Source organism: Aulonocara sp. 'chitande type north' Nkhata Bay, linkage group LG23 (assembly GCF_057382095.1).
Source record: "Aulonocara sp. 'chitande type north' Nkhata Bay isolate Kocher_YH1m ecotype deep benthic linkage group LG23, A_spYH_male_GT1.1, whole genome shotgun sequence".
Taxonomy (NCBI): Eukaryota; Metazoa; Chordata; class Actinopteri; order Cichliformes; family Cichlidae; genus Aulonocara; species Aulonocara sp. 'chitande type north' Nkhata Bay.
The window spans coordinates 33622857-33848917 of record NC_141365.1 but is presented as its reverse complement, the minus strand read 5'-3'; the positions used below and the strand labels follow the sequence as shown (position 1 = coordinate 33848917).

Genomic DNA, 226061 nt, shown 5'->3' with positions numbered 1-226061 from the left:
GGGAAAAACGGGATTTTGAAATAAAGACTGACTTTGAAAAAAGGTCATTTTGGACTAAAAACGGCTGGAAATAAATAAAATGCCTCAGGAATAATCTCTGTTATTGTGAAAAATAATGACCATGAAATAATATTTCACAATAATAAGAAAATTTATATAGTAGAATGTAATATGTTTCACAATAATGAGCATTGTTTTCAAAATGTGTTCCATTATTTCACAATATCATTCTCACATTACATATCTGTGTCTTATTTATTCACATAGTTATTTATTTCATCTTGACCTATTTATTTATTTAATTTTGAACACTTTGGAGTTCCATACCCCTCATGTTCTTCTTGTGCCCACCACTAGAAGCATGCCTATGGAAAAAGTGCGCCGGCACACAGTGCAGTGCGCTTTAAAGGTGTTATCGTGCACTTTTCCAGCCAGGTGTTTTCCTTTTCCCATTCCTCTCTGTACTTTTGCAGCCTTTTTTTCTTTCTCTGAGCGAACAAACATTGCTGCTCCAATGCTGGGCTTACACTGTGCGATTTTTGGCCCATTTTGAGCCGATTTTTGAGTCGTGCTACCGATTTGGTGATCGGCCCGATTTTGGCCTTCATCGTGCATCGTGTAGTATACGTGGGGTAACGAGAAGCGATTAACACCTCACGACCAGCTCCCGATCATCAATCGGTCGTGAGGGTGTCAACACAGCCGCTCACGCGCTAACACGTAAACGTCGGTGAAAAAGATGGAGCAGCACGGCTGTGCGGCGTGTGATCTGGACCCAAGCGATGGAGGCACAACTTGTAGAACTTTGGAAAGCTCATCCGAGCCTTTTCGATGTGGCATCACAAAATTATCACGACCACAACAACCGTGAAAATAGTTTGATTTACACTGCTGCTTAATCATAGCTGCCTGATCAATGTTTTTCAATTTAGCAAAGTTGATGGTGGTGGGGTGTCTGTGTGAGTGAAAGACAGAGAGGGAGAGCGAGCGACAGAATTTCTGTTATAACCTTCATTTTATGGAGGCACAGTGTGAGCACTCAGGTCTCATCAGAGCATCGGGCGGTATAGTGTGAGACTCTGCATCGTGACCTACCAACTTCTAACCCCTGTGAGTCAATCGTGCAGTTTGAGCAGGAGCTGAATAACGTGAATGAAAAAAAATCGCATTACTCTTTTGTTGTGGGCAGTCTGAGGTACACCTGTGCACTACTCATGATGTCAGATCAGCATCCTGATGTGGCACACCTGTGAGGTGGGATGGATTATCTCAATATGGCAGATGTGCCCACTACCACACATTTGGACTGATTTGTGACCACTGTTTGGGAGGGATGGTTATATTGTGTATCTGGAATGAATTTTCGGTCTCTACGTCCATCCCATGGGGAATGGGAGCAGTAACAAAGGTGTTGCGTTTATATTTTTGTTGAGTGTATCTAAACTGTGTAGTAGTAATATGAGAAATCAGTAATCTGAGAAATGTAATTTCTCACCCTGACCGGTTGAGGCAGATGGCCGCCCCTCCCTGAGCCTGGTTCTGCCGGAGGTTTCTTCCTGTTAAAAGGGAGTTTTTCCTTCCCACTGTTGCTCATAGGGGGTCATATGATTGTTGGGTTTTTCTCTGTATGTATTATTGTAAGGTTTAACTTATTATGTAAGTGCCTTAAGTTGACTATTGTTGTGATTAAGCACTGAATAAATAATGTCTAAAACTGAAGTTGATACTTGAGGTGGTGTGTGAATGACATTTTGAAAAATTTAAATTGTGTGTGGAAAGACATTTCTTGTAGTTAAGCAAATACTTCAATGAACTCATTTTGTTTGGTAATGGAATAGGATTTAATTTTATCAGAAATCCATACAGTAATTTTGGCTGTGGATCACAGGGTGCAGAGTGGGGGTCACCCAGAGTCATAATCCAGTGAGATATCTGCGTCACCTCTTATAGTTTTCCTGTAATCTGAGCTCAAAGATGAGAATATTAAAAGTACAGTAGAGTAAATTGTGCAAAGTTTACTATCAATTTTCTCAAAATCTGTACAGTAATTTTGGCTGTGGATCACAGGGTGCAGAGTGGAGACAGCCTAGAGTCAGAATCCAGTGAAATATCTGCGTCACCTCTTACAGTTTTCCTGTAATCTGAGGTTAAAGACGAGGATATTAAAAGTACAGTAGAGTAAATTGTGCAAAGTTTACTATCAATTTTCTCAAAAACCGTACAGTAATTTTGGCTGTGGATCACAGGGTGAAGAGTGGCGACAGCCTAGAGTCAGAATACAGTGAGATATCTGCGTCACCTCTTATAGTTTTCCTGTAATCTGAGCTCAAAGATGAGAATATATAGAGTACAGTAGAGTAAATTGTGCAAAGTTTACTATCAATTTTCTCAAAATCCGTACAGTAATTTTGGCTGTGGATCACAGGGTGCAGAGTGGAGACAGCCTAGAGTCAGAATCCAGTGAAATATCTGTGTCACCTCTTATAGTTTTCCTGTAATCTGAGCTCAAAGATGTCAATATGTAGAGTACAGTAAAGCAAAATGGGAAGATTTTGCTATGAATTTTCTCAAAATCCATACAGTAATTTTTGCTGTGGATCACAGGGTGCAGAGTGGGGGTCACCCAGAGTCATAATCCAGTGAGATATCTGCGTCACCTCTTACAGTTTTCCTGTAATCTAAGCTCAAAGATGAGAATATATAGAGTACAGTAGAGTAAATTGTGCAAAGTTTACTATCAATTTTCTCAAAATCCGTACAGTAATTTTGGCTGTGGATCACAGGGTGAAGAGTGGAGATGGCCTAGATTCATAATCCAGTGAAATATCTGCGTCACCTCTTACAGTTTTCCTGTAATCTGAGCTCAAAGATGTCAATATGTAGAGTACAGTAAAGCAAAATGGGAAGATTTTACTATCAATTTTCTCAAAAACCGTACAGTAATTTTGGCTGTGGATGACAGGGTGCAGAGTGGCGACAGCCTAGATTCATAATCCAGTGAAATATCTGCGTCACCTCTTACAGTTTTCCTGTAATCTGAGCTCAAAGATGTCAATATGTAGAGTACAGTAAAGCAAAATGGGAAGATTTTACCATGAATTTTCTCAAAAACTGTACAGTAATTTTGGCTGTGGATCACAGCATGCAGAGTGGGGGTCACCCAGAGTCAGAATCCAGTGAGATATCTGCGTCACCTCTTATAGTTTTCCTGTAATCTGAGCTCAAAGATGAGAATATATAGAGTACAGTAGAGTAAATTGTGCAAAGTTTACTATCAATTTTCTCAAAAACCGTACAGTAATTTTTTCTGTGGATCACAGGGTGAAGAGTGGCGACAGCCTAGAGTCAGAATCCAGTGAAATATCTGCGTCACCTCTTACAGTTTTCCTGTAATCTGAGGTTAAAGACGAGGATATTAAAAGTACAGTAGAGTAAATTGTGCAAAGTTTACTATCAATTTTCTCAAAAACCGTACAGTAATTTTGGCTGTGGATCACAGGGTGAAGAGTGGCGACAGCCTAGAGTCAGAATACAGTGAGATATCTGCGTCACCTCTTATAGTTTTCCTGTAATCTGAGGCCAAAGATGTCAATATGTAGAGTACAGTAAAGCAAAATGGGAAGATTTTGCTATGAATTTTCTCAAAATCCATACAGTAATTTTTGCTGTGGATCACAGAGTGCAGAGTGGGGGTCACCCAGAGTCATAATCCAGTGAGATATCTGCGTCACCTCTTACAGTTTTCCTGTAATCTAAGCTCAAAGATGAGAATATATAGAGTACAGTAGAGTAAATTGTGCAAAGTTTACTATCAATTTTCTCAAAATCCGTACAGTAATTTTGGCTGTGGATCACAGGGTGAAGAGTGGAGATGGCCTAGATTCATAATCCAGTGAAATATCTGCGTCACCTCTTACAGTTTTCCTGTAATCGGAGATCAAAGATGTCAATATGTAGAGTACAGTAAAGCAAAATGGGAAGATTTTACTATCAATTTTCTCAAAAACTGTACAGTAATTTTGGCTGTGGATCACAGCATGCAGAGTGGGGGTCACCCAGAGTCAGAATCCAGTGAGATATCTGCGTCACCTCTTTCAGTTTTCCTGTAATCTGAGCTCAAAGATGAGGACATTAAAAGTATAGTTGAGTAAATTGGGTAAATTTTATTGTTAATTTTCTCTGAATCATACAGTAATTTGGGCTGTGGATCACAGGGGTGAAAGTGGAGATTAACCAAAACTGGGAGTGGATTGTGAAGTAAAATAGTGTCAGGACAGAAAACACTGCGTTTCTAAGCCAGTCGGCACCTATACCGTAATATGCGTAAGAGTAGTGCAACAACATTTTAGGTGCGGCTGGCGGGGCGGCTAGCTTGACTGCGACTTCGTAAGTGAGGGCTCACTTGACCGCAGTGCTTTACGTGTACTGTCGTCCGAGACTTGCACCGCAGTGTCAGCGTTTGTTTCCCTGTTGGCCATGCTTGTTGTTGTGGTCATCTGTTGTCTTCCGGTATTTTCTCCGCAAGCGACCTTTCCTCGACCAATGAGATAAGCGGTAATCTGAATTGTCATACTCGAATTGTCATAAGTGTGCTGTCAGCTCATTGGTCACAAAGCAGGAGAGGGGCTGGGAATTATGTTTTCAAACAAAGCGTTAATTCCATTAACATTTATAGACTACTTTTGATTCTCACTGTATTACGGGACAAAGTGCGTCCCTTATTAGCTCAATACGGGACGTGTACTTTTGTTTCTAAATACGGGACGATTCCGTTTTTTAAGGGACGGTTGGCAACCCTATCCCTGAGTGAACACGGTGTACAGATGGGTACAGACAGCAGCCTCAGAGCACCCATCTAATATGGAGACTACAAAGGCAGACAGCAGGCGCAATCCTTTGGCCACTGCCAGCTTTTTTTCAAGGGTCTTTTTGTGGTAAGTGCATTAATGAAGATATTGGATTCCTCAGCATGTTGTTAGTATATCAGTCAAAAGAAAGAAGAAAGTTTCTGCAAATTATTCCGCACTGAGTGACAGCACTTAGGCAAGGCAAGGCAAGGCAAGTTTATTTGTATAGCACAATTCAACAACAAGGTGATTCAAAGTGCTTTACAGAGACATTAGAAACAAGAACAAATAAAAAGCATGATTTAAAATTGATTAAAACAAGCAAATAAACTAACTAATTAACAAACAAACAAACAAACAAAACAGTATATAAAATCAAAACAGATAAAATCAGAACAGTAGATAAAATCAGTAGTTAAATGTAAGTTTTGAAATTTAAGCTTAAAGTGTGGATTTGGTGCTTTATTCAAATGCAGCTGAGAACAGGTGAGTCTTCAACCTGGATTTAAATAAACTGAGTGTTTCAGCTGATCTGAGGCTTTCTGGGAGTTTGTTCCAGATATAAGGAGCATAAAAGCTGAATGCAGCTTCTCCGTGTCTGGTTCTGACTCTGGGAACTGATAAAAGACCGGATCCAGATGACCTGAGGGATCTGGATGGTTCATACTGGGTCAGGAGGTCATTGATGTATTTTGGTCCTAAACCATTCAGAGCTTTATAGGCCAGCATCAGAACTTTAAAGTCTATCCTCTGACGGACAGGCAGCCAGTGTAAGGACCTCAGAGCTGGACTGATGTGGTCCACTTTTTTGGTCTTAGTGAGGACTCGAGCAGCAGAGTTCTGAATGAGCTGTAGTTGTCTGACTGATTTTTTAGGTAGACCTGTAAAGATGCTGTTACAGTAATCAAGCCTACTAAAGATGAATGCATGGACTAGTTTTTCCAGGTCCTGTTGAGACATCAGATCTTTTATCCTTGATATATTCTTGAGGTGATAGTAAGCTGACTTTGTTATTGTCTTAATGTGTTTTTCTAAGTTTAGGTCTGCATCCATCACTACACCCAAATTTCTCGCCTGGTTTGTGGTTTTTAGATGTATAGATTGAAGTTCTCTGGTGACCTGTAATCGTTTTTCTTTGGCGCCAAAGACTATTACCTCAGTTTTGTTTTTGTTTAGCTGGAGAAAATTGTGGCACAACCAGTCATTGATTTCCTCAATGCATTTACCAAGAGCCTGTACAGGGCCTCGGTCGCCTGGTGACATTGTGATATATATTTGTGTGTCATCTGCATAGCTGTGATAGTTTATTTTGTTGTTCTTTATAATCTGTGCCAGTGGGAGCATGTAGATGTTAAACAGAAGGGGTCCCAAGATGGAACCTTGGGGAACTCCACATGTGATACTTGTCTGCTCAGATGTGAAGTTACCTATTGATACAAAGTATTTCCTGTTTTCTACGTATGTTTTGAACCAGTTTAGTACAGTTCCTGAAAGACCTGTCCAGTTCTCCAGTCGTTTGAGTAATATGTTGTGGTCAACTGTATCAAATGCTGCACTGAGATCCAGTAAAACTAGGACTGACATTTTTCCACTGTCTGTATTCAGACATATGTCATTAAACACTTTGGTCAGAGCGGTTTCAGTGCTGTGGTTCTGTCTAAAACCTGACTGGAAGGCATCGTAGCAATTATTCTGTTTTAAGAAGTAACTGAGCTGTTGAGAAACTGCTTTTTCAATGATCTTACTTAAAAACGGGAGATTTGAGATCGGCCTGTAGTTGTTCATTTGTGTCTTGTCAAGATTGTCCTTTTTCAGTATAGGTTTGATTACAGCAGTTTTTAGTGATTCTGGAAACACACCTGATAATAAAGAAAAGTTGACGATCTGTAACAGGTCTGACTCTAAAGTCTTTGAGACCTTTTTGAAAAAACTTGTTGGCAGGACATCTAAACAGCAGGAGGAGGAGTTCAGTTTACCTAAGATGTCCTCCAGGTCTTTGCTGTTAATAGGTTGAAACTGTTTCATGGTGTTTAAACAGTTTTTTGGTGGACACAGTACATATCCTGGATCTGCTGTTGATGTACCAATTGCTTGTCTAATTTTTTGGATTTTTTCAGTGAAGAATTTGGCAAAGTCATTGCAGGCCATGGTCGAATGAAGTTCAGCTGCCACTGACACAGGAGGGTTTGTTAGCCTGTCAACTGTAGAAAATAAGACCCGAGCATTATGGCTGTTTTTAGTGATGATGTCAGAGAAGTAGGACCTCCTTGCACTCCTCAGTTGTAAATTATAATTGTGAAGTTTCTCTTTATAAATGTCATAATGAACCTGGAGGTTTGTTTTTCTCCATCTGCGCTCAGCTTTCCTACACTCTCTTTTTTCGTTTTTCACCAGTGTGGAGTTTCTCCATGGAGACTTTTTCCTTCCAGAGATAACCTTCACCATAATGGGAGCAATTGGGTCCATTACATTTAACATGTTAGCATTGAAGCTATTGACGAGCTCATTGACTGACCCTCTGGGCAGGTCAGGTGTTAATGGGAAGACCTGGTTAAAAATTGCACTACTGTGTTCAGTTATACACCGTTTTGTGATCACTGTTGTTGATATATTTGTGTGGGCTGAGATTTTACTTTCAAAGAAAACACAGTAATGATCAGACAGGCCCACATCAGACACAGTAACCTTTGAAATGCTCAGGCCTTTGGAGATCAGTAGGTCAAGAGTGTGTCCTCTATTATGTGTGGCCTCTGTTACATGCTGAGTCAGCCCAAAGTTGCCCAGAGTGTTATTCAGGTCTTTAGTCCCTTTGTCCTGAGGGTTGTCCACATGGATGTTAAAATCCCCAGCAATAATTACACAGTCAAAATCAACACAGATCACAGACAGCAGTTCACTGAGGTCATTAAAAAAGTCTGTGCAGTATTTGGGAGGCCTGTAAACATTAAGAAACACAACTTTGGATGGGGCCTTCAGCTGTAAAGCCACATATTCAAAAGACTGAAAACTTCCAGGAGATAGCTGCTTACATTGAAATGATTCATTAAATAAGACAGCAACCCCTCCTCCTCTCCTGCTCGCCCTGACCTCACTGATAAAACTGTAGTTAGGAGGGGTTGTCTCGATGAGAACAGCTCCACTGTTACTTTGGTCCAACCAAGTTTCAGTTAAAAACATAAAATCAAGGCTGTGCTCAGTGATTAAATCATTAATTAAACATTAGATCTCTAGCTGGGAAAACATTTTTAATAAAGCCAACTTAAGTGTTTTAGAGGTATTACTTGTCCCCTCGTGTTTGGGAGCAGTCTGTGGCACACAAGGTATGTTTACTATGTTTAAAGATCTTTTAGAGTGCAGCTCTCTGTGTTTTGACCAGGCCACATGTCTCCTGTCACCTAAAAGTACAGAAATTTTAAAACCTTCTAGTAAACAGGGTCCCAGCTTCTCCTGGGAAAAGTCATCACTGCCATAATCCTCACAGCCCGGACCCTTCACACATCACGCATCAGACTGCGGAGACAGGGCATGAAGAGGAACTAAGGGGGGCGAGGCTGGGCAATGTGACTTCGATTGCTCTGTTGAGGGTGGGGCTCGATGGCGAACCTTTGGCCGCTCTGGTGGGGGGTTTATGGGGGACAAAAAGGGATTGGGACGGGGGGTAGATCTGAGCCCAGCATTGACCCGCTCCATCATCTCCTCAGTGAATTTCAGGTGTGGGGAGGAGGGAGAAAGGGAGGGGGAGGAGGGTGATGGCCTGTCAGGGGTTTGGGGGACTGGGGAAGGTCGTGGTCCCTTGTCCTGGTCGTTGGTGTTGTTGAGAGAGTTGGAGGCAAATAGGGACCCCTCTTCTTGCCTTAGATGTCTCTCCTTTCTGAGGCTCTTCCCGGGTGGGGGCAAATGGAGCTCCTCCTCAAGGTTTCTGCTGGGCTTTGTCTGTTCTTGGAGTACTGTTTGTTCCTCTTTATGAGATAACTCCTCGTTTATCTCAGCCTTGGCACCAAGCACGGATGGATGACGTATGGAATAAAACAAGTTGGAGGTGAACAGTTTCACCCCTGACTTGTTAAAATTAAATCCATTTGCTTTGAACAGATGCCTGCGTTCCCAAAAAATATTAAAGCGTTCCGTCTGAAATGGGAATAAAGTATATCATAGAGATGAATCGGAATCTAGGAGCGAAGAGGGAATTTTTATTTTTATTTTTGTGTACTCAGTAACGACTAGAAGACTCGGGTAACAAGTAACTGAGAAATCAAATAGGTTAGAACTTAAAGGGCTTGCGGATCTTTTGATCTTTTTAAAGTGGGCTTTTAAAAAAGGCCCGTTATATCTACAGGGAGAGTGTAAGTCAATCGTTCTATAAATGTCAAATGTAAACTGTCCATATTCCATAGGTGACTGAATATAGGCTTCCCCTTCGCATAGGGGCTTGTACATATTGTACATAACAAATATGTGTCAGTTACTTAAAGAACATCACGTGATATATCCCCTACGGGCATTCCGATGTACGTCTTGGTCTAGTCCCAATGTGCAAACTGATGCTCTCACAAAGTCTGAGGCTCTCAAGTATTTTTGAAAAGCTTTCATGCAAATAGAAGTTAAAACACGTTCTTTATTGCACATCTAGTTTAATCAGCCGTTTCTTTTTATTGGAGAAAACTGATGAGACTATTGCAATGAGCTCACTAAGTGACTTCAGTGAACTCTGTAAGGCTTTACAGAGAAACAAACCAGGGCCCTCTCTCGTTTCACAGACGACATTTAACATGTTTAGCAGTCACAGCAAGTATTCCTATTTGCTCGGAAGATGAAGGCGAGGCCAGAGCAGCTGTTTGCTATCTGCAACTTCACCACTAGCTGCCCTAAGTCGTACACACTGCTTTTTTAAAGGTTTATATATAGACTATATAGAAGTGGGTGTAGTCATTCGTTTCTCTGGACTGCAGTGTGAAGTCAGCGTATGCAGATTGATTCATTCCCACAGCCAGCCTCAAAGAGCTGTCTTTTTCTTTCAGCACCAGTTGCTTTCCTGTGCTTATTAGTTATTCATACACTGATCATCATCACTTGCTTGTTAATTCAAGAAGCTGGATACCTGTGAATTTACATTGTAATTTTAAATGTTCTTCCGGGACTGTGGCCGATATTTGATGTGTGAACAGCATTAGCTTTAAGAGATCCTCCAAGTCCATCACTAGAAACACTGTTTCTCCAAATAACTCATTAAGCACAAATAGTTCAGACATTCACAGTCAGCTTAGATATGTCTTTTCTAAACCACAGTGATTTGTATTTTTCTCTGCCAGATGGAAATGGTTTGTTTTTTTCTGTTTCAGTTGGTTAAACCCCCTGTTACAGCTTGGCCAAAAACACAGGCTCGAGAAAGGTGACATGTACAGTGTCCTTCCGGAGGATCGGTCTGAAACCCTGGGAGAGGAGCTGCAGAGGTACTTCAGCAAAAGGCTAATGTGACAAAACCAGAAGTGGTGCTGGTTAAGAAACATGTCTGTTTGTTTCAAGTTAATGTTTTATTTTTTTATAGTGTGGATTGCCATTCTGTCAACCTGCCACTGCTTGTAATATCAAGTGCTTTCGAGGGTCTGATAATTGTGTTACTGACCTGCTGCTAATTAACCTAATTAGCCTCAAAGTCCTCCAGTTGTTTCTTTTTAGTGCCACTTACCTTTGCAGCCTTCTCTTGCCCTGTCCCAACTTTGTGAGATATGTTGCTGCCATCAAATTTCAATGCAAATAATTTTCATAAAATAGTAAAGCACCTCTGTTGGAAATGTGTTTATAAATCCTGGGCTCAACTAATAAATTCATTTGATTTGCAGATGTTGGAACGAGGAAGTAAAAAAGGCTTCAAAGGAACTATGGAAGCCGCAGCTCTCCAGGGTTCTTATAAAGTGCTATGGAAAGTCCTATGCATTAGCCGGCCTATTTGAATTTTTTCTGGTATGTTGTGAATATTTACAATTGGCACCAGTGTTAAAACAATCATTCATGCACAGGTCGTATTTGAGATTTTGTGCGGTTTTCTGGCCATATTATTTCAGATGAGCTCAAATAAAAAGGAATACTGTAGTTTTACTGTATTATTGTATTACTAGCAGATATTTGAACCAATTTACCACATCCAGTACTAGTAATGGATAGAGTGAAGCTTGTTTGCATATTCCATTATGTATTTATTGTCTTTGTCGTAAAGGAGGCAATCAAAGTGATCCAGCCACTTCTTCTGGGAAAAATAATCCTTTTCTTTGAGAATTATCACCCAGATGATCAGAGGAGTCTTTGCATGGCGTATGTTTACGCTGCTGCGATGTCCATCTCCACGTTTGGACTGACTATCCTCCAACATCTCTACTACTATCATGTCCAAAGAACAGGCATGAGGATTAGAGTGGCTATGTGTCACATGATCTACAGGAAGGTCAGTGAAGATTCAGAAAATTTGCACAAGAGATGCAAATTTTTGAGCTCACAACTCTCAGAATAATTTTGTAAATTTTTCAAGCTGTTAAGTAAAAATGTTCTCATCAGGCTCTTGGTCTCAGCACTGAATCCATCGGACGAACAACCACCGGTCAAATAGTGAACCTACTTTCAAATGATGTTAATCATTTTGATGAGGTAAGGCAACAGATGACCTAAATTTGTAAGGGTCAAGAACCAACTCGAAACTACATTTGGAGAATTGTAACCGAGACAACAGAAGGACAGAGGGTTAACCTGGATGTACCCTTTGAAACCTTTTTTCATTAGGTATTTGAGTAGATGGGTATTTGTGGTAAATACAGGGTTTTTTTTAGATATTATTTAAAAGTTACTACACTAACTTGCCACAGGAGAATGATAAAGATGAAAAATCTGAACTCTTGACCCTCTGCTTGATGTTATACACTCAACAAAAATATAAACGCAACACCTTTGTTACTGCTCCCATTCCCCATGGGATGGACGTAGAGACCTAAAATTCATTCCAGATACACAATATAACCATCCCTCCCAAACAGTGGTCACAAATCAGTCCAAATGTGTGGTAGTGGGCACATCTGCTATATTGAGATAATCCATCCCACCTCACAGGTGTGCCACATCAGGATGCTGATCTGACATTATGAGTAGTGCACAGGTGTACCTCAGACTGCCCACAACAAAAGGCCACCCTGGAATGTGCAGTTTTTTGCGCTATTGGAGGTCTGGGGACCCAGAACCGGTCAGTATCTGGTGTGACCACCATTTGCCTCATGCAGTGCAACACATCGTCGCATGGAGTCTATCAGATTGTCAATTGTGGCCTGTGAAATGTTGGGCCACTCCACTTCAATGGCTGTGCGAGGTTGTTGGATATTCGTGGGAACTGGTACACGCTGTCGTATACGCCGGTCAAGCACATCCCGAACATGCTCAATGGGCGACATGTCCGGTGAGTATGCTGGCCATGCAAGAACTGGGACATTCTCAGCTGCCATCTGCCCTGAACAATGTGAACCATGATTCATCCGTGAAGCGCACACCTCTCCAACATGCCAGACGCCATCGAATGTGAGCATTTGCCCACACAAGTCTGTTACGGCGACGAGCTGGAGTCAGGTCAAGACCCCGATGAGGACGACGGGCATGCAGTCAAGCGTCCCTGAGACGGTTTCTGACAGTTTGTGCAGAAATTGTTTGGTTGTGCAAACCAATTGTTCCAGCAGCTGTCTGGGTGGCTGGTCTCAGACGATCTTGGAGGTGAACCTGCTGGATGTGGAGGTCCTGGGCTGGTGTGGTTACACGAGGTCTGCGGTTGTGAGGCCGGTTGGATGTTCTGCCATATTCTCTGAAACGCCTGTGGAGACTGCTTATGGTTGAGAAATGAACATTCAATGCACGGGCGACAGATCTGGTTGACATTCCTGCTGTCAGCATGCCAATTGCACGCTCCCTCATTGCTTGTGGCATCTGTGGCATTTTGCTGTGAGACAAAACTGCACATTCCAGGGTGGCCTTTTGTTGTGGGCAGTCTGAGGTACACCTGTGCACTACTCATGATGTCAGATCAGCATCCTGATGTGGCACACCTGTGAGGTGGGATGGATTATCTCAATATAGCAGATGTGCCCACTACCACACATTTGGACTGATTTGTGACCACTGTTTGGGAGGGATGGTTATATTGTGTATCTGGAATGAATTTTAGGTCTCTACGTCCATCCCATGGGGAATGGGAGCAGTAACAAAGGTGTTGCGTTTATATTTTTGTTGAGTGTATATAGGGCAGGGAAGAGGTCTGGAAGTGTCAATATAAAGCAAATCAATACAAAGTTGTCCAGAGAGATCACATTTATTGTATGACGAAACATTTCTGTCCACTTCCAGGATTACAGCACACCATCTATAGAGCATAAGGTCTGGCGAGTCCCTGTTCAGACGGTGTCATCACAAGATGACTGATTTTGAGCTAATACAAGACCTCACAATAACTTCTAATCAATGAGATTGACTGAGAGCAAACCTTCAACTGATAGCTAGCTATGTCATAAGGATGTATATAGGCAATTTTTGTATGGGTAGGACAATTAAGTTTACTTTTGTCTAATTCACAGGAAGTTGTTTTCAAAAATATTAGGCAGGCATCTGAATAAAACATCTGTACTTCCACAAATGAAACATGCTCATCCACCCTGGTTAACTGCAGTCAGGCATTAAAAGCAAGTCTCTGCGGCTATTTTGTTAATGCCACAAAGGAATCATTTTTGGGATAGCTTAAAGCCTGACACGACTGATTAACATGTGAGGGTGATTGCAGTCACACGAGAATCACAAGCATCTTAAAGCTGTTCTATCGGCATGTAGTTACCCAACACTTTATTGAGTATTCCTAAAATTTGTTGACCATTAGCACATTTCTCCAAATCTTGGGCATCTATGTTTGCTTACATTACAGGCTCCTTATGGTGACTGACAGTTTTATCCAAGTTGTGACCGCCACTTCCAAATGTCACACACTTTTCAAAATGTCATTTATAATGACCTCTACAGATTACACTCAGACTGCACTACTTGTGGGCGGGACCTCTGCAAGCAATGGTGATCATCGTTTTCCTTTGGTATGAGATCGGCCCCTCGTGCCTGGCAGGTGTGGCAACAATTGCAGTTATGATGCCGATACAGACCTGGTTTGGAAAACTCTTCGGCATCTTCAGGTAAAGGATAACTGGAGAAGTACATGGATCTTTCAATCTATAGACCTCTCAACGTCCAGCAAGAAACAAGACCCGACTGCAGGACTCATAGGCAAATTGGGCAAATGTAAAACACACCTTTTTATTAAAGTAGAAGCCCGATGTTCACAAGCTCCAAAATATCCACACACAAAAAAGACTAATCCAGGAAATTCCAAAACCCGAACTGAGACATACAAAGGTGGTTAAACAGGCAGACTGCCAGACTTCTTCTTGGATTTTAGACACAAAGGTGCATTGCTGCCCTCCTCTGGTACTTCGTAAACCAAGGAGGTCAAACTCATTTTACCTTGAGGGCCACATACAACTTACTTTGATCTTAAGCAGGCTGGACGAGTGGCGCTGTGATTTTTCTTTTCTAAAGAAATGTTGCTGTAGTAAATGAAAGACATGTTCGCACAAATTCAATTGTAAGAAATGTTTGAAATTACACAAAATGTTCTGGTAGCTCATTGCCCAGACTCTCCTGTAATTATAAAGCAGGAAGTGTTTGTTAATACACAGAAAACCTTCTGTTTCTCTTGTTCTCTTACTGTGGGCACATTATTTTACCGAACTTCTGCAGAGTTCTTCCCAACTCGGTTTCAATTATAGAAAGATTGGCACAGTCAAAAAAAGTCCTCCACTGACATCTCAACTCTCAACAAATTTCCCAAAATACTCTCTGTGTAACTTTTTTTTTTTTTTTGGCTTTTAGCCTTTTGTGCTGTATCCATTTTGAGTTTTTAACCTCAGCATGCTAAGTGCACAGCTGATCATCACACCACTGTGACAAAAACTACTTTTTTTTGAGTTGTTGCATTTCATGAAGAATGTAGATTTATATGATCTCTCTAAAGAGTATGAGCTCTATTACCTGATCGAAGTGTGTTTAAGGTTCTGTATAATCAGTCTGTATCAGTAATGACCTTCATCGTAGCCTTAAGGATTGTCCTATGTTAATTTTTTTCTTTGGGTCAGATGAGTAAGTGATGGATGGAGGGAATTTTACTGCAGTCATAGAAATCCTAAACCTTGTTGCTTTGGCATTAGACACATTTGATGCATACAAACCCACACATAAACTCCTCTGTAGGACTCCCATTTTTAACTTTAGTGTATTTTATGTCCACCTAGATAACTAGGGAATGTTAAAGCTGATACTGAAGCCATGCAAATATTTTGCAAGACCGGAGCTAATGTAGAAATCAGACAGGAAACACCAGGGAAACAAGACACAGCTGAAACTAATCAGATGATTACAAAAGAAAGTAAAACTAAATACAAGACCCAAGAAACAAATGACAACCAAAATAAAACAGGGAATGAATAACCGAAACACTCAATATGACAAACTAAAAACAAGGAGAGGAAATAAGGGAACAAGAGCCAACAAGAATGAATCAAAGAAAATCAAACGATGAAGAACAACCCAACCAACAGAAATAGAAACTTGAACTAAAAAGATTCGAACTAAGAACTAAATGTTCCCTATGAATCTAAAAACATTTTAAAACAAGTTCCAAACTCTGAAACCCGAGTCCAAACCCAGGACCATGACAGGGCCTGTTTAACAATGTTCAATGACTGTGTCTATTTTCTCATGCACTAATATGTTATTTATAATGTATCATTAGGAAAACTAGCGGCCTCAATGACATGTTGTGGAGTTTTTTGTTGTTGTTTTTTGGCAGGAGCAAAACAGCAGTCCTTACTGACAGCAGAATCCGTATCATGAATGAAGTGGTGTCTGGCATAAGGATAATCAAGATGTATGTCTGGGAGAAATGGTTCTCAGCCCTGGTGACTGAAGTTAGAAAGTAAGGATGAGAATCACAGACAAACTGGTAATGTTTTGACACGAATCATTTTCTGAACCAGCAGAATACTACTGCATATATTATCCTTTTTTGGTACCCCTCTCCATCATCAACTGATTTAGCCCTCAGCTCTGACAGGCTCACGGGGTATTGTCGTCAAAACACAGGGAGGACGACAATACCAAGTTTGTGAATGAACTCCAGAATGAGGCGACATAGGATTTTCAAATTCAGACCAATGATGCACCTACTAGAAATCTCAGATAAGTTCAAATCCCGCTGACCTTAACCCCAAGGTCAGAGGTTAACTTTTCTGAAAATCACTTAGGATTTCCACGTTTTTCACATAGGTGCAAATGCTACAACTCTTACATAAATCCTCCTTTTGCAACATGTTTACATTTTATGTTTGCTTGTCTTTTCTTCAATTTGTGAAAAAGTTTATATTACTACTTTTTTTTTCTGGGGTGTTCTTAATTGGTACTGTTGTCCTCCTGCTGAAACTCATATCAAGAGTGATCCCTAAACTCAGTGGGAGGTTTGGATCCTGCTGTATTGGATAACCAAGAGTACTTAGACAGAACTTATGCAGGCACAGGGAGAACATGGGAATTCACAAAAAGCTACACTCTGACTTTTCTTTCCTTTTTCCTTCATAACTTAAAAATTAAATATATAATTACTGTCATAGACATATCAAAGTGAAACCGATGTTGCTCAACATCCTGCCAAATTTAAACTTAAAACTTTGCTTCAACTATGTAATCCATCTACATATGTTCTCTTATGTTTGTAGGAAAGAAATCAGTCGGATATTAAAGAGCTCCTACCTACGAGGACTCAACATGGCTTCCTTCTTTGCCAGCAGCAAGCTCATAATCTTTGTTACCTTCACGGTCTACACTCTTTTGGGGAACACCATGACTGCCAGCCAGGTGTTTGTCACCATGTCCCTGTATGGTACAATTAAGGTCACCCTGACCCTGTTCTTTCCTCTGGCCATTGAGAAGTTGTCAGAGACTGTAGTGAGCATTCGCAGGATTAAGGTAATTAATTTCTGTCATAAACTGTAGGAAAAGTTGGCAATCCAGTAGTCATGTCCAAGATAGTCAAACAATTTCCAAAGCTGGTGTAAAACCATGTTTATCATTTTCCCAGAATTTTCTCCTACTGGAAGAGATTGAGAGAAAAAACATTATGTTGCCTTTGGCGGAAAAGGGGGGAAACTCTATTGAGATCGAGAAACTGACCTGCTACTGGGATAAGGTAAATAGTGTAATATATTTCGTAGCGGTGTAACATATTGTTGTAGAACAATGACTGTTCCTGCAAACTTTATAGTTTGATGTAGTACTTACTGCCATTTTTGTCTTTGTTTAGAGTTTGGATGCACCATCTCTTCAGAATGTTTCCATCACAGCAAAGTCACATCAACTTCTGACTGTAATCGGACCAGTGGGGGCCGGAAAGGTCAGTAAACTTGTGTAATCTATTTTAGCATCCACCCTAAGATTATAGGAGTCTTTAACCTAACGGTTTATTACCGGATTCTTATACGCTGCTCAAAAAATAATCACTTTAATAACATATCAGATCTCAATGGGGAAAAAAATCATCATTACTGATGTGCACTGAGTAATATGTTAGGTGGTGCAACCTGGCAACATTGGATGAACTGAAACATAATGTCCCACAGGTGTTCTATTGATTTAGGTCAGGTGAGTGTGGGGGCCAGTCAGTGGTATTAGTTCCTTCATCCTTCAAGAACTGCCTGCATACTCTCACCACATGAGGTTGGACATTGCTGTGCACCAGGAAGAATCCAGGACCCACAAGCATATGGTCTGATAAAGTTCAAGGACTTTATTACAATATCTATTGAAAGTCAGGGTGCCGTTGCCTAGCCTGTAGAGGTTTGTGCATCCCTCTATCAATATGCCAGTGACTCACCACCAACCCAGTCATGCTGAATGATGTTACACAACATACGTTTTTCCACGACTTCTCCAGACCCTTTCAGTTCTGTCACATGTGCATGGGTTAAGCTTGCTTTCATCTTTGAAAAGCACAGGGCGCAAGTGGAGGACCTACCAATTCTGGTATTCTATGGCAAAGGTTAGTTGGGTTCCATGGTGCTGGGTGGTGAGCACAGGGCTTACCAGAGGGCACTGGGCTCTCTGGCGCCATTATTGTCATTTTTATAGGGTTTTGGCAGTGATCATCCAGTTTCCTTTTGTAAAACGGAGCAGATCCCAGTCCTGATGATGGGTTAAGGGCCTTCAACAGCCTTGTCCAGGTCTCCTAGAACATTTTCTTGTCTCCTGGAATTTCATTTACCGTTTTACCATGTGGGAGATGGACTACCTGTGCAATCTCTGTAGGGTCCAGGTATCGACTAACAACCCCCTCTGCTATTTGACTGATCACATCAATATCCCAAAAGTTTAACTGACTAGTTGACAGACTAGTTACACAATATGGGATCAACAAGAAACGAATTTTGGAATATCAACAAATTAAATCCATAGTAAAAAAGAAATTTAATCCCAGTGAAGCTGAATTACAAACACCACCAACTGTGGTACAATTTTTTTTAGTCTAAAACCCCCCAAATCATTGTCTAAAATATACAGAACACTTTCTAAAATAGATGAATCAATATCCCTTCCTACTGCAAAATGGGAACCAGATTTATCAATCAACTTAGACCCAAACCTTTGGTCTCAGATATCCTTAAAAACCTTTCAATGGATCAGAAATCCCAGTTTGCAATTAATACAATACAAAATATTACACAGAGTGCACTATACTGGTCATAGGATGTTCAAGATAGGCTATACGCCTTCCAACAACTGCTCACACTGCACAGCAAATACAACGGACAATTACATCCACGCTCTTTGGTTCTGTCCACCAGTTCAGAAATTTTGGCGTGAGATATGTGTAGACTTATCAAAGTGTCTGAAATGTAACATTCCAGCCTCCCCTTTAATATGCTTGCTGGGCAACTTGGATGAGGTCACTGCAGAAATAAACACAGCCCACGTTGTTTTTATGGCCCTATGCATTGCCAAGAAAATGGTCCTCATTAACTGGAAAAATAAAAATAATCTTAATTCTAACCAATATAAAAACCATCTAATAGATCACATTAGTCTTGATACAACCTCTGCCATCACATTTGATCAATCCCTTTGGGCTCCTTTGATCGGCTTCATCACCTAGTGGGGGTGGGGGGTCATGGTTTGGTCCTGCCTTCGCTATTGTAGTTGATATGGGGGTAGGGACGGCCTTAGGGTGTCTGGGGAGTCCCTAGGGATGTTTCCCTGGAGGGCCTAACCTGGGGGATGTGACCATGACCTGGTTAGGAGCTCTGGGGCTCTTGGATGGTGTTTTCCTTGTGGCTGCGTACAGCGGAGATGGGAGAGGGTCTGTGCTGGTGGACGTTGGTTACTGGCCTGGTAGCCTGGCTGCCCCTGGGAGGGTCCGGGACGGGCGTGGAGGCTTGGGGGTCTGGGGGTGCTCCGCCCCCCGGTCTGGCTGTTGTGTCGCCGGAGCAGTGGGCGGGTGGGTGCAGGGGGGCTCGGCCCCAGTGCAGGGGACCTCTGGTGCATCGGCCCAACTAGGGGGCTCTTTAACTGGTGGGGAGGTTGTTATATCTTTGCAGGTGGTCTCCTCACTACAGGAGCTCACTCTGCAGGTGGGGGGGAGAGATATTTAGGAGAGGTGGAGAATGAACTCAACCTGGGTATCTATTGTCTTGTGTAGTTTGGGAGATGATTGGATGATGGGGTGGGTGCAGTTTTCTCTGGGGTGGAGTCAGGAGGGCTGCCCCAGACTCTGTGGGGCTGGGCGGTGCTGCTGCTGCGGGCCCCGGTCCGGATGGGCCTGGGCCCCCTTGCCCTGGTGGGTTCCAGAGTGTGGGGGTGCCTACTGGGGTCAGCGGGGGAGCTGGCCCCAGGGAGGGGCCACTTTCCCCTCCCTTTCTTCCCTCCCCATCCTCAGCTGCCTCCCTATTCCCGCTCTACCACACCCACCCACACACGCAGGGCTTGGGGTGCAGGTATGTCACCAGGGTGCAGGGGAGGCACTCCCTCTCTGTCCCCTTCTGGCCACCTGTGCCTCAATTTTATTCTGCAACCTAGACATCCACATTACTCACACTCTCACATAACACATACATATAGGGCCTTGGGGGTGGGCACGTTTTACAGCATCCAGAGGATGGTTGGTGTATTCCAACCCACCTCGGGCGCTGATGCCCTACCCTCAATTTTAAATGTATTTAGACACTAAGGGTTTTCGGGAGGAGCCGTGCTGCTCTCTGAGAGGAAGCTAGTACCATGCTCTCCTGAGTTTTAAATGCACTTTAGAACAGCACACAGCAACACTACATATGAGCGGGCGTAGGGAGGTTTGAGGTCTTCACTCACCCCGGTTCTGTTGGCCGTCAGGGCTGGGGGGCTGGGAGGAGGTGCTGGCCGTCAGACTGGGGTCTGGGATGCGGGGCCTCCCTGCTACTGCAGATAAGGAGGTGGTCCGCTTGCCTCCACCCCAGAGAGAAGGGTTACATCTCCTGGGTCTAGGTGTGGCTTGCCCCTCTGAGGGCGGGGGTACCTGGACCTGGGATATGGAGTATGTTTGTTCGTCTGTGTCTATATGTCAGGTTGGGTCTTAGACTCAACCTCTCTGGGTAGATCTCAGGCCCTCTAAAGTACGGAGGCCTATCTCCCCTCACCACACTCCCTGCCGGTGGCTGATGCCCTCAGACCTTGGTGTGTTGGTGGTCCTTGTCGTCTGGGGCTGGGCACTCATGTATGTACCGGCTCACTCCTGGTGGCCGATTGGTGGGACCTGGCGCCTGTGGCCCGGCTGGGCCCCTTCCGGGGGGTGGGATGCCCTCAGGCCTCTGGCCTCTGGGCCTGAAGCTCGGTCCTCTCTGGCACAGCTGGCTGCCGGCAGAGCCCGCGGGCACGCCACTGCAACCCCCTCTGGCCTCTGCTCCGTAGCTGCTGGATGACCTCTCGTTTGGGGCTCTACTCAGCTCTTCCCAGGAGGGTGGCACGGTTCCCCCCCTTTTGGTGGTTCTCCTCGGGTCCTTGTACTCTGGGGCCTCTGGATATCTGGGGCCTGGATCTCCTCCATACCTGCTTCATACCCTGGTGGACGGGGCTATGGCTCCCCACACTCCCTAGCAGATCGTTACATGGAGAAACCTTTGGAATACAAGCATGCTGATCCACACAGGTATGCACACAGGTGTACACACGGGTATTCACAGACACGGACTACACCTTTCTTGGCTGCTGCCTCAAAGCACATTGTGTGCTGTCTATCTTGCGTGCTGCACAATATCATTTAATATTTAGTATCTACTGTTATCTACAGCTAGCTAGTTTATTGTGATGGTGCTGTTTTTATTATGTTGCTCTTTTTTTGTTTGCTTTCTCTTCTGTTTTTTTTTTCTTCATACAGGTGATCCAGGTGTTTTGTTTGTTTTTCTTTCTTTCTTCCCCCCTTCTCACCGTCTCTTCTCCCCTTTGGTTTTCTTTCTCTCCCTCTCTTTCTTTCATTCTTTCTCCCTGTCCTATCCCCCAGTCATGTCTGTCCCGTTTATAGCAACCGAAAATAAAATAAATTCATATGGACCAATATGGCAAGGCCATGATGATCCACTTGGTAAAATAAATCCGCTTGGCATCTTTCTTGGCCTTAAAACAACAATTCTGATGGCTAAAGATCCAAACGGGACACGAAAAAAAAAAAGTTTAACTGACTCGACTTTATTTAAAAAACATCCTTTAATTCTTTCTTTTAACAGTGTGCTTGATTTCATTTGTAAAAGAGTGGAGGTTTTTTCCTTTTTTTTCTGTTTTGTTTTTTTCTGTTACTGCATAGAGTCCTATGAAATATGTGGCCCATGATTCAGTACCTTGTACATTCACATTTAGCAAAAGTAGCTAAAGATCAGCTAAATCTGATCTGTATGACTTTATCAGTCATTATTCAGTTTATTCAGGTTTAGAGGCATATGTTTATACACAGCTCTTTTATGGTTCTGCCAAGGTGTTTGAGTTGTGTTGAGGTCCAGAATTTGTCTGGGCCATTGCACCATAGCAACTTGGAAACAAAGTGCTAAACCATTGCAGTATTTGTCACTGACCAAAAAAAAAAAAAAAAAAGCAATTTACCCAGCTTACATGCATGACATCCATGTTTTCCTCAGTCATCCCTGCTAAGTGCAATCCTGGGAGAGCTTCCTCGTGATACAGGCACACTGAAGGTCAAAGGTCAGCTAACCTACGCATCCCAGCAACCGTGGGTGTTCCCTGGAACCATTCGCAGCAACATCCTTTTTGGGAGAGAACTTAACCCAAAGAAATATGAGCAGGTCCTTAGAGCCTGTGCTCTGAAGAAGGTGAGCTAATGTGTTCTATCAAAACGGAATATTGTGTTCATTACAATGTAGAAATACTACTTGAAAAACTATGACTGAAAAGCTTCTAAAGCCTGAACTACTACTGTGGATTTCATGGACCCGGACTTTACAGAGAAGCAGATGCATGTCCACAACTCAGGCTTCTTCTAGTCATGATTCTGGGTTTTGTACCCAGCGTTTTTCAGCTTTGGAATCTCAGTCTTCAGTTTGATATTTTCTGTATGACCTTGTTGTAACCTATGTTGTAATTTTCTGTTGAATATTATGTTTGCTTGGGTTGTGTTTTCATTCTGATTTTATGTTTTGTATTCATAGTTTCTTTGTTAGTTATTCTCAGGTTTTTCCTTTCCTCTTATGTTTTTAATGCCTAGTCTGCGTTTCGATCATTAATACTTGTCCTGGAATCTCTATCTGTGCTTATAGTACAGGATAGCCTATTTTGCTAATATTCTGAAGAACAAAACCAAACTGCCAATATTTATCAAATGACTAAAATGTTCCCCTATTTTTGGCATTCACATTTATTTTTGTTACACGTACATTTTGTGCAGGACCTGGAGATGTTCCCAGATGGAGACCTAACACTGATTGGAGACAGAGGAGCCACACTCAGTGGTGGACAGAAAGCTCGTGTAAACCTGGCGAGGTACGACAACAGTCACAGCAGTTATGTCATTGTTATGCACAGGAGAGAAATCCATTTTTAGTATAATCCTCAACAGATTTGAATTCCTTCTCTGAGTTATTAGGCAGCCTAAAATAGAGGCAGCAATAACCTATATGTTCGGGCAATTTTTTTAAACCTCCAGGTATGCACACTACTGTTGCTATAGTTGTTCTACTTCACATGCCATAATCAAAGCCCTTTTTTTTTTACAGGGCTGTGTATGAGGATGCAGACATCTACCTCCTGGATGACCCTTTAAGTGCTGTGGATGCAGAAGTTGGAAAACATCTTTTCGACAAGTAATGACTGCTCACAATTATCTGTGTCCCAAAGAGATACCCATATGTATTCATACACATGAAGTATAGTATATTCTACATGCTACATATCTCTGTTTTATAGAAACGAAGGGAATTATTAATTGTAAGGTTAGATTTGAGTTTTCAATTCAACACCGGTCATTTCATGGCACTTTATACTGTAAAGTAAAGACCTAACAATACTATCACTGATAAACTTAGAAGTGGGATTATTATGCTCACATCGAGCCATGATTTTTATTTTAGTTGCACTGCATGATTGGCAGTTCCAAATAAGCATTATTTAACTGTTACCAGTCCTTTTAAAGCCTCTCAGTTGACACAGAGATAAGGAGAAAAAGCCATAAAGATTTCTTTAAGTACATACTGCTGAGGTAATGCATACAGATCCTTTTCTGCTCTATCACAGCCACAGACTTTTTGCTTTTTTCCCCCTGTAGAAATATATTTTCTGCCACACATCCTGTTTGACCTTTTAAATGTTCTCTTACTCAAATTTTACACAAGTCAGCTATAAATGTGTCATAGTTCCAATATTGTAATCACTTTAAACAAACGCAAACAATGAATCTGGATCTTGAGGACTGAGCTCGCATTACACAGCTGCGTTGTGTCGTGCAGTATGGACCTATATGAGATTTTTAAAAGGAGAAAAGTTCCACTTCTTATTTATGAAATGTGTACACCTGTCTGTGCTTATGATCAGGTGTATCTGTGGCTTGCTGAAGAACAAGTGTCGTATCCTGGTCACACATCAGCTGCAACATCTGAGGGAAGTTGACCAGATCCTGGTCCTGAAGGAGGTTTGTACTCCTGCAAAAGAAAATTGCTTGAAGGAAGCCTGCCTCCTGCTTCTTAACCATGCCATTGCAATAAATAAAGCATTCCCACAGCAGAATCCTGCCTAGTCGGTCAGACTTGGCCTGACATGGTGACAATAACCTGATCAGCTGCGACATTAAAACCACAAAAAAGGTTCTCACCCATTCAGTAATGAACCTGGGCTGTTTATGTCACAGTATGGCTGCCGACGGACAGCCGACTGTGAGGAGTGAGGACGTGGAAGTGCAGACATGCAAAGAGACAAAACTTGAGCATAACAAAAATGAGCTGTTTATTAAGGCTGGCAAAATGGTACAAAACAAAAGGCAAAGACGAAAGTAAACAATAACCTAAACTGGGTGAACTAAGATTAAAACATGACCTCACAAACCTTGAACATTTAGACCTGGCATGGATTCCTAGAAAAACCTGGAAACATGACATGAACATAGCAGACGACCACCCACTGGAGGTGATCAGGGGAAGTGGAAACACATAGGGACACAGCTGACACAAATTAACATGTCACAGGGGAAGAGCAAAACTAAACACGAAGACCATGGGACACCAGACCTCTTCAAAATAAAATGGGAAACATAACGAGACACAGACGTGACAACACAAGCTTGACAACATAAGAAACGCAGATATGAAACACATGAGGGGTGAGGGAGACTTAAAAACAGGGGTGAAGACGCAAGGGGAATCTAATAAACAGTGAACTGTAACGGCAACCTATGCACAATAGAATTGAACTTAGAGAATAGGGGTGGGTTTTTATAATCGATTCATCGATTAAAATCGATTCTGGCTTGGATAACGTAAAATCGATTCATTAAAATCCTGAATCGATTTTTTAATATAAATTTATTTTGTCCGAAATGCCAGAATCTCTGGTGACATCTCACAAAATTTCAAGAACCACCAAACAGTAAATGAGAGCAGGTACAGGGATTCTGCACATAGACTTAAACACACAGCGCGACCCAAGGATCAGAATCAGTTAGATGTCGCCTTTCTCACAGTCGGGGCTGAAAGCCACAGCTCGCTGATCCGGGTCCGCGCTTTGTGTTCACGCCCTTTATGCGCTGATTCTAAAGCTGTTAGTTTGATCTCTCTCCAAACAATATTGACCGAATCAGCAGCAAAAGAAGATCCAAACGCTTCACATAAACATCGTCATGAATTCACTCTTTTACTGTTTTGCTTCCATTGCGATGCGCAGCTCTCTCTCTCTCCCGCTCTCCCTCCTCCCCCCCCCTCTCTTGAACAGTTTCGCTTTCTTCATTATTCGCTTGCTTGTTACACAAGTCTACTGTTGCTTACAGCGCTGTCGGCCGCTGTTTTTTCCCCTTTTACATTCTTCCGAAAAGAAAACCTCATTTCTGCTGTTCAATACTGAACAAATTGAAACTTTTTAAAATTATTCAAAATGCAAAATGCTGTGTCTCTAATAAAACCGCTGTAACGTCAGAGGTAATGTTGATTAATTAATGGTTTTCTTTCGTTTTTGATGTACTGCAGAATATTTTTATAAAATCCCAGGCCAGGAAAATCACCTACATGTTTTTCTGTGTTTTATCTTCAGCTACTTTGACACAAAGGCATCTGCTGTGATGCTCACACCTTGGATAAAGTCTTGAGAGTGTCAGCTTCCTTTTTATAGATACAAACATATGTAAATGTCCTGATCTGAATTATATCTCTGACTGTCAAAATTTCCCAGATTTAAATCGAATCGAATCGAATTAAATCGAATCGTGGATCGAATCGATTCGGGACCTTGTGAATCGGAATTGAATCGATTCTAGAAATCAGTGACGATACCCAGCCCTATTAGAGAACCTAATAAACTTAAACATAAACATACTCAAAACATTGGGCCAGAAGACCCAGAATCATGACAGTTTAGTGGTTTCATGCACCTGGACATTATCGGTCCTGTGGGTTGCCTGCTGGGGCTTTGGCTTTTTAAAAGAATGTTTGGGGCTGGTTTAGCTGTAAACTGGGGAGCTCTTGTCCATTAGATGTATTTGCACTTGTTGAGAACCTGTTGTTTAGATGGTGATATGTGTATATAGGACCACGAATGTCAGGATCCAAGGTTTCTCAGAAGAGCTGTCTTACACTGTAAGGACATAACTGCTACTCATCTGTCTGTGGTTTTATTAATGCTGTCGCTTGTGTCAGTGTTAGTCATAATCCTATATATGTATATATGTATAAATGGTGACATTTCAACCATTTCTAAAATCGAAACAAATACGAAGCATTTTGACCACAGGTAAAAGTATTTTACAAATCTGTGCATCCACACCTAAATGCATTGTGATCACTTATGCACAACTTTTTAAGTTCAATTTAAGAAATCTGATCATCTTCTCTTTCAAAAATCTTTCTGTGCATACACATAACATCACTTTAATTTTCACTCACAACACCATGGTTGTACAGGACTGTGGACCATCCTCTGAAGTGGGTATATGCTAATCCATTTAATGTGAAATAAAACTTTGATGTTAATCTTACTATTCTCTGAAAACAGCAACATTATTGTTAGCTTAATTGCTAATCCTGGACATTTCTGCTCTCAGCTGACATCAAGTCAGACAAACCTTGGCAATGGAACAGTGGACAGTGGAAGCACAGATGTCCCAGTTTTCTGCTGGGACTTGAACACAGCTTAGATTTGTGGATCTGTGTGAAACTACCTGGGTCTCAAAACCCTATGTGGACATGCGATGTGACCTGTATGTAATGAATGATTCGTGCATGTGCACTTAAGGTTTTGTAAGTGAGGCAAAGGGTTATGTGTATTTTTAGATATTTGTGTGCACAGGAAGATTTTTTGAAAGAACATAATCAAATTTCTGAACTTGAAGTTGTGCGTAAACAAGCAGCATTTATTTAGGTTTGGATGTACAGATTTATAAAATGGTTTTCCGTGTGGTTAAGATGTTTTGTATTTGTGTTTGGAGCACACATTTGGAGTTCCAAAGTTTCATTGACCATACAGACCCACCCTTAAGATTGACCTCAGTACTCATTCTTCTCGGGTTTTATGAGTTTGATTTCTTTGTTTGGAGAAGTTTCAGTAAACACTTTCCTACATTGAAGCCTTTGACGCCTTTGACTTCTACCTGTTCCCGTGTTTCAAAGGGAGATGAGGATTGTATGCACTGGGTTTTAGGGGGTTATAGAGTCCCAGATTCCAGATTCACTTGGTTAAGTGCAAAGGTTTGTCTTGGGGTACCCCTGTAGGGTAGAGCCTACAGGGGTTACAAACAGTGAACAACCCCCTTTCCCCCCATTGGACTATCCATATACCAAAAGAACAGCAGCCTAGATGTCCAGTAACTGATTTCCTTTGTTGCATCTTTAGGGTCAAATCATGGTCCAGGGAAGCTACAGTGAGCTGCAGTCCTCTGACCTCGATATGGTGTCCCTGCTGAGACGTGATGAGGAGCAGGAGCAATTGTCTCCATTTGCTGACCCAGAAAAACTGTCTTTACAAAGTCGGTGGACAAATGATTCTCACAGTTCACACTGTTTCCTCAACTGCCCCCTTCCACCAGAAAGCACCTACACTGAGCATCTTCCTGTATGTATATTTACTAAAGAGATTGAACATTGCTATTTTTACAAAATAGTGTTGTTTTACCTTCAGTTTTTTAAAAATGTAATTAATTTTCATAGACCCCCATGCATTGTCCTTTCTCTTTTTCTTTAAAGTTTCTATATGGTACCATGGTATATAAACAAGTCCATTTATTACTTCTTCTAATATGTGACATTTGTAGATATTATCTGATAGCCATTTGGCTAGAAAAGATATGCTAACTTCAGGTAGCTATTGGAGAAGTTCACTTACTCTAAGTCAGGGGTGCCAAATCCCAGTCCTCGAGAGTTACTGTCCTGCAGCTTTTAGATGCATCCCTACTCCAACACAGCTGAATCAAACGGTTTGATTACCTCTTCAGCATGCCATCAAGTTTGGCAAAGGCCTGATAACAAGCCATTCATTTGATTCATTTGATTTGAACAAGGATGCATCTAAAAGCTACAGGACGGTAGCTCTCGAGGACTGGGATTGGGCACCCCTGCTCTAAGTAATTAGTTAATGTGTTAATAAATGGTAAATGGCCTGTATTTGCATAGTGCTTTACTTAGTCCCTAAGGACCCAAAAAGTGCTTTACACGACATTCAGTCATTCACCATTCACACACACATTCATACACAGATTCACACACTGCTGATGGCAAGCTACATTGTAGCCACAGCTGCCATGGAGCGCACTGACAGAGGCGAGGCTGCCGGACACTGGTGCCACCGGGCCCTCTGACCACCACCAGTAGGCAACGGGTGAAGTGAAGGGGTGAAGTAATAAAATCATGAAAATGTATGAAAATTAAAACAACACAGAAAATTTAACCCCAAATCAACTATCTCAAATCCTCAACCTCTTAAAAAGTAAAAAAAAGATGAGTGAAGAAGAAACACTTAGCGCATCATGGCACCCTAGACCTATTGCAGTGTAACTAAAAGAGGCTTGAGGGTCACCTGATCCAGCTCTTACTAATGCTTTATAAAAAGTCTAATCTTAAAAGTAGTGATGGTGTCTGTCTCCTGAATCCATACTAGAGATGGACCGATCCGATATTACGTATCGGTATCGGTCCGATACTGACCTAAATTACTGGATCGGATATCGGAGAAAAATAAAAAATGTAATCCGATCCATTAAATATCACGAAAGCACCTCACAAAACTTGCAACACGCCGTAACTCATCTCAGAACGTATGCATCACGTGATAGAGCAGCTGTGGCATGCAGGACCTGTCGGTGGTCTGGATAGCATGTGGAGCTTCGCTAGCAACCTGGCATTTCATCTCCGACAAAGTTATCCCCGAGAGAAGTAAAGCAAGTGTGTAAGTCCATCTCTGAATGTTTGTAAAGCATTCCCACGTTAAGCTTAACAAGCGACTGCCTCTCGCTCTCCGGATGCTACTTCAATCGTGAAACTGCTTAAATCAGCTGATCGGCTTTTCTGTCGCGAGTCTGTCTCTCGTTTGTTTTTGGTCCACTTTGCGCCAGAAAGAGGAAACCAGCGGCTGAACAACAGCAGCACGTTTAAGCTTGATAAGCTGTTGTTAGAATTTATTTAATATTACTTTCTACACCAGGATCTTTTTCTACGTAGCTGACGGCTGGTAACTGTGCAGGGGCGGATCTAGCAAAGTTTAGCCAGGGGGGCCGATAGGGCATTAACAGGGAAAAGGGGGCACAAAGACATACTTTTCTTTCTTATTCTCATTTAAAATGTCTAGCTTTTAATAAATAATTATCTGACACCCAAAGTTTTAATTTGATGTAAAATGAATAGAAGTCAATTACTGTACATAGTGACTATTAAGTCTAATATATATACCCTAGTAAGCTATAGTACTTTTTACTTTGGGAAGGTACCATCTGTGCAGTCTGCAATTTTGTTGAAGAAAGATGTTGAATCTATTTAATATTTCTTGAAAAATAATTGATTTTTGTGCATTTTTTTTTCACACTGCATCAAATTAAGGTTGATTACGTCGATTAAGCATCATGAGGTGGCGCGTGAGGGGTGGTTCCCTATTTTTTATTTATTTAATTTTGTTGTTGCTGGGAGTTGGAACCCTATTAGTTAGGTTGCTTAATATTTACGCTAAGTACTCTTTAAAATACCAGAATAGGGAGGATGGTGTAGGTTTAAGTTTATTAGATTGATCAGTATTGCTGAACTATGAAATATTTTTTTTGTATACAGGTATAACAGAATAGCTTTAGTGTAGTTGTTGTTTTAAACTTGAGTATGAACTTGCAGACTTGCAAAATGCAGCAAGATATTTTAAAAAACAGTTTTGTTGATTAAAAAACACTATATCGGATTCATATCGGTATCGGCAGATATCCAAATTTATGATATCGGTATCGGACATAAAAAAGTGGTATCGTGCCATCTCTAATCCATACTAGAAGCTGGCTGTACAGAGAGGGGCCTGAAAGCTGAAGGCTCTGCCTTCCAAATATTGTAGCAACAACAAGTAAGCCTGCAGTCCGAGAGTGAAGTGCTTTATTGAGCTGATATGGTGCTGTGTGGTGTTCATTCATGGTACATGATATGGTAATGGATGGTACATATACACTGCACTTATACACTTAACACTGAATTACTGCATCCATGTAATGTGGTGTGTAGGTAATCAGCATGCAGGCACTGTAAAGTTGTTACTGAAGCTAAGATTGCTTTGATGGCAGCTTTCAGCTCATCTTTATGTGTCCATTTCCGCTCCATGTGAGGTCTCCCAATTTCTTAAATCAGCTATTCTTGACAATCCTTTCAACAGCTTTGAAAGAATTCTCACCTTTTCCTACTCTACGGTTCCTTTCAGTCAAATTTCACGTTACATGTAATAAATATATAAGAAAAAACTATACTGTCAAAAGTATTTGCTCATTTGACCATTCATCCAGAAACACATTTATCAGGTCAGACAAGAAGGACTAGCTCACGGTCCTTGCTCTAATTCATCCTAAAGGTGTTCTGTTGAGTTGAGGTCAGGTTTTCATGATATATATATTTCTCACTAATATTATTTTAGATGCACTATCATGAAGTGTCAGCTTTGTTCTGAGATTACAAACAGTAAAACTATGTTCAAGTATAAAGATGTGCCTGGATCGTTTCTTGTTTTGCAGGTTGAAGCTATTCAAACTATTGCAGAGGAGACACGAGCTGAAGGAAATGTCAGCAGTCACATTTATTTTACATACTTCACGGCAGGCTGTAGCCTTCTGGTTTTAATGGTTATAGTATTTCTCAGTATTCTAGCTGAGGTAAGTCACAGACCTCTTATGGTACCATTAGCAAGTGAATGGAGATTTTTAATGCAATGTTTTTATTCATTGTGAACATAAGAAACAAAACCAAGTTGAACCTTTTTTTTTATTGTTTGTTTCTTTTCAATAGGTGGCATATATCCTTCAGGACTGGTGGTTGGTATACTGGTGAGAACTCAACACACTTTTAGTACTGTGTAACACTGTGCAAGTCTTGAGATACACCTCATTTCTTTATAATTTGCTTCTAAGGAGCTAAAATGTTTTTAGATATATTGTAATGTAAAGGCCCTACAAAGAGATTTGATAAAACAGCAAGCGCTTTGGGGACAGTGGGAAGGCAAAAAAATAATAAATCTATTTTTTCCTTCTGTTCTGCATTTCTATGTATGTTTTCAATAACTCACTACACGTGTGTCCCATTTTGCAAGCAAAGTATAAAGAAATTAGTGGTAGATCAGGACTTTAGTCCAGTTCTAGAGCCAGTAGCTTACTTTTCTATTCATTTAATTACAGAACATTTTATTAGACTGTTTAAGTGATGTTCTTATGTTTCACACTTTGTTTAATTGTCTTCTCACCTGACAGGGCAAGAGATGATTTTACAAACGGCACAAACAGCAGAGTCACTGCTGTTAGCCTTAAAAGTGGAATGAATGTTACTAGTTCATACCAAGAGTTTAATCTCTCTTTTTACCTCAGCATTTATTCAGGTAAGCCTTTCAGTCCTGTAGTTCTTACTGAAATCTTCACATACTATTGTTGACTACCATGTGTTTAGTGTCCATTATGTTATATTACTTGGTAGAATATCCTGCTGTAAATCAAATACCAAACTATTTTTTTAATATAGTCCTGCTGTGTTTACTTTTAGGTTTGACAGCAGCAGCTGTGGTCTTTGGTTTTGCCAGGAGTTTGGTGATATTTCATGGGCTGGTGAGATCAGCTCAGACTCTTCACAACAGCATGTTTAGTGCTGTGCTCCACACTCCTGTTAGCTTCTTTGATGTCAACCCCATAGGTGAGGCCTACACAGGATTTATTTTTATTTTTAAGAGGAAACAGTCACATATTTATCTGCCTAGTGTTTGTTAATAATGGATTGCATTTATATAGCGCTTTTCTAGAGCCTCCGAGCGCTTACAATTCTACTATTCATTCACTCTCACATTCACACACTGGTGGAGGCAAGCTACAGTTGTAGCCACAGCTGCCCTGGGGCAGACTGACAGAAGCGAGGCTGCCATATCGCGCCATCAGCCCCTCTGGCCATCACCAGGTGAAGTGTCTTACCCAAGGACACAACGACCAAGACAAACAGAGCTTCGGATCGAACCGGCAACCTTCCGGTTACAAGATGAGCTTCCCAACCCCCTGAACCATGGTCCATTGTTTAAAGGTGTAAAATGTAAGACTCTTGTAGGAGCCAGGAGTTTTAATCCGCCTGGAGCATCACATCATGGTGGAACTTGGGAACGGATAATTCGTATGATCAGAAGAATTCTGAAATCCGTTCTTCAGCAACAACAGTTGGACGACGATGGATTAAATACGGTTCTATGTGAAATTGAAGCAATTTTAAATGACAGACCCATCACAAAGCTTTCTGATGATCCAAAAGACCTAGAGCCACTTACACCAAATCACATCCTCCTGATGAAAGGAAAACCATCTTTACCACCCGGACTATTTGACCCTCAGGATATGTATCTGAAGAGAAGATGGAAACAGGCTCAGTACATCTCAGATCTTTTTTGGAAACGATGGATACGCGAATACCTGCCTTTGTTACAGGAGAGACAAAAATGGAACCAAAAGAAGAAGAATCTAAAACCTGGAGATATAGTCATTATAATGGATTCTTCTGCACCGCGTGGTTCCTGGCCACTTGGAAGAGTTCTGGAAGCCATTCGTGACAAAAAAGGACTTGTGCGATCTGCACGTTTAAAAACAAAGACTAATATTCTGGAAAGACCTGTAACTAAACTTTGCTTGTTACATGAGACTGTAATCTAAAAGTGTGTTACTTATGTTTATTTATGTGAATGTATAGGTCTAAAGTAGACTGTATTAGTGGCTCCTTATTTTCTTTGTGATTAGAATTGCCATGTCTGATAGCCATTTCAATTAGGGGCCGGGGTGTAGGAGCCATTCTTGGGTTAATACCTTATGTGGTCACTAGAGGTCACCTTTTTCTGTTTTGATTATGTAATGTAAAGGTATTTAAGGTAGACGCACGTAATCGGCGTCAGGTGTGTCATTGAGAAGGCAAACAGTTTGTGATCGTTGCGCTGTTATGCTAAGGCGATACAGAATAAAGACCAAAAAGGACAAGATACATACTGCTGGATTTATTGGACTGTGAACTTAATTCATGCATACCAGTGACATCGCGTCACCCCCGTTAACGACCACCTCAGTGGCTTCAAGCGTAGGCTTAGCCTCTACAACTCTAATTCAAAAATAAATCAAAACTGTCACCAATTGGGGCAGTGTTTCACTGGAAAATTCGTAGGTATCAATCCCCAATGTTTAAAAGACAAACCGCAGAATTAAATCTTGCTAACTATCCAATAACACCGGAGACACTGAAAGCTTTTAAGGCTGGTATTAACATGTTAGCCTGCTTACTTTAGTTGAGATCTCTGTATAGATTGCATAAACATCTAGGACATAACTTTAAAGCTGTTATTTTCTCACATTCTGCTCACAGATTTGGTTTAATTTCATTTTTAATTTCATTTTTAAACCATTTTCAATAAGCAATCACACACATTAGCCAGAAACTCCTGAAGTCTGAACTGCAGGCCTCACATCCACTTATAACACAGAATATTTTCAAGTTGACATTCTGCCCTTTAACAACATAGTCCTGTTAATTAAAACTGTGTCTGCATTGTAGGAAGAATACTCAACAGGTTTTCCAAAGATGTCAGCCAAATGGACTCCGTGCTACCTATCACCTTTGTGGACTTCTATCAAGTAAAGACTACCATAAATTATATACATATGTAGACAAAAATACTGTGCCACCTACACCATGTTACATTTACAGGAGCTGCTTGTCCACAGAAACCCATGCTATGAACCTTCAAGCATACATGCTCAATCATCCATGTAAGGAAATCCCAAAAAATTGATTCTGTTCATCTTGACATAGCATTTTGTGGGAGAAACGTTTCATCACTCATCCAAGTGACTTCTTCAGTCTGGACTGACTGCAGGTTTCCCCAAGTTTATGAGGATTACACATCCTGGATAGGGAGGAACGCTGGTTTGAGCGTGGAGTCAAGGAGGCCATTTACGTGAAAAGGGAAAGACCATCTCTGAATCGAGGAGGGGGCCTAAGGGTACATCTTTCACCAACTTACAATGCTGTGATTGCAGCCATACCCCAACTCTCTGTGAATTTTACCCATGCCCTTGATCAATGGGCTTTGATCAGTAATTGTTGATCAATGGTCATGGCAATTTGCATATTAACAATCAAGGAACTGACCCCACAGCCCATTGTTCATTCATTGGGCTGGTTTCAGTCATTGTACAAATGTGCTGTTTATAAGGTTGGGGAGGTATCTCTGGCTCTCTTCCACAGCATGTCTTTTATCCTGTTTTCCTTCTCCCACCCCAACCGGTCACGGGAGATGGCCCCGCCCCTCCCTGAGCCTGGTTCTGCCGGAGGTTTCTCCCACTGAAAACACTACGTCCAGATGAACATAATCACGTTTTTGGGACTTCCAGCATAGAGTTTTTGTATGCTTTTTGAGCACTGGTAGTTTTTTAAACGCGCTATGTGCCTCAGCAGAGTGACCCCACTCTGTAACTCTGCAACTTCATGCTGTGGTTGCTAAATGGCTCCACTTAAAGCTGAATGTGGAATATCTAGGAGGGAAGAAATTTCATGAACTGACAGTTGCCACTATTACTTAAATGATTAGAAGGTGTAGCACTCATTACTTTGGTCCATGTTTTCTTTATTTTGACTTAACAAGATCTTTCAGTGTTTTCATTATTTTTCATTATATGATGTTTTTTTTAAGTTATTTTTACAGAATGTTGGCGTTATCGCGGTGGCAGCCTCAGTTATTCCTCTCATCCTCATCCCTGTTGTGCCTCTCCTGTTAATCTTTCTGTATTTGAGGAGCTTGTACCTTCGTACCTCACGTGATATCAAACGCCTTGAGTCAACAAGTATGTTGATTTATTATTTATATAATTTGTTTTGGGGGAAAAAATAATCTGAAAGGGCCAGCAAAAGTAGTTCTTGTCTTTTCATTTTGCCCTTTCTACAGCTCGGAGTCCAGTTCTCTCACACCTGTCCTCTTCCCTTAATGGTCTTTCTACAATCAGAGCTTCCAGATCAGAAGAGAAGTTAAAGAAAGACTTTGATGCCCATCAGGACCTTCACTCAGGTTTACTCTTTGAGAATAAACATTTACACTTTCCAGGCTGACTGGAATTTGTAAAGTGACTGATTAATTTTCAGTGTTAAGTCCAAAAATTCTGTGAGACAACTTTACTATGGTGTATTTTTGAAAGACATGCAGCAAAATGGTGAAGACTTGAACCCAGGCCACTGCAGTCAGGGTTTCAATGTATGATGTATCTGCTTAACGAAGCAAAAAGAAGACAAATAAGAAATTGAACGACAAACCAAGTCTATTACTTGCCCTGTAGTAATCCAGATACAAAAAATAAGTCTGCCTTTGCAGTTTTGTACCCCTGAGCTGTAAAATGCTGATGGAGTATTGTTGACTCAAGTTCAAATCTCAGTAACTCAGTCTCAGGTTTTTTTCTGCTCTTTTGTTTCAGAGGCCTGGTTTTTGTTCCTGATGACCTCCCGCTGGTTTGCACTACGCCTCGACAGCATTTGCTCCATATTTATTACCCTCACAGCATTTGGCTTGATATTACTCAGAGATGGTAAAGAATTAACAACATCCATCCATCCATCCATCTTCATCCGCTTTGTCCGGGGCCGGGTCGCGGGGGCAGCAGCCTAAGCAAAGAGGCCCAGACCTCCCTCTCCCCAGCCACCTCCTCCAGCTTATCCGGGGGAATACCAAGGCGTTCCCAGGCCAGCCGAGAGATATAATCTCTCCAGCGTGTCCTGGGTCTGCCCCGGGGCCTCCTCCCGGTGGGACATGCCTGGAACACCTCACCCAGGAGGCGCCCAGGGGGCATCCTTGTCAGATGCCCGAACCACCTCAGCTGGCTCCTTTCGATGTGGAGCAGCAGCTGCTCTACTCTGAGGGAGAGGCCAGCCACCCTTCGGAGGAAGCTCATTTCTGCTGCTTGTATCCGCGATCTCGTTCTTTCGGTCACTACCCACAGCTCGTGGCCATAGGTGAGGGTAGGGACGTAGATCGACCGGTAAATTGAGAGCTTCGCTTTTACACTCAGCTCCCTCTTCACCACGACGGACCGGTGCAGCGTCTGCATTACTGCAGCTGCAGCCCCAATCCGTCTGTCGATCTCCGGCTCCCTTCTCCCATCACTCGCGAACAAGACCCCGAGATACTTGAACTCCTCCACTTGGGGCAGGAACTCATCCCCGACCCGGAGTGGACACTCCACCCTTTTCCGGCTGAGAACCATGGCCTCAGATTTGGAGGTGCTGATCCTCATTCCCACTGCTTCACACTCGGCTGCGAACCGTTCCAGTGCGAGCTGGAGGCCCTCACCCGATGAAGCCAACAGAACCACATCATCTGCAAAAATCATCTGCAACAGTCCATTCATTTAACTCTCCTTCAATAATCTCAAATACTGATTAATTCTGTTCCTATCTTGATTCAGAGCAATTGTGTGGCATCGCATGATTTTTACCAAGGTCTCAGTCCTGTCTTATTTACGGTGTTACGTTACTGGCTTTGCTTTTTTTTTTTTTTAATTAATTAGTTAATTAAAGCTCCTGATTAGGGTCGGGCTAGGCTTAACAGTGGGTTCACACAAAACCTTGGTTGATTGTGACCCACACCTGTTTTCACACCTTGGCTCGTGTGATTAGGTAGAGGATCAATAGGGGGTCCATGTCCCTCTTGGGGGAACACTCAGATAGGGCTTAAAATCTGGGACTCTCCACCAATTACTCTTAGAACTGAAGAAGCTTCTTGGATGAGAGGTGAAAGATCTTCAAGGAAATTTAAAGAAGTCCAGACGCTTTTCTTTCCAAGCTCCTTAGACTCCTGATGATTGGAGACCTTGCAAATGATGCATGTAATTTGAGATCTGTTATCTGCATGCAGTTTTAGTTTCTCTTTTGTGGTTTAAATAAAACAGAGAAAAATGATCCACTGGGTAAAAGGGTTTTTCTTTACTCGTCTTGCTATAAAGCTCAAGTAACATTCAGGATCACTCCCAATATTATGAAGGTAGAACCATCTCAGTGAATATGTCTTTTGCTTTCATGTCTCTTACTAGTGTCACTTTCTTTGCACAATGATCTTGTACTTTTGCAGTTACAAAACGATTTGACTAAAAATTATGTAAAGATGGCAATGTGTTACTGACTGCAATACCAGAGTCCAAGCTAAAGCTACAAAAGCTAAACTGGCAGCACACTGGCCAATTCAACACTTTGTTAAATAGGTTTAGAAGAACAAACTCACGTGGTCTGTTTTTTTTCCTTCTTAAATTTATTAGGGCTGGTGGCTGGAGAGGTAGGCCTGGTTCTTACCTATGCTGTGACACTGATGGGAAACTTCCAGTGGACAGTGAGACAAAGTGCCGAGGTGGAGAACATGGTAAAAACAGAGTGACATTTAAATTTAAGGCTTTTTTCTTCTGTTATCAGATATTCACATGAAATGCTGTTATGACCTGCTGAAGGTAGCTCGTGATTTTTTCAGATGACATCAGTGGAGAGGGTGGTGGAGTACACTGAGCTAAAGAGTGAAGCACCCTTAGAAACTCAGAAGCGTCCTCCCCCTGATTGGCCGAGCCAAGGAATGATAACCTTTGATCGAGTGAACTTCTTTTATAGCAAGGATGGACCACCGGTCCTCAAAGACATCAACGCCACGTTTCAACCCAAAGAGAAGGTGACACATTGGTTTGTGGAGAACAGCTGGTTGGGGTCTGAGTGAGGATCAGCTGTTGATGTTTTGTGTCCTGTGGGTCAGGTTGGTATTGTGGGTAGAACAGGAGCGGGGAAAAGCTCTCTGGTCTCGGCTCTGTTTCGCCTGGCAGAGCCCCAGGGAAAGATCTACATCGACGGTATTGTGACCTCTGAGATTGGCCTACATGACCTGCGCCAGAAGATGTCCATCATTCCTCAGGTACAACATCAGATGACACTTCAACTGCCTGAAGAAATACGTAGTTACAATCTCACTGTTACAATAATGCTATCCATTTCTGTTATTCTTCTATTAATTGAAACTGCTATATCATTTATTTTCAGTAAATTAAACTCAAAACACAGATTTTCAAAGTCATACGATACTGCGTGTCGTTTCCAAATCCATATCCGGTACATAGAATTAATGACGTAGCAGAGTCTACTGATTTTTCTCCCTGACTTCTCTCCCCTCTGCTCCCCAGGACCCAGTTCTCTTTACTGACAGTGTGAGGAAGAACTTGGACCCTTTCAACCAGCACACTGATGAAGACCTGTGGAAAGCTCTGGAAGAGGCTAGTATTTAATTAGCACACCCAGATTTGTCGTTACTGCCCACAGACCAGCTACAGGTTTCTCCTCTCCATGTTCACTGCAGGTACAGATGAAGTCTGTGGTGGAGGAGCTGCCTGGGAAGCTGGAGACTGTCCTGGCTGAGTCAGGCTCCAACTTCAGCATGGGCCAGAGGCAGCTGCTGTGCCTGGCCAGAGCAGTCCTGAGGAAGAACCGCATCCTCATCATCGATGAAGCCACAGCTAACGTGGACCCGAGGTCCTCCAAACACATTGCCAGCACATATAAAGCATACACAGAAATGTCATTACACATCCACTAGTTTTCTCAGCACACCTCTCCCATATGTTTCTACTGTGTTTTGGTTGTTGCTGTGATTACAGGACAGACGAGCTGATCCAGAAAACCATACGAGACAAGTTCAAAGAATGCACAGTGATCACTATCGCGCATCGCCTCAACACCATTATAGACAGTGACCGCATACTTGTGAGTCATCTCTTCTGTCTCAGTGCAGTTTAATTTAATTTCAATCAACCATGTTTTATAATCATATTATCTCTCAGGAACACCTTGAGGATCTTTAAATTTTAACTTTAGCTGTCCATTTTCAGTCTGACAGTGTGTTAATCAGTTTTCATAGGGGTGGGAAATGCATTTTGTCAATCAGTACCCATGCCTAATGATCGTGAAAGCGATCATGCACTGGCCAGGTTCCTGTTTGGCTCATCCTTAGCAGGTTGTCAGTTTAAAAAAGGACTGCAGAGGACTGTTACATGTCTGGATAACAGACGAATCAGTCACAGTGAATGGATTTAAAGTTCTGGGCCCATGAAATAACTGATATTGGTAAAGATTACAATCAGGATCGTCCCAATTTATAGATATATTTTCCAAAGTAGTTTTTGAGATGTAGCACCATTTTCAAACTAATTTGAGTTCATTATTATTGCTGTGTAGCGTGTCAGTCTTTATATATTTTTCACATGCTAGCTTTTAAAGGACTGTAAGTTTACCGTTATTGGTGAAGAGGACATTTGTCTATTTTTAAGGTTCTGGAGAGTGGGACCATCCAGGAATTCGACCACCCCTTTACCCTGCTGCAAAACAAAGAAGGTGCTCTCTACAGGATGGTGCAACAGATTGGCCAAGCTGAGTCAGCATCTCTACTGGAGTCAGCTAGACAGGTGAGCTGAAAAAAGTGGATAGGGTGGAGAGAGAACTTTGGACTCTGTTTTTAAGTTAATTCGAATTAAAATAACGTTTTTCCCCTCCAGGCAGCACAGAGGTCCTGAAAGTCTGTGGCCAGTGAAGCGTGACTGTTGTGCCTAAGAACTGGAAGCCTTCTACCACTTTGCTAACTTGTACACTTGGATCCTAGAACAGTAGAACCACCGTGGGTTTAAATTGGACGCCCTTGGTATTTTTAAATAAATGTCTAACTACTAAAAGAAATCACTGCCGTCTCTGATCCATGGCTTACACCTAAATGAAAAAACACAACAATGATCATTACAAATGATAAGGATCATTTATACCACGAACCTTCCAGGGGTTATATTTACCCCTTTTTTTGAAATGCTGAGCTCTACAATTGTGCTACACTTGGTTGCCTTGCAGTGCTTATTGGTTACATATTTTAATAACCACTCTCCTATCCGATGACCCATAGCTAAGAGGATTAGCTGACAACACAAACAGATAGGAAGCTAGAGTTATATAGAAAGATTAATATTTATTGCAGAATTTAAAGGGGTTGGGATATTGAGGGAACAGGGAGCAGGTCAGAAAGGTTGACTGGGCAGGTTGCTGCCTATGCAAACCAGATAAAGCTGAATCTTAAATGTCCAGGAGTCCAGGGCTGAAAACTGGGGCTGGAGCAGACTGTGTGGTGGATCATCCAGAGCTTATGTCTTTTTAGTAGTCTTGACTATAGGATGGGATGATGGTGGGGCTCTACTCCAACTGACTCTTTATTGTGCTTAGTTGACAGTGTTGTCTTCTGCTACTCTATAGTTCAAGGTTCACTATCTTGGTGTCAGGTTTCCATTTAGCAGCAGTAATAATGTAGTAGCCACAATGGCCCTGCTGTGGTGAAAGAGTTTAGGTATACTTACAACAGTCTATGTAAATTCTGGAAGTAAATGCCTAAATTTATATCTAGCTACTGGCTCTAACACGAATTCTCTCCTTTGAAGTAACCAGTGAATTTTCCTCCATTAATGCTGTTCATAATTCTAACAGCAAACCTCTTGTGACTCTTCATTAACTAAGGAGCTGAAGCTAGATGGTAGTTTGTGTAGCATAAAGACTGGAGATGGGTAAATGGACTGGTTCTCATATAGTGCTTTTTTACTTGATTACTCAAAGTACTTTAAACACCATTCACACACACATTCATACAAGCACTTTTTCAAGGATTGAACCGCCTGTCTAGTGATGACATGCTCTAACTCCTGAGCCACCTGCCTGAGTAGGTGTTGTTTCATAATAAACCAAATCCATGAACAAATGATGTGTGAAAATGATCAGTGGTTGCCAATTTGTTTGCCAGGAACATTGATGATTTTTGCAATTTCAGTGTTTCTTTTTCAGCTTTGGAGTCTTCAGTTAGTATAGAGAAGGTACAAAGCAGTTTTAAACCACACAAGTTCAGTTTAACTGGACTCCGTTGTTCTGTTAGATGTATTCCTAATAGAGAGAGCTTCCGTTCTATAGTGTGCTGAGCTTTCCTAAAGTAACTAGCTACATTATCATTGGAATAAAATACATTCCTGTTAACAATTATACATGAAATGAACCCAAATAAGTCATACATGAAAACTCCTATCCATTATTCAGTGAGAAAAACAGATGTAACATATCCATACACAGTGTTTGGTTACCTTGGCACTAGGGATGGGTACCGGTGTCCGGTGCCATGATGGCACCGGTTCTGACATAAAAGGTAGTAACCAGACCGAAAAGCAGCGCACATTTCGGTGCTTTATTTCGGTGCTTTTTTTTCCTGAGCTGTGATACACTTCTAGCCAATCATTTTACGTTTCCGAGGATAGTAGGCGGGGCCAGGTACGTACGTTCAGTTAGAGCAGAGCTACAGATTAAAAATGTCCAAGGCGAAGCGGTCAAAAGTCTGGCTGTACTTCACAGCAAAATATGCAAACTCAGCAGCCTGCAACAAGTGCTTTAAGCTGATACTGTGATACTGTCAAAGGAGGTAACACCAAGAATCCGATGAAACAGCTGGCGACGCATAGCGTTTTTTTTTAAAGCCGAGAAATGCGCCGTATTTGATAGCTTGCTGCGAGACCTCACACCGTGCACGTCGGGTGGGTTGCCAGTTATCGGACCCGGAGCAACATCCCCCAAAAACCCGAAGAATAGAGTCCTGGCCCCTAGCCCTGCCAGTGTAGCAGAAATGATGATGAGGATGATGATGCAGCAGCAGCCGTTCTTCTCTGCATGAGTAGCTTCATGTTGTTCGTGTGTAATTTATGTTGAGTAGGCTAACCACGTTATTACATTAATGCATGTAAGGTGAACTAGCAAACATCATCATAGCTACTGTCTTCTTGTTTGATGGCAGATACTCGCTTCACCCTGGCCAAAAAGGCTAAAATGACCAAAGAAAAAGTGGGAAACAGTTAAACATGAGAGGTTTTTGGACAAAGTTTGTGTTTTTTCCATTGTTTAAGCACTGCTTCCAGCCAAGAGTGATGCCATATATGCCCCATAGCTGCAGAAAAGGCACACATTGTTATCTTTTTACAAAAAAACCCAGCTGAACATGAGAGGTTTTTGGACAAAGTTTGTGTTTTTTCCATTGTTTAAGCACTGCTTCCAGCCAAGAGTGATGCCATATATGCCACATAGCTGCAGAAAAGGCTAACATTGTTATCTTTTTACAAAAAAACCCAGCTGAACATGAGAGGTTTTTGGACAAAGTTTGTGTTCTCCATTCTTTAAGCACCGGTTCGAGCACCGTTTAAGCACCGGCACCGTTTCAAAAGTACCGATTTGGCACCGGTATCAGATAAAACCTAAACGATACCCATCCCTACTTGGCACATACCTGCAGTTTCCCAAACCTGATGGTTATTTTTTTCTTTAAAAAATGTTTTTGAACCCTGACTTTGTTTTGGACATTATCTTATCTTTAAGCCTAGATTTGATGTGATTAGATTTATTGCTGTTCATTGGTTGGATGCCCATGCATCCATAGCTATAATGAACGTTGTGCAATTTGGTTATGAACAATGTGATGGTGTAAGAAACAGTTTGCTTGAGTTCTGCAAATACTTGTAATCGTGGCTGTTCATTATTGTTTTTCTAGCAAAGCTTCTGGTGCACAAGTCACTGACTGTGCTGGGGGAAAAATTCTCTGCATTTCTGTGTATCAACTACAGAACATTTAATTCTTGTTATGTACGCCTGCTAGCTATTTCTGTGGCCAAATATGTGTCTGGTTGCATCTCTGACCACAGCCAGCAGAGATGTCATAATGTAGTATTGATTTAGCTACAACTGTATACATCACTGTTATAAAAGTCTCCTCTGCTAAACCTTTATTGATTTTTTTTTTTGGGGGGGGGGGATATTATTCTTTTGCTTTGCTTGCCTTGTTTTACACTCTTTGTAAATTACTTTAACAGTGTGAGACTTGTGTCTCATTGATTCCTTACCTTAAATATTAAAAGACTGCTGTCTGGAAATGTGTGGCTCCAAATACTCCTGTATAGTGTTTTGAAAATTGAAATTTATGGGGTGGTTTTATATTGCTTCTATCAGTTTGTTTTTGGGTATGTTTTTCTTAACCAGTGCTTTTGTAAACTGTGAACCTAATGTTAGGTTTGAATGACAAAAGTTTGCTGAAGTCATTGTGTCAACCATTTTTTTCACAAAATTCAACTGACCCATTTTATTTTATTTTTTTTGTTACTGTTAAAAAAATGTGAGGTGTAGAACATAGACTGTCTTTGGCTTTTGAATTAAAGTCAACACTTTTCTGGGCATAACAAAATATCTATTAAAATAATCTGAAAATCATTAATTAAAGGTCACATGCACAGAATGACAAATGGTTTTCAGTAGACATTTGGTAGACAGTACTAAACGGTCATAAGATTAAAAATCTTGGAACTACAGCTGTTGGAAGATAACATTGACCTCGGTATTCTGTAAATTCCTGACCACTGCTGTAAATCACTATGACTCTTAACTGTAAAGGGCTTGAACTGAGAGCAACACAAACGAACTCGTTTTGCACTGCAGTTTGCATTTAGCTTGGCACTGCTACACTGTCTACTTGAGCTGGCATGCACAGCTGCTGCTGTCTTTGTAAATACATATTTTCATTAGCGAGATGCTGTCAACTCGTTAGTCACTATAAGATAAGCGGAGCGGTAGAAGTTAATTAGCAGTCTTTAGGGTATTTGGGCTTCCTAAGAAAGTACATCCTTGGTTGTTCTTTTTCTACCTGGTGGGAAATGTTTGTGGACCAGGTAAGGTTGGCCAAGATGTGGACCCTGAGGAACTTAAAGCTTTCTACTCTTTCTACCTCCTTTCCATCAATGTAGAGGGTGGAGTACTCAGATCACTTTGTTCTCCTGAAGTCGATTACCATCTCCTTGGTCTTGGTTGTGTTCAGATGTAGGTTGTTGTTGTCACACAATCTCTTCAGATCCTGAACCTCCTCTCTGTAGGCCCAGTATGCACAGTCAGACCCATCCATTTTTTGTGTTTTGCAGCTAAGATAGTGACAGCAGAAACACTTGAGCCTGGAAATGTCGAAATCAATGTACATTAAATCAACACCTTATAAAACAGATGATGACATTATGAGAAACTGCCCAGCAAATGTTTTGATGGTGAATAACCATCAGGTGTCTGCGTTTTGTTGATATATAGTCACAGTGAAAAATTGTTCTAAAATAAAAGTTGAAACAATGTTGCAGATGTTACACTGTTAAAGGTACTTCTCCAAAATTTCTTAGATGTCCTTGTTAGACTTGATAGCAAGAGCAAATTTGTGTTCAAGGATTCTTTTAAATTATTACTCAATTATAATAAAAAACTAAAAACAAAAGAACACGCTGTACCTCAAACTCACAAGCGCAGCCTTCTGAATCCATTTTTATCCTGAGCTAATTGAATTATTGCTTAACCAGTCCCATGCCTGGTTTACTATGTTGATGCTGAGAACGGGGAACAGATATTTGTAAAAGGCTGACGTGTTAGATTCACTATTCACTATCTGTTTTTCTCACATTATAAAAGCGTCTGGAACATCCGTATGGAAACAACATCCCCGTAGATCAGATCAGTTTTTGACCAGGAAGGTGATGGCGGGATTTGAACCCTTCAGCTTAAAACTTTCCTTTTTGCTAAAGCATATAGTTAGGGCTGATCAGGTGACCCTGAACCCACCCTTAGTTATGCTGCAATAGGCCTAGGCTGCTGGAGGCTTCCCATGATCCACTGAGTGTATCTTCTTCATCACATCGGTATACCACTTTGCCTTTAATTATTAGTTATTAATCTCTTGCTCTCCTTCACAGTGTGCCTTCTGTTATGTCTCTACTATTGTAGGATCGTTGCCTTAGAATATAAAGTGGCTTGAGGTGACTGTTATACATAAAACTGAACTGAATTCATCAGGATCTGTGCAGCAATGTGACTGAAAATGTCTTTGGATCTTTACTCTACCACTTTCCCTTGTTTGAAGGCTGAGGTATGGTTTAATGCTGACAAAGAGACAAACCGCTGTGCATGCAACAATTCCAGAGAGCAACAACCAGTCATTGAGTTTTGCCAGGAAACTTTCTGTAGTTGTGTTTGGGTAAAGCAAGATGTGTGTTTCCGCTGTCTCCATCTGGGTTACATAAACATGTCTGTATTTTCATTTCCTTTTCATCCTGAAGATATTTTAACCCAAATTAAATATCCAGCCTTTCATGGATATTGAGTCTTCTTTTTCTGGTGTCCAGTCCTGACAGATATTGGAACGCTTGCTCCTGAGAACGTGGACGCAGCAGCCTGAAGCCTGTTTTTCATTCTTCCAATACTTGTGTAGAATAAATACTGTAATGTTACCTCAGTGGAGATAATGCTGATATTCCTGTAGATTCATGCACTGTGGGACTGAATTCCTTACAAACGGATCACCTGGCGTTCCTTTTCTTTGTTTCTACAGCTTATGTGTGCTGTTTATCTGCTGCTATAGTTTTGTAACAGTTTTGAGCCATACAACTTTAGGCTTTACAAATCTAATATTAAAATAATTTAATATAATTTAAGGGAAATGCATCTTTCTTAAACCATAGGTTCCAGTGACAAAAACATTAGCGTCCGCTGTTCACTCACTGCGTGGGAACAAAACTTCTTTTTACAGCGAAAAAAAACCCTAAACACAAGCACCGAGTACGCTGCCACGGAATGGGAAATTCACAGAGAAACTTGCGGATTCTTCCACTGACCGCTGCGGCACACCTGCACCTGCATCAGTAATTAGTTACTGATGACTTTTTTCACTTAACTTGACCAACACTGCATGTGGAACATTTATTCTCCCTAACATTGATCAGGAGGAAGCTGGCATCATCTTTCCAGATTACTGGGTTTTCCACTCATTAGTGTCTCACAGGTGAGCTGCAGCTTAGCCAGTCTGACTGCCTTGCACGTCAGTCCCAATTTCCTTGTTGCTTGTCATTTTTATAAAGGTATGAAATTACACTCAACCCTCATTCATAAGTCAGCATATCTGAGATGTTGGAACACATCCAGGACAAATTTTAGTACACTGAACTGTGATTGGTGAAAGCCTGTGGATTGACTGAATGCCACTGGAGGTCTTTTAAAAAATGATTGTTTTCCCTTTTTTGTGAGCTCATGTAGTCACACAGAAATACGCACACAGGTATCGAGATACACACAAATCTTTTTGCTACAATAACAGCCCCGTACCTTCTGAGCAGCTCCTGCATCCGCAGGAAGACACTGATGTTTGCAGAGAGGTAGCTGTTTGAGATGAAGGTGACATTTGCCCTGGAGGTAGTCAGTAATGACTACTTTTTGAAACTATGCTGATTATGCTTGTATACTTATAGTTAAGGAGGGTGAATGCTAGACTCTTACTTGTAATAGAGTATTATCTTGGTGCATTAAAAATAATTTTACTTTTTAAGAAAGGAATTACGAACACAGAAAATCAGAAAAATCACAAAATTAGAAAAAGTCAGATTTTGATCCACCATGCAACACCAACAGTAAAGCATCTGAATGGCAGCAGTTTCACTATCATTAAGCATTAAATGAATATGAAGTCGTTTATTTGTGCTTGTGTAAAATATTCAAGTAGCAGGTTGCTCTTTATTTAAACTTTACCGTCCTGTGTCCTATGTAACTGTAGGTACTTGAGTGAGTGAGTAATTTCAAACTGAATTTCTGCTATTACTGCAGCTCACACACAGAGACTTCGACACCCTGGCCTTCACTTTGGGGTAGAAAAGTAATTTTCAAAGAAAAATTAGATGTAGGAGAGAAATAGATCTGTTGCCTTTTTTGAATTAAACTGTGAGAAATAAATGTAAATATAAATGAATAAAATCCAGATTATCCTATAATTATAAAACTGAAAGCTTTTTGGTAATTGAAGGATATTTTATTTATCAATTTAATTTTTGGTTTTACTATGGACCCACAATATTTTTTTTTTTTTGGTTTTTTTGTTTGTTTGTTTGTTTGTTTGTTTGTTTGTTTGTTTGTTTGTTTGTTTGTTTTGGGTGGTGTAAAATAAATTCAGAGTATTGGAAAAACAGGAACTTTTCTGTCCTTCAGTTGTTTATCTATCACTAAAATACTTTGGTGCAGGATGAATGGCCAGGGGAGAGATCCTTGTTAGTAGAAAAAGATGCAAAACGTATTAATATACAGTTAAAAGTCCATCATTTATGTCCTCCTTTACATTGTCCAAAGCAGTTCAGCAGTCCGGATTGGAGTCGTTGTCGGCCGATTTTGGATCCCGGACCTTACTTTGACAGCTCTGATTCGTTCATGTTGACAACGTAATCCCGCTCTGACTCGGCTTACTTCAAGTTTGACCTTAACGTCTTCCCGTAGTCACGTATACTTTGCACTCTGGGATGCAGAATTTAACTAGCCGTAAATTGAGCAGAAATTCTACACGCAGTCCAGAGCACAGCGCTCCCGCCCCTGACACCCAACCGGCCAATAAGCGGAGTGGACGTTCTCACTTGTTTTGTAGTGACGCACGGTTCGCGGACTTCGTTCGGAAGTTTCTGTGTGTGAAAGCAAAACATCCATGCGTCCGTCTGTTTTCTTCCGGGTCTCGGTTGTGCTGGATCCTGTACCAGTGGTCAGAAGTCGAGAGGCTGTGTAAACCCTGAGGTGTTAGGAAAGCAGACATATTTTAATAATGCTGCACAGGTAGAGCTAGACTGAAAAGATCACATGACTCCCTTACTTTTCAAGTTCCAAACACGACATCCTCTAGTCCTGTAGTAATAATAATATTAATAATAATAATAATAAAGTTTCACTTTCCTTTTCAATTTGCACTGATGGTCATGTAGGTGGAGTTACGTGAAGTGATCTTAAATAACTTAAACGGCTAAATTCCAGCCTGAACAGTTATTGGTTGAGCTTTACATAACTTCCACTTACTACACGGACCGAATGAAGTGGAGCGTACAGCGTGCAGAGATGCGCCCGGCTGAGCTATCCCCAGTATGACCATGGAGGTGACAAGCACGGGCGGCAGGCACAACCCGCTGGCAACTGCCAGCTTTTTTTCAAGAGTTTTTTTGTGGTAAGTGTGATTTCACGGCGTGATCTAACTCTGACCGAGCGGTGAGGTAATCAGTTAAGAACAACAAACTGCTGATTTCATGCATACATGTTTGTATATCGTTTTAATTGTGGTTTTTCTGAGTTAACTAGAACTATGAACCCGTTTACAAGGGGATTTAATCTGTGCCAGGATGCATTTTTAATTGAAAAAAATAGTTTCTCATAAGTTGATCACGCATTGAAAAATCAATAGGATTAGCCCATCCCAGCAATGCTGTGCCCCACGGACCACATGAGGCAAGCAAGAAATACTTCAGAATTTATTCAAAAGCCGGTGTTTACATGCTTCAGACCATAATAGTGGAAACTGAGACTGATTACTTTAATTCAAAGTGGGTAGAATCACTTCCATACACTGAAAAAAACAAAACAAAACAAAAAACTCCTGGGTTATTTTATTAGGTCATAAAAAATACTAAATCCACAGAAAGTATGTGCAGCTTTTCGCTGTGTATATTATTTCTGTGCATTTATTTGTGGAATAGATTTTGAACAGCAGAGTTGAGTCAGGTAGCTCTGGACTTGTTTGAGTTTTTCAACCATAACTCATGAATGGGAAAAGCAATTGTAGGCTTTAATGTAGCCCTCATGGTTTAAACTGGCTTAATACATAGTATGAGTACCACACAAACAAATACTACATAGATATGTGGTTGGTCTTTTGATGTCTATATTGAAAGCATTGAGTAACTGAGTAATAACTCACCTTCAGAATGTTCAAAGTGCACTTCTTTCTAGATACCAAGGGAGGCTTCACTACACATGACCAGAGAATTATTAAACTGGGAGAAGCAGAAAACTTTGCTATGTTGTTTCTGATACGTCTGCTTTTCCCCTCTGCTAACCTGACATACACTGAATGTCATACACTGAGACACCAGGCTATGCAAACAGGTGCTTATTAACAGGTGCTTTTACTGCCAGAAAAACACAGAGTTAAATTAAGATGAACTGTCCCATTATACTGTTTTTTTATTCTCTTAAAGTTAAAGTTGGGTGTTTTTTTATTGTTAGTATTTTTTTTGAAAAACGTGGTGGATATGGGATGGTGTGTGTGTGAGTGTGTGTGTCCAGGGAAGGCGGACTTTGACGGGCATGCTAATGTGTGTGATTTAAGCCAAGTTGATCTGTAAAGCTAATTTTTAAAAACCCAGACATCAGTAAAATATCATAAGTACAAAAAGCCGAGCAAACTTTTTTTGCTTTTTATCGTGGGGTATCGTGTGTAGAATTCTGAGGTGGAAAATGAATCGAATCCTTCTTTTGGAATAAGGCCGAAATATGGAAAAATGAGGGACAGGTGAAGCGCCATGAATACTTTCTGTCTTTCTATTTCAGCTGGTTAACCCCTTTGCTGCAGCTTGGCCAAAAGCGAAGACTTGAGGAAAATGATATGTATAGCATCCTTAAAGAGGATCAGTCTGAAGCCCTGGGAGAGGAGCTACAGAGGTACTACACTGCTGTGTTGCATTATTGGATCACTAACAAAAGTCAAATCTGAGAGACTGAGAAGATGATGGCTCAGACATAGGTCCTTACAATTTTCTATGACCAGTTTGAGAAGAGATTTATTTTTGAGTCAATGAGTAATGTGGTTATGCATACTACCCAAATAACCCATTTCACAACATGTGATTTAGTCAAATATTGCCTTGAATAACATTAAAAAATTCTTCTACCCAGGAAAGTTATGGGTTAAGACCCTATGGTTTTGTTGTCACTTCCTTTACATGTAGCTGGATGGTTGGCCTAGCACCAGAGGTTTTTGAGCTCTTGATCACTTTTAGTACTATTTATGAACTGGTCTTTTAAGCAGTCCAGAAGAAGAAGCGTTGTTATCTATTTATGATGCAAAAAAAGTCATTTCTGGCCAGTCTACCACAGTAGAATAATACCCCAAAATATTTTTCTGGAGTCTGCCATCTATTGATGATATTTCTGTTTGTATTCACCTCTTCAGGGGTTCATTTCCCTTGGTGAATTGTACAAATATGATCTGTAGACAAGCAGGTAGCTGTTGGTGCTTTGCCAGGAGAGACTGCATGCTTGTTCAGTAGCTGTGTGTTTCTTTGAATTGCCAGGGAGTGCTGCCGTAGTGTGAGTCACACCTGATGTGTTATTCTGACAGGTCAATCTACTTATTCCGGTTTGATGTATTAACTCCTTTCACAACAGGCCAAACCCAACCTTAGGCCTCCCTGAAACATGCCGATGCTCCCAACAGGCATCCTGTCACTAAAAATAACACTAAAAGTTCAACAGAAAGAGCTGTAATAAAGCTCATTACTTTTAAATAATTCAGTTCCATTTTATCACAACAACAGCCAACTTAAAGCACCTTGTATTGTAAGGTAAGACCCCATAATACTACAGAGAAAACCTTAACAAGTCAGTGACCCCCTTTGAGCAAGCAGTTGGTGATGGTAGGAAGTCCACACTTAAATTTTGCTTTTATTTTTAACTTAGTTTTAATAGTTTTTAATAGTAATTGTTATAAAATTGTTAAAGAAGTAGCTTCTTTTTTGCCACACGTGTAAATGTTCCCAGCTCTCTCAGTCAGAAATGCTAACCAGCTCTCTGTGCCATTCATTTGATGAAGATGTAAGTGGCAGTGTCACTGGTGGATCATTGAATTGCTGTTTGCCATTCCATTAACCTGATACTTCTTGTAACAAATGAGTATGTTGCCACTGTGCGGCCGTATGGTTCTCATTTGGAAGGTTTATTTGCTAATGATTTTTTTAAAATGTTGGTGTGACTATATCCTAAATAGTTACATTGCCATTTGTTGTTCTAGATTGGTCTAAAGATCAATGTTGTGTCTAGATTGACATAAAATGTTGTTTGCTTAACTTCAACTTATAGTGTGTACTTCTGTTTGTACCAGAGAAGTTGTACCTTTCACAGTTACCTCATAGGTTAGCCTAATCTAATAATCTCCATGTTTATCTTGCAGATTTTGGGACCGTGAAGTTAGACATGCTACAAAGGAACTCCTGAAGCCAAAACTCACCAGAGTCCTTATAAAGTGCTATGGAAGGTCCTATGCAATGGCTGGGATATTTGTTTTTTTCCTGGTATGTCGACTGGTCATGTGGAGGTGTCAGATGAGTTATTTGTAATGAAATAATAAGCATGCTAATGTACTCAGAGACCTTTCTTGTAACAAAAATTGGCTCAAATATCTAGCAGCCATTTGAACCCATTTCCTAAAGTCTGGGAAAAGATGAATGTAAGCTTGCATTCATTGTCTTTGTCATAAAGGAGACAATCAAAGTGATCCAGCCACTTCTTCTGGGGAAGATAATCCTTTTCTTTGAGAATGGTGACCCCGATGATCAGAGAAGTCTTGGCATGGCGTATGTTTACGCTGCTGCGATGTCCATCTCCACGCTTGGACTGACTATCCTCCAACATCTCTACTACTATCATGTCCTAAGAACAGGCATGAGGATTAGAGTGGCTATGTGTCACATGATCTACAGGAAGGTCAGTGAAAAATCTGTACAAATGAAGAGTTGTCAGCTTATCTCTGTCAGAAATATGTTCCGATGGATCCATCTATACTTGTCGGTGTTGTGAAAATTGTTTTTTGAGCAGTTAAGTAAAATTCCTCTCATCAGGCTCTCAGACTCAGTGCTAAATCCATGGGACAAACAACCACTGGGCAAATAGTGAACCTCCTTTCAAATGATGTTAATCGTTTCGATGAGGTAAGAGAATCATGTACTCAAACACATGATGAGATTATTTAATTGTATTTGATGACATTTTTAAACCAAGTTGTGCCCTTAACATCAAGATCTTCACACAGATTTGTAAAAAATTGTAAGGTTTGGACAAGTTGTCCAGCATGTTTTCTGCACGTCAACAATCATGCTCTCTATAGATTACACTTAATCTGCACTACCTGTGGGTGGGACCTCTCCAAGCAGTGGTGATCATTGTTTTCCTTTGGTATGAGATCGGTGCCTCGTGCCTGGCAGGTGTAGCAGCCATCGCACTCATGATGCCGATACAAACCTGGTTTGGAAAACTCTTTGGCATCTTCAGGTATGGACGAAGAATACAGAAGCTGGACATTATTGTTTCTGACGATAACGTTCTTTTATTATGCGCATTGTCTGCCTGTTTTTATACAATTTTGATTAGATGTTTTTTTTAGCCTCTAATGGACACAGTGTAAATGGTGCTTATATTTGCAGGAGCAAAACAGCAGTCCTTACTGACAACAGAATCCGTATCATGAACGAAGTGGTGTCTGGTATCAGGATAATCAAGATGTATGCCTGGGAGAAACTGTTCTCAGCTCTGGTGACTGAAGTCAGAAGGTAAGAACTACAGGTTTTATGAAGAATCAGCTAATTTTTTAGAGGAATTTCTTCTTCTTATAATGTGCTCCCATAATAATTATGAGTATAAACAGTGAATCAAAAACTGTCAAAATAAATATTTTAATAAACTGACTCGTCATCCTGCAGTTTTATGATTTGGAACGACCAATATGATTAATGCTTCGACACATGTGGAAATGAAATGAACTGAAAATATCAGACATGTCTTTAGCTGTCTTTTAAAATAGTGAACAGGACCGATAAACTTCAGGGGCATAAAGAAAGATCATACCACAGATCAGGCTTGCTCCATCAGCCCAGGAACTTTTCTCATTTGCCAAACGAATGAGAAATGTAGGGTTCACATAATGTGTGGTTTGTCTGGAGGCGGAGATCCATGTTGAACCACTGTGCTCTTCTGGAACAGCGGAGAACTGGTCCTATACATGTAAAAATCAAAGGAACACTTTTTGATGAGATTATAGCATCAAGTCAGTTAAACTTATGGGAATAATACAAACTGCTAAGTACCATTTTGAGCTGCTGCAGTGATATTTCAACAAAATATATATTTTTCAGCTCTATAGGTTGATAATTTTCATTTCGATGAAACAATCTGACATCCTTTCATTCCTTACACAATACACAGTCCATAGTGTAGTCAGCATTGATATCCAGCATGATTTTTCCTATATTTTTTTAGTTAGAGTATACAGTTGAAAACATCCTTTGGTGTGCCTAATGTTTTATGTGTGCTTATGAGTCTCCTCATCAACAAGAACAAAGAGCTTGAGCATATAAAGTTAGGCATGTCTGGGAAAATGTAAAGAGATTTCATTAATAGCATGATCTGTATTGGATTTTCTTATCTCTGCAGAGCTCATCAATTTCTTTAAATCACTGCAATCACAGTTTTTTCTGGTAACCTCTTAGGGCCCATGGGAGTTCATATGGATTAGCTACAAGAAGAATTAATCAGAATTAACAACAAGGAGAATTCCTTATTGCTTTGATGTACTGCTCTTAAAGAACAGCTTAGATTTGTATTAATTCATTAATCCTCAACTTTCTCAGCATTGATGTCTGGTTAATGATAATCCTTTATGTTTGCTCTGCACTTTATATGTTAACTGTCACTTATTGTTCCCATCAACACCTTCTGAGATTCTTTGAAAGAAACCCACTCAAAATCAGTCCTTGTGACATCAAGCAGTAATCCATTGTAGCCTTCAAAACTTTCCATCCATCTTCAGCTTAAATGTACTTAGAATAACCACAGAGGAAATTTGTCACTACTAGTGACCAGCATTGAATGGGAGGCTCTGCCTTCTTCATTCTGATTTTAAATACTTACCACGTGTAAGTCAGAAGTCTCTATTGGGGTGATATGGTATAAAGAGGTTTGCTTTACAGAAGCCAGTATTTTAATATTGGCCATGTACAGACAGAGAGTGAGGAAGTCGGTGAAGCTTGAACTTTTGGTGTGGATTATACAACAGCTCAACATTATTTTTCTGTGTGAAAACTTGGGTTGCATTGTAGTCATGATTAATTCAGGGTTACAGTTTCAGGAAGAAAAATGTTTTACAGTCAACCTTCAAGTCTCAATGAGTCTTTGATAATAAAGACTTCTTAAGATATCCACAGTTACAAAACTACTAAATATGTAGTAAATATGAAGTAATGTGTACATTTGGATTCTAACACAGGGTTGATTTATGGTGAAATGGTTTGTCTATTTTTATATTTTAAATGGATTTTAAGTTGGGTTTTTTTTTAATGATTTGTAGAGAAGAGACAAAACCCTTCATCTTGATCAAAACACAAAACAAAGAACGTTACGTTCTTTCCGTCAAGCGCAAGGCCTCAGGCTTCGGGGCCTCTGCAGATGCTGAATCATTACATTCTTGTGAGAGGCCCCGCACTGAATGTCCTTAGAGGCCGTACCAAAGCTTTCGACAAACAATTTTTTTTAAAGCTGTTTTGCTAATGTTCTAAAGTAAGGTCAAATCTATAATTAACTGTCATTTTCTGCTGAGTCAAGCTAAATGTATTCCCAGTATTAGCATTCCATCATTACCAAACGATATGTTGACGCTATGCTGGACTGAGCCTTTGGTCAAGCAAACTAACACATGATCTTGGTGTTGCATGAGATACATGCAACACCAAGATATATTGCCAAAAGTTCTTGCTCGTTTGCCTTCACACGCATATGAAATTGAGTGACATCCCATTGTTAATCCATAAGGTTTATTATGATTTAGGAGTATATTTATGGGAATTTTTAACCATTTTTCCAGAAGTGAGGTCAGACACTGATATTGGATGAGAAAGTCTGGCTCACAGCCTCCGCTCTAATTATTCCCAAAGATGTTCTGTCAGGTTTAAGTCAGGACTCTGTGCAAGCCAGTCAAGTTATTTCACATTAGACTCATTGATACATGTTTATTTGGATGTTGTTTTCTGCACTGTTGCACAATGATGTTGGAACAGGAAGAGGCCGTCCTCAAACTGTTCCCACAAGGTTGGGAGCATGAAATTGTCCAAAATGTCTTGTTATGCATCAAGAGTTAGTTTCACTGGAACTAAGATGAGCCCAACTCCTGAAAAACAACTCCAGATCTCACCGCTCCACCAAATTTTACACTTGGCACAATGTAGTCAGGCAAGTACTGACAGACTCGATACACGTACACTACCGGTCAAAGGTTTTAGAACACCCCAATTTTTCCATTTTATAATTGAAAGTTATGCAGTTTAATGTTGCATTGCACTCTGAAGTGAAAGCATAGTACAAATAAGCAATTCAAGTAAAACAATTATCATGGAATCAATTTATAGACCAAAATGTATTCTATAATTCCACCTTTGGCAGCTGAACACACCCGTGGCATTCTTTCTACAACAGAGATCAAATATTCTTCAGAAAGTTCTTCCCATATCGGTTGCAGAGGTTCCCATAAATGTGTGGCACTTTTAGGTTGCTCTGCTTTCACTCTTCTGTCCAGTTCATCCCAAACCAGTTCGATGGGGTTTAAGTCTGGAGACTGGAGACCACTCCATGTTTTCCAGCTTACCATCTTGTTCTTTGTTCCTGAGGTAGTTCTGGCATAGCTCGGACTTTTGTTTTGGGTCATTATGTTGCAATAGGATGAAACCCTGACCAACTAGAGGGTATTGCATGGCGCTGCAGAATGCTGTGTTAGCCATTTTGGTTCAGGGTGCCTCTCACTCTGTACAAGTCACCGAGCTGGAATCCAGCAAAACAGCCCCAGACCATCACACTTCCTCCTCCATGTTTGACAGTTGATGCCACACACTGTAGAGCCATCCTTTCGCGTACGAAGATCCTGCGTGATGAACCGGTGATTTCAAATTTTGATTCATTGCTCTATAATACCTTCTTCCAGTCTTCAGTAGTGCAGTGGCGATGTTTCATGACCCAGGCAAGCCTCTTTGTCTTATTCTGACGTCTTAGCGATGGCTTTCTTCCTGCAGCTTGTCCTGTCAAACCTGCAGCTCGAAGTCTTCTCTTCACAGTTGAAACTGAGACTTACTATGACCATTATTAAGCTGTGTTTAAAGCTGTTGCCCTGTTAGCCACCGATCACGGAAGCTGTTAACTCTCAGAAACCTTTTTCTCACCACAAACTACTTTTTGCAGTACAGTGCTGTTCAGCTGATGCTCACGAGGGCATGGTACCACAGTGTGTTCCAACACTGCTTTCATGCAGGCAGAGGGGGTTGTAAGTAATCCAGAAAAGCTGGAACACCTGTAAGAATTAGTAGCACCAGCTTTCAAGACCTGATCAACCTCCATTGCTGCACAACAGCTTTAAATTGTTAACCCATTTTGTGTTCCCTGAAAAATACCTTTTTGTATAATTTGAAATGTACATTATTTTTCATTTTTTTCGAGAGTAAAAAAGGGTTATATAAGAATCAGTCCATTTACCATCCAGTGACCCTGTTCGGTGATTTTACGTTGCCTACTGTACCACTTCCTGGCAAAAAAGCAGAAAACTCAGAACCACTGTACTGCCAGATTAAAAAAAAGTTTAATGCAATTTGTAGAAGCACAGCGAGGATAAACTTGACCTACGTGTATCGACTAGAGAAACTTCACGAGGGTCTAACATTCAAACTGGGAAGCTTAAATACAAACTTAAAAAGACAATAACAACCACCTGTGTGAGAGGAAATAAAAAAAACAAAACAAGAAGCATCACTGTAAATATATCAAGAATCACATATTATACGTGATAAACCTTGTTAACTCAATCTTTGTAGGCTAATAAATATAAGACCACAAAATACAAAAAATGCACAGAAAATATGTGATAAAGACATGAAAACTGTGGGAAGGAAAAACACAGGAAGGAAGCTCTGGGAGAACCAGGTTCAGGGAGGGGCAGCCATCTGGTGCAATTGGTTGGGGGTTAGGGGAGGAAGACAGGATAAAGACATGGTGTGGAAGAGAACCAGAGATTAATAATAACTAATGATTAACTCTAGAGTGGTGTATAAACAGAGGGTGAAAAGAGGTTAGTGAAGAAGAAACACAAGCATAAATTAGGTAGGTTTCAGGGCCAGGGTCACCTGATCCAGCCATAACTATGAACTTTATCAAAAAGCAAAACTTTAATGCTAATCTTGAAATCCAAACTGGGGGCTGGTTCAACAGAAAAGGGCCCTGAAAGCTGAAGTCGCTCTATCTACTACAATAACCAAGGAACCACAAGTAAGCCTGCAGTCTGAGAGCAAAGTGCTCTATTGGGGTGATATTTAAGATAAGATGAGGCCTGATAGTTCAAGGTCTTGTATGTTAGTATGTCTTTGCACTCTTCATGGTCTGATGAAGAAAATAATTATTTAGACGTAAGTATTTCAGTTGTAGTCATTTGAGCATTCTTTTTTTTGACAGTGGTGTGACACTCTAAATAAAGTCTTCTGATTTTACATATTAAGCCTCCCTATGTTCTTCTTTACTCCTAGGAAAGAAATTCATCAGATATTAAAAAGCTCCTACCTGCGAGGACTCAACATGGCTTCATTCTTTGCCAGCAGCAAGATGACAGTGTTTGTCACCTTCACTGTCTACGCCCTCCTGGGCAACACCATCACTGCCAGCAGTGTGTTTGTCACTGCATCCCTGTATGGTACAATTAAGCTCACAGTGACCCTGTTCTTTCCTCTGGCCATTGAGAAATTGTCAGAGACTGTTGTGAGCATTCGCAGGATTAAGGTAATTCTGTTCTTTCATAAATTGGAATACAAGTAACAAAACCGTAGCTGATATCTGTCATTAGTACCATAATGACCGATTTACTACTTTTCTATTGTCTAAAAAGTTCAGAGAACTTTACATAACAAAAATCGTGTTGACTTAATGTTACGGTCTTCCCTGAGCCTGGTTCTGATGGAGGTTTCTTCCTGTTAAAATGGATTTTTTCCTTCCCACTCTCACCATGTGCTTGCTCATCTGAGTAATCTGATTGTTGGGACTTTCTCTGCATTGTTGTATTGTCTCTTTAGGTTACAATATAAAGCATGTTGAGGCAACTGTTGTTGTGATGCTTGTTTGGTGCTGTTGAACTAAAATAGAATTGAAATTCATGATGTTTTCCATCATGGAGAATCCATCTGTCAAATAGATCCTAAAGTGATGTCCAGATTGATTGCAGATATTGTAACTGTCCTGCAAAAAAATGGATAAAAGATTGGTGGTGACATCAGAACTCTTTTTAATCTTAAATGTAGTTGTTTCTAAATTTGTGGATAGGTAAAGCAAGAGAACTGTGCTAATTTAGTTTATGTTTCAAAGCACGTGTGTCCATTAAATATCTTTCAAGAATTTTCTCGTCCTGGAAGAGCTTGAAAGAAAAAATCTCGCACTGCCTTTGGAGGGAAAAATGGAGAACGCTATTGAAATTGAGGCACTGACCTGCTACTGGGATAAGGTAAATGTTAAAGTTTAAAACTCATATTGATAATGAGTCATCTTGCATAATTTTAAATTCAAAATTTGTGCATTAATTAATACATTCTTCTTCTTTTTTTTAGAGTTTGGATGCACCATCTCTGCACAATGTTTCCATCACAGCAGAGTCACACCAGCTTTTCACTGTGATCGGACCAGTGGGGGCCGGAAAGGTCCGCAACTGACTTACCATTTAGCCTTTAGGTCAGAACATTGAGTATCAAAATTGTGTTTTCAGGGTCACATGTTCATAACATCTGTGTTTTCTTCAGTCATCTCTGCTCAGTGCCATCCTGGGAGAGCTGCCTTATGACACAGGCACATTAAAGGTCATAGGTCAAATAAGCTATGCAGCCCAGCAACCCTGGGTGTTCCCTGGAACCATCCGCAGCAACATCCTGTTCGGGAAACAACTGAATCCTAAAAAGTATGAGAGGGTCCTCAGAGCCTGTGCTCTGAAGAAGGTGAGATATAATGCTGCAAGTTAACCAGTTCATGTTAGGCCAGCAGCTCAAGGCGAACCGCTCTTTACCCTCTGGTGTAAAATCTTACAAGGTGGGTTCCTACCTATAGAAAATGCTGATTAGCTCCAACAATATGATCAGATGACCTTGATAAAAGCCAGCAGCCTTCAAAAGTCAATTATAATCATATTGATTAATTGCATTGTTTGCTATAGTTTAGGAGCAAATTCTGAAATTTGACTTTGGGACGTCACATCTTTTCTTGAAAGTAAAGCAGTATTAGTTGTGCTTTTCTTTTATGTCTCATTTGAAGTACAGCTGTGGTCAGAAGTTTGCATGCACTCATCCCAGGCATGAATGTCATGGTTATTTAACTGTTCTTTTTCTATAGTGGAATGATTGTACAGCACACATCTTCAATAACTTTAAAACAAGTTTAAGCTTTTATTTGGGATTTTTTCTAATCTATGGATCAAAAATATACAAACAACCTCAAATATATACTCACCAATTTATTGGTGTTCATTTAGCTGTATTTAGTTCAATATCACTTTGCAAGTTGCTCTTCAAACAGACACTTTTGGAGGCCATCAATGATCTTCTGGTGGATTCTGTCTAGATATTTTGACCACTCTTCTTGGCAGTTTGTTTAAATTGGTTAGTTTCCTGGTATGGAGCTGGCCATCCTGGGAGAGCTGCCTTTGAAAGCCTCACCTTTGTTCCTCTAAATATATTGTGGTCTAACATCTCAGTCTTTCTCTTGTCTGACCATAAAACATTTTATCAGAAGCTATTTGTTTGTCCATGTGGGGGAACAGCAAATTTCACTCAAGCTTGAAGGTGTTGACTTTGGAGCAGGGCCTTTTTTCTGTACAATCGTTTCATTCTGGAAAAAGAACAGTTCAAATAAAAACATTAAAAACTCAAAATTATCATGACATTTATGCCCTTGATGATTGTAGGCAAGTTACGCCTCCATTGTTTCAAATTCAGGACCTGCAGCTGTTCCCAGATGGAGATCTGACACTGATCGGGGACAGAGGGGCCACACTCAGTGGGGGACAGAAAGCTCGTGTCAACCTGGCAAGGTACATGGACATCATGTAGTAAGAACGCTACCTAGAAGAAAACTTACACGTATTGTATCACCGTGACGCATTCAAATGTTAGTCTGAGTTTCTAAGGAACCTAAACTAGAGGCAACAAGTAGCTAGATGTTGGGGTGCATGTATGTTTACCCTGCATGCACACACTTGTGCTGTTACATTTGCTATAGTTTATGTGAAAGTTCAGTCTTTTTCCTGACAAATAAGATTCCCCCACTGTGTGTCCTTGTTTTCAGGGCTGTATATCAGGATGCAGACATCTACCTCCTGGATGACCCTTTAGTGCTGTGGATGCAGAAGTTGGAAAACATCTTTTTGAGCAGTGAGTAATAAAGAGTTCGGTGCTAATTATCTGTATACCCTGATTAATAATGGTGTCGAGAATCGTGCTCATGCTCGACAGTATTGAAGTTCATGTGAACTGTTTTAATTCCATTCAGTTCAGTTTTATTTATATGGAACTATTTCAAAGCAACAGTCACAAACGTGCAGAAACCCCCTCTTATTTATCAAAATCAGGTGTATCTGTGGCCTGCTGAAGAACAAGTGTCGTATCCTCATCACACACCAGCTCCAGCATCTGAGGACGGCTGACCAGATCCTGGTCCTCAAGGAGGTTTGTCCCCCTTTATGCTGGTTTAAGTAGGCAGGGGATAAACATGTTTGCATTCACCAGTTATAGTTTGTTACTCTGAGGTGTGTAATCTCTGAGAGTGAGCTCCAGCACACGTTGATCTCCAGTCGTCAGGTGAGATTTCCGTTTCCAAATTGTTATTAATTTTTTAACTTACAACACAAAGTCTCTGGACCAGATGTGTTAATACAAAACTACTCAGTTACAGAAGTTAAGGAAACATATTCATTCAGATGAAAAATCTAATTCAGTTTGTCAAAAAACGCTTCAGCTGGAGGAAAGAGATCCAACATTATGTAGAGTGATGTTGGGAGGTTTAGGTTTAGGTTAGCTTAGGTGACGAGCTGAAAAGTGTCAGGGATAAACAGGCAACGCGGCTTTGTGTACAGTTCCAATTAAATCTCCTTGATCCCCTTTTTAATGTGTTCCCCTTTACTCACAGGTTCTGCATTTTGTAGAAGGAGCTTCACAACTGATTTTTAATGGTGGTTTTCCAATTTTCCAAATTCATAGAAATGATTTTCTCCGAAGGAAGGCGTTCCTTCAGATGAGCCTTTTTGACTTTTTTGTTATTAAGTACTGAAAAACACATTGTTGCTCATTTTCATTATTTGTTTCTCCAGGGTCATGTCATGGTCCAGGGAACCTACAGTGAGCTGCAGACCTCTGGCCTGGATATTGTGTCCCTGCTGAGAAGTGATGTGGAGGCACATTCAGTTGGGTCATGTTCAGTTGACCCAGACAAATTGTCTTTACGCAGCCAGTGGACGATTTGCTCACATGGGTCACACTGTTCTTCCAGCAGCCTCCTGCTACCAGACAGCAGCTGCACTGATCAGCTTCATGTAGGTATATTTCCAAAAGATTAGATTAAGAGTCCCCACATAAATGGCAGCATTTTGTAGTCACCTAATTACAAGGATGGACAGAGGTAGAAATGAATAGTTTGGGTTAAAATAGACCTGCAAGTCTATTATCACTAAACTTATTTTATTGTTTTGCAGGTTGAAGTTGCTCAAACTATTACAGAAGAAACTCGAGCTGAAGGAAATGTTAGCGGCCATGTTTACCTTAAGTACTTCACAGCAGGCTGTAACACTTTGGTGTTAATGGTCATAATACTGCTCAGCATAATAGCTGAGGTAAGCCCCGACCCTTCAACACCCTTCCTGCACTCTTTCTGTCTCCAGGTGTTACCTGTCTGTATTAACTGTTATCAGTATTAAATCCCTCACTGTACAATCATGTGGAAATGTCACAGTGACTCTAACCCAGGGGTGGGCAATCTCAGTCCACGAGGGTCGGTGTCCCTGCAGGTTTTAGATCTCACCTTGGGTAATCACCTGAATCACATGATTATTTCGTTACCAGGCCTCTGGAGAACTTCAGGACATGTTGAGAAGCTAATTTAGCCATTTAAATCAGCTGTGTTGGTTTGAGGACACATCTCAAACCTGCAGGGACACCGGCCCTCGTGGACTGAGATTGCCTACCCCTGCTCTAACCTGACTTAACCTTCCCACCCTCCCACACATTTCATGCAACTTGGTTTCCTCATGCTGTGTTTCAAAAATTGATCTAAAGAGAGGTCCGTTTCAACAGGTTGCATATATCCTGCAGGACTGGTGGCTGGTATATTGGTAAGAACTTTACCAATGTGGATATTTTTAATGGCAAATACAGTATGCAATAGCTTAACTTTATACTGTTCATTTGACAGTTTTTTAAATGAAATTACATCAGTTATCATTTCGTGTGTACCTGATTGAATTGTCTTGTCATCTGACAGGGCAGGGGAGGAGTTTTCTAACAGCACAGCCACTGCTGTTAGCGTGGACAGTGGAATGGATGTTACTAGCTCATTTCGAAAGTTTGATCTCACTTTTTACCTCGGTATTTATTCAGGTAAGCCTATAGTTATAGTAATACCTATAGTTCTTGTTAGAGTCTTCAGGTCTAATATCTAATATAGTCCTGCTGTGTTTACTTTTAGGTTTGACAGCAGCAGCTGTGGTCTTTGGTTTTGCCAGGAGTTTGGTGATATTTCACGGGCTGGTGAGATCAGCTCAGACTCTGCACAACAGCATGTTTAGTGCTGTTCTCCACACCCCGGTTACCTTCTTTGATGTCAACCCCATAGGTGAGGCCTACACAGAATTTATTTTAAATTTAAGAAAAAGCGTTGAATTACATCAGGGTATATCCTGCCTTATGCCTTTGACCGATTGGGAGTTTTGCCTATAGTTTTACAAATAACCCAGTCTATTTCTACCAGGAAGAGAACTGGAGTCAAAACACATCCCTGACATATTCCAGTGTTGTCTGAGTTCTCCAAGATGACATTGGCCTTAAACCTCTAAAAAAAGGTCTATTAAGTTCAGTTCAATCCAGTTTTATTCATACTTGGCACTCCAAGTTAGAACAGCCACATAAAGGTGCTTTGGGAGGGAAAAACTCTCTTTTAACAGGAAGAGATTCCTGGTAAAACCAGGCTGTTCTGTCACCATGTAACCGTATTCTGTTTAAATAGATTTTCCCTGAGAAAGTTACTCTTTAGTGCCCCCTTTTGGCATGACCTGGTGTAACGTGCTCAAATCCGTCTCTGTTCTATGATGTCATCAGAAAGCGCATGTTATTGTTTGGGGAAAGGACTTCTCCCGTTCTCCCGTCCGCTGCTGTAGTGGCATTTGTCTCCCTTAAGACGGTCTTTAAGGGCATTGTCGGTATGTAATTCTGTTCCATCTTTACTAATGAACAATCTACTTGAAGAAATGTGATTGCAGTGTTTGCTTAATAGAAACGTTTGTAAAGAGGGAATTAGCTAACACTTTCGGCTAAACAAGTCATTGTACTGTTATTGTGTATTTCTCCTCATCTATGGTTTCTAAGAGCATTTCATGTCATGTTGTTTCTCAGTTTTACCCTACTTCAACTGGCCTAAGTAAAGGGAGTGAAGTCAAACCCTCTTGTCTGCGTGGTCATTTTGAAGAGGAGTTTAGTCTGAATGTCGACTCTAGCAAGGCGTTAGAGGCAGAGGACATTACAGTAAAACGACAGCCTCTCAAAGACCAGTCTCGTGGGGAACTGGACAGCAATTAGAGCTATCCTCCGGAAACAGCTCAGATGTAGGAAGAAATCCAATCGACAGCAACATGTCGCAGAGAACCAGCGCATCAATGAAAACCAGATCTAATATATCTGGCTCCTCCAGGCATACCAGGAGCTCAGCTGCAAGTAAGGCAGCCGCTGCACAAGCACGTGCAGAAGCTGAGGCGGCTAAGGCTGAAGCAGCATTTGTGGATAAAGAGAACGATCTGAAGCTGCAGCAAGCGGAACTGGAAGCTTCTATGCAGCTTCGAAAAATACGTCTTGAAGCGTCATTAGATAAAGTACGCATGGAAAAAAGGGCTGCAGCTGCAGAAGCAAAAGCAGAAGTTTTGGAGGCTGCAGCGATCCAAGATGATGGCGAGGGTCTTAGTGAGATAGATGTTCCTGCTGACGACCCAGTAACGCGCACAAGAGAATATGTGAAGGGTGCCTCACACGGCAGCCAAACCACGCCCATTCTAGAAACCTCCAATGATAACACGGAGACGAAACTCCTTCAGCATTCACCGACCATAGACTCCTACTCCAAGATCTTTACGCCAGGATCTGATGTACATTTTCGACCAAGCCTCAAGCCAGTTGCGACACCACACATCCAAACCCAAACCACACCCATAATAGCAAATCTAAAGGATCATTTCCCAGGCAAAGCTGATCAAAGTGAGACCTACACCCCTAAACAAGAACCAACGGTCAATTATGCACGACAGCCTCTGGACAGCGGCTACACCGGCGCAGCGTATATCACAACCCCAGACAACTCCGGTCACCCACATGAGACCACATGCCGGGAAAGGGGCCCACTGTACACTCCACTAGAAATGGAGCAGAACATGTCAGACCTTGTTAGATTTATGGCTCGACGTGAACTGGTGACTACAGGGCTCCTTCACTTCAACGACCGTCCCGAATGCTACAGAGCCTGGAAAGCATCGTTTATGAATGCCATCAGAGGTCTCAACCTCTCACCAAGTGAACAGCTTGACCTCCTCGTGAAATGGCTAGGTAAGGACTCAGCTGAACATGCCAGACGAATACGATCCGTGTATGCGAACCAACCAGCTAACGGACTCAGAGCTATGTGGGACAGGCTTAATGAGTGCTACGGTGCACCAGAGGTCATCGAGGGTGCCTTTTTGAAAAGATTAGACAACTTTCCCAAGATTCCAAACAGAGATGGTCGTAAACTAAGAGAGCTGGGAGACTTGCTGTCGGAGATACAGGCTGCCAAAGAAGATGGTGACTTGCTTGGGCTTAGTTATCTGGATACCCCTCGTGGTGTTACCCCTGTCGTCCAGAAGCTGCCATTTTATCTCCAGGAAAAATGGCTTTCTTTAGGCTTTAAGTACAAAGAAGATCGCGGGGCTCCCTATCCCCCATTCGGTTTCTTTGTAGACTTTGTGTGTCGGGAAGCACGGATGCGCAACGACCCTGGCCTCACACAGACAGCATACAGTAGTGAGTTATTAGGCAGTAAGCAATCGTCTAAAGCCGAAGGTCACAAAGCTGTGGCAGTTTTTAAAACGAGGGTCTCGCCGGATCCTCGGCCCCTTTTCAACAGTACAAGGACTGCATCGTTTCGCACCCAATCTGGAAGCGAGTCATCCACTAGAGATGATCCAGCAGAGCGCTGCCCGCTACACAACAAACCCCACCCCTTACCCAGGTGTCGCGGGTTTAGAGAGAAGCCAATGGAAGAAAGGAAAGCACTCTTAAAAAGGTACGGAATATGTTACAGGTGCTGCAGAGCCACACATTTGGCAAGGAATTGTGAAGACGACATCTCCTGCTCAGAGTGTGGAAGCAAGAGCCACATTGCAGCCCTCCACCCTGGATCTGCCCCATGGTCCACCAACACAGCACATTCCGCACCAGATCAGGGCGGGGAGGGAAAGTCCAACCTGAATGAAGGTGATGTTTCCACAGCATGTACTGAGGTCTGCGGAAATTATTCCGCAGGGCGTTCCTGCTCAAAAATATGTCTGACCAGGGTGTACCCAACCGACTGCCCTGAAGCTGCAGTTACGGTATACACAATATTAGATGATCAGAGCAACAGATCACTTGCACGTACCGAGTTTTTCGACCTATTCAACATTGCAGGGCCTCCTTCACCATACATTTTGAAGACATGTGCCGGAACACAAGAGACAGAAGGCAGACAAGCACGTGGCTTTGTGATCGAACCCATTAACGGGAGTGTCACACTCTCTTTGCCGTCACTGATTGAATGCAACGAGATCCCAAATAACCGCGCAGAAATACCAACACCAGAGGTAGCATTAAACCACAGTCATTTGAAGGCCCTTGCAAAACACATTCCAAAGCTGGACTCCCAAGCTTCCATCCTGCTCTTGTTAGGCAGAGATATCATCAGAGTTCATAAGGTCAGAAGACAAGTGAATGGCCCACAAAACGCACCCTATGCCCAGAAGTTGGATCTGGGTTGGGTTATTGTAGGAGATGTGTGCATTGGAGATGTCCACAGACCTACGGTTATCAGCTCTTGCTACACTAACGTACTGAAAAATGGACGTCCTTCTCTCTTTCAGCCATGCCCAAACGATTACTATGTAAAAGAGAAGTATAGTAGTGGTAGCTCCCCTTCATTTCCCCTAACATGCAAACATCTCCCTGCTAGTGAGAAATGGGCCACCTTAGACTGTAATGTGTTCCAGACAACAAAGGACGACGACAAAGAAGCTCCTTCAATCGAGGACGGACAGTTCATCCACATCATGGAGCAAGAGGTCTATAAGGACCAAGAAAACAGGTGGGTGGCTCCCCTGCCTTTCAGATCTCTACGACCAAAGCTCCCTCATAACCACGAGCAAGCACTTGAACGTCTCAAATCTCTACAGCGGTCCTTCAGAAGGAAGCCTAAAATGAAGGAAGAGTTTGTCTCGTTCATGGCAAAGATCTTTCAGAATGGGCACGCTGAAGAAGCCCCACCTCTGAAGCCTAATGAGGAGCATTGGTACCTACCTTGTTTTGGGGTTTACCATCCCAAGAAGCCCTCCCAAATAAGAGTCGTCTTCGACTCCAGTGCCCAGCACAAAGGTTTGTCTCTGAACCAAGTACTCCTAACGGGACCAGACCTCAACAACACCCTGGTAGGAGTCCTCCTTCGGTTTCGGAAAGAACAGATCGCCTTCACTGTGGACGTGCAACAGATGTTTCATTGTTTCAAGGTGCGTCCTGAAGACCGGAACTTCCTCAGGTTCCTCTGGTTTAAAGAGAACAACCCAGAGAAAGAGATTATGGAGTTCCGTATGAACGTGCACGTCTTTGGAAATAGTCCTTCGCCGGCTGTGGCTATCTACTGTCTTAGACGTGCAGCACAGGAAGGCCGGAAGGAGTATGGGGAGGACGTAGAACAGTTTGTCACTCGTGACTTTTACGTAGATGACGGGTTAAAGTCCTTGCCCACAACAGACGCAGCTATCGACCTGCTCAAAAGAACTCAAAAAATGCTGGCTCGCTCTAACCTTAGGCTGCATAAGCTGGCTTCGAACAGCAAGGAGGTCATGAAGGCCTTTCCCAGTGAAGATCATGCCACAGACCTGAAAGATTTGGACCTTACTGCTGACACTCTACCAATGCAGCGTAGCCTTGGGCTGTACTGGGACTTGGATTCAGACTGTTTTACTTACCGCGTCCAGGACGAGAGAAAGGCATTCACTCAACGAGGAGTTCTCTCAACGGTGAACAGCCTGTACGATCCTCTAGGATTCGTCTCCCCTGTGACAATTCAAGGGAAACTGCTGCTTCGAGAACTGGCCTCACAATCTTCAGATTGGGACACCCCATTACCAGCAGAAAAGGAAAAGGTGTGGGAAAGTTGGAGAGATTCTCTGCAGGAGTTAAGACATCTGAGGATCCCCCGACCATACTCAAACATGTCACCATCTACTGTCAAGTTAACAGAACTCTGTGTCTTCTCAGATGCCTCAGAGAAAGCAGTAGCTGCCGTTGCCTACTTGAAGACTGTGGATGCAGATGGGGGATGCTGCACTAGATTGGTTGCAAGTAAAGCCAAACTGGCCCCACGTCCAGAGCATACTATACCTCGGTTGGAGCTTTGTGCAGCAGTCATGGCAGTAACTCTGTCTGAGGTCATCACCTCCGAAATAGACATTGTATTTGACGCAGTCACCTACTACACAGACAGTAAGGTGGTGCTCGGATATATCTACAATGAGAAGAGAAGGTTTTATGTATACGTGAGCAACCGAGTCCAGAGGATCAGACGAAGCACTACGCCACAGCAGTGGCGATATGTCTGCTCAGAAGACAACCCCGCAGACATCGCCTCACGGTCTATCACAGCAGACCACCTTGAGAACACAATATGGTTCTCTGGACCGGCATTCTTGTCTCGACTTGAAGGGGCGTCACCGGTGGTACAGAGGTTTGACCTTTTGGAACCAGATCAAGACAGTGAAATCAGGCCTCAAGTCACAACACTGTCGGTCACTGTCCTCAAACATCTCGGCTCTGGGCGGTTCAATCGCTTCTCATGCTGGGGTTCCCTCATAAGGGCTCTTGGTACCCTTATTCACATTGTTCAGAGCTTCAAAAAAGGAACGGAGTGTGTCGCTCAGAAATGTGAGGGTTGGCACCAGTGCAGCACACCCCCAACCAGGGATATTCTTGAACAGAGTAAGCTAGTCATTATCAAAGCAGTTCAACAAGAGGTCTATAGGAAAGAACTGGAGTGTCTTGCATCAAACGCCAACATTCCCAAGAGCAGCCCACTCGTTGCCCTGGATCCTTTCATTGACTCAGACGGGCTGTTAAGGATCGGGGGTCGCCTCATTGAGGCAAAAATAGGATTCCACGAGAAACGGCCACTGGTCCTGCCTGGACGGCATCACGTAACCACTCTCATAGTGCGTCACCTTCATGAGCAGGTACGTCACCAAGGATGTCTTTTCACTGAAGGGGCTGTCCGAGCTGCAGGTTACTGGATCGTTGGTGGCAGGAGATGCATTAATAGACTCGTTTTCGAGTGTGTCACTTGTCGAAGGCTGAGAGGGAGGTGTGAAGTCCAAAAGATGGCAGACTTGCCACCTGACAGGCTCAGCATGGAACCACCCTTTAGCAACGTCGGCATTGATGTGTTCGGGCCCTGGTCTGTATCAGCCCGTCGCACGAGAGGAGGCCACGCCGAAAGTAAGAGGTGGGCTGTCCTCTTTACCTGTCTGTGTGTCAGAGCTATACACATTGAGGTAATTGAGTCATTGGATGCCTCCAGTTTCATAAACTCATTCAGAAGGTTTATGGCGATTCGAGGACCTTTGAAAAGCATACGCTCCGACCAGGGTACTAATTTCACCAGAGCTTGCAAGGATATGGGGATTCCCTTGAATCTTGATGGGAAACACATGGAGAGGTTTCTGTCAGAACACGGATGTACGTGGACCTTCAACACACCACATTCCTCTCATATGGGAGGAGCGTGGGAAAGGATGATCGGCATCACACGTCGTATCCTGGACTCGATGCTTCTTCAGATGGGCTCCTCCAAACTCACGCATGAGGTACTCACAACATTCATGGCTGAGGTCTCGGCCATAGTGAACAGTCGACCATTGGTGCCCGTGTCAAATGATCCTACAGATCCTTTCATTCTTACACCGGCTTCATTGCTTACTCAGAAAGTAGGTCCATGCCCAGTACCAGAAGGAGATTTTGGACATAAAGACCTATTGAAGCAACAGTGGCGCAGGGTCCAAAGCTTGTCTAACACATTTTGGGACAGGTGGCGGAAACAGTATCTGTCAACACTACAGTGTCGAACAAAGTGGACTTCTGACCGGCCAAACCTTAAGCAAGGAAGTGTGGTGCTTCTTAAGGACAGTCAGTGTAGCAGGAACGACTGGCCCTTAGGTATCATCGTCGATGTGTATCCCAGTAAAGACGGAAGGGTGCGCAAAGTGCAAGTGAAGGTCATTAAGAAAGAGGGACCAAAGCTTTACGTCCGACCCGTGAATGAGATGATCTTGCTCATTCCTCCAGATGACTGAAATGTGTTTGACCTTGTCATATTAATAGGTGAAACCTGCTGAGTTTCAGACGGGGAGTGTTCTGTCACCATGTAACCGTATTCTGTTTAAATAGATTTTCCCTGAGAAAGTTACTCTTTAGTGCCCCCTTTTGGCATGACCTGGTGTAACGTGCTCAAATCCGTCTCTGTTCTATGATGTCATCAGAAAGCGCATGTTATTGTTTGGGGAAAGGACTTCTCCCGTTCTCCCGTCCGCTGCTGTAGTGGCATTTGTCTCCCTTAAGACGGTCTTTAAGGGCATTGTCGGTATGTAATTCTGTTCCATCTTTACTAATGAACAATCTACTTGAAGAAATGTGATTGCAGTGCTTGCTTAATAGAAACGTTTGTAAAGAGGGAATTAGCTAACGCTTTCGGCTAAACAAGTCATTGTACTGTTATTGTGTATTTCTCCTCATCTATGATTTCTAAGAGCATTTCATGTCATGTTGTTTCTCAGTTTTACCCTACTTCAACTGGCCTAAGTAAAGGGAGTGAAGTCAAACCCTCTTGTCTGCGTGGTCATTTTGAAGAGGAGTTTAGTCTGAATGTCGACTCTAGCAAGGCGTTAGAGGCAGAGGACATTACACAGGCTCAGGGAGGAATGGGGATTTTCCTCCCCACTTTCACCGAGGTGCTTGTCATGAGGCAACGTTTCAATGAATGGTGAAAGCATTGATTTGTATGGTGTAAAGCTTCATGTTCAGAACATAGACAGCATAAAGATGGACGTAGTGATATCACCCACTGATTTTGGATTGTCCAGGTAGCTTCAATGTTAGCGTCTTGCTAGCATTAGCCCACTAGAGCATACAGTACACACTAAGAAAAAGGACAAAAATTACACTTGCCTACATCCTTAACATGATAATGGTGCTGGGTGCAGGGCTGACATATCTTTGCTTTTACTGATTGAATGATTTATAGTCTTCTCTTTATATAATGTTTCTGTTCCTTTTCCCTTGTTTCAGGTCGAATACTCAACAGATTTTCCAAAGATGTCAGCCAAATGGACTCCATGCTACCTATCACTTTTGTGGACTTCTATCAAGTGAAGACTACTATATGTGCTATATACACACAAGACTCACTTAAAAGGATCCTTCAGTAATTTGAGTATTTCTGATTATGCGATGTTGTTTTAGTTGTTTTTACAGAATGCTGGCGTTATCGCGGTGGCAGCCTCAGTCATCCCTCTCATCCTCATCCCTGTTGTTCCTCTCCTAATAATCTTTCTGTACTTGAGAAGCTTTTACCTCCGTACCTCACGTGATGTCAAACGTCTCGAGTCAACAAGTGCGCTTATTTTTATTACGATCCTATCATAAACTCATCATTTTAAACTGTAGGTTCAATGACGCTGGCTGTTTAACAGTTTCTCACAGCTAATCTTTTCCTACAGCGCGGAGTCCAGTCTTCTCCCACCTGTCCTTGTCTCTTCAGGGTCTTTCCACCATCAGAGCCCTCAAGGCTGAGGAGAGGTTAAAGAAGGCATTTGATGCCCATCAGGACCTGCATTCAGGTTTACTCTTTATGAACTCTTTATGGATGGTTAAAACTGAGATTTTCTAGCTGATTTTAAAGGAATTTCAAGCGATAAAGAAAACTACTCATAGTTCCAAGTAGAACTGGAATTCTGGATAATTTGCTCTCAGTCTGTCAATGAATACCTTCTGGGAGCATATTTGTAAAGGCATTTTCCCTCTTAAGAAAGGTTATCACAGGTCAATTCAAAGTTGATCATTTGCTCAACTATCTCTCCTAAGAGGCCTTGGGAAGATAAGCTATGCGTCTCCAGCTGAAAAATAGTTAAAAATGTTGTAAATCAGTAATGATAGTGGAATAATGATAGCGAAGAAGCCTGGAAGACTTTAATTCTGTTTTATTTATATGACAACAGTCACCTCAAGGTGCTTTATATTGTACAAATCGCTTTATAATAAATTACATGTGTGAGATATTTGGGTCTCATGAAATGTCTTGTAAAGTGAACCTGCTCAAAAGATTAACCTGGTCATCTTCTTTATAATGAAATGCATTTTTTCGTCTCGTTGCAGAGGCGTGGTTTTTGTTCCTGATGACCTCCCGCTGGTTTGCACTACGCCTTGACAGCATTTGCTCCATATTCATCACTCTCACAGCATTTGGCTGCGTCTTACTCAGACATGGTGAGGAACTAAAGCACCATGCAGACAAACTGTCTCACAACAGGTGCCTTATATTGTAAGGTAAAGAGTCTGTAACGATACAAAGAAAACCCCAACCATCAGAGGACCCTCTTAGAGCAAGCACTTGGCGACAGTGGGAAGGAAAAAATCCTTGATTTATTTTATTACAGCGATTATGTATGCTGTAGGTATTAAAGGTACTGTACAATGTTTTGAATATCAATCTATCAGACTCTAATTTGTACATGTAAATGGAGAGTCCTCTTCACACACTAAGGTTAGTTATGGAGTTCCACAGGGTTCGGTGCTAGGACCAATTCTGTTTATATTATACATGCTTCCCTTAGGCAGTATCATCAGAAGACATAGCATACATTTTCACTTCTATGCAGATGACACCCAGCTTTATATATCTATTAAGCCAGATAACACACACCAATTTGTTAAAATACAGGAATGTCTTAAAGACAAAGACTTGGATAACGTCTACTTTTCTGCTTCTAAATTCAGATAAAACTGAGGTTATTGTACTCACCTATAAAAATCTAACCCTCCAGTAACACTGAGGAATTTTGGAGTCATTTTTGACCAGGATATATCATTCAGTGCATATATGGTAAACAAACGTGTTGGACTTCCATTTGCGGAATCTGGTTCAAATTAAAAACATTCCGTTTAAGTGATGCTGAAAAACTTACTTCTAGGCTGGACTACAATTCCTTATTATCAGGATCTCCTAAAAACGTCCTAAAAAGCCTTGAGATGGTCCGCAATGCTGCAGCAAAGATACTGACAGGGACCAGACCAAGAGAGCACATTTCACCGACACTGGTTTTTCCTCATTGCATCCCTGTTAAATCCGGAATCGAATTTAACATACAAGGTCTGGAATAATCAGGCCCCATCTCATCTTAAAGACCTAATAGTACCCTATCAACCCATTAGAGCACTTCGCTCTCAGACTGCAAGCTTGTTTGTGGTTCCTAGAGTATTTAAAAGTAGAATGGGGGGCCGAGCCTTCAGTATTCAGGCCCCTCTTTTGTGGAGTTTGTATTCAGGACAGGGCTCTAGACTAACTTTTTGCCATGGGCGTACTCCTAACTTTAAAAAGTTAGGCGTACCGGCACAAAAGTTGGGCGCACACAAATTTTATAATAATTTATATAATATAATGTGTTTTTCTGAATACACTGTGCTTTTTCAGCATTCAAAGATTGATGACACCGTGTCAGAGCACTGGCTATGAATTTCAGAAGGATCAGGCCTTAACTTAACAGGAAAAGTTAGCAATAGTTCTTTTCCTATTACAGCTACATCCACGTCTGTCGGGCCTAGGCTGCTCACTAGGGCTGGGTATCATCACTGATTTCTATAATCCATTCGATTCCGGTTTTCAAAGTCCCGATTCGATTCAACTTTTAGCCTCAGACAGTCAGAAATATTATAATTCTGATCATTTATCAGTACTGACTTCATCAGAATTGTGAACATCACAGCAGAGGCCTTTGTGTGAAAGTAACTGAGAATAAAACACAGATTTTCCTGGTCTGGCTTTTTATAGCAGATAACCTTAAAAATATTCTACAATGTTCTGCATATAAAGTTTAAATTTCTTCAGTATTGAACAACAGAAAAAATAGGCTTTCTTGTCCGAGGTCATTTAAGTGAAAAAAAGAAAAGAAAAAGACAGCAGCCACAGCGCTGTAAACAACGGTAGACTGGTGGGCAATAAGTGAATGAATAATACAGAAAACAGAGATTGGAGACGGGAAACTGTTCTTGAAGTACAGAGAGAGATAGAGAGAGAGAGCTAGCTGTGCATGAAGTGTGATTTTTAATAGTCGTGGAAGCAAAACAGCAAAATTCATGACGACATTGATCAAATGTGAAGCGCAGTTTGCTGCTTCTTTTGCTGCTTGCTCGGTGAATTTTGGTTGGAGAGAGACAAAACCTGCAGCTCAGAATCAGCGCAAAAAGACGTAAACACAGCGCGGACCGGACGCATCAGAACCGCTAAGCTCTGACAGAGTGTCCGTCTACGGGCCGTCGGGTGAGAAAGCCGAGAAAGACAAAGTTGATTCTGATGCGTCGGTCCTCTGTGTTTACGTCTTTGTGTGGAATCCCTGTACCTGCTCTCATTTGCTGTTTGGTTGTTGTTGAAATGGTTTTGTGAGCTTTAATCTGAGAATCTGGCGTTTCTGGCAAAACACAGTTATATTTAAAAGTCGATTCAGGATTTAATGAATTGATATCGCTTTATTCAAGCTACTCACCTCCCACTTCCACCTGCACTTTCAACTGGACCACGGCCAATCAGAGAGGTCCCGCCCCTTACTATCTCTGATTGGTTTAGTCCACGATAGGGCAAAATGTGTGTCTGTTGTTGACCACAGGGAAGGTTGCAGATTTTTTTTTTTTTTTTTTTTTTTTGGCTACCCGAACAGTTGGTCGCACAGGTGCAACCAATTTTTTTTTTTTTTTTTTAGTGGCACCACTGAAAATTTTGGTCGCACTCTAGAGCCCTGATTCAGGAGACAGACAAACTCTACTTTTAAGACTTTTTTTTTTATAAAGCATATATTTAGGGATGGATGAGTTGACCCTGAATTTTCCCTTAGTCATGTTGCAATAGCTCTAGGCTGCTGGGGGCTTCCCATGATGAGTCTTTTTCTTCACTCTTTATGTGCGTATACACCACTCAGCATTTATTCATTAGTTATTGTTCATCTCTGGCTCTGTTCCAGGGTGTGTCTTTGTCCCGTCTTATTCCCTGCACCCACAGTCAGTCATGGCAGATGGCTGCCTCTTCCTGACCTGGTTTTGCCAGAGGTTTCTTCCTATAAAAACTGAGTTTTTCCTTCTCACTGTCGCCAAAGGATTTGCTCGTGGGGGGTCACATGATTGTTGGGGTTTTCCTCTGTATTATTGTAGGGTCTTTACCTTACAATATAAAGTGCTTTGAGGCAATTGTTGCTGTGATTTGGTGCTATATAAATCAAGTTGATGTGAATTGAATTGAATCTGTGCAACAGGTCAAGAATATATAATGTAGATTAATAAGATTTGCCATAAATGGACGTTTATTAAAACCTTTACTTAAACTATTAGAAATAAAGGAAAGAAAAACCAAACAGTTCCACAACTTTTAAACCAACCAGCCCCTTAGTGGGCTTGGGGTATTTAGCAAACTAAACACAATTAAATGTTTAATTTAACTGCATTTAGTTTGCTAAATACCCTAACCACACACAGTGAGTTAATGCAGAAGAAAGTCCTGAACTAGCCTCTGATTTCTGATCATGTTTTGGATCCATTAGGCCTGGAGGCTGGAGAGGTGGGCCTTGTGCTGACCTATGCTGTAACACTGATAGGAAACTTCCAGTGGACAGTGAGACAAAGTGCAGAGGTGGAGAACATGGTAAGAACTGAGTGATGACATTTTGTATTTCCAGTTTTTTTTGAATGAATGATGTTGATGAAAATGATGTTGGTGGGTGAAGATAAATGTACTTAATGGACAGTTACATGGAGCAAAGTTTCCATTTCCCTTAATCCTCTCAAATTTTGATCATACCTCATTTGTACAAAAACTTTGGACACTTGACTTCTGCACTTACAGTAAAGTATGCTGTACAAATTATAAAGCCCTTTGTAGGAAAGTTGGAATTTTCGGTTTTGGGGTTTAAAAAATATAAAAACATCCTGATGCCTATGAATGAACGTTAACATAGGCTACAAAAAGCATAATTGAAAAAGACCTCTTGGCTTTTCAGATGACATCAGTGGAGAGGGTGGTGGAGTACACTGAGCTAAAGAGTGAAGCACCCTTAGAAACTCAGAAGCGTCCTCCCCCTGATTGGCCGAGCCAAGGAATGATAACCTTTGATCGAGTGAACTTCTTTTATAGCAAGGATGGACCACCGGTCCTCAAAGACATCAACGCCACGTTTCAACCCAAAGAGAAGGTGACACATCGGTTTGTGGAGAACAGCTGGTTGGGGTCTGAGTGATGATCAGCTGTTGATGTTTTGTGTCCTGTGGGTCAGGTTGGTATTGTGGGTAGAACAGGAGCGGGGAAAAGCTCTCTGGTCTCGGCTCTGTTTCGCCTGGCAGAGCCCCAGGGAAAGATCTACATCGACGGTATTGTGACCTCTGAGATTGGCCTACATGACCTGCGCCAGAAGATGTCCATCATTCCTCAGGTACAACATCAGATGACACTTCAACTGCCTGAAGAAATACGTAGTTACAATCTCACTGTTACAATAATGCTATCCATTTCTGTTATTCTTCTATTAATTGAAACTGCTATATCATTTATTTTCAGTAAATTAAACTCAAAACACAGATTTTCAAAGTCATACGATACTGCGTGTCGTTTCCAAATCCATATCCGGTACATAGAATTAATGACGTAGCAGAGTCTACTGATTTTTCTCCCTGACTTCTCTCCCCTCTGCTCCCCAGGACCCAGTTCTCTTTACTGACAGTGTGAGGAAGAACTTGGACCCTTTCAACCAGCACACTGATGAAGACCTGTGGAAAGCTCTGGAAGAGGCTAGTATTTAATTAGCACACCCAGATTTGTCGTTACTGCCCACAGACCAGCTACAGGTTTCTCCTCTCCATGTTCACTGCAGGTACAGATGAAGTCTGTGGTGGAGGAGCTGCCTGGGAAGCTGGAGACTGTCCTGGCTGAGTCAGGCTCCAACTTCAGCATGGGCCAGAGGCAGCTGCTGTGCCTGGCCAGAGCAGTCCTGAGGAAGAATCGCATTCTCATCATCGACGAAGCCACGGCCAACGTTGACCCAAGGTCCTCCAGATACATTACCAGTACAGAGAGCTCCTAGACATCCAGGAGCTTTCTCAACACACTTTTCCCACATGATTCTCAAAGTGTTTTTCTTGTTGTTACTGCAGGACAGATGAGCTGATCCAGAAAACCATTCGGGAAAAGTTCAGAGACTGCACTGTGCTCACCATCGCTCATCGCCTCAACACCATCATAGACAGCGACCGTATACTGGTGACTCAGCTATTCCGACTGTAGCTTTTTAATAAATTCATACTGTTAGAGTACACAGATATGCAAAAAATGTTCCTGTGTTAACTGTTACACCACCGTATGTTTTTTCTTGGCCTAAGGTGCTGGACAGTGGCACCATCCAGGAGCTGGACTGTCCTTTCACTCTACTGCAAAACAAGGAGGGTGCTCTCTACAAGATGGTGCAAGAGATGGGCCAGGCTGAGGCAGCGGCTCTGCTGGAGTCAGCAGGAAGGTGAGGTGAAAAAGAGTCCCCTTAAACATGGCTGAAAAATCTGCATCCACACAGTTTCCATGCTTTCCAGCTTATGACAGCAGCCTGAGCAAAATAATTTAGACTTTTCTGTGGCTGCTACAACCAGGTGAGGTCTACTTCCAACAAGTCTCTCTCACACCCAAACAGAGAAGTTAAACTGTGACGTGGAGTGAAACACTGGAATCAGCTGAACTCTTGCAGCAACCTCTGAGCACCGCGAGCTCCTCCTGCCTCCAACTGTGTGCAACGACTGGGGCGTTTGATGTTTTTTATGCTTTGATCTTATTTGATCTGTGTCTGTTTTTAAGTTATGTTGAAATCATAAATTATGGTTACATTGTCACATGTGAACAAGCTACTCTGTAAGATCTGTAAGCTTCAGAATTTGACCTTGAATTCCCCACCGTTATACTTTTTGTACACGAATTTTCATAAAGTTCATGTAATTTGTAACAGTCCTTGTCTTCTTGACTTGACCAAAGATTTGATTTCAGTATTATATCTTAGTAGCAATATTTGCCAAAAAGCAAAAACTACACAATACACCAAGACAAATGTTACCATGTGAGATGTGTGGGCCTTTTATGTAATATTTGACAAAACAAGCGTACAAAGTTGAAATAACTTAAACATTCAGCAGACAGCTCACACTGCTATTTCACTTTCCTCCCTAGAAATGCTTCAGTCAGCATTTAAACAACACAAGGAACAAAATATTTAACACTGAAATCTTGTGACGCTTTTTTTCCAAGTCTTTAAAACATGTAGTTAAAGAGATAAATGTGAAAAAAATACAGAGAGATCTCTGCAGAGTAAGAATTTGGTCGTTACTAATCCTGAACAATAATATCACTTTGATCTACAAGTGATTTACTTCCATCAGTAAATTAAAGCACTTGGGATTTTAAGGATTATGTAGCCATTTAAAAGCTATTTGTGCAAGGCACCAGAATGCTGAGCAGCAATTTAACACGTGAGAGATAAATAGGTAGTGCGCTACATCAACAGTTCTCATAGCCCTGATTTCTGGGCAGTCAGTCTGAGGAAACAGCTGCACTGTGTGGCCACATCAGGCCCAGCAAATCAATGCTGTGCAGGTCACGTCCACCCCGTCTTACGCCACCAGCAGCGGATCAGCGCTTTCACCAGAGACTGGAGGGGCTTTACAGCCCAGGGATCTTCTGGAGGAGCAGCAGCAATTCAGTGCCTCCCTGAGCTTACAGAGCGGTCTCAAAGATAACCAAGTTCCCGTCTGCTGTTACTGCGTGTCCGTTTGACAGGCTGGGGCGGCTCCTGCTGTCGTAAGCCTGGAACGCATAGTTTACAAATGTCAGTTTACAAAAAGAGATTGACTCAAGTTCTTCACACTTAACGAAAACAAACTGACCTTTTTAGCTGCCTCTAGAAGAGCTGCTGCCTCCTGTTTGCCCGTCTGCTGCACCATTTTATAAAAAAAGTTAGTGGGATCCTGCAGCAGGGTGTACGGCTCATCATACGCATGGATCTTCCCCGCATCTAGAACCTGGAAACAAATAGTTCTGATTATTGCACAAAAGTAAGAGCAAAGTATGAGTTTCAAAGTAAAACTAATAGCCTCTTGACTTGAATCTGGCATTTTTCAGGCTATGAAAGAAAAGCTGCTAAACCCAGAAAGCCCGACACTCCATCCACATACAGGGAAAGCAGAAGCTGCTCCAAAGGTGACAGTCACACTTGTGTTACAGTTTGTATGTTTGGACACCACCAATCTTGTCAAATACAGAATGCATTAAGCATTAATGCATTTCTAAGGCCTGGCATTGACAGATTATTTGGATCCAGCTCTCAGCAAAAAGCCATTCTACTTTTTACCTTTGCATTAGTTGTTTAACTACTACCTAATTAGAGGTTTTACCTAATTAAGTGGCATCAGTGTCAACGATTCAGGACTCACCAGTATACGGTCGCTGTCTACGATGGTGTTGAGGCGATGAGCGATGGTGAGCACAGTGCAATCCCTGAATTTATCTCGTATGGTTTTCTGGATCAGCTCATCGGTCCTGCAGCCGCAGAAATAAACGCTTCTGTTAGTGTGACCTTTAGATAAAATTTACTATCAGCAAACAACCACCGATGTGTCAAAGTAAGTGTTATCAGCTGAGTAGTTTCTGTATCCCATCATGCTGCAGTACACAAGATATTCTTCTGTCTAACAAGATGTTGTTCATACACAGTAGGCAAACGTCATCTTGCAGTACCTCGGGTCCACATTGGCTGTGGCCTCATCAATGATGAGGATGCGGTTCTTCCTCAGGACAGCTCGTGCCAGACACACCAGTTGCCTCTGGCCCACACTGAAGTTGGAGCCCGACTCAGCCAGGGCAGTCTCCAACTTTCCAGGGAGCTCTTCCACCACAGACTTTAGCTGCACCTGCAGGAATAAAAAAAAATAAAGCAGCTTTAACTACACTGTGTGTGTCCTCTATAAATAATTCCTGCTCTGTCGTCTTTTTACAGTTAGTTCCACAGGGTTCTGTACTGGGACCAATCATACATGCTTCCCTTAGACATTATTAGAAGCACTGCTATGATATGATACGCAGATGACACTCAGCTTTATTTATCAATCAAGACAAATGATTCAAAAACAAATAGTGTGTCTAACCTGACACTGACTCAACCTCCAATAACACAAGGACTCATGTTTGATCAGGGTATGTTCCTTAGCATCTACATTAAGGACTGCCTTTCTTTTCTTTCTATTAATTTGTGCAGTACCTGTAAAATTAGAAGCAACCTGTCTCAAAGTAAAGCTGGAAAGCTAGTTGGTGTATTTATTTATTCTAGGCTCTGAAAGTGACACAATTAGGAATAGGATCTATATAGAGCCCCAGACAGTCCATACATGGTGCAGGTTCCTGGCAGCTCTTTTCAAGGCTGATTTTGAGGTCAAAATCCTTGAGGTCATTCACCACCACACTGGGATCTCTGATTGTCCGCTCCTGGCTCCAGGACATAATTACATAATTGCCTATGTAAGAGAATATCCTCATGCAATAGAGACAGCAGCTCCTCCACCCTCAGTCATCCTGAATGGGACAGTTTGATGCTAGTACGCTACGCTCTGATGAGCCAACCTGACATATTTCACAATATTTCTGTTGTATGGTAAGATAATAAAATAGTTTGGCAAGTATTCTGCTTCATCATACAAGAATTAAAACTCACACACTACTGATTCTGCCGATTGTGAGAGTTACTGACCTCTTCCAGAGCACTCCACAGTTCTTCATCTGTGTGTTGGTTAAATGGATCCAGGTTCTTTCTCATGGAACCCGTAAACAGTACCGGGTCCTAAAGGGGTGGGGGAGAGTTGGAGAACCCAGAGGACACCAAAATGATTAGATTTTGTGGACTATTTGTAAACAGAACAGCACAGTGACTTATTTCGACATATCTGAGTGAATGTCCTGCTGTGGCAGGTAAAAGTTTAAAAAACCTAAATGGCACACATGGCAAACTGTAACCAGCTGCCCACCTTTGGTTTTGAATGCATCCTACAGTTTGCAAAAGTTCTGACTGATCACAGCAAAGAGCTTTGTGGGAATTGAAATGCTGAGAGCGTTGAGGAGAAAATGTTTGCTGGACAGCTGATTTTAACTCATTACTGGTAAGCTGGTGAAAACAAACAAACAAACAACAAAAAAACCAAAAGATGCAGTGTTAAAACTACACTCGTATAATTGTTTGAGCAAATAATTCAATTTTATTTATAAGCACCAAATCAAAGCAGTTGCAACAAAGTGCTTGTGCACTTTGTTGCAACACTTGTGCTTTTCTCACAGAGCAAACAGAAGTGACTCTAGAGTGTCAGAGCAGACTGGGGCTGCTGATCCTTTCTTAGCTTTAAGGATGTGCCCAACTAGTAATAATTAATGTCACTTATTAGCCAAATATTTCTCATGTCAAAGTAACAAAGTCATAGTAGACGAGCTACGAAACAAGGCAACAAGAGTAGCCAGATGCTAGTGTTGTGTTCTGCTAAGAGGTCAGCTATGATGTTGTACCTGAGGAATGATGGACATCTTCTGCCGCAGGTCATGGAGGCCGATCTCAGAGGTCACAATACCGTCGATGTAGATCTTCCCCTGGGGCTCTGCCAGGCGGAACAGAGCCGAGACCAGAGAGCTTTTCCCGGCTCCTGTTCTACCCACAATACCAACCTGACCCACAGGACACAGAACATAAGCTTTGGTTTGACAGCGTATCACACAAATGGCTTCAGGTTCTTAGAAACAAAACAAATAAACCTTGATGTCTGACCTTCTCTTGGGGTCTAAACATGGCTTTCAGGTTGTGCAGCACCTGAGGTCCGTCAGCACTGTAGGAGAAGTTGACCTGGTCAAAAGTCACCAGGCCTTTACTTGGCCAATCAGGAGGAGGACGTTTCTGGGTTTCCCAGGGTGCTTCACTCTCCAGTTTAGTGTACTCTACTACTCTTTCCACTGATGTCATCTGAGGACAGAAACGCAGGAATGCACATTAAATCAGGATCAGTCTGTGTGGTGTAGTCAAGAACACAACATGTAATAAAACTATTTGCATACAAGTTCAATTTAAGAAATAAACAATCAGGTAAATCTGAAAGAATGGATTAATATCTAGAATTACACCAAAAATTTAAGAAGATACTGCCCACCACATCCTCCACATCCAATCAGCAAGTCTGCAACTCACAACTCAGTGTTCAGGATGCTTCAGTCTGCCACTGTTTCTGCAGGATTATTTTCCTAAGCTACTTTTTCTCCATGAGCTGCTTTTCTCAATGAAGGAGAACTGCCACGTGAATCAGACGGATGTTATAGAATCATTTAGTGTGTCTACTTGGTATCAAGGAGAATGCAGGTATTATTTATTATGGACAGATGCCAGAGAAACACCAGTACAACTAGTGGTCTATTCATGCTATTCATGTGAAAGAGCAGAATCCCAAAGCTTAACCCTTTGGACTCTTGCAAAATAATAATGTCCATTCGTCCTCTTCTGCTTATCAAATTCAGGGTCACGGGGGGACTGGAGCCTATCCCAGCTACCACAGGTCGGGAGGCAGGGTACACCCCGGACAGGTCGCCAGGTCGACAGATAACCATTCGCACTCACATTCACACCTACGGGCATTTTAAATTCACAACTAACTTCATGTCTGTGGACTTTCGGAGGAAACTGGAGTACCCGGAGAGAAACCACACAAACATGGGGAGAACATACAAACTCCTCACAGAAAGACCCCGGCCTGATGGTGGAGTTAAACTCAGGACCTTCTTCTTGCTGGGAGACAACAGTTCTAACCACTGCATCACCCAAATAAATAATTTACTTCAGACTCCTAAAAATTTTTGATCATTTAAGTCTGCTGACAACACAAGTTTAAGATGCGTAGCACACCAGGCAGAAATCATACAACATCAGGAAAGTGGTCTCAGATTCACCTCCATGTCAACAAGCCCAACAACCATAAATATAAAACAAAATGGCAAAGAAGACTTTTGATGTTCAAATGACAGAATAAATACAATCTTTGGACTATTTCTGGAAATTAGTGAGATTTATATGGGAATAGCAAAAGCTCAGTATGGAAAGAAATGATACAAGCTCTGGAAATAAAAGAGACAGTGAGTATCTTACCATGTTCTCCACCTCTGCACTCTGTCTGACACCCCACTGGAACATGCCCATTAGTGTGACAGAGTAGCTCAGAGCCAAACCAACAGCACCCGCATCAAGCTCTGACAGGAGCAGGAAAACAACCATTTTACTAACACTTTTAAAAGTTAAACGGCAGCAATCACTCAGCATCTGCTGGACTGCATATACACTGTATTGCCAAAAGTATTCACTTAACTGCCTTCGCAAGCATATGAACTTGAGTGACATCCCATCCATTTAATTTAGAGGGTTTAAAATTATGCAGCTTCAACTCTTCCACAAGGTTTAGCAGTGCGTTTTTGGGATTTTTGATCATTCTTCCAGAAGTGCATTTGTGAGGTCAGACACTTATGTTGGATGAGAAGGCCTAGCTCGTCATCTCCACTCGAATTCATCCCAAACTCACTCACACATGTCTTCATGGACTTCATGGACGTTGCTTTGTGTACTGTACACAGTCATGCTAGAACAGGGGGCCATCGCCTTGATGGCCCCTTCCTGAATGAAATTGTCCAAAATGTCTTGGTATGCTGCACTAAGAGTTTCTTTCCCTGGAAACAGTCAGATAAGTACCGTTCTCAGACTGGACCATCGGCTTGCCAGATGGAGAAGCTTGATCGTTCATCAATTTGGATGGGTAAGCCTATACTTTTGGCAATATAGTGGATAACCGGCACACAGCTGCCCCCTGCTGGTAAGCGATCGCAAACAGCAAGACTAAATCAACAGTAAAATTAGTTCTCTCACTGTCTCTGAGCAGCAGACAGCCAAAAGTAGTGATGGTAACAAAGATGGAGCAGATGCCATCAAGGCGGACAGCAAACCAGCGAGAGGTGGTCAGGAACAGGAACCAGGCCTCTGCACAGGGAAACAATCCATCACAGACAGTTCAAAAACATACAATTTTTAAGTTCTCTGATCATAATATGAGCTTCTATGTGCCAAGCATGAAGAGCACCTGAGTGCAGGTCCTGATGGGCATCAAAGACTTTCTGGAAGCGCTTCTCTTCCCCAAATGCTCGGATTGTCCAAAGGCCCTGAAGAGATGAGGACAAGTGGGAGAAGACTGGACTCCGAGCTGAGGACACAGATGAGTCAGAAGTTACCAATAGGTTAAAGAGCTTCAAGTTTTAAAGATATTACATATGCAGGTTTTAAAATGAAAAAGAAACAACAGTAGCAGCACGTGTATCTCCTTCTTCACACACTGTTGTACTGTAGGACACTCACTGGTGGACTCCAGCCGTTTAACATTTCTGGAGGTCCGCAGAAAGTAGCGACGCAAATAAAGAAAGATGAGAAGGAGGGGGACAACGGGGATAAGGATCCAGGGAATCACTGACGCTGCAACAGCAATGACCCCAAGTATCTGGAGGAAGATCTGCTCACAACAGAAAAACACATCAACATTAAAGTGGTTTGTTCTTGTGCCTTTTTCTTTTTGAGTGTCTTTAGAAAAGAAAAATGAATGTTTTACAGAATGAGAAAGTATTTTCATTAACTTGTGCATTGTACTTCAGCCTTTCACTTTAGTAACAGCACTGTCAGTTTTACTCATTTTATTCTTCAAAGAGATCTTTGACCCTCTGTTACAAATAAGAGCGTTATCTCAGATGGGCATCAGTAGGTAAATGTTACCAACCTCAGCAAAGGGCAGTGCCACAGCGCTTACACTTTCGCTTTACTCACCAGTGGCAGCACTGAGTACTGAGTGACTGAGGCAAGCTCAAGGAACATGTGACAACAAAGAAATTCGTAATATTTTGTCCAGCAGCGTGTAATCAGTGTAATGATTAGCTTCAAAGTTAAGAGCTAAGGGCTAATGAGTTATAAAGCCTGGACCTGAGTGAAGTATTTCAGGTACTGCATTGATTTCATAGTGATGGGACAGCTGCTGTGAGTCTGCAGCAAAGTTTAAATTGCCTAGTTATGGCATTTTCTTCATAGAATTTAGCTTTCACTTTGGAAAACTACCCAGCAACAGATGAGCACATGGTAAGATCGCTTTTCTTCTTAGGTTGTTGAACTGTTGATTTGATTCTATTAAGACTTGTTACCGTTTTTTTTTATTGGACTTTAAATGACTTTTATTGGCTTGAAAGTTTTATTATCATTACAGTAGTGAGTGCTGCTGTTACTTCAGGGAAATACTTCCCTACCTTTGCTCTGGACCTGCTGTGTTTATCGAAAAGAGCGTGGAGGCTACAGCTCCACCATAAACTGTCACTTGTTATGATCTTCATTGCAGCTTTGTCAGTGGTTTAGAAAAGAAAAATGCTGCTGTGTCTTTGCTGAGAAATCTACCCTCACCTGAACGAAATCTGCAAACGTCACTGGCATGTTGGAGTCCAGCAGCCCAATGTCCTTTGAAAATCTGTTCAATACTCTTCCTGAGGTCAGACAAGAGATAATTATCACCACACTTTGAAACCAGCTAGAGTAAGATTAATGTTTAGTTTAACTTTCCTTGCCTGTATATAGGGGGTCATATGATTGTTGGGTTTTTCTCTGTATCTATGAAGCGCCTTGAGGCGACTTTTGTTGTGATTTGGCGCTATATAAATAAAATTGAATTGAATTGTATACTGTGCCCCCACAAAGATGGCAAATGGAGTAAAAGTAACCACAAAATTCATCCATCCATCTTTACCCCCTTTATCTGGGTTATTTGGGTCACACCAAGGTATGACTGAGTTCCTGACCCTATGTGTAAGGAAGAGGAACCTCACCAAACCTCATCTAACCCTGGGGCCTGGCCAGCTTTTTTGTTTGTTTGTTTTTTTACTTCAGTGGCCTCAGCCACAGTGATGGATGGGTTAGCTCCAGACTCTGCTTCCACTACAAAAAGTGTATCAGCAGGATTGAGGACATCATTTAAGCAGATCAAGCATCCTACCCAGGGACTTGAAGAGGGTTGGGTATTGTGCTGACGTGTCAAATGTGATTTTACACATAAGCATAAAATGACAGTCAGGACCTGTTTCTTGACTCAAATGCACAGGGAAACAACCAGACTCATCCATCCCAAAGCACAGTTGCCAAATTGGGGATACCTGTATACCCAACCTGCCTGTCACCTCTCACTGAGGGCAACCCAGGACTGGTACAATGTCCAGCCCTCTCTAGACACCAGAGCAAAAGCTATGAGTTCATGTGACCGTGACTACACCTAGTTCATATTTCTCAACCTTAAGCATTAGCTCAGGCTCCTTCCCCAACAGAAAGGTGCCATTCCAAGTTCCTAAAGCCAGATTTCTCAGCCTGCCCCTGACCATCTCCCCTCCGGTGAGTGGCTGGCCCACACGAGCACTACAGAATTCCATTTAGAAGTTTTTGAACTACAAAATTCTACAATTTACCGACTCTGGCTTTAGAACGTACAACACTAAAAATTTGCAAAGTTTTGCTTACCAATCGGATTGATGTCAAAGAAGCGCACGGGTGTTTGGAGTATAGCGCTAAACATGCGGTTGTGCAGAGACTGTGAACACCTCACTAGCACATTGAACAGCACCAAATTCCTGCCAAAGCCAAAGATTATGGTGACTGCAGTCAAACCTGGAAAAATAACACACCATAAAACACCAGTGGAGTAAAATCAGAAGAAATGCAGCGCAGTGTAAATAAGAGAACGCCTTTACCTCCATAAATTCCCAGGTAAAAATCCGTGTCCAGCTCTTTGGTGACATTTAGTCCATTTGTTGTGATGTTAGTCATGTTACTGCTGGCCATTAGTTTTTCTTGCTCATCAGCCCTAAACAGTCAGACATGAGTATAAACAGACATGTAAAAGCTGCAGTCTATGAGGAAAACGGCAGATTGAAGATACTTACCAGTAAGCTAGCCACCAGTCTTGCATGATGTATGCTACCTAGAAGATATAAAAGCCAAAAAAATAATTTTTACTGCTTTATATTACACATGTGAAATGCATTCAACACTTATTCTCACTGAGCTAACATGTGGAAGGCGAATTACAAGTGCAGGTGAGTCTTTGTGTACCTGAGCCATGATGTTAAGCAGCACGACAGCCAGCAGAACCACAATGTTGGCCCCAGCTGCCAGATACTTGGCATAGATGCGTATTCCAATGGTTCCCTGAGCTCGAGTCTCCTCTGCAAATGTCTGAACTTTCTCCGCCTGCGAGGAAGTCATCAGCATGCAGACAAGTATCATGATCACTGGCCATCAAGTTCCCTGTGTTTAACTTGTCAAAATGAAAACGGACTAAAGCAAACTAAGCTCAAGTTGTGTCAGTTCAGCACGCTCTGTATGTTAAAGACCATTGGGGAAGGGGAAAAGAAAGAAAAGCAAACATGATATTAAACTAGGGATGGGCAGAAACGACCCATTTCCTATAAACAACCCTGATTTTTTAAAAACTAGGCTGTTTTTACTGATAATTATCCACTAACCGGTAACTGGTCTTCATCTTTGATGGACTGGACAGAGGAAGTCTGGGACAGCACTGAATTTTGAGACAGAGTTCGAGTTCTGGTGGGGGTGTCATGATGAGGCTGCTGTTGCTCCTCTTCCTCCTTCTTGAGAAGGGAGGTGAAGTCCAATCCAGACTGCTGAAGCTCCGTGTAAGTTCCCTTTGCCACCATGTGACCCTGACAAACACACACACATATCACCAAGTGTTAGGAAATTGTACAGCTGTGTTTTACAGACCTATGGCAGCACCACCTCCTCATGTGAAACACACACTTTGTAGTGTTTGGAAATGTACTGCGGTTTACATCTTCAAAGTCCTGCGAGTCACCCAGATAGTCTGTTGACAGTCAGCTTGCTTTGGCAGCACTCAGTCTTGTTTGTGCTTTTCTACAAATGGTAGTAGTGTGGCTGAATTTCAGAAAACATCTCCTGAAGAGACAAAGATAAATCCCTGCAGCCCCTTCAGTCTATGATCTAATACAGGGGTGTCAAACGTACGGCCCGCGGGCCGGATCAGGCCCGCAAACGGGTTTAATCCAGCCCGCGAGATGATTTTGTAAAGTATAAAAATGAGCAGCAATTTTTCAATAAAGAAACTGTTGTTCCAATTGTGTCCATTGGATGGCGCAATAGCAATTGTGAGCTACTTTGTTTTGCCCGCGAAATTTAAACCTGATCTGTTTTGGCACCCTCATTGCCCCAATATGTCTCTGTCAAAAAAGAGAAAAGTGGATGCAGAGTGTTCCAAGATAAATGGTCATCCTCCTCACGGAAGTGAATGGGAAAGCTGTATGTTTGGTGTGTTCCCAGCATGTTGCAGTGCTGAAAAGAATATAACCTCCGTCGCCACTATGTGAGTCTTCATGCCGACAAATATGACAACTTTCAAGGACAGCGGAGAAGAGAGAAGGTGAATGAACTGTTGGCGGGTCTGAAGAAACAGCAGTCTGTGTTTACTCACAGCCGAGACATCAGTGATGCTCCAGTGAAAGCTAGCTACCTCATTGCTAATGAAATTCCACTAGCTTCAAAACCATTTAGTGACGGTGAATTTGTAAAAACATGTATGATGAACGCATCGGAGATTGTGTGCCCTGAAAAGCGCCAGGCCTTTGCAAATATCAGCCTGACAACAAACACAGTTGCTGACAGGATTTCTGATCTTTCAGCGGATTTGGACAGCCAGTTGAAGCAAAAAGTAAAGTCATTTATTGTGTTTTCAGTTGCAATTGATGAAGGCACGGACATTACAGATGTTGCACAACTGGCAATTTTCATCCGCGGAGTTGATGACACATTGACCGTCACCGAGGAGTTCGTGGAGTTGGTACCGATGACAGATACAACGACCACAGCTAGGGTTGCCAACTCGCTGAAAAATAAATAAGGGACACCTCGTGGCCAGGGCCGGGCAACCCAGTTGTCTTCACCCTTCCCAGTGTGGTAGCTATTTTTTTTGTGTGTGAAATTATTTTTTAACCATTTGACTTGAATTTGATTTAAGCAGATGCATATTCTTTGCGATATGACCATATGGGAAACAAATGATCATTTAGCCATTTATTTTTAGCTCAAAATGACAACATTAACACAGTAAAACAGGTCTCTTTCTTAAACAGAAGCCTGTCATGCTTAACTTTTGAGAATATAAGTAAATCTTTCTTTAAAAGAACTCTGTCCTGCTTAACTTAAAATTATATAAATTAATAGAAAGCAATAGAACAAAAAATATTCCTGTAACTGTGCACATATAGTGCATATAGTACAATTGGCTTCAGTTGAGGTATTATTTCAGCTTTTCTAATGCTAATCAGCTGCTCCTGTTTGTAAACCCACTTGTTCCCATGATTACGCATCTTAACTCATCATCATTATTCATCTATGTATTACTTTTATGTATTAGTCATCTATTTGTTGTAATCATCTATCCTTGCAGTTGTTTATTACAAAAAATAAATTATATTATCACACTTCTGGCCACATAGCGCTGATATTCACTGCACATGCCCATAATAACCTTAACCAGAGGGTTTAAAAAAACAAACCAATGTTTACATACCATATCTGCTTCTGCCGTGGCCTGGTGGACAAAAAAATGGTTAAGGGTTCCCTGAGCTTTCACACCCCTCATGTTCTTCTTGTGCCCACCACTAGAAGCATGCCTATGGAAAAAGTGCGCCGGCACACAGTGCAGTGCGCTTTAAAGGTGTTATCGTGCACTTTTCCAGCCAGGTGTTTTCCTTTTCCCCATTCCTCTCTGTACTTTTGCAGCCTTTTTTTCTTTCTCTGAGCGAACAAACATTGCTGCTCCAATGCTGGGCTTACACTGTGCGATTTTTGGCCCATTTTGAGCCGATTTTTGAGTCGTGCGACCGATTTGGTGATCGGCCCGATTTTGGCCTTCATCGTGCATCGTGTAGTATACGTGGGGTAACGAGAAGCGATTAACACCTCACGACCAGCTCCCGATCATCAATCGGTCGTGAGGGTGTCAACACAGCCGCTCACGCGCTAACACGTAAACGTCGGTGAAAAAGATGGAGCAGCACGGCTGTGCAGCGTGTGATCTGGACCCAAGCGATGGAGGCACAACTTGTAGAACTTTGGAAAGCTCATCCGAGCCTTTTCGATGTGGCATCACAAAATTATCACGACCACAACAACCGTGAAAATAGTTTGATTTACACTGCTGCTTAATCACAGCTGCCTGATCAATGTTTTTCAATTTAGCAAAGTTGATGGTGGTGGGGTGTCTGTGTGAGTGAAAGACAGAGAGGGAGAGCGAGCGACAGAATTTCTGTTATAACCTTCTGTAACCCAGTGAGTTTACACGACTCAGTAATGCACTACAACATGTTATTGTTAATTGGGATTTATCATTACTCTGTTAATCACTGAGTTGATCAAAAATAAATCAATAATAAAAGATAAATACTATAAATATAAGAATAAAACCCAAAGAGTATATTTAACACCCCTACTGGTTAGGAAGGAACAAGCCCCGCCTTCCCCTGCTCTGTACCGTCACGTGCTCAGACACAGAGAGAGACGGAGGTGCACGAGACCATCACTGATTTTCACCGCCAAGCTTTTCGCTGGAAAATAACTATTAACTTGATAAATTGAGCAAATATCCATACCGGAGATCTGCATGGACCTTGGAGAAACGGACCTGATTTATTGTGAACATTTCGGACCTTGAAACCATCGCGGTGAGTCAGAAGCTGTTAAGCTAACAAGAAGTTAACAGGGAATATAATGGCCCGATTTCAATGTTGTAGATCTGCGCGGGAGCGGATGAAGTGGACAAGATCCTCTCTGAGAGTTGAACAAGATCCTCTCTGAGAGTTGAACAAGATCCTCTCTGAGAGTTGAACAAGATCCTCTCTGAGAGTTGAACATTAGAAGTGTGCTGGTGAGTTAAACTGGGACTGGGCGAATCAGGCTAATTGAAAAGCTAACTAGCCTAATGCTCATAGCTGTAGCTGACCACGTTTTCACTGTGGGAGAACACACGGGGTTTCTCACTGAGTTCAGCCATTTTGAGCACTCAGCTTGTGTGCTGATGATGTTCTAGTATTACTTGTTGAATATTAAATGCACTAAAATTAGATGATGGAATAAGTTAATGTTGATCTTAAAGGTCATGAATCTACTTTATTTTGTTACATTTGATGCTCGAGCGGCACTGGATAGATGTCCGTGTGTATTCTTACTGTGCTGATACGTTACCACATACTGTAAAACTACAGCCTGTGGGTTTTTGTATATTCTTTTGGTAATTTTATTCTGTACATTGAGTGTAAATAATATATTGCTTCATTGCTATGCAGTGTAAAGCAATGCTCCTGTAATTCAGTTAAAGGGCAATACTGTAAAAAAATAATCTACCATAGTTTATGGTTTATTTCTGATTTCTGATAGAAATGTGCACCTTGACGATAGAATAAGCTGATTGTGATTTAAAGATTGCATTCATGATTAAGATGCACTGTATAGACTATAGTTAGAAATTAGAATTAATGTTTTGTGCTTGTTTTGTTATAGCACTTACATTATTTACATATGGCCATGTATATCATTAGAGTGTGAACTGAATTAGTAATAGTCCTGTTGTTTACAGGCTAGGTTTTTTTTATGGGATCGTGAGACCTGGATCTCTTCCTGACGAGGAAGATGGCGAGCCTTTCCCTTTGAACCGAACCGAACCACAGCCATTCTGAGTTGGCCCAGAAGGGCAGGTTGCTCTTCTCTCACGAACAATTGCAACAGTGCGGTAGGACGAAATCGCACCAATCACAAACTTTTGACCTGTTGGATTTGACTTGACTGAACACTGACTATTAAGCCGGCAAGACTGACATATCTGAGCTCAGATAGGATTCTGACTGTTATTATTATTATTGCTGTCACTGTATTTTATTTTATGTTTTCATTCCTGTTCATAAAATGCTGTTAAATTGTTGCTAAATAGTTTAATACAATTCATAGCAACTTTACCTGTGGCTCCAGTCATTCTTCTCCACGCAACTCCCTTTATCCCTCCTGCGAATCTAGCTATTGGCCCATTCTCTCCATCTTACTTTAATTTCCCCTACCCTATCCTGTACTTGGCTACAGAAAGTGGCGAGCCAGCCAGGAGGGTTTGCAGAGTTGTTAGTCCACCCAAAATTTAATAAAACGATTAAGAGTGCCTGGAGCTTCACAGTGACTTGTATTTTTTTCTACTGGTACTTTTACGTGTCCTAACCATGGAAGTTGTGAAAACAGAGAATGTTAAAGTTCAAAATGCTGTCTTGGTCAGTGGTTTAACTAACACAGACATTGATAAAGAAATAATTGAGTTCTTAGAAGCTTTCGGTCCTGTCAGTAGGCAGATTAAGCTACCAACTGGTGGTCAGATTATTGTGGAATTTCAACATGAGGCTACTGCTAAAGAACTAGAGAAAAGATATTTGCCTTATGACAGACCTTGCACTGTGAAACCTGAAGTTGTCTATCACGTTCGAGACCTAGCCAGTGCGTATAGCATTGAAACCAGCGCATCAGCTACTGTAACTTACCTGTCACAGCTTAAAGATGTGGCAGCACGAAGCAACCGATCGTTTAAAGACCTTTTGATGGATGAACTAGCTAAAATTGGGGAGTCATTGGGAGGGGATGTCCACACAGTTGAGCCTTCCACTGAACAAGAGCCAGTGCCCCACAGTGATGAGGCCCTACCTTCTTCTCCTTTAACACCCAATAGCAACCATGTAAGTGCCTTGAATACTCACCCACCGGCAGAGGCTGAGAAACAAACCCCTCAGATTCCCACCAACCTTTTAAGCACACCTGAAGTGCAGCGGGTTATTGTAGAGCACATTGTTAAAAGCAGTGAAGTCATTCCCCCACCAAACTCGCAATACAGACTGAAACCTTTTTCAGGGAGAGTTCCACATCCTCCTTTCGAAACTGACTATGACACTTGGCGCAGCAGCGTAGAGTTTTGCTTGACTGATCCTTCGCTCACCGAAACTCAAGTTGTGCGAAAGATTGTTGAAAGTCTTTCACCCCCTGCAGCGGACCTGGTGAAAGCTTTTGGTCCAAAAGCAAACCCCAAAACTTACCTTGAACATCTTGATTCTGCCTATGCAACTGTAGAGGACGGTGACGAACTCTTTGCTCGCTTCTTAAACACCAATCAGAATGGAGGTGAAAAACCCTCACATTACCTGCAAAGATTGCACACAGTGCTAAACCTAGTCATAAAAAGAGACGGAATTGCTTCTAGTGACATCAATAAACAGCTCCTGAGACAGTTTTGTAGAGGGTGTTGGGACAGCTCATTGATTGCAAACCTTCAACTTGAACAAAAGAAAGACGACCCACCTCATTTTGCAGAGCTACTCCTCCACCTACGCACCGAGGAGGACAAACAGGCAAGTAAAGCAACCCGCATGAAACAACATTTGGGGATCCAAAAGACTCGTGTTTATTCTAACGTGCAAACCACACGCTCTCAAGGTAGGAACGATTATGAGCATGAAATGGACAGCAATTCGTCTGACCTCCAGAAGCAAATTGCTGACCTCAGGTCTCAAATCGCACAGCTCAGAGCTGATAAAACAGAGAAAAGATTGCAGAAACTTCAAAAGGAAGCAAAAAGGAACCCAAGTACCAAAACTCAGAACAAGCCGGGACAGATACCACAAATTGCTGCAGTGTCAGCCAAACCCAAACCTGGATACTGTTTCAAGTGTGGAGAAGATGGTCATATCGCTTCCAGCTGTAGTAATGATCCCAACCCAGCATTAGTAGCAGCTAAAAGGAATGCCCTCAGACAGAAGCAGCGAGAATGGGAAATATCCAGACCAGTTGATGAGTCATTTAATTTAAACTAGAAGGAGCCCCTGTCGCGGGACAGATGGGTGCTAAATCTGAACCAAGTCCCACTGAGAAAAAGACAACAAAAGCCCAATGTGAAACAGCTAATGTTCACTCAGTGCCTAAACTTCCCAAAAGACTTGTGGGTAGAAAATGCACAGCCAGAGTTGTTATCAATGGCGTTGAATGTAGTTGCTTGCTCGACTCAGGCTCTCAAGTAACCACTATTGCCAAATCCTTCTATCAAGAACACTTACCTGATCATCCTATAAAACCCATCAGTGATCTCCTAGAGGTCGAAGGTGCGAATGGTCAGACAGTCCCTTACTTGGGATACATTGAGACGAGTATCATGTTCCCCAAAGATCTCGATCAGTCAGAGCTTGAACTATCTACTCTTGCCTTAGTTGTCCCTGACATTCGCTCAAACTCAGACACACCTCTACTAATTGGCACAAATACACTTGACCCCTTATATGAGCATCTTTGTGAGAACACCTTACCTGACTTTAAGGTACTCCCTTATGGATACCAACAAGTGCTAAAGACATTAGCATCCAGAAAAAGACAAAGTGACAGTGGCAAGATCGGCTTGGTAAAACTTCAAAGTAGAACCCAAGAAGTCTTTCCTGCAAATCAAAAGCTACTAGTGGAAGGTTTTATGCATGCTAGCCATGCTAAGCCTGAACAGTGTGCACTTATTGAACAGCCCACTACCGGCTCCCTACCTGGTGGTGTGTTTGTAGATTGTTGCCTTATATCTCTGCCAAAGCACGGACCTTATAAAGTTCCTGTGTTGCTGAGAAACGAGACTAACCATGACATTACATTGCCCACTAACTGTGTAATTGCTGAGCTAGTTGCCCCTGACTGTGTCATGCCATGTCCTGAGCCTGAGAAAGGCGACCAAAAGGTGTCTGCAACGTGTAACTCTCAGCAGCAGACTTCAACCTCAAGACCCCCTCTCAGTTTCGACTTTGGTGAATCACCACTATCTGAAGAGTGGAAAGAGAAGATAGCTGAAAAGCTAAACACCTTCTCTGATGTTTTCTCACACAATGATCTTGATTTTGGGCATGCCACACATGTAAAACATCACATCAACTTAAAAGATGAAACCCCCTTCAAACAGAGATCTCGCCCGATTCATCCCCATGATTACGAGGCAGTTAAAAAGCACTTACAAGCCCTCTTAGATGCAGGCATAATCAGAGAATCTGAATCTCCATTCTCATCACCGATAGTGGTGGTCCGCAAAAAGAATGGTGATGTGCGGTTATGCATTGATTTTAGGAAGCTTAACTTGCAGACCATCCGCGATGCCTATGCCTTGCCAAACTTAGAGGAGTCATTTTCTGCTCTTGCAGGATCTCAGTGGTTCTCTGTGATGGACCTTAAGTCAGGGTACTATCAAATCGAGATGTGTGAAGAAGATAAGCCAAAGACAGCCTTCGTGTGCCCCTTCGGCTTCTACGAATTTAATCGTATGCCCCAGGGAATAACAAATGCCCCAAGCACTTTCCAAAGGCTTATGGAAAAGTGTATGAAAGACATCAATCTGAGAGAAGTGTTAGTCTTTTTGGATGATTTGATAGTCTTTTCCAGTTCCCTTGAAGATCATGAGACCCGACTCATTCATGTTCTTGAGCGACTCAGAGAGTACGGGCTGAAACTCTCGCCCGACAAATGTCGTTTCTTCCAAACATCAGTCCGTTATCTAGGCCACATTGTATCTAGAGACGGCGTAAAGACTGATCCCGAAAAAACTGAAGCACTCAAGACTTGGCCGAGACCCCAAACCTTAAAAGAACTCCAATCGTTTCTTGGTTTTACCGGTTATTACCGGAGATTTGTCAAAGATTACTCAAAAATTGTCAAGCCCCTCACCTCCTTCACAGCTGGCTATCCTCCGAGACGAAAGCATAGTAAAAACCCACCCAGTGATCCAAAGTATCTGAACCCCAAAGAGCCCTTTGGTGATCGTTGGGGACCAGAGTGCCAGAAATCGTTTCAAACTATTATTGAAAAACTCACCACCTCACCAGTCCTTGGGTATGCTGATGCAAAGCTACCTTACCTGGTACACACAGATGCCAGTACAACCGGACTTGGGGCAGCTCTTTATCAAGTGCAGAATGGAACCACACAGGTTATAGCCTATGCAAGTCGTGGTCTATCCCGTAGTGAAGCTAGATACCCCGCCCACAAGTTAGAATTTCTAGCTTTAAAGTGGGCCATAACTGACAAGTTTCATGACTATTTATATGGAAACACATTCACAGTCATCACCGACAACAACCCATTGACTTACCTTCTGACCACAGCAAAGCTTGATGCCACGAGTTATCGTTGGTTGGCTGCATTGTCCACCTATAACTTTGACATTAAGTACAGAGCTGGGAGACAAAATCTTGATGCAGATGGACTATCTAGGAAACCACATGACAAACCTGAAGACGATCCAGTTTTTACCCAGGAATGTCAGCGCATTGATAAGTTCAGATCCCATCTCTTGTCCTCAGTCAAAGATGTCGAGCTCCAACTTCAATCCGATACCGTGATGGCAGCCTGTCAAAGATATATGGCTATGAATCAGACTGAACCCTCTTGTGCTCTAGTCCAGTCACTTGCCATGTCTGCAGGTGCCATTCCAGACATGTTTCAAGAAGAAGGCAATGATAACAATCTCCTAGCCTTACCCAGATACACCCATACTGATCTTGTCAACCTGCAGAGAAAAGATCCAGCCATTAGTAAAGTCATCAAGCTGCTGGCAGCTGACTCACGTCCACCAGCCGATACTAAGTCTGAGTCTCACGATGTTCTCTTATTTTTAAGGGAGTGGAAACGTCTTGACCTCCAAAATGACTTACTGTACCGGAAACGCCAGTTGGGGCCAGAGACCTTGTTGCAGTTAGTCCTTCCTGATTCCTTACGCCCTACAGTTATGCTTAATCTTCATGACAACATGGGGCATTTAGGGGTCGAACGCACACTGGAACTCATTCGGTCACGTTTCTACTGGCCAAAAATGGCAGTTGATGTCGAAAAGAAAGTGAAAGCTTGCGAGAGATGTGTCCGTAGAAAAGCCCTGCCAGACAAGGCTGCTCCTCTGGTAAATATTAAAACTTCCAGGCCCATGGAGCTAGTCTGCATGGACTTCCTCTCAATAGAACCAGACAGTAAAAACACTAAAGATGTCCTAGTGATCACGGATCATTTTACAAAGTATGCTGTGTCCATTCCAACCGAAGACCAGAAAGCCACCACCGTTGCAAAGAACTTATGGGAGAACTTCTTAGTTCATTATGGCTTTCCAGAGCGACTTCATAGCGACCAAGGGAGAGACTTTGAATCGCGTACAATCAAAGAACTGTGCTCTCTGCTCGGTATCCGCAAAGTCCGAACAAGTCCTTATCATCCTCGTGGCAACCCTGTTGAGCGATACAATCGCACATTACTCAGTATGCTTGGTACCTTGAAAGACACCGAGAAACATCACTGGCGTGACTTCGTAAAACCACTTACTCACGCTTATAACTGTACAAAAAATGATGTAACAGGCTATTCTCCTTATGAGTTAATGTTTGGTAGACAGCCTCGCTTGCCCATTGATATTGCCTTTGGCCTGCCACAGCCAAACAAGCCACAGTTGACTCACTCTCAATACGTCAAGCAGTTGAAAAGCTACCTCGAACAGAGCTACGAAATAGCCATCAAAAACTCCCAGAAAGTAGCAGACAAAAACAAGAAACGGTTTGACAAAATCATCCGTGAATCCACACTACATGTGGGAGACAGAGTCTTGGTTCGAAATCTCCGCCTGAGAGAGAAGCACAAATTAGCGGACAAATGGGAGCAAACAGTGTATATTGTTACCAAACAAATGGAAAACTTACCAGTATACACTGTAAAACCAGAAAACGGAGATGGACCCAACAGAACGCTCCACAGAGATCTGTTACTTCCCTGTGGATTTCTCTCACCAACAGAGCATGAACCCGAGCGAGTCACAAAAACTAACAGACCACGCACAAGACAAAGTTCAGCTTTGGAAGTTGACTCCGACCAAACACTTGAGGAAGAGGAAGATGAGTTTTCTTACCCTGAACCTCCACAAGTGAAAAACAGACATTTTTACCAAGTATGCGCCATACCGCCAACCCAAGGATTCAAACAAAACAAAGATCCTGTAAATGATAACGAACAACCTAACACATTACCGGACATGACAGACTTACCTGAAAAGGAAACTGAGAACGAAACTGAAACATACTTACCTGAAGGCGAAATTGGAAGTTCAACTGACACCAACTTACCTGAAATGGACCGTGAAACAGACCTACCTCAGACAGAACGTGAAAGTGAAGCAAACGTATCACCAAGTGAAAGTGACACAAGCCTACAAAATAACACACCAAGTGAGTCTGAAACAGACACTCGAAAAGACAAAAATGTTTTGTCGACCAGTTTGTCAGATTCACCGTTGTCAGAGAACTCAACTCATCAACTTTCACCTGAAAGACAAGTTGAAAACGACGATGAACCTGAAACCTTGCAAACAGAAACACAGATCAGAAGATCTGAAAGAATTCGCCAACCATCCCAAAGACTCACTTATCCTCAGCTAGGTAACCCACTAGTAACAGTGGTTAAATCACTCTTTCAAGGATTGAACAAAGCTTTCATCGACTCCCTTGCTCATGATGTTACCTATTCCACCAGAGCCATGCACGGGGACGTGCATGAGATTTAAGAGGGGAGGATGTAACCCAGTGAGTTTACACGACTCAGTAATGCACTACAACATGTTATTGTTAATTGGGATTTATCATTACTCTGTTAATCACTGAGTTGATCAAAAATAAATCAATAATAAAAGATAAATACTATAAATATAAGAATAAAACCCAAAGAGTATATTTAACACCCCTACTGGTTAGGAAGGAACAAGCCCCGCCTTCCCCTGCTCTGTACCGTCACGTGCTCAGACACAGAGAGAGACGGAGGTGCACGAGACCATCACTGATTTTCACCGCCAAGCTTTTCGCTGGAAAATAACTATTAACTTGATAAATTGAGCAAATATCCATACCGGAGATCTGCATGGACCTTGGAGAAACGGACCTGATTTATTGTGAACATTTCGGACCTTGAAACCATCGCGGTGAGTCAGAAGCTGTTAAGCTAACAAGAAGTTAACAGGGAATATAATGGCCCGATTTCAATGTTGTAGATCTGCGCGGGAGCGGATGAAGTGGACAAGATCCTCTCTGAGAGTTGAACAAGATCCTCTCTGAGAGTTGAACAAGATCCTCTCTGAGAGTTGAACAAGATCCTCTCTGAGAGTTGAACAAGATCCTCTCTGAGAGTTGAACATTAGAAGTGTGCTGGTGAGTTAAACTGGGACTGGGCGAATCAGGCTAATTGAAAAGCTAACTAGCCTAATGCTCATAGCTGTAGCTGACCACGTTTTCACTGTGGGAGAACACACGGGGTTTCTCACTGAGTTCAGCCATTTTGAGCACTCAGCTTGTGTGCTGATGATGTTCTAGTATTACTTGTTGAATATTAAATGCACTAAAATTAGATGATGGAATAAGTTAATGTTGATCTTAAAGGTCATGAATCTACTTTATTTTGTTACATTTGATGCTCGAGCGGCACTGGATAGATGTCCGTGTGTATTCTTACTGTGCTGATACGTTACCACATACTGTAAAACTACAGCCTGTGGGTTTTTGTATATTCTTTTGGTAATTTTATTCTGTACATTGAGTGTAAATAATATATTGCTTCATTGCTATGCAGTGTAAAGCAATGCTCCTGTAATTCAGTTAAAGGGCAATACTGTAAAAAAATAATCTACCATAGTTTATGGTTTATTTCTGATTTCTGATAGAAATGTGCACCTTGACGATAGAATAAGCTGATTGTGATTTAAAGATTGCATTCATGATTAAGATGCACTGTATAGACTATAGTTAGAAATTAGAATTAATGTTTTGTGCTTGTTTTGTTATAGCACTTACATTATTTACATATGGCCATGTATATCATTAGAGTGTGAACTGAATTAGTAATAGTCCTGTTGTTTACAGGCTAGGTTTTTTTTATGGGATCGTGAGACCTGGATCTCTTCCTGACGAGGAAGATGGCGAGCCTTTCCCTTTGAACCGAACCGAACCACAGCCATTCTGAGTTGGCCCAGAAGGGCAGGTTGCTCTTCTCTCACGAACAATTGCAACAGTGCGGTAGGACGAAATCGCACCAATCACAAACTTTTGACCTGTTGGATTTGACTTGACTGAACACTGACTATTAAGCCGGCAAGACTGACATATCTGAGCTCAGATAGGATTCTGACTGTTATTATTATTATTGCTGTCACTGTATTTTATTTTATGTTTTCATTCCTGTTCATAAAATGCTGTTAAATTGTTGCTAAATAGTTTAATACAATTCATAGCAACTTTACCTGTGGCTCCAGTCATTCTTCTCCACGCAACTCCCTTTATCCCTCCTGCGAATCTAGCTATTGGCCCATTCTCTCCATCTTACTTTAATTTCCCCTACCCTATCCTGTACTTGGCTACACTTCATTTTATGGAGGCACAGTGTGAGCACTCAGGTCTCATCAGAGCATCGGGCGGTATAGTGTGAGACTCTGCATCGTGACCTACCAACTTCTAACCCCTGTGAGTCAATCGTGCAGTTTGAGCAGGAGCTGAATAACGTGAATGAAAAAAAATCGCACAGTGTCTGCCCAGCTTTAGGTGTACTGTCGTCCGAGACTTGCACCGCAGTGTCAGCGTTTGTTTCCCTGTTGGCCATGCTTGTTGTTGTGGTCATCTGTTGTCTTCCGGTATTTTCTCCGCAAGCGACCTTTCCTCGACCAATGAGATAAGCGGTAATCTGAATTGTCATACTCGAATTGTCATAAGTGTGCTGTCAGCTCATTGGTCACAAAGCAGGAGAGGGGCTGGGAATTATGTTTTCAAACAAAGCGTTAATTCCATTAACATTTATAGACTACTTTTGATTCTCACTGTATTACGGGACAAAGTGCGTCCCTTATTAGCTCAATACGGGACGTGTACTTTTGTTTCTAAATACAGGACGATTCCGTTTTTTAAGGGACGGTTGGCAACCCTAACCGCAGCTGATATTTTCACCGCACTCGTCGGTGCGCTGGACAGGGTCGGAGTGGACTGCAGAGGTGGGACCAAGTCATTGTTTTGCAAGTCTCAAGTAAGTCTCAAGTCTTTATCCTCAAGTCAAGTCTCAAGTAATGTCAGGCAAGTCAGAGTCGAGTCTCAAGTCACTGGTGTAAAAGTCCGAGTCAAGTCACAAGTCTGAAACTTTGAATTTCAAGTCCTTTCGAGTCTTTAAAAAAAAAACGAAAAAATAATGTTGCAGTTATGCTAAATGTAAATATTAGACCATGTAATTTTAAAATCTGTGTTTTTCTCAACACATGACAAAATAGTGAACTTAGAAAATATACACAAATTGTGAAATTGCACCTCTTTAAAATGCAGCTCAATTAAACCTAGCTCCAAGAATAATTTTCACCGACAGTTCTGAGATAAGCTGCATGTTATTCTTGGAGGCTTTAAAATCGCATGACAAAAATATCATACACATTAAAAAAAAAAACTGTATCACCAACGTAGCCTGGACAACATTTGCTAGTTAGATGAAGTCAGCTATCTCATCTTAGCATATTTATATGCATATTTATAATCATACGGTTCTTGGAGTGAGTGCATACACTCATGAAGTTTAGTAACTTCCGGTCACTGCAACAAGCCCAGGTACAGTTTACCGACGGATGGGTGCAGGACCTTGAAATGCACCGTGTAGAACGAAAGACCATCGTACGTATCATAAGTTTACCAGTCTCACAAATTGTCGTCATAAATACACATTCCTTAACCGTTTATTAATATAACCTTTGAGCTCAACGGTAATTAATTAGTAGTGGAAATAATTTCTGGTACCCATCACAGAAATGTAGCAGTGACAACAATATTGTATGCTGTAATCGTACTGGGCAATTAGTGATACAAAAACCTGTTTTATCCTGTGAATAAAAGTATATGTTTTTGTCAGTGTACCATAATAACAGAAGCGAAACGCAATATTGTGTCAGGACAATTCACTATTTATGCACAATAAATAAAGGAGCATAGCGCGACAATTTCTGTTCAGCGCCAGACTTGCTTGTAACCTATATCACTAATTATGTTATGAAAATGACGTATTAAGTACTAAAAAACACTGACCTTCGTGTAAATGCTTGGAGCAGACTAACCTGTGAGCTGGAGTGTTCTGGGACGTTATATTTGATCTTTGAATGGCTGCAATCCAGGCCATCCGTCGCGTCTTTGTTACTTCGGAAACATGGCTTGAACAATTTCTCTTCAACGACGTAATCCGATAACAACCGATCTCTTTACCCGTCGGCTTCCCGTGGCTGTCATGCGACCGGCTATTGCAGTTAATAATACAACAGCTTCTTGCCATTTTTGTGTTTCTTTTTATCGCTGTATAACTGATTTTAATTGAAAGCCTGCGTGCGCTAGTACCGCTTGCCACGAGTTCCCAGAATCCTTTGCGGTTCTACCCGTGAATGACGTCACATTTTCAATCTCTATATAATATGCATGTTAAATTTTATATTTGGGGTAAAATATCAAGTCTTTTCAAGTAAACCGGTTCAAGTCCAATTCAAGTCCCAAGTCATTGGTGTAAAAGTCCAAGTCAAGTCACAAGTCTTAGAACATTTTTTCAAGTCAAGTCTAAAGTCATAAAATTAATGACTCGAGTCTGACTCGAGTCCAAGTCATGTGACTCGAGTCCACACCTCTGGTGGACTGGTCCCGCGCTGTCAGCCTGGCTACAGATGGTGCGCCCTCAATGATCGGGAAGAAAGCAGGCATTGTAAAAAAGTTCAGAGATAAAGTGCAATCTGCAAATGGAGGACGTGATTTTTGGACTTTTCACTGTATTTTGCACCAGGAGGCTTTGTGTTACAAGTCACTGAAAATGGATAACGTCATGAAGGTGGTCATCCAAACTGTTAATTTCATCCGATCCAGAAGCCTCAATCACCGTCAGTTTGACAGTCTTCTCAGAGAGAAAGACCACATCTATGGCCTGCCATACCACACTGAGGTAAGATGGTTGAGCCGAGGTGCTGTGCTGAGGCGTTTCTTTGATTTACGAGAAGAAATTGAACAGTTTATGGAAGAAAAGGGCAAACCAGTGTTAGAATTTCATTCCGCAGAATGGATGCAGGACCTTGCATTTATGGTGGATGTTACAGAGCACCTGAATAACTTGAACAAACAGCTGCAAGGACGCAACAAAGTTGTCACGCAGTATTATGACAGCATACGTTCTTTCAAGTTGAAGCTGTTATTGTGGGAGACGCAGCTCGCTGGTGGTGATGCAGCTCACTTCCCCTGTCCGAAAAATGTGTGCACGATGTTGTAGTATCAGGTAAATGTTAAGTGGTAGGAACGTTTCTGCTGGGTTGTTGTTGTGGGGGGGGATGAAAAATAATAAAGGACACTCATTGGAGTAATGGCGCGTCTCGTGTGTCTGTGAGTTATGCCTCCAGTCAAATAACATCCATAACCTCAAATAACGGAACATGGTGTCAGAAGACAACTGGAAACGTTAGTTGGGCATAAGTGAAAGGTTTCGGCGTCGGTGCCAGGTTAAAGGTCGGCCATAGAGGAGCTGCGCGAAAAGAGACGTGGCGTCATGAGTCAGTTTCAAGTCACCCCGCCGGAGAAGTTCACTTTTAGGTCCGACGACTGGACCAAATGGATAAAGCTTTTTTTTTTGCATCGCGTCTGGATTGGAGACGCAAGCGGACGAAAATCAAGTGAACGCCCTTATCTACACTATGGGCGAGGAGGCAGAGGACATATTGGTATCCCTGCACCTGACTCCCGAAGAGGCGAGCGATTATGAGACCGTTAAAAGGAGGTTGGATGCTCACTTCGTAGCCTGAAGAAACATCATATTTGAGCGAGCGAAGTTTAACCAGCGCCAACAAGAGACGGGTGAGTCAGTTGACAACTTCCATACTGCACTGCATTGTCTGGCAGAACATTGTGGATACGGGACTTTGCATGACAAAATGGTGCGAGACAGATTTGTCGTGGGTCTGAAAGACAAACGATTGTCAGAACAGCTACAAATGGATCCAGAACTAACGCTAGAGAAAGCGCTTAACAGAGCCCGACAAAGTGAGCTTGTAAAGAAGCAACAAGAGATGCTAAGCACTAACTTTAAAATGGATATTACCAACTCACAACTGAACCGCGTCCATGCTAAACGGCAAGAAGGGGCACGTCCCAAGCAGCTGACACCGCTACATAAACAAACCGCCAAAACACAGAAAGAAAAAAAAGACACAATGCAGAAGATGTGGAGACATAAAAGGTCACAATCTTCAACAATGCCCTGTGATGGAAGCCGCATGTAATTACTGTAAGAAAAAAAGGACATTTTGCCTGGATGTGCAGAAACAAAAAACTGTGTGAAGTCAATGCTGCAACAGTTTCAGAGAACAGCGATACAGATGATGAGGTCGCTTTCTTGGGTTCCCTCTCTGCGGACACCAAAGAGAGTCCATGGGTAACAGAGATACATGTGGACAAATACAACACACTCTTTAAAATCGACACCAGAGCGGATGTCACAGCAGTCCCAGAGACTTTCTACACACAGCATCAGTTGGGGAGATTGGATAAGCCCAAAAGGGTTCTGCAGGGCCCAGGAGGAACACGTCTGAAGGTAAAAGGCATGTTCACAGCCACTCTCAGCAAGAACAACCACAAAACCAAAGAAGACATTTATGTCGTACAGGGTTTATGCACACCGCTGCTGAGCGGGCATGCTGCAGTGGCACTACAGCTGGTTGCTAGAGTGAATCATATTAGCTTAGACTCTATTGACGCTGTCAAAGAAGAATTCCCCAAGCTTTTCAGCGGCTTAGGCAAAATGGAGGGGGAGTACAATATTGCTCTGAAACCAGAGGCACAGCCGTTTTCCCTCTCGACCCCTAGGCGAATCTCCCTTCCACTCTTACCAAAGGTTAAAGAAGAGCTGAACAGGATGGAGCAGCAGGGTGTCATTTCCAAGGTGGAGGAGCCCACTGATTGGCCTGTGGTGGTGGTTCCTAAGCGCACAGGCAAAGTGAGAATATGCAGCGATCTCACTGAACTAAACAAATATGTCATGAGAGAGAAGCATCCACTCCCTTCAGTAGAACACACACTAGGACAGCTTGCAGGAGCAAAAGTGTTTTCAAAGCTGGATGCCAATGCATGATTTTGGCAGATTCCCTTATCCAGGGACTCTTCTTTGCTCACGACCTTTATTACACCTTTTGGTCGGTATTGTTACATTCGTCTGTGCTTTGGAATCTCATCAGCCCCAGAACACTTCCAGAAACGGATGGCACGCATTCTTGAGGGCTTAGAAGGAGTCCTCTGCCAGATGGATGATGTGCTCATCTGGGGGACGTCACAAGGAGAGCATGATGAGAGACTTCGAAAAGCACTGGTTCGACTGCAGGAGGCTGGAGTAACATTGAACGACAAGTGTGAGTTCTACAAGAACAGGATAAAGTTCCTGGGGCAGGTCATTGAGGGATCGGGGGTTAGCGCAGATCCTGACAAGGTGCATGCCGTGAGTTCCATGGATGAGCCCAGCAACATAAGTGAGGTGAGACGCTTCCTGGGCATGGTGAATCACCTAGGAAAGTTTCTTCCTCACCTGGCGGAAAAAACGTGCCCCCTAAGAGATCTGCTGAAGAAGTCCAACCTGTGGTCATGGGGGCCACAGCAGCAGCAGGCTTTCGACGGCATCAAAAAAGAACTGACAACACCCCCAGGGTTTGCTCTGTATGATCCAAATGCTGAAACGTGCGTATCAGCTGATTCATCTTCGTATGGCTTGGGAGCAGTGCTTCTCCAGCGGCACGCCGATCTAGGGTGGAAACCAGTAGCATACGCTTCAAAAGCTCTCAGCGCGACTGAGCAGCGATATGCTCAAATTGAGAAGGAGGCCCTCGCTTCAACATGGGCCTGTGAGAGGTTTGCAGAGTTCCTAATTGGGAAGACATTCCACATTGAAACAGACCAATTCAATTCAATTTTCAATTCAATTTTATTTATATAGCGCCAAATCACAACAAAAGTTGCCTCAAGGCGCTTCATAGATACAGAGAAAAACCCAACAATCATATGACCCCCTATGAGCAAGCACTTTGGCGACAGTGGGAAGGAAAAACTCCCTTTTAACAGGAAGAAACCTCCGGCAGAACCAGGCTCAGGGAGGGGCGGCCATCTGCTGCGACCGGTTGGGGTGAGAGAAGGAAGACAGGATAAAGACATGCTGTGGAAGAGAGACAGAGGTTAATAACAGATATGATTCAATGCAGAGAGGTCTATTAATACATAGTGAGTGAGAAAGGTGACTGGAAAGGAAAAACTCAATGCATCATGGGAATCCCCCGGCAGCCTACATCTATTGCAGCATAACTAAGGGAGGATTCAGGGTCACCTGGTCCAGCCCTAACTATATGCTTTAGCAAAAAGGAAAGTTTTAAGCCTAATCTTAAAAGTAGAGATAGTGTCTGTCTCCCGAATCCAAACTGGAAGCTGGTTCCACAGAAGAGGGGCCTGAAAACTGAAGGCTCTGCCTCCCATTCTACTTTTAAATACTCTAGGAACAACAAGTAGGCCTGCAGAGCGAGAGCGAAGTGCTCTAATAGGGTGATATGGTACTACAAGGTCATTAAGATAAGATGGGGCCTGATTATTTAAGACCTTGTATGTGAGGAGCAGGATTTTGAATTCAATTCTGGATTTAACAGGAAGCCAATGAAGGGAAGCCAAAACAGGAGAAATATGCTCTCTCTTTCTAGTCCCTGTCAGGACTCTTGCTGCAGCATTTTGGATTAGTTGAAGGCTTTTCAGCGAGTTTTTTGGACATCCTGATAATAATGAATTACAGTAGTCCAGCCTGGAAGTAATAAATGCATGAACTAGTTTTTCAGCGTCACTCTGAGACAGGATATTTCTAATTTTAGAGATGTTGCGCAAATGGAAGAAAGCAGTCTTACATGCCACAAACCTCTGGTCTCGTTGCTTGGCTCCAAGGGCCTGGACGAGCTTCCACCTCGTATACAACGTCTACGCATGCGATTGATGAGGTTCTCTTATACCATATCTCATGTTCCTGGTAGAGACATTGCAACAGCAGATGTACTGTCCAAAGCTCCTGTATGTGACACAACTGAGGGTTTGCCGGAGGAAGAAATCAACTTGTATGTGGAGTCCGTCATAGCAAGCCTGCCAGCCACAGAGCCACGACTCAGAGAAATCCAGACACATCAGGACAGCATTCTAAGCCAGCTGAAGAAGTTCTGTGTGGAAGGATGGCCAGATAAGTACTCCATCGAAAGGGTTTTCCAGCCTTATCTGCCGTTTTCAGGTGACCTCACAGTCCACAATGGTTTGCTTCTTTATCAGAGCAGAATAGTGATTCCCACATCACTCAGAGCAGACATTCTGTCTAAACTACATGAGGGACACCTAGGAATAACGAAATGCAGAGAGAGAGCTAAACAATCTGTTTGGTGGCCAGGCCTGAGCAGTGAGCTGATAAAAGTGATTGGGACCTGTGACACTTGCTGCCGTGAGCGGACTAACCACAAAGAAACCATGCTACCTACCGAGTTCCCACAAAGACCGTGGGCCATGGTTGGAACTGATCCGTTCCAGATTGAGAATAAACAGTACCTGGTCATTGTGGATTACTTTTCCAGATTCTTCGAAGTTGCCAAACTGACATCTACAACATCAGAGGCAGTGATCGAGCACTGTAAATCAATCTTTGCACGTCATGGCATACCAGAGCGGGTTCGCTCTGATAATGGACCTCAGTTTTCGCCTGATTCCTTCAAAAGATTTGCACAAGAATGGGGTTTTAGCCATGAGACATCCAGTCCCCACTTCCCTCAGAGCAATGGGGAGGCCGAGAGGGCAGTCAGGACCATCAAAAGTCTTCTTAAAAAGTCTGGCGATCCCTATCTCGCCCTTATGGCATACCGGGCCACTCCATTGGCAAATGGCTACAGCCCAACGAAGCTTCTCATGGGTAGAAGGATAAGGACAACTATTCCTGTCATCCCATCACAGCTAAATCCAAGAGGTACGGACACAGACAAGCTCAAAGCTATAGAACAATCGTACAGACAAAAACAAAGACAAAACTACAACCGCAGACACAGAGCACATGATATGCTACAGCTCAATCCTGGAGACAAAGTGTGGTTCTCAGACATGGATACTAGAGGGACAGTCGTGTCCATGGCAGGCTCACCGAGGTCCTACATCATCGAGACAGCAAAGGGCACGCTGAGAAGAAACCGTTATCATCTTACATGGACACCTGGGGCACCGGAGATTTCTGGCGATCCACCAGAGGCTTCACCTGAGAACTCTGTTCCAGCTGCACAGATTGTGTCGGTTCCAGACACTATCTCACAGGAGGCCAGCCAGCAGACTCCTGAAGCTGGGAGCCAAATCCAACCCAGGTCTAGGAGGCCTCCAGCATACCTAAAATACTATGTTTGCTCATAGGGCTTGGAACTGAGTGAGCAATGGGGCAGAATAATCCCCACACTCAGGCTGAGGGCTGGGTAGTCTACCCCATCCCTCATAGAAACAATGAGAAATAAAGCAAATGGTTGCACTGTTTAAACATGTTGTTTGTAGCTGCACCGAATAGTTCAGAAATGTGCACTTATGCTTAGTGTTCAGAGTTGTATACTTTGAGAGTTTATTTTTGGACATTCTGAGTAGTCTGGTTTGAAACCAAGCGAGTTCAGTAAACAAGCTGTTACCAGATAAAGCACAAGGACATAGTAATAGTATACTTTAAAGCGTGCGGGTCTAATCTGTTTTCTTGGTTATATTCCAGCATCACATCCTATTTAGTAGGGGGGGGATGTAGTATCAGGTAAATGTTAAGTGGTAGGAACGTTTCTGCTGGGTTGTTGTTGTGGGGGGGGGATGAAAAATAATAAAGGACACTCATTGGAGTAATGGTGCGTCTCGTGTGTCTGTGAGTTATGCCTCCAGTCAAATAACATCCTTAACCTCAAATAACGGAACAGATGTGGCAGATATGAAGCGGTTTAAAGATAAAATAACGGGACTGTTACTAGAGTTTGAGCAACGATTTCAGATTTTTGGTGAACTGGAGAACGACTTCAAAGTTTTTTGCTCGCCGTTCACCGTGAATCCCTTTGATCTGCCCGTCAGGATCCAACTTGAAATAATAGACTTGCAGTGTGACTCGGATTTGAAGGGCAAATTTGCCGCAGTTGGCTTGAACACATTCTATCAGAATCTCTTGCCAGGTTACCCCAACTTGACAGCCCTCGCTGCAAAACTGTTGTGCATGTTCGGAACCACGTATCTTTGTGAGCAAGTTTTCTCTGTAATGAGCGTAAATAAAACAAAACTGCGCTCAAGGCTCACGCACAGGCACTTGAATCACATCCTAAAGTTAGCTGCCACTCAGGATGTGAAGCCTGATATTGATGAGTTGGTGAAAGCAAAAAGATGCCAGGTATCAGAAGTCAAATAAACTATGTAACCCCACTGAAAGTGCTGCATGAGACACCCTGATGTATTTCTGTGATCTGTGATTTACTTCTGTGAATCACTGTGTTCTTTGTCCTCAGAATTTTCAAATAACTTGAGGTGTTTTGTAATTAATAGCTATATTGTGCTTTTGGACACACTGTCCTCAGGCTCCAGCTTTATGTTTATATATTTTTATGTTGATGTGAGACTGTTTCTAATTGATTATATTTGATTTATATATTTAACCTATTCTGTGGTTCTTGTACTTGTTTGGGGAACAGGATTTCATTATTTTTATCTACGTTGCTGCCTGCGAAGTGACACCCTGATATAGTTCTGTGATCTGTGAATCAGTTCTGTGAATCACTGAGGCACTGTGTGTTTGTGTGTTCTTTGTCCTCAGAATTTTCAAATAACTTGAGATGTTTTATGATTAATAGCTATGTTGTGCCTGTACTATTTTGAACATACGGTCCACAGGCTCTAGCTTTATTTTTATGTTGATCGTATTAAAACAAAGAAAACAATCTGAAGTTGTTGTTTTTAAGTTATATACACACACAATGATTTTACCAGTACGGCCCACTTGAGAATAGACTTTTCTCCATGTGGCCCCTGAACTAAAATGAGTTTGACACCCCTGATCTAATATCTTGTGTGCAAAGCTGATAACTGACCTGAAGGTGGTGCCAGAGAACACTCAGAAACAAAAGTTTAGAGCAATCTTCTATAAGACTATTCAAGGCTGATCCACAGTGTTTGCAGTATAGTGATTATTTCAGATGAATCCTTTTATTAATCTGAAATAATCTTTTATCCAGAATTGAATTCAAAATACTGCTCCTCACATACAAGGCCCCATCTTATCTTAATGATCTTGTAGTATCACCCCATTAGAGCACTTCACTGTCACACTGCAGGCCTACTTGTTGTTCCTAGAGTATTTAAAAGTAGAATGGGAGGCAGAGCCTTCAGTTTTCAGGCCCCTCTTCTGTGGAACCAGCTTCCAGTTTGGATTCGGGAGACAGACACTATCTCTACTTTTAAGATTAGGCTTAAAACTTTCCTTTTTGCTAAAGCATATAGTTAGGGCTGGACCAGGTGACGCTGAATCCTCCCTTAGTTATGCTGCAATAGACATAGGTTGCTTAAGGATTCCCATGATGCATTAAGTATTTCTCTTTAGTCACCTTTCTCACTCACTATGTGTTAATAGACCTGTTTGCACCGAATCACACTTGTTACTAATCTCTGGCTCTATTCCACAGCATGTCTTTTGCGCTGAAATGTAATAGCTGAAGGTAAACACAGTGCTCAGATACAAGTTTGGTACACAGGGATGATTTCATCTGCACTAACCTCTTTCAGGACAACAATCTGGTCAGCTGCCTTCAGGTACTGAAGCTGATGGGTGACCAGGATGCGAAGCTTGTTCTTCAGCAAGCCACAGATGCATCTGATACAAGAAAAACATTTCCTCTCATTCCAGTTTGTTTCAGTTTCACATAAAAACGTCAAACACTGTCAAAGGATTTTCTCCTTCCTTAGTACAGTTAAAAAGTTTGTATGTTATCTAAGAGGAAGAGTGTAACAGGAAGTTTGGGGTCAAGTTCAATTGTCTGCCTGACACTGGTAGTCCCGCACCCCTTCCTGGCTTAGCCCAACACATGCAAAGCTTTTGTCAGTTTTTACTTCTGATGTATTTTTGTTTCAAAGCACTGTGTCCAGTGCTAAAGCTATAAAAACAACATTAAACAATGGTGCACTGCTAAACATCCATCGCTCAGGTTAAAACTTCTGCCAAAAGCCAAAAACACAAGTGCATGTGTTACATCATGCACAAGAATAGAAACTTTCTCCTGCTGGGGAGGAGACACTGAACGATTTCCAGCTTTGATGTATTCTTCCAGTAAGGGGCTTAACCCCACCCCTGACCTGTGATGTGACTGCTAACAGAAGGATGAATAGCAAGGACAGAAACCTGTTTTGCAGAATTTTGATCAAACAATATAGCCATTCCAAGCCACTTCTTAAAGCAAGGGTTGCCTGAAGTTTTTTTGTTCTTTGCCAAATAATCATGTGTAGACACAAAAGAACACTCAAAGAAAACTTAGAAAACGTCCAGAAAGCCTGCAGAACTACTCTTTAGTCTGGCTCCATGGAAGCTAAATATCCAGTCTTGTCCAGTCTTGTGCAAGACTTTTGCACATTATTGTAAATGTGTGCATCAAAAACAACCACACATTCTTTGCAGACAGATTGAGTCATAAATGCTGAAATGATTTTAACTGAGTCACTCACTGTTCAAAGAGGTGCCGCCCCACCTCTGCATCCACAGCACTGAGTGGGTCATCCAGAATATAGATGTCTGCATCCTGATACACAGCCCTGAAATCAAAAGCATGAATCCCTTTTTTACAGTAGCTGCAGCATCAGGCTTCATAGCAACAATGAGATGTCTTTTTACCATCATCTAAAAGTGAGAAGGTCTTCTGTTGTTTTTTGATTATCATTACTTTTGGCTCACGGAGTGCTTTAATTCAAGACGACTAAAAGAACGCGATCCATTCGTGCATGCATTTACTGTGTCAATACCATCTTAGGTGTTGCCAGGAAACAGTCTGCTGCACCTTCCTTTAAAACCTGTCCATTCCTGTTCCTTTAAAGTTTTTCTGCCTAAAGGGAAATCTATGCTGACATTTCATGTGTATCATTTACTGCTACTAGCAAAACAAAAACTAATGTGCAACCTAACAGCAGTCATGAATATCTGGGTGAACACAATAAAGCAGTCTGGTTCTCTGTCAAACTACCTGGCCAGGTTGACACGCGCTTTCTGTCCTCCGCTGAGTGTAGCTCCTCTGTCCCCAATCAGTGTCTGGTCTCCATCTGGGAGTAGCTCCAGATCCTGGATGTATGGGCAGCAGAGTTTTATTACTGCACTATACAGTACCATGGGAAGAAGAGCATGTATTATTGCAGGGGTGTCCAACTCCAGGCCTCGAGGGCCGGTGTCCTGCAGGTTTTAGATGTTTACTTGATCCAACACAGCTAATTTCAATGACTAAATTACCTCCTCAACATGTCTTGAAGTTCTCCAGAGGCCTGGTAATGAACTAGTTGTTCGATTCAGGTGTGTAGACCCAGGGTGATATCTAAAACCTGCAGGACACCGGCCCTTGAGGCCTGGAGTTTCATAATAAGACAGCCCTGTCTTATTATGGCTTTGTTGTTGCTGCAGAGTACAACAATTACCAGCACAAAGGCACAACTGCAATTTGAAAAACAAAAAAACCCTTAATATTATTATTAATATTCCTTTTGATATTCAATAATATGCTGACTCCATGATAAAAATGCCACCCAACCTTTGTGCAAAGATGAATGACACAGCGACACTAGCCCCGTTTGTTTTATACAAATGTACAAGTGTGTGTATAAATGAGAAGAAAACAAAGCAAACAGTTTAAACAGTAACCCCGCTAATGTAAAATACCTAACCTTTCACAATGACTAAGTCAGAACATTGAGTGACTGAGCATCTTGATGACAAAGCTATTCATGAGACTATCAAATCATTTCTAGCCCTTTACAAGTCACAGATTAGATAAGATGCTCTTGTCAGAGCAGAATTTGTTTTTGTTTTACTTTGTTTATTGCGCACAGTACCATGACTCACAAGTAACTCATCTACTGAGCACAGCATGTGAAACCTCTGCTGCAGGCAGATTAACAAGGGCTCACTGCAGTGCAGCCGTTATATCAATCATTTGCAAAAGTGCAGACATGCAAATCTTGTTGTAAAACTACATAAAAGTAAGCAATAAGTGATCATAAAAACAAAGATGAGAAATGCTGAGACGAATACAACAGGACGAAAGTTGGACTCTCAATCCTCTCTGCACTCAGACCTCTGCAGTCGAGTCACTCGGTACCATTCACTTACAATTAGCATATAGTAAGAAAAAGTAGTGCTGCCATCTATGGCTCATTATTTTCAGTAGCTTTATGAACAGAACCAAGTCAGCTTGTTTCTAGACTGTCTACAGTCTACACACTCACTCATCCAAAAATCTATGTTGCCATCTTTCTCAGCAGATTGGTGACCTTGGGTTTGGTGATACACTGACACCATATTTTATCTGGATAATGAGAAGATCCTGGATGGAAGGAAAATACTCTAGGATTACTAGGAACAAGAAGTCCCAGCTCACTTAACAGTAGGCAAATTTTCTGACTGACTGCAGAGAGACGACAACATTCTGCCATCAGAGTGCTATTGCCAAACTGACTCCAATCAAGCCCAGTTTAACTGTGAGGATATAGCCTGCACTCAAAACTTTGAACTATGTGTTAGCATGTGCGTCACTCTGTCCGTAAACACTACCAAAAATATTACCTCTGCCAAGGAAGTTGTTATAACACAGCAGATCGAGTGAATTTATGTGATCAACCTGCAGCTAAATCTTGCTTTTCAACCCCAGTAAACCCTGAAACCATATTGTTATACAGCCAAAAGCAGCCTGTTAAGACTCACATAAAGGTGACAGCAGCTGGTTTCTTTTAAGGAACATTAAGAAAAACGCTGCTGCTGACACAGGAAGTCATCTGTCTAATAAAGCTTAGAAAACTTTTCCTGTCTCATTATTCTGCAGTATCACAGAGTCAAACAAACACAGGTCCCATCTCATTTATTGAGACCTTCGTGATCAACAGACTGGGTGAAGTTTCACTAATCCTGAAACACAAATCCTCCCTTTCCAACAAACATGACACCAAAGTATTTTCATACCCCTGACCAGTGTTGGTCAAGTTACTTGAAAAAAGTAATCAGTAACTAATTACTGATTACTTCCCCAAAAAGGTAATCCCGTTACTTTACCGATTACTTATTTTCAAAAGTAATTAATTACTTAGGTACTTAGTTAATTTTTAAAAACACGATTTTCAACCTGAAAAAAACCTGATAAAGCGATAGATCTTTCAGCCCAATTCTACTTTTTCTGCATAATCCATCATACAAAATGTAATCAAATGGAAAAGTATCTTTTTTAAACTTGTTTTATTAGTTTTAATCTTTTAACTTTATGCATCAAGCAAAAATTTAATTATATGCAACATTCTCTGACTGGAAGAAATTTGTTTAATATTTAAACAACGGTAATCTAATTACCGGTTTTGCAATAGTAATCCGTTACATTACTCGTTACTTGAAAAAGGTAATCTGATTACAGTAACATGTTACTGCCCATCTCTGCTCCTGACAATGAAGAGGGAACGTACTAGCAGCACCACACAGGAACAGAGTCGGTGCAAGAGAAAGGGCGTGACACACGCTGGCACAGGTGATGCATACCAACGCTGCTTTTGACAAAGTAAAGTCATCAAATGTGTTTTCACATTGAATTAGTATTAGACTCCTCAAACAGAGGAAAGTGTAGTTGCTTCGGGACCTGATTTCACTGAAAAAAAACAAAACAACAAAACAAGATCTAGTGCAACTTTGGAGTTATTCATCACCCTTTTCTCTGTTTCTAAAGGCTCAATCATGCACATAACAATGATTGAGTACTTTGTGAACTGCAAATGCAAATCTCTCACCCTCTTTAGAGCACAGGCTCTGATGACTCTCTCGTACTTCTGGGGGTTCAGCTCTTTTCCAAAAAGGATGTTGCTGCGAATTGTTCCAGGGAAGACCCATGGCTGCTGGGCTGCGTAGGTCAACTGTCCTTTGACTCTCAGCACCCCTTTTTCAGCTGGAAGTTCGCCCAGGATGGAGCTCAGCAGGGATGACTGATAGTGATGGTAGAAGGTAAAGCACAGATGCGGTAAATGGACTGGTTTTTATATAGCGTTTTTCTACTTTGAGTACTCAAAGTGCTTTATATAACAGCACGTATGGCATGAGTAAGACAAAGAAAATAGATTACACAGCAACACGAGTAGATGTCTTACCTTTCCAGCTCCCACCGGTCCAATTACAGCCAACAGCTGATTCGAGCTGAGTGTGAGTGAGATGCTCTGGAGAGATACAGCATCCAAACTCTGCAAAGAGAATAAAAATCTTACATCAGAAAAAACATTTTAAAAGTCTGCTGTTTAGAGTTACTATGAACAAAACAAAGTGTAGCCAAAGGGCAAGTGTGCACTCAGTTAAATTGAGGTCTTCTGATTGGTTAGAGCAGCAAGTGACATGTATCCAACCTTGTCCCAGTAGCAAGTCAGATCCTGAATCTCCACAGCAGCATCCTTCTCATCCTGCGGCAGAGCAACTGTGTTTTTCCTGATCTCATCCAGTGTCAAGAACTCCTTTACCACAGAAAGAGAGAAGTGCAATAGTGATGAGATCTAACACAGCCATGACAGTCAAATCGCTCCCATGATCATTTCCCAATGCAGTGTTACACAACAGCACCAAGGTGCCACATGTTTAAAGAGTAGCCTTTTACTACAGTGATCTGGTAAATTATTTGTAATATTATACAACTGACAGTGATGCCAATGAAAATTCCATTTAAATCTGAACTCGAGTTTAGGGGCAGAAAATTTCAAATGAGGAAGAACTTTGTTTTACACAGATGAACCATTGAGATGATGCTGTGTGAGAACAGCAGTCCCGGACTGAACATTAAAGGAGTAATGTAATGAGCAAATACTAAAGCCTTTATCTGCTTTTATGAGTCTGTTCATTGAAAGCAGAACCAGACTTTCAGAAGCACTGCTACATTCTGCTGGCTTTAACTGTTCAAAAGCTGCATGGCGAGAGACAATGACTTTAAACACACGAGCACGTTCAGTGAGAGACTGAGATTACCAAAAAGCACCACTGAATGACACAGGAAATCATTCCTGCCTGTGGCCATCTCCCTGTACACCTCATCCACTTAACACACTGTTTACTGCAACAGCTACACCCTTCTTGCACATGCTCTTTTTCAGCTATTTATTAATAAGTGACTTTTATGTATATATATGCCTGTATATATTGTGCTATTCTTAGTTAGTGTATTGTCTGTCTTTGTTAATGTTTGTTTATAATGGAGCACTGTAACAAAAAATAATTTCCCCTGGGATCAATAAAGTATTCTGATTCTAAACCTGCACTGAAACTGTACTGGGCACGTCTCCAACAAGTCAACAGACCTTACTGTTACAAGTAGGGCTGGGCGATATGACCCAAAATTCATATCTCGATATTTTTTAGCTGGATGGCGATATAAGATATATATCTCGATATTTTTTTTTAAGTTTTAAGTTTTAAGTTAAGAACAAAAAGAGAGTTCTAGTCACACTGTGTCCCAGATGTCACACAGGCACTTTTATTTACATACAGCGTAGATGTACATGAAGAAATTACTCAAAAATAAATTATCAGCATTTATTAAATAATCATGGTCCATAAATAAAAGAAAACAATGTTGTTTTTGTGCATAACAAAAAGCTCACAATTGTGCAGTCAAAATGCAAACTAATAGACGCTGAGCATAATAACAAAGACAGATTTCACAGCTGCACCACGTCTCTGAACAGGTGCCATTTGTGGTCCTTATACACACACGGTACGTATCACTCCGCGAGGCTCCTCCTCGGTAGCCGTAATCCTCCGACAATCCATCAAGCGGTGCAGCTCCGTAGCTTAGCAAAGTCATATGAAAACATTTGACAGATTAGCTCGTTAGCGCGGTTAGCTCGCTAACACGTTGACACCGTCCAGCCCCACACACGGGGCGATCCGCGGTAACTCGCTAACGGAGATTTTCCGCTTTCATCTTGTCATTGCCTGCAGGTGAAGCTATGGGGGAGGGGGAGTTGTGTTCAGTGAAGGAGAGGCGAGGCCGAGTAACGTTGCGTAGAGACAAAAGTGGACGAAAGAGAGGCAAACCTGCGGCTCCACAAGTATAATTATAACATAACATAGACTATATCGATACAAACGATATTGTCACATCTTATATCTCGTATGAAAATATATCGATATTTTTTAAAAAACTCGATATATCGCCCAGCCCTAGTTACAAGGTCTGCTGACTCGACTGATTTTTAGTGAAGTCTTTCAGTGAAGTCGGAAAATAGCACCAATGCAGTGTACCTGAATCCTGCGGACGCTGACACGGCTCTCAAACAGCTTTTCAATAGCACTAGGGAAGAAGAGCGTCACCGTAAGTCGCACCGCACTGTAGAGAGACACCGTCACGAATACACGGCTGGCTGAGATGGTATTTCCCAGGAGGACATAGATGGCGAATGTGACAAAGAGAATGAGCTTGCTGGCACAGAAAAATGAAGCCATGTTGAGACCTCGCAGGTAGGAGCTCTTCATGATCTTGGAGATCTCCTTTCTAGACACAGAACACCAACAATGAAATGTGACCAATGTTACTTATTCCTTAGCCCTTCACAAAAAAAAAACATACATTACTTTCTAACATTCAAATGTTAGCGATAAAACAGAAAAATGCATCTATATGCAGTGTTGTCATAGATAATAAACACCCAGACTCCAAACTGTTGTCCAGCCTAGAAGTAATGAACTAGTTTTTCAGCGTCACTCTAAGACAGGATGCGTCTAATTTTAGAGATGTTTGATTGATTGATTGATTGATAATTTGTTTCAACATGTGAACAATATACAGGTACATTTAGAAAAGAAAATAAGAGATTTGTGCAACATTTTTTAAATGTTGCACAAATGAAAGAAAGTAGTCCTACATATTTGTTTAATATGCGAGTTGAAGGACATATCCTGGTCAAAAGTGACTCCAAGGTTCCTCACAGTGTTACTGGAGGCCAAGGTAATGCCATCCAGAGTAAAAGAATGATGTTCACGCTCCTTCTCTTACTGAGGAATGCAGATTAGCAATAAAGCAGCAATAATCAGCACCAGTACCAGCTATCAGTATTGTATCCAAACTGGAAAAAGCTGGACTGGTTTCTCCCCTGTTACCGTACACTACAACATTCTCTCAGAAAACTGCCTCTTTTTCCTTTATTTACATTCTTACTCCCGCCCCAGACACATGTGTCTAATTAAGCCAGTGGTTTGGTAAGATAAGCATTTTCTTCTTGGTTCATTTTCAAAGTCAGAGCTTTGAGTAACACCCTTCATCAACTATCACAGTTGATGAAGGTCAGGATGTGCTCCAAAACCAGATCTGCACATTTTAAAATTAATTGCATAATGTTCTGGAAAAAAGAGCAAAGTTAAGTTTGCATTTCTTGAGACTCAGAATTAATAATAATAATCATCATCATCTTTTTACCTTCTGACCTCAGAGACCAGAGCAGCGAAGGGCTTCTCCCAAGCGTACATCTTAATGATCCTCATTCCAGACACCACTTCATTCATTGTGCGGATTCTGCTGTCCGTCAGAGTAGCAGTCTTACTTCTGTAAACAGAATAGAAAACTCACGATTGAACAAACCTATCCAAACATCTAACATGCAACATCAATGTTCATCAGTTCCATCAGAATTATTCCTTAAAATGTTTTTCGTCACCAAGTCTGTAAAAGACCTTTTTCTTTTGGGGGGAATTTAGCCAAAAATACTGAAATAAAATCAGACCAATCATAGGAGTTTTAGACTAAAACAATAGTTCCTTGCTACAGTTCCACAAAGATACACATTTCTGTTATGCTAAATCAGAGTTCAGCTCAGTTTCAGGGATCTAAGACTGAATGAGCATTTGTGGGTTTACCTGAATTTGGAGAAAAGTCTTCCGAACATGCTTTGGACAGGCATCAGAATCAAGAGGACCCCTATGCCTCCCAAGCATGAAGGACCGATCTCGTTCCACAGCAGCCCAACGACTGCAGCTGCCTGGAGCGGTCCCACCCACAGGAAGTGCAGAAAGATCGTCACCTATTCAGAGCAAAATATCTGGAATAAGTTGCAATATTACTTTAACAGCAATACATCTTTTAAGGAAGCATGGGAATTCCGCCATTTAGGAATGGCTACTTTCAAAAGACTTTATGAAGATCAGTGAAAGCATGACATGGTGTAATTAACATCCAGCTACCAAGGAACAAAATACCCCCAAGAAGCTGGCATTTTCACAGCAGTCTCTGCCCACACTGATTAAAAGGAAACTCAACATTCCAATGAGGGAAACTGGATTTGGTACCAAGAGTGTAATTAAGCCTGAACCTCACGCTAGGAGAGATTTGCCAGAGTTTGTCTGAGTGAGTAGAATCAGAACAGTCTGATGTGACACACATAAAAAAGATGAATTAGTGGGTGTGTATGTTTGAGTCTTTATGCATGCATTTAACCCTGAGTGGATTAAAGAAAATCCAAAATAAATTCAATACAACTGCATCTTTAAAATTAGTAGTTGCATAGCAGTAAAGTTGCATTCTGCTTACATGTCTCTGTAGTTAAATGAAGCTTAAGTGCTAGAAGGTGCCACTGGAAATGAGGTTTAGCTATAGTTAAAATATTGTTGCATCCAAGGGTTAAAGCAAATATTATTACTTAGCAACTAGTCTCAAGTCTTTGCTTTTTATTTGCTAAAAAATGTAAATTTCACATACTTCATCAAACTTGTTGACATCATTGGAGAGCAGGTTGACGATCTGGCCTGTGGTGGTCTTCCCCATGGCTGAACTGCTCAGATGCAGAGCCTTAAACAAAGATTATCCGTGAAGCAACATTCCTCCACCTCAAACACACATCTATCCACAGAGTTCTTAAAGTATTACATGACAGAACTTGGCAAGGTGATACAAGCACAAGAATGCAGGTACGGCCTTTAGCAGTCCTCGCATGCAATCTAAATAGAGTTCAGTAACAACTAGAAAAGAAAGGGTTTTTCCTTTATCAAGGTCATGGACTCCTGCTCACCTTCTTATAAATCATGTGACACATGGCCACTCTGATTTTCATGCCTATCCTCTGCACATAGTAAAAGTAGAGGTGATGCATCAATGCCAGGCCAATGGTGCAGAGAGACAATCCAGCTGCATAGCCCAAGGTCTCATGAAAAGCTCTTGTGTTATTTGGGTCATAACTCTCAAAGTATTCAATAATCTTCCCCAATAAGATTGGCTGGACGACTTTAATGATCTCCTGAAATGAAGAACAGATGAAGAACAGTGACTGTCAATACACAGTAAACACAGCATTGATTAATGATTCTGATCAACATCTCCACTGCTTTAAGTTTAGTTCTTTTCATTTTTAATTGTAATGAACACACCACTGACCTCAATTAGTGTAAAGATCCCCAGGACTGCATATGCTTTCCAGTAACACTTAACAATGACACCGGTGAGTCGAGGCCTCCGCAGCTCTTTGGTAGCCCTCTGGACCTCATGATCCCAGATTCTGTCATGGAAACATCATATTCATGTTGTTTTCCACTTTTGTCTTATAAATCCTGGAGCAATTAAAGATGACATAATGAGGTCTCCCTGTCACTTGACTGTACTGCTGTGGTAAGATACAAAACAGGTTAATAATTAAGCCATTTCTACGAGTTTGCTGTGGATGTTTTATAGGCTTTACCTTACATCGCCTCCTGTTAAAATTCAAACATCAGTCTCAGACATTAGTTTTTCTTTAACCTACAAACTTTCATATTGTTTTGGTGTGACTAGCACAAATAATATTTACGTGAAAACAGTTTTACTCTGGCAGTTTTTATCCAGTCAAAACGAGGTTTGGACACAGCTACTACGTGTTGGTTGCCAGCAGAGCCAGAAGTGTGAATGACCAGTATCATGTCATCATAAAATCCAATCAAGAGGTTAATTCACCTTAAACACTGAACAGGTGCAAAAAGGGTAAAACAAGGAAAATGGACCTGAACAATATCTAATGTTTACACCAAAGCCAAAGGTCCAACAATTGTTTGGATCATTTAAATTCCAAAGTCTTTACAAGAACAAACCTACAGGTGTTTAACGTTCCTCTTAAGGCTTTTTATGGTTGCTTTGCAGCATTCCTTACTACAGCTTATGGGAATATGCGGTTCCAACTTATCAACAATGACACCCTTAAACAAGACACAATTTCAGCTTTTATAGGCTCCATTTATTAAAACACTTGATTAAAGAAGTCTTTAAGCACTTAATACATCAGCGAGCCATGCCGTTGCAGTCATAAAGGTGGATGTTAGAGTGCACCACAAGGCTTTTGATTGTTAGTTGGAAAGTTCAGTCTTTTGTCCACTCGCCAAGTCTGTTGTGATCCAACAGCACTTATATCGAGCCGGATGAAACCAGACTGTTCATCCATAGATCAGCAAAAATAAAGAAAACTGTTGAAATTATACAAATTATATCTACATCCCTGAATAAAAACTCACAGCTGTCTTTCCCTTTCTCAGGGAAGTTTATAGTCTTTATTTTGTCTCTGCACATTTCAAGACTGCAGACAGAAAGCAGCAAATCTTGACTCTGGACTAACAGTCTTTGATGTCCTAAACACAGGATTTCCTACTCAGATATTGATCGTTTCAAGTCCCACTTGAAATTAGACAGCAGATAGCAAACTGCAATAATATTACTGAACAACCTGCTCAGAGGACAGTACAAGAAATACAGATCCTACATTACAAGAAATTTCACTTGAAAGACACCATCACAGCCTTTCTACAATCAGTTCACTTGGAATTTATAGTTGGTGAAGCTCAGTTTTACTGACTGATAATCACAAGGCACAGCTTTTCTAGCTTCATAAGATAAATAAGAAAGGTCTAATTTATAGTATTACTCATCTACTGTACTTTTAGTCCTTCACTGTTAAACATCACAAGGGCTCCTGATCATGTAGGAAATATTTCACTTGACAGGGTTGAATTCTGAATCACCATTATTTACGATTTCCCAGAGGTCACAAAATAAAAACCACAAAGATGAAGCAGAAAATACACAAAACTGCTTTACATGGAAATTTCTTTCTGGATTGTTGGCTTTCAGCATATACAGAAGTAACCTAAACACGTTAAATCTTGTTTTGTTAAAACATGGCAGCAACACAATGTGAAAGTCACAACTAAATAGTATATAGATGGCTTAAAATGATAGTGCTCGTGAAAATGCCACGAGGGGGGGGGAAAAAAAAAAAAAGAGTTTGGTTTTACATCCATCCATCAAATTCGGCACTATGGCTAAAAGTCAGAGTGAACAGGTTGACAGTCTGTTGCAGGGCTTAGAGACACGACTGTTCACGCTCACATTCACAAACACAGTAACCAGTAACAACTGTGAGTGTTAGGATGCCTGGGTCGTTGACCCAGGGTTTTTGAGTTTATTATATTGTTTATAATTTCTAGTCTTTGGGTTTTTGTTAGAGTCATGTCTTATGGTTTGTCTCTGTGTAATCCTTAGTTGCTGTCTCCCCTGTCCACTATATCCCCGTGTCCAGTCAGTGTCTGTGTCTGCCCTGGTCCCACGTCTCTGTTCCCTCTGTTGCAGTGCCTGCATGTGAGTCTGTGTCTTTGTTCAGTCTGTGTTATGTGTTTCCTGTTTTACTTTGAAGGTCTCCGTCTTATCTCAGTGTGTTCAGTTTACGCTTCCTTGTCTTGTCAGTTCTGATTTGCCCCAGCCGTGTTTCCCTCCTGTTGTCCATTCCCTGATTGCTCCCTCTATGTATTTAAGCCCTGTGTTTCAGTTTGTCATTGTTGTGATCTACCTTTATCTTGCTGTGTGTTTTGTCTGCGTAGGTGTATTTTGTATTCTTAGTGTTTGTTACCCTTTTGAGTTCAGCATTAAAGCTGTTTTGAGTTACTTTCTGTCTCCAGAGTCTGCACTTTGGGTCCTTCTCCTGCCTGCACACAGCCGTCACATAACAGTGAGAGGAAGCCACAGGGGAGAGCCTGCAAACTATACAGAAAGGGTGCAACTGGCCTGTGGATTCAAACACAGGACACTCTTGCTGTGAGACAACAGTGCTAACCATTGTGCCGTGTAAACTTGGACTAACATGTGGTGGAAAAATAAACTGAACACTGAGACTGTCAAACTGTCTTGAGATTTACTGAACAAACTTTTGCAAAAGGAACCCCACAGCATGAACAGAATCAACACCAGCATTGATGCTGAATAAACAAAATCTCACCTCCTTTATACTCTGTGCAGCTCCAGAGCCGCGTTTTCCCCACTATCATGTACACACCTACTTGATAATAAAGAGTGTGTCTAGCAGTTTTGTGCCTGCTTCATCTTTGTGGACAATCAGCACTACAGTACTACATAAGGGTTAAATAATTTTTCTATTAGACATTAATTCTAAGTATCACAAAGCAAATACAAGAAACAACTATTTCAACTTTGATTCCAACAAGGCTGATGTTTCAGACACTGATTAAGGCTGGTCCAACCTCACCCATAGCAAACACCAATCCAACATCTAAATCTTTGACACACAATTTATTGTGTGGCCCCGTTGTTTCTCCCCTCTCTGAATAACACAGCCAACACAACATCATTTTCCTGTTCGTCTGTTTTTGTTTTGTTTTTGTTTTGTTTTTTCTCTTTATGCTTGATTACAGGCTGCTTTGTCGGCCCGGAAAGCCGAGGCTGACCTGGACTCCTGCTCTCCCCTCTACCATCTTTGCTCACTCCTCTACCATCTTTGATGTGACCCTGACCAAATGCTACAGCAGCTGGATCCACAACAACAACCTGAAAATGTCAACACTGCTGCAGGAAAACGATCTCATGCAGCAGAGACGGAGAGCGTCAAATCCAAGGCCCGTTTCACTACACGGGGGAGATTTCCAGACAGCTTCAGCTGACAGAGCTGTGACGAGACGCCCATTAAGCCCGGTTGAGAAGTGAGGCCGAGCAAAAGAATGCTGACCTTAACAACTCTGCATTAAAACTGTGCAGGACAGTGACGGACCAACATGGATGATCGGGCAGCAAAAAGGGCATGCCAGAGACAGGAGGAGTAACTGAGGTCAGGAGGCACCTCAGAATGGACAAAGGCACCAGGAGAAAATAAGCTGAAGGCACAGGTGTCGGGGCCCGGCCAGGAGCTGACCTCTGAGAAGAGCCGAACAGCAGAGCTGCAGAAGGCCGTGGAGCAAAGCAAGGAAAACATCAATGGACTTCAATCTGACGTGTACGGAAAAGACTCTGAGGTTTCTGCCCCCAGTAAGAGCTCAAGGCATCAGAGCAGAAACTGAGCATGGCTCAGGAGAAGCTGGCTGATAATCGAACCCATCAGTCAGGCTTGGAGTCCCAGACACAGGACTTGAAATCAGGCCGGAGCTTGCTGGAGCAGGAGGTCGCCAAACCTGACCAGAAGCTCCAACAGCAGGAGCAAGCCCTGAAGGAGCTACAGAAGCAAAAGGGTCAAGTTAAGGAGGAGCGGAACAAGGAGAAGATGCAGGACACTGGAGAAAAGCACTGCCTCAATTGGGGCCAGAACCAGTATGGACCCCAGGGCACGCCTCAGGCCGTGGTTTACCCAGAACACCAGAACAGGAAAGTGATGAACACAAACACACACATCTACATGCACTGACTCAGAATGAAGAGAAACACACATATGAACACATATGCACTCATTGATTGAGTGAGAAATGACACACACACACACACACACACACACACACGCACACAAATCGAAATGCTGATTCAATTCACTGAGAAGTGATCCACACACACACACACACACACACACACACATGCACACGCTTGTGCAATGAAGAGTGATACACACACACGCTGATGCGATGAAGAATGCTTTACTAACAAATGCTTATGCTGACACGCAAAATGCTGCACACAAACATCCAAATACAGAATCTGTTACAACAACAAGAAGCCATTGAAGACCAACACAGAGAGACTGAGGAGGAGCTTCTTCCCGCAGGCGATACGGTCTCTCAATCACACCACCACACAGTACTGACCCACACATATGGTTCTTACACACACACTGGACTTTCTGGACATTGTTTTTGCACAACACTGGTCACTATATTCTTCATTTCCGGTTAATACTTGTACAGCTGCTGTTATTGTGTATATATTTATTTATATTTAGATTTCTTCATACATTCTTATATAGTTCTATATTGTGTATTGTGTATTTTGTTGTACAGTTATTTTATTTTCAACTTTAATTTATATATTTTATCTTATTCTTCCCAGTTAAATTTACCCTTCATTCTAATTTGTGTTGTACAGTTATTTCATTTTTAACCTTAATTTATATTTTATTCCTTCCTAGTTAAATTTACCCTTTTTAATTTTTCATATTTATTTCCTATCTTATTCATAGCCTTTCCTTTTTTTGTTTTCTTTAGGTCACGAGTAGTTGTCCAAGCATTTCACTACATATCGTACTGTGTATGACTGTGTACGTGACAAATAAAATTTGAATTTGAATTTGAATTTGATTGTTTATTGGTTAAATGCATTTCATGTCACCCAGAGGGCACTTGTGTAGATTTAGGGGACAAGGTCTAAGGCGGTTTGGTTATGAAAACAATGTCTGTGCGTGATGTCTGTTTATGGCTTAAGGCCTCCACTGAATTGTTTACTGTGCTTCACACAGCCTGATAAGGAGCAGTGGTACAGAGTGAAAATGATGAATTAACGGTGTGAGTTATATTTCGGAGCGCCACATTTTTGTGATTGAGATTTAATTGAAGGAGGAACACACTGAAAAAAAAAAAAAGAGGGGCCAGCCCTTGGATTTACGTAAGCATCTCGCGTGTATTTAACACAATTGCCTCAGGCTTTAAAGATCTGTACAAAATTCTGGTTTCCAGTGTGAGAGAAAAATTCATGCAGTTATTAGAGCTAGGTTAATTGATGATTCTAAATTATCCATGAATGTAAGGGTAAATGGCTGTTTGTTTCTATCTGATAGACTGGTCGGCTGTCCGGGGTGTACCCTGCCTGGTAACGTGTCACTTCAGGGTTATTTCCCGGCCCTGCTGCAACCAGGATAAAGATAGGAGGATGGTAGTTGTTGTAGATCCATTCAATTTTTATGGCAACCAGGATCTAGACTTTGTTGAACCGCATGCAATCTGAAGACAACATGTAGTATTTAAGTGACCAAGTAGTATTTGGATAAAAGTTATTGAATAGTGTTGAAATAAACTGACAGAATTGAAGGATTAAAATATTCCAGGAGCTCAACTTACTCCATCTGAACATGTTTCAATCGTGTTTTATGAACACAAAATGCACAGGTTTACTGAATATGAAAAGGTTGTGTTGATTTAACTCAGTTGTTTAAGTTTCTGCCAAAGCAAAACATTTGTGTGCAACCAGTGTCCACTATTGAATCAAGTAAATCCAACATGTTTTTTTTCCCAGTGCAAAAAGGAGTTACGGTACCTGTATTCCTACGCAATATTGTCCCGGGAGCGAGGAAAACTTTCTGGTGAAGTTTTGGTTGATTTCTGGGTTTTTCTTGACACTAGGTTGATTTTATCAGTGAGGTTTGGATTGTTTTCTTTCTCTAAGAGAGAGAAAAATGGTTTTATGCTTGGACATGTTTGCAATGGGCCCCAGTATTTGTTATTATATGGGTATTTTATTGGTTACGTTTGTTTTTGCTTTTGTTACAGTGCACTGAAATTAGAACATCTGAGAGGTGTGATCCACCGGTGGTGATATTTTGGTATTTTGTGAGTTCCTGATTTAACAAATCAGCTCTTTAATCCAGGCCTGAGAGATTGAACTTTAAAGCGCTATAAAATATTCTTACTGGAAACAGTCGCAAAGTATTTTTCTCCATGATTATAATGGGCTTGGGAGAAATTCACTTATATGGGACACTGATCACATGAGAAGTCCTGAGCCTGAAAGGATTGCAGCGAGTCAATCCAGTCCAAAAACAAGGAACTGTTTTCCTTTAAAATGATGACGTCATCTTGCTGGTGATGGAGGGTCGAATAGGTTGCGCGTGAGACTCCATTATCAGCAACTTCTGGTATGAATGTGTGTGGATGTATGCATGTAACTGGACTGTGATGGACTGACGACTAAAAGTTTTAACTGACTTGATACTGAGACAAAAACGGTGCCGACTTTAGGATTAGTAAATGTCCACAACAATTCACCCAGCCTGTAAAAGAAGGGTGGATATTTTGTCTTGCTTTGTTTTTGTTTTTGCAAGAACAGAAGGATGACAGAGACTAAAGGGGGAGGCTGTAGCTTCACATGAGTGTGAACTGCAGACTTAACCCTTTGGTTGCTAATTTTGAGTTACTGATGTTTGCATTAAGAAAATTGTGTTTTAGTAGCTGTGTTTCGATTAATGTATCACATTATATTGTTGGGAATGTTAAATGCTAAAGTGAAGAAAAGGTTTGATTTCACTCATGACTGAACATGTTATTATTAACCATAGCGGGCCACTGTAAAGAGTCAATTAACTTTTATAGAGGTAAAAAAAAAAAAAAAAAAGCCAAAAAACCCTCTATTGAGGTCTATGAATAACAGGGGAATGATAGGCTCGTCACATTCAAAATGGAGATATGTAATAATAAACACTGGTCCCCGTCTTTTAGGTGCTTTCTTGAAATAGTCAGCAATTTAAAAGTAGGATAGAACGGACAGGGGCATGTGCTGAGAGGTGGTGCTGCACAAGAACAAGAGCAAAATAAAGAAAAATTATTGTGTTTAGCTTTGAGAAATTAAAATTAAAATGTATCATTACACTCAGAGGATCAATATGAAATTCAATATATGCTAATTTTGTATGAAGTACATGACTGATAACTGTTCTGTCCTGAGCTTTTGTTTTTACAGCACCCACTTGACCACACCAACAGTTTCTCGTCACCAACAGGGGGTACTTGCAAAGAATAGGGAGGAATATCATCAAAACTGGGAAAGGTAAGCCCCGAAGGGGGTGATAACACCATAACTTTCATTTATGGTCAAATTCTCAAAATTTGACCCCAAACATGAAAAATTCTTCAAACATTTAGAGACAGAGTGGAGTTCTGGATAAATATAATGTGCCAAACCACATGCGCAGGGAGAGTTGGAATCGATAAGATGGTGAAATAACACGCAGTAAAATGTTGATCATGTTGATTATGTTTATTCCAGTGTGCAGAGCAAGGTTATTATCGTTAATGAAATAACGAAAACTAGAAGTGAAAAAAACATTTTCGTTAACGGAAATTAGAGCTGGGCGATAGAACGATAACGATATGTATCGCGATATAACTTTTACTCGATAGAGAAATTAAGCTATCGCGATAGACCTCGCCGCTCTTGTCCTCTTAAAATAAAAAAATTAAAATTAAAATTAAAAAAAAGGTCAGCCAATCCAAACTAAGTAGCGCAGAGCCGAACCAATCACAGCCGCAGCGTCACGTCGCGTGACTTGTTACGTACAGCACAAGTGCCAAGCCGCACGTGTGTTTGTTTGGGAAGCAGCCAGCGGGTAATGGAGGAAATGAGTGTGCCGACTAGAAAAATCAACCGAGCGTGACCGAAGAGAAAACAGATGACGGTTCCAATGCCGGAGAGATTGTCGAACGGAAGAGCCATAGAAGTTCCGTAGTGTGACGGTATTTCGGCTATTTCAAGTCTGACAAAAAATAGAGTAGCGTGCACTGTAAATTGTGCCGAAAGCAAGTCTGGAAATACAATAAACTGGTGCATGCGTCACACTGCGCGCCACGTTATTGTTTCGGTGAAATGAATTTCTACAATACTGTTACTGTTAATTCTACTCTCTGCAGTGTTTAAATGCTTACATATACACACAGTTACTGTCCCTCCACCTCCACACATACGACTCGGTTCTGCTTCTATGACCCAGCTTTGTTTACTTTTTCCCACCGAGGCTTCTAGACTTCTGATTGGCCAACATTTCTGCACGGTTAGGAATCTAGCGCCACCTGCTGCTTTGGCATGTTCATAGCAGCGTTTTCCTTCATTTCTGCCTTTATGTGTGGACGGGATTATTTTTTTAAAACGAAAACGGAAAATCTCCGTTTTCAAAAATACCCGTGTACGTGTGGACGTAGCCTCAGTCTCTGACTGGAAGCGCTAATTCGTCATTCGGCTTTTGTCAGACTAAAGTAACTGTTAAAACAGTTTGAAAAGCTCAGCTATACAACAAGGAGAGATTGAGAATTTCCTTTTAGTTCTCAGTTTATTTGATATTGACAAAAGTTAGTCAGTTTTGTCTGTTCTTCTGTAAAACAAACTAAGATTTATTTTTAGAATTAATATTTTGTTTCTAAGTGGAATTGACAATTTAGTCTGTTTCGTTTGTTCTATTTTGAAACTTAAACGCTTTAGCGGCTGCCTTTTGTGTAGTTTGCAATATTTGCCTTTATTTAGCTGAAAAAGTCTCATGTTCCTTAAGTACATCTACCCTGTTGAACTTATTATGGGAAATAAATATTTAAATAAAAACAAGCTGCTGATTATTTCACATTTTACTTGTGAGCAACGGCACATTTAAATCTTACAAATATAGTTATTTGGCTTATATCGTGATAGATATCGTTATCGCCTGAAATGAAAAAAACATATCGTGATATGAAAAAATCTCATATCGCCCAGCTCTAACGGAAATAAAAAAAAATTAAAAAAAGGAAAACTAACTAAGACTGTAATGAGTGTTCACAAAACTAACTAAAATTAACTGAATTTATAGCAAAAATGTGTTTAGTTTTTATTGATGTGTGCATGTCATACAATAGTCAAGGGAGAAAATGAAGTTTAGTTTCCAGATTTTTGTCTTGCTGTGTCTCATTATGCCAGCAGGTGGCAGTACGTTAGTCGAGTCGTCTGTGTTGCTGCTCCGTCCACGCGCAGAATCATGTCAGGAAAAGTCGGGAGAAAGCGCTAGAGTCCAATTTGGGATTACTTTGAATATGACTGTGTTTTGGATAAAGCAAGTATCTTGTAGTGGAAAGAGACAAATTATTATTTCTAAAGGGAAAAAATCCCACAAACCTTAAAGTGCACTTGAAAAGCTCACACAAGAAGGCTAACCTAGCTTACCTTGAGAAGGTAAGGGAGCACACTCCCCCTCCTCAAAGAGCTCCCCCCACTCAAACCTCATCCCCAGAGAACAGAAGCTAATCCCATGCAAGGCAGCGTGATGCATCCCGAGACAACAGGACTGGGATATCTACATAACTGTGTGAGTCAATTGCCTTCAAAAAGTTTATCAATTCACTTGAACCAAAATTACGAACACGTGGTGCTGCAAGAGTTAATAGTCTCAATACCCGAGGATAAGCAGAAGAGCATGACTGATATGATGAAACTGGGATTTTGTTACACTTAATTATTGCAGACACAACTAAAACTATAACTGAAACTAATCAAAACTAAACTGAAACTAAGGATTTTCAAAAAGATAAAAACTAGACTAAACTAGCAAACAATTGGTAAAAACTAATTAAAACTGATATAAAGTTGAAAATCTGAAGTCAAAACTAAATAAAAATACAAACTAATGAAAATTGCAAAACTATTAAAACCCTGGTGCAGAGATTGGCTAATCTGACCAGGAAATGTTATAAAATGGATTGTCGGAACAGTCAGCGTTAAAGTCACCTTTGACAGTCCAGACTAAGATGGCATTGGACATCTTCAGGGCGGAAAAGGGTTGGTGTGACCAACGTGTGGTTTGGCTTGTTGTATGTATATTTCAAGATGATACAGCTCTGGATGAACCAGTTACCAGGGCATGGAAGGAGGACAGACTCATTAAATGAGGAGAAGGATTTTTCTGGGATTGGAGATCCTCTGGGTGAGTGGTTGACTAAAAGCATGCATAAAATAAAAGCTATCTTTTGTTATTGATTGGTAATAGATTGATAATTGGCCACATTTACAGCTGTATTGGCTTGTTGTGGACGTAGTCTACTTCATGTTTAAGCACTCTAATTAACAGATTGAAAATAGTGACGGCAGCATGGTGGCACGGTGGTTAGCACTGTTGCCGCTCAGCAAGAAGGTCCTGAGTTCAATTCCCCCATCAGGGGGCATGCAGCTTGTGGGGATAGGTTAATTGGATAATCCAAATTGCCATTAGGTGTAAATGTGCGAGTGAATGTGAGTGCGAATGGTTGTCTATGTCTATGTGTTCGCCCTGCGACAGATTGGCGACCTGTCCCCGCCTGCTGTGGTCAGTGAGGGAAAAACAGGGGGAAATAAAATTGAAAGAGGCATTTATAAACATTTATGTGTGAAGTGGGATAAAAAGGGGGTGTTTTACTGTTATTTCAGCATCAGCATTATTATTGCATCAGAATCATATAACAAGCATTGCATTAATCATTTCTTGAAGCTATTGACATTACATTAACATTTGTATTACAGTGATTGTTATAACCTCAGGTTAATCTTCTATTTACAGGTGTCAGCATAATCATATGATCTTTCATTGCAGGTGTAACCATGATCATCTTTATACATACAGTGGGGCAAAAAAGTATTTAGTCAGCCACCGATTGTGCAAGTTCCCCCACTTAAAATGATGACAGAGGTCAGTAATTTGCACCAGAGGTACACTTCAACTGTGAGAGACAGAATGTGAAAAAAAAAAATCCATGAATCCACATGGTAGGATTTGTAAAGAATTTATTCGTAAATCAGGGTGGAAAATAAGTATTTGGTCAATAACAAAAATACAACTCAATACTTTGTAACATAACCTTTGTTGGCAATAACAGAGGTCAAACGTTTACTATAGGTCTTTACCAGGTTTGCACACACAGTAGCTGGTATTTTGGCCCATTCCTCCATGCAGATCTTCTCGAGAGCAGTGATGTTTTGGGGCTGTCGAGCAACACGGACTTTCAACTCCCGCCACAGATTTTCTATGGGGTTGAGGTCTGGAGACTGGCTAGGCCACTCCAGGACTTTCAAATGCTTCTTACGGAGCCACTCCTTTGTTGCCCGGGCGGTGTGTTTTGGATCATTGTCATGTTGGAAGACCCAGCCTCGTTTCATCTTCAAAGTTCTCACTGATGGAAGGAGGTTTTGGCTCAAAATCTCACGATACATGGCCCCATTCATTCTGTCCTTAACACGGATCAGTCGTCCTGTCCCCTTGGCAGAAAAACAGCCCCATAGCATGATGTTTCCACCCCCATGCTTCACAGTAGGTGTGGTGTTCTTGGGATGCAACTCAGTATTCTTCTTCCTCCAAACACGACGAGTTGAGTTTATACCAAAAAGTTCTACTTTGGTTTCATCTGACCACATGACATTCTCCCAATCCTCTGCTGTATCATCCATGTGCTCTCTGGCAAACTTCAGACGGGCCTGGACATGCACTGGCTTCAGCAGCGGAACACGTCTGGCACTGCGGGATTTGATTCCCTGTCGTTGTAGTGTGTTACTGATGGTGACCTTTGTTACTTTGGTCCCAGCTCTCTGCAGGTCATTCACCAGGTCCCCCCGTGTGGTTCTGGGATCTTTGCTCACCGTTCTCATGATCATTTTGACCCCACGGGATGAGATCTTGCGTGGAGCCCCAGATCGAGGGAGATTATCAGTGGTCTTGTATGTCTTCCATTTTCTGATGATTGCTCCCACAGTTGATTTTTTCACACCAAGCTGCTTGCCTATTGTAGATTCACTCTTCCCAGTCTGGTGCAGGTCTACAATACTTTTCCTGGTGTCCTTCGAAAGCTCTTTGGTCTTGGCCATGGCGGAGTTTGGAGTCTGACTGTTTGAGGCTGTGGACAGGTGTCTTTTAAACAGATGATGAGTTCAAACAGGTGCCATTCATACAGGTAACGAGTGGGCGACAGAAAAGCTTCTTACAGAAGACGTTACAGGTCTGTGAGAGCCAGAGATTTTCCTTGTTTGAGGTGACCAAATACTTATTTTCCACCCTAATTTACGAATAAATTCTTTACAAATCCTACCATGTGAATTCATGGATTTTTTTTTCACATTCTGTCTCTCACAGTTGAAGTGTACCTCTGGTGCAAATTACTGACCTCTGTCATCATTTTAAGTGGGGGAACTTGCACAATCGGTGGCTGACTAAATACTTTTTTGCCACACTATATTGCAGTTTGTTGCTCATTATAGAGTTGTGCTCAAGTTAATAAGGGTTAAAAGCTACAGTCAACGCGATGTTTGGCTGATCTATGGACTGGAGTGACTTCGAGCATAGAAGGCCGCATGCGCTTACATAACACTGATATCATGTTTTTCTTTGTGATCTTTTATTCAGTTATATCGTTTGTTAAGTTTTAAGTAGTGGCAGTTGATTAAACAACATTCCTTTAATATTACATACCTGATTCAGAGCATTACACACAGATCAACTTAACAATCTGCAAAACCTTGTAGCTGCAATGTTGTGTCTCCATAAGGGACAGTTGGCTCCAGGAGATAAGTGGGAGTCAATGCCTGTCCTCGAGGAGGAGAGAATGTTCCTTTGCTGTGTCAAAAGTAGTCAACAAGTTCATATTGAAGTGAAGTTCATATTATTACAGGTTTTGTTTCTTGGCAATTCTGTGGACGCAGGCTCTGGGCGGAGCCAGGAGTTGAACAGATCTATCATGTCAATTAAATTGATTTCATTCCCTGGCACAGGATGACGAGACTGGAGCGACAACACTGGATAGGAGAAAGTCTGATACTTTCTAAGATATGAGGTCACTAACCTTTTCTTTTAATTTTCTAGCTCCGTTGATTTGACACATGGGAATGTGTCAAAAAAAAAGGGGGGGGGGGGGGGGAGTTGAGTTTTAACATCAAACAAGGGTTATATGAACATTTTTATGACTTGATTTGTGTTTTAATAACTTAGGTATGGTAAAGCTTAAGCTAATAGTGATCCGAAAGGTTTCCGGACTTTTTTAGAGAATCAGTGAGAAGCATAAATCATTATTTCCATGTTTGAGCGTTAATCATTAAAATGAACTGAATAGCGTTTAGAAGATAAAATCCCTGTGTTCATGAGAAGCTGAGTACCACACTGGAGAGGAAACCGTGGGACGGTAGGCGGAAGGAAACACACATTAGAGCTAGGGAGAGAGGTGTTTTGGTTTTCTGTCTCTTACAGAGAAAGGAACAGACACCAGACGAGGTCACGGAGATACGAGGATCCTTCGCAGCAGAGACAGACACAGTGACTGCCAAGGCACCAACTGGGTTCAAGTGTCATGGCGTTTGGGCTCGGATTAGTCACCTCAAAAGGATGGATCCCATAAACACAGCAATAACCATGAATGGGTTGGCGGAAATCCAGGAACACCAGACCAACGAGGTTCGAGAGGCTCTTGGTCAAAAGGGGGACACGTTCCTGTTCCTTTTTCTGGGGGACACAGTTGTGACCAGAGGATACACAGATCGTTGTTTGACATCGGGGCAGAATAATCCCCTGATCTGTGTAACGACTGAAGGGTTGTCTAACCCCTGAGGTTGAAGAAAGAAGAGCAGAGGATCACCCAACTGGAAGACACTGGTGGCTGCAGCAATAAAATAAAGGCTAAAAGCTCCTCGGACAGAGGTTCTAGTCTGAGTATGTCTGAAGGGTATAAGGTAGCACCGAAATAAAGCTGTGGAAGAACTGGGGAGTGATGGGAGTATCATCTGTACCTACTATTGTTGTTGTAATAATAGTTTTTCTTGCATCTGAACTGCGCAAACACAGAGGTCATCTCACGTATGGTTCACCCAACAGGGGGACAAAGGGCCTCAGGGGTAAGAAGAAATGAACCCGGCCACACTGGATTACAGGGTGTAGGTGAGCTCTTTATTCTAAAGAGCTCAACAGGGGGAGTGTGGGATTATAATATTATTTTATGCCATGTTAGACCCCTAATTAAAGATTGTGAATTATTATGTAGTTTTAGTTTGCATTATTCTCCTGAATTAGAAGAAGGTGATAACTATTGCATTTTTTAAACTGATTTGCATTACATTAGACTGCTGATTTATTGTGAATGAATGATATTGTTTTATGATGCATTATACTGCTGAGTTATAAGAAATACTGTTCGCAGAAAGTCATCGCCTTATTTGTCTGATTAGAAGAGAACAGAACATACTGGAGAGGTTTTCTGCCCCATCTCAGCAGGAGCAGATAAACAGGGAGCCAAGGTCGTAGCTTAGGCGCTGTGTGAGAGAAAGAATGTGAATGTTTAGGCTTTTATGATTAGGTGGGGGCCACTAGAGGCTATAAGAGTTTGATCAATGCTCCACCATTTTGAGATCTGATGCTGTCTGCGTACGGTGTCCATCTCCCACGCGTGTGATCATTAAAATCATCATTTGACTCAACCCGGCCGGACCAGTGTTGTTATTTTGGTTTTTCCTCTTGTATCCATCCCCAATATTTGAATCCGTAACAAATCATAGTTAAACACATTTAGTGTAGTGTAATTTCCTCCAAACTTCTGTCATGTGGTGACTTAAACACAGAGCAACATAGAACTGAATGGATCATCTCACCGTAAAGTGTGATCCAAAACAGCTGCCCTATATTTCCTCATGCCACCACTATTTAAAAAAAAAATGTTATAAAAATTGTCATTTAATGTTATATCTTACAAGATTCTCTATTGGAGACAGTACAGGTGACAAACATGTATAAAGTCCATTTCTACTCTTGCTGATCACTCGACGATTTTCCTACTGCAACCCTCATTCCTTCAAACAGCGCTTTTATTCTATGCGTAGAGCACTTTGTCTAACTTTCATATGTAAACTCAACACTCTGATGTGAGGGGACAACTTGGGGTTCAAATCTTGTCCAGGGTGCAGAGGGGATTGAACCATCAACCTTCAAAATAGCAGATAACCTACTTTACCCCCTGAGCCACAGCTTCTCAAACAGTACAGAGAGAAAATATTATTTATATAGTTAAAAAACAAAACAACAACAACAAAAAAACCAGCCCAAAAAGTGATTTGTCAGTTATAAGTATTTCCCATAACAAATACCTTGAAGGAGAGGGTAGTGAGTGGTATCACTTAACATTTAGAAATGGGTAAATGACCCAACTCCTAGGTATACTGGTGTGGCTGTATCTCAGGTGGTAGAGTAGGTCACCTACTAATTGGAAAGGCTGGTGCTTCAATCCCTTATACCGGACCTTGGTGTAGCCCCTCAGTTCATCCATGTTAGAAAGAAGCCTTCAAACTCAACACCAACACAGTCAGACGCATGTGAATGAGCTAACAAAGCCACCAGATGTGATAGTGTCTTAGTACATAGATGTAAAGCTTCTCTACCTCTGCAGGTCCTGTCCCAGTTTCTCCGACCGGTCCTCTGCAAGCACTTGGTACATATCATCTTCCTCCAGCCTACGTTTGTACCCCGCCCGGAACAAAGGATTCAGCCACCTGAGGGAAAAATAAATCCAAGAGTCAGAGGGAAGTGGAAGCAGATGTCGAAAGAAAGAGGAGAGACCGTAGTTTATGGTTTAATTTAGCTGATCATCAACTCTACATGGTGTTAGAGCCGTGCAAAAAAAACATGTAATATGCTTGCAGCAATGAAAAAAAAAAAACCTTAAAATGACGTGAGAAATGTGTGGTAAAGCAGGACTTCATAACATGATGGGCTGGAGGCACAGATGGATTAATAGATATACAGATTCAAACAAATAAAAAAAAACAACAGCACTTACATAAAAGCAAGGATCCAAAATGCAGGTCTTTGTTGCTTGTTTACCTCACTTCGTGTCCATTTCATTTCTTTGTGTGTTTTGTAGTCACATTTTAATGGATTTCCTTTTCTCTCTTGACTCCTGTGTAGTTTATTTTGCACGCAGAAATGTCTCTTTGCACACACAGTGTTTTTCACTGAAGCCGTGCCAGGCCCAAACTGGAACTAATTGCACGCATTTTTGCAGATGCCAAAAAGCAGACACTCACATGACGCCGCAGAACTATCGTGCCCAAAATTGGGACCACTGTTTACCAATGGCTATAGGAGGTGTTTACTAATGATTTACACAGTCAGTCTGTAGATTGTGTTGGACTTTTTTTTTCCTTTTTTAAAAAGATTACCACAACTCTGACAAGCTTAGACTCTTTTAAGGGATGCTCAAGCGTCCCTAAATGTCTTCATAGCACCCATTAAAAACAAATAAAAGAAATTGTCTAAAGCACAGTGGACTGACTTTATATGGTTAAGAGACTTAGCTTAAAAAAGCTGTGGATGCTTCTCCTCTAATCTGCTTTTCTACAAACTGTTCTTTAACTTTGGAAAATAGTGGTCAGCAGGACTGAGCCTTTGCCTCAGTCACTACCACTGTGACAGTACTATATTTAAATGTCTAAATAGATTGAGTTTGAAGGCAACATTTTAATATTTATCAGATTGAATTTAGGTTTCCAAAGGTGAAAAGGACTGAATGGTTGCACCATTTTACATAAATATTAAAGCCAATTTATTATATGCATGGCATTATCCTTGGAAACTGAGCCCCCCTAAAGGTTTTAACTTAGACTCGCCCCTGGTGTAACTCAAGGGAGATTCTTTGGAAGAGAAGTAACAGCGCGTTGCCACTGGGCTAGTGCAAGGTAAACACGTCCAATTACCTGTAAAAATTAAAGAGCACGGGTGTATTAACAACGGCTACGTTCTACTCAGGAGGTCCTGCTTCTGTTCGCGAGGTTATAAGTTGCTGGGAATTGAGAAATCAAACTCCGTGAGCTTGACGTGAGTGGTAAAGGAAACCGTCGTGCACAAAACAGCAAAAAACAGCTTGATCGTCCACACAAACAAACATCCCATTGCCAGTAAACAATTGACATTTGAAGCGGCGGTATTCAAAATAACTCAACGATAAAGCTTTGAATAAATATATACAGGATGCTTCTGACATTAAAGACTTGCCTAAAGTTTAAATTCTGTAACGAAAACCAGTCAACCGCGTTTTAGCCAAGCACCCGACTTCTGGTTTTCAGCAACTTTCGGTTTAAGCTGTTTTATGGCTCCACTTACTTTAAAAACAACATTTAGAAAACATATTTCTCCACATCCTTTATACGTGTTTTCAAGTTTCAACGTTAGCCCGCAGGACGTTTTATTAACTTACCAGAAAAATATCTTGGACAAAAAGTTCGCGGTGGCAGCCGGGTTCGTCTTGGCATCTTCACTGACTTTTTCCATCGTAGCCCACGCTCACACCGCAGGTTCCCTTCAGCTCTTTCCCCTTTAAAAAACTGCTCCTCGTGGCTATGTGCCGTGGCTTTGGAGCAGACATATGTTACGCGGAGGTCAGCAACCTCAAGGTGCGTTACATATCCTGTAAAACACATGGGCCTTCTCCTTAGAAGCGGTCATAAAAAAAGAAAAAATAGAATAGAAATGTCTTTAATCGCTCCGCCCCGTCACACCCAATTGGTTAAAACAGTCGTGCACGCGCACTGACTGTGTGGCTGCGGTGCATTCACGTAACATGTTTAGAATGTCACAGAGTCCAGTTTACCTATGATTTTTCTTCTTCTTTTTGGTCATTGATGAGGAAAAAGTAGTATTAAAGATACTGCAGATAGTTCTCTTTCTAATATGGAAGAGTCCTTAACACCTTCAGTTTTCAGATGCAGAAGCAATGTGTCTGTGAAGGTTCTCAGTCATCCAGGTCATCGTAGTCAAATGAGCATCTGGACTCCTTTAATAAAAGAATAAAGCAGTAATAAAGCAATATTTGTACCGCATTACGTTTTAAGGTACAATTGGCATCAAAATTAAGGAAAAAATTGACTTTACTGGTGAATATCAAATTTTCTTTATGCTGTAAAAGAGCTCAAACGTGTCCATATAAACTTCCTGTGTGTCAGATGCTTTGAGCTTATCCTCATTAGTCAGCAAAATACGTTCCTCATAGGGCTTGCCTTGTAGCTGTGAGGTCTCACTTGACTGTATTTAAGTTATGATAACAATGTATCATAAACGAAATTGTGTCTGTCCTGTGGGACCCAACCTGAGAGTTTTCTACTCAAAAGTTTCCATGGCAAAGGAGGTGGCATTTGTTTGCTTGCTTGCTGTGACTTTATGATCCCAGAGGCAAACACACTGATGTGAGGTAGACACAAAGAGAATATCCTATAAATAAAGAGCAGGTTGTTGATGAGAGAGGCTGTCTGACATTCAAGAGGTGTTTCCTGCTTTGACATAAAAGACCAGAGATAGAAAAAGAGAGCAGGGACTAAAACACCTACCTCCTCTCCTTCTCTCACTAATTTCCCCTTATTCACTGAAATTCAGTCAAATATAACCAGGGTAAATGAATGTCCTGACAGTCTCAGTCTAATGATAACAAAGCTGCATGTTCATAGCTCCTAACCTCACATGTTACTTTATACTACGGTTGATGTTTAGCTAGCGCTGACTGGGAGAAAGGCCAAAAGAAGAGAAGCCAGCAGGAGATTATTACAAGCAGCTGAGCTCAACCCAATAACATTCATCTAAACTACTTTCGCTTGCTATCCTAAGTTGTGTGGCAGGTCTGCTTAATTTCTCACATGTTGTAGTTTCAGGTTATTTTCATTTCTTCAGTGCTCAACAAGGCAAAGGTGCATTATTTTCACAATTCTTCAGCATGCTTTATTGACTTGGGTCAGGGTGACCAGACAACTGCCGCTTACAACATATACATTACACTATAAACCAAGGGGATGGTTCTGTGGGAAAAACCCAATAAATCAGCAGTTTCCCTCCTGTCGTCCTGGGACCTTTTTGTACCACTTTCTGGTTTTAAATGCATGCCATTTCCACTGTGTTCAGTGGAATATAACCAAACTTGCCAAAGGATTTTTTTTTTTAATTTTAAAATTTCAGTGTGAATTTCTTAAATCAGCCTAAAATGGCTGAGCAACAGAAATCCTCACACCCTTTACCCTAGGGACCATTTTCGGCCCCATTGACTTCCATTATAAACGCTATTTTTCATCCCAAAATTATTATTATATGATTTTATTTATTTATTTTGCTTTGGATGTCAATGAGGACTCAGGGCCTTGAAATTTTAATTTTTATATTTGTCCACCAGGTGGTGCAATTTTTTCACTTTTTGGCCAGTGAATGAAATGAAGTAAATTTTCGTATTTATTCCATAGACTTTCTGCTGAATAAATGATAATTCTGTGTCACTAACAGTCTTAGACAATGGGGTGTATGTGTAAAAAAAGAAAATAAAGGTTTTTATGCCTAAAAAAAGAAAAAAAATACACATGCACACACACACGCGCACACACACACGCACACCTTTTTTCCCCCGTCTTTTCTCTTAGGCCAATATGCAATACAAAAACAATAAATATAAAAGCTGGAACCAAAGCCAAATTAACTTTATTATAGAGCTGGGCGATATGAGATTTTTTCATATCACGATATGTTTTTTTCATTTCAGGCGATAACGATATCTATCACGATATGAGCCAAATAACTATATTTGTAAGATTTAAATGTGCCGTTGCTCACAAGTAAAATGTGAAATAATCAGCAGCTTGTTTTTATTTAAATATTTATTTCCCATAATAAGTTCAACGGGGTAGATGTACTTAAGGAACATGAGGCTTTTTCAGATAAATAAAGGCAAATATTGCAAACTACACAAAAGGCAGCCGCTAAAGCGTTTAAGTTTCAAAATAGAACAAACGAAACAGACTAAATTGTCAATTCCACTTAGAAACAAAATATTAATTCTAAAAATAAATCTAAGTTTGTTTTACAGAAGAACAGACAAAACTGACTAACTTTTGTCAATATCAAATAAACTGAGAACTAAAAGGAAATTCTCAATCTCTCCTTGTTGTATAGCTGAGCTTTTCAAACACTTTTAACAGTTACTTTAGTCTGACAAAAGCCGAATGAAGAATTAGCGCTTCCAGTCAGAGACTGAGGCTACGTCCACATGTACACGGGTATTTTTGAAAACGGAGATTTTCCGTTTTCGTTTTAAAAAAGAATCCCGTCCACACATAAAGGCAGAAATGAAGGAAAACGCTGCTATGAACATGCCAAAGCAGCAGGTGGCGCTAGATTCCTAACCGTGCAGAAATGTTGGCCAATCAGAAGTCTAGAAGCCTCGGTGGGAAAAAGTAAACAAAGCTGGGGCATAGAAGCAGAACCGAGTCGTATGTGTGGAGGGACAGTAACTGTGTGTATATGTAAGCATTTAAACACTGCAGAGAGTAGAATTAACAGTAACAGTATTGTAGAAATTCATTTCACCGAAACAATAACGTGGCGCACAGTGTGACGCATGCACCAGTTTATTGTATTTCCAGACTTGCTTTCGGCACAATTTACAGTGCACGCTACTCTGTTTTTTGTCAGACTTGAAATAGCCGAAATACCTTCACACTACGGAACTTCTTTGGCTCTTCCGTTCGACAATCTCTCCGGCATTGGAACCATCATCTGTTTTCTCTTCGGTCACGCTCGGTTGATTTTTCTAGTCGGCACACTCATTTCCTCCATTAAGCGCTGGCTGCTTCCCAAACAAACACACGTGCGGCTTGGCACTTGTGCTGTACGTAACAAGTCACGCAACGTGACGCTGCGGCTGTGATTGGTTCGGCTCTGCGCTACCTAATTTGGATTGGCTGACCTTTTTTTTTTTTTTTTTTTAAGAGGACAAGAGCGGCGAGGTCTATCGCGATAGCTTAATTTCTCTATCGAGTAAAAGTTATATCGCGATACATATCATTATCGTTCTATCGCCCAGCTCTACTTTATTATGACAAAAAGTTAATTTTTCAGTGAAGCTGTGGTTGGGAAAACAAGCTGTACCCCGGAAGTAGTTATTTTTGACGACGGAAGGGCTCGGCACGCACTGCGGTTGGCACACTGGCACGCAAATTTAACGGTAAAAAAAAGCACCTTTGCCACTCGTTATAACATTGGGAGCGAAAAGGAGATGAATGAGACAGTAACAGGGCGATATTTTAAAGTATTTTGGTCACTCAAAGACAATGATCCGCCATCGCGTTGGCGATGCTTTCAGCCGATGGCTGTTAGCGGATGACAAAATCCGCCCTTCCCCCCTGCATCGGGATAATGCAGGGAAATATTAATGTTTTCGTTACTTTAAAAATTAGTATCGTTGCATTGCCACTCAGTTACCGGGGGTTACAAAAGAAAACGATAGATTTATTGCGTGGGATCGGACATAACGTGTAGGTAGCTACCCTGTCGGGGTAGCTACAGGGTAGCTACACGCTACAGAACATGACACATGTCACGATGATGCAGCGAGCTATGGTTTGTTTTGCTTTTATGAAGAACTTGTATCGTTGCATTACCATGCAATTTGAGAGTTAGAAAAGAAAACTACAGATTTATTGCTCTAGCGTGGATCGGACATGTCGTGTAGGTAGCTACCCCGACCGAACATGGCACATGCGTCACCATGACGCAGCGAGGGAATGTTTTGGTTTTATAAAGAACGTGTATCTTTGCCTTATTATTCAATTTGAGGGTAAGAAAACATTTTATATTGACTATTCTCACGTTCGGACAGGATTATTGTAATGAACAAAGGACATTTTGCCTGATAATTATTTATATCCTGCTGTAACTTTTCTGTACCGGGACCCACCGCTGCAGCCCGCTGGATGCAGCCAGCTGGAAGCAGACCGCTCCAAGCAGCCGGCTGGAGGCAGCGGAAATCATATTCTTCCTTGATTCTCAACATAACTGTTCATATTCATCCTTCTCAAATAAATGTTTTTTTGGTTCAAAGTGATCTTGTATTGTTATTAACATATTTTTGTAATTTTATTTTTAGAAAACAACGAGGTAATAAGCACTTAGTATGTGAAAACTAAAAACATAATATACCGTTTTATTATAATTTACTATGATGCTGCAAAAAAAATAATGCTGGATCAAAACAAATGTTGGTGCCAATCTTTGACCCATCGAAAGGCCTAATTATAACAATAATCAAATATTACTTCAAATGTATTTTATGGAAAATATTTAAGTTTTTGTTTTTTGGGGCTAAAAAAACGGCGAGCTCATGGAATTAAACTACGATTTAAAGGGTTAAAACCCCCGAAATATAATTAAAACTTTATATGAATATTTCAGGGAGAAGTAGTTTTAAAAGATTGGCTAATTTAAAGTGGAAAAAAATATGAATATATAATCTTTTTATAGCACTTTTTGGGGTGTGGCAGAAAACGGTCCCTAGGGTAACGGACGTAAGTTTTTCTTTTAATTTGCCCCTGCATTAAAAATAATGCTGGATCAAAACGAATGTTGGTGTGAATCTTTGGACCATCCAAAGGCCTAATTATAATAAAAGTCAAATATTACTTCAAATGTTTTTTTTTTTTAATATTTAGTTTTTTTTTGTTTTTTGGGGCAAAAAAAAAAGGTGCACTCATGTAATTAAACTGCGATTTAAAGGGTTAAAACCCCCGAAATATAATTAAAACTTTATATGAATATTTCAGGGAGAAGTAGTTTTAATTTAAAGTGGAAAAAAATATGAATATATAATCTTTTTATAGCATTTTTTGGGGCATGGCAGAAAACGGTCCCTAGGGTAACGGACGTAAGTTTTTTAAAGGATCGCACCAGTCAACCTAACACCAGCAAGCATGCCATCTTTAAAGTCACTAAAATCACCTAATTTCCCCATCCTGCCAGTTTGCAGTAAGCAGGTCAGCCTGACCATGTCTATATGCCTAACTAAAAGCTTTAATGCACTAATGAGCTGCTGCCATGTGATTGGCTAATTAGATAAAGAAAAGATACCAATAATGAGTCATAACCACAGATGGGCAATAACGCGTTACTTGTATCGCGTTACTGTAATCCGATTACTTTTTTCAAGTAACGAGTAAAGTAAGGGATTACTATTGCAAAAACGGTAATTAGATTACTGTTACTTCCCGTAGGAACGCTGCGTTACTGCGTTACTAAAACCATGATTTTTTTGCGAGAATGTCTCATCACAGTGATGTAAGCAAGTGCAACGTTCGTGACAACAGCTGTCTGCAGATCAACAGTAGATATCGAGTGCGGAAGAGAGTATGAGCGTGCAGCGTTTAAAGCGTGGAAGTACTGACCTTACTTTAAGTTTGATTCCATAAAAAGTGACAAAAACATTAGTGTTCGTTGTGCGTGGGAAGAAAACTTCTTTTTACAGCGAAAAAAACCCCCTAAACTTCCAAGCAAGCACCGAGTGCACTATGACATAATGGGAAATTCACAGAGAAACTCGCGGATTCTTCCACTGACCGCCGCGGCACACCTGCACCAGAGTAAACCTCCACCTACCCTACTGCTGCTTTACAGGTGAAAATAGAGCAAAAGGACCGCTAGTCTTTGACTTTATTTATCTTCTGCTGTGTTTTACTTGCATCTATTTGAAAGAGTGAGTGTAAACAAAAAAAAAGAAAAATTATGTGCTGGAATGTGCAAAAAATAGGTTTAAATGTTAAACAAATTTCTTCCAGTCAGAGAATGTTGCATATAATAAAATTTTTGCCTGATGCATAAAGTTAAAAGATTAAAACTAATAAAACAAGTTTTAAAAAGAGACTTTTCCATTTGATTCCATTTTGTATGATGGATCATGTAGAAAAAGTAGAATTGGGCTGAAAGATCTATCGCTTTATCACCGATTCAGGTTGTAAATCGTGTTTTTAAAAATTAACTAAGTAACTAAGTAATTATTACTTTTGAAAATAAGTAATCAGTAAAGTAATGGGATTACTTTTTGGGGGAAGTAATCAGTAATTAGTTACTGATTACTTTTTTCAAGTAACTTGACCAACACTGGTCGCAAGTGAAGCCGCGCCTCTCTAGTCCTCTGTGCCCTCCTTCCAGACCCCCTCCACCCGCCCGGGTCATTGATGGCCACCCGGCTTTCACCATTTCGAGAATCATGGATGTCCGGCACCAGGGGCGCAGTCTGCAGTATCTCATGGATTGGGAGGGCTACGGAATGGAGGAGCGTTCTTGGATCCTGCGGGCGGCCCTCCTGGATCGGGGTATGTTGTGGGCGTTCCATGCGGCTCACCCTGACAAGCCTGGGGTTCGCCGGGAGGCTCCCGTTGGGGGGGGGGGGAGGGTACTGTGCTGCATGCTGATCAGCACTCTCTCTGTTTCTCTCTCTCTTCCTCTCTCTCTCCTCTTCTCTCTCGCCGGGGCAGAACTCACTGTGGGTTCACACCCTCGGGAGATGAGACACCTGGTCTCATTAAGGTGAGCAGCATTTAAACCAGGAGGTGACTGCTGTTCGTCGCTGGATTGTTGTCTACCACGCGTTAGTGAAGTCAAGCTACAGCAAGTTTAGTTAAGAGTGCTTTCCTTTGTGCGTCGTACTTAACCCTGTCTCCCTGTCTACAGAGCTTCCTGGATTTACCCCTGTGTGATTCCCGTGTGGCAGTGTCGGAGTGTGAGCCTGTGATCGTGTGAATGGATAATCGGAAGAACGCGTGCTTTCCCCTGGACTACCCTGGAGACCCCTTCTCCCCCCACTCAGCTGTATATAGCACCCCCCGCACATTCTTGTATATACACCTGGTGAATTGTAAATAAACCCTTCTTGTGAGCATCAGAACCGGAGTCCTGCGCTTGAGTCCTCCTCCAAACCGTAACACCTGGAGACTCTGTTGTCCTGCTGGGAGACTTCAATGCTCACATGGGTAACGACAGCAAGACCTTGAGGGGCGTGATTGGGAGGAACGGCCTCCCTGATCTGAACCCGAGCGGTGTTTTGTTATTGGACTTCTGTGCAAATCACAGTTTGGCCATAACGAACACCTTGTTCGAACATAAGAGTGTCCATAAGTGTACGTGGCACCAGGACGCTCTAGGCCGCAGGTCGATGATCGATTTTGTAATCATATCACCAGACCTATGTTCTGGACACTCGGGTAAAGAGAGGGGCTGAGCTGTCAACTGATCACCACCTGGTGGTGAGTTGGATCAGGTGGCGGGGGAGGACGCTGGACAGACCCGGTGCACCTAAACGCGTAGTGAGGGTGCGCTGGGAACGTTTAGCAGAGGCCCCAGTCCGCGAGATCTTCAAGGCACACCTCTGGCAGAGCTTCAACAGCATTCTGAGGGAGACTGGGGACATTGAGTCCGAATGGACCATGTTCAGCGTTTCCATTGCCGAAGCTGCTGCATTGAGCTGCGGCTGCAAGGTGGTTGGTGCCTGCCATGGTGGTAATCCCTGAACCAAATGATGGACACCAAAGGTGAAGGGAGCCACCAGGCTGCAGAAGGAGTCGGGCTTGGTTAGCCTGTGGGACTCCGGAGGCAGCCGACAGGTATCGACAGGCCAAGCGGAATGCGGCTCGGGCAGTGGCTGAAGCAAAAACTCGTGTGTGGGAGGAGTTCGGAGAGGCCATGGAAAAAGACTTTCGGACTGCCTCAAAGAGATTCTGGCAAACCGTCAGGTGTCTCAGGAGGGGAAAGCAGTGCTCTACCTGCACTGTGTATAGTGCTGGCGGAGCGCTGCTGACGTCGACTGAGAAAATTGTCAGGCGGTGGAAGGAATACTTCGAGGATCTCCTTAATCCCACTGACACACCTTCCGAGGAGGAAGCAGAGTCTGGGGATGAGGGGAATGACCCGCCAATTTCCCGGGGCGAGGTCACTGAGGCAGTTAAACAACTCCTTGGTGGCAGAGCCCCTGGTGTTGATTAGGTCCGCCCCGAGTTTCTGAAGGCTCTGGACATTGTAGGGCTGTCCTGGTTGACACGCCTCTACAATGTTGCGTGGAGACCAGGGGCAGTACCCCTGGACTGGCAGACCGTGGTGGTGGTCCCCATCTTTAAGAAGGGAGACCGGAGGGTGTGTTCCAACTACAGGGGGATCACACTCCTCAGTCTCCCTGGGAAAGTCTATGCGAGGGTGCTGGTAAGGAGAGTTCGTCCACTAGTCGAACCTCGGATACAGGAGGAACAATGCGGTTTTCGTCCTGGTCGCGGAACACTGGACCAGCTATTTATCCTCTCAAGGATACTTGAGGGTGCATGGGAGTTTGCCTAACCAGTCTACATGTGTTTTGTGGAGTTGGAGAAGGCATTCGACCGTGTCCTTCGGGGTGTCCTGTGGGAGGTGTTGCGTGAGTATGGGGTGTCTGGCCCATTGCTACGGGCCATTTGATCCCTATACAACCGTTGCAAGAGCTTGGTTCGCATTGCCAGCAATAAGTCAGACTCGTTCCCGGTGGGTGATGGGCAGGATTTCTAGGCGCAGCCAAGTGGCGGAGGGCTTTCACTTTGGTGGCCTCAGAATCTCATCTCTGCTTTTTGCGGATGATGTGGTTTTGTTGGCTTCATCGGGTGGGGGCCTCCAGCTCACACTGGAACGGTTCACAGTGTGAATGCTAAAAACTTTTGTATATTCAGCAGGTGGAACCATGTCAGGTGACCCAGGTGACCCCGGACTCTCCAGATTAGAATAAATATGATGTGGAGGTAGTGTCTCCTGAGTCTGACCAAGTAAGCATAAGTAACCAGTAAATGCCAGAAACAGTGTAAAATGTGTATAAAAGTGTTAAAGAAAATGTACTGTATTGAAACCAGTTTGCTAAAGCATATAGTTAGGGCCAGATCAGGTGACCCTGAATCCTCCCAAAGTTATGCTGCAATGGGTGTAAGCTGCTGGGGGATTCCCATGATGCATTGAGTATTTCTTCTTCAGTCACGTTTCTCACACAGTATCTGTTAACAGACCTCTCTGCACCTCATACTTGTTATTAATCTCCGTCTCTCTTTCACAGCATGTCTTTTATCCTGTCTTCCTTCTCTCACCTCAACCAGTCATAGCAGATGGCTCCGCCCCTCCCTGAGCCTGGTTCTGCCGGAGGTTTCCTCCTGTTAAAAGGAGGAGCCAGGATTTAAACAGACTTAACCCACATTAAGTCTGTTTAACTTAAGAAACCCACCTTGACCTTACCTCCTAACACAGATTTACAGGTATGTAGAGAAGCTATTCCAGAGGAGAAGCCCTGATATTGCCCAAGATATGGTGTATCTAACTTTTCTTTATTCTCTTGGTGATTTGGTGATGGTAAATTGAGGCATGGGAGGGACAAGACGTGTGTCAAAAGGAGGGATTCCAGGTTTACTCAAAAACTGTTTTGCGATTTAAAAAAAACCCATTGTTCTATTGATTTGTGTCACTAATAATTCATATACAGGTGGTACATCCACGCTGAGATAAGTCTTTTGATAACCTATAGGTTAAGTTCACTGAGTGAGGTAAGGGGTGAAAAGAGCGCCCTCCTCCAACTCATTGACTGGAGGGAATTCACCAAGTTGGACTCTGTGTCACCTACGACGGATCAGCGATGGAACACAGATAGCACCTGATTAAAGAGCCGGGCTAGTTTTGTCTGAAAAGGTTCAGTATGTTTTAAGTTATGGTAGTCATTGGTGTGATGTTTCTAATTGTTTTACAAATGATAAACATTGACATGACTCTCCAAACATCACAAACACAGTGAAGGTGGATGTAAATTTCTAAGTTTCAAACTCTTCCCGACTCCTGATCCTAATTAAAAGTGACTGAGTAATTATAGCATGCAAATTTCAAAGCTACTTGATTTTCTAGGGTAGCTAGACTGCTTTTCTAGCATGCCAGTTCCTGATACGTAAGTGCATTCGATCCTCATTATCGTAGTAAACATAGCAACAACAGCTGTAAGTTCCTTTGGCATATTTATTGAATTCTGACACATTATTTGATCCCCTTAAAGTACAAACCGGATTGCAAAAAAGTTGGGACACTAAACAAATTGTGAATAAAAACTGAATGCAATGATGTGGAGATGGCAAATGTCAATATTTTATTCATAATAGAACGTAGATGACAGATCAAAAGTTTAATCCAAGAAAATGTATAATTTCAAAGGAAAAATATGTTGATTCAAAATTACACGGTGTCAACAAATCCCAAAAAAGTTGGGACAAGTAGCAATAAGAGGCTGGAAAAAGTAAATTTGAGCATAACGAAGAGCTGGAAGACCAATTAACACTAATTAGGTTAATTGGCAACATGATTGGGTATAAAAAGAGCTTCTCAGAGTGGCAATGTCTCTCAGAAGCCAAGATGGGTAGAGGATCACCAATTCCCACAATGTTGCGCAGAAAGATAGTGGAGCAATATCAGAAAGGTGTTACCCAGCGAAAAATTGCAAAGACTTTGCAGTTATCATCATCAGCTGTGCATAACATCATCCGAAGATTCAGAGAATCTGGAACAATCTCTGTGCGTAAGGGTCAAGGGTGTAAACCCATACTGGATGCCTGTGATCTCCGGGCCCTTAAACGACACTGCACCACAAACAGGAATGCTACTGTAAAGGAAATCACAGAATGGGCTCAGGAATACTTCCAGAAACCATTGTCAGTGAACACAATCCACCGTGCCATCCGCCGTTGCCAGCTGACACTCTACAGTGCAAAGAAGAAGCCATTTCTAAGCAAGATCCACAAGCTCAGGCATTTTCACTGGGCCAGGGATCATTTAAAATGGTGTGTGGCAAAATGGAAGACTGTTCTGTGGTCAGACGAGTCACGATTCAAATTTCTTTTTGGAAATGTGGGACGCCATGTCATCCAGACCAAAGAGGACAAGGACAACCCAAGTTGTTATCAACGCTCAGTTCAGAAGCCTGCATCTCTGATGGTATGAGGTTGCATGAGTGCATGTGGCATGGACAGCTTGCATGTCTGGAAAGGCACCATCAATGCAGAAAAATATATTCAGGTTCTAGAACAACATATGCTCCCATCCAGACGTCATCTCTTTCAGGGAAGACCCTGCATTTTTCAACAAGATAATGCCAGACTACATTCTGCATCAATCACAACATCATGGCTGCGTAGGAGAAGGATCCGGGTACTGAAATGGCCAGTCTGCAGTCCAGATCTTTCACCTATAGAGAACATTTGGTGTATCATAAAGAGGAAGGTGCGACAAAGAAGGCCCAAGACGATTGAACAGTTAGAGGCCTGTATTAGACAAGAATGGGAGAGCATTCCTATTTCTAAACTTGAGAAACTGGTCTCCTCCGTCCCCAGACGTCTGTTGAGTGTTGTAAGAAGAAGGGGAGATGCCACACAGTGGTGAAAATGTCCTTGTCTCAACTTTTTTGGGATTTGTTGACACCATGACATTTTGAATCACCATATTTTTCCCTTAAAATGAAAAATTTTCTCAGTTTCAACTTTTGTTCCGTGATTTATGTTCTATTCTGAATAAAATATTGACATTTGCCATCTCCACATCGTTGCATTCAGTTTTTATTCACAATTTGTTTAGTGTCCCAACTTTTTTGGTATCCGGTTTTTAGGATTTTGGGGTCACCACACGTCATTGAGGGATTTTACTAAGCCTCAAACATGCTTGGAGCACCTAGAAAATTAGGGTCGATTACCCTACAACAGTAAAGGTTACAGTACACTGCATACATAGAAAACAGAGCTCTATTACTCTATTGGACAATGTAGATTGTATTGTGGCTGTGTGGAGACACGTGGCTACTTCTGGTTTTATCCCAGTCTTTGAGTCTAATCCCTAACAATACTGGGGCTAAGGGTTCTTATTATTGAAATTATTGAAAGCATTGGCTGAAAGATTTAATGATAAGGGCTGACTCACACCGAATGGTTTCCATATCTTAACAACAGTTTCTCATAGATGTGTACTTAGTTGAAGCTCTGTTTAGCAGGTGAACAACAAATGCTATTTCATATTTCCATGTGTAATCTGATATTTATGAAAGTTTTTCCTTTGTGTCATTACTACTATTTTGCATACAAATTTTGTGCCATACGTTATTCTACGCATAGTGAGGCATTGTAAGTTAGAGTGACACATGCAGGCGCCTGGGGGGGGGGACAAGGCCTTTCTCGGAGGCGAACTGGGAATAGGAATATCACGAGTGACAGTTAAATATAGGATAAGTTGTGACTTTGTCTCTGGAGAAAGGGGGCTGGAGGTATAGACACTGTTTTGTAGTTTTTGTGTGTTCATGATTTGTTTTGAGAAATTATTTATGTTATGCTCTTAGTCTTCTTATAATCGTTTGATGTTTTGTTCCTTTGTGCTTTTGTGTTTTGGTATTTCATGCCTAGGAATAGATCTGTTAGTTCTTTTTTGTGCTCCCTCTCTGTTTCCCTATGTCTGTCTGGTTCTCTGTGGTTGTCTGGTTTCCCTGTTTCTCCTCTTCAGCTTAGGATGTTCAGGATCTCTGCTGAGGTGGCACTGGTCCCAACTAGAGGTGCTACAATTGAATTGATAATCATGATTGGATGTTATCAGTAGGTGCACGCATAACCATGAGTTCCACCTGCATCCCTTTCTTTGACAGATATACAGGATAAGGATCCACTCTGGGATTGCCCAGCAACAGCAGCCATGGAAAAGCATCACTGAGGGGATTTCATTACGGCACTTGAAGCACTTTCCCCCTGTGGTTTACTAATAGTGAAACACCTGGGTTTAGTCTTCTTGGAATGCTTGCTGTTGGAACACATGCTCATTTTATGATGCCCAGAAGCTGCACCAAAGTCATGTGAGAACAGCACAACAAAGGTATCCTTCGAGTAACAATATGCCCAGAAACAGTGCAAGACTTTTGCATGCACAGATTAGATCTAATCTTTTCTTGGAAATCCTCTGTAATTAAACAGGCCTATATCTATATCTACACAATGGGCCATTTACAGTGGGGCAAAAAAGTATTTAGTCAGCCACCAATTGTGCAAGTTCCCCCACTTAAAATGATGACAGAGGTCGGTAATTTGCACCAGAGGTACACTTCAACTGTGAGAGACAGAATGTGAAAAAAAAATCCATGAATTCACATGGTAGGATTTGTAAAGAATTTATTCGTAAATCAGGGTGGAAAATAAGTATTTGGTCAATAACAAAAATACAACTCAATACTTTGTAACATAACCTTTGTTGGCAATAACAGAGGTCAAACGTTTACTATAGGTCTTTACCAGGTTTGCACACACAGTAGCTGGTATTTTGGCTCATTCCTCCATGCAGATCTTCTCGAGAGCAGTGATGTTTTGGGGCTGTCGCCGAGCAACACGGACTTTCAACTCCCGCCACAGATTTTCTATGGGGTTGAGGTCTGGAGACTGGCTAGGCCACTCCAGGACTTTCAAATGCTTCTTACGGAGCCACTCCTTTGTTGCCCGGGCGGTGTGTTTTGGATCATTGTCATGTTGGAAGACCCAGCCTCGTTTCATCTTCAAAGTTCTCACTGATGGAAGGAGGTTTTGGCTCAAAATCTCACGATACATGGCCCCATTCATTCTGTCCTTAACACGGATCAGTCGTCCTGTCCCCTTGGCAGAAAAACAGCCCCATAGCATGATGTTTCCACCCCCATGCTTCACAGTAGGTATGGTGTTCTTGGGATGCAACTCAGTATTCTTCTTCCTCCAAACACGACGAGTTGAGTTTATACCAAAAAGTTCTACTTTGGTTTCATCTGACCACATGACATTCTCCCAATCCTCTGCTGTATCATCCATGTGCTCTCTGGCAAACTTCAGACGGGCCTGGACATGCACTGGCTTCAGCAGCGGAACACGTCTGGCACTGCGGGATTTGATTCCCTGCCGTTGTAGTGTGTTACTGATGGTGACCTTTGTTACTTTGGTCCCAGCTCTCTGCAGGTCATTCACCAGGTCCCCCCGTGTGGTTCTGGGATCTTTGCTCACCGTTCTCATGATCATTTTGACCCCACGGGATGAGATCTTGCATGGAGCCCCAGATCGTGGGAGATTATCAGTGGTCTTGTATGTCTTCCATTTTCTGATGATTGCTCCCGAAGTTGATTTTTTCACACCAAGCTGCTTGCCTGTTGTAGATTCAGTCTTCCCAGTCTGGTGCAGGTCTACAATACTTTTCCTGGTGTCCTTCGAAAGCTCTTTAGTCTTGGCCATGGCGGAGTTTGGAGTCTGACTGTTTGAGGCTGTGGACAGGTGTCTTTTATACAGATGATGGGTTCAAACAGGTGCCATTCATACAGGTAACGAGTGGGGGACAGAAAAGCGTCTTACAGAAGACGTTACAGGTCTGTGAGAGCCAGAGATTTTCCATGTTTGAGGTGACCAAATACTTATTTTCCACCCTAATTTACGAATAAATTCTTTACAAATCCTACCATGTGAATTCATGGATTTTTTTTTCACATTCTGTCTCTCACAGTTGAAGTGTACCTCTGGTGCAAATTACTGACCTCTGTCATCATTTTAAGTGGGGGAACTTGCACAATCGGTGGCTGACTAAATACTTTTTTGCCCCACTGTATATGGATACACCGTAATAACATGGGAATGGTTGGTGATATTAAAGTCCTGTTTGTGGCACATTAGTATATGTGAGGGGGCAAACTCCTCAAGATGGCTGGTGACCATGGTGGCCATTTAGAAGTCGGCCATCTTGGATACAACTTTTGTTTTTTCAATAGGAAGAGGGCCATGTGACACATCATACTTATTGGTAATGTCACAAGAAAAACAATAGTGTGCTTGGTTTCAACGTAACTTTATTTTTTCATGAGTTATTTACAAGTTTCTGACCACTTATAAAATGTGTTCAATGTGCTGCCCATTGTGTTAGATTGTCAATGCAACCCTCTTCTCCCACTCTTCACACACTGATAGCAACACCGTAGGAGAAATGCCAGCACAGGCATCCAGTATCCGTAGTTTCAGGTGCTGCAAATCTCGTATCTTCACCCCATAGACAATTGCCTTCAGATGACCCCAAAGATAAAAGTCTAAGGGGGTCAGATCTGGAGACCTTTGGGGCCATTCAACTGGCCCACAATGACCAATCCACTTTCCAGGAAACTGTTCATCTAGGAATGCTCGGACCTGGCACCCATAATGTGGTGGTGCACCATCTTGCTGGAAAAACTCAGGGAACGTGCCAGCTTCAGTGCATAAAGAGGGAAACACATCATCATGTAGCAATTTCAAATATCCAGTGGCCTTGAGGTTTCCATTGATGAAGAATGGACCCACTATCGTTGTACCCCATATACCACACCAAACCATCACTTTTGTTGTTCCAACAGTCTTGGAGGGATCCATCCAATGTGGGTTAGTGTCAGACCAATAGCGGTGGTTTTGTTTGTTAACTTCACCATTCACATAAAAGTTTGCCTCATCACTGAACAAAATCTTCAGCGTGAACTGAGGGTCCTGTTCCAATTTTTGTTTTGCCCATCCTACCAATTTTGTGCGCCGATCTGGGTCATCCTCACTGAGATGCTGCAGTAGCTGGAGTTTGTAAGGGTGCCATTTGTGAGTAGCTAATGTCCGCCGAAGGGATGTTCGACTAATGCCACTCTCCAGTGACATGCGGCGAGTGCTACGCTGTGGACTCTTGCTGAATGAAGCTAGGACAGCCACTGATGTTTCTTCATTAGTGACAGTTTTCTTGTGTCCACATTTTGGCAAATCCAACACTGAACCAGCTTCACGAAACTTAGCAAGCAGTTTGCTAACTGTAGCATGGGAGATGGGTGGTCTCCCATGCTACAGTGCTGCAATGACCCGGTTACTGCGTTCACCAGATATCAACACAATTTCGATCCGCTCCTCACGTGTTAACCTCTTCGACATGTCAATGGCTGTGAACAAAGAGAAACTTGTAAATAACTCATGAAAGAATAAAGTTACGTTGGAACCAAGCACACCATTGTTTTTCTTGTGACATTACCAATAAGTTTGATGTGTCACATGGCCCTCTTCCTATTGAAAAAACAAAAGTTGTATCCAAGATGGCCGACTTCTAAATGGCCACCATGGTCACCAGCCACATTGAGGAGTTTGCCCCCTCACATATACTAATGTGCCACAAACAGGACTTTAATATCACCAACCATTCCCATGTTATTACGGTGTATCCATATAAATGGCCCACCCTGTATCTATATCTATATCTATATCTATTAGGGGTGCAACCATACACGCATAGCTGGACTGGCCATCGGGCATTTGCCTGGTGGGCCGATAGTGATTTTTTGTTTTTATGGGCCGATGATTTTTTATTTTTTTCTGGTAACGGTATAAACAATGAAAGGTGGTGGATTGGTCAGATGCTGGCCAGTGTGTAAAAATAACTCAGTTGTTTGGTGGTGGCTATCGCGGAGCTTCCACAGATTCAGTAACATTAGCAAGTGGTGGAGGACAGCAGGTGGATGAGAGAAAGGGGAGGCAGGAGAAGGAGAGACCCTAGGCGGCCGCCGGTCCGAGTGTCAGGTGAACTGAACTTCAGGTAAGAAGTTATGACCTGCAGTCTATCTGGGTCAGATATAAACCAACTTTAGGTGTAGTTTATTTTCGTTGTGCTGACTTTTTACAGTCAGTTACAATAACTCGTACTGCGTACTAGCATGACGGAGTTTCTATACAGCTGGGTAGGTGCTATGATGTTACTGATAGTGAACTTTATTTTATTCATAAGGTTAGTTAGTAGAGTTGCCAACCGTCCCGTAAAAAGACGGAATCGTCCCCGCATTCAGAGAAAATATTACGCCTTTCGTATTGAGCTGAAAAGGAGCACAGTTTATCCCGTACTTCAGCTAGAATGGAAAAAGACACAGAGCTGGATTTATTCTGTGTTTACGCTGTCAGATGCCTCTTCTTCACTCATTCTTTCCCCTCCCTCTCCTGTTTCTACTTCAATGAACATGATCATGAAACTGATCAATGATCAGCTGATCAGCTTTTCTCTCTTGTTTATGTATCACCCACTTTGCGCCAGAAAGAGGAAACCAGTGGATGTCGTGTTAAACAACAGCTGCATGTTTAAGCTTGATCAGCTGTTGTTAGAATTTATTTAATATTAAGTATCAGCTGATGTTTGCTGGAGCCACAGCTGTAAAAGCTGCTGGTCATAATATCGGTTTGGATATGTGGTGAGAGGGAAACATGAAGATGAAACCAGGAGATGTCCTTACTGAATCATCAGAGCTGAACAGATGATGGACAAACAGGTTCACCTTTTAGGTGACATGAATGAGTTAAAGGGAAGTTATGAACTGTTTTTGAGAGACAAATAACACCAGAATCCTTTTTTACGCTGACAGCTGGTAACTGTGCAGGGGCGGATCTAGCAAAGTTTTGCCAGGGTGCCAGGTAGGGCATTAACAAGGAAAAGGGGGCACAAAGAAATATGTTCTTATTCTCATTTAAAATGTCTCGCTTTTATTAAATAATTATCTGAAGATTACAACCAAAGTTTTTATCTGACGTAAAATGTATAGAAAACATACATATACCAACAAGACAGTGTACATCACTTTCACAACAGCGTCTGTTTTCATTCAAAGGCTTTATGGCTTTTCCTATAATACCTGGGGGGCCGGTCTCTAGTCAAAATGCCCGGGCCAATTTTTTGTCCCAGTCCAGCCACTGAGCTCTCAACACAGACAGCATCATCAGAAGAAAAGTTGATCAAATAAATTAAAAATTTTGTATTGTTGTTTTGTATTGTTCGATACATATGCGTACCGAACCGAAAGCACTGTATTGAACGGTTCGATACGAGTATCGTTGCACCCCTAATATCTATCTATCTATCTATCTATCTATCTATCTATCTATCTATCTATCTATCTATCTATCTATCTATCTATCTATCTATCTATCTATCTATCTACCTAATTTTTTTGTCATTTCCTAAAAAAATACAAGATTAGGAATATAATTAATATCGCCTGGTGTTGTACATAGAATTGATGGTTTAACATGTTATATCCATGCATGCAAATTTTTAACATTCATTATACTCAGACTCACTCTTTTGATACCCTTTGCCCTTCATCACACTTCTCAGTTCAGTGCTGTGGACACAGAGGATTCCACTTAGACTCTGTAGTTTCTCGACTATATGTTATTGTATCCTACATGAATCAAGAGGATCTTGATTACATTGTGGCAGGGGTGTGATCTGCATCTCTGCACTTCTTCTGCAGAAGAGGGGTGTAGGTTTGGGGCCAGTACTAGGGAGCCCGGGAGGGCAGCTGGGACTGGTTTTCTAATCATGCTCTCCCTGCTTTAGTAGCCCGCTGAGAATGGATGAGGGAAAGAACTGAGCTGGAGGCATGGCAATTGAAAAGTCAGAAAGGACAAGAGTGTAAATTGTTGTTGGACTAAAGGAACACTTACACTGACCACAATGGTGAATGTGTGTGCATCAGGTACTTGTTACAGTGGTGTCGAAACCCGGACAGCCCCAGCCCAGTTGCTGATTGAGCTAGGGATGCACCAAGAACACGTAGTGGTGCATTGTGCACAGTTAAAAAAGCTGCAGCATCAGACCAAGCACCAGACACAGGTGCTAGAGTAGCTGTTTGCTTGCTCTGGAACCTCTTTGGCACTGCCGCTACTCTCCTCGGCACTGACGGTGATGCTGTATCAGATCGGAGTGGATGATCCCAGGCATTCCTGGAAATACCCCAGGCCACGGTGGAGGCTGAAATTAAATATAGACATTGACTCAAGGCCAGTTTACCCTGCCCGGGATAGGGTTACCGGGGCCCCGCCCTGGAGCCAGGCCCGGGGAGGGTGCCCGAGTGCGAGCGTCTGGTGGCCGGGCCTTAGTCCATGGGGCCCGGCCGGGCACAGCCCGAAGAGGAGACATGGGCCCATCCTCCCGCAGGCCCACCACCCGCAGGAGGTGCCATAGGGGTCGGGTGCATTGTGTGCCGGGTGGCGGCCAGGAGCGGAGGCCCTGGCGTAGGGCTGCTCAATTAATCGAATTTTAATCACGATTACGATCTGGGCTTTCAACGATCATTAAAAATGACTGAGCCGATTATTGGCCCCTCCCTCATTTATCCGCGACACCTTAAAGGCCGGTCCGTGAAAATATTGTCGGGCATAAACCGTGGCGCAAAAAAGGGTGGAGACCGCTGATTAAGAGGACCCGAGGGAAGCTCGGAAAGCTAAGCAGAAGTTATTTGGAGAGGAGAGTGACTGCCGTTGGTTGAAAAGAGAGGTAAAAATACTTCAGTGGTGTTGCACACTATTTTATATTATTTTTTAAAGTCATTATTCAATACGTTGTCATCGTTAACCCTTTAAAGCCGGTCAGAGCAGCATGCTCCGTTTTGTGTAACAATTTTTAAATCCCTGTAGAACCTGAACCGTGTAAGCTAGCGCAATAATTTGTTTTGCATATGAAACCGGAGGAGTTGTACTTACATCTTATGCCATCAGCTTGTCCTCGGTCACGGTTTCCTTCCACATAAAGCTTTGCAAAAATTGCATAAAAAGCGCTTGCAGGAACAAAAACATAATATTCCAGAAACACGCTTTGCCGATCCGATCAGCTGTTCGTAACACTTCCCACGGTGAAACAGACGTCAGCAGTGTTGCCAACTCCTCAGTAAGGAAAATCGCTATTGGTTGTCCTAAAAGTCGCTAGAAGTCGCTAAATGACGTCATCGCCAAATTTGCATAATTGGTCATGCTAATCTAATTGTAACCTATGTTGTTGGAGAGAGAAATAACATCGTGGAAGAGACATAAAGTGAGTAAAAAACGTCCTAAATGCATTTAGAATTTATTTAGAACTACAAATTAAATTTCTTTTAGCAATTATTGTTTTTTAATGTCACAATTCCAACCCTGCTCCTTTACCTGGGCTTGGACCGGCAAAAGTGACCCAAAATAGGCACTCTGGTGGAGTTACTTTGTGTGTGTGTTTATAAGTAGTTTTAAACCTTGTGATCCACAAAACAGCATAAGAGTAAAAGAGTAAAAGAAGAACTGACTGCGTTACAGCACCCGCTGCTTGTTGAGAGTAAAAGCAATAAGGGCTTTCACGTCTTTTTTTTAGCGGGTCTGAAAACTTGCTAAATATAGCGACAAAGTTGGCAACACTGGAAGTCACGAACTATCGCATGTCCGCCATTTCCTGCCCGAAACCGGAAGTGACGTCATTTTCTCGGAAATGTAGTTTTTTACTTGTAGGCCTTAAATGCCTATACTGGTGTTTTTATAAGTCATGTTTGACTCTATACTTTTCTGAATAGTTTCTGTGATGCTTAGAACTCGAATTGCACTGTTGGAAATAGTTTATTTTGATGCACATGCTGTTTTCTTTGCAAATTTGCATCATAGGATTGTTTTTTCGTTTTTCCTGCAGTATATAGAAATTGGTGTATCTCCAAAATAAAACTATGAAGACACTCAAAATAAATTTCCTGTGGTGAGAAACTATTTTTTGCAACTTTTTTGTATTTCAAGTTTTGAGGGATAAACCTCTTAAATTTCTCCAAGTAGAAATATATGTAAAAAAAACAAAAACGATTTTCAATTTTTTTGTAGTTTATTGTACTTTTTTGCAATTAATGTAATTACTATGGACTTAATGCATACATATTATTACAATATGGGCTATAACAGTTGTATTGATGTATAGCAACTTGAAATGCTCCCACAAATGGCACTACAACATGTAAAAAAAATATATATATATAAGCTCTGGCGGACTTGGTTCTATAGTAGGTCGTAAGGGTTAAATAAATATCGTCAAATAATCGAGATCTCAATTTCAGTGAAAATAATCGTGATTATCATTTTTGCCATAATCGAGCAGCCCTACCCTGGCGGACTGACCCCCGGCTGCCAAGACTGGCAATAGGGACATGGAATGTCACCTCTCTGGTGGGGAAGGAGCCTGAGTTAGTGCGTGAGGTTGAGAGGTACCGGCTAGATATAGTCGGGCTCACCTCTACACATGGCTTGGGCTCTGGAACCAGTCTCCTGGAGAGGGGCTGGACTCTGTCTCAGTCTGGAGTTGCCCCTGGTGAGAGGCGGCGGGCTGGGGTGGGTATCCTAATATTCCCTCGGCTTGCTGCCGGTACGTTGGGGTTTTTCCCGGTGGACGAGAGGGTTTGTTCCCTGCGCCTTAGGGTCGGGGAACGGGTCCTGACTGTCATCTGCGCTTATGCGCCGAGTGGCAGTTCAGAGTACCCAGCCTTCTTAGAGTCCCTGGGGGGGGGGGGGGGGTGCTGGAGGGTGCTCCACCTGGAGACTCTGTTGTCCTGCTGGGAGACTTCAATGCTCACGTGGGTAACGACAGCGAGACCTGGAGGGGCGTGATTGGGAGGAACGGCCTCCCTGATCTGAACCCGAGCGGTGCTTTGTTATTGGACTTCTGTGCTAACCACAGTTTGGCCATAACGAACACCCTGTTCGAACATAAGAGTGTCCATAAGTGCACGTGGCACCAGGACGCTCTAGGCCGTAGGTCGATGATCGATTTTGTAATCGTATCACCAGACCTGCGACCATATGTTCTGGACACTCGGGTGAAGAGAGGGGCTGAGCTGTCAACTGATCACCACCTGGTGGTGAGTTGGATCAGGTGGCGGGGGAGGACGCTGGACAGACCTGGTGCACCTAAACGCATAGTGAGGGTGTGCTGGGAACGTCTAGCAGAGGCCCCAGTCCGCGAGATCTTCAACGCACACCTCCGGCAGAGCTTCAACAGCATTCTGAGGGAGACTGGGGACATTGAGTCCGAATGGACCATGTTCAGCGTCTCCATTGCCGAAGCTGCTGCATTGAGCTGCGGCCGCAAGGTGGTTGGTGCCTGCCGTGGTGGTAATCCCCGAACCAAATGGTGGACACCAGAGGTGAAGGGAGCCACCAGGCTGAAGAAGGAGTCCTATCGGGCTTGGTTAGCCTGTGGGACTCCGGAGGCAGCCGACAGGTATCGACAGGCCAAGCGGAATGCGGCTCGGGCAGTGGCTGAAGCAAAAACTCGGGTGTGGGAGGAGTTCGGAGAGGCCATGGAAAAAGACTTTCGGACTGCCTCGAAGAGATTCTGGCAAACCGTCAGACGTCTCAGGAGGGGAAAGCGGTGCTCTACCTGCACTGTGTATAGTGCTGGTGGAGCGCTGCTGACGTCGACTGAGAAAATTGTCAGGCGGTGGAAGGAATACTTCGAGGACCTCCTTAATCCCACTGACACACCTTCCGAGGAGGAAGCAGAGTCTGGGGATGAGGGGAATGACCCGCCAATTTCCTGGAGCGAGGTCACTGAGGCAGTTAAACAACTCCTTGGTGGCAGAGCCCCTGGTGTTGATGAGGTCCGCCCCGAGTTCCTGAAGGCTCTGGACGTTGTAGGGCTGTCCTGGTTGACACGCCTCTGCAATGTTGCGTGGAGATCAGGGGCAGTACCTGTGGACTGGCAGACCGTGGTGGTGGTCCCCATCTTTAAGAAGGGGGACCGGAGGGTGTGTTTCAACTACAGGGGGATCACACTCCTCAGCCTCCCTGGGAAAGTCTATGCCAGGGTGCTGGAAAGGAGAGTTCGTCCGTTAGTCGAACCTCGGATACAGGAGGAACAATGCGGTTTTCGTCCTGGTCGCGGAACACTGGACCAGCTCTTTATCCTCTCCAGGATACTTGAGGGTGCATGGGAGTTTGCCCAACCAGTCTACATGTGTTTTGTGGACTTGGAGAAGGCATTCGACCGTGTCCCTCGGGGTGTCCTGTGGGAGGTGTTGCGGGAATATGGGGTGTCTGGCCCATTGCTACGGGCCTTTTGATCCCTATACAACCGTTGCAAGAGCTTGGTTCGCATTGCCGGCAATAAGTCGGACTCGTTCCCGGTGGGTGATGGGCTCCGCCAGGGCTGCCCTTTGTCTCCGGTTCTGTTCATAATTTTTATGGACAGGATTTCTAGGCGCAGCCAAGTGGCGGAGGGCTTTCGCTTTGGTGGCCTCAGAATCTCATCTCTGATTTTTGCAGATGATGTGGTTCTGTTGGCTTCATCGGGTGAGGGCCTCCAGCTCGCACTGGAACGGTTCGCAGCCGAGTGTGAAGCAGCGGGAATGAGGATCAGCACCTCCAAATCTGAGGCCATGGTTCTCAGCCAGAAAAGGGTGGAGTGCCCACTCCGGGTCGGGGATGAGTTCCTGCCCCAAGTGGAGGAGTTCAAGTATCTCGGGATCTTGTTCGCGAGTGATGGGAGAAGGGAGCCGGAGATCGATAGACGGATTGGGGCTGCAGCTGCAGTAATGCGGACGCTGCACCGGTCCGTCGTGGTGAAGAGGGAGCTGAGTGTAAAAGCGAAGCTCTCAATTTACCGGTCGATCTACGTCCCTACCCTCACCTATGGCCACGAGCTGTGGGTAGTGACCGAAAGAACGAGATCGCGGATACAAGCGGCAGAAATGAGCTTCCTCCGAAGGGTGGCTGGCCTCTCCCTTAGAGATAGGGTGAGAAGTTCGGCCATCCGGGAAGGGCTCAGAGTAGAGCAGCTGCTGCTCCACATCGAAAGGAGCCAGCTGAGGTGGTTCGGGCATCTGACAATGATGCCCCCTGGGCGCCTCCTGGGTGAGGTGTTCCAGGCATGTCCCACCGGGAGGAGGCCCCGGGGCAGACCCAGGACACGCTGGAGAGATTATATCTCTCAGCTGGCCTGGGAACGCCTTGGTATCCCCCCAGATAAGCTGGAGGAGGTGGCTGGGGAGAGGGAGGTCTGGGCCTCTTTGCTTAGGCTGCTTACGCCCCCACATCCAGGACTTCCTCGTCTCCACTGTAGGCATCCGCCCGGAGCAGCTGCTCCAGTATGAAAAGTCGGAGGATGTTCAGCCCGGTCCGCTGACGGATTCGCGGCCTGGCTTGTCTCCTTCCCCTTCCCGGAGAAAACGCCGTCGGCGTTCCCGAGCAGCGGAGCAGTTTTCATCCCTGGGTGAGAGTGACTGTGCGTCACACACTCAGCCCAAGTTTTCTGGACCCGAACTTCATGACTTATGCACTACTGTGAGTGGCTCTGTTTTCCCCACCTTTGTGTTACCTGACTCGGATAATTCGGCCGCTTTTTGTTTGGACTCCAGAGACACTATACAGCGAGGCACCTCAGTGTCAGATCATTCACCGGTTGCTCTCGCTAGTAACCTTTGTGTTTTTGAGCCCTCTGATTCGGGAAATGCTCACAGTATTTTCTTTGATTTAGCTGATATGAATGTGTCACCTGTAGAGATAGTTGAACCTAAGACTGTTATTTCACACCAGACTCATCTACATACTGCTACCAGCATCGTAGCCCCGCAGGACTGTTTTACTCAGCCCTTAGACTCTAAGGTTTCCCAGTCTGAGCTCAGCCACACACCGTTAGCATCATTAGCTATAGATGTAACGGCGCATGCTGAGAAACACATACCCTCTGAAACTATGTATTCACTGCCTGCTAAGGTTAAAAGCCGCAGGGTTTCATCTGCTATACAGAGACTGGCAAAAGATTTTAGTTTGAGCACTGCAGAGCTGTTTGCACAGGTTAACTTTTCTGTTCCCCGGTCATGTCAGTTTAACTCTATGCGCCGTGCTTTTCGGCCAGGCTTCATGGACTCTGTGTGCACTACGTCTCGGACTACATCCTGTACGACTGTGTGTAGTGTTGTTTCACATCCAGCTTATCCAGACACTGCTTGTGTGAGTTCTCCTGTACCTGTGGCTGCTCCTAAACTCACTCTTTCTAAGACTGCTAATTATGACATGGACAACTTAAGTACAGCAGAGTTGCTAGAACCAGCCCACCATAAGTCTCTGTTTACTGAAACTGTGTTTGGCTCCACTAACTTGGTTCACCCAGTGACTGTTACTGTTCCTGTGCTTCGCTCTCCGCCTCCAGTTCCTGTAACCAGGGCAGCGCGGGCCTGGCTTTCCCTTGCTCCCGTATCAGTTCCTCGGGAGAGGGTGGCTGAGGTCCAGCTGGTCCCTGCTTCTGTCCCCAGCCTGGCAGAGGCGCCGTTCATCCCGGCACCCGTACCTGCCCCTCGGGTGGGGTTGATGGACGCCCAGCCTATGCCTGCGCCAGTTCCGGTTCCCTGGGTGAGGTCTACTGTGACCCTGCCGACTCCTGCACCCGTCTCAGTCCCTCGGGTGGGAGCAGCAGAGGTCCAGCTAGCTCCTGCACCTACACCGGCCCCCAGGGTAAAGGCAGCCAGAGCCCAGCTCGTCCCTGCACCCGTATCTGTTTCTCGGGTGGGGATGACTGGTGTTCGGCCAGGCCCAGCACCCGTTCCTGTTCCTCGGAGGAGAGCAGCCAAGAGTCAGTCACCTGTTCAGTCACCAGTTCAACTACCTGCTGTCCCACCATCACTACAACCACAACTACAACTTGCACTTCAATCGATAGCACAGTCATCACCTCAGTTCATTGCTCAGCAACCCGTTCAGACACTGCCCACCTCAGCTGGAAGCTTTGGTGAGCTTTCTCCGCCAGCTGGGGACTGTGTGGTGCTGACACACTTTGGACAGACTGTTTGCCCTGCACAGCCCCAGCCGTTGCATCCTAAGCCGACTGCGTGCCCTGTGCCGCTACAGTTAGCGTCCGCTGAGCCAGAGGTCCCCGCACGTGCTGGCTCTGCATCCGCTTCCGCTGGGGGTTCAGGAGAACCTCTCCAGCCGTTCCTCGTTTCCGCTGGGGGTTCAGGAGAACCTCTCCAGCCTTTCCTTGTCTCCGCTGGTGGCTCTGGTCAGCCCGGCCAGCACCTCCTCGTCTCCGCTGGAGGGTCCGAGGGGCCCGTTCAGCCACCAGCTGCTCCACCAGCAGCCTCATCCACGCCAGCTGCGGCCGCCGTGTCTCCGCCCACGCAGTCTCCTGGTCCAGCTTCATCAGAGTCTGCATCCTCGCCCTCGCCTGGTCCGGCTCCGGCTTCATCCTCGCCTGGTCCGGCTCCGGCATCACCCTCGCCGGGCCGGCGCCTACTTCAGCTTCGCCTGGTCCAGTGCCTGGTCCAGCACCTGCTTCAGCTTCGCCTGGTCCAGCGCCTGCTTCAGCTTCGCCTGGTTCAGCGTCCGCTTCAGCTTCGCCTGGTCCAGCGTCCGCCTCAGCCTCGCCTGGTCCAGCGTCCGCCTCAGCCTCGCCTGGCTCACCTCCACTAGCTTCGTTTGGTCCAGCATCTGCTTCAGCCTCGTCTTCGCCTGGTCCAGCTCCAGCATCTGCTTCAGCGTCGCCTGGTCCGGCCCCCGCATCTGCTTCAGCGTCGCCTGGGCCGGCCCCCGCTTCGCCTGGTCCGGCCCCCGCTTCACCTGGTCTGGTCCCCGCATCGCCTCCGGCTCCGTCGCCTATGGCTGCCACGCCACCGTCTGGTCCCGCCTCGTCTGGTTCGTCTGGTCCGTCTGGTCCTGCCTCGTCTGGTCCTGCCTCGACTGGTCCTGTGCCCACCGAGCCTCGGCCAGTACGCCTGACACTGGAGAGCTGCCGCTGCCTTCCGCGCGGCCAGCCCCCTGAACTGCTCTGTCATCTCCTTCGCCGCTGCCGCTGCCCGCTGCCTTCCGCGCGGCCGGCCCCCTGAACTGCTCCGTCGTCTCCTTCGCCGCCACCGCCATCTTCCACGCGGCCGGCCTCCGGACCCGCTCTACAGCCGCCGCAGTCTTTCACGCGGCCGGCCTCCGGACCCGCTCTGCTGCCACTGCCACTTTACACGTGGCCGGCCCCCGGAACAGCCGAACTGAACTGTTGCGCTGTCACCTCCCGGGTTGACCTTCTGACCTCTTTGGACATTTGCTTCCCTGTTTTGCCCTGTTTTGTGTATTTGTGGACTCAGTTTTGTTCTCGTGCTCCTTGTCTTTTGTTTGGTTTTGCGATTGGGTCCTCCTCCTGCCTGCCACACAGCGATCCATGACAATGCCATTCTCTTCTATACTTTGACTTTCCATTCTATAATATGACTTGTATGACATTCCATTTCATACATTAACATTCCATTCTACGGCATTCCATTTATACTATGACACTCCATTTTATACTATGGCATTCCATTATTTAGAATGACATTCCATTGCCTATTATACACTTCTATTCTAAAATATGACATTCCACCTTTTCCATTTTGTGTGTACTGAAAAGAAAAATACCAAACAAGGCAAGGTGAATAGTTTTTAAAATGAAATATAAAGATAAAATCAAAAGTAGGCAAAACTGGCAATCATGCCATGCACCCCAGAGGGTTGAACTGCAGGAATGTCTTAAAGATGTAAAGACCCGGATTACCTCTAATTTTCTGCGTCTAAATAAATCTTTATTTCTTACTATGCCATACCATTCCATTCGACACTATGGCATTCCATTTAATATGTGTGGGTGTGTCCTGCATCTCTATTGCCTTAGGTGCCATGCTTTTTGTACAGCTGACTCTACTCAGCTATTAATTAATACCTCTTTGTTTCGAGTTGTAACGCCTGAGAACATGTGAGGGAACTGTGGAGAAGTGAGTGTGTGTACAGATGTTTTGGACATATGAGTCTCCTGTTACTGCCTGTAAGTCATTTAACTTAGTAATTTAAATGTGGAAACAACTCCCCATACATTCCATGTGACAAACCTCAGTGTGCTCATGTTTACTAAAGGTGTATGTGTATGTGTATCTGTCTATCTTTTACGGTTGTGTATGTGACTGTGCTTTATATTGGTGTGTGTGTGTGTGTATTTGGTATGGCTGTGTATGTGACTGTTCTGTATGTTTATGTGGTAAATTGCAACACTAAACGCAGAGCATACATGATGCTGTGTGAAGAAGGAGATGAGATAAGATGTGAAAGGTGAAAATGGGATTACCATTCCATTTTATACTAATGCATTCTATTTGATACTGTACCAGTTCATACTATCCTATGACATTCCATTCTACATTATATCATTCCATATTATGGCATTCCATTTTATAGTATGACATTCCACACTATGTTATACCATTCCATTCTACTATGACATTTCATTCTTTATAATTACATTTCAGTTTATACTATACAATTCCATTGTAAACTGTTACATTCCATTTGATACAATACAATTCAATTTTATATATGTATATAGGTATTGACACCCACAGTGCCCTAGGCAGTTTTTCTGCAAAGTTTAAAATAGCTTAAAAAAGGTATTGGGAAACTCATTGAGAAAAAGATTGCAAACATATAAATATACATACAAATTATACAATCACCATAGTTTTGATGTTCACAGCCCGATACAAAAATGACTCAATGAATGATTATTATAATTATAAAAAATAAAGAAATTATTGTTTATTTTCCTATCAACATAATTTCACTTCATGTCATCCTCTGTTTGACCATAGCCTTTGTTTAAGCCATTGTTACTTTGTAAATCAAAGTTACATAGTTTAAGACTAATATGTTACCAGCAAAACATTGAGAGTTTTATTGACAATTAAATATAAGGGAACATTTAAGTTGTGACAAACATACTCTGCTGTACTTTTCATACATCCATATTTCATTTCACACTACAGACACTGCAGAGCGAGACCAAGGAAGCATTTCGCTTCAGTTTGAACTATTCTGTTCTGTCCTTAAACCATCATACCACTGACAAATGTAACTGATATCAATAAATGTAATAGGTGTATCATTGCTGGGCAGGAAAAAAAATACAGAGCGACAACCACCACAGTTTAATCAGACAGCACTAGGACTCAGTGCCTATTTGTACTGCTATTCTGTTGTCATCATCAGTGACATTCACACATATAAAAGAGTCATAATTTGATTAGCTGTCCTGATTAAATAACAAATATTTATCCTAAAAATTACACTAGGTTATCAAAACTTTGACCAGAACTTTGAAATACTTGTTAGCATTTCTTAATATTTCCTAAACTTCTTCAGCATAGGTTTTATTCTGCTGTTATAACACTTGAGCCCACAGCAGCCTGTCATTGTCACATGGCAATGAGGTAGAAAGAGTGTGCATGTGCATGAGAGAGAGAGAGACCCAGGGTTACTATTATGAATATCAACCCTACAGTCTAATATTTCTTTCAGAGGAGGAACTGTGTTTGTTTTTTCTGCCACTTGATGGTGCTCTAATGCTGCTAAACAGGGATGTCAATCACAGCCTAGGGGGCTATAACCAACTTTTCAATGTATCTAATTCTGCCCACTGGGTTGTTTTGAAAATTGTAACTTCCGAAAAAACAGGGCGTACATTGAAGACTTTTAACTGTATTTTAATCAATTTTACACTCATTTCAATGACAAAGATATCAACCATGTCCAATCATATTACTATAAAGTAAGTCACTAAAAATAACCTATTGCATGACATGTTTGCATTACATTAAGTAATAGAATTCTTAAAAGTAACAGTTTTTAAACTGTTTTCTGCTTATTTGCAGCATTTCAACAGATTTTTTCCCCCCTGCCAGTACTTTCTCTGTAATTTTATGACTTTATTTCTTAAACTCTAAGTCCAAAGAGCTGTACCAATGGGTTTCTTTGATGTTCTACACCCTTATTTGTTCATGTTGTTGAAAAACCGAGGCATACTGTTGAAACCACACATCATCATCCCTTCTATCTGTGTTCCTCATCTTGCCTTTTCAGATCCTTCCAATTAAAGACTTCCTTCTCCTGGAGATCCTCATGCAACCTCTCTTCATACCGTGTGGAGTGATGACTTGTGTGTCAGTCCCAGCCCCCATACCCTATAAAACTACAGAATGTGGATCGGAGAATGGTGTGTCTTTGAGTGATGCTTGGTCAGAGGCTGAGCAGGAGAAGCAGAAACTAAATTCTGCAGAACTGCCAGCACTGGTGCACCTGTCCTAGACCGACACTCCCACTTTTTGAGAGACAGAACTTGTACTTGTCCCAATCCAGACCTTTAAGTCAGAGGGAAAATGGGCAACATGGCTACAGAAATCACTGCTTTTTTCCTGACCATCTCTGGATGGATCTTGGTGTCATCTACTCTGCCGACAGACTACTGGAAGGTATCTTCTGTGGATGGTACGGTCATTACCACAGCTACCTTCTGGTCCAACTTGTGGAAAACATGTGTGACAGATTCCACTGGTGTGTCAAACTGCAAGGACTTTCCTTCAATGCTGGCTTTGGATGGTGAGTTCATAATATAATGTTGTGTTGCAGTCACAAGGGACGACATTTCTTACATCAGTAAACAGACACAGTTAAATAAATAACCACAAATCTGTGAGCACACATCTGACAGATGTACTTCTTAGATAAATGACCTCATTTGTGAAAAAAGAATGTATTTGAAACTTGATATTTCATTTTCTACCTCAGCCTTGAGGCCACAAATGGCCACTACATTTAAAGCTACTAGCTACTACTTATTAAGCCCTCCTTATATGTCCAATCAAAACAATCTGAGAAAGCCATACAGTCACAGAGAGGTCACTTGATACTTGATATTAGTTTTTCAAAGTTAAGAAAGCAATACTTCTGGCCATCTTAGTGTCCTTTAGACTGCTGTTTTCATTCCTAGGGGTTGGAGAGATCTTTTACCATCTATACATTTAAAAAGCCCAAAGTAACTAAAACACTTTACAACTTAAATTCTACAATTCTTAAATTTCTACAAGAACAAGATGTTAACACAACACTAAATGATAACATTTCAAGTGCAGTCAACTTGTAAGTGAGAAGTCGATATTTACACATCAATCAAACATCATGATTGCATTTTTCTCTACCTGATGAAACATTAAGCTAGCAATAATTAGTTTTACTTACATTTTATTTTTGATCATCTTTTAGTTTTTGCCACAATCTGAGACACTTTTCACATACGAGTCATTTGCAACACTCATGCAACATTTATGCCCATTATTAGCATTATTATTTCTGCATGTGCTCCAACCTTGATACAAGTCTTAAGTATAGACGTAACCTTTAAACTAACTCCCTCACAGTCCACTCTGCAAAAAGTAAGCAAATGAACCAAGCTGGAAAGCATTTCAAAAGCCCTTCCTTTTTATCTATTAAAATCAGGACAAACTGTCTTCAAATAGAGGACATTCAAGACTCTTATTAATAGTGGACAACTTGCAAACCATGTGTAACCCTGGAAGAGATCTTTTTTAAAAAGGCAAAACAGATGTAATTAAGATTTTTTTTACATTGTATAAGATGACAAAAGAAAAGATTACACAGGCATTCATAATTTTGGTTCTCGCATTGCAAAGTTATGACATCACATTAATGTGATTGGTCAGTTGCAGTGTTAATCGTAGACCAACTTTATTATGAAAATCAGTGCAGAAATCCAATTTATTCCAAGTGATTTATTTGCAACTTTATCTCAAATTTCCCTCACACAAGAATACATCAAACTGTTCAATATGAACAAAACAATTCTTTTTTTTTTCACATTTGTAAGTCTGTTTATTGTTACGATTCATGGGCAACAAAAAAGTAGGGAAACAACTAATGTATAGCTCTCTTCTCTGTTTCATTTTTTAAGCGTACATCCAGGTGTGTCGGGGTTTGATGATCGCTGCTGTGAGTCTGGGTTTCTTTGGTGCCATTCTTGCCTTGGTAGGAATGAAGTGCACAAAAATAGGAGGCTCAAAGACCACTAAAGCTCGGTTGACTGTCCTGTCAGGCTTCCACTTTATTCTTAGTGGTAAAAACCATCCCATTCTATGTATGTCTGGATTTAATGGAGAATAATGTGTGGATTGAATTCTTCTTGAGCTAAGAACATTACCTTAGTTCCTTTTAATTTGATGTAGTAATCTGCTTATTTCTTTCCACAGGCCTCTGCTGCATGACGGCATGCTCCATATATGCTCGCAGGATCACAGCTGACTTCTTTGACCCCCTATTTGTTGCCCAGAAGTAAAAGGATTCCTTTCACATGGATCAAAGACATAATCAGATGAAAGGAAGTCCAGTCAGAAATATCTTGGTTTTTTCATTTTCTTTTCTTTTTTCCCTGCAGGTTTGAGCTGGGAGCCGCTCTCTTCATTGGCTGGGCTGGATCTGTGTTGTGCATCTTAGGAGGACTTATCTTCTGCCTCAGCCTGTCTGAAGGCTTCAGTATCAGGCAAGTGGCTTGGTTTTGCAGATATACAGAATGCGAACAATGTGATTCCACATGAACAGCAAGGTCATAGTGGATCTGATGTGGATGCACTCTAAACTGCATGATTGATTTACTAACTCAATTGGGCAATTTAAGTAATTACTTTAACTGCAATAGACAGGCAAATCCAGTCAAAAACATCCAGTAATCTCTCAGCAACTTGCTGCATAATTGCTGAACCTACAAAGTAAATTGTATGATTGTACGTTATGTTGATTAGCTACTCCAGCTGAATGTTTCCTTTGTTACAGTTGCATAAGAAGGACCTTTTAGAAGTTAAAGTCACCTTGACTGAGGGGAGCTATTGAGAAGTGTTGCATGAGATGGGCAAAGAAAAACAGATTTTTTTTCTTTCGTTCCTTTTTCTTTTAAACATCCTAGTTCTTTTTCCCCACTTTTTGATAACAATCAGGCTGATTAGAGTGTTCTCACTGTATGAATACGGTGAATAGCAGCAATGGCACCTAGTATTGATTGGCAGTCAGTTTGTAATCGTAGTGATTATAAACCAAAAAAATGTGCTACTGGTACTACATGAAAGTTTGTCTATGCATGTTTTAATCAGACAACCTAGAGGCTTCTAAGAATGGCAAGCTTGGTTTCAAAGATCGGTTTAAAATTTTCCAAATTTCCATTAAATTCATGGTTCCCAGTGGAGGAATCCTAATGACTTCTCTGATCAAACAATATTTAAAATAATTTATTCCATAATGGAGCTGAATTTGTAGCTTTGAGAAAAAATATCTTAACCAGTTTGATGAAATCCTATAGATTAAGTCCCTTTGGTTATCTTTGAACTCTTTTGAAATGCATGAAAAACTCAATATGGTTGTAGAACTTCTTAAATATAACAAGAAAGTTGAAAGGTGTAAGAAAAAAAATGTTTTGCTTGAAACAGAGCTTTGTAGCCTTTACTATGTAAATTTCCTGTTTTGACTTTTGCAGAGCTGAATACTCCTACAGTGGAGCTGCATCTTTTCCGACAACATGCAACAAGACCAGTAAGCCAGCCCAGAGGCCAAACAAGGAAACACAGGAGCCATTGAGGCAGTTTGGAAGAAATGCATATGTGTGAAACTGGACTCTTGTTACACGAGTTGATTTGAGAATTTAACAACATTTCATCATTTAAAACCAAGGACAGCATCCTCCAAAATGAACTAATCTGCATCTGTGGGAAGATAAAAAGTGAGCTAATCTGGGATATGGTTTACATATTTGATTTAGTGTTCAGATTTAAATATGGCTGCCTCATTTCATAAACTCGATTATGAAACATAAGCATTGAGAGTAGGACATTTAATTTGACATAACATGACATTCAAAGTCTTTAATCACCTTTAACAAACTGGCTTTTTCACCATCTTATGGATTGTTAAAACATGTCAAAAATTAATAGTGAAACCTTTTGTTTTCTTACATTTTCTTAAATGTTTTATAACTAACCATTGGCATACTATGACTGATCCATAAATTAAGTAAATGAATTAACTGCTCCAGCTCACAACGATACAAATGTCTTCTTGTTAAAAATGAGCATTTTGGTACTTTTTCCTAAAAGCCTGCATAACTTATAGTAGTTTTATCTTTGTATAATTTACCATCCCTACAACCAAATAATAGGTGGAAGAAGTGCCTTTCTAATTTTCCTAGTCAAGACTAGTTTGACCTCCAAGGCTAACTAGGTCACATCTGACCCCGGAGATGCTTATGTAGATGTGGACGCCCAACCGGAGGTTTCCCGTCTTATCAGCCATCCATCTCCACCTAGGAATATAGGAACCCTGGGCTATGTTACGCAAAACCTCTTGGCCCAGAGGGTAGATACTTGAACCAGCTGACAGAGCGTAGATGTCATGTGCTTTCCACTGCTTTGCATCTGCGAAAAAATAGTCAGGTGTCCAGGGCTCAGCAGAAGGGTGGCTTTGTGTGGTTGTATGTCTCCTGTGTTAAATACATTTTAGCTGGAACTCTCTTGAAATTCTTAAAAAAAAAAAGTTGACAAATATCAACAGGTTGCAATAGCTTTTGTCTAAACTAAAATCATTACAACTACACATTTCAAAAGAAACTGTTGTATCCTGAATGTCTGTGACTGAGAATCATTCAGTCATCTAAGTTATGGTAGTCTTCAGAACTTGAAAAGAAGTAACTGAATAGCTCATTTAAAAATACATTTCTTCCAATGATAAACTTAATGAATTCTAACATCAACTTTCTTTCAAACATTTCTAGACTAATCTTCTAATGTTGCTCCTTTTTCATCCTTCATATAAATTAAATACATATTTAATTTTACATATTTAAACCAACACAAAACCAAAAAGAGTTTGTGAGCATGCCAGTAGCTTTTTGACACTAAGCTGAGGAACAGTGCTACCTTTCAAAGGTTTAGACTTTTCATCCACTTTATTAGGTACACAATATGCTTGTTAAGTCAACCAATCATATGGGAGCAACCTAATGCTCAAACATCAGAATGGGGGAAAATTGTGTTTTAGGTGGCATTGAACATGGGATTGTTGTCTGCTGTTGGTGCTAGACATGCCAGTCTGAGTATTTCAAGAATTTCTCGTGTACTGGGATTTACCACAAAACCATTTCTAGGATTTACAGCGAATGGTCTGAAAAAGAGAAAAGATACAGTGAGGAGCAGTTCTCTGGGAAAAAAATGCCTTGTTAATGCCAGATATCAGAAAAAAACTGATAGGAAGGAATCTAGTATTTGGAAGGTCAGCACATGCATATAGGTTTATATTGGGAGGTTCTACTTGAATTGTTGGTTTTGCACCATTTCAATAAACAGCAGCAAACTGTGTAGCTGTGATCTCAGTGTTAATGTTAATGTCTGCTTTAGTATACTAGCATTTGTCAGAAGCATCTAAAACACACAATGTGGGTTATAAACCAGTGGACTGGCAGAATTAATACAGTTTGGTATGTTTTTCTTTTTTTAAGTTATTTTTTTCATTTTTTCTGTACAGTCTAAATATCCTGCAGGTTTTAAGAAACAAAGTAACATATATTTCTGTATATGTCTGAAAGCCCATATAAAGAAAAGAGGACATTTGGGAGAGTTTGGCTAGTGAATTGTAAAAGTTGCAGGCTCAGGCGTTAGGCCTATTAAGTACCTACAAGGGGAGGGGCCTCTTTAGGGTTGATGGCTGGGAATCTAATTTAAAGCTAATTTAAACCATCTTTCATAAAGATATTAAGGCTGCCCAGCCTCCAAAATATCAGTATATTTCTCTACCACACTAACAATAACTTTAATATAAGCTGGGTGAACTTTGGAACAAAAAAAGAGCTCTTTCATCTGAACTAAAAGAACATTCATCACTCCCCGGAACTCTCATTACCTCAGATTTAAGTCTAATTAGAGCAGCACAAAGACGCTATGCTGTAATTATGCAGCCCGCCACACAGTGAGGTCCTGGCAAAATTACTAATAACTAGCAGCTTAAATGCCGGAGGCAAAATTGAGAAGAATGCTTCAAGCAGCTTTATTACATATTTCAAGAAGACTTGTAAAGGTCACTCTTTTAGTTGAAATATCAAGCAATGTGATCTCATACGTTGCTTGTTATAATTTTTATACATAAAGTCTGATTTTATTATTTCAAAAATCAGCGGGCCAGAATAGCATCAGTTTAAGGGACAGTTTATCAATCTTTTGACTTATTGGTAGGGACTACCTGAGATAGACTGGAGGATCTGCCTCTCTCCCTATAACAGCTGGCACAGGCTCCAGCAGCCAACCAACCCAGAATTAGGTAAGTGGAAGAAAACAGACGGATGGAAGTGTTGTGGCTTGTGTGACTCAGTGTGTTTTTGAGGTTGATTCTAAGTGATTCTTGTTTTTTTTTTTTAGTGTTTATATTGTTGTTATATATTTTTCTCCTTTAGTATATTCAGTCCCTAGTTTCTTTAGCGTTTCATTCCTGTTACATCAATTCTCCTTTATTAATATCATTTATGTGGGACCCCATATGGAAAAGAAATAGAAAAAACTTATAAAAGACTTGCATCAGATGTGGCCTACTTCATATAGTGAATCATATAAGGCTTATATGATATACTCATGAAAGTGGCCACTTTCATATATTGTTTTAGTAAGTATCCAAAACATACAAGTTTCATTTATATAATTTTTTATATATATCTGTTTTCACTCTTGTATGTTTTTCACACAAGTTTCACACAAGACAGATAGAAACTTTATAATATATATATATAATATATATATATATATATATATATATATATATATATATATATATATATATATATATATATATATATATATATATATATATATATATCTTTTCCATATGCAACAGGCCATGTGTCTGTGGTTTCCCCATATATATGAGGAAGAATTTCATGAATCTGAATTTAAGGCAAATTGGCAAAAATAACTCCCTGTCTGTTGCATAAATTCAATTCAGTTTCATTTCAATGTTATTTATATAGTTGCATATCACATTAACAGTTGTCTCAAGGCACGTCATCCCATAAACTGTCATGTCCTTTATAGAAATGAGGCGGAATCCAATCACAATGAGAAATGTTTTTCTGATGTGCTTTGTAAAAGCACATCAATATTGTACATTTACATTACCCCTACACATCCACAACTTGGTTAAGAAGCACATCATCATTCTAGAGTTCCCATTATGAGGTAATTGCATGAAGTTAAGAATTGGAAAGTAAAATCTGGAAAATTAAGAGGTCCGGAGCTCAGCTTGTGCTGTAACTCATAGCATCTCAGTCTAACACACTATGGTTGGAAAGCGGGATTATATGTACCAAAAATCGAAAGGGTAACTGGTTAAGCACTTATAATAAAATATAGATGCCAGACATCGGTATGTACTAAAGGCACACTGTCTCATTATGGCTGGCAATGGAGAAATATTAAAACATGACATGTCAAAAAAGAAAGAAAAAATTCTGCTAGACACAAATCCATTTGTACTTGGTTTATAGCCAGAGTCAAACAAAACTGGGAACCTTTGTTACCATTTTGTGAATCAAAATGGGGATCAGTTTGAAATAGTTATTTGCTAACATTTAATTTTGCAGCATTTCTGCCTCTATCACATAGCACAGTATAGAGTGTGGAAAGAGTGAGGGTGGATGAGTGTAGCTTTTGGTATATTGGTCACCGACTATGGTACCGAATTATGACATATCCGGTTGTTCAGTGATGACGCGACGAATCCTACTTCCGGGGCTAAAGTAGTCTGCGTTTAATATGGCTTTTGTGTTGTTAACATGTTTAATGTTATGTATTTTCTTCTATTTGATCTCAAAAAGCTCCTAAAACAGTCAGTGATCACTGTTGACCTCCCTCGGCTTTTATTACTGCTAATCATTTATTTAAGCTCAGTTTTTAAAACCTTAGGATGTAACTACAGCCCAGCCCATGCAGCAGTATATGAATGACTAACCTCGTATTGTGGATGGATTATCTCAGTTGTTCTCCTGGCTGAAGTTTGGTCCTTTTACAGCATCCTGCCATGCGATTACATTTGTTCATGTCCACCGAGAACACTCACGTTAACTTTTATCAAGTGGAAAAAAAAGTTAGCTTGTTTATATTATGCTAACATAGCTGTGTCGCTAGTGGTCACGTAGCACATCATTATATACCAGCTAGCTCAACTTCAGTAACCCTACAAACGTCACTGCTGTTTAGTTTTCTGTCTTCATTTATGCTGGAAGTGATAGCAGAGCTGTACGTTTTAATTTGTTTCCAAAACCCCGCAGTCAGGACATGCTATATTGTCTGTGAAGGTTCTCAGTCATCCAGGTCATCGTAGGCAAAGGAGCTTGCAAGGAAAGCGTCTGGACTTCTTTAAGTTACTTGAAGACGTTTCACCTCTCATCCGAGAAGCTTCTTCAGTTCTAAGGTCAAATGGTGGAGAGTCCCAGATATAAACCTAGTGGGAGTATCCCACTAGGTTTATCACACCTTGGCTCAGGCGATTAGAGGATCATTAGGGGGTCCTTTTGTCCCTCTGTGGGGGGATACTCCCACTAGGTTTATATCTGGGACTCTCCACCATTTGACCTTAGAACTGAAGAAGCTTCTCGGATGAGAGGTGAAACGTCTTCAAGTAACTTAAAGAAGTCCAGACGCTTTCCTTGCAAGCTCCTTTGACATGCTATATTGTATTTAGATAGAAGCTAGCGAGCTAACTCCCTGCTAACTTCTAACTCCGTTAAATGTCATAAATTCAGTTTTCATGGATGCCTGGATGTTAAACTCAATTGTTACACCTGGTAGAGCAGAACGCTGATCATTTTATTAAAGATGAAAGACTTTAGACAGTTTTTCAACTCTCAGTAATGCCATAGTGATCGTTTGATATATGGACCTGCAGCGGGGTTTAGGTCCAGACACGGCTAGTGACGTCAGACTGAACAATCGGATTATTGAAAAAAATATCAAGCTAGACCTTTACATCCTTAGTCTGGCAACCCTTCCTTAAATTGTACCGTTTGACCCAGCAGTTGTGGAAGATGCAGAAGAAGTAAAGAAATATTCTAAAATCTCTCTTTTAATTAGGTAACCTTTCCTATTCATTATTTTAAGGTTTTGTGATGTTTTTAAATTCCATGCTTTTTAGCTATATTATGGAGGGAACTTAAAAAGCCTGATATAAAAACAAATCTCAGTATTAATTATGAATTAGAAAAGAAAACGCCTCATGCTATAAATAGGTCCTTCTTCTTTTAAGTTGTCTGAAAACAGTGGATATGTCTCCGGTAATTTGAGATACATGCTAAGGTAAGCAATCTCAGGCCCATGAGGACCTGCATTACTGCTTTATCCCACACAGACATGCAAAAAGAAATATCTGGATAACAACACCACACATCCCCTTTTTTAAACACGATATTCACTTCTCTCTGAGAAGAGCATTTGTTTGAGTTTGGAGACCGAGGACTGCTTGAATCACCAACTACCATCTTAAAAATTAAAAAAGAAACTCAACAAACTGGTGGTTTGCAGTTGGGTGAAAAAGGATTCAAGCTTAAATAAACAAAAGCTTCTGGGTCAGAAATCTAGAAAGGAAACAACAACAATCCATACAATGAAAATTCGAGTGGTTCAGATCTGGGGGTTCCTGATGACGGTACTGGGTTGGATCTTTGTGGCCTGCACTATGGCAATGGAGGGCTGGAAGATTGCCTCCGTTGGGGGCATGGGAGGTTCGGCTGTCATCAAGGTAGCCTGGCACTGGACTAGTCTGTGGAGATCTTGTTTTACAGACTCAACTGCTGTCACCAACTGTAAGGATTTCCCTGTACTCTGGTCTGTGGAAGGTATGTCAACATATTCAGTATTCAAGCTGTATTTATTCTCATTTGCAAATCAAGAATGTTTATATAAACCTTTGTCTGTCCTTTATTGTCACTCTAGACTATGTCCAAATAGTGAGAGCCCTGTTGATGTCGGCTCTTTCTGTAGGCATGCTGGGGTTTGTACTTAGTCTGCTGGGTATGGAGTGCACCTACATTGGAGGAAAAGTACAATCAAAATACAAGAAGATCTACATTGGTGGATGTTGCCACATCATCAGTGGTAAATGTCTAACTTTAATTACTATAAAATCATAGGGTGTGAATACCATATTATCACTCTTTTAGAAGGGAGGGCTTCTAAAAGTACACAAAGGGATGGCTTTGTGTACTTAAGTTCTATTCATTGTCTGCTCATGGATTTTGCTGGTTAATTTGTGTCAAGGCTGGATAAAGGTAACTTACTGTTGACATTCAGCACAGTAACTTAATATCCTTTTTGAAGCGTTTACCACTGAACCATGAAATAATTGCCAGAATATTCAAGTTTTTACCTCTGCCAGGCAGTTATGATTTTGGTAGGATGCATGAGATTCCTTCTGTCTGTAAATATGATAACTTGAACAATTCTGAATGAATTCTGATGAAACGTTGTAGGGATGTCATCATCAAACAATCCATTAAAACATGGCCCAAATTGACCAAGGTCTTAAAGGTCAATTAATGAGTAATTGGTTGAAAACTGACAAAATGTCTTATAATTTTGCATCTATGACTCTTAGATTACATTTCACATCTGCCTTTCTTTCAAGCTGACCCCAAAATGTATTATATATCTTATGCATACAAACATATGTTGCATATGCAATATGCATAGCAGCCAGTGTAACTTTTGACTCTATTTTTTTAAATTTGATTTGCATTCAGGAGTGCTGTCCACATCTGGGTATGGTGTCTATGCACAGTATGTCTATGCAATACATATTGACCCTGGTCCCACTGGACTCCAGTAAGTAACCATAGTTACACAGAATAAATGTTAACCGACATTGAATAAAACGGAAATTTTAAAATTATGATCTCAGCATCTCTCTGGTTTGCAACCAACAGGTTTAACCTTGGCACCCCAATATTTCTTGGCTGGGTGGGTTCAGCCTTTCACATCACTGGTGGTGCCTTTTATCTATGGTCAGTGTGCACACCGCTCTGTGGAAGAGAGAAAAAGTAAGTGCTTGGACAGTATAGAAGAGAAATGTAGCTTCCAGGTAGGAAAAATGAGGCCAATGCTTTCTATCTGAAGGCCATTAAATGGTTGTAAAAATGGTGGTTGCAAAAAGAAGTCCTGTATAAGTCTATGGGAAAACGGCTTTCCATGCTAACCTCTGTTAACATTACCTGCCAAGTGTATGGGCTCAATCACTAATTTTAAGTCTTAATAATATATGTCTATTTTGCAACTTTGTCAAAATTGAGGATCATTTGTGTTATGAATCAACACACTTAATGGCAAACAACTTGTTACACAGTCAGACCTGTCTAGGGATGGGAATTGATAAGATTTTCACGATTCTGATTCCATTTTCGATTCTGTTTAACGGTTCGATTCTTTATCGATTCTCTTATCAATTTTTTAAAAAATAAGGAGAACACTAAGGTTGATTAGCTTAGAACTGTGTTTTATATCTTCTCTTGAACAAGATAGAAATTTAAGAGTAACATGGCCTTACAAACCCAACAGTGAGATCTTTAGAGATCCACAGCCTACGGCTCTTCAATGTGGTGTCACAGGGTCCCCAGGAAAAAAAATTGTAAATGTAAAATAATAAAATAAATATTCTTCTGTAGCAATAACAAAGTATAACATAAATTATGCTGTAGTAAATACACAAGAATATCCAGTAATGTCCCTGCCTACAATTAAACACATTCACTTACCGAAAATCAGAGGGATATACTGTGGCAAATGGGTGCAAGCCTTTTACCACAAACTTAGTCACTGCTTGGTGACATTCGTCTATCCTGGCCTGAAAGGAGACGCTACCGGTAGACTGCAGCGAGAACTGCCAGCATCTGAGCCTCATGGTCACCTAAATGCAGCGCACAGTAATGGCAGGTTTTGTAATAAGGCAGATCGCGCTAACATAATATGCACTGTTAGTTGATTATTTACCTGCCGCATTAACGGGAGAGGACGTTCAAACGTTACCGCTGCTGCTGGGTTGAGTCCGGAGCGGAATTAAAAACACGACATTCATTTAAGGTCATCGCTTGTTTTGTGAGCAAATGCTTTTGCATCTTTGTAGTGTTTCCTCCCTTAAATGAAATATCTACTTTGCAAGTATTGCAAGTTGCCCTGCTGTCATCCGTTCTCGTAAAGTATAACCAAACTTTTGAGCGTTTGAGCCGCCATGTTTCCTGCCAGGTCATGTGGGGTGACTGAAATCGATAAGGGAATCGTTTGCAAAAATGCCAAACAATTACAAGGAATTGAAACAGTGGGAACCGGTTCTCAACAAGACCCGGGTTTCGATACCCATCCCTAGACCTGCCCCTCTTTGTCAAATCTGGTATTTGGTAAGGGTAGTTCAATAAGGAGAGATCATTTGAAAGAATGAACACGACAAATGACAAATTTGGCGGTTTGTCTACAATGGCTCGTCTTAGCAGAACAGAAAGGGAGAATGAGAATGAGATTTAAACTACACAGCATGAGTGCTGATTGGCTTGGAGAAAGCCAGGAGAGTGTTACTGGACTAGACCAGTGATGACAAACACCTTGACAACATGATAAAGTTGGAGTGATAAAGCTTTAATTTAGCCAGCAGAACCTGGGAGCAGACAGATGAGAGACTATAGATTGTCCTTAAAGAACTTATGCAGAAGCTTATTTCAATAAAGAGAGATTATTTGAAAGAATGAACGTAATTTATTAATGAACAGAAATTAGATAGGGGTATTGCATGATTAGACTACAATGGTCCGTCTTGGCAGAACAGAACCCCAGCTGTGAAAGGGGATAGAGCAAGATCCCAAAAGAAAAAAAGATCTTACTGCAGCAGAGTTCTGGCCCATGGGAAAGGAAACCTATGCATGTAAGGAGTAATGCATGGCATGGCAAGGCATAGGAAGCATAAGCACAGAGAAGAGCAACAACAACAGACCACCCAAAATACCAGCATGAGTTCTGGGCCTGGCAGTGGCCCTCCAATGGCAGGCTATGTTTGCCATTTGATTGGAAGGGAAAACTGAGGGATATCAAAGGCCAGAGAGGTTGAGCTTGGGTTAAGGCCCTGGGCTGCAGATAGCTGACAGAACAGAGAACCTGCAAAGACTGAAAATGCAAGCGGTAAGAGCAGCGTTGGCACAGGGCTTCTGATAATTGACAGAATAGAAAGGCTACAAAGGCTGAAAGTTGCAGCACAGGAGAGAAGAGCCGACAATAATGCTCGGGGCCGCTGATGGCCCACAGAGAGAAAAAAAGGCTACGAAAGGCTGAGAGTTGCAAGGAACAGTGGAGAGAAGACACTGCATTAAGGCTTGTGCTGCTGTAGGCCAGTAGAGAGCACACAGAACATAATGAGGCAAAGAGTTAGGAGTGGGAGTAAGAGTAAGACTTTTATACCACCACCAGCTCGATGCCGACTGAATTTAGACTTGGTAACTTAGAAAAGTAAGGCAGAAGATGTGCAAATGATTTGGAGATGAGTGGAAGGAAAGCTGTTTCGAATTATAAGGACTTACCTTACAACATTAAGCCTCCTAGGCAACTTTGATGTGTTTGGCGCTACACGACTGAGGGTGGAAAGAAAGGCTTGTAAGGCTGATAGAGCAGCACCTACCAACCTATTTAGTGAAGATCTTTGAAATGAAACAGTAGAGATAGAGCTATTACCAATTCTAAATGCAGGACTTTTCCAAGATGTTAATGGAAAGAGTTACTGTATAGAGGCCAAGGAGATGCTGCTAAAATGGCAGATAATACAGGGATCCACGTGACTTTATAAGAACCATGCTTGAATCATTCCTGTGGAGGACAGGAAACATCAGAAACTCAGAAGGACTACTCCCGCTAACGATTACCAATGCTGGTACCCCCAAAACCTGAAGAGTTGTGCTAAATGTTTAGAGCACTGAAAACAGAAGAATGATGAAGACAGAAAAAGGACATGCCATTTAAAATAATGAGCAGGTATGCCAAAACCTCCGAGGCAGAAGCCTAAATGACCAAAAGTAGTAGAAGTGCCATGAAGAGCCAGGATGAATAATCGAAAGTAAATGTGTATGACTTGAAAGAAGGCAAATAATAATAAATAATAATTAAAAACATCAACAGTTTGGCTGACCTATCAATTAATACTAATTTGTTTTTTATTATGTCTTGCTTAGTGGAACATGTAACTGTCATGTTTGACAATAATGTGCATCTCCTTCCTTAGGGTGGTTGTCAAGGGATTGCCAGACCCATTGCAAAACAAGTCCACCACATCTCTGTCCACAGTGTCGGAAATCACATCCAAGACCAAACTGTCCTCTATTTCTGAGCTATTATCAAGGTCGGAGGGCTCAGATTTATCTAGCATTGCCTCAAGATCCAGACGCACGACCAAGTCAGGGCGTTCCACCCAGTCAGAAAGGTCTGAAAGGTTTGAGCTGAAGACAGATTTAGGATCAAGATCTGGGTCACAGTCTGGCCTCTCTTCAAGGTCTAGCCTATCAAGTCTGTCAGAAGTGAGGAGTGGCAGGAACAGCCATAGAAGCAGGGCACAAACCTCTATGTCAGGCACTTTAGGGAGTGAGATTGCACCATATGTCAAAAACTCTTATATTTGAACAAATATCAATTATTAGGTAAAAAAAAAACTTCAGAGCATGTGATGACCAAGCAGTCAGATAATTCAATATTTTAATATGTGGTATAAATTGCATTCTTATCATTGCTGGTGTATTGCATATATTTACCAAATGAAAGGGATGTGGAGGAGACCGGGTCAGATCCTGGGGCTACTGCTTAGCATACTAGGCTGGATGTTTGTGGGTTGCACACTTGCTATGGCCTACTGGAGGTAGGCTGCTTCACATTAGAGGAAATAAATAGAACAATTAATGTGATTTCATCTATAGCTAGAGACTTCTGATGGACAGAAAATAAAAAGTGCAGACTGTTAGTTAATAAATAGTGGATATGTGGTGGGATTAAATAAGTTGATGCTTCTTCCTTCTCCTTTTTGAACATGTAAGTTATAATTATTATTGCTTTGTTTTCGTTTTGTTTGCTTTGTCTTTTTCCCTCTTTTGTTGTTGTTATACTATTTTAACATGTTCAAAATAAAGATTCAGTACAATACAATACTTCTATCTCTGTCAATTGAGCATCGCACCTTGTGGAAAATCTTGAAAACAAAGTGTTTAGTGTTAGAATATCCAGACACTGCAACTGCTATATAGAAACCCAAGCAAAGATCACAGGCAACCAGTCCTTGCAGCATAGCCTTGACACAATGAACATAATACATTTCTTACCACATAATACAAAGCTGCTATCTTCTGTTTGTTATAAACACAGTTTATTCCTACAAGTCACAATAGAAAGTTAAAAGGGGTCAAATGGATAGAAATAATATGACCATAATCAAGCAGGAAAAAACAAACAAACAAAAAAAACCAATCAGTCAGTGCCTCCCACCTGACCCCTCAAATTAATCTTTAGTACAATAACAATTAAGCTCTGGAAAATGTTAGCTTCATGTTATAAATATTTTCTGAGTTGAACAACTCAGAGTACATAACAGTTGGTAAACATTTATAAAAACAAACAAACAAACAAAAAATAGCCTATTTGAGTAATGTTAGAAGTAAATGAATCTGTAAATGAAAAAATAAGAGTGGGTTTTATTAACTATATAAATATGTGTGTGTGTGTGTGTGTGTGTGTGTGTGTGTGTGTGTGTGTGTGTGTGTGTGTGTGTGTGTGTGTGTGTGTGTGTATATATATATACAACATACTAAAGGTAAAATTCATTTGAGGGCTATGTAGTGGAGTGCTTTGCAGTTGCTGTTCTTGTCACTTTAGCTACTAATCCTAATTTCCCTTGTTTTTAATCAACTGAGGGCTCCAGAAAAAAAATCTTAAAGTGTTATGCATTTCTTTTTAGTTTGCTTCCAAGGAGCACGACTTTCTTGTTGGTTTTTTTAAAGTGTTTCTGAGAAACTTCTCCAGGCTTTATGAAGGTCTTTCAAAGTTTTTCTTTGGACCTTTCGGTCTTTCACTTTTTCACTCATTCTCACATCAGTCCAAGGTTCAACAAACTTATCTGTTTGTTGAACCACTTAATGCTGACCTGAGAAACATTCAAGCATAAAAAAGGCAGCAAACTCAAGAAATGAAACAGTGCTGTGTCTACACACAAGGAACAACTTAAGATAAGATAAGATAAGATAACCTTTATTAGTCCCACACGTGGGAAATTTGTTTTGTCACAGCAGGAAGTGGACAGTGCAAAAGTTATGATGCAAAAATTAGAATACAATAAGAATAAATACAGTACACAGCTGTACAGAATAGAATAAAATAATATACTATATACAGTAGAATAAAATAGAATAAAAATATACAATAAGATAAAAATAGAATACGAATGCTATATACAACTGAGTAAAAATACAACGATGCCAGAAAAGATTATTGCACTTAGTGTTATTGCACATGTGTGGATGTGTGTGTTTGTTCAGTTAAAGTCTTTGTTGTGGAGTCTGACAGCAGTGGGGAGGAAAGACCTGCGAAATCTCTCCGTCCCACACCGTGGGTGCCGCAGTCTGCCACTAAAGGAGCTGCTCAGTGCTGTCACAGTCTGCTGCATGGGGTGGGAGACGTTGTCCAACAGGGATGACAGCTTAGCCGCCATTCTCCTGTCACTCACCACCTCCACTGGGTCCAGAGGGCATCCTAGAACAGAACTGGCCCTTCGGATCACCCTGTTCAGTCTCTTCCTGTCCCCAGCAGAGATGCTGCCGCCCCAGCAGACCACACCATAAAAGATAGCAGAAGCCACCACAGAGTCATAGAAGGTCTTCAGGAGTGGGCCCTCCACTCCAAACGACCTGAGTCTCCGCAGCAGGTACAGCCTGCTCTGCCCTTTCCTGTAGAGGGCGTCTGAGTTATGAGTCCAGTCCAGTCTGTTGTTCAGATGAACACCAAGGTACCTGTAGCTGTCCACAGCCTCAATGTCCATACCCTGGATGTTCAGTGGTTGCAGTGGAGAATGCTTGTGCCTGCGGAAGTCTACCACCAGTTCCTTGGTTTTACTGGCATTGATCTGGAGGTAGTTCAGCTGGCACCAGTCCACAAAGTCTTGAGTCAGTCCTCTGTACTCCTTGTCGTCCCCATCAGTGATGAGGCCGACTATTGCAGAGTCATCAGAGAACTTCTGCAGGAAGCACTGGGTGGAATTGTGGGAGAAGTCAGCAGTGTAGATGGTGAAGAGGAACGGAGCCAGAACCGTTCCCTGTGGGGCCCCCGTACTGCAGACGACCCTGTCCGACACACAGCCCTGAGTCCTCACATACTGTGGTCGGTCGGTGAGGTAGTCCAGGATCCAGGTAGTGAGGTGATGGTCCACTCCAGAGTTCTCCAGCTTGTCCTTCAGAACCGAGGGAAGAATGGTGTTGAAGGCACTGGAGAAATCAAAGAACATGATTCTCACAGTGCTTCCAGCGGTCTCCAGGTGAGCGAGGGAACGATGTAGGAGGTGAATGACGGCATCATCCGCTCCAATGCCAGGCTGGTAGGCAAACTGAAGTGGGTCCAGTGATGAGCTTGTTAGGCGCCGAAGCTGAGCCAGGACCAACCAACTTTGCCCATTTTAAATGGTATCTTTAGGCACTTTGTTATTAAGGCAGTCTATGGCAAAAACACTTAATTTGTTTCCATGTATTTAGCTGAAAACCTGTGAAAGATAAAACTTCTGATATTTCTGTGTGTGTTGCTTTAAATGTCATAGCCTTTTGTTTAATCTAATACTTATGAGTACCCTGAGTAAACACAATATGCTGGAATGGCCCTTTAAGAAAGAAGAAAATGAGGTGACCAAAGGAGAAAGAACGAAAAGTAAGCCTGCACTCTGACCCTGGTGTGCTATTTTGGGATAATATGTTATAATGAGGTCTTTAAGATATGGTGGGGCCTGACCATTCCGGACTTTGTCTCAGCACACCTTCAGGGAGTCAGGGAGCTTCTGCTGAGCAGTTTCTCCATTGGTTTGGCTGGCATAGTGATTGCATTTTTTGGATTGGAGTGCAGACACATTGGGGGAGACCAGAGAAGTATAAATGGGATCTGATAAACAGCATCTACTTTCCATGTGGTCGGCTGTGAGTATCATTTATTTGCATGTACAAAGCCTGAGCTGCAATTCAATTCAATTCAATTCAATTCAATTCAATTCAATTCAATTCAATTCAATTCAATTCAATTCAATTCAATTCAGTTCAATTCATACAGCGCCAAATCACAACAACAGTCGTCTCAAGGTGCTTCATATTGTAAGGTAGACCCATAGGATGACCCCCAAATGAGAAGGCACTTTGGCAACAGTGGGAAGGAAAAACTCCCTTTTAACAAGAAGAAAGCTCCAGCAGAACCAGGCTCAGGGAGGGGCGGGGCCATCTGCCATGACCGTTTGGGGTGAGAGAAGGAAGACAGGATAAAAGACACAATTTCAGAAGCTTCTCGGAACACCCACTTACTGGTTTGTTGTGTGTGTTTTTCCCCGTGTGTCATCAACTCTCCCTCATGCAGGTGTGTCAGGCATGGCTGCTTACTGTTTATACATAAACAACGTGGTCGAGTTGTTTTTACATAGACAAGCAGATCCATCGAAACTGAGGTAATGTGGTTTTTAAATCCCTCTCGTGAATTCTCACTCTAACTAGCTGTATAATTCACTGTGTAACTCCACACGTAGTTAACTATCCAAAAAGGTTGGTTTACTTAAATGTAAACCATATAAACTACTGTGCTTTGTTACCACTACTAGAATCAATGGGGGGGAAAAAACATTTAAAGCGTGAGGAAAATTCTTGATCCTCTCCCTCCATCAGACTGAAAGAGGAAGATAGAGAGATGTTTTGAGGAACTCATAACATTATGAGCAAGGAAAAGCTTAGATTCAGAAACATCATGCAAAAGCATCTCAACATTACTGAAGTAATGTAGGATGATCTTGTCAGTGAATGAAACAAAAGGCAGCCAACATTCAAAGAGCGTTGGAATGTCCTTGACGAAGCTTGGAGATCTATTCCAAAAGACTATTTACAGAAATGACAAGACAGCTTGGATAAGACAGTTCTGGCTGAATGCAGAATGCAATGACGGCAAATCGCATAAATGCATGTTTTATTTACAACAGCACGACATGAAACACTCAGACATAAAGTTAGGCAATGGTTCACCAAAATGCAGAAAACTATCTCTATAAATTTTGGAGGATTTTTTTATTATTTTCCCCAATTTTAAGTCGCAAAAGACTGCGATGTACTCAGAAACAACTTCATCCACAAACACAGGTTAAAGGTCTACCATTGCAAATAAGCCCCATATGAACATGATCCAGAAACCATGCTGTCTTCTGTTATTACACAATAACAGATATGAAACAATGAAAAACAAATACGTTTAACAATTCTGAAATCTGGGATCACCGTGAAACTTGAAAGTTATGAAATACCCCCCCCCCCCCCCCCCCCCCCCCCACCACACACACACACGCAACATCACACAAACAACAGTTAATGTTTAGTCATGAAAACCATGACTTTTACACATTTGACATCTGAGCAGGGAACCTAAACAAAGTAGAGGCACACCATGATGAAAAGGTTAAAACCAATGGCAGGCGTAATGCTGTTCCTGGTGGCAACATCAAAGGCGCTTACTGGACAAAACTATCTAAAAGATAAGATGAGCTCAAAGCATCCACACTGCTAGTCTGACACTTACACATCAGCAATGACACAAAGGAGGAGGCCCATTCACATTTCCTGCAGTGAGACCTTACTTTTTCAACTGTTACGAATTTTGGTCGAAGACCAGAATTCACCATGAAATACAGGACGGTGGTGATGTACGTGGAGATTGGCTGCTTCGTGTCCTGCTTATGTGGCTGGATTCTGGTCTCTTCAACTCTTCCCACAGAGTACTGGACTTTCTCAGAGGTGGGCACCGTAGTGCTGACCACCTCCAACTACTACTCCAACCTGTGGATGGACTGCATCTCAGACACCACGGGGGTGTCTGACTGCAAATACTACCCCTCCATGCTGGCCCTGCCTGGTAGGATACGCTGAGATCTTCAAAACTTTACAGTCTCTCTTTTTAATTTCTACTCAGCTGTTCCTTTAGCTCATTGCTATGTTTTTCTATGTTGAAGATACAATTTGAAGCAGAGAAATCATACAAATTTCTTTAGGTTATCTTAATAAAATGCACAACTGTTATGTTAACATAAACTGTATTTGTTTTCTTTCAGTGTTCTTGCACGCCTGCAGAGCACTGGCGGTCTGTGCTGTCATTACAGGCTTCTTCGGTGGCGTCCTCACACTCATAGGGATGAAATGTACTAAAATAGGTGGGACAGAGATTGTCAATTCAAGGGTGACATTTTCTGGTGCTATCACCTACCTGGCTTCAGGTAAACAATCCTTCAATACATATATGTTGGTTGATCAGTTTTCAAAATAGCCAAAAAGAGGTTTTAAAATACAGCCTCTTTTCTGGTAGGCGGCTGCGGCATGATCACCTACTCGTGGTGGGCTAACAGAGTCATAACTGAATTTAAGAATCCAAATTTCAGGTCACAGAAGTGAGTAATTTTCAAGTGGTATTCATATTATAGTAGCTGATTTTTAAAAATAGATATTAACTTTAAAAATCCATGCAATGAAACACATCTGCATTCACTTCAGGTTTGAACTTGGAGCGGCAATTTTTGTTGGCTGGGGAGGATCCCTTCTTCTTATTTGTGCAGGGGCAGTGCTGGCCTATTTGTCTGGGAAAGAAATCCTACCATCATGGTGAGTAAAATAAATAAGTCCTTAAAGGTTGTAAAGTGGTAACCTTTCTCTATTCGTGGCTGCCTGTATAGCAGGCCACAACTAGCAACCGATAACAGCTTGGATTACCTCACCTTGTGTCTCCTGTTTTTCTAGCATTAGTTCCACCCAAAGGCCACAGAGACCAGTTTCCTACACCACTGCCCGTACCAGACGTACATACATGATGCCGCCCCCATCCTCCAGAGTGACATTAGTACCCCCACTGTATAACAAAGGCATGGATGGCCGAACAACCAGAGCAACAAATAAGACAGATCAAACCTTGGGGAGAGACAGCTTCGTCTGAGCCAGAGGGAACCAAGAGTGAAGAGAACAGGAAACGTATGATTACCCATACAATATGAAGCTGTAGCATAAAGGAGAAATTGCTCTTACTGGTTGGTGTTGTAAATTACATTTGAGTCCACAAGGTGGACAAGGTGTATTTTGTATAAAAATTGGCCAACCTCCTCAAAATTCCATGTCTCCAATCCTCTTTGTACAAGTTCAGTTGCTAATATAAGTTATAAAATGTTTAACAATTGGCCTTTAATGTTTTACTGGTGCATTTCCTTACTTATAATATTCTGCACCAATTTTTCTGTTTGCAAGTTTTTTAATGCTTAAAATCTCTGCAATAAAGTTGTGTCCCTGAATTGCCTGTGCCACCAGTGACTCTTATGTAAATCCTTCTGAATGGGTCCCCTCATTGGGGACTCAATGAGGGGACCAATTCATCTTCATCTTTTTCTTGATATTTCAGAATGGCTAACTGATGTGTTAAAGCATAACATGTCCAACCTGTTACTCTTATTTACCATACAAACTGATCATTTTTGTAATTTTGATCAAGTGGTTGATAAGCATTTTAAAACTTCTTTTTGAGTTCTTCATGTTCATGCCTGGTTTGTGTTGTGGAAAAATAATTTGAGCCCCTCCCTGAGCCTGGTTTTGCCGGAGGGTTGTGAGAATCTGCCGGAGGTTTCTACCTCCAGCAGAAAGGGAGTTTTTTCTTTCCACTGTTGCCAAAGTGCTTGGTCATAGGGGATGTTGGGATTTCTGTATACTATTGTAGGGTATTTACCTTACAATATAAGGAAAGGTATATTATAAGAAAGCCCTCTGTAAAGCTAGAACATCTTACTATTCATCACTGATTGAAGAAAATAAGAGCAACCCCAGGTTTCTCTTCAGCACTGTAGCCAGGCTGACAAAAAGTCAGAGTACTGTTGAGCCAACCATCCCTTTAACATTAACTAGTAATGATTTCATGAACTTCTTCACAAATAAAATTTTAATCATTAGAGAAATTATTACTTAATTAATTACTAATTACTTCCTCCAAATAATCAACGTGTCTTTTAGACCCCATTTCTACAAAACTGCTCAAAGAAGTCCTGCCATTAATTAATGCTTCAATCATAAATATGATCAACCTATCTCTAATAATTGGCTATGTACCACAGGCCTTCAAGCTGGCTGTAGTTAAACCTTTACTCAAAAAGCCATCTCTAGACCCAGCAGTCTTAGCTAATTACAGGCCAATCTCCAACCTTCCTTTCATATCAAAAATCCTTGAAAGAGTAGTTGTCAAACAGCTAACAGATCATCTGCAGAGGAATGGTTTATTTGAAGAGTTTCAGTCAGGTTTCAGAGCTCAGCACAGCACAGAAACAGCTTTAGTGAAGGTTACAAATGATCTTCTTATGGGCTCTGACAGTGGACTCGTCTCTGTGCTTGTCCTGCTAGACCTCAGTGCAGCATTCGATACTGTTGACCATAATATCCTATTAGAGTGATTAGAGCATGCTGTAGGTATTACAGGTACTGCACTGCAGTGGTTTGTATCATATCTATCTAATAGACTCCAATTTTTGCATGAGTCAAAAATGCAAGGTCAAAGGTCAACTATGGTGTTCCACAGGGTTCAGTGCTAGGACCAATTCTGTTTACATTATAAATGCTTCCCTTAGGCAGTATCATTAGAAGACGTAGCATACATTTTCACTGCTATGCAGATGACACCCAGCTCTATCTATCTATGAAGCCAGATAACACACACCAATTAGTTAAACTGCAGGAATGTCTTAAAGACATAAAGACCTGGATGGCCGCTAACTTTCTGCTTCAGATAAAACTGAGGTTATTGTACTCGGCCCTGAAAATCTTAGAAATATGGTATCTAACCAGATTCCTACTCTGGATGGCATTACCTTGGCCTCCAGTAATACTGTGAGGAAGCTTGGAGTCATTTTTGACCAAGAAAATATCTTGCGCAAATTCTCTAAAATTAGAAATATCCTGTCTCAGAGTGACACTGAAAAACTAGTTCATGCATTTATTACTTCCAGGCTGGACTACTGTAATTCATTATTATCAGAAATTCCTAAAAACTCCCTGAAAAGCCTTCAGCTAATCCAAAATGCTGCAGCAAGACTACTGGCAGGGACCAGAAAGAGAGAGCATATTTCTCCTGTTTTGGCTTCCCTTCATTGGCTCCCTGTTGAATTCAAAATCCTGCTCCTCACATACAAGGTCTTAAATAATCAGGCCCCATCTTATGACCTTGTAGTACCATATAACCCCATTAGAGCACTTCGCTCTCACACTGCAGGCCTACTTGTTGTTCCTAGAGTATTTAAAAGTAGAATGGGAGGCAGAGCCTTCAGTTTTCAGGCCCCTCTTATGTGGAACTTTCTTAAAACTTTCCTTTTTGGTAAAGCATATAGTTAGGGCTGGACCAGGTGACCCTGGATCCTCCCTTAGTTATGCTGCAATAGACGTAGGCTGCCGGGAGATTCCCATGATGCATTGAGTTTTTCCTTTCCAGTCACCTTTCTCACTCACTATGTGTTAATAGACTTCTCTGCATTGAATCGTACCTGCTATTAATCTCTGTCTCTCTTCCACAGCATGTCTTTATCCTGTCTTCCTTCTCTCACTCCAACCAGTCGCAGCAGATGGCTCCGCCCCTCCCTGAACCTCTGCCGGAGGTTTCTTCCTGTTAAAAGGGAGTTTTTCCTTCCCACTGTCGCCAAAGTGCTTGCTCATAGGGGGTCATTTGATTGTTAATCCTCAGGACCTTCTACCACTGTGCCATTGAGAGCATCCTCACTGGATGCTCTCTACTTCCGTCAGTTAAGCTAATCATCTGCTCCGTCAGGCAGGAGGTACTCCGCATTGTATATATTATACATAAAAGCTGTTTTTTTGAATAATATTCATCTACTGACTTGTGTACACACATGCACACACGCACACACACATATATATATATATGTATATACACACATATGCACACATCTGTTGTTTGTGAAGCTTGCACACAAGACTTTGACTCACGTGTGCTGTACCAGTGCCATCCACTACCATTCAGATAGTCTTCTCCTCTAGCATCTTGACAGTCATAGTATCCTGTTTTGAACACATAGGTTGAACACCTAAGAATAGTCCTTTCATTCTGGCACAGGAGAACATTCATCTGCCAGAGTTTGCCCACATTACTGAGAAGTTTAGCACAGGGAGTCAGCGTGCTCATTAATAGACACTGAGGAGTGGAGGCCTGATGTAGAACTTTGGCTGGACCCTGCAGAGTCAAACTGAGTCGTGTCATGAGTGCAGCTGGCCCTCCTTGCCGACCCAGATGTACAGACTCTACTAGAGTCAGGAGATGGGTTCAGAGCCATTCAGCAACAATGGTTGACGGGGAATACCTTGCAGGTCACGATAGGTCTTCAGAGCATCAACTGGATGTGAGTGTTTGGAGAGTTCAGTGGCAGTGAATTCTCTCTGAAACCACTGACCCAGAACTGTTTCCCAGGGTCTGTGGTGGAGGCTATTGAGAAGAAAAACTGACCATCCCAACACCATTCTAATGTCTCTGATTTCTTAGCAGGAGGGCCATAGCCCAATAACATGGTGGTAGTTGCTGTTGCTGCTCTCTGCTTGGTATCAGCTTTGCATCCTTCCCTTGATGGACACATTGTTGAGGATGATGGAAATACACATCATGATCTTGAATACAGACTTTGTACTCGAGCCACTCTGCAAAATCTGGTAAGGTCGGCATTGGTGACTGAAGAGGATTGATGAACCACTTAAACTGTACTCGAAGAATGGCAGTTTGGACAGCAGTCTGGTGACATGCAACCCACACTCCAGTTCTAGTCTCCCCTCTTTCCCAAGCTGTTCCAACATTCCGACTAGAGCTTGTACTTTTAGAGGAAAAAGATGGAACCCTCAGCTGTCGCCACTCCAGACAGGAGGCTCAGACAGCACGTCAGTGATCTGCTGCAGGGCTAGTTTGTGAATTTGACCATACGGCTCTACAGGTTCTGGCTGTTGCTGTATGAATCTGCAATCAGGAGAGCATCTTCCAGCTTGAGCTGATCATGATAAAGGTGGGATCAATTTTGCTACTAACTACTAACTAACTTAGTAGCTTTAGTAGTTTTTTAAATGTTTATTTTATCCCCAGTTTTTGCTTAAATGAGAAAGCTTCTGCTTTTTTCTGACACTTTCATTCATGACATTACTTTTTGACTGTATGTGTTGTTAAAGCAGGCATATAATGCATGCTTATGAAAAAAAGAGAGAAAGAGCATCACTATATCCACTACACAATTATTTTGTCACCTCTACACGTCTTCAGATATCTTGCCTTTGTTACTTCTGTTTTTCTTTTGCATTGATTGATCACCCGATACACATGAAACATACACAAAAATCTTATTTTAATAAAGAGATTTTAAAAAATTATTTCCAATCTGTAGAAAACAATGTAGGTACAAAGTATTCTGTACCTACGTCGCACATTGTACATTACATTGTACCATTTGCACTCTCCCTCCTGGTCGCTCAGGTAAGCCAATCATCTGCTCTTAGATGTGCCAGGACACAGCGTAAGCTCAGAGAGCTTTTGCTGTGACAGCGCCTAAGTTGTGGAATTTGCTGCCATTGTCTATTTTTAAGTCACTTCTTAAAATCCGTTTTGAATTATTTCTTATTATTCATTTATTTATTTTTGTATTTTTCTTCTGTCCTTAATGATAAGCACTTTACTCATCACTCGCTAAATACAAAGCATTTTATAAATAAAAATGACATACTTTAATTGGAAATCAACGAAAGTGAATTTAATCGGTAATGCTCTCCATTGAGAACGAGTGCCACACACAGTGATCAATTTCTCATATTTCTTAAAAAGTCCTTACTGTAGTACTGAGCCTGTACTTCTGCTGAGATGCCAGAAGATGGTGCTCAAGATTAAATAAACGAATAAAAAGACAATGTTTTCTGTATACTTGGTAGATGTTGCAATCCTACAGATCAGCAGATAACCTCAAAATGTTGTTGAAAAAAAGAACAAGATCATTACAAAAAGCTGAAACGTAAACTTTCAGTGTGTATGACAAGAACTCAGTTTATCTCATAAGATCAGTTTCAAGGGAATCTACTGAGTTTGTTTTATGCTCCTTACGTGTTTAATTCTTGGAGTCTTTTAATGCAGTTTTGCATGTTCTCTCTCTAATTTTCACATTTCTTGAAAGTAAATCTTTGCCTGAATATAAGGAAAGGCATATTGGGTCTACTTTAACTTTCATCTGACGCCAGGCTCAGATAGCTTGCCTTGAAGACTGTGAACTGGTGCTATATAAAATAAATGAAATAATATTATTATAGCTAAATAATATTGTTTACCCCCAAAATTACAGCAAAAATTGACCCAAAATTTTCCACAAATCCTGCCATTTTTAACGATTTCAAGCATTTAAAGTATATTCTAGTTTTTATCTTATTGAATTAAAAATATAGACTGTAACATAACGATGTCAGTTAATTATTAGGCTGTTTTAGACAAGACTGCATTGAAACTGGTTTGCAGATATCTCATATTTTGCATATTCTGTATATTTAGCAGTTGAATTAATGCTGAAATGTTGTCACATGAAGTTTTATGTTCAAAATCCACAGAATAGGCATCTCAAAAGATTGTTTCCTGTGACATGTTAAGACTTCCTATTGTACAGCTCATTGTTTTATTTCCTTCATTGGACATATTTCATTGTGTTTATTGACATTAAGAATACTTCCATTAAAGCAAAATTTGGGCAAAAAACTACTTGCTTGAAATCATTTCATAAGAAAAATCTATGATTGCTTGTATAAATATTTTATTTACAAAGTCACATACATTATAAAATGGGATATACAAAATCGTACCCACTCTACATACAGTACCAAAATCAGTATCTCATTTAAAGTTTGGATTGTATATGAGTAAAAAACGAAATAAGAAAAACAGAAGACAATCTATTAAAAGATAAACAGTAAAAAAGACTAAGGCAAGAAGAGAGTTTCGAGGTCTATGGTATTGATTAGATGGCCACCTTTTCTATGCCAACCTCTGAATCCTAGCTACCTTTGTGAAATATTGCTTTCCTCTATTTACAGCTTTTATAATATGGCTTTTTATGATTGATTGTAGTTGCCAGAGGAGGTGGCTGAGGTTTCTTTGTGTGATCAGCTGATGTCCTCAGAGTCACTGATGTCACTCAGGGAGCACAGGCTGCTCTTTAGCGTGCTTCCTGTTCCAGCTTCAGTTAGACCTGAGAGCCACACGACAACACACAGACAGCATGAGACAGAAGCTTCATACTCCAAATGTCAACATGTCCTCCTATGAAGACCACGAGAGGCAGTAAAACATTCATCTGCATTAAAGTGGCACTGACCTGATTTAAGACCCTTCTCTGTGGGGGTTCCCCAGACACTAGTGCTTCGTGATTCCAGGCTTTTCCTCATTGGTCCTGAATCCTGGGCTGGTTTTGACATATCCCGTCGGTCCTCTAAGGAGGAGACCATCCACTCGCTGCTCTCCTCTAGATCTGTGTACTGCCAGCAAGTATATTAGTGTTTCAGCATTATGGATCATTTTTAATTTTGCGATGACAGCTTACATTTTTATTTATGCAGTATCAAATCAAAGCAATCCACTGAGATCACATCATCTTACACTGAGTTCCTGAACCTCATCCGCCCTCTCTGGTAAGACACTAACGCCACCTGGTGGTTTCTTGACTGCTCTCTCAGCAAACTGCTTCTCCATTTTTCTCGCCAGGTCACTGATTTTGTTTTCTGTAAAAAAGACATAACACACAATTTACACTTTAAGGCATTGTAACAATTCCTTGGAATCTTACATAACAAGCAAACTATGATAGCATAAACCACATCCTGTGAATGGTCTTTGATCAACAACCACTGATCAAAATCCAGATAGTACCATTCACAGGGAGTTGAGGAATGGCTATAACCACAGCACTAAGGGTGAACATGTATGCTGTATAATGTCATTTTACACAGATCCTTCAAAACATCAAACCTAACTAACCTTTCCCGTAGTTTTTCTTCTCCACATTGCCGTTCTGGTCTTTGTAATTCTGGAGGTCAGTCTCCTGCTGCTCGCTGACTTCTGACCAATCATCTTCCTCTTCATCGCTCTTTAGTTTTGTGACCGCAGTCTTGGTTACACCACCCACTTTGGAGTACTGAATGTTGGAGATAGGCGACTGCCTGAAAATAGCCTGCCTGTCCTGGACAGGACTGGCTTTGTCAGCTCTAGTTTGGATTTGGGTTGCTTGGTTAAATCTGGGTTGTGGTGATTTCCCCTGCTGGTGTTTTAGGGGCTGTTCCTCATCCTCTTCTGTGACATCATCCTCAGATTCCTCCTCTGAACTGAAGGGAGGAGTCCTTAAGAATGACACAAATAACAGTTTTTGCTGCACACAACTAAGTTGACAGTGATCAGAACAATGTTGCATTTAGTTTCTGTTTCAAATAACCGAGAAGTCAAAGTGTTAACTTTTTAAGTGTAAGAACTTCATTGATAATAAAGCCAGGGGTCTTAAACTTAAATGAGCTGTGGGCCAATGCTGGCACTGTCACTTCATTGGAGGGCCACTTTAGTGTTCAAGTAGGACACCCCCCCCCCCCCCCCCACCCCCGGACATCAAACAAGAAAACACAGTGTTTTGTTTCAAGCATTGTATAACAGGTCAAAACTGCAAACGTGATCGCAATTTATTTCTCTCACTCGCAACTAACTGAAGCCTTTCACGGAACTGCCAAATAAACACACTACTCCTCTCTTTCTGGCCGGACACGTGGCAGCACTTCAGCTACCATTTTGTTCGTATTTAACAAAATAAAAGTTTACTTCAAGGGCCAGACTGCTTCATATTTATTCATGTCAAAATATGGGCCGCAAGTTTGAGACCCCTGAAAAAAGCCGTAGTTCCTAGTTGATGTTCAAAATGATACAACTTAAGCAGTCTATGACAAGTCAGCAGGAGGCTGACAATGTTCTTAACGGTATTTCAGACTTTGCAATTTCCTGGAAAATGATTACAAAATTGTTGATGTGTCACACTGCACTTGGAAGCACTTTCCTTACAAAAAATACCCCGGTCAGAGATGTGTTCCTTGCTGGGGGTGTTGGATGATCAGACCACATCAGCTGTGATATACAAGCCCCACCCCATCCGAATAAAGTGAACATCCTACACACTTTCACTGTTTGCATGTGTATCCAGCACTGAGTCTGATACAGGTTTACCTGCCACATCCTGACAGTACAACACCTGTTTTGTGCCCAATCGTTTCAAAAATGTTATTACAAAAAAAATCAAGAAAGAAAAAAAAAGAAAAAAATGGGAATTTCCAGAAACAACCAAATGGAACTGAAATAGAACATTTGTATTTTCCAAAGTGTTGGTCGTGATACTAAACTATTATTATGATTCTACACAGAGAAGAAAAGGAGACAGAAAATACTGAAGTAAGGTTACAAAAGACCTCAGCACCTGTGTGTCACAGCCTGTACTGACCCAGCCCAGCTGCTTCATGTGTGCTAGCATAGCATACTAGCCTTACAGCGAACGGATAGCACTCTATACTAAAGTCCAACCTACCCATTAGCTGGCTGCAGGCACTGGGGCTTAACAGCACACTGTTACCATGAAAACCATGACACACACAAACACACAACTCTGATTATGGCGACCTCTACCTTTTTGTTGCGGATGTCTTGCTGCTATGGTAACCATCTGCTATTTTATCACGTTAACATTCCTACTGGAGGTGCGAATGCAAACAGAAAAGAGAAGCAGAACTCAGCAAAGCTCACTACATATAGTCGTATTCTAAACAAATATTAAAAATATAAAATTCCCTGCAGCCTTGCTTTAGCACGGGTTCATTTATGCCTATAACCATGTTCACAACCAAGCACTGAGACATACTTAAATATACATCACTTTGAGTTTTTTCAGTAAATGGCAAAAGTTTTGAACCTTAACTGTGCTCCACTGAACTGATGATGAACAGACCGGTGATATAAGTAACAGCGTGCTATATTTAAATGGTTCAAAACTGTGTGAGTTTTTTTTTCAATGGCTCATCAAAGATGACTTTAGAACATTTATCACAGCTATGATTAAACCATGTAAATACTGAGTGGACATTTATGGACAAACTATTCTTTCACAAAGACTGATAAATTAACTTGTTGTCATACTTGGTAGCAAAGCTCTTTAAGGCTGTCTTGGAGTTGGGTGTAGAGGTCTTGAATTGGGCGGTGGCCTTGGTCCTTGGTGCTGGCTGAGGGGTCTTAGGCTGTCTGATTGCAGAAGCAGACGCCCCCTGGCTGGCTCTGGAGGGCAGGCTGCTGGAGCGAGGGCGGATCTGCAACACTGAATGAAGAGAAAAACGAGTCAAGTAAACACAATTAGCAGCTCAGTCACTGACAGTGTGTCAGAACTTAAATCAGCTTATGTGGCAGCAAACAAGCTATAACAGATTACACCTACCTTATGGAAAGCACATGCAGTCATTGTCAAATAAAATAAAATTCAACTTTACCCACATGCGATGAAAAATTCTGATTGTAAAAGGAGCAGCAAATCTAACAGTAGCTCAAACAGCAATATAATTGACAAAAGCACAGTGTATTATTTCTTGTTGGTTAAGAAGATGATCTCATGCACTAAGAGGCTTTTGGATGATTAAGAACTGGAAAGCACCTTGAACAGGGTGTCTGGATCTAGGCTGAGAGTATGCAGCAGGATTGCTGGTGCTTTGAGCACCCAGCTTCTGCTCCACAATGCTCTTTATCTCTTCCCGGTGGTTCCAGTAGCCAGACATCGACTTTGCAACACTCTCCCGCTTTGAATCCAGCTTGGACAGAATCGCAGTGAGCTCCTTGTTCTTTAGACCGCTCTGATCCTTTTAAAAGAGGTAGAGGGAATAACATTAGCATTACAGATTAGCATAAGGGTACATATTCTTCCTTGTATTGCTCATTAGGAATATGCAACATACAGGCTTGACCCCCAAGTTCTCCAGCTTCTTGATCAGAGCCTGTTCAAGCTCTGCTTGTATCTCTCTCTTTATGTTGGAGTTCCTTTTCAAAACACTTGTGTTCACCCTTGGCTTCTTCTCTGGAGCCGGCTCAGGCGTCTTCTCCACCACCTTTCTGTCTGACTGGCTGCTCGAGTCTGTAAAGGACATCTCAGTCAGTCAGTTGAGCTGTTCAGGACATTCATGGTCCAATTACAGACAGCAAACGGGAAATAAAAGAATACAATGAGCATGCATTTGGCAGTTTTCACAGGAAGCTCCAAACCACAGGTGGAGTTGGGTAGATGTGACTGCAGAGGAGGAGAATGTCTCTAAGTTTATTTGTCAACAACAAGGCAACAAGATGATGAATGGACATGATGATGACAGCATCACAGAATATACACAGGCCAAGAGTTGGCTTTCCAAAATGCTTTAGTGTACTAAGGTCATCTTAACGTCCTTTGTGTCAGTACAGAATAAGATGATCTCAGTCCAAATGCACTCATTGAAAACGGTCACTCAGAGGAGACTGATTTATCCATGCAGCAGCAGCATGCAATCAGCTGGATCTGCTGGTTTTAATGTCTTTAGTGTATTTTACCTTTCTCCTCTTCTGACACCTCCTGAATAGGATCCAGCTTAAGAACAGAGACTGGCTCCTCTAATTGGACAGCATGAGGTCCAGGTAAGTCAGAAGGTCAGATAAAATGAATACTGAGTATGAGCAGTAGAAAAACAACACAAAACGCTAAATCTTTTGTGCACAAAAGCACATGCACAGCCTCACTGGGAGTGACAAATGTTGCTTCTGGTGGCACGCTTCTATTAACTTACCGACTACAATTCTTCTTTGTTTAGGTTCCAAAGCCGGAGGACTGACAGTGACTGAAAAACAGAAACAAAGATGAAAAGTGTGGCATTAAGATCAGAAATGTTATTTCCTTGTTATAGCATTACAGTATAAACTATATATAGACTATATGCTCAGAGTTATACCACTGCTTCCACTATATCAATGTAATTTCATATGTGATACAAACTTTTCCAGATACCATCATGCAGATGAGATGCATAAATAACTACTTTAGCTTTTGGTGTTTCAGAGTAATATATATGAAAGTTTGATATTAAAGACCGCTTCATTTCTGCTCATGGTGGTTCTGTGCTGGACAGGTCCTCTGTACAACTGACAAGATGAAGTGATGATTGAGTGTTACTCAAGGCTGATGCGTTTTTACCACAGACAGATTAACTTGTGCCACAATGTCTGGAAGAATAAATCCAAATTGAAATTGTCTGACAGAAAATGAATGCAAACAAACCACAGAAAAGTGTCATCATTTCTGTAAGAGCAGCACAGTTGGCATATTAGGACACAATGACTCCTTATAGCCCTTTGTCTGTTTTTTCTAACACAGCATAAGAGTTGATTATTTATTATTTTGGACGTGTAGTTTAATTTATTGCTGGTTTATTTACTTATTTTTTTTGTGATGCCAGTAAAATGATTTATAATCTACATACTGCTGACCAAAAGGTGACTTACTGTAAACCTATATAAAGGCCTAGCACCAATGTTCCCTAATTTTTCATGTGTCTGAGAAAACACACAAGCTCCCTGAGCGGTCCCTTGGACCACTGTGAGCAACAACAGACGTGTGCACTGTGGTCACGCCAGCATCGAATCCATCCAAGTTACATGGTTTATTAAAATAATCAAATTACAGCATTTACATTTATGTTAGACTACTTTTAATTAACTGCTTTAGCCCACTTACAATGAAAATTTAAAAAAATCTTGTTCATGACCTGTGTAGTATGTTAACACTATTGGAAGTAAAAATAACTTGAACTCCAATTTTGAAAACACAACTTTCTTTCTTTTTTTTATTTTTATAAAGCTCTGACTTGTATTATGAGTCTATGGTCTGGGAGAGAGTCCTGTAACTGTTTGTCTGCAAATTACAGTATACAGTGACTTACAAAAGTATTTGGTCCCCTTGAACTTTCCCACATTTTGTCACATCTCAAAACACCGCCGTCACTCCTAAAACTTCCCCCTTCCTAAACAACTAAATGCCATGTTGCCATATCATTTTTTGATTGGTTGACATGGTACATTTTTCCACCAATAGGAAAGGGTGGGGGTTTTTTTTTGGTTTTGCTTTTGCTCACAGGCGGAGAGCGCTTTCCTTATAAAACACAGTTTTTACCGTTTCTTCCCGCAGTAAATATAAACAACGATAGTATTCAGGAAAAAACCCCAAACATTGCAGATATTTTTATCATAACTCTGGTTTTACATGGCCTATCAACACAATTTAAAAACTGGTATAAAGTCCACACTTTTTCCATCAATTGTTCCATCTGTCCTGCTCACATCTCCAGTGGTTGTACACGTTGTCATTAACGTGGCTTCACTCCACATCAGCCACGCCGCTTTGCTAGCTAAAACACCGGTGTCGGCACATAAGGACGCTGCCATAGCCTGTCAACAACGTTGATTAGCTGCGTATATACGAATGTGAATCGCATTATTGGCTGGAGCAGCCAGTCACTGACTGACTCACACTGCAAAACAGAATGAATTGTTAACGTATTTATTTTAATTTCAATTCAGGTCAGATTTTTGTTTTGTTTTTTGTGCGCAATGCAGATTTTCTGTGCACAGAGACTGTGCCAGCCGTGCGCGATTACGCACGCGCACAGCTTAGAACCCTAGCACCACTCTAAATACAGGCATCTATTACTGAATAGACAATTCTATGCTTCAAACACAGGTGGCTGTTCCAGCAAAAACAGATGTGATGTAGAAAGGCAGTGGAGTGGTTGCACATCGCTAATGCAAGCACACACAAGCTACAGGAGAATGCCACCTACAGCTGTGACTGTGGTATTATTAAAAGGAATCCATACCTGGTACTTCAGCTACTTTTGTAGGTGGATTTGAGGAAATGGTCTTTATCTGGGGAAGAAAACAAATGTCACTTACTAGATCACATGATCCAGTATCTTCAAGGATTTCTTGGTTTATAATCTAAAAACTGAACTACTCCAGGAAAAGCACAAGTAGCTTCCAGCCAAATGTACACTATCTCATGTCAATACAAGCCCATGTAGCAAATACAGGATATCCTTAACAAGCACCGGACCCGCGCCTTACTTCCTCGATACAATATAATTGTGCAGTGAGGCGATTACTGTGCCACTGTGATTGTGTGAGCTAACCTGCTCCCTCTGAGCCTTGATGGTTTGCTCCTTTTCCTGCAGCCTCTTCCTCATCTCCTGCTGCTGCCTCTGGCTTTGCTCCTGGTACTCTGATAAAGACGACTGCATTTTGCTCAGCTCATTCAGCAGCTGGAAGACAACGGGAAGAGGATGAATTTTCCGGCTGGTTCATTTCAAAAGAAGCTTGTTTAATACTGCATATGCTTTAATCAGGATGAACATTAAAGCATACCTGATTCTTTTCAGACTCGTGTTGAACCTTCATTTCTTGCAGTCTGGATTCCCACTTCTTATCCTATAAGAGTCATTTTTAGCAATTTAAGTGGCATTAAAAATAAAATCGCTTTGGGGTTTGCAACAATCTCAGGACTGACCTGTTTCTTCAGCTGGTGTTCCAGCTTTTGGATGGCTTGGATCTCTTTGTACATGTCCACATCTCTCTCTGGCTGTGAGTGCACAGGGCTGGCTGACCTTTCATGCTTGGCTGTCTGATTCTGATTTACTTCCTATGAATGGAAACAGATAAGAAAGATTATAGGAATGATTAAGACACCCTGAAGATCAAATCAGTGGTATACAAAAAAATACTGATTTCATACATTGAGAGCCTGAATATTTCGGTTGTAAAGAAATTCCATCTCTCTGCGCATGCCGTCCCTGCTGTCTTCTATCTTTCTGTCCATGCGCGCCATCTCCTCGGCCTTAAAACGGTCCAATTCTCTCAACAGGTCTTTGTGCATCGATTGTTGTTCTTTTTCCTAGAATCACAACCGTTAACATGAGCTTCATTAGTGACCACGAAGCTCTCAAAAAAAAGCTTTCGCACTGTGATCCATATCTTACAATAAAATAGCAGCATTTTGTGATGACAGTGTTACAAAGTGAGATTAGTGGATAAGCTAGGAATATAGACAGTATGGAAAATTGCCGTTTTAAAAAAAGAGCTATTTCTAAAGTGATTCTGACTTGAATTTATTTTCTGGCAATGCAGTAATACAGTGTAACAGGGGTATTGGGATCAGTAGTGTCATCATTTCAGTTGTTGTTGTTGATTAGGAAGAAAAAGGATGTCATGTGCTTTTCTGGACCACAGGAGGGCCACAGTGCTACAAGCTAATCCAAAAGTCTATTATCTATTATTATAGGATATAGTGTACAATCTAAAGCACCTTGAGTCGACTGTTGTTGTGATTTGGCGCTATATAAATAAAATTGAATTGAATTGAAGTCAAGCTCCATCATGCTGTAAGATTGTGTCAGTGCCCCAGAAAAGTGTTACCTTCACTTTAGCCAAGGCACCATTGATGCTAAAAAGTACACTGAGATCTTAAAACATCATGTAAAGGCTTCAAGACACTTTTTTCCATGAGTATCTCACAAAGCTGAGAACCCTTTTGGCATAACAACATTGCACATCTTACACCTGTAAGAAGAACCTTTTTCTTCTTTTTATTAAGAGTTTTCCAAATAGTAAATATTGTATTATTTTATTGTAACCCAGGCCAAAGATAATTTACAAATCACAGCTTTCAGTTTTATTTGATTAATGTTTTCTGATTAAAGTTCAGATGTTGCTTTGTGATCCTACCTGAGCTATTTTGGCTTCTAACACCTGCTGTTGCTGAACAATCTGTTCCTTCAGACTGCTGATCTCCAGTTTGAGACTATTAATCTCAGATTTCTGCTCACTGTGGGAGTTCAGCTCTGAAAAGACAAGTGACAGTGACATCCAGTGGCTTGTAAAAGTATTCGGCCCCCTTGAACTTTCCCACATTTTGTCACATTACTTCCACAAACATGAATCAATGTTATTGGAATTCCACTTGAAAGACCAATACAAAGTGGTGTACACGTGAGAAGTGGAACGAAAATCATACATGATTCCAAAATTTTTTTACAAATAAATAACTGCAAAGTGGGGTGTGCGTAATTATTCAGCCCCCTTTGGTCTGAGTGCAGTCAGTTGCCCATAGACATTGCCTGATGAGTGCTAATGACTAAATAGAGTGCACCTGTGTGTAATCTAATGTCAGTACAAATACAGCTGCTCTGTGACGGCCTCAGAGGTCGTCTAAGAGAATATTGGGAGCAACAACACCTTGAAGTCCAAAGAACACACCAGACAGGTCAGGGATAAAGTTATTGAGAAATTTAAAGCAGGCTTAGGCTACAAAAAGATTTCCCAAGCCTTGAACATCCCACGGAGCACTGTTCAAGCGATCATTCAGAAATGGAAGGAGTATGGCACAACTGTAAACCTACCAAGAAAAGGCCGTCCACCTAAACTCACAGGCCGAACAAGGCTGATCAGAAATGCAGCCAAGAGGCCCATGGTGACTCTGGACGAGCTGCAGAGATCTACAGCTCAGGTGGGGGAATCTGTCCATAGGACAACTATTAGTCGTGCACTGCACAAAGTTGGCCTTTATGGAAGAGTGGCAAGAAGAAAGCCACTGTTAACAGAAAACCATTAAAAAGTCCTGTTTGCAGTTTGACACAAGCCATGTGGGGGACACAGCAAACATGTGGAAGAAGGTGCTCTGGTCAGATGAGACCAAAATGCAAAACGCTATGTGTGGCGGAAAACTAACACTGCACATCACTCTGAACACACCATCCCCACTGTCACATATGGTGGTGGCAGCATCATGCTCCGCTTCTCTTCAGCAGGGACAGGGAAGCTGGTCAGAGTTGATGGGAAGATGGATGGAGCCAAATACAGGGCAGTCTTGGAAGAAAACCTCTTGGAGTCTGCAAAAGACTTGAGACTGGGGCGGAGGTTCACCTTCCAGCAGGACAACGACCCTAAACATAAAGCCAGGCCAACAATGGAACGGTTCAAAACAAAATATATCCATGTGTTAGAATGGCCCAGTCAGGAGGACTCAGGGCTGTGTGTCGGACAGGGTCGTCTGCAGTACGGGGGCCCCACAGGGAACGGTTCTGGCTCCGTTCCTCTTCACCATCTACACTGCTGACTTCTCCCACAATTCCACCCAGTGCTTCCTGCAGAAGTTCTCTGATGACTCTGCAATAGTCGGCCTCATCACTGATGGGGACGACAAGGAGTACAGAGGTCTGACCCAAGACTTTGTGGACTGGTGCCAGCAGAACTACCTCCAGATCAACGCCAGTAAAACCAAGGAACTGGTGGTAGACTTCCGCAGGCACAAGCATTCTCCACTGCAACCACTGAACATCCAAGGTATGGACATTGAGGCTGTGGACAGCTACAGGTACCTTGGTGTTCATCTGAACAATAGACTGGACTGGACTCATAACTCAGACGCCCTCTACAGGAAAGGGCAGAGCAGGCTGTACCTGCTGCGGAGACTCAGGTCGTTTGGAGTGGAGGGCCCACTCCTGAAGACCTTCTATGACTCTGTTGTGGCTTCTGCTATCTTTTATGGTGTGGTCTGCTGGGGCGGCAGCATCTCTGCTGGGGACAGGAAGAGACTGAACAGGGTGATCCGAAGGGCTAGCTCTGTTCTAGGATGCCCTCTGGACCCAGTGGAGGTGGTGAGTGACAGGAGAACGGCGGCTAAGCTGTCATCCCTGTTGGACAACATCTCCCACCCCATGCAGCAGACTGTGACAGCACTGAGCAGCTCCTTCAGTGGGAGACTGCGGCACCCACGGTGTGGGACGGAGAGATTTCGCAGGTCTTTCCTCCCCACTGCTGTCAGACTCCATAATAAAGACTTTAACTGATCAAGCACACACATCCATACATATGCAATAATACTAAGTGCAATAATCCTTTCTGTCATCGTTGTATTTTTACTCAGTTGTATATAGTATTTGTATTTGTATTCTATTTTTATCTTATTGTATATTTATTTTATTTTATTCTATTCTGTACAGCTGTGTACTGTATTATTCTTATTGTATTCTAATTTTTGCCTCATAACTTTTGCACTGTCCACTCCTGCTGTGACAAAACAAATTTCCCACGTGTGGGACTAATAAAGGTTATCTTATCTTATCTTATCAAAGTCCAGATCTAAATCCAATCGAGAATCTGGCCAAGATCTGAAAACTGCTGTTTACAAACGCTGTCCATCTAATCTGACTGAGCTGGAGCTGTTTTGCAAAGAAGAATGGGCAAAGATTTCAGTCTCTAGATGTGCAAAGCTGGTAGAGACATACCCTAAAAGACTGGCAGCTGTCATTGCAGCAAAAGGTGGTTCTACAAAGTATTGACTCAGGGGGGTGAATAATTATGCACACCCCACTTTGCAGTTATTTATTTGTAAAAAATGTTTGGAATCATGTATGATGTGACAAAATGTGGAACAGTCCAAGGGGGCCGAATACTTTTGCAAGCCACTGTAACTGCATGTAAGCATGTTATCAACATGCTTCATATTTTTCCTCCATGTCGTTCTTCAGATCAATCCTAACTTCACTTACTGCTCTCGTACTCATCAGGGTGCCTCCGCTGCATGTGATTCTGCAGAAAGGAGGCATTGAGGAACGATTTCTCACAATGCAGGCACTAAAAGCAAGAAAGAACACAAAAATGCATTAATCAAATTGGCTGCAGAAATAAATCACTACGTAATAACTCAAAATTTATAATAAAAAATCTTTAATATCTCATCATAAACACACCAATGCTACTATTATTTTACCACACTGTGGTGGACAGTGCTCTCTTTTATGCTGCAGTGTATTAAGACTGCATAACACACGCTTACAGGCACCAACAGCTGGAGACCTGACAGCTTTGTAGTCAAGCTGCATATAGAGTTGGTGTATTGTAACGTCAATTATCTGCGGACTAATCTGCTCAGTCAAAAAACAGACAGGTGGACTGTCCAATGGGACCCAAGCAGACACTAGCGGACTAAAAGTTTTTTTTGTCTGTCAGTGCAGCCTGACAGACAAAAACACCAAGTGGCTGATGTTGGCAGGAGACTGGACTTACTTAGGACTCTGGAGGAGAGAGAGCACATTGAACAGACACCCTCTCCACAGCCTCCTTGCTGGCAGAGGAACAGCAATCACTTACACCTTCTCTTACTAAGGAAGAGCTTTATGAATCAGCTTTATTTTATCAAGTAATTGCACAATAAAATAAAGAAATGCTATTTTATAACTTTTTGTTTTTTTCTCCTTAAAGAAGTTACAATAGTAACAAAATAAGGTAGCAGTTAAAGAACTGTATCAGTAAGAATATTATCAGTACCCTTAAAATTTTTAAAAATATCCATCTTTATGTGAGGTGTTTCATTTTGCATAAATTGCAACTGAGGAATCTGTGATAACCGATCTTACAAACTGATACTAATTCCTAAGATTTCACAAATGTAGTGGAGCAAACCACCTGTCTGTGTGTTCATGAATGCAGCATGTGTTTGATTCAGACAGAGCCCAGCAACATAAACATGCTCCAAACAGAAGCATCCTGAGTTTAGGCTCATGTTTCCAAACAGACACATAGCATGAGTGATGATCATGTTTCCCTGCGGCAGACATCGCCACACACCAGCTCACACACACGCTACATTTAACACTGCCTCTGATTGTTCCTGGGACTAAATATTGCTACAGATATGTTGTCAAAACATATGTTAGCAAAAACTCAAATGCAGTCATGTGACTTGGAGGGGCTCATTCAAATTACTGGTTAGGAGTAACTCTGAAAAATTAGGAGTCAAATTAAATTAGTCTTCAAAGACAGCAGTGTGGGTTCATGTTGTAGAAATATGGCACCAAAGTAGCAAAGGTCCTCAAAGGACACATGCACATGGCCTCGCTATCAATAATTGAACCAGCTCTGTTAGCTGAGCTTCTAGCGCACACCTAGCAACCACATGCTCTCATGACACACTATATCCGTTGCCTTGGGAACAGCCTAGCCAGGTCAGAGCTAGTTGTTCACCTGAAGAGGACAGGAAGCTTTTTTTTATTTGTGTGATAAATAACCTACAGGGACAGCATTCACAGACATGCGATGAGATGGCAGATGGGTTTGCTTTCCTTTTAAGATAAAAAAAAAATACACTAATTGCCACTAATTGACACCATCTGCTCAGCAGCTTTAAATCTGATTTTTCCTGCATGAAAACAAAGATTATTAGAACTTGACTGTGGTTAGGACATAACAACTGCTTTCAGAGCTGCGAATTTCCTTGGGCCATGCTAAAAGCTTTCCATTTCTCCCGTGAAACCCTGTTGTGAAATGCACAAAGCCAAAGATGTGAATAGGTTTCAGGAACAATGACAGACTTGGGCCTTTGGAGAGGAAAAAAGAGGGTGGGGGTGGATGTCTGCTGCCACACATATATTAAATTCAAACAGCTCCAATAGCCCTCAAAGAGAAAGCGTTTAGCCTGTCAACGGTACCTTGTGGCTGCTGATGATTCGTGGGGCGAGCAGCGACTGCTGGGTGCGAATAACCTTCTTTCGCTGCTTGAGCTCTGCAGTCAGCGCCTTCACCTTCTCCTCCTGCTTCTTCTGCTGAACCAGCAGCTGCTCACGCTCCCTGGCGGTGGCCGACAGCCTCTCCTCCGCCGCACGCAGATTGAGGGAGAGAAAGTCCTGGCAGTGGAGGAGCCACTCCACCGTGAGCTGAGCAAGGCGCAAGAGCTTCAGCAGAGCTGGGTCCACGGGGGTCTGGCACCGCTGGCATCGCTCCCCCTCCAAGCTGCAGAAGGTCACCATGCTGATGTGCTCCTGAAGGGCATCCACATCCAGCTGGCTCACTACTAAGTCTACATCCACTGCATTGATCCGCCGCCAGTCCACGCTTTCTCTGCGTGGGCGGAACTTGAAAGGGAGAAAGGCGGAGGTGGTGCTGGACGGAGTCATGCCTGGTGCAGATGATGCTGTGTGGCCGTTTACAATGTTCTGGCTGAGAGGAGAATTCAGAAGAGAGGGGATCCCAGCTGACGAGTGGGTCCCCTGGGTGTCACTGGTGTACGGGTAGTAGACTCCCTCGTGAAATGGCTGAAAAAAAGAGGAGAGAAAGGGATGGAGTCACATTAGCATCAAATACAATCACTAGGAGAGAGAAAGAAAGACATACATCAAGAAGCATCTGCTTCAGCGAGGTAACAGCAGAGCACAGATTCCACCACTTCCTGCTCAGCCTCCTTCTACCTATGTTGCTGCTGCTGTCCTCACACAGCCAATCGCCCTTACCATCTTCGACTGGTTTTGCCTTTACTCGAAGAAACAGATCAAAGAGCCGTCACTCCTCTCCGGTTCCGCCCCCGTTGCTAAAGCAGCACAAAGCGACAAGCAAGATTAGGCGTCCGCCCCGTTACCTTGGAGACAGCGGCGAGCGTCCCTGGGGAGAAACGTTATCTAAACAGCGACCAACAAAACGTGTCCACACAGTTCACAGTGCGCTGTAACCTGCAGTACATATCAGCTTATTCTGTACAACAAAGTCTCCTCACTCACCTCCATCTAAACGGTGTGAAACAGAATAAAAGGCGAACTAACGTACCTGCGGAGGAGCACGAGGGAGGTTCAGGAAAACGTTTTCCATGCTAACAGCAAATACCGTTAATCTGTCGGAATCACGTCTCTAAACAGTCATTTCAAGTTCGGGCAGGCTTTTGTTTTATTCCCCTGCTTGATCTCAAGTCAAACAACAGCAGGCATGCTTGAGCTTGTCCTTCTTAATACTTCAAGTTACGGTTTAGAAAAAAAGAGAGACCAGAATAGCCGCTAGCTAAAAAAAAAAAGAACAACTCTTTGAAATCTCTTCATTCCTGCCTGTCTGGGTAACGGACATTTTTCTTAAGTCAATATTAAACCTTATTACACGTCACTAACACCTGTGAATATTTAATCTTAAATTTGACATTGGACTACCACATGAAAAATAACTTACCTGGAAGATTGTAATTTTAATTCGTGGCCTTTAAAAAAGTTTATTTTCGACGAGATCCCAGGCGATTTGAGGGTGACGTAGCTGCTGGTCTCCACATTCCTAAATGCCTGCTCCGAAAAGACAACGGTCAAGACAGACGTAATAAATACGACACTTCCTCGTTTGCCTTTAAAATAAAATGCCAATGCAGAAAAGTTTAAGCTAAATTTAAACCTTTTTATTTCATTTTACAGAAACGCAGTAGTACAATATTCCCAAACATTAGCCATATGCTATATGTTTAACCTCAGCTTTTTTTTTCTGACTGAGCCGTCATTTTCTTTTATTTTTATGAATTACATTTTTAATTTTTAGCGATATTCAATTCAGGTTCATGTCTTATTTTACTGCGGAAACTCCAATTCACTGATCCGAGTAGAAACACATCTGTCACTCTGAAAAGTCTATTTCCAGCTTCGATACCAAAGCTTTCCAAGAATTACTACGAACCTGTACTTTGGCGAAGTAAACACATTATTTCCGGTGTTATCCGGCGTGAGTTTGACGCATCTCGCAGTAAGAAGTGGGGGAAGGGAGCAGCTGTTCAATTTGGGGCTGAATAGGGGTGTAGAATCTTCCCACTTCAGCGGAAGGAAATAACTTTAAACACATTTAAAAACACAAAAAGAGAGCACATTAGAAGAAATTGTGAGACACCTGCATATCTACAGGGACGCAAAAGCACCATGTATAGATGCATGTGAAGATTTTGAAAACTTTCCGATCCTCTAACCTACAGCATGCCAGGCTTGCAGAAAGACTCCACCTTGTGGTTGTTTCCTTTTGCCTTTTTTGTTTGCGTCTTTATTACATTATTTCGTCCTTTCTTTTCAGTTCCATAGAAGACGAAGGAACAAAAATAAAAACACACGTTCAAGCGGATTTGAACTTCTCGTGATCGTTGTTTTTTAACTAGACTTCGTAGATGCGTTAATGTTGTTATTTCTCCATCACATGTGAGGTATTTACAGCTGACGGGTTATACAGCAACATATAACACGGCCCCTGGGTCTTTGACTCAAAGTCTTTTGGTTTTGTGAGTTAATGATTTGTCTTTGTTTTTAAGGGATTTATGTTCTAAACATTTATAGATTTGTGATATTGGTTTGATAATCCCCCCCCCCACACACACACACACACACCTACCTTTCATTTGCATAGCATTTGTTATGTATAGTTTTGTTAGTTCCCAGTCATCATCTGTCTGGTCTTTCTGTGCCACGTCTCCTCAGTCAATCATGTCTTCATGTTTGTTGACCTTTTTGTCTGTGCCAAGTTTAAATGTCTCTGTGTTAGTCTAAATGTTATTTTGTTTTTGCTTTATGTTCAGTTTGACCTTCTCTGACTCGTTATCCCTGATTTGTTTCTACTGTTTCCCACCTGTTTTATTTTACCCTCATTGTCTGCAGTGTATTTATTGTCTGAGTCATCCTCAAAAATGTGTTCCCTGCAGCTCTGTTCCTTCCTTGGTTAGTTAATTCCTGCCTCATTCTTTACTCGTGTTTTTGTGTTATAGGGTTATAGGTATATATAAGGTATAAGGAGACTCTTCGGCATTAAAGCTGCTTTTAAGCTAAGTTTAAGTCTTGTCTCACGACTCCTGTATTTGGGTCCACACTTTGCCTGCCACACAGCCATTATTGAAATAGACTACTATCCAAACAACATGGTTTTTCAGGGAAGACCTTAGTGGTAAACATGTCTGTGTCGCAACTTTTATTTGAGACATGTTGCTTCCATCAAATTCAGTATGGCCTTCTTTCTCTTCTTTTTTAAATGCTACATTTTCTCAGTTTAAACACCTGTTTTCTGTGTTGTACTGTGTTTGCAAAATAACTGAATCCTGTTTTTATTTAGATTTTTACACAGCAGACCAGCTTTTTGGATTTGGGTTGTAATATTGTGATGTTTGGTAGAATCTGTACTTTTTATTGTTTCTACCTGCTGTATTATGGGGGAGAGCAGAGATGCTGAATAAAAAATTGATGCCGAATAAAAAATTCTCTAGCTATATGGAATTTTAAAGAGTATTATCGAAACTTATTCTTTAATAAACTGAACCTCTAACATCTTTCAGTCCATTTCGATTATAGGGGTCACACTATTTACCGCATCGTCTCGCCAGCAGAGGTCAGTAGAGAACTGATCTGTGCTTATGCAGGCGCTTTGACTCTATTGTGGAGCAGCTGTGGAGGTTCCTCCCTCCTTCCCTCTTTGTCAGAGTAAATGTTGCCCACTGCTGCTGTGATGGAGAGCAGCTAGAAGAGGCGACACAGTCTGAGCATTAATAAGGAAGAACAACTCAGCAGGTCGGACCCGCACACACGCACGTCCTTGCACATGCAGGTCGCACTGTTTGTGTTCAAGGGAAAAACGGCAGTCATTCTTTCTATGTTTCTTTTAGACATAAGAATGCTTCATATTCAGGTTGGTGCTGGCAGTGGCACAGTTTACTTAAAGAGTGAAACAAAGTATGAAGTTGTAATGAGTGTGCTGTCAAGAAGCAATCTTCACGGACACATCGCAGCATGTTTAACTCTCCATCTGAGTCCCACTGTTGGAATAGGCTGCCTGTGTGCTGTGTGCCATTTCCCCAGTCAGTCCCCGGACAGCTTCAGTCGAGTCCTGATAAATAGAGATTTTAATTCCTCCGGACAGGGCCTGTGACTGTCAGGATAGCCTGAGGCGAGCAGGAGAGAGTCTCCTTGCTGGCTTTGCCCGGGTAAAGACAGCAAGCTCTCACCAGTAGCATCACAATGAGGTGTCGGAGTTCAGCTGTAGGACAAGACGCTGATGCTTGCTCGTGGACCCAAATCCCTGCTAATCTCACTTTTCTGTTTCCCCCCTCACCATTTCAGATGCTCCTACACTCACTGTAGCCTCCAGGCCAGAGTTACAATGTTTACTTGAAAATAAAATCCACACTTTTTGATGAGAGTTTATCAGAGTGTGTGTGAGAGAGAGACACACATGCAGGGGCAGAGAAGTTGTGGTGTTGCATTAGTCATGCAGTAAAAAAGGAGCAGGGGTGTGTGGAGGAAGAGGAGCAGACCTCTTGAGATGAGTAAGCACAGCCCTACACTCAATTTACTGCTTGATTTATGAGTTCATTTCCTGCATGAAGTTCTGTGGGGGTGAGGTGGTATATCTTTCCTACTATAGGTAGCAGTGGCTCCACTTCCAATTCCCCCATGAGACTCACGTTCACCACTGCAGGCCTTAGTGGGACTATAAATAATGGTTCCTGTAACAAGTGCACATTGAACACAGAAAGGAGAGGATGCCCAAACATCTTTATTCATGAAGGAGATTCTTATCTTCCGCTGCAGAGGACCAGATGGATTTAGACCACTCTGCATACCGAAACACTGCATGCACTTATGCTTACTTTATCTCTGCTCTCAGATAAGCATCTTGATATTCAGAATAATTGGACGATAAAAGGGCACCTTCTGTGTGTTTTTCTGTCTGTATCCAGGTGTGATTGTATGGAATTCATAAATCAGAAAGACAGAAACTGTCTAAATACTTAGACTTTTATTCTTGAACAGGAAAGTACTCAAAGGACGAGGTTAGCAAAGAAAAAGCTGAATAGTCAAGGAGAGGAAGAATGTAGACAGGAGTACTGGGAGGCTAACAATACGGCAAAGAGAGAGGTGGGAAAGACAAAAGAAAGGGAGTGAGCCATATGAAAGGCTGGACACTAAGGAAGGAGAAAAGGATCGACTGGCTGGGCAGAGACATTGAGCTGGAATGGATGTGCAACAGGTTAAGGTGATTAAGAATAGTGATGGAAATGCACTAACAAGTGAAGAGTGTGTTGAGAAGATGGAAGGAGTATTCTGAGGAGCTGATGAATGTAGAAAATGAGGAAGAGGAGAATGGATTGAGGACAGTTATTGAAGCCGGAAGTGCAAAGGATTAGTAAGAATGATGTGAGGGCAGCTATGATAAGGATGACATACTTGTAGAAGTATGGGAATGTCTAGAAGAGATGGTGGTGGACTTTCTTTTTTTTTTTAAACGTAATCTTTGCGAGTAAGAGGATGCCTGAAGAATCGGGAAGTGTACTGGCTCTGATTTCCAAGAACAAGAGTGATGTGCCAGTGAGCTCAACTACAGAGGGATCAAATTGATGAGCTATACCATGAAAAACCCAACATAACAAAATGAGTGAAAAGTGGAGAAAGACAACATCTATTAACATGTTTAGGCCTACTTTGAAAGAGAGAGCTTTGTGTTCTACCTGTTTGCAACAGTAAATAGGCAGTTCTTATATAGCGCTTTTCTTCTCTACCTTAGCAATTCAAAGTGCTTCATACAAAATGTCATTCAACCACTTTTTTCTCTGTTTAAGTGCTTTCTGTCTAACATTCATGCTCTAGTAAACCAGCAGCCTTCTGATTAGTGGATGACCTGCTCTACCTCCTGAGCTACAGTCCCCCACTGAGCAAATGAATGAAATTACCGTTTTTAAAAAAAACCAAAAAAAAAAACATAAAAGCTCTCACAGTACAATAGCTTTAAGACATGTAAACAAACAAACAAAACAACAATGGACCATTTTTTTTAAATTTAATTTTGACTCAAATACTTACAGCAACAATGAATAGAAACTTGAATGTTAACATTCATATTTATCTAACTGTAGTTTTGGAGGACTGATGAGGTTATGGCAGGGCGAGGCATCTGTCAGCTGTCTGTTCATCCACAATTCACAAGAATCGCTCCTCATGTCACGTCTGCTGTGGAGTGGAGAGAGTGTGGACCCAAATGCAGAGAACGGAGATGGAGTGAGGAGATTAATAAAAGCCAGCCTTTATTTGAGGCTGTAGAAAACTAGAAACAAAAGCAGAAAGTGACAAAGACTAAATTAACAAAACCTAAACTGGGAAGCAAGAAACCGGGAACATGGGAGGCAACAAGGGAAGACAATCCAGCAACAGACAAAGGCTGTATCCCAATTCAGGGTCTGCAACCTTAAAGGCCGCATTTTAAGGCTGATTACATCACAGCGACGCGACGAAGGCTGTCCCAATTCGAAGGCTGCTCGAAATGGGGCCCTCAAATGAGTCCTTCATTTCCCTGAATTTTAAGGATGTGGCGGTGTAGACTTCGTGACCCAACATATCCCAGAATGCATAGCGCGGCGGTGGGTGTGGATAATTTTGCTGAAAAAAAACGACGGATGAGGGGCGCCCGAAGAGTAAACTTTAAGTAAGTACGAAGAGTAAACTTTAAGTAAGTACTGAATATTATGTCACTTATTTATGTGCAAATGTTTAATAACGAAGAACATTAAAACATTACTGTTAGTGTATGTGACATTAGTGACGTTTGTACTAACTTGGTTTTAAAGCCTTTACTTTAAAATATACACCGTTCAATAGCTGACCTTAATCTTACAGAGAATGATCAAAGCTCATGTAGAAACAAACAAAGAAATGAACAAACGATTTTCTCCTTCATTTCTGTTAAACAAAGCTGTATGACACGTTTCCAGCTGTTAGTATCATGGTTGCTAGGAGCACAGGAAAGGCACAGTGACAGAAAACGAAAGACTAGGAACGATAAATACAACACAAGCAGAAAATAATAAAGAGAACCCAAACTATGAAAAACAACAAATCAAATAATATATCTTGAACCACAATTACAGATACTGGTTCACAGACAGACCCAGCTGTGACACCTCATCCTGGGGTATTGGTCAGATTTGAGTGAAATTTACACACAATGATCAGTGTTGGGAAGGTTACTTTTAAAATGTATTCCACTACAGATTACAGAACGCATGCCCCAAAATGTATTTTGTAACGTATTCCATTAAGTTACTCAATGAGAGTAACGTATTCTGAATACTTTGGATTACCTATTATATTATCATGCTTTTTACAACTACACGAATGTACTATTGCTGTGTGAATTATTACTTTTACTGAAGGTTACTCGCCATACCAATAGCAACTAGATTTTTAAATCTTAATATAAATGAGTAACAGTAGGGTGGGCATTAGGTAAGGCTGTACTTTTTACAGCAATCTCGTATAGAAAACTGATTCAGACGTATATAAAACAGGTCCGCGGCTCCGAACCGTAGTAAAGGGACCTCTGGCTAATATGTCGGGTTCGTGTCGGGCTCGTAGCCGAAAACTAGTGGAAAGTGGAAACCAAAAATAGAGAGGGCATACCTGAACATATGAAACAGGAAAATACCGCCGTGTAATCCCTTCATTTCAGCAAAGTAACTATATTCTGAGTACCACCTTTTTAAATGGTAACTGTAACAGAATACAGTTACTCATATTTTGTATTTTAAATACGTAACGGCGGTACATGTATTCCATTACTCCCCAACACTGACAATGATCACCAAATGGATGTTCACCCAAATTACCAAGGTCAAGGCCTCATGTGGCTCTTGGGTCACAGGTTTCTGCACTAAACAAAGCAAAAGGTGTGTTAAAAGGGTTATCCATGAGATGCCAGGAAGTGTCATATCGTCTGTTTACATACGTGCTACATACACAAAGAACATGCCTAAAGTTTGAGTATTATGCTCATATTGTGACAGTCTTGGTTTTTTGACCCAGCATTTTTGTGTTTTTGGTATCATTCTTTCTGTTGACTCTGCCTCCTGTTTACTTAGTTCGTTTGGTATTTTGATAGACATGTGTTCTTGTGTTTTGAGTTTCCTTCCCCATGTCTCAGTCTCAGATTTAGTTTAGCTGCGTGTAGTTTCCAAGGCGTTTCCGCTCTGCCCTTATCACCTTGTGTGTATTTATACCCTCGTTTTGTTTCAGGTCTTTGTTGCATCATACTGTTGTTTCTGAGCTCCTGGAATTATCCCTAGAGTTTCCTATGTTTATTCATGGACTTTGCTATTTTGCTTTCGGGTTTCAGTTACACCTTCAATAAAAGGTCTATTCTTATTCAGTCCTTGTCTGCTTATGAGTCTCCATTTGAGGTCTTCACTGATCATTAAACCTGGCAATTATATTCAAAAATAAAAAGTACAGACAGGACAGCAGAGCCAGGGAGTCTAAAACAGATACTCACTCTGTATTAACGTGAGGTCACATTAACGTGCTTTAGCTAATACACAGTAGCTGAAGCTGTCCCAGCCGTCATAGGCTGTCATATCAGACAGATCACCGGCAGGCAGTTGCAGAGATTTTGAGCCGGAAAGGTGTCCAAATTATGAAACCAAATTTCAACCACGGATTCCAGCCTGGTGGCACAAACAAAGAAAAATTTATAGGAAACCCATCTAACTGCTCATGGTATAATTTTAAAGACCTATTACACCAAACAAACACGACAGATTTTACATTAAGAAGCTAAAGCAAAAATATTATCTACTGTGACTGAGAAAACAAATAATACACAAGTTTATATTTTCATTGAATAAAGCAGAAATTAGGAGAAATAAAAACCTGACCTGAGTTGAGAAAAGTACTTGTCAAACATTAATAGTCACGTGCCTTTTAGTCAATCAAACTGCAGCAGATGAGTCTACAGGAGGCAGGGACAGTATATGGTAAATGGACTGGTTTTTATATAGCCTTTTCTACTCCTCTGAGCACTCAAAGCGCAATACTATTTGCTTCATTCAGCCATTCATACAAGCACTTGTTTTCTATGCTTGCCCAATATCCAAGCATATTTGGCATGCAGACTGGAGCAACCAGGGATCAAACCAACCTTCCAATTAGTAGCTTACCTATGTGACAAAGTGGAGGAGCAGTTGCAATGCTCTCCATTTGTCCCATATGTGTTTACCTTTTTTTTTTTTTTTTTTGCACATTGTACACATTATTCTGTTTCTATTAGTGATGTGTCCTGTGTGTTAGATGCCTGCCTGGCATTTCCTCATTTTAAAGTCCTGATGATGTCACATATGACATCAGCAGGTCAAACCAAGTGGAGGGGTTTCTTTTTCCAGAGAGATGCTTCCTTTTGTTTGTGTTAAGGTTTAAAGGGATTTGTTTAATGTCCTTCCTTTCGTTAGTACTGCCATTTAGTTGTGTAAATGTGCATGTTAGAAGTGTGTAGAGGTTTTGTGTTTTTAGATAATCTGTGTAGAGTTTTAGATCCCTCAGTTGAGTGAGTGGTACTGGCTGGGCAATTGGAGGGAAATTGATGGCCCTATTTATAGTCAGTCTCTACCAGATGTGATGGGATGGTTCTGGGACCTTCCTTGATGGTTGAGGCTGACTACTTCACAACCTATGCTACCTCCTGAGCTACAGTCTAAGAAAACTGAATTTACCCCTGAAAAATAGGAATTTCTCTATAGCCCCAAAGCTAAAACTAATGTACAGTATTGCTTCTGTGAGCTCTGGATTATTGGCTTATTGTCTGGCCTTTTGATGTTACCCTGTGTCTCACTTCAAGATCTTTATTTGTTCAAGTAACTATCGTCCCCATAGGAAGTAAATTCCTAAATAAAGCACTTTTCAAGTGAAATACCACAAACTAAGATGTTTGGGGTTCTTTATTAATTCAGCAGACCATTTCTGGTTTGTAAAGATACAAACATGGGTCTCAGCAACAGCCAAGTGCAATAAGAATACTGGTTTTTAGTGGAGAATAGTCTCAGTAGTGCCACACTATGTATTGATTACATTTAAATGATCATAATGATGATAGGTTTGGTAACATAACTGACACACATGTGGTCTCTAGTGAAACATATGCATGTGACTGTATCCAGGAGGCAATACATACCAGAGGAGACCTCGTTTGAATGAAATCTGCAGAACAATCAATGGAAAAACACTGTTACGGTAGTTCTTTTTTGGCCTGCGCTATAGAGCAGCACGGTCCTGCCAATACTGAATGCAATGCCATTCATTTTCATGAAAAGGTGCAGAGGAGCTTTTTTCCTTTTCAGACAATGTAAAACAAGCAACTGGCTATGCATAGCCCAAGGGCTGGAACCATGGGCAAAGCTAGCTTGCAGTGGTTTTCAATTTTTAACTGTCAACATTTAAGTTTTGACCCTTTTTGTTTTGTTTCTTGGAGCCAGAAGTGAACATAATTGAACAACAGGTGGCTAAGTTACCAGCTAATGCTAGCTAGGTGGTTAGCAGCCACATACCGCCTAATTACTGCTAATAAAACACTCAGGTTTTCACTCACCAAGGGTGAAGCACAAACATCTTGAATGTTATTTTCCACCAGCAGGGCTGATAATTTGTCAGATAAATAGATTCTGCTTTCCCTTCCATATTTGTCCAACCCTAACCTCAACTCCACCCTTAACCAGACCTGTATTATGATGCATAGTTAGATTACAGATTTAAAACAAGTTTACAGTTTAAACTGCCTAATCGATTAAATGTGACTCTACAGGATAGATGCATTTTGCAGCTTAAACATTGTCTTGTGTTTTATACTCACAGCTGTGGGTGCATGAAAGTACCAGCCTGCTCCCTTATACAGTGCAAGCTAGACAAATGGATGTGTCAGCTAAACTCAGGGAGAGAGATCTTGCCACTGCCCAGGCAACTTGAAGCTGAGTGGCAATCTAGCCTGCAACTGCCCACCAGTTTTCATCTCAGACACTTTGTTGTCTATTTTCAACGAGGCAGCCGCAGGGGTCACCAGTGGTGAATCAGCCTTGTAGGAAGGGGAGATGAAAGAGTGCCATGGGGAGGAGAGAGAGAGAAGCATCCCACCGTTTCCTTTTATTGTCCCCTATGAATGTTGCTGGGGTCATAAAAGACCCCAGCACTAAAGAATTATATATAGCAGACAAATGACGAGGTTTGCACTGCTTTTTTTTCTTATCCTCCCACTGAGCGAGGAGGCCTGGACTCTATAGGGCAAATCAGCCACAGCAGCAGGGAATCTTTGGAAGGGAGCACAGGTAATGGAGATCGAATATATATGGAGAGTGTAATGTATGATGAATGTGCTCATGATTGTGCAACAAAACTCAGAATTTATTGTAACACAGTATACACTGCTTGAGCCTGCAGCATTACCGAGCTGGGCACATTTCCTTTTCATCATTGCAAGAATACATATTTATAAATGTTTAGTTTTAAACTTTCCCCCCACATGGCTGCAATCTTGAAAGCTTATGGTGAGGTTGACTGAAATGACAGATTCCTTCAATGTGTCTCCTAATTAACTGCTCTGAACACACACCACTGCTTCTTCTTCCCCTTGCAAGTAGAAGGTTTGAGTGGCTCTGTGTTCCTGGGCTTCCGTTGTCACATACTCATCAGCCACAGTATTGAAGGACCAGTTTTAGCACCTACTCCCCACCAGATTGTTGTCTCCCTCATCGTGCTAATGTGCTTTATGAGTTTTGCTCGTTGTAACTGTTGGTTGCTTCTTCTGTCTTCCCTTATTGAAACGCATTGCTTAAGAGATGGTTAAAGAAGAAAATGTGGTTTTTTTTTTGCTTAGTAATTTCTATAAACTGGCTTTTTTTTAAAGTGAATGTCTCTGCTAATTAATTCATGTTTCAGGAAACAAATGCTAGTTTCTTGACACCTAGCACCACAAGCTTAACCCTCTCAAGGCAGGCGTTGCAGATTTGCAACAAGTAAAAGCTAACAACCTGATTACCCCACATACATATTTTATGAGTTTTTTTTACTCAGAAGTACCACTGCAGGTATTCTTTTGTGCATTAGCAACAAAACTTAATTTGAGCCTGAGAGGGTTAAAGCCAGGAAAGAACTAGTCTGGCTCTGTCCAAAAAGAAAACAAATTTAAACACAGGCACCTTTTAAAGTTTATATCAATTGAATTCTGTTCAGTGCTGTTTAGACAGGTGCGTTACACTCCCCGATTACTTTACGGTATTGGTCAAATGCTAATCCCAGGTTTGCTTCAATTCTCTGTGGCATAGATTCAGCAGCATGCTGGAAGCATACCTTTTGACATGATAGCATCATGCAGGTGCTTCAGATTTTGAGGCAATTTGAGTGCATGTTCAAGAAACCAGTCTGAGATAATCTGAGCTTTGTAATATTTTGTTAGGGAGCTGGACAATGGTACACTGTGGTCATAAAGGGATGGACATGATCAGAATGGTACTCAGGTAGCTGTTTTTACTCTGCTTGTTGGGTAATCTAGAATAAACCTTACACTTTTAGCATCAGTGGATTCAGAAAGAACCAGACCCATTCTGTAGTCTTGTCTTGTTATATCTAAAACAGTTTAAATCCATATTTCTCCCTATCTATTTAAAAGGTTGCCTTTTTTTAATCACCGGATTAGGGGTGCAACTAAAAAACAGCTATAAAATAAACAGAAATATACTTTTTCTGTTTTTTTAATCAAATTTTAGCAGTTTAATCAAAAACTGAATTATCACATTAGCAAGACATTTAAACTGAGCTAAGCTACGTATTTGAGGCCTTATGTTTTTCATTTCCATTAGCCTATTGTGTTTAAATGCAGTATGTAAATGAACTAACTGGACCTGACTCAACTTTACCCTGACCAGAAGTATCCCTATAGCATGCCACCATCATGCTTCATCATTATTATTTCATTATTTCACAGGCAACAGGTGGTGGACGCTTTCCTCCAGAAGTCATTCAGAGGACTGAATCAACCTGGGTTTAGCCAGACCACAGAATCTTGTTTCTCACAATTTTATAGGTCATTTTTCAAAAACTCCAAGTGGACAATTATGTCTTTTGTGCCTCGTATATCTGTCTCTGTAGTCGCTCTGCTGTGGAGCTCAGGTAGAGCTACATCTTGTTATTTCAAACTTCTTCCATTTAAGAATTATGGAGGTAGCAGTAATCTTCAACTGAGCTAATATTTTTATTTATTTTTTGTGGCCTTCCCTTGATTTTTTGCTCTGATTTGTATTGCCACCTGTGAAACTTTAAACAGGTAGGACCGTCTGAAAAGATAGCCTTAATTTAGGTCAACTAGTGATTTATTCAAAGATCACATTTTTCTACATGTGATGTTTCAGTTTTTTGTTTTTAATACACTTTAATACACTTTATTATACAGAAATGTATATGAGGATAAGGATGCAATATACAAATGTGGAAAATTAGAGTTCTCTGCATACTTGCTGAATACACGCTTCAAAAAGAACAGCTGTGCAAGTCTTTTTGAGGACAACACACTTTTGATTGCTGATTTTCAAGGTGTGTTTTTCCACCTTGTCCTCAGGTTTGCCATTGTGAGTCATGAATGATGAGAAAAGCAGCAAAATGAAAGCTGCTATTAACAAGAAGGTAAATGGGAGACATTGTGTTTCTGTCTCAAAGTTGCTCAGGTGCAGCTTCAGACAGCTAAAATAACATCGTGTTATAACATTAGCAGTTAAAGAGTCATCGCTTCCTCAACATTGTCCTCTTGATATCTTCCCTGGGGAATCTAATTATATCTTCCTCTTAGTATTAAGTTACAGAGCGATTAGTAGACAGCTTGTGCTCATGCTGTTTTTAGATATATCTGTACGATGGCGAGGACTGCTTTAATTTGAGTTACACTGACTAGAATTTTAATCCTGCTCTTTCGAGCAGCCATGACTTTTGCTATACGAAAGAAATCTAGCACTCAAATTTAGTTAGGACCAAAAGTGGAAGACTCAGTCGTCCGTTGGGTAGCCCTATTAGAGACTAAATGTTACTTCTGACAGTTTGAACAAATGAAGGAGAGAGCAGGAAAGAGGAAAGCAGATAACTGTCGCTCCCTTTGAGCTATGGCAGCCATCCAGTATGGGCCTTCTTTGTATTCAGAGAGCACCTCGTTTTCGTGTCAGTGCGGGACAAGAGAAGCACTTAACGTGACATTTAGAGATGCTCAGAGATTCTCTCTGGAGACCAGAGGGAGGGAGAAAAGAACCAATGATGTTATCGCAGACATGTGTTTTAAATGCCAGGAGGGCTGCTTTGCCAAAGAGCTTTGGCCACAAAGATAAGAGAATAACCCGGCCTCTGGTCTTGCACCTCTTGCACCCATTCTAGGGCTCACGTTAAGCTTTGTCTGAAATGGTTTCATCTCTTTTTTATCAAATATGCTCTTGTAAAGCTTACAGAACAATCTTCTTAGATTGTACATTAGGGCTGTGGTTATCCTTAGAAGAAATCCTTGCATGCATGGTGCATTTTAAACAGTCGGCCACAGGATAGGACACACTTAGCTTTATGCGTGGGTGACTAGTGCTTTCTGGGATTCTGGATCTTAACCAGATGGCTGTAATACACATCTTAACTGTGGATCATAGCCATTTTTAAAGACTCATGAATAATGTTGAAAATCTCCCTTCCATTAATACTGCACTAAATATCTTATTGATGCGGGTTTATCCTGAAGGGACAACAAGACAGCATGAATATTTAACAGGTAAGGAAAGGTCAGTCTTTGGCATGGCATACTAAGATTGAACTAATCAATCATCGTTTGTGTGAAATCAAATTCATTTAAAGCACAACTGCTGCATTCTGTGGAGATTTGTAATTCCATGAAACAACCGTTTGAATGTTTTGAAATTCAAATGCGCAGCCCTCATCCATCTTACAAATATATCTTTCCTGGTGCAGTCTATGTAAGCATTTGTACTTGTGCACAAAACGCCTCGGTGTTTGATGCAAGGTCTGGCGACTGTGCCCTACCCTCCAATAAATCAGGCTCGGAGTTAGATGTATGAAGATAGAGCTGCATAGTGATGAAGCTGCTGCACAGGAGCAGCGTTTAGGAAACAAGGTTAGCCATTCATCATGGAAACATCACACACATACATCTTGAGAACTTTTCCACAGGCTCATTTTTCCCCATACGTGTCTGATATGGCAAATCGTTCTTGTTAGTTTTATGCTTCACCACAGCTTCACAATATTTAACAATTTTCTTAGAAATGGCGACTAATGTTACAATCAAGCAGTGTTATAACACCAGCTTTGTCTTGGAAATCTATTCTTCTTTTATTAATCTCATCACCTCCCGTCATATTGAACCAAGTGGTTCAATCTGCCAAATGCTCTCTTGCATGCAGTTTTTTTCTCCTCACTGTGCCACATGGTTCTATTCAGTGTGTGTTTACTCATGGAGAAATCATCCATTTGTACATTACTTGCCATCTCAGGGCTCCTTGAAAATTTAAGGCTTTGATGTTTGGTTGCCTAATGCAGTTACCTAAGCAGCTTGTCATAACCGGCCTCCCGGAGATTTTCCCTGCACGCCTCTCTCCTATTTTGTGTCTGGATTGTGACAATAAAGTATCCGTTTGAAGCCCCTTCTTGCTGCATCTTGGGGAAGGTGTTTTCTGTAGATAATGACTTATTCCAATTCACACCTCAACCAAAGACTGCAGCACACATCTTTTCCTTTTTTCTTTTTTATGTTCATTCTTGGTAAAGGATTGAGAACCTGCAAATGTTGTGACAAGAATTCAATGACACACTGGTAGGAGCACACAGAGTAGATTTGGCCAAACATTAATTATCCCTTCCTAATGGTTAATATAACAAAGAACAGGTACTGGCAAGGATGCAATATGGAAAAAGAAGCATAAACATGCCTGAAGATCTGGACAGTTTCCAGTGGATGTGT

At 41.8% G+C, this 226061-nt stretch overlaps 6 protein-coding genes and 1 pseudogene across 12 annotated transcripts; 5 read left to right on the top strand and 2 right to left on the bottom strand.

The window, feature by feature from the left end:
* The first annotated feature begins 4418 nt into the window (after positions 1 to 4418).
* On the top strand, positions 4419 to 43659 carry LOC147302269 (ATP-binding cassette sub-family C member 4-like). 2 transcript variants are annotated; one of them, XM_086284012.1, is made up of 32 exons: positions 4419 to 4554; positions 4782 to 4934; positions 10187 to 10297; positions 10688 to 10808; positions 11062 to 11286; positions 11397 to 11486; positions 13881 to 14044; positions 15757 to 15882; positions 16679 to 16928; positions 17041 to 17148; positions 17263 to 17352; positions 22109 to 22300; positions 22873 to 22967; positions 23201 to 23287; positions 24015 to 24111; positions 27513 to 27731; positions 30865 to 31002; positions 31136 to 31173; positions 31594 to 31718; positions 31880 to 32026; positions 33908 to 33987; positions 35046 to 35196; positions 35298 to 35417; positions 35818 to 35928; positions 37651 to 37751; positions 37857 to 38048; positions 38130 to 38285; positions 38551 to 38640; positions 38724 to 38896; positions 39022 to 39127; positions 39691 to 39825; positions 39916 to 43659. In XM_086284012.1, exons 2-32 carry the CDS (start codon positions 4861 to 4863, stop codon positions 39931 to 39933), a joined length of 3930 nt encoding a protein of 1309 aa, XP_086140138.1. In that variant the 5' UTR covers positions 4419 to 4554; positions 4782 to 4860; the 3' UTR covers positions 39934 to 43659. The 2 variants fall into 2 exon arrangements, with proteins under 2 accessions (XP_086140138.1, XP_086140137.1); XM_086284011.1 differs by lacking the exon at positions 4419 to 4554 and having other exon boundaries at positions 4564 to 4934.
* Positions 43660 to 47778: 4119 nt separating this feature from the next.
* LOC147302268 (ATP-binding cassette sub-family C member 4-like) lies at positions 47779 to 78211 on the top strand (annotated as a pseudogene). The gene is made up of 32 exons (XR_015127276.1): positions 47779 to 48082; positions 48229 to 48464; positions 49844 to 49954; positions 51462 to 51582; positions 51770 to 51994; positions 52129 to 52218; positions 52395 to 52558; positions 52711 to 52836; positions 57838 to 58087; positions 58695 to 58802; positions 58906 to 58995; positions 59095 to 59286; positions 60280 to 60374; positions 60629 to 60714; positions 60912 to 61008; positions 61650 to 61871; positions 62031 to 62168; positions 62629 to 62666; positions 62816 to 62931; positions 63020 to 63166; positions 71155 to 71234; positions 71329 to 71479; positions 71586 to 71705; positions 72241 to 72351; positions 75669 to 75769; positions 76125 to 76316; positions 76398 to 76553; positions 76819 to 76908; positions 76992 to 77164; positions 77272 to 77377; positions 77497 to 77630; positions 77799 to 78211. The product of XR_015127276.1 is annotated as an ATP-binding cassette sub-family C member 4-like (transcript).
* On the bottom strand, positions 78098 to 139080 carry LOC147302267 (ATP-binding cassette sub-family C member 4-like). The gene is made up of 31 exons (XM_086284010.1): positions 138798 to 139080; positions 136984 to 137094; positions 121030 to 121150; positions 120668 to 120892; positions 120358 to 120447; positions 119520 to 119683; positions 119083 to 119208; positions 117912 to 118161; positions 116027 to 116131; positions 115778 to 115867; positions 115424 to 115615; positions 112636 to 112730; positions 112124 to 112210; positions 111182 to 111278; positions 87752 to 87949; positions 87339 to 87476; positions 87170 to 87207; positions 86978 to 87090; positions 86748 to 86894; positions 85647 to 85726; positions 84567 to 84717; positions 84295 to 84414; positions 84084 to 84194; positions 83316 to 83416; positions 81954 to 82145; positions 81698 to 81853; positions 80895 to 80984; positions 79889 to 80061; positions 79585 to 79690; positions 79039 to 79173; positions 78098 to 78958 (listed from the first exon to the last, which is right to left on the bottom strand). The coding sequence occupies exons 1-31, from the start codon at positions 138869 to 138871 to the stop codon at positions 78869 to 78871; spliced, it is 3966 nt and encodes a 1321-aa protein (XP_086140136.1). The 5' UTR covers positions 138872 to 139080; the 3' UTR covers positions 78098 to 78868.
* A 13066-nt stretch (positions 139081 to 152146) lies between these two features.
* Positions 152147 to 172790, top strand: cldn10a (claudin 10a). The gene is made up of 6 exons (XM_086282618.1): positions 152147 to 152281; positions 169093 to 169608; positions 170978 to 171139; positions 171273 to 171354; positions 171458 to 171562; positions 172547 to 172790. Exons 2-6 carry the CDS (start codon positions 169389 to 169391, stop codon positions 172674 to 172676), a joined length of 699 nt encoding a protein of 232 aa, XP_086138744.1. The 5' UTR covers positions 152147 to 152281; positions 169093 to 169388; the 3' UTR covers positions 172677 to 172790.
* Positions 172791 to 178570: 5780 nt separating this feature from the next.
* Positions 178571 to 184239, top strand: cldn10e (claudin 10e). The gene is made up of 5 exons (XM_086283203.1): positions 178571 to 178936; positions 179034 to 179195; positions 179840 to 179921; positions 180023 to 180136; positions 183349 to 184239. Exons 1-5 carry the CDS (start codon positions 178705 to 178707, stop codon positions 183740 to 183742), a joined length of 984 nt encoding a protein of 327 aa, XP_086139329.1. The 5' UTR covers positions 178571 to 178704; the 3' UTR covers positions 183743 to 184239.
* Positions 184240 to 188939: 4700 nt separating this feature from the next.
* cldn10d (claudin 10d) lies at positions 188940 to 190650 on the top strand. Its single transcript, XM_086282733.1, has 5 exons — positions 188940 to 189239; positions 189436 to 189597; positions 189687 to 189768; positions 189872 to 189979; positions 190115 to 190650. The coding sequence occupies exons 1-5, from the start codon at positions 189008 to 189010 to the stop codon at positions 190305 to 190307; spliced, it is 777 nt and encodes a 258-aa protein (XP_086138859.1). The 5' UTR covers positions 188940 to 189007; the 3' UTR covers positions 190308 to 190650.
* Positions 190651 to 196156: 5506 nt separating this feature from the next.
* Positions 196157 to 212094, bottom strand: dzip1 (DAZ interacting zinc finger protein 1). Of its 5 annotated transcripts, none has more exons than XM_086282633.1 (20): positions 211968 to 212094; positions 211479 to 211585; positions 210779 to 210926; positions 209981 to 210583; positions 208043 to 208127; positions 205218 to 205333; positions 204229 to 204387; positions 204004 to 204135; positions 203862 to 203924; positions 203630 to 203758; positions 203318 to 203366; positions 201236 to 201286; positions 201003 to 201062; positions 200381 to 200556; positions 200083 to 200284; positions 199578 to 199752; positions 197394 to 197752; positions 197016 to 197137; positions 196735 to 196894; positions 196157 to 196608 (listed from the first exon to the last, which is right to left on the bottom strand). In XM_086282633.1, exons 3-20 carry the CDS (start codon positions 210779 to 210781, stop codon positions 196523 to 196525), a joined length of 2730 nt encoding a protein of 909 aa, XP_086138759.1. In that variant the 5' UTR covers positions 210782 to 210926; positions 211479 to 211585; positions 211968 to 212094; the 3' UTR covers positions 196157 to 196522. The 5 variants fall into 5 exon arrangements, with proteins under 5 accessions (XP_086138759.1, XP_086138758.1, XP_086138762.1 ...); XM_086282632.1 differs by having other exon boundaries at positions 210779 to 210855; XM_086282636.1 differs by lacking the exon at positions 210779 to 210926.
* Between the last annotated feature and the right edge of the window lie 13967 nt (positions 212095 to 226061).

Bases quoted from the DNA above. Each gene is read 5' to 3' on its own strand.
- LOC147302269 (XM_086284012.1), top strand. From the start codon at position 4,861: ATGGAGACTACAAAGGCAGACAGCAGGCGCAATCCTTTGGCCACTGCC. The intron at 31,174-31,593 runs GTGAGAACTCAA...CTCACCTGACAG, and splicing joins GACTGGTGGTTGGTATACTG to GGCAAGAGATGATTTTACAA. The intron at 38,641-38,723 runs GCTAGTATTTAA...TGTTCACTGCAG, and splicing joins TGTGGAAAGCTCTGGAAGAG to GTACAGATGAAGTCTGTGGT.
- LOC147302267 (XM_086284010.1), bottom strand. From the start codon at position 138,871: ATGGAAAAAGTCAGTGAAGATGCCAAGACGAACCCGGCTGCCACCGCG. The intron at 120,893-121,029 runs GTCAGTGGTGTG...TCTTCATTTCAG, and splicing joins GGATCTTTACACTAATTGAG to GAGATCATTAAAGTCGTCCA. The intron at 81,854-81,953 runs GTCAGACATCAA...CCTGTGGGTCAG, and splicing joins TGTTTAGACCCCAAGAGAAG to GTTGGTATTGTGGGTAGAAC.
- cldn10a (XM_086282618.1), top strand. From the start codon at position 169,389: ATGGGCAACATGGCTACAGAAATCACTGCTTTTTTCCTGACCATCTCT. The intron at 171,140-171,272 runs GTAAAAACCATC...TTCTTTCCACAG, and splicing joins CTTCCACTTTATTCTTAGTG to GCCTCTGCTGCATGACGGCA. The intron at 171,563-172,546 runs GCAAGTGGCTTG...TGACTTTTGCAG, and splicing joins TCTGAAGGCTTCAGTATCAG to AGCTGAATACTCCTACAGTG.
- cldn10e (XM_086283203.1), top strand. From the start codon at position 178,705: ATGAAAATTCGAGTGGTTCAGATCTGGGGGTTCCTGATGACGGTACTG. The intron at 179,196-179,839 runs GTAAATGTCTAA...ATTTGCATTCAG, and splicing joins ATGTTGCCACATCATCAGTG to GAGTGCTGTCCACATCTGGG. The intron at 180,137-183,348 runs GTAAGTGCTTGG...CTCCTTCCTTAG, and splicing joins CTCTGTGGAAGAGAGAAAAA to GGTGGTTGTCAAGGGATTGC.
- cldn10d (XM_086282733.1), top strand. From the start codon at position 189,008: ATGAAATACAGGACGGTGGTGATGTACGTGGAGATTGGCTGCTTCGTG. The intron at 189,598-189,686 runs GTAAACAATCCT...CTTTTCTGGTAG, and splicing joins TATCACCTACCTGGCTTCAG to GCGGCTGCGGCATGATCACC. The intron at 189,980-190,114 runs GTGAGTAAAATA...CTGTTTTTCTAG, and splicing joins AAAGAAATCCTACCATCATG to CATTAGTTCCACCCAAAGGC.
- dzip1 (XM_086282633.1), bottom strand. The intron at 203,367-203,629 runs GTTAGCTCACAC...TTTCTTCCCCAG, and splicing joins TCAAGGCTCAGAGGGAGCAG to ATAAAGACCATTTCCTCAAA. The intron at 201,063-201,235 runs GTAAGTTAATAG...CTGTCCAATTAG, and splicing joins ACAAAGAAGAATTGTAGTCG to AGGAGCCAGTCTCTGTTCTT.